This window comes from Paramisgurnus dabryanus, chromosome 2, assembly GCF_030506205.2.
Source record: "Paramisgurnus dabryanus chromosome 2, PD_genome_1.1, whole genome shotgun sequence".
Taxonomy (NCBI): Eukaryota; Metazoa; Chordata; class Actinopteri; order Cypriniformes; family Cobitidae; genus Paramisgurnus; species Paramisgurnus dabryanus.
The window spans coordinates 46,197,346-46,485,703 of record NC_133338.1 but is presented as its reverse complement, the minus strand read 5'-3'; the positions used below and the strand labels follow the sequence as shown (position 1 = coordinate 46,485,703).

The window sequence follows — 288,358 nt, the reverse complement described above, 5'->3', positions numbered from 1 at the left end:
CCCCGTAACATTACATTTAATCAACTGAAAGATCTAAAACATTTTCTAAAATATCCGAAAATGTGTATGTCTGAAAAACGATGGACATATGCAACTCAGACAGCTTGGGGGTGAGTAAATCATGGGTTTAATATCATTTTTGGCCGAACTATCCCTTTAAAGAGACTGAGAAACAATTAAATATAATCACTTTAACATTGCGAAAACAATAAATCTAATTGTTGCATGGTGGCCAAAGACTTTTGCACAGTACTGTAGATCAGGGGCATAGGATCAGGATCACTTCCATAGTATTTTTTCCTCAGTGTGTGGTGCTCCTGCATGATTACAAATATCTTCTTTGGAGTTTAACAGAACAAATCCAGGTTTGTAACAACTTGAGGATGAGTAAATGATGACAGCATTAAAATTTTTGGGTAAACTATCCCTTTAAGAGAAGTTCCAGCAAAAAAAAAAAAAAAAAAAAAGAGTCAGATTCTTTACTCTCTCACAAAACAGTGCTTCTCTGTGTTTAGATTTTTCCTCTTAGACTCGCGCTTCCCCTGGGAATATAGCAGGCTTTATAAATGAACCTGTCATTCCACCGCCTGTGAACTGTATGGCTTGCGTACGCTCCAAGCAAAGGATGCTGAAACATCCGACTTAAACTAGTGAAGCTCTTTCTGTGAGAAGTGCCCGGTGATTCTACGTCTCTCTCCCAGGCCGGGCCCGGCACGCCAGGCATAGCTGACTGAATAATGTAGAGGCTTTATCCACTGTTCAGGCATGAGTGGATAATCTGGCCACAAGGACACCGTGTGTCAACATTGCACTTATTTTTATTTATTTATTTCTTCCGTCCATCCGAGACAAGAGGGAAAAGGCAGCACAAGGCAAAAGTACAAACGTGCTCTCAAGTTTTCTTTCTTTAGCTCTTTGCGGGGAGAAAAGCATTTTTGGAAAAGCTTTCAGGCCATTCGGTCCTGACGGTAGATTGCTTGCATATGGACAGCAAAGTGGCATGAGAAAAATCTGCTCTGTTCCTTCTTTAAATGAAGAGCATTTCTAGCTTAAAATGATCCTGCTACACTCTAAAAATGGGGGGTTATTTTTAGGTTACCCAGTGTTGGGTCAAAAGGGGTCGAGCACAGCCATTTGGTTGAATTAACCCAGAAAACGTTGATATTTGATCCAACAATTGGTTAGAACAACCTTTGCATTTTAAGTTGAAACATCCTTGCATAGGTAAAATTACAACCCAATGGGCTGGGTTCATCTTTTTTTGACCCAAAATTACCCAGCATTTTGTAGGCTTAAAGGCTTAACACCAAATAAACAATGCATTTGAATCATTAAAAATACTTTTTCTGTTTGGACATTTGCATTTGTAGTCCAAGAATCTTTTGATGTGCGAAATTGCGATTTCTCAAGCACATGCACATTATAAGCAAAAGGGAAAATCAAATACAAGCGGCGTACAAATGGTGATGTGAGCATAAAATTACACAATTACTGTCTACTTATTTCTTCTCTTGTTATCTTGCATGCTTTTCAGTGATAATGAAAACATAAAAAGGTTAACTGAAACACAACAGAATTTTTCCCAAATAATCTGTTGCTTTACTAATTCTACTACTTAAAACTGCAGTTCATAAGTTTGCATCTATGCCGCAATCTCTGCTTAAAAAAATTAGAGGGTTATAGGGCTGAAATGATTAGTCGACAATAGTTAATGATGACTCTTCATTAGTTTATGATTAGTACATTCCTTAACTCAGCATTACTTCATATTTAAGTAAGAATTAATTTAGATCGGTTCATTATGGTTCATGGACCCTTATTATAAAGTGTTAACAATATTATTACAAAAATGTAATGATTTATTTTTCATAGAATAAAGCCTGATCGAGTTTAGGAGTCAGGATAGTGATAATAAATAGTGTTATTATAGTAACACTTTTAGGTCTTATAGTCTGTTTTAGAAAAGAAGCTCTTAATACTGCTGACAAGAGATGTTTGTGTTAAAAAAAATTCTGTAATTCTGCTAAGTTTTTGTTTATTGTTTCTTTTGAAAGAGAACAGAATATTTAAACATTGCTAAGGGAGCATTTGTGTGTAATTTGAGTTGGACAGAAATCCGAAAACTTAAAGGATGACCTTCTCAAGGTTCATTAAAACAACTATTTCAAATGCTGAAGTGTAAATAAAAAAGTTTTTATTTATTTATTAGTTAAAAGATGTATAACTTAATGTTTTAACTAATTGAAAAAGCTGAATAATCATTCAAAAAGTACTGATTAGTCATAGAAATAATCATCGATTAGTCAATTAATCGGTCTAATAATCAATAGATTAATCAATGATCAAAATAATCGCTAGTTGCAGCCCTAGTAGGTTACTTTACTCACTTATCTTTACGTGATGCAAAATCTTACCTTATATATCATTATTAGAAGCTTACTTGTGAAAAAAGTCAACATTCATCAAGCTCTCATTTTGTATTAAATTAATATGGGTCTCCCAAGTGAGCAAATGATGACAGATTATGTTTGATTGACCTACCTACTTAACTATACAAGATAATGAGAGGATGATAGCATGAGTCAACATGCTGGCTATATGTGGGTCATTTCAATATAAATGGTCTTAAGTAAACCCCTTGTGCTATAAGATTCAATAATCCAATCCAACATTCCTGAATATCAGGTGCTTTTCTTACCAACAGACTCATACATCATTTAAACTTTGGCCGGTACATGTCTCAGCTGATATGTGCCAAGTACAATTTCATTTCAGATTTCTCCAGAGCCCGATGTCAAAGTGAATTTGACACACACACATCCATACCTTACAGTATATCTTTGAATATCTGTAGCAAAATCACATTTCTGTTTAAATTACTTTGACACCGAACCGCTTTGCTTGTATTTTATAGATGTGATTGGGCTATTCTGTCTGAATTGCATTTATTCATTATTGACATCAAAGACCTGGAGTGGGTTTTGATCTCTATATAACCTCATCATGGCACAGCCGTTGACAGACGTGAGCAAGAAAGTGAGCAAAAATCTGCTTCTCCAGCACATCGTTGTGGTCGCCCTTTAAAAAGTTGCCCCTGTGATGAGACCTGATCAGAATTAAACTGCAAACTTGATGGAAGACCTAAACAAATGTGACATCCATGATGTTAAGGGAGTTCAAACATCACGTGTGTCACAAATCACACACTTATGCACTATGCTTCGCCTTTTTGTAGTGCAAGTGTTTAAAAAAAAAAGAAAATCTGCACTTTAAGTTCCCGAATGATACACTCGTTCAACCGAAAGATACTTCCTACAGTTTAGCTTACGCAGCCGAGGAGAGGAGGGGCTATCATTGCAAAGTTTGATTGTGAAAATGATTGCGCTTGATCAGTCAGACAGAGACTAAGGTCATACTATGCAAAACAGGACACCGTGCTATCCATTTGACATCATTTGCCCTCGTCTGCATACATTACAGGTTAGTAACAAAAACAGGCATGCAAATGCATACACTACACTAGATGGTGGAGTACACAGTGTAAAGTATAATAAGTACGTAATCTGTCTTTTGGAACACAGAGATTGACAAGATATACTTTTCACAAGCATTATCCACTACTTTCATTAGACATTATTACAATAGTCATGCGATTTTAACCCTGGATTCCAATTTGCATACTATCCTTCCTAAATAGTCTTCGAAATTATACTTAGCATGTCTAAATCATAGTACATACATTCGAAGTGCAGATCCATGCACAATACCTGTCACAAATGGCACCATATTGTAATGGTAGATGAGGTACTTCATCTAATTCAGTACCTGCTGTCAAAGTATGCGATTTTGGATGCAGCCACTCACTGCCTACTTCCATACTATATAGTAGGCAAAGTAGTGCTTTTTGCATACTATATAGTATGGTAGTAGGCGATTTCGGACGCAGCAACTGTCTTCCACAAGTCCACACTTTTGTGACCTAATGCCGCTTTGATTGTCGGGAACCCTACTAAAAATCCAGCTAAGACCGGCATAAGCTGGTGAGCTGGTTTTAGCTGGTCTCCCAGCTTGGTCACTTTTTTAAGCTGGTCTAGCTGGACTTAGCTGGTCAGGCTGAAAGACCAGCTGACCCACCAGCTTGACCAGCTTTGCCAGGCTGGGAGGACCAGCTTAGACCAGCTACTGCCACCTTAAAACAGCTACCAGCTTATGCTGGATTTTTTAGTAGGGAAGAAGTCTGCTAAGCTTGCACAAGTGCAGGTTCAGGAAAAGTGCACATCAAGGGCACATGGGCCGTCCATGAGCACCCTGTTGATTGAAACATAACCTAAACCTACAAGTGGGACACTCTACACATGAAGTGCGCCCTTTGGGACACAGCCATACTGATATTACCCACAACTACTAACTGTGAGAGGGAGGAGTTTAGTGATGACACACTAAATGAATACATTAAATAATTGATGCTCTTCATTATAACATTAAATTAACATTGTAAATGCAAGAAGTGTATTCTGATGTCTAGGCAACATCACTTCCGTTCGTGTGTCCCAGCACTTGCATACTCCTTTCTCAAATGTATGTATGCTACTTTTCCATCACAAGGACAGTGCATACTTTTAGGGCATATCATTAACTGCGACTCAGAAAGCGAGTTTTCTTGTTAAGTGCATACTTTACGTGTTATTTAACGCATACCTCGCAACTGTGAGCGTAAATACTAATAAAGCATAATTTGCGATAATGAATCAGATGCGACCAGGCTCGTGAAAGGAGGCGTGAGGCAGACGCGTGACGCTCTTACCTGCTCATATGAATAGTCGCACGTGAAGTTGAGCAGACACGATGACAAGATCTCGTCCTCTGACAGCCCGTAACCCTCCATCGTCTTCGCTCGCAAGCTCAAATACCTTCGATATTTCTTCAATGAAAACGTGTATTGGTTTCCCTCGGCGGGTCTCAGCCGGCTCGGTTCTGCCGCGTCCTCGAGTTCACCAAACGACAACAGTGCGCGCCGGCTCTGCTGTCACGTGCGCGCAGCTTCCAGTATCAAACACTCTGTGCATGCATCCTTTTGCTGTATTGTTTCTCTTTAATTAAACGACTAATTTAGACAGTTAAATAAGCAAAATGTACTGAATAAAGAATAATGTGTCTTCATTTTTAGTAATTAATAGGGCATAAACTGTACCAATCATCACATCAACAGGTGCACAGATGGAAACATGGATTTCTGACTTAAATAAAATTTATTAAAGTTTTTTCTCATTAGGTATGCATTTTCTATGGTTTATAGTGTAAACAGACTGTAAAATTACATTTTGGATGAGATTTTACAATATATTACATATGACTTAAATGCACTGTAAGTTTCTTTGGATAAAAGTGTCTTCTTAAAGGGATAGTTCACCCAAAAATAAAAATTCTGTCATTTTCTCATGTTGTTACAAACCTGTATACATTTCTTTGTTCTGATGAACATTAAATAAGATATTTTGAGGAATGTTTTTAAGCAAACCATTCATGAGCCCCATTCACTTCCATAGTATTTGTTTTTTCTACTATGACAGTGAATGTGGCTCATGATCGGTTTGCTTACAAACATTGCTCAAAATATCTTCCTTCATGTTTATCAGATGTTTGTAACAACATGACAGTGAAAAAATTAAATTTTTAGGTATACTATAAGCGGACACTTTTATCCAAAGAAACTTACGTTGCATTCAAGTCATGCATTATTATCACGTTAGATCCTTGGAATCGAACCAATGATGTTTTGCAACACAGCGCTCTTACCAGTTGAGCTACAGTAACAGATTATGTGATGTTTATATCAGCAGCCCATATAAAGTTTACTTACAAACATCATTGACAGTACAAGTGAGTGCAAGCCTATATAGCTCAGTGATAAGCTAATAAGCTCAGTGAACAGCTTATAAGGTCATGGTTTCGAACCCAGGGAACATACTGATAAAAAATGTGCAATGCATTTTAAGTTGCTTTGTATAAAAGCCTCTGCTAAATGCATAAATGTAATGTAAAGTGTGTATTAAGCTCCATTAAAAACAAGTAGTGTCATCATTTCCTCATCTTTGTTTACCAAAAAGTGGAGTTCTTTTAGTTTTTAGAGAATGACTGGCACTGATATAATTTCCAGATTTATTAAAAGTCATGTTGTAAGATTACACCGTTGCAGTGTTTTGCTTTGAACTGCTTGATAACGGCATGCTTTACATATCAAATATTTATTCATCAAATGTTTAACTGATGTTAAGACTAATACGTTTTATCTTCCAGGCACAGCATTTTTGGAATGCTTTTGAAATGTTTATAGATGGTTATCTTTTCACTTTCATTTCAGTGATTCGTGGGAAGCCCATTCAAGCTATTTTTAATTTGTCTTTGTGAAGAATTGTAGATATTGCAGGAACAAACAAAGTAATGAATTTCACAAATATCAAACAAAAAAGATAGGGGGAAAATACAAATAATGAATCACTCATATTGTGCAGTCCCAAAATTTTATAATCTTCACCCTAATTCTAAACTGTTTGAAGTAAATGTGTACATCAATGCATGGATGCATCAAAAATGGATACACACTCAAACAGTAACGTATTTAAAAGTCATAGCACATGCTGCAGAAACTTACATAGGCTTATAGCTTTCATTTCTGACATTTCCAACAATGCAGATGGTGGTAAATCTCCCTAAACTCTTTTTTAAGTGAGGTGAGATTAATTTCTCTCAGATTCACCATTTGCAGTTCATTTCAAACAAGCAGGATATTCCTCCTCTCCCTGTAGGGCTAATATATCAACACCAACCTTCCCACATTGTACAGGAACTCATCACAGGTAGGCTGCTGAGCTCCTGTCAGAAATGGCATGATCGAATTGTTCCATCGTCCTGTCACCAGAGGAGCCATTACTTCAAATTAGCATACAAATTCAAACCAGGACAGATGGATTTGTCACATTCCAGTTGACATCTTCCTCTGAGATTGGCTTCGCTAACACTGCGCGATGAAGATAAGACACCTGTCCCCGCTTCATTCAGGACAACGGGACGACACAGAAGAGGAGGGACGTGAAATGCAAATCTAAAAAACACAATTGAGGTCTTGTGGGTGGTCCTGCAAGAATAAACTAAACGGGCCATTGTATCTAATGGGCTTAATTTTGTTTAATCTGAACTTTTGGGTTTGGGGGGGGAGTTCTGAAATTGTAAGGACTTTTGATTTCACCATTGCAAATGTCAAAGGTTGATCAATGCAAAGCTTTTAATCAACCCATGGTATAGTTGCACTAAACAATACAGCATACAATAGCAGTGGCGGCCAGTGACTTTTTTCGTGGGTCCTCGATGCGAAGTTCTTCACAACATGTATGTAGCCCGTCATGTGTGTGGTTCCTTATTCCAAATATGTGTTCTGCACATCGAGCACGTGTATGTGCATCACTTGTCTTTTCAAAATAAGTGCCTGCTGCAGATGCGGCTAAAGAGTTTATGATAAAAGAGACACTCGCATTTGCCAGATACTCCCATAATCTCATGTGTAATCAGAGTTTATTGTTAAGGGAGTGTCTTGCGTGCATTTTGTGAACGTGAGCGTCTCTTTAATCATAAACGGTTTTGATGCGTGTGCAGCAGGCACTTATTTTGACAAAACACATGATGCACATAGTTGACATGACGCAACAAACACATATTTGGAAAACGCAAGCAACACACATGACACTCCAACCCAACCTTTTGTAATGTTGGGTCAGCCTTCAGCCAGACCTCAACTCTCTCATGAACACCTGTACGACTGTGCTATAAAGTTTTAAATATGTAAAACCTTCACTTCACCTCGGAAGACTTAATAACTATAGATACATTTTTGATGGATGAATGGGCTCATTTGGGGTTTTCAAAATGGGGCACTATCCACTATGAGCATAGCATTGTGATTAAATCTTTCAAACACGGTAAGGAGCGTCACATTTCCGGCTGACGTCAGAGGTATTCAGGTCAATCACAACTTGCAGGTTAGTTGGCCAATCAGGGACTCAGCGCTTTTCAGATCGTTGAGTTTTGTACAAAATCTGTGCGTTTCAGGAAGACGGGAATATCAGGAGATACAAAAATGTATGGTATGTGGAAAATAATGTTTTTTAACTATAAACCACGCGAAAACATTGTATTATACAAAATACACAAAACAACATTGTTTTTAGCAATAAAATAGGTCCCCTTTAAAGGCAGATTGCATGATATCTAAAAAACGCTTTGGAAAAGACTCGAGCAGACTACTAAAACACACTTATAGCCAATCAGCAGTAAGGGGCGTGATTACTAACCGACATCTTTAGGTGTGTTCGAGATCATCTGGTGCTGCGCAGACCGATCAGCGAGGTTGGCAGCTTGCAGTCAAGGGAGAAGCTGAAGACAGAGCCGTAAAGCCGGACACCTGCTGCTTGCCGTAGTGATGTGTGCGCAGTTTATTCTCCTTTTTAATCGTGAGTTAAGTGAATTAGATGGTGAATGATAAAAACAAACGTTTTAATAAAAAGTTGCAGAAACATTTTTTATCGAATATTTTAATTGCTGTTTATACTGTATACCTCAAAAAATTATGGGAAAAAAGCCTACATTATTGAAATTCCAATATAGTTTGGTATTATTATTTTATTACATGACACAACATAACATATTTATGCATATTAACATGTTTTATCGGTTATAAAACATGAATTTATGTTTATTCGTTGAACTGAAGGTTGGATTTAACTTGAAATGCACCTGATCGTTGTCAACAGTGAGGCGACCAATCACGAAGAGCTGTGTCATCATCAGAACTCCGTGCAGCCGCTCTGTGGAGGCTGCACTGGTTGAGCTAGCCGGCTACTCTCGAAACGCTCTCGCTGTACTTTAAAACCATATGACACCGTCACGTGCCTTCAGCGGCAGCTCAAGTCTGACAAAATTACTTACCGGCATGCACTGCTTTAAGTCTGCCGCCGATCTGTCTGCGCAGCTCCGCATGAAGTCGAACACACCTATTGTCTGGGTTGCGTATGTGTGGGGCAGGTCTATCAACTGAAGGTCCAGATTCGAGATCATGGACCCTGCCTTTAAGTGTCTTCAGAGAAAAAAATTGACACTGCTATTTTTACATCTTAATTTTGGTTTTCTTGGCTTCCCTTTAAAGGGGACATTTCACAAGATTTTTTTTAAAGATGTCAAATAAATCTTTGGTGTCCCCAGAAAACGCATGTAAAGTTCTAGCTCAAAATACAATATAGCATGTTAAGCAAAAATGTGCACTTGGGTTTTTTGGTGTGTCCTTTTAAAAGCAAATGAGCTGATCTCAGCACTAAATGGGAGTGTCGTGGTTGGACAATACAGATTAAGTGGTAGTATTATCCCTTTCTGACATCACAATGGGAGCCAAATTTCAATGACCTATTTTTCACATGCTTGTATGGTTTACCAAAGCTAAGTTACTGGGACTTTTTCACATTTTCTAGGTTGATACACTGCGTACCCAATTATAGCACTTAAACATGAAAAAAATCAGAATTTCATGATATGTCACCTTTAAAAGAACAAGACAGACTTGATAGATTTTGTAAATGCTTTGATTTGGAATTAAATGTTTGATGTTATCAATACATTTGAAATAAAGAAATAAACTCTATTAATAACATTTTTGCACTTTATTTTTTTACACTTTTATTACTAAACTGCTATTTTTTAATACCACTGTATTTGATTACACTAAAAGTTGTTTTTGGAACTTTTAGTGACTTGCAATGCATACAAGATAAACATTTTATCAGTACGTGTTCCATGTTTGGACCCACAACCTTTTGGACCACCAACAATCTATCTTAGAAAGACTATTTTTTAATCCTATATCTTGCCATGCACAGTCTATGGGACCAGATACAACAGATATGTTGTTTGTTGAAATAGGATGAGTGTCATATAAAACCTGAAGTTCTCCCCATAAACCTTAATCTTTTTATTTATTTGTTTAAAGAAAACATAAATAAAAAATAAACCAATTAGGAAAAGGTTTTCCTACTTTTAATTAAAAACGACAAATTAAACAAGTAATGAAACTGTGAAGGGGTCTCTATATATATTTTGAAAGCAGTGCAGGGGCACTAGTTAGTTCACTTCAAAGGGCTTTATTAATTGGTCCTGGCAAGAATTCTCCTGACATTGATGTATTATACAGAAAAGAGTTCAATTATGTAAATCACTAGTATGACAAAACCGTCTATTAATTTTTTTATAAACGCAAAACAAAATTGTGGGTTTTGCCTCCAGCTCATGCCACTGGCCAGTCTAATAAGAGACTACTTAGAAAAATAATGATTTTCTTGGGTAATTATGCTGGGAAGGATCAATTGGAAACACTCAGTATGACAAAACCCCTTTCCCCTGCAGATCAATTCCACATAATTTCTAGATCAGCTCAAACTAATGTGTTTTCTATTGGCTTCAGCGGACCACGCTAATCTCTCGGACGATTTCACGGTTACACGTGCGCTTGCAAGTAGAAAGCTATCTATTTGCAAACTTGGGGCTGAACAATTTTTCCCAACAGTCAGAAAAGATCAAAATAAACATGCTAATCTCTTACATTTGCATATCGAACACGTGCAAGCCTTGATGTGAAACGCTTTCCCCTCCCTTTTCTTCTCTTCTGCTCCACACACAAGAACCCCTCCTCTAGTGATGCTCCTTTGAAACTTCAATCGGGGGCAAGTGCTAACTTAAGGTCGCTTTTGAAGTTTTTGCATCTCCCGCACGTGTCACCTTGCAAATGACTCAGCTCTAGCTCGCAAGTAACCGTGCTGTATAATGCCACAGGTGACAAATGGATTTGGTCTTCATCTACAACTAATGGATTAATATGGAAATGGAACAAAAAGCCCTTCTGGGTTCTGTGTCCTCGCTTATCAAAAGTGCAGCAAAAACACAAGTCTCAGGGCCAAGGGGAAAGGCATTGCTACTATGGATTACTAAGACACTGGTTTCTGTTTAAATGAAGGTGAAATAAATATCTGCACTCTTTCTGAAAATGTGGACTCATTGGTAAATGAATCCATTTCTCCACAACATGAAAACCAATATCAGTGCTTTAGCTGGAAGGAATGTTTGAGCTCTGAGTGATGCTTTAGATCAATAACGGTAACTTAAAAATATTAAAATACTCAAATACAACAAAAGAAATATTAAGAAACTTTGATACGATACTGCATCATTGTAAAATCATTGCACCACTATACAGTAAACTTTCAATGACCCGAGCTCAAGGGAAGATGACTGTTCCTATCGTCTAATGTCCAGCTGCACAATTTCTGTTCGTTTCACGCTCCAGATTGTGAAGCAGGCTGGCCAACAGAATGAGAGTTGGAGATGCTACTTACAGTGCCTTTATTGTCAAAAAATGGTCACTAGCTATAACTGGGGCAGTACCCTTTCCAAAAGTACAACTTTATATTAGAACATCAGAGGAACATATTGATACTAAATGTTTTCATATCAGTACCTAAATGGCACATAGGAAATTCCTAAAGGGCAACTGCCTAGGACAACTTTTTGAGCCTTTTTTTCTGAAAGCGTAGGCAGGCACTGTAAGCTTTATTGCTTTGTTTTACAACACTGAACCAGAAAAGATTTGGCATTTTGACACTGACAAACTGATTGTTTTTCATGTCAATGTGAGAACAGATTTTTACAAGCTAAGCCAAATGCATTAAACAGAAAATCTGCTTCATCCCATTCAATAAACTTTGTAATTGCATCACCAACAGCACTTGCAGTCTGTGTGGATCCGTTTTAAATATCGCACATTTGTTCGAACCCAACCATACATTTTCAGTTTGATCAAGAGAGGAATTCATTTCCGGTGTATGTTTGTTTTATAGGTTTGCTATCTAGCACAGGTGCGTTACATACTCCATAAGGTTTTCTTGGATTTATTTTACCCATTAACTCCACAACCCTTCCAGGGACTGCTGCAGCCACCAGCGTGCTTCAATGTTGGGAGCGGTGTGTAATAATGTTCAGTCTTTGGCTACTCCTAATGTCAAACATGGCATTACATCTGATTTGGACTTGTAAAGGGATCTTTATAGTTGTGTGTTGGTCCTACGGCGTAGGTTCTACGTCGGTCTTCATTTATACTTTTGCGTCGTCGTCCGCGTCAACGTGCAAACACACGCGCAGACCACTGGTCGGCAGTATCCATGCGTGTAACCACAGTGGCAGCGCGACCGTCAATGAAGAAGCTTGGCAAGTAAATCCAATAACGAAGAAGAAACAGCAACTTGTTGTGTATGATGATTTGAAAAGACCAGCAATGATGAATATAGTAAATAAACAGCAACTTTTGTTGCAGTTTAAGAAAAAAAACTCCTCAACTTGGCTTATCTTTGTTTTCACCGTCGCAAACGGAAATACCTATGACGTTTTTTACCTGACGGGAGGGGTTCTGGTGGATCAATCTAGCGCTTGTGGTCTGCAGGACAGTAGCTCATCAGGAGCAGGGTTGGAGACACCTGCTTTAGGGGGTATGCACACAAAGGCGTTCACGAGGCGTGATCGTCGGATTCTGCAGACAGGCGCAGTTGCTCTCCAACCGACTGCGCTGACAAAAAGCACGATGGGAAAAGACTTCCTGGCGACACAGCTTAATTCTTATTGGCCCTGGGATGTCAGCTGATAACTCCACAACCTATAGTAGTTTTTATATTTTGTCAACTTGTTATTGACATTTATTTTATTAATTGACTTTTGTATTGGTCACCTTATTTGACTCTCCTTATAAACATCTTTGTGTAAATATATTTATTGGTATTTCAGTTGCATCTATTTCATCCGAGATTAAATATGTGAACGCGATCTCTGCCTCTGCTGACGTTTGTGGTCGACTGGACATCGAGATTGGTGAAGTGTCTGACTTAAAAGGTCTTTTTTCACTCGTCCCCTCTCACTGCAGCTGCCTAATCCTGTCTAAATTTCAGGCGAGGTGAGCCGCATCTCAAACAAGCCTATTGTCACTTCTCACTCGGCCATCCAATCACAATGGAGGAGGGGTGGGACAAAAAAATCACAACGACCAACTGGCACATGATAAACAAAGCAGAAGTATAGCAACCAAAGCGCTCATCTGAAAAAGCTGGCAAACGCCAACAGTTGGCATCCGCCTGACATTTTCAACTGCGTTTAAATGCTTTGGTGCGCACACCCACTTAGAGTCTTCCACATCATCTGGCAAACTGTAAAAGTAGCTTTTTCTTGCTTTCCACTCTCCTAAAAAGCTGCGACAGGTCCTGGTCCCTCCAATCTCACCTGAAGCTTTTATCTCCTTTTCAACTCCTCCAGATTTGTCACTGGCCTCTTGGTGGCCTCCTCCTTCACGAATCCTCTCCTTGCATGGAACCTGCTCTAGGCAGATTTACAGCGGTGACACTTTTTCTTAGTTATTGATTTAACTGTACTCCAAGGGATATTCAATGACTTGGAAATCTTCTTGCATCCACCCCCAGCCTTGTGCTTTTCAATTACTTTTTCGCAGTTGCTTGGAGTGTTCTTTTCGGTGAAAGCTCTGCCACAACAATGACTCACCAGAAATTGGACTTTTAAAGATAGAGGCACATTTAAACCGCGGTTAATTGAAACCTCTTGACTACAAGCAAATGATCTCCATTTAACTGTGATTCTAAAGCACGTTGGATGCACCAGTGATTAAGTGCTGCATTAAAATGGAAGCGAAAGCCAAATTAAGACACAACGATAACAAAAAGTTGTGACATTTTGATTAGATTACGAGGTCACCATTTTTAATTAAAAATGCATGAATAAATAGCTTCCAACAAGACTGCTAACATGCATTTAGAAAACAAATGGGGTTGATTTTGATGCAACCTCTACAAAAATGTAATCTGGTTCATTTGGTTTCAGAGTTTGTCTTGATAGTAAATAAAGCAAAATTGTACGGTTTTCTTCCTTAATCATTTCTATACCTCATCCTTTAATAATTCATCACTGGGCAATACACAGTCCTGCAAAATGATTGGTTTAAAAGTCACTGAACCTCAAAAGCATTTCATTATTGAAATCAAGTTATTTTTCTTTATTGAAGTAAAAGCTCCTATACAGAAAGAACAGGAACTGCTCTACTCAATAACATAGCAAGTTCTCAATGTCAATAAGGAATGTCAACATCTACATGAATCTTCATGCAAACCAGCTGATGGTGGTTTCCCTGTAAGCATTTGCTCCCAGTCAATCCTTAGTGCCTAGTGACAATTTAATAATACACCATTATCGGGTCCAGAGACGCATGGAGTGGATGGGAGCAAAAGAATTGATAAAAAAATAATATCTTAAAGACGATATCGACAAATCGAAACAGAAAAAAGAGAACAGAAACCTAAAGATGAATGACATGTGACAATGTACAACTTCAGAGCTCAAAGCAGCACTGCACAGCACATACTGAATTCAAAACGTATATTGTCCTTATACCACTGGGCAGAATCAGTACTGCGAGTATTCCTTGGTTTGAAGTTTAGCGACGATGCGCTCCAATTGCCTCTTAGCTTCACACTGAGGAAAGTTGCCCATTTCATAGTACTGTGGAGCAATTTTCACCAGCCTAAAGGGACACGGAAAAAATGTTTAGGCATTTATTTTCAGGCACTTTGCAACTTTTTTCCATTGGATGTATGCAAGGGTTATGTGTGCACGTGGCCGTTTTAGCTTACCATTCGGGTTTTATATCAGTGCAGGTGCGGATGTAGTTCTTGGTGGTCAGCACGAACTCGTTGTAGAGAACCCACTCGGGCTTATGGTCCAGTACTGTGGAAGGGTGCAACTGGACCACCTGGTTGTCCTTCACCGTTAGATAGTGTCCCGTACGCTCCAGGTGAGCAACCTGATAAAAACATAGGCGCAAATGAACAAATAAATCAAACAAGCTATCAGAAAGCACGCACCAATCGCTTTTTTGAGGCACTTAAACATGCGCCGTACGGATGTCGAGATTAACCCGGGCAATCCGTCTCAATAAAAGCCCAACGCAAACAGAGACACGGCCAATGAAACGCCCAGTAATTTCTACACTAAGGCACAAATCTGTCTCACCGATAAAGGTTAATGTTGACAAATATTTCGATATTAATGGAGTAATTCAACCAGCCAGGTCACTTGTTTCAAGTACCCCCTCCTGGAGACGGACTCGATAAAAATGTAATTTCCTTTCCCTATGCAGGATGAAAATTGCCTTGATTTCTTAGTATGCGTTTAAATGGTTGTACTTTAATAGAACGCCATGCATTACATTAGCAAGCTATGGTGATTCTCCATTCCCAGAAGAACTGTAGAAATAGTGCCTTTTAATTTAGACTGAAACAAATAAAAAGAGAATTTTAGTTCTTCTCTAAATCCAGCTGTGTTTTGTAAGTTATATTCATAGGTAACGCGTGTTGTTTTTTCTGTATCCACTTCAGCCACAACTCTTTCAAAACATATTAAGACTTGACTACTTTTTTTAAGTGGCTTTTCAAATCTTACTTTTTTCAATGTTTATTTAATTAACCAAATAAGTGCCACACTTTCACTAGAATATAAAATCTGCCTCTTTAGGTGCCACCCAATACTTTACAAATTAAACTTCTGCGCTTATATAGCAGCCAAAAAAGCAGCAATCAAATCAAAATTCAAATTAAGCAAAACATTCACCAAAAAGAGGAAAAAAATTAAAACCGGATTGGCTTGTGGCTGGTGTGTGCCGATTTGCATTTCTCATTACACAACCCCTAAATTTGTAAACCAGCTGATGTTAGCTTTCAAAGCTTAACCGCAGTGAAAAACGTAAGGCCAAATATAAAACTCCATAACAGGGGTGGGCGATAAACCAGTAGGTATGATAAACAGGTAGCGCTGGGTGATAACTCAATGATGATAATTTTCTCAGTATACTTTTTTTTTTTAAAATAAAACAATAATGACAATTCGATAAGTGGTCGATAATGTTTATTCACTGTGTGTAATGCTGCGCAAGCACTTTCAGATGCTGCATGTGGTCTTTGTTTACAATTACAGTGTCGGTTGGACTAGGAGTGGAGAAAAATGAGGCAAGTTATTAATTTAGGGACCTAAGATTTCCATGATCTGGATAACGCAGACAGAATCACGGTTACTTTTAATAGCAGGGGACTATTTTCAGGCAGTGCGTAATATCACTACGCCTGCTGCAGCCATGTTACATCAGCAAAGTCATTGATTATTACGCCAGAATGAGAGTATAGTTCCTAGCCATATCTGGCTAGAAAAGCGCAACTTTTAATTTCCGTCAGTCTTAGTACACGATGTAACTACAGAACGTCAAATTTTAAATAGGAATTCAATGGATTGTGCTAAGCTATGCTAAAAGTGCTAACACCAGACCCGGAGATTTTTGGTTGTGCATTCCAATTAATATCAATTCAACTGCAGTTGGTTTGTTTTGATTTAAACCTTCATAACTTAAATACAGCTAAGTAGCACCATAAGACAAAAAAATAACATGATAACATAATAATAAACATGTTTTGACAAAAATGTTAAAAACGGAGTTCTCGTTTTTCAACGAAACTCTTTAAATTATTATTATTAAACAATTGTAATTTATATAAATAATAATAATAATTATTATTATTATTACTATCATTAATTAAATGCATTATTTATCATCCTTATGTTATCACTATCATCTTCAGAAAGGTTGAGTTTTTGTCTTTTTTACTGATATTGGTAACGAGATTTATGGAAATTCTATGGTATTAAAGATTTTAAGAACATAAAAGCCGTATTAAAAATTAAACTCTACTGCAAATCATATCGTTACTGTGATGTAAAATTAAATCCATTGTGACATAAAATTGTGGTAATTTCATCTAACCCTACTTCATAATTAGGGCTGCGACAACGCAGTGATATAATCGATGAAGTCGACGCCAAAAATACGTTGACGCCAAATATGCGTGTCGATTTGCCAGACCCAAAAAGGCGGTGCTGTAGAATAGTAGCAATGCGAGTGGCTTTAGTCCACGCCGGTTTCACACAGCAAGTGTGAGCAGTGCGTGCGGGCGCGTGTTTTTTTCAGCGCCCATGTTAACAAGCATGCACCCTGCCGCATGAGCAGCGCAAGCTCGCGGCTCTGTACCAACAGTGCTGCAATCGTTTCTGCATCGGTTCTGCTGCGTTGCTCAAGCTCAATTAAAGTGAAAGTGCTTTGTTTATGGTTTAAATGCTCGTGGATTGACGGGAAAAAGTATAATTTTACCCTAAAATCTAGGGCCGGGACTTTAACGCGTTAATTAAGATTAATTAATTACACAAAAAATAACGCGTTAAAATTTTTAACGCATTTTAATCGCACTTATTTTTGCACTGCGGAACATTTCTCATTGGATAAGTTTCGGCGGACCGATTATACTGGGGCACCAACTAGCGTTTATGACTTCAGACCACAACAAACCACAGTGAACGAAGAAGCTGATGAGATCGCTTTAGTTGTCCCCGTGCAGTGGCGGAGTCCCGGTGGGCCGGTAGTGTTTTAAGGCTGCGAGGGCTGGTCTGATAATAGCCGTGCTTTCAGTCTTTAGTCATGCACTCCGGCCACACTAAAACCTATTTATCATATATTTAATATGCTTCAGCGCTCAAAATGTATCTGGCCGCACCGCTCTCTCTATCAAGCCCGTCTGAGACGGGCCGTCTCCCCTGGAGTTCTATCAGCCAATCAAAAAATAAAGAAAGAGGCTACACAATAGCCAATCAGAAAATAGGACTGTTGTATCTGGGTAAGATTTAACGCAACAACCAATAAAAAAGCATAGCCTCGCACACCCATAGAGGAATGAAGCTCCGATGAAGCATCACTTTGAGCAGCACAGACAGAGTAAGTCTGATCTCCTGTTTTAATGTTACAACAAATGCACAACTTTGACACAAACAATGACAACTTGACTGCTGTTAGAGAATGTTTCCCAGATAATCAGCATCAGTTTTTCACGAGTGTCTGTAACTTAGCCAACAGTTTACAGCCTGTTCACTGACAACACCTGCTCTGAACACGCAAGTTAGTTTAAGCCTCGTTGAATTTTCGTTATCACACTATAAAAACACAAAACATATAGCAGCTTGCGTGGACATTAGCCCGACTCCGAGTAAAACGACTTAGTTGAACAAAAATAAACAATATTTTGTTGCTTAAGCTTATGTATTCAGTCATTATTCATGGTATACTAAAAATCCATGTAAAAAAATAACTTCTCAATGTTCTCAGGTCAAATATTTATATGTGATTAAAATGCGATTAATTTCGATTAATTAATTACAAAGCCTCTAATTAATTAGATTAATTTTTTTAATCGAGTCCCGGCCCTACTAAAATCATGAATGTGAAGTGTGTTTTAAACAGTCATGACTTTGAGCAATTTAACAGAAAGCAATGAAATATTGTCACTGTTACCAGAAGACTGAGCTTTCATTCACTCTCTGTCCAGCAGTAAATGAGTCCTAATCTATCTTAACAAACTTAAGAGAAAGAGATTTAATAATAAATGTGCTTCTTAAGTCTATAATTGTGTTTATATCTGTCATTAAATGGAACTAGAACAACACGAAAACAATGTGGATTAAACAAATCAAATTATAAAAATGACACTGACCTACAAAAGGCACATTGAAGAGGTTTTAATGCATGTAAAATAAAATAATTTGAACTTGAGATTTTTATACTGTTACTAAACTGCACAGTATGCGCTGCAAATGCTTTATTGAATGCTACCTCTGACTAAGAATGCATTATTTTGCACTTGTATAGTATTTTTATTTTGAAATTTTAAAAGCAATAAACATATATTGTTTACATTCAGATATGTAAATCAACATGTAAAAATTGCTATTAGTTAATTAATGGGGAGATAATCGAGAATCGATTGATAAAATGAATCGTTAGATTAATCGTTATAGATTTAAAAAAAATAATCGTTTATCCCAGGCCATTTGTAAAGAGAAGTCATGCAATACTAATATCATTTATTTCTCAACCATAAGAACCACAGTGCTGCATCACTGTCTAAAAGCCCAGAGGCACGGTTGATTCTCGTGTGACGTCATGATAATTTCATCAATATCATGTATCTAAGCATGGCATGGAAACTGTATTGACCAATCAGCATCCAGGACTGTTTAATAACGCTTTGTAAAGTCTCAAGTCTCTTCAGGCAAACTCTACATAGTATATTCAGAGATTATACGAATAAACGCAGTCAGTTGGAATTTATCAAGATCAGTGAAGAAACCCTCAAGGCCACATTCACATGACTTTTTGTGGATATGCCAACACATTATGCTTTAAGCCTCTGGGTTGGGGAGACTTCACTAGGATGAAAGAAAAATGGGAAAAGAAAACCAATAGACAGTACATATTTCCATCAAATCCATCTCTGTAGACAACCAAGCAATATTGTGCACAGACCTCCACAAATGAATCGAAGGATCTATATACATTTTAAATAAACCTTTAGTATTTAGGTAAATAGCCAACACATAAAAAACAAAAAACAAACCTGCATGAAGAAGCCGGTGACCAGAGCACGACGGATGTTGATGTAGTAGTCTCGGCTGGTAAACTCTGTGCTGCGTCGTGGGAGGTTAAAGCGATCCATGATGCGGGAGAGCTGCTGCCGCACGTTATCAGCCGACATCAATGAGCGGTAGTTAACGAAGTTATCATAGCACCACTGCACAGACTCGTGGTCTTTGAACACAATGAAAACCAGGTTAACCAGGCGTAATATCTAAACATCTCTAAAATTCTCACAAGTACTGCAAAATCAAGAGTTCGGACAAATCTATTCAACTTTAACAGGACTAAATATAAAGTTACCCAACATGGCAGATCGAAGAGATTCAGCTCCTGGCTAAAGGAGAGTAATTAATCCGTTATATAGTTTTATCAATGACAGAAGAACATAAATATGTAAGCGGTGAGATCTTAGCCATACACAATACCCAACTCAAGAATTTTTATAAGATTTACTGTTTTTAAAATAAAATCATCCTACATAATGTAAAGAACAAGTAAGAAAAAGTAAGGTCATGTCAAAGATTGAAATCAATGTGATATCAAACTTTGATGCTCCTAATCGCATCATTAAATTATGAAAATTTAACATGTATTTCACAGAAAGGTGCAAAAATGTTCAGGGATTTTTTTTAGTGATTTAATATATTGTATTAATTTATTAGGGTGGTCCTTATTTTTCAACTTTTAAAAGTTCATGCTCCCACCCCAACAATATGTTTGAATAAATAAATACAAAACGTTTAACACATTCGCGTATTGTGTGATACTTTGTGCTAGCATGTATAATTGTTTAATAATATATACTTATGGCAGCAATGGACTTTTTTGACCATGCTCCATGCAATTCAAACTCCTGTTTTAGTTGTGATATGTCTTTCAAAGCAAGAAAGCTTCAATGTGAATGAAGCACAATAGACAATATACACTGAGACAATGGCTGAAGCAACACGAAGCAAGTCCGCTATATGGTTACTCGGATCAGAAGAGACTGAAATAACTGGAACAAAGTTATCCTCCGAGAATCAAGTTTTGTGTGTTGTGCGTTTTTAAATTGTAGAGTTTTTGCAAAAATATGCGATTTCGGAAATATTCAAAGGCTTTGAGCAACCTCTAGATATTGTAGGAACAATTCAAAATTTTGCACATTGTGTTTTTATTGATATCCTTACACATTTAGGGGGTGAGAGTTTAACATTAAAAAAAAAAAATTGACCCATATAAGGACCATCCTAATACATGTATATACACTAGGGGTGTGACGAGACCTTGTGCGACGGGATCTTGCGAGATTAAATGTGTCTCACGAGATTAAATGTGTCTCGTGAGATTTCTTGTGGAGGTGAAATGCTGGCTGTTTCTCAAATAATAGACTGCATCCTTCGAAGGTCGCATTTTAAACTGCATTTACTTCATAAAGACTGTCTAATTAGAGAATATTAACAATTATTAAGTTTACTAATTATTTAGTTTATCGCAACTTGTTGTAATATGATCACGACTTGCGAATGTAATGCTCAGATAATTAACTGAAATAACCCCTGATGACGTACTGTATGCAGCCTGCATATGCGACCTCTGGAGGATGCAGCTTTCTGTTTGAACCTTTTACAGTGCATGCATTACATTTGTCTTTTACAGCTTTGCTTTTTTGTTTGGGTTTCCAATAATGTTCGTTTGGGAACTCGTGTGAAGTCTGAGACGCGTTGTGTTTGTCTGTTGATCAGTGTCAGAAGTCTCAGCAGATTAAACCCTCACACAGAGTTACATGATTTAATGTCTGCATGTTCTTGCTCAAAAATGACAGTGACTGTACCATTTCTATTGTAAAGAAATGGACATATATTAAATATTTAAATGGGTTTAAACATTGTTTGGCTAAAAATAAGCGTTTCTCTGTCTTAAGTGAAAGTGAAGCTAGCGTTCACGAGACGAGTACACTATCGCCCCCTGCAGGCATTTGTTATAATACATACATAATGCTTTTTATTTATAGGACACAAATGTAATGTGTTTGTTAATATAATGTTGTTTAATGTAACTCGGTTTTAATACTTTAATTGAACCAATTATTATTGCATCTTCGTTATTATGTAATTTTAAAGGCTACTGCTCACTTGGGTCTATTTTTATTACCCCAAAATAACAAATTACTTCATTATCAGTTAGCAAAATAATTGTTAGGGCCAGTCCTTGATTAGTTAAAACTTTTAAAAATGTTTCTTATTCATTTATTTTATCATTGAGGATTTCTTAAAAAGTGTAAAAATATTGTCTCGTTTTGTTTTCGTGAACCCAATCTCGTGTCTCGTCTCGTGGATTAAGTGTCTTGGCACACCCCTAATATACACACATCAATAGGAGAACCGTAGACTTTATCCTGTCATATTTACAGTTTATCAGCATCAATCAAAACATCAATTCCAGTAAATCCCTATGTGCATCTTCTGTTTATTATTCTTTGCATAGTTGAATGATTTACTACAAGATAAAATGAGATTTTAAGATGCCAAGAAACCCATGAGATCAAAGTTTTATAGAAAATATAAAGGCTGATCATTTAGTGTGGAAAGCTGCGCCTTTCATTGGGGTTGCCTTGCAGGCATTGATTGTGATGAAACAAATTAAGATTTTTGGCCACCTAAAAAAAACTACAATTAGTTAAAATAAATGAAGCCAATTAGGCTAATTAAAATTGGGGAAGGTAATCATAAGCACACAAAAAAAATGCATACATACTCTGTTTAAAGGCGTGGTAGACGTTGAGCAAGGTCAGGTGGTCTCCGTCAATATGGGCGAACCTCATTTTGGACTCGTCGGCTGCCTTCTTAGCTTCGGTGGGTCGCACAAAGCACTGTGGGACTAAACAAGGTTGGTATGGGCCCCAACATAGCCGCCCATAGGGATGAGTCAAGCGTTCACCCAGACAGGACACAAGGCCTAGTTCTGAGGCTAGAGCACGGCACAGCGTACGCTACACCAAATGGTAGGATGGGGTAGGGGGAGAGCTGCTTCTCACTGCTTTTGAATTGCCATTCTGGAAAAGAGGAAGTGTGGCTGTGGAATTTAAATTAAACCTGCGGTCTTATATTCAGGGGGGATTTTTATGGGAAGAGTGGCGGGACTCGACTGAATTTTTTTTTTTTTTTTTTAAGAGATGACGTCAATATGGAGTCATCTTAATTATCAGTCATTTGTTATGCTCATTTACACAGGTTGTGTGGATTAAATGTTATCATGGACTTCATAGAAGAACAGTCTAAAGAGAAGTTCAGACCCTCTCTAAAGCCCTGGTAAGCAAGCAACAACATGGGATTTTGTACTCTCCCCCACCCCTCTGCAATACAGACATTAAACTGTTAAAGAGCCATTCTGATTTGGCAGTCCTACCATGTGACACATTAAGTGACTCAACTTGACGGTTTATAAGTACTTCCATTATCTAGAACAACTTACAAAGTAGCCAAATGTATAAAGAGACCAATTACATCCATGTTTTTGGAAACATTATGGTTTCCCCATAATAAAATTACGGTTTGGCCGGCTTCAGGTTTTGGATATTTAATGGAGACATTAAAACAAGAGACTAACAGTGGCCAATAATTTATTTGTCCTGAGCACAGACACTGCAAACTTAAAAATAAAACTGATCTACAAATAATTAATTTCATAGTCCATTAGTTTTAACTACATAGCTGAAAACTGTAAGATTGGATGCAGGGGATTTGTGTATATGTGAGCATGCATTACCTGATAACATTGCAGTGATGGAGAGGATCTCATTGGAGCAGTTGAACTCACAGCTGGCGATAACCATCTTGGCCAGCTGGGGGTCAAGCGGGAACTCAGCCATCATGGAGCCCAGCTCCGTCAGGTCACCGTCGTCATTCAGCGCCGCTAGGTAGTTCAACAGCTCCAGGGCTCGCATCAGCGTCTCAGGAGCTGGCATAAGGGTTAGAGAAGAGAAAATTTGAATAAATATTACATCAAAAAACAAGAGGAAGTAAATAGTGCAGAAAACACTTAAAAACAAAGCCGTTTTAAAGCTGTTTTTGCATATAGAAGATCAATAAAGTCATTGATTAAAGTCTTAAACCCAAAGAGAGTTTCTTTCTAAAAGTTAAAGGGACATTCCACTCTTCTTGAAAATACGCACATTTTTCAGCTCCCCTAGCGTTAAACATTTGATTTTTACCTTTTTGGAATCCATTCAGCTGATCTCCGGGTGTGGCGCTACCACATTTAGCATAGCTTAGCATTATGCATTGAATCTGATTAGACCATTAGCATTGCGCTAAAAAATAACCAGAGAGTTTCGATATTTTTTCCTACTTAAAACTTGACTCTTCTGTAGTTACATCGTGTACTAAGACCGACAATAAATTAAAACTTTGCTGCTGTAACATGACTGCAGGAGGCACAATGATATTACGCAGCAGCCGAAAATAGTCCCCTTAGTAACTTTCATTAGCAGGGGACTTTTTCAGGCAGTGCGTAATATCACTACGCCTGCTGCAGCCATGTTACATCAGCAAAGTCCTTGATTATTACACCAGAATGAGAGTATAGTTCCTAGCCATATATGCCAAAAAAAAAAAAATCGCAACTTTTAATTTTCCGTTGGTCTTAGTACGCGATGTAACTACAGAAGAGTCAAGTTTTAAATCGAAAAAATATTGAAACTCTTTGGTTATTTTTTAGCGTGATGCTAATGGTCTAATCAAATTCAATAGATTGTGCTAAGCTATGCTAAAAGTGAAAGCGCCACACCCGGAGATCGGATGATGGTATTCCAAAACGGTAAAAATCAAATGTTTAACTCTAGGGGAGCTGGAGAATGTGAAAAAAAAAGTGAAGTGTTCCCTTTAGGCTCATCCTAAAATGCTTCATTTAAACACGCCGCATATATCTATGTCACTGTGTGCGAAGATTGGCATAACGTATATAAATGTATACGCTAAGAAAGAAGTCGTAACTTCTATCACGCTGTGCTTTGGGACACATAATTCCAAATAAGGTAAGGAGAGTAACATTTCCATCACATGCTTGAGGTATTCAGCCAATCACAACACGCTGGAAAGTTGGCCAATCAGAGCACACTGCGATTTTCAGAAAGAGATTTGTAAAAATTTATGCATTTTGAAAAATTATTTGTTTTTATCTTTAACCGTGTAAACACGTTCCATTACACTAAATAAAATTTTTAGCAACGTTATATGAACCTTTTAAAGTCACCATAAAAAGAAAGTAGCGATTGACTTTTTTCCCCGTTGTGACATATCCGAGTGAAACGGCTTCTGAAAAAAGGTAAGGCTGGACTTGAATTTGTCCATTGAGAATTGATTGGATGGTTGGAAGTTGGGTCATGTTGCTAATTGCGAATCACTGCAACCTTTTTCTGTACTCAGCCCACCTGCCATATCATACGGTATGACCGTTTTGACGAGAAGATTCGTGTTTTTGGCAAAGGATTATGAGGGCACACGAATTTCTAAAAAATAATGAAGCTCACAGATAAAGCATTTGTAAAAAAAAACACAATATTCCGTTAAATGTTTTTTAATTTTTTTCATTTCAACTTCATTGCGACTTGGACAAAAAGGCCATTTTTTTATCTGACATGCAAACAGTTCCAAACAGCAGTGCCACTAATTCGATTAAAGGGAGGAATCTCTAGTTAATGCATCAACACTGGTCACACACCAACAAATTCAATTACTGACCTTTGGCCCTAGAGAGTTTGGGTCTAATGACCAGTTGCATGTTAACTGAAAATTAGCATTGCCTTGGGTTTGGAGCCGTTTGCTGAATAGTGTAAAAGACTGTTCCTGTCTGTATCAATGAGTCAGGAATACTTCATTTAAAAGCTGCCGTGGTCAGTTTGTTATTACGAACTAGTATCGATCTTGTATATCAGACATTCTTTTTCTCATTCTCATTAAACCAAGTAATATGTTTTGAGCAAAATGTAAGTGCACACAGTAAACTAGTTTGGGAAATAGTAGTAATTTATACAGTGTGGATACTATATAGCACCAAATGTGCTGATGGGTTAGCTGAAGGCAGAATCAATGAGAGGGAAAGCTAAAGGTACATTAAAGTGTGGAAGGCACCAGCGAGCGTTTGGCAAATGTCACCGGGCAAATGCCTTCAACCGGCTTTATCCAGCGCTACAAATCCCTCCTGCTTTTATTTGGCCTCATTCGTGCCTGTGTATCTGTCTGTAAACCCATACTTACTAAAAACAAGTCGACAAATGCAAATCTTGCTACCACTGAAATAGAAAACTACATTTTGGATAAACAATCAATGGTGTCGGTACTGGACCATTGCCTTACACGCAATATTCTTTTGTAATGTTAATCTAACCAACACATATCCTAATAATTTAGCTTGCATGTTTAAAATGATTATTGTGTTAATAGCAACAATTTCATTTAATGACTTAAAAAATTGCCTTTACAACTCCTTTAAAGAAAATAAATATTAAGATATAAAGAGCTCAGATGAAAGACCATCTAAGAGTGTCTGACATGTTTAATTGCAAATGAGCATTTTTATCAGAGTTTTAATTGATTCTGCCACCAATACGGTATTTCTGTATGGCCTGTGGCCAGGATTAAATGGATTTGAATAAATAAATAAATAAAAATTGCCGCAAGAGTATTTGATGAACGTATAATAAGTACAGAAAGCATCAGTTACTATCATCATCTCATTTCTGAGCGAGGTGGCATTCGCATTTGGTGGCATTCGCATTTGGCGGCATTCGCATTCTGAGCTGCTTGAAACATATGTTTTGGCCTAGGGCTACATTTACATTTTCAAGTTTCATGAATGCAACTATATGATATGAAGCAGAAATGGCCCTATTTAGGGAGACTGGTGGGTCATGAACCTCTCAGAAAAGCCAATAATCCTATCAAACAGAAACTTTCAATTGTTACCATTCAGCAACTAGTCTGGCTATCAAGTGAAATGTCCACATCAGTCTCCATATCGCTTAAAAGCAATTATACGATCAAAGCCATATCTGAATCTGTACCAGAGAAAGAGGGAAACCCATAACACAGAACGATTGTAAAATTTAAAAGATTACTATTCAGCAGCATTTTTTTTGGTTGTATAATAAAAATCCAGAATCAAGTTGCTTTGTTACCTGGGGGGTCCATGAAGTCAAAGTGCACCAGATCATCAATACCCAGCTTTTTGAGCTGTAACACCACAGAACCCAAATTGGACCTGAGAATCTCAGGGTATGTGTTGTCCTGCCGAGAGAAAAGAGGACACAAGATGAAAATGAGAAAGTAAATTAGCAAAAATTCTCATTTCAAGATGAGAGCTTTAAACTGTTTAAGTTGATCCGTTTAAGTGTTCACATTCATTTGAATAGAAATGTTATGTTTAAAAAGGGGCAAGAACTGGGCACGTTTGTTTAAGATGGCTTACTTGTTGAACTTACTTGAAATTATTCACTCACCTGCATCTCAGTCTTGTAGGCCTTCTCAGTGTACAGTCGGAAGCACTTGCCCGGGCGCGTACGCCCGGCACGGCCTGCTCTTTGCTGGGCTGAAGCTTTACTAATAGCCGTTACGAGAAGCGACTCGACACGAATGCGAGGGTTATACACCTGTGTAATCATAAAGAAAGATCCATGTGAATATCAAAATGCACACCATTGCACCACAGCAATATGCCAAAGCGAAGCCATCCTTCATCTCTGACTGGACTACTACATGTATGACAGCAGCAGCTGGGCTAGGGAAATGTCAGCAGAATATATAACTAGCTTTTCTATCTCAAGCCGCTGTCAGAGCCCTGCCACTGGGTTTATCTGGGGATTTTCGGAGGCAAGAGAAACAGATGATGGGGCGAGATTAGACAAGTGAGGCAGAGAGGAGAAGACTAACCTTTTGCTTGGCAAAGCCAGGATCAATTACAAACACAACCCCGTCGATGGTCAGGGACGTCTCGGCGATGTTTGTTGAAACCACAACCTTTGCGAAAAAAAAAACAATAAGATCAAGATTGAGATCAAACTGACCAGACAGCTCTTATAACCTGTAAACAAAAACACAAAAATGTGAAAAAAGTGTGTGTCTGTGCAACTGTGATCAACCAGTCTCATTTATTACCAAAATAATAGTACACATCTCTACATGCTACACAATTCAAAGTAGCATTTATGTCTGTGACAAAAGTAGCATGGCACCTAATCCTTACTATAAGCGAGGTTTACTTAAAGCAACAATATGCTCAACAATCACTTTTTACAATAACACAGGCAAAACAAAGCTTAATCAGTGTTTCCGCTATATACATTCAACCGTGGCGGCCAGCCACTCCTAAAACATCCCCGCCACGCCTGCGGTTGTGGATAGAAGGGATACAGCAAACGAAATCTCGTTGGATGAGCACTGTTTTATCCTAATCCTTTAACCAAACCCAACTCTAAACACAAAATTTCACACGATTGTAGGGTGTATTTGTATCTAATTTAGCCAGAACCGCTGTTTTCATCCTAATAATCCTACCTCCAAATCTAATCCTTAACTTTTCGGCATTTGCTGTATCCCTTCTAGACAAAACCCACAGCGGCAGCTCGCAAAAAAGCTACCGAAATGTCCGCTCTGCGAGACGTCTGTCTAGAAATAAATTCCTTTCTGGATTTGCGTTGTTCACTCATTTATAAATAAATCTCCTAAAATATCATAATTTCCTCCATGGGTTTAGTTTCATGCACAAATAGATTTAAATCAACAGAGGATTATTAAGCTACGTTTCTGTTTTGAGAAATAATAATAAAATAAATAAGCCTATACGAAATATGTTGCACTTAAATAATTGTTAATTGACAAAACGAATAAAAAAGTATTTGAGTTTCTGTTCTTTTTTTGTGACGCGCTCTAAAACCAAACCAGCAGAAAGCACGTCATGTTTTTAATGATTATAAATAAGCACAAGGTTTTCTCCTTATTGTGAGTTTACACAAATAAAAATACATCATTTGAAGTTTCGAATGTTGTTTTACTTTTATCTTTATGACTATAAATTTAGGGTAATTTAAGCTGCAAGGTCATCACGCATATGATGTTCACCGGCGCATATCCACACCAACACAGCGCAGGGCTGCGAGAAAAGACATTATTAAACTTTTGATTTAACATATTACGAGTTTTTTGGACATTCATTTGGAATCACTGTACTCATATTATCAACTTATCTGGCCATTAGTTATTTATGAAGGCGCAGCACGCTGCTGAGCGCTCAGCTGTCAGTCAATCGTCTGTGCTTTAGATCGACACTCACAAAGTTTTACATTAAATGATAAGATATTTGTCCAAAAACAAAAGGCTAAATACTGAATACTACTTATATGCGACTGCAAGACATTAATAGTCGAATCTGTTTGTAAGGAAACTTACATTATTCCCGTGGAAGAGAAGAACGTTGGTAATAGAAACTTGAGGCAGACGGTGAGACTGTTTTATCTGTTTTCAGACGAAACAGCAGGGTCGGGGTACCCGCGGGTGAACCGCATAATATTTGATCTAACGGGTGTAATAGGCTATTCGCGTGTCATTTGTGTTGTAGATGCAGGTCGGGACTCAATAGACAAGAGTAAAATGCCGGTCTAACATCCAAGACCAAAATTCGACTCGTTTTTAAATGTCCCGTGCTTATTTGTGTTTAAGATCTGTCTGAAGACCGGTAAAGGTTTATATTTAACTGCGCGATTTGCGGTGTGACCGGCTCGGGGTCACAGTCTTTATGTCAAATGGTACGGGTGTGAAATAAAATTGCTGCTGATGTCGGATAACTGGTCGGTTGTTCTGTCATTCACAGCGGTGCGGATTATCAAACAGGACTGCATGACTTTGTAACAGCTCTGTACGCTAAACACGAGGACGACCTTGCAATGCACACTACATTAAAACTACAATGAAATATCCGAACTACGTACGTAGCTGTGTAACGTTTTTTTAAGAAAATACAGTTTAGATCAAACATAGAAAAGCAATATGCTATAAATATAAGGAAAAGTAAATGACAGCGTGAAAATTATAAAAAAAAAATACATGTTAGTTTACTGTAGCCTATATTCTACATTAAATTTTTTTTTTACATTTATAATCATCATGGGCGCCCCCTGCCGCCACAGCTGAAAAAAATCCTAGAGGAAACACTGTTAATGGTATTATGAAGGAGAGTGGAACAATGGGAGATTTCTCTAGATTTATTAAAACAGGAATTTCTCTAGATTTACAAAGTTTTGGGATAATGCGAATACACAACTGCACACCATGCAAATGATGTGTATATTTAATTACAAAAATTTACATAATTTACATATTGTGGCTTTAAAGGGACACTCCACTTTTTTTAAATATGCTAATTTTCCAGCTCCCCTTGAGGTAAACATTTGATTTTTACCTTTTTGGAATCCATTCAGCGGATCTCTGGGTCTGGCGGTACCACTTTTAGCATAGTCCATTGAATCCATTAGCATTACGCTTTTCTCTCATTCTGGCGTAATAATCAAGGACTTTGCTGCCGTAACATGACTGCAGGAGGCGCAATAATATTACGCACTGCCAAAAAAAGTCCCCTTAGTAACTTTTTTAATAGCAGGGGACTATTTTCAGGCAGTGCGTAATATCATTGCTCTTGCTGCAGCCGTGTTACAGCCACAAAGTCCTTGATTATTACGCCAGAATAAGAGTATAGTTCCTAGCCATACCGGCCTAGAAAATCACAACTTTTAATTTTCCGTCGGTCTTAGTACACAATGTAACTACAGAAGAGTCAAGTTTTAAATAGGAAAAATATTGAAATCTCTTTGGTTATTTTTTAGCGCAATGCTAATGGTCGGATTCAATGAATTATGCTAAGCTATGCTAAAAGTGGTACCGCCAGACCCAGAGATCAGCTGAATGGATTCCAAAACGGGGGCTGGAAATGAGTTTTTTTTTTAAAAGTGGATTGTCCTTTTAAGTAGGGCTGCAACTAACGATTATTTTAATAATCGATTAATCTGTCGATTATTTGTTCGATTAATCGATGAATCGGATAAAAAACAAAAAACAAGAAAAGCATTCATTTCCCACCCCTTATTCAAAACAGAACTAAAATCTTTAGAAAGTGCACAAACTTGTTGCTCATTGAACACACCTGAGCTGTTACAATAATAATAAAATAAAAATGGACTAACACAAAAAAACACACATGTATGCTTTACATCTGCCAAATATATAGACTTTTTATGATGCATTTCCCATCAAGAAGCCTCTCTTGGTGGGATCAAAAAGATAGTATACGAGTACACTCTCAGAAATAAAAGTACAAAAGTTGTCACTGGACAGTACCCTTTCAAAAAGGAACACCTTTGTACCCAAAAAGTGCATATTAGTACTTCAAAGGTACATATTGGCAGTTCAAAGATACATATTTGTACCTAATTGGTACATATTAGGACCTTTTATAAAGGGTACTGCCCCAGTGACAGCTTTGTACCTTATATTTGACTTTATGTGTTTTCTCTGATCGGATAGCTATCTCATTTGTTAAAACTGTTCCATTACATTTGGCCACATAAATGCGTCTTGTGAAAACGGAAAATGCGTCTTCTACTCCCGCGCAAAATGCAAATACACCATTCATTACTTCGTCTTAAAAACTTACTGTATGATGTACTGTATGTTGGGCCGGGCACGCGCGTCTCCTTGCTCTGCATGAGCTGGAGCGCGCAGTACAGAACAGCAGGAGAGTGACGTGCGATGATTTAACAGACGGGGAAAAGCGTCCATACAACTCTCTCTCAACGTTTTATTTCTTTGTTTAATATCATTGGAGTTTTTTATTCGTTCTAGAAACTTTTTTTACTCGCTGTCGTCGCTCCATAAAGCATAAGCGTGTCGTCTTTGTTTGATTACCTCTTTGCCGGCTATAACTTCCAGGTGACGCGCTTACGTTTGGGAGGAGTAAAACACTGACATGTGGTTTTCCTCTACCTTTGCTGTTTTTTTTTATATTTTCCCCGCCGCCCTGTAATTTCTCCGCCCTGTCTATGAGGCGCCGAACTCTGCAAGCAACAGTGCGCGAGAGAGACCGACGCTCCGTCCCAAACCGCATACTTCCATACTATATAGTAGCGAAAAGCACTACTTCTCGTACTCTTTGCCTACTATATAGTAAGGAATTAGGCGGTTTGGAACGCAGTGCGAGTGTGTTCACTCCGCTTTGCGCTTAACTGAAGTTTTTCCTTTTTTTTTTATTAAACGTCTCTGCGTCACGCGACACAACGAATCGATAATGAAATTCGTTGCCAACACTTTTAGTAATCGATTTTTATCGATTTAATCGATTCGTTGTTGCAGCCCTACTTTTAAGTATGCATTAGATATGGGTTCCTGTATAGCACAGAGGTAAAGCACTTCATTAGCAGCACAAAAGGTTATGGGCTTGAACCCAACTAACACACATACTCATAAAAATGTTGTAAGCCAAAAACATCAACGTAAATATTCACTACAGATTAGCAATCCTAAAAAGTAAGTTATTCTTAACAGTGCATTTTCCAGACACAACACCACTTAACTTAATCACTGTCTGTGAAACTTCCAAATCAGTGCTTATCTGTGATTTTGGGAATCATTGCAACCGAACTTGTCTTCAGTATTGCTAAACCACCAAACCCGATCAGAAGCTCAACCTGAAAACTATGCCAGCATGGGTGCTTTTTAACTACATGATAAGAAAGTTTTGCACTGCTCGGGGCAAAACCAAAAATTGAATTAAAAGGAAAAGTTTCATGGCTAAAAAACAGGAAGAAAAATCTGTGGGAATTAAATCCTTAAAGACACTTCAGTGAGCTGTCGCAGGCTCGAAGGCTAACACAACCCAACAGGGGAGTAAGGCAACAGTTGCTGCAATCAAGTCGAATCGGGAGTGCGCCGGATGAGCCGGACTGCTTTCCGCCGAGCGGCCCGTCCAGACGAATTACCACTGCTCTTTCTGGGGATGAGATACATGTCTGTGCACAGCGTGCAGCCATCTTCCTTTCCCTGGAGACCCCTAACGTCTAGGAAGCTTTATTATTCATGTCGCGTCCCGCTCCTTCTTTCACGCCTGTTTGCAGTACAGGTGGCCTTCGCGTGTGGCGTAGTAGTGACATGTGGAATAATCTTTGAGATGGAGACTGCAGACAGTCTTTTATATGCTGGGGTGACAGCATTTGTAAGAGAGGTAAAGCTTTGGACAACAGTCGGCCAATAGACTGGTCATGCACTGTGCGTGCAGATGATTCATGTACCCAGAGGTGTTTGCATCATAAGGCAACATTTGAGGGCATGCTATATTAAAAACTATCACGTGACATACTCCCCGGAAGAAGACTACCAGCGAGTGAATAGTATGTGTCAGGCGCTCATTTGAGCATAAAGAGCTTGAAGGAAAAGTATCAAAACCACAGACAGATCGAATGTAGCTTGTATATGTTAGGATTTAGACTTTATTCCAAATCCTAGTTGTTTCTGTAGGCAGCACTTTAATGCATTATATAAATAAATTTAATACGAGTAAACACACATCACTAAAACTAGATTTTTTCCAGATCGGATTGCTTATTGCATTATTGAGTATTGAAAGCAATTGTAACCATTTTTATGAACAGTTCCTGCTTTTCGAAAACACTTTAATTTAGTCACTTATGAATCATTACCTCCACTGTAGATAGGCGTCTGCCACCTATGGCAGGATCCTAAGTAAATAGCATACAAAATTTTGGAACAAAGCTACAAAGTAGACATGGTTCAGATTTAGAAACGATCTTTAGGCAAAGCTGATGGCTGTTTTTAGTTGAATATCTAAAAGCTTTACTGCAAACTAAATGTCACAGCTTCATTTTGAATAAGGAGGAAAACTGAATAAGGGTGGAGAGGGAAACCCTCAGCTGTCAGATTTGCATTCAGCTGATGAAAGTATCAGAGCATGCTGCAACATTTACACGCTCTGAAATTTAATGGCCCACAAACACTGGAAGATTATAGACGGAAAAAGAAATGCGTGCAGGTTGGGAGAGGCGATGAGAAGCATGCCAGGGCCTGTAAAGTTGATCGCCTCCTCGTGCCAAATGATTTGGATTACAATTACCTCCACGCAATGCTGTCGATCACAAAAGAGCATCTGCATATCATAGCAATCACGCACATCTCATCGGCTTAAAAGGTCTCTTTGAGGACAAAAACTTTTAGTACAAAAGAGGAAATCATTCCAGGAGATGCTCGTAGCCAAACCTGGTGACTGTAGGTGTTGCTGTCTGTTTTTGTTATTTACAATTGTTCAATGCAAATTTGAGTTATAATATAAACATTTCTGGTCTCTGTTGTTTGGAGTTAGTGTATACAATCCTTTTTTACATAATGCTTCTCCTCCGGCTATGAGAACAAATGGCATATGGGCATTTAAATTGCACCTTTAAAAAGTAGCCTCCTCTCCAGCCATCAAATCCATGGCTGTTTAGTTATTAATGCAGCTGGGTTTTATAATGCACCTTATTGCCTGATGTAATTCAGCTGCTAAAACCAATCACCTGCCTATATTCATGGAAAGTTGGGAGAATTCAATGGAAAACTAGTCAAGAGATTCATTGATGCTCCATTGATTAACGGGTATCCAGAACCATCCATTGGTTTAGTAAGAAAACATGCTTCATAACAGGTTGCATCCTTACAGAAAACGTGACCACCTGGGAAAGGCGTGATAGAAGAGATGTAGTCCAGACTGGTAGCCATGGAAATTATCAAAAGGTGAATGTCACTTGAATGAATCCCATAGCCAAAACACTAAATGCATTACGAGTCCTTAGTTGTAGCCATTGAACCATAAGGTGTTGAGAAATTGCATCTTTTAGAAAGGCAATGATCCATGCTCAAGTGGTCCGGAAGAAAGTCAGCGGACCGACCGAGCAAGGCTAATACTAGAGACATTTCACTTGAATAAGTACAATTTCGATTCAACCTGCTCTTCTGCGAGTCTTCAATCCATGTTCCTAAAACTTGTTAATTAGAAAAGGCCAGAAAAGTACCCAACAAAAACAATGAAAACAGAGGTGTGGACATTTGATATCATGCAGGTAGCCAACTGTACACATGCAGACAGTTTAACAAACTTGCTCCGCATAATCTTCAAACTGTTGCTGACACAATACGCAAGAACTTGCTGAATCATGCAATTTACCAAAAGCCTCCAATAGTGATGAACGGGTTAACGTTTTTTCCAACCCGTGGGTTAACGTTTTTTCCAACCCGTGGGTCCCGCTTCTATGCAATATTTGGCCCGCCCCAACCTGCACCACACCACACTACAGTATTTATTTTTACAACCTGTCCCGCGACCATTAGAATAAACAATTGTAATGTAAATGAAAAGAGCCTTTTTTCAGCCTAAAAGTGGTTGGACACAGCTATTAGATTACATTGCCCTGTATACTGGCAACAACATATGCTTATGAACCATAGAAACCACCCTGGTCATATTTATATTTATATTTATATATATATATATATGTATGTAATAAATTTACAAAGCAGTGTTTGTATTATCCATTCACAAATACACAATCTTATTTTCTCACGCATCTCGACCCGCGCATCACTAGTCTCCAACTTTTTTGTGTGCATGTGTGTGCAAGTGCTACCACAATGGATAACTCGATGGATAACTCAAAATAAATAAGAAAAGTTTTATTTTATTTTACGTTGATACATTTTATCATGCGTTAAAATGTTAACATTCATAAAAGAAGCCAAGCTAATATGAATAATAAGTAATAAATAAATATTAAAATTGAGGCTATTAAATGAATGTGCTTTGGCAGGCAACTCTCAGACTCTATGTGGGCAACCTGGTGCCCTCAGCACCATGTTGTAGACCACTGCGATATACAATGCGATACACTAATGCTCTAAGTTTTCTTATAAGCTTTAAATTATTATAAAGCTTATAAGCAACATCAATAACAACAAAAATGTCACATTCTTTCTGGGGAAAAAGCAGCACTCTCTATCTGTCTTGCAATCTCTCAGCTATCTTTATCAACCTAAAACTTTGGTTTTAAATCATGTAAAAATACTTATAAATATTAAAAATCATTCAGTAAGTGCAAACTATTGCGATATGCAAATTTGCAATTATATTTCTGTGAATTAAATTTGAATTTTCAGCCATACTGTGATTCCTTTGTGGAACTTCAATGCTGGCATCATAAAGATGTCAACAAGTTCAAATATTCATGACATACATATCAGACTTACTGAGTCTTTAATTCTTCTATTAACCAGTAATCCAAGGGTGGGTAATATATTATAAATGTGGCGTATTAGGCCTGCAAGATTGTAGGGGGGAACATGCGTTGCAATGTTATGTTTTCCTGTGATGCATATTGCGATATGAGAAATACTGGGTAACTTTACCAGATGACTTGCAAAAGCTCAGTTTAAGAGGAATTAATTTCTGCCTTACATTTTTTGTATAGCTCACCGATTTCTCACAGACATCTGTGATTTTCTTCTGCTGTGTAAAACAGGTCGTACTGCACATGCATGCAAAGCGATGTTGATGCTGAAACGGTATATTGTGCTGTGTTATGGCATATGCACAAAACAGGACTGGAGACGTATGTACCCCACTTCCCACACAAAGCTTATAATCTATAAAAAACAAACTTGATGGGACACTTGCAAGTAAACTCTGAGCCATGCATACACACATTCTGGGAATTGGCGACACAGATGGTGAGGTGGTAAACTGAAGTCAGATTGTAGAAAGTAAATGTGAGAAGAACTATAATAAGTATTGATGCCTCACACATTTATTTTCATTCTATTTCTTGCATTGCATCCACGTTAGCATGATGATTAAATCCAGCATTGGGAGGACTTAACAACAAACACTAAAACAAGGACGTTACGACAGAAATGAGCCCTGTCCTCAAATTCCCTACATGACTGCTGAAAGAGTCATATGCTCAAGTTAAACCCGGTCTAATAAATCCATGCATCAGCACTGCAAAAGCGTCTGCTGGATTTGTCCTTAAAGAGGATGTGATGGCACAGGTGCATAAAACACACACATCCCACCCTCCCGACAAAGGTAGCTTATATGCATTGTGTTTAAACTATGCCAGAGGGTCTGATGATAAGCTGACATTTTAACAAGGTAATCTGAGCCCACCCTTATGTACATGCAGCCACAAAGGACACACAAGACAGACAGGACAACATTTGCCATTATTTGTGGAGCACAGCACTGCTTGTATCCATACTAAACCCCGGTGTCGCCCTTAGGGTCGTCATTTCATTACAACCCTACTTCGTTTGAAGCTTGTAAGCATCACGGGGGTCTTGGCATATTCACACCAGTCCCTGTGAATCCACGTCCACTTTCATTTTCCATTGAACAGTGTGAGCAAACAGCGGCCGATGTTTGAACTACAGAGCAGCTTATGGCCTGGCTTACAACTAATCAAACCACAGAAAAACCCTGAGCCTCTTTAAACATGGAAGTGGTGAAGGGAGAGATGAAATGAACTAATGCCCCAGCAGAGAAGGATGGATGGGCAATACAAGGCAGATACTTGATACGCAAGACGGGCGGATACAGATTCTGTTTAACTTATCAAAAAACAAACTAAGCATGTGGTAAAGTCTTTGTCATTGGTATAAATACAGCCATCAAGCTGAAGGAACAAGAATAAGAAACTTTTTGGATCAGTGAACAGTCGCATTAGTTCATTAGAACATCAGCAATCTTTGAAAGCGATAATGACAAGCAGAACTGTAGGGGAGGCTGGGGCAATGACTTATTAATCATCTCTTTGCAAACACACAGCCTATGATCAGATCCTCTGATCGGTCATGCAGATGTCCAGGTGGCTCCCACACTGTTATCATCAGGTTTGTATAATAAAATGAGAATACAAAATCAAACTGAAGAACTGCCAGAATAAAGACAACCCCCTGGTAGGAGAAAGCGATGAAAGACTATTAAAAACACTTTACACTGATTGAGCTCTGATAAAATTTCTCCAGTATTTCATTCATTCAATGGCAACATGCCAAAAATGGCAAAATGTCCATATTCAAGTCGAGACAGATGGAAACAGAACAGGAGGGAGTCAAATCAAGCAGCAACGGTCCAAAAAAAGACACAAGAAAAAAAAAAGATTGATGCCCCAACACTTCAAATCATAGAAGGATATGAGCAATTTGCCTTCCCAAAATTAGCAAAAAATAGAGTCATGTGCTGACAAAAGCAGCATATGTTGTGAGTCACTGCTACACCAAAGCTAGAGATGGCAGAAGAAAAAAAAAAAGTGTTAAACTTAGTTTCCACCATTTCTTAGTACCCATATTTTCCTTGAGTCATTCGCTTTAAATCCCTGTATCAAATTGTTATATTTGAGCATTCATACTATTTCCCAAAGAAAAAGTGAAGCAGACTATTAATACTTATATAGATATTGTAATGCTAATTAAGGATTAGGGATGCACCGATACCACTTTTTTGGAATACGAGTACGAGTACTTGCATTTCAGTACTTGCCGATACCAATACAGAGTACTTAATAAAAAAAAACATGATTTAAATTTACAGCTAACAGCTTTAGTCATATAATTTAACAAAAAAACAAAGGACTAGTTTTCCAGTTTGTTGTAAACCCTGCCTCTTTGGACAACACAAGAGGCATTAACCCCTTACACGCCGCTCAAACATAGACATTTCTCAGACCGTGGTATCGATTCCAGGTATCGGGGGACTTTTAACGAGTACGAGTACTTTAGAAAATGTGGTATCGAGGCCGATACCCGATACCAGTATCGGTGCATCCCTATTAGGGATGTGCATTTATGTCATTTTTTTATTTCGACTAATCCATAGGTCTGAAAAACGAGTACTTGATTAACTGGGGGCAGAGCAATCAAAGGGGAGGGGCGTACACGTCATGTTAAAAATTTTATATTTTTATTTTTAAAAACACTCAAATAAAACTTAATTTTGAAGAAACTATGACAGAAAAATAAACACATACTAGATTATTAATGAATTATGTGTTCTTAACAGAAACCTCTAACAAGAAAAGCTGCGTGATAAAGTGAATCTAAAGGGTTAATAAACACAAACTAATGCGCTTTCTATATGATGCACTATACATAATATTAAGCCTTAAATACAACATAAATGTATTATACAACATGCATATCTGCACAAAATGCAAGACTTAGACTAAGTTATGTACTAGTAAAGTTTAACTCCTGTTGTGGATGTGCACCATAACTGTGCGCTTTTTAACACATCCCGTCAAAGCATAAGCTTCATAATATTAGTCTTTTGCTATCATTTTAGCGAATACCTGTGTCGTGTTGTCCTCTCACCTGTTCCCAGTCAAGATATGCTCGTATCGCTCTCTGGCATCTCTTGACGTTTAATGTATAAATATGAGATGATATGAGGGATTTTGTGACGGCGCTATGCATTTTGCATCTGACTGACTGCATTTTCGTCCTACCTAAGTGAATCCCCAAACCACAAAAAATAAATAAACCCACATGATTTTCGTGATCGATCATTGATGCCGCAATCCAGTACTCCTGCCCATCCCTAATGCTAATGCAGTCATCATCTAAATACACTTTGATGTAGTTAGCGATACTCAGTCTAGTGTAGTGTACAACGTTTACCTTCCTGCCAATGGCTCCGCTCGGTTTGCGTGGTGGAGGCGGCTCAAAGATCCTCTGCTGTTGCTGTGGTGGCAGTGTGGAGTACAGAGGGATGATTTTGATGTCTCCAACATCTGGGCCCAGGTCATCGATTTCACGTTTGATCCGCTTGCAAGCTTCGTCGATTTCCTAGAAGGTGAGCAGAGTGACGTTAGACCAAAAACAGACCCAAAAAAAAAAACACAAACGGTGTCATTTTCGTAATGTGTAGTTCACCCAAAAATCAAAATTCTGTCATTATTTACTCACTGTCACGTTGTTACAAACCTGTATAAAAAGGAAGATATTTTGAGGAATGTTTGTAACGAAACCGATCAGAGGCACCATTGACTTCCATAGTATTCTTTTCTCCCACTACGGAAGTCGGTGGGGTCTCTGATCGGAATTTTCATTTTTGGGTGAACTATGCCTTTTATCCTCTGTTTATGCAACTTCGATTATTAAACTGCTGATTTTCTATTAATCTTCACCTCAGCCACCTTTAACAAACATCATTAACTGCTAGATCAATTTCCTGACATTGGAAACGGCATCACCGCGGAGACTTTGGGGTGGTTTACATTTGATGTGCCAGTTGTGTCAACCGAGTAAGAAAACGAAAGCTGGAGTGCATGGTACTTGGTTAACATCCCTATGGCTGTGCCATCAACAGCAGCAGTCACAAGGGCACGTGTACGCTCACACATGCTTTATTATTCCAGATGGCAATGTAGTAGGTCTTATGTGAAATGAGAAATCTGCAACGATGCATAACTGGGAGCAAATCACAACAGATCAGTTAAGTGAAGCTGAACATTACAAACATGGTGACTTGAGATCTGGAAATGTATGACAGTCGTCACAGAGAACTGGAAATAGCATCGATCTAATTAGCTTGGATGTGTTTCTGTCAAGTAAAGTATGCTTGCGCTGTACGTGTTACTTAAATGGTTGACTAAAACTCTTCATATAAACAGCACTTGGAATGCAGAGGCAAAATATTTCTCTTTTTGTGTCTCTTTTTCCTCGAATGAACCATATGCTTATCTTAAGTGGCATAAGCGTACTGACTTAGGAATCACAGCCTGTGTAGTACCGCCCTCCTCAGGCCAAAGTGAGTATTGCAACTTCATCCAGAAAGGAAAGATGACCGATAAACAGTAAAGCAATGATCTCTACAAAGACTTTGTAAAACAGAATGCCAAACCATTTAATCCTACTTTAGCATCTCACAATAAACCATTTATCAATCTCACAGCAGGCATTTCGTGACATCGAAAGGCCTTAAAAGTCAGTTACATCTCATAGACGTTTCATTTTATTTCCTTTCATTGCGTATCTAAGCAGCCATAGCTGATCATTCGCCCATAAAAGCATTAACGCTCGCGAGTGTGCCGATATCCCAGCAGAGTTGTGGACACACGCGCCGCCCCCGGGGGACAACTAACGCAGAGAAAATGGCGCCGGTGGCCATGTGCATCTTAATCACAGCTCTGCCACGACGGAGCAGGACAAGGCAAATCTGAATGGATTGATCAAATTAGCCAAAGTATTAATAGTCCATCAGCCCTTGGGAAGCGGCAGCTGTCAGGAGGACCGCTATCCGTGCTGCCAAGGCATCAGGGGAAGAGGGACACGGCTGTGCCAAAGCAGAAGAGCCTGCACCTGGAATCGGATGCCAGAATGAGATCCTTCGCTTCTCACAGTGGGTACGATACAATACTTGGGGAAAATATTTAAAATGGCCCCTTTAATCTACATGCTGCAGATGCAAATTAGTTGGCACAGACCTAAAGGAGAAAAATAATCTTAATCAGCGTTAATTTACGCCTGATTTGAACGAGCAAAGTTAAACAAATAACAGCACTATATGTGTGAGATTGCACACTTTAAAATTAGCCTAACTGCAGTTGTGTACTTTGCAAAAAGATGTAATTTCTAAATAGTTAAGTCAGCCATTTCTTCTGCAGAGTTTAGATGCTGCATTAACAGGACTCAGAAAACTAAAGAAAGAAACATTTTCCTTCTTAAAACAAGCAAAGAGCATACATTGGTCCAAAGAAAGTGCCTTATTTACAGGTGATCAAAGGATCAAAACAAGCCATTATGTGGCTAGGCCAAAAAAAAAAAAAACACATTCTTGGTTTATTTTTTCTACTAAATTAATAAGCTAAATCATCATTTTAAATGATAACAGATAATAGCCAAGTCCACCTTGTGATCAGCCCCATCATATCACGCATAATATAATATACCCCAGACCAGGGCTTCTCAAACTTTTTGCGGACAGGGGGCCTCTCACAGTGGAGAAAAATGACCAAGAACCCTCATAAAACGGTTGTTAAGCATATTCCTACCTTAAAGCATATTTTTACACTTGTTTTATAGTGACTTAACGGTGTTTTTAATAGGTTTGTTTTGTTTAAAAGTTATTACTTTTAAAATTATCTTTAAAAAGCGTTCATAAAATCAACAGTAGCAAGACTGACATGGTTCTTAAATGTAAATCTTCCCTTCTTAACTATACAAGCCAATTATCAGGGTTTCCCGAAGCACATTGCAGTTCGGGCGGCCCGCCTAAGATGTGAAACCCAAAAAAGTAAAAAAAAAAAAAAGTATATATTATATATTTATATACACACATACATAACGCAGCTATTCCCATTAGAGGTGTCTGTTAAAAACATTGAATTTATTTAATAATCTACTATGTGTTCATTTTCTGTCATAGTTTCAAGTTTTATTTGAGTGTTTTTAATAAAAATATTTTCATTTTCATCATGACTTGTACGTCCGGCCCTTTTGATTGTCACATCCCCCCGGCACTACCTACCCACCCAACCCTACCACCTTAACTAAAACATTTTTGCAGGAAACCATGAATTATGTATTACACATTTATAATTCATTACAAATTATACCACGGGCCTGTTGAATGCTTTATTCTGAATGATTGAGAAATGTTCGACGGGTGTTGATTTTTTTCTGTAAAACGCACACCTATCAAATGTCTTACAATAAACACCAAAGCAATGTTTGTGGCAACCGTGAGATAAGTAGAATAATTGACGACGGACTGGGAAATTATTTGAAAATAATGCACAACCATGTCGTACCGCATTACCGCCTTGGGTGTGCATTATTTTTTAACAATTCCACAGGCCGTCGTCAATTATTTCTCTTTTATTTCACCGCTAAACCCATTTTGAGAACCTCTGCTTAACAAGGTTCCAACTAGTGCTACGCGATTATGACAAAAAATATTTGGATTATTCACCTTGATATTGTAATTGCGATTATTGTTGACGATTAATAGACTTTATATTGAAGTTTTGAAATGCTTTCTGTGAAGCAAAACACCTAAAACTAAATAATATGAAGTAAATACAATTAATTATGAAAGTTATGTTGCAAGTAAAAAAAAATCCATAACGAATAGCTAAAGAACACGTAAACATGTCACCACTGTTCTTGCTGCCAAAACATGAAATGCACAGAAATGAGCACAAATAGACAGCTGTAATTGAGGCTTTTGGTGATCATGTAATTGTTTCACTCGTAACTGTTAACCAGATTAATTTTGATTCATTCTGCAGCAATACTTTTAACATGAACAACTGTTCTGCAACTAGTGGAAATGAGTTCGACAAAACAGTCATTTTTGCCATTTTGGTAGTAGTGGCGCTAAAAATACATGACCTTTAAAATGCATGTAAACTAACAGTGAAAATACAGTATTGGTCTGTTTCTAAGCACATTTCAGTATCCACTAACGTTCAACTTTGTAATGATTAGTTTATAGCAAACGCAACACTCCTGCACGTCAATAAAACTCCACTCAATTATCATCTAATGTTGGAGACGCTTCAACTGCAGCTTACTAGATTTCGACGATCAATCTAACACCTGAAATGAAAACGGATGTACTCGACCACATCCACCAGGAGAAACTAATGACAGGAGTCTGGCATTAATAAATAGGATGTCACAATGTCTGATTAGGTGGATGTTACAAAACTTGTATTTGAGATTCGGATAATCCCATTTTTATTTTAAGTCTATGATTTTTCATGCAGTAAACCAACACTAAAATTTCATTACTGTAATGCACTAAACTATGCAAAGGCATCTAAGGATATTTAGAGATGCTGTAAAAAGTTAATTTGTCTTTGATCTTTGCGAAAGGAACACCACGAGAACACCGCAAAGGCTGGCAACTTTCCATCTGTGACCATATTTATCATTTGGGTGGGTTCCTAACCCTCCACTGCGCTCAGGTGAGCACTGGTTGCAGGAGACATAATATAATAAATGGCTTAATTTCAGGGCTGAATCTGGGTCACTTTCTGTCATCTCTCACAGGCTTTTGCTTTTGTGCCAAGACCAGCTGTGTCCACGGCCATTATCAATCTAAGCATTGATCTCTTCTGCACTATTTAACTGTTGTGTGCGTGCACACGAGGGGGGCTGACAAATGTCAGAAATGAAAAATGTTGCTCATAATGAGCATCTTGAATTTCAAGTTATAAAGCCACACACGTCCAAATAAAGTACCCGCAATTTTTCATCTGCAATATTTCTATTTACGTTGGCCAATCACTACACGGTGTAGTTTCTGCACTACCAGCATTACCAAACAAAATTGCAAACATGAGGGTTTTCAAACAGGATACCCGAACATCTGGTTAGTTATATGCCAATTTACATAACTGTGTCACTATGCAACAGAGGTCAGGATGTTTAAACATACCTCCTGTCCAGTAAGGAAGAGCAGTACATCTCCCTCATCTTCCTCACACATGTGGATCTGGATGACTGTGCGAATCGCGGCCTCCAGGTAGTCTCTCTCCGGCTCGGGTGTGTAGAAGATCTCTACAGGATGTGTCCGGCCAGGAATAGTGAGCAGGGGGCAGTTGTCGAAATAAACTTGAAACTTTCCAGCATCCAGGGTGGCGCTCATCACGATGACCTAGAGTGGAATAAACAGCATTCCTGATGTATTATGCCTAGATCAAAGCTCCTGGAGAGTAAGCACATCTCATTCTCAAAACATTGGGATACTAACGGAAGGCGAAATAAAGCATGGATGCCATTTTGATGTCCACCCGACACCTTTCCACATCATGAGATGTTATAATTGCTCTTAAAACTAATTAAACTTTAAAGCTTGATAGGGACAGAGGGCCAAGGGATCACTTGGAGTCACCTAGACCTTATTTAACAGTCTCTGAACACATGTATAACCTTTGATTTGTTCCTGACAACAAGTAGTCATTACCCATCTGCTTTATGAGAATTGGGTCCAGCACATTTCAGCCATAAACCTCGCTGCGCTTCTGCTCTCCTTGGGCTGATGGCTTTCAAATGGGCTGACCCAGCAGCAGTCGTTGCACCTCTGCTAAAATGACTTGCTGTGCGTTTCTGAATGCAATGGCAGCGTTAGTCTTCAAAACTAATGGCCACACAGCTGTCAGGTGTGAGAGCAGGTTCATCGCAATAGTCAGATAAAGAATATACATAGACGTACTGTCACTCAATTATCATTTGCAAATGTTTATTATGGAAGGCAAGTTTACAATTATTCATTTTGTTTAGTTAACACCACAATAGCAATCCAAAGTACTTGGCAACTCTCAAAGTGAAAAACTCTAGATATTAGATGAAGATCGTAAATTTTGGTGAGAAACTTACAATCTAGTGTAGACTTCAAAAGCATAAACGAAAACGTGTGTACGCTACAGATGATGCAATTATGTGATCAGCAGGTCTATAGCGTACCTTAAGGTCTGTCCTCTGACGCACCACCTCTTTGAGGACGCCCATCAGAATGTCTGTTGCTAGCGTGCGCTCGTGAGCCTCATCGAGAATAATGACACCATAACGCTCGAGCAAGGGGTCGTTCATAGCCTCACGGAGTAACATACCATCTGTCATGTATCTGTAAACGAGAGACACGCTTTTATCAATCACATTCATGGTGCTACAAAAATACCTTCAATTTTCCACTTGCACCACCAAAACAAAACAACCGCGTATGGAAATTTTCCCAAGTGTGTCGTCTCTTATAAAGCAAAACCAAACCCATTATATTGTCTACTAAAACAATGACTTACTTCAGAATGGTCTTTGCAGAGCTACAGTCCTCGAATCTGATAGAGTATCCAACTTCCTGTCCAAGCATGACATCCATTTCATCTGCGACTCTCTGTGCCACACTCATGGCTGCCACCCTACGTGGCTGTGTACAAGCAACTCCACGCTTAGGGCCAGGGAGAGCCCTCACCATGTCTACACACCACTGAGGAATCTGAACAGAAAAAGTAAATAAGTTAATGACCAATATTAACAAACAAATCACATGCTACTTTTTGATGTCATTTGTTGAAGTGCAATCAATTTTATATTTTATCCAGAACAGAGTTTCCCTGTTTCAGGAGGGACTTCCAAACAAAAAACTTAAAACATACAAATTTTAAGACAAAAACAGATAGCTTAAGCAAAATGTATGCAAGGCATAACTATAAGGGCTTTGCAAACACATTTGGTCTAACCTGTGTGGTCTTTCCAGAGCCTGTCTCTCCAACCAGCACAAAGCTCTGATGACGATTGAGGATATCATTAAACCGTTCTTTGTATTCCCAAACGGGCAACTGCAGCCTCTTCTTGAGGATCTCATAGTAGCGTGGGGTGTGAGGGAGATTGGTGAAGGGGTTGATCTGCTGATGCATGGCTGTCTGCTTAAGTGGGATCATCCCGACACCGCTGGGCACACTGGAGCTGAGGGCTGCACTCGAGCTCTTGCTGTCTCTCTCTCTGTCCCTATCACGATCTCTGTCACGGTCGCGGTCACGATCCTTTGGCCGCTCATCCCGGTCTCTGTCACGGTCTTTACTGCGGGAAGAAATAAGAAAATCAGGTTAATTATATTAGGTTTTACTCTGATCATATCCATTCATATGTTTGGTGACAATGATTTTTAAATGGAGTTTTAAACTGCATTGACCAAATCGTACATAATTCACATATCTTATAAAAAATTAAGGCTACATGTGTATTGTATTTTATTGTACATTAACCATATAACGTTACAATAAATGTTACCTGAAGACCAGGTATGATACAAAAAACACAATAGGCCGCACATTCAGCCAAACTGCTAAAAACAACATCTGAGGATTTTTGTATACTTTTTTGTACAATCGCACCAATGTTTTGGTTCGTTTCGTTGGTTTCTTTGCAGACTGTCTTACACATTGGCATACCGGTTTGAGCTAAAATTATAAGCTTTTACAGCCCACATCGCATTAACATTTATAATTTATAATTTAGCTGCCCTATCTACTAGTTTAGTCCCTTTTAACTCTCTGTACATATGAAACCAGTTATAGAAGAACATAGTTGTGTGAATGTTGTCTGCTGCTGCACGTCAAGTTGCCATTCACGCGTGCGGATACAGCCAGCACACGTGCTAGCAGCGCTCATCACAAAGACTCGCGCGCCTCTGTGTACACAAAACGTTTAACTGTCAATTGAGTGTTAAATCGGTCTCTAAAAGCAATTTTGCATTTCATATTTGCATTTTCTCTACGAGCAGCAGCGTCACGTTTTGTCTATTATCGCGTTTACGTTCCTAAACATGCTAAAGCAGGCTAACGTTAGCCCCTTAACAGCGGCATGCTAAAACTCTCCATAAGTTCAACATAATAGTTACCCTTCAGATGATCTCCTTTTGCTCGACGAATAATCGTCGCCTAAATCCAAGCGATGTCGTTTCGACATCTTGTAATAGAATGGTTAAGAATTAAAAGAGAAAGAGTTTGGTCGGTTATTGCTAACACGGCCACTGGACTCTCTCACTCACTCTGCCGCGCGGCTAAACGACAAGATGGCGACCGGAAGCACTTACCTCGTCATTAATATCTCACATAGATTAAAGCTGTGACACAGACTTTAAAACACACACTCCTGGTTATTGGTGTTGTTAGTTATAGTTTCAGATTAATATTGTGCTTAAGAGGCAAGAAAGGTAAATAAAGTATGTTGAGGATGCTGTAGTGTACATATCCAGCGCCAAATAAAGCCTGCAGCCCCCTCTCACGTTCAAAACGTGTTTGCCATCTTAGTTAAATAAGAAATAAAATAGTTAAATAAATATTTTTAAACAAATGCACATAATATTACTAATAATATTTTTGTTACATAATGACAATTTTAAGAAAATGTTAAAAATATTTTGCCAAAAAATATCTCTTGCCAAAAGATAGGAACTCCTATAATACTCTATTATTATTATTATTATTATTATTAATAATAATAATTACTAAAACACATTTTAATATTAATAATTTCTAGTAGGCTTATTATTATTATTATCAATTTATACTTATTAATATTAATAACAATGATAATACAATTAGAAAATATACAATATTCATCTATGATTCAGAATGTATTTGAATAAAAATACATCCTGTGAAAGTACCTCTAGTCAAATATCATAATGTACTCAGGGTAGATCAGAGAATAATAATAAATGGCAATGAATCAGCTAGTGTAGAAGACAATCATTGCTATATCGACACAGGTAATTACACAGCCTAGGCATGGCTAACAAGCTACATAATAGCAACTGGTTCATTGCTTGTGGCTGGCAATTGATGGTGATAGAAAAGACAAAGTTAACATTAACAAGCCTTTGCAATGCTCTCTGTATAAATCTGAAATACAGGGCATTTTTACTTCCGCTTTCACAGACGATTAAATAACAGTCCAATTTTATGTGAAATAGTCCTGTAAGAATGGCTTTTTGAGACAGAAGAGTTGTCAAGTGCTCAATGCCAGTTACAATAGTCTGTTATGTGAGCTGAATATCTATTATACTTTTTAAATCGACACTTGTAGCTGACTATAACTTATAGTTATAGGCAATGTTATGTGTACATTAGCATTTCACCTGAACTCCATACAGGGTTCCAGAAGATCAAGCAATCAATAATGCATAGTTTGATGAGGATGCCTTTGAACGTTAAGCACAGGGTTACATCACGATTAAGCTTTGCATTAATCTTGTGGCTACAGGCACAATATTCCACACACTGTGTTTGGACATCATTGCACTTATTTCAGATAATGTGCCTTTAATGTTCTTCAATGTTTCATTTTTTGTGATTTTGCTTCACAGATAATTAGTGCAGATATGGACTCAGTGTTAACTAATCAGTGTGTGTTTTTATTGTTCCCTTAGTTTTGGGGTTAGCTAGAGCATGCATGCATAACATTTAGTTTAATTGAATGCACATACACTCCTCACTGTAAAAAAAAATGCAGCATGAAGTTAAAACAACTTGGTTGCAAGTCAATTCAACCTACTATTTTAAGTTTTGGCATGTGAAAAAAATGACATAACTTATAAAATCAAATTGAAATTGTTTAATTTAAGTTTTGTTTAGTTAAAGTAACATAAAAATATATATTGCTTATATATGCATGCTTTTTACAGTGTAGTATTCTCTTCCATGCAAAGTAAGAAAAATCATTATGCCATTACCTGAGCATTTCCCTTTAATGTGTAATATCACAAATTCTTGAATTGCCTTTGAAATAACATCGTACTTTATTAAAGAATGATATTCCACACTGCAGAAAAAAATTTGTACCCTAGCTAAGTCAGTACCCTTTCAAAAAGTACACCTTTGCACCTAAAGAGTTCATTTTAGTACAGTCTCAAACATGGTGGGGTTACTTTCAACCCAGCGTTGGGTAAATATTGGACAGAACTCACTATGGGTTAAATGTTACCCAATGCTAAGTTGTTTTTATGGACATGTCTGTACCTATGATATTGAGACCTTTTTAAATGGTTCCGGCCCAGTGTCAGCTGGGGTACAGCAATTTTTTTATAAAAGTGCAGATGATAAAAACATGAGTCCCATTATTCCCATTTTTATTGCAGGCTCTAGCAACATATAGGGCAAATCATACTAAAATGTCCTCTGATATTGCTGGTGCTACATATAGTAAATGGAGATTTGATCTCTAAAAATGTTGAAGCTCCAATGCCTGAAGTTGTAGAGTTCAACAACACGATCTTTGCTGCTTGTGACCTGGCCAGCCACAGATATTTGGGCAAGTTCTCTTCAGTCAGATCTTCCCTAATGGACCTTTACTTGTGATCGTCAACCTCTGTGGTTTGCCTGCCACTGAATCTGATCAGCGGGTCTGTGCCATCCACATCCATCAGTACGGAGACCTCAGTGAAGGTTGTGTCTTTACCGGTCCTCATTACAATCCACAGGGCGTCAACCATAACGGTCGCTCTGGAGACATGGGCAACTTTGTTGCCAAGCAAGGAATTATACGTCGGATACTGAACCTCCCGGAGGCCAGGCTGTTTGGGGGCCAATCCATACTAGGACGTGCTGTGGTGGTTCATCAAAAGGAGGATGATATGGGAATGGGGTTAGATGAGGAAAGCAAACCTAGTGGGAATGCTGAGAAAAGAATTGCGGGGTGTGTCATTGGTATAAGCTCTCCGCGTTTGTGAGGTGGAGGAAAAGAACAAGGCACTTCTAAAGATACTAGATGAGAAAATTGAAGCATTAGGAATGTGATGAAAGAATGATTAAAATAGCAAGAGAAAAATTCTTGTGTGGATATTTTTTCTATATAAAAATATGCAAATGTTACATTGAAATTCCCTTTTTTTTTTATCATTTTTAACACTTATTTTTTATTTTAACACTTTTCCTCCTTAAAAACTGTACCTATCTTTTCAGCAAAACTGTACCTATTTCTTCCACAGAAATCCAACCCAATTCTCCACATTTCTTAGGAAAAGTAATGCAACGGTACGTAAACAAATTGAGAAAAGTTAGGTAAGGGGCTTTTATATTCACATCACTGTCAAAAGTCAATATCTCACTAAGGTTATTAACCCAATGAAGATGCCACTTTATAGATTTTTACAGGAAGTCATACAGGTGGTCCTTTAACTTTATTTAAAAAAGGAGGAATTCATGTTTGCCACCAGTTTTTGAGGGGTGCCGAGCAACAAATATGAACTGCCTTATGACAAAGATATAACAAAACAGCAGAAACACACAATCAGCAGAAACAAACGGAAAATTGCAAACGGATAATTTTGCAACTAAACTTATGTTTTCCATCGTCAGTTGTGCTCCTGTATGTGTATAGGTCTCCAATATTAGCCCCTAGAGGTCAATCTAAAAGTTATTGTGCAGTTGATGTCAGATTTAATTGTTTAAGAAATATGTTGTTTAATTGTGATTTTAGCACATCATTTTAGATATATCCGTCTTTCCCCCATTCAAGTAGATAGAACTAAAATAACTGCATGACAAAAATAACTACCCGGAGGCGTTAAAAACATGGCCACCTACTGGCATGTCTTCCCTTAAGAGACTTGTCTTACACTTGCAATGTTTCCACAAATCCCAGCTCTATAGGGTTATTGATATACGCTTACGTTATCTTCATCTCACGTGAGTGCAATTTGAAACATATTTTTCAGAATTACTATTCAAATCTTTAGGGGTAAAATGTATTAATTGGGTGCACCTTTAAATGTTAATTGTAATTTCATTATTCATAAGGTGGAACTTAGGCATACTCCTGGCCTGCTCAAAATGCATGTGTTCCTTGTAAAATGAATCCCACTAGATTTCATACAACCACCCTCTCACCTAGTTCTGAGTATATTTTATGCCTCTCAATGAATAATTCAACAGTATATGTGTGCTTTTGTAAAATGTTGCATTTCTTGTCTAATAAGACCAAAGAGCAAGAGCAGCTGGAGAATATGTGTAGTAAATGGCAGTGCAGAGACTGGCAGCCCATCGACACGGCAGCAGGCGAGCACGAGAGACGGCGCATAATGGAGCGAATCAGTGTCACATCAAAGATCTGATTTTCCCCCTGGTTAAGGAGTTTTACAGCGGTAGAGTGAAAGCAGTCGGTCTGTGGCATCAGGGGCTTTGCATGTGACAGGTGCAGAGTGAAGTGTAGGTGGAGATGACAGCAGACTGACACAAGCAAGAAACATAAAGAGTTGTCGATCGCCTCCTACTTGTTAAAAATTCTTATATTTTACGCTACACACAGGATGTACAGTGTAGCCAGCAGCCTTCAAGTGTGTTTACACACTAAAAAACACATTTCAATGTATTGCACAACCAAGGACTTCTGTTAAAGAGCACCTATTGTCCGATTCACGTTTTTACCGAGGGGAAACTTTCTGATCTCTATGATGAAGCCAATATGGAAGTGACTTAAACTGCAATTCATCGATTGGCCGCTAGAGGCTTGCTCCAAAAGGCAGTCAATTCCTATTAACCCTCATGTTAAAATGCCCAACTTTAAATTAGAAAATAATATGTTTACAGCCTGGTACCAAAAGTGTTTTTGGTTTAAATTACTAATTTTCCAATCCCCTTTAAAGTTATGCATAATTAAGGGCATGGCCACTTGAGTTAGGGGTAAGCTGCCACTGATGTCACTAAAATCAAGCTAGGGGGGCGTGGTCTCAGCAACCAGCCACCTCAGCTTCACCCATGTCCCGCCTCTTTAACCATTTTCAGTTATTCACGAGTGATGCGCGGGACGCACGGCCAAGATGACGATGGCAGGCACTGTCTACTTTAAGCTTCAAAACTGCTCTTTACAAACCTATGGGTGACGTCAGGGACACTACGTAAATTATTTTTTTACAGTCTATGGTTTTACATTTCTTTTGGTGTGCAAGTGTGTATTAGTACATGTTAACGATATGCAAAAGGTACATACCTCAAATTAAACAATGGTGGGAGTTATCGTCTCCAACGTTAATCTCTTTTCTTGGACTACAACAAACACATGGTTGTAGGCAGTTTACTTTCTGGGATTGGTGATGTAAACAAGACCGACATTATCATAATTCTTCACGCTTCGAGCCTGTAATATAATTCCTGTAAGCATTGCATTGCGACTGAATCTTTCAAACATGGTAAGGAGCATCACATTTCCAACTGACGTCAGAGGTATTCAGGCCAGTAGCAACGTCCAGATTAGCTGGCCAATCAGGGACAAAGCTATTCAAATCCATGCGTTTCAGGAAGAGAGTGAAATCTGGAGCAACAAAAATTTTAAATAATGAAAAAAAATGATTTTAGCAATGAAATAGGTGCTCTTTAAAACTTAGTTTACTTTTCAGGCCATGTTTTAAAAACCTGTTCTCAATGTACTGTATAATGGATGCACGTAGGTCAGTTCACATCTTGTTGACTGTATTGGTATCTTAGCAGGTGTACTCAAGTTCAATAGTTTGTTTTTTGATATTCTCTTTGAAGAGCCAACAGAGTCCACTTTGAGAAGTATGCCACAAGTATAACCCTAAGTTTAATATTTCATTATGTAATGCAGTGGTTCTCAACTTCTCAAACTTTTCGGCGTACACTCTCAGAAAAAAGGTACAAGGTACAAATATTGTCACTGGTGCGGTACCATTTCAAAAGCTACACTTGTATCTAAAAGTACATATTAGGAACTTTTTTTTAAAGGTGCCGTCCCAGTGACAACTTTTGTACATTTATTTCTGAGACTGAGAGTGTAGGGTGTATCCCTTCGCGAGTTCGCGCCACCAAAAAAAAAAAAAACTCATGACATGCAAAATGAAAACCAATGTTCAATGACTCATGAAAGCCAATGTTGACATTTGAAATCACCTAAACAAACACGCCCCTACCCCAATAGAATCTGGACCTTTTTTTGATAGACCATACATACGCAATCCAGGCAACTGGTTAGTAGACACGTCCCTTTCTGCTGATTGGCTACAAGTGTGTTTTGGTACTCGGCCCGACTTCCTTTTCCAACGCGTTTTTCAAAAAGCGTACACCCCGCCTTTAATTACACAGAATTTAGGATAAATGAATGTATTTTATAAAATTTTAGTCCCCCTTGCACCGGCTTGCCCACCAGTTTGAAAACCAATGATCTAATGCAATGAAATTGAGATGTTTTAGTGTGGTTTAAAGGTCCAAAAACCTTTCTTAGGTTTCAATTAATATACACATAATTATCAATAAAAGACTGGAAATCAAATTCAAACAATCTCTCCAACAGCAAAATGTAGTTTATACTAGGGTTGCTCAATTATGGCAAAATATTATAAAAACTGATAATAATTACGGTTATTTATGTAAAAATCATAATCGCTGTTATAAAACTCAGTGACGTTTAAAACATGTATTTATTTAACCTTTTTATTAAGTAATTGTTGCAATAGGCTACACATGTCAAAGCAGCGGTGCCTTCAAAGTGCCTTAGGAACACAGCGGTCCAACAGCTTGCAATTTATATTTTAATTGCACAATAATTGTTTTACGTTGATTATATTTTTTTAACTGTTTGAATCAAAAATTTAAATTGAAAATCAAAAACGATTAATTGCACAGCTCTAATTTATACCCCCATTAGGGGCTGTTGAATGCTTTATTCTGACTGGTTGAGAAATGTTCCACAGGTGGGCTCCAGACTAACTTTTTTTACTAGGAGCACAGTGGCCCCCAACTGAAAATTTTAGGGGCGCAACCAAAAAATTTAGGGGCACACACCGTAAATGAACATGCTAACAAAATAATCACATTTCTACAAATTTCCACTGTATTACTTATAAATACTTTAATGATAGATGCAGAAAGTACAATGTGTTGTTTCAAATTCACGTCACATCAGAAAAAAAGGTCAAATTTACTGGTCGGACATGTGCGACTGGATGTTAAATTCAGTGGCACACTCTCAAATTTTGGTGGCAAAATGCATTCTGGAGCCCTGGCGTATGCATTTTTTTTTTTTTTTTGAAAACCAGCACCTGTCCTGTCAAATGTCTTAAAATAACCACCAGAGTAATGTCTGTTGTAACCGTGGTATAAGAGAAATAATTGACTCCGGTCCTTTGAATTATTTTAAAATAATGCACACCAATGGTGCACACCTCTGCTTCACGTCATGCCACATTACCACCTTGGGTGTGGATTATTTTTGTATAATTCAACGGGCCGTCATCAATTATTCATCACTGTTGAGCTGGTGAATGGGTAAATCGGATAACCTCACCTTGCAGTCTATTAGCCTCATAACTCTGTTAGCTCCAACACCCATCTGTTTCCAAAAAGTCATTCCCTCACTGCTAATGTTTATCTGGCAACATGCCGCCCAGTTTGTCTGTATGTGAATATTGCTATATGGAAGAAAAAACCTTTACAGGGCAAGAAGTACAGATGTTTGTTTTTATGTTGCATTTGCACTAAGAAGCCAGCTGCCAGCTGAGTCCACTCTGAGAAGTGCAAGTATGCATAAACGTAGCATAAAAAAGAAAGAAAACATTTGAAACCCAGCTGAATAAATTTGTACATAAAATCATCCTACATAATGTAAAGAACAAACAAATGTAAACAAGGGCGCTATATTTCTTCATTAGTATTTTCAGGGAATAAAATCAAAAGGTATGAAACAAGAATTTAGCTTTTTTTTATTTATTTTGCATATTTTAATCTGTTTTACGATTAACTCAACGTCTTTGTGCTTGATTGACCAATAGATTGGCCCCTTGCAGTTTTTGCATCTTTTCTATCAGATGGCGATCCCCGGATTTACATCTCCCAAAATTCCACCGTCTTCCACAGTTGGGTGGCCCAGCTTTTCCACAGTACTTTCCTTCACCTCAGTCCTGACCTGCTCATTAGTCTGTCTCACAATTTGTGTCCCACACAAGATGATCTCTTCCCTGTTGTCAGGGGTGACAGGTGCGTCCACCTCTTCTCCGCCTCCATCTGGACAGGGGCGGGAGACACGCCACATGTTTGGGAAGCTGTCATTGCCAGCTGTGTCCTGCTCCCATAGCAATGGCCCTCCTCTTCCTGTCCTGTCATCTGAACCAATCAGGGGAACAAAGAAGATGAATGGTCATTGGTGTTAGCGCCATGCTAATGGCATAAAGCCCTGCAAGGCTAATGTGAAATTTACCACAGCAGTGTAGTTCAATTAAAAATTCATACTATCCTACTTAACAGGATGTGTGATGGACTTTTTTCAAGAAAACTAAATATAGATTTCAGACACAGACTGACGCCCATGCCCAGCATTTGCTGTACATTTTTAGATCATCCAGTTATTTTATTTTTCAAATACAAAGTATAAGTGTTAAGAGACTTCAATGTGAAAAACAACCAAAAAAGGAACCCATTAAGCTAAGAAAAAGGGCATGACGGCCTGTCAGCGGCTTAGTTCTGCTTCTCCTCTGCATCATTGCCGTCTATTCTGTTGGATTACTGACCCATATTTGGGAGCATTCAGCGAAAAGGTTAAATACTGCATGCGGCTTATTTGTGGGACAACAGAAAAGCCAAATACAGCTTTACACAGCAGCATCCATATTTATGGGGCTGTCCCGGCCGCAAAACACGCCCCAAAAGTTGGTGAATGTCAGCTTCGCTAAATGCCATGGCATTTGAAAGGGATTGGACATTTGGCCGGCTTGACCAATGAGAGTGTGCGTGAAGGATGGGCATGATAGAAGGGGTGGCTTGGTCAGATTATCGGCTAATTACAGAGCTTCGGTCTCTTGACGCTACGATTAGCAAATGGCAGATTTGGTCACACACAATTACACACGCTCACCTGCAGAAGGTTGCAGGTTAGTTGTTTTTGGGGCTTCTGGCTGATGTGAAAGGCCGAGAGAGGAGAGAGGGGTGGAGCTTTGGCTCTCAGTCAGTGTGATGGCATCTTCAGCTCCTGTTGAGCAACATGGAGAAGACATAATTTACCAACTTAACATCACTGTGGATTACATTTATGCATTTGGCAGATGCCCCTATTCAAAGTGAAATTTACAGTCCATTACAAGTTATACATTTTTTATCAGCATGTTTATTAGCAACGTTGTTAATTTGTACAAATTGATACAAAATAATTTCAGTACAATTTACTTTCGCATATGTTAGGGTTTCGTTATGCTTTTTGGGATTTTTGTAAATGCTTTACAACATGCAAATCTTTTATGCACAAATTTATACAAAAGCTTTCCCATGGGATCAGGTTGGATCAGGCTGCCCACTTGCGCGCACACACACAGGAAGTGACTTGCCCTCATCTGTCTTCATTAGTACTAGCTGCATGCTTCACAGGTTAACACCATATGTTACCCACAGGACACTGCACACTATACTGGTGCCATAACAACAATGGCCACCAGTGATCATTACAATGTCTGATCAGTTTAAAAACAGATTTCTAGGGGCACTGAGGTATGAAGCAACAAAAACAAGACACTAATACATATGCTTGGGTATCGTAAGAAATATTTCAATTCTGCCTAAAGATTCACGGTTCTGATTCTTATTTCATTATAATAAAAGAAATATGAAAAATAATGCACAATACTTAAAGGTCACGTTCTCTCTGATCTCATTTTAAACCCTAGTTAGCGTGTAATGTTGCTATAATAGCATAAATAATACCTGTAAAATGTTAAAGCACAAAGTTCACTGCCATGCGATATATTTTCTTTAACAGAATTCTCCTTTCAATGCCTACAGCGAACGGTTTGGACTACAGCCCTCTACTTCCTGCTTTAACGAAGTCAATAGAACAGCTTTTGACTAAACTCCGCCCACAGGAATATATCAGTCGCTAGCTAAGCTAACGGCATGCTAAGCTGTTATTGAATCACAACACACTTAACAAGCTACACAATCAAACTCGATACGAATTTCTGAAGGAGGGAGGGACTTCATAGAACAAGGAAGACATCAGCTGTTTTGAGAACAGTGGAACAGCTGTATACATATAATTAAATTGTGTGAAAAATACTGCGTTTTTTACACGTGAAACATGAACACATGTTATATTGCGCACTTTAGACACAATCAAAGCTTTAAAAACACAGAAAGAACGGGACCTGTAAACAATTCCATTTGTGTTTATTAATCACGTTCAAAATATTTTAATATATATCCATTTAATTCAACATCAAATTTAACATTCAGTATTAAAGTAACTGTGCGAGCAAAACAATTAGCAATTTTTCTGAAGACGTCTGCTTTCTCTGGGAAAGAGCAGGAGCTTTCCTGGCTCATTGTATCTCCAGCTGTGGAGAAAACCCTCAGAGGGAGAAGAGAAGGCTTGCAAACACATGTACATTACACTTTGCTTCATCGTTACATCCACACTTTTGACTTTCTTTTAGACATGTTTAACACCAAGTATACAAATTGTACCTCAGCAGCGTGAGTGTGGTCTGTAGTAGCTGCATTAATTTGGTTGCATGATTGTAAACAGTGGTTCAACGTTATTAATATTCATGAGGTAAGGCATGGCTATTTGGAGTGATCGCTCTCAGCGCTTTGCATGTGCATCGCATCAGAACCGCTTTTAGAACTAAAATGTAAGAATTCCGCCAGGTTCCAGTTCCTTTTAAAAACAGAACCGGTTTTTGTACTTAACAGGTGCCATGATAAGGTGGAACAGGCAGCCCCATGAATACAGTATTTGGACATTTGGCATCTTGACACTTTAAAGTAATTAAAGGCGGGGTGCATGATCTCTGAAAGCCAATGTTGACATTTGAAATCACCTAAACAAACACGCCCCTACCCCAATAGAATCTGGACCTTCTTTTGATAGAACCGCCCCACACATACGCAACCCAGGCAATGATGTTGGTTAGTAGACACGCCCCTTACTGCTGATTGGCTACAAGTATGTTGTGGAACTCAGCCCGACTCCCTTTCCAAAGTGTTTTTCAAAAATCATGCACCCCGCCTTTAACTTTAAAAGTTAATAAAGTAAGAAAACCTAATGACTTTTTGTAAAATGTTTTGCTTAAAATGTGAGATGTTCTTAAAAAAAAAAACAGTGATCTATTTAGAATACATGAAATGATATTCATACCTTTTCATTTGTTGGTAAAGTGTTTTAAGGGAATCGCACACCGTCCGCGCAGCTCAGCGCCGCGCCATTCTAAAAAAAATCACACACATTGCTTTCTATGAGTATACGCACACCGGCGCCACCAGGTGGAGCCTGTCCGCGTCGCCCAGCTGTGACTCAGGAAGTTGTTCAAATCCCTATCGCGCCACACAGCGCCACTCACATAGTTTAACATTAAATAACATCATATTTGTCCCAAATCATTAAGGATTAACATTGGCTGCTAACGTATATTTTGCATTTTGAAGTAGACGCTATCTGACGAAGCTCTCGCTATTTAATGTGCACTTCCGGTTTACAATACCTGCGAGTTCTGCTAGGCGCGACGCGGCGCTGAGCTGCGTGGCCGGTGTGCGATCCCCTTAAGGCCCAGTTTCACAGACAATGCTTAGCTTAAAGGTAGGGTAACACATTTGATCCTGAAACATTTTTAGTTATGCTGGTTAAAAGTCTCCTCACATCCTGAAAGCAATCACTATGTTAAGTTGTTTAAATGTATTCGTAGAAATTCATGTCATGTGTGAAAGGCGTAGGACCAAAAAATTTTCAACCAATTATAGATCTCAGTCCAAACGGACGTTGCCTTTTTTGTCCCTCATCCGTAAGCGTCATTTGAATGCCCACCGCGCAGCTATTCCGCGCAGACATCATACGTCATCGGTGCGTTCACGTGCGCTCACCTCCTGTGTGTAAACAGGGAGAATAACAAACTTTTCTGCTGAATTGACAACCTGCACAGGAGCAACAAAACGAAAGACATCTTTTAAAACAACATCAGCAAAACCCACCTGGATCAGCAAAGAGCAAAAACCCAAATTAACATCAGTAACTTTACTGCTTTACCACGAGATGCAAACAGCTACAGGAGGCAAAGGGTCTGAAAGGGTCTTTGCACTGTTTATTTTGGTAAGGTAGGTACGCGATATGTTTGTATTGAGATGGATTCAGATATTCTACTTTGATGAAACATTGTGTTGCTTATGAAATTTGTGTTCGTTTACAGATTAGCGTAACGATATAGTTACTACATCTACACAACCGAAATTGTGCTTTAACTAATTCTGATGTAAACCAGTTTATGTTGGTTATTTTGGTAATGTTATTCACTTTGTACTGCCAAGTTTTCTCACTGGTGAATGAGACATGAGATGTGACCGTCTGATCTGTGCGTGTTCATGTGTTTTGAAAGAGGCGTGACTTTGGATGGCGATTTGACTGAAGGGCGGGATCTTGATTTCATTACTAGGCGGCTACCGTTAGCATTGTTCAAAATGTGAAACCCTACCTTTAAGCCAGGACTAGGCTTTAGTTGAATAAAAAGTATTTTTAAAAATGCCTCAGATAAAACAATTCTAGTGTGTATCTTGATACGAAACAATAGCATTGACATATTTTAAGATATTTTTTAATTATTTTCAATTAAGCCAGCTCAAACATTCATTTTTGTCTGGGACTAGCCTTAAGCCTGGGCATAAATATTTTATGCATTCAGTATATGCAAATATACATAAGTTATACTATTTGACAGCTGTCAGCAGCTGTGGTCTGGTCTTCCATATGGTCCTCTGAATGTCCTGATGATCTCAGGAGACGGTTTATTTTTAAGAGTCACTAAAATGATGCTGCAGAGGCTCTATGCTTTACTTCTTCTGTTTGAAAAGGTCATTGGTGTGTTATGGACACCAGCTAATTAAAAAGTCAGGCTAATTCTGTATGCCGAGCAGCATAAAACTTCACTGCAGCCGATTCACAGCCCGCTGTGCAAAACAGGATGGATGGATGCGAGGCGATCCCCACGTGGCAGCTGCCCATCCATCCGTTCATTCACTGCCTGTCCCTGCCTCACACTGAGGAACAAAATCATCTAGTTTTATGGACACATCAAGCTCTGCTTCACATCTTATAGCTTGAAAGCCACAAATATCACCACTCATTTTCTTTCAAAGTCAAAATACTATATTTCTTTCTTGCTCACAAATGATTTTTTACTGCAATGAGAGACAAAGATTTGCACGTACTAACTCTTTTACGGTTAGCGTCTTTTACTGGTCTTTGGTTAGCGTGCAGAAAAAATAAACTATGGATGGTGTTAAGGGCGATTTATACTCGTGCGTAGGTCCTACGGCGTAGCAGCGACGGCGTAGGTTCCGCGTCGGTTTTCATTTATACTTGTGCGTCGCCGTCCGCGTCGACGTGCAAAGACACGCGAAACCGCTGGTTGGCAGTAATCACGCGTGTAACCACAGTAGCAGCAGAAGTCGTCACAGAAGAAGAAGCTAAGCAAGTTAACCCACAAACGAAGAAAAAATAGCAACTTGTTGTGTATAATTTGAGAAGACCAGCAATGATGTAAGTAAATAAACAGCGACTTATGTTGCAGTTTTAGTTAAATCACTCCTCGACTTGGCTCATCTTTGTTTTCACCGTCTCAACCGGAAATACCTATGACGCAGTTTTTTTTACCTGACGGGAGGGGTTCTGGTGGACCAATCACAGAGCTTGCGGTCCGCGTAGGTCCGACGCGCTGTTAGGAATTTTGTGAGGTGCGCGTCAGGCTACGCAGAGCTACGCACAGGCTACGGATAGCCTACGCCGTAGCTACGGCGTAGCACCTACGCACGACTATAAATCGCCCTTTACACGCCGACACGGCTCCGGGACATATTGTGATGTTCGCGGTTGCAACAACTTGTGGCGAACACAAACTCGCTAACCGGAAGTGCTTGGCAGACACAACCGGAAGTCGTTGGCAGATTGAAAGGCTAATGGCGACCCGCCTATTTCACTTGGGAAACTTGTCTATATGAAAGGAATATGAGAGGGCAGTGCACCATAGGACAACACAGACTTAACATTACGATGGGCTTCAGTTTTAACAGAGCGATTTACTTTGTTTTCCACAAAACAATCGCATCCCAATGACGAAAGCGTCCCAGGCTCGGATCAGTCAAAGTACAGTGTAAGTGCATACTTCTGAGGGAGTAGGGAGGGGGAGCGCTCAGGCATGGTTTGGTTGGGTTAGGTATAATATGAGCGCACCCATAAAGTCTGTGTAGAGTTAATTTTTAGATGACTGAACTGCAGCGGGCAGGCATAAGATTTATAAAAACACATTTGAGAAGAAAGGTGCAGCAACTCAAAAATACTTGCGTGTTTTACAATTATTTTAAGACCATAATGCCAATTTCACACTCTATTTTCCGAAGTTCGTGGAGCAGCATACACAGTTAACTTATGTGCAATCTACCGGCATTGCCTTTGCGATCGACTGGTCGTATTGGACACCCCTGACCTACAGCGTATACCTTATGCACAACTATAAATTGGACTTTACACCGTTAAATCGTTTTTCTACATTTCTGTGTTCAGGATTATTTGGGCGGGGCTAAAAGGGTGGCTCGATGATGCACTGGAGCAATCGAGCATGGCCCCGCCCCCTAACACAATTTCAAGTATACATTCAGGTTGCAACCATATTTGAAAGTTAAAAGAGACTGCAGATTCCCGCAAGTGGGTGTGGTTTAAGCTCAGACAGCGAATACGACCCCACTAATTGATAGCAGAGAATCCTGCCTATTTTACATGATTTTGATAACTTATTTTATTTACATGGCAGGATTTTTAGCATTCAAATTTGTCTGGGTGGTCAATAACACATTTTTCTGTGGTGTGACAAGCTCAGAACACATATTTTAATATCACTTTATACAGACTTTAAGAATTGAGTCCCTTTCAATTGTCAGGTCTGAATTTGAATGAAATTGGGCACAACCAACAAAAAGTTAAATTGCCATTTTAACTGTAAAGTCAGGGAATAAAATTGACTGAATTTAAATACAATGAAAGGGTAAAGCATTCTGGGAAAGGTCCATAAAATGAAAGTTAAATATAATTAAATATGTCTCACTTTAAAAAAGATCTGTCTGTTGTTCTTATAATGGCTTGAGATAAATACTCCTTAAATGCTTTGTAAACTTTAAACAAGACTTTGCCAAAGTGTATACTTTCAAAATTCACAAGTTAATTTAATAATTATGTTTTATTTCTAGCATATATCAGTTCTGCATGGCACACAACCTTGCATATAGAGAAAGTCTCCCATGTGTTCCTTTAGAAAAGAACCAGAGAGAGTCTCTATTTTTTCTGCTGAAACTGTCGAAATAAAAAGACATGTTAAATTCGCACTGCTCTGACAGGACTGCAGTTCTGTCATGCTGCAGTCAACACCATCACAAGAAAACAAGTACAGACTGTCACCTAAACAGACAACGAGCAAAAATGTAGATGTCCATATTCTGAAAACAACACTTTCTTTTCATCCAGAGGGAATCTCTCCTCTTTTCTCCCTGGTATTAACTGATTCACTTATTTTTGCATGGCTTCCGACTCAACCGTTCAATCACATTCATGGACCGAGTTGTGATCCTCTCTCTCTCTCATCCACAAAAGTCTCTAATAATACCACATTCCCCAAATGTGTTTGTAATGTGGGCTATCAGTTTCAGTAATGGATGCTTGTCAGTTTTATAGCAGGTCTTATGACAGGAAGCCTTTTGATTTGCTATAAAATGAAAGTGCTTTACTGCCCTCTAGTGGACATCAACTGCCAAAACTACTTTGAATTCTGAGCTTGTCTCAGGTTTCTTATTAAACATCCCATAAGCAATTAGATAAAGACCTTGAAACAAAACTAAAATCAGTACATTAGTTGTACTTGCTATGGTAAGCCTCAATGTTAGCTATAAATTAGTGTTTAGAAGTGTTTATGCTAATCTTACTCTATTAAAGGACAGTGTGGTAGGCACAAAACTTCGAAGGCCGTGGTGATTTAATCTAGAGATCATTTTATTGATTTATAACACACTTTTAGTGGCACTTGCTACGGCAAGCATAATTTGAACAAACCTATAACCATAATTCTTCAACTTTGGCATGTAACTTGTGCTGCATTGTGCCATAGACTTGAATGATACCTGACATTGTAAGGCTTGTCAACAAATGCCATATCACTTTCTGACCAAATGCCATAGCAACATATTAAAAAAACAAAAAGCAATGGCCTGGAAATCACCAACAAGATATATAGTGCTTTTGTAGCTCAACGGGGGTGTTTCCCGGACAGGGATTAGACTAGTCCTAGATTAAAATAAATGTGAGAGCTGTCCATACTGAAAACAACTTGCACTGACATATCTTAAAATACATCAGTGTCCTTTGTTTTGCCTTAAAATGCACACAAGTAGTGTTTGTAGTAAGGCATGTTTGTTAAAACTAGATAAATTTCCTAATTAAACTTAGGCCTAATCCTGTTTTAAAATAATCCCTGTCCGGGAAACCCCGCTAATGATTTTGTTAGAAACACAAAGGTCATGGGTTCGATCCCTAGGGAACACATATACTGATAAAAAATGTATAGCTTTAGCTTATAATGCACAATAAGTTGCTTTGGATGAAGCTGTCAAATGCATACATACAAATGCAAGACCCAGGATTCTCACACCTTAGTTAACTTCAAATTCAAGTACCTTTCAAGGACTTTCCAGGTCTAATACCCTCAAATTCAAGGACTAAATGTGGGAACACATTTTAAGTGATAGCAAGGTTACATCATGTTACCTTTTAAGATATATTGTTACAGTTCCCTTTTGAGGGAACTCGTGCTGCGTCACTGCGGTAACACTTTGGGGAAGTGCGTCTGAATGTGTATATCAAATTCAACCAATGGTGAGGCTTAACGACAAAGACAGGGTGACGCGGGAACCAGGATGTATATCGCTATCTGAAATATTGCCAAAGACGGCGTTACAGGGACGCAGGAAGTATGGCAAGAGAGACGCACCGTCTTGTTCCCTTCTCAGGGAAAACAGTTGCATACGTAACACACGACGTTTTCATGTGTCAAACACAACTTTGCAAATGAGCATTTAAAGTGAACAGTTTCGCACGTGTGCTTAAAAAGTCTACTAAGGGAATAATATGGATTTTTTCCAGAAAACTTTCAGCACTTTCAATGACCTGTATCTATGTATGTTTTCAAAAACTTCCCAGGGCCTTGAATCCCCCCCCCCCAGATTCACAAACTTTCAAGGACCCGTGGGAACCCTGAAGACCCCTAGCATTGTGGCAGTGGGATTTTTACAGATAACTACCTTTCAAAGCACAGGAAAAAACATCAAACAATGTCCTAACAACTACACAAAAAACAACAGCAACGACACAGCAACATATTACAAACCCAACATCCTGGCAACAACTTTTGCATCACATTTGTAAAATGTACACATGCAAGCACCAAATATATCAATCTGGTTTAGATGATAATATAACAGCTTCACATTGTCATCGATTCCCTGCTCTTGGTCCTTTCCCGGCCCTGTACTTTCCTGTCCTTTCCTTAACTACTGTCTGTCAAATAAAATCTAAAATGCCATAAAAATTACTTATAGGCATTAGGTGTGTACTGCGTAATGATGAATAATACCTTTGAAATGCATGTTTACAAAGATAACATTATAATTGTGTTTGTATAACTGACAGTGTACCTGTCAGTGTCGTGCAAACAGGAAACGGGTTTGAAATATAATCACAAGAGCAGGCTGTGACAGTTCTCCGTGCGGATCAAAGACCCAGCTTCCCTGTCAGATGATTGACTGTTTCTGGCTGCTTCCTGACGCTGAGGAATAGCTGTTGAGTGCTTTCACAACTCGCTGTCAGTCGTCCCAAATATTTTTGGAGGGAGGCTGCGTGTTCTTCAGACATTGACAAATGCAGCGTGAACGCTTTCTCAGAACATTGTGCTATTCTTAACACATTAATGTCCCCGGCTAAATTAAATATCATTGAATATAAAGCAGCGTCTCCAATGCAGTGAATGCTGTTTATAAGTGAGCAGGCCTTGATGTTTAAGCTTCACAGGGTAATATTTTAGCATTCAGAGATGATTTTTAAAAGCATTGAGTTTAAAGGCACAGTTTATAAGGGAGCATTTCAAAAGTGCTGAGAACTGAAAAACATTTATGGTTGTTTTATAAGTTCTTTAATAAAATAGTACAGGCTCCATAGATTAAAAGCAAGGTCCATGAAACAAATAAAACAAAGTTCAATTCTGGCAAATCAAGAACCGAGAGGAATGAAGGGAAAATGTGGTAGGACAACAGAAGATGAATGGCAAAAATAATGATGACAGTTTATAAAGATTTAAATGACTGACACTCTGGAGATATTAATTATATCATTTAAAACCACAATATATAAGACTGATCAAACGTACAGGTAAAAAAACATTAATTCATTACCTCATACGTGAACATGATTATCGAATTCCATACGTCTCTTGATCATGAAAACAACAACAAAATCTCCTATCATTCAACTTTCATTTATAACATCTTTAAGCTTCACCTTTGAATTTCAGTCCTTCTATAATTTTTTTTTTTTGTGATTTTTGCAGGCAGAAATCCTTGATCTTGCGGCACGTTTTCTTTAAAACAATGCGATGGAATATGCGGGACATTTATGCAATTTTATGCAATGAAATTGCGGGAACTTGGCAAAATTGCAGGAAAAAAATTGCCATACTTCCATAAACTGTGTGAACTTGCAAAAACGAATTGCAGCTTTTCATTGATGTTCACGTTGCGTAATTACATCACTTCTTAACATTCCCATGACAACAGGGGACATGGCTGCGCATGTGTGAAGTAAATGCAAAATTTTTCAACTTTCTGCTAAGATATATTACTCTCTACTACGAAAATGTGGGGATTATGAAATCATGCAAGTCCCGCAAATTTTGCGAGCAGAAATCGCCACAATTTATGCGACGAAAGTGCGGCATATTTAAAAAAAATGCGGTCCATGCATAAATATGTGGACTTTGGCTGGTTATGCATTGAATCATGCGATCGCATAATCGCGTTTTTCTGGAGGAACTGGAATTTGTGTTATTGTGTAATAGCGACCTCTAGTGGTACAAATCCTACATATTGTGCCTTTAAATTAATCAGTTATAAGTAGGGATGTGCAAAAAATCGCTTGCGATTCTCATGCGTGTTTCATCAGTAAAGCCGGTTCGGTGATTAGTAGTACATCGCTATCAGCTGCTTTCAGATGGGAGCCGTAGTTCACAGATAAGCTAGGCAAAATCGCATAGCTTATCGGAGTCGATTTTCCTTGATTATGAACCCGATTTTGCCTAGCTTATCTGTGAAATACGGCTCTGTGTAGTAAATGCCGCTCCATCTGAAAGCAGCTGATGACGATTTACTACTAATCAAGGAACCGGCTTTACTGATGAAACACGCATGAGAATCGCAGGCGATTTTTTTTGCACAGCCCTAGTATTAAGTTTGAGTAAACACACAGACATGAAGTTCATCTACAAACAGACAAGACACACAGTGCCATGAAGATCCTAAACAATGTCAATAGGTTTGTTTGCTTCTTAACACCATTCCAGCATCTATGGCTTCATGACGAGAACCAGTTAATCTATATACAAGTTTTTCTATACACAAGTTAATAAGTTGGGGAAGGACAAATTGGAATCTCCAATTTACCAAACTTGCATGTCTTTGGACGGTGGGATCAACCGACCGAATCAGGGGCTATCTTGCTGTTGAGGCAACAGTGCTACACAACCAGCCACCCCCAATGTCAATATGTAAAAAAAAAACACTCACCTGGTACACTCCAAAATCCAGAAACTTCCAGAGTCTTCAGCTTCCTTTCTAAATCAGAAATTCGACTTCCCAGAATTCTATTGGGCAAAACAGAATAAACCAATATAGATTTAAGTTTAATGAAGCAAGAAATAACAATTTAAACAGGCAAAAGATGGCTTGCAGATCTTATTTGGTCTTTAAGTCTATCCAAGCTGGTCTTCTGATGGTTTAGCAGGTTTAGCATCCATCACATGCCCACAACCCTCGACAACCGAAGACCTAGGAGACCAGTCAAGACAGGCAAACCAGCTAAAGCTATTTCAGAAGGGTTTTATATAACTTTCTGTATAAATCAGAGATGTCAAACTCTGCTCCTGGAGAGCCACCATCTTGCAGACTTTAGCTCCAACCCTCTCCAAACATACAAGCTAACCAAGGTCCACAGGACTACTTGAAAATTACACACAGGGTTGAAACTAAGGGAGCACTCACATTATCCAAACCAAACTGTGTCCGAGCGAGGTTTACCCCCAAAGCCTGGTTTGTTTGAGTAGTGTAAGCGCTCTGTACTGCACCCTGGCCCGTTCGAAGAGGTGAGCTTGGACGTGGTTCACTTGGGCACAGGTGCTGAATGGGGAGTGTGATCGCAAATCGTGCCAGAGCGTGTTTCAAGGCGAGACGTCAATTGCGCAACCACTCACCTTCATCTGCCTTCGTAAAAAACATCAAATGTGTGCAGCAGGATTACGTGAATGTCGAATCTACATAAGCAATAAATCGACTAAGTAATATGATAGACATGTGTCTCCTTGTGCACCAAACGACTTGGAATAAAAAAACAACTAACATTATGACGGGCTCCAGTGTTGAGAGAACGCTTTACTTCCAGTTTTTTTTTAAACAATGCTTGCCCATGCCTAGATCTATAAAAAAAGTATAGTGAGAGTGCGTGCTTCTGGGAGAGTAGGAAGGGGGGGACAATCGCACTTGAGCAAAGTTTGGTCCGGTTAGATATAATAAGAGTGTGTCATAAATAATGCAGGAGCAAGGTTTAAAACCGCTAGTATAAAGTGGGAGACCTACACAAGTTGATATACTTTAGTGCCTGCGGTGTTTAATTAACTCTTTCCCCACCATTGACAAAATGGATTTCTCTCAAGCTTTTTGCTCAAAATTTGGTGTTTTTAAAGAAACCTATCCATATTTGAGAGGTGATAAAAAGAGAACAAATGAAACTTTTTTGTTTGAAAGCAGAGGGTCTGTTCTTTCATTTGCTATATTATTTGTTTATTTAAAGAAGAACAATTACTGGAAGACATTCAACTTTTGTGAAAATCATGAAAAATGCTGGCGCTGGCTGGCACCTAGCGGGGAAAGAGTTAAGGAATCAGTGGGAAAAAAATGTAAGCATTGAAATGAATGACAAATCTGTAAGACACTGAACTGCCAACCAAGAACCACTAAAGCGGGCTTCATACTTCTGCGTCGGTTGTACGGCATAGCCTAGGCATAGACGCAAAGCCTACGCAGTAACCTACGGCAAAGCCTGACGTGCACCTCTCCCAAAATGTAACAGCACGTCAATGCTATGTGGACCGCAAGCGCTGTAATTGGTCTGCTAAAACCACTCCCATCAGTTCAAAAAGATCAAGCGTTTCCTCTTATGGGTTTAGCTTACGGTTTTAAAACAAAGATGGGCCAAGTTGAGATGTGATATTTAACTCAAACTGGTACAATATTCACTGTCTATTTACCTCCATCACAGTTGGTTTTCTTCACTAGCTTCTTCATCATTTGTGGGTTTACTGGGCGAGTTGCTTCTTCAGCTGTTGCTCTGCTATTGTGGGTTACATGCGTGGATACTGCCTACCAGCGGTCTGCATGTGTAACTGCACGACGACGCAAATAACGACGCAGAAGTATGTATAAAAAAACACGTAGGCGTCAAGGCTACGCCGTAGGCCCTACCTAGAAATAAAATGAGCCCTTTAGTCTAGAAGCCAATTGACTTAGAACCAGACAAAAACACACACCTGTTGGTCTGTTTTTGGTGGTGATTGATAATGTTCTTCTCTTCAATGGTCTCCAGTAAGGCCATTGCTAAAGACTTCAGGTCTGAGAGAGACTGAGGTGTGGCTGGTAAACTGCAGCCGTGATCCTCCGACAACAACTTCTGCACTGTAAACAGCATGAATAAAGATTTATGTGCAAGAATGCCCACCAGTGTGTGCAGTCATTTGATATGTTGAATAATAACATGTCTTTACTTCCTTGTCAAATTCTTTAGAGTTTCTAAACACTTAATTACCTTGTTTAGGATAAAGGACTCCAGTTAGCACACTACTGTTGGACTTGGACTTGCCATCTATTTTTAAGTTTCTTCGATCCAGAGCCGTCTATGAGATATTCACATACACAATCACTTAATGGATTCTTCAACAGGTTGTAGTCTATATATTTCTATATATAAAGTCTGTATGAATTTGTATTTACTGCAAAGCTGCTTTGCTACAACGCAAAATTGTAAAATGATAGAAAAACATTTTTACATATACATCCATAATGAACATTAAAGTAGTGTAATTTAAATATAAGTGAAAACCAACACAAATACAGGATCACTTAAGTGTACCTTATATTTCTGTAAATTACACTTCATCAGTCGGATCTCCTCCTGAACATGTTTTAATCTTTCGTGCAAATATCTGTAATGCGACATGACCTTTTGTTGCATAAGTAAAAACAATTTCATCTGAAAAATACATTTTCAAGTGAAAGCAAGAAAACATATTAACAAACTAACCTGTGTACAAACACAATTTAAGGACAGATTATATCACAACTGTTTTAACACATTCAGTTTGAGACTTTGAAAATATATACAAGACAATTGGACCTCTGATAGAAGTGATGGACTACCAGCTTATAAGGCAAAGGCCAAATTGATAAACCTTCTTTCTCAAGCTGGCTAGAGCTGGTAGACCACCACAGACTAGCAACAAACCAGCTAACAAAACATCACAAGATGTTTGTTCAACCATAACAGTTAAATGTTTACGTCAAGAAATTATTGCACGCAATCAAACTGATACCACTCTTGGACATGAACTGCACAAGAACTAAGTTTTCCTCACCTGTTCTCCATGCAGAGGACATCCACATCAATGATGCGATTCTCCTGGCCACCCAAAACATGGTTCAGCTCACGGTTAAGGCGTTCGGCTTTCTCCTTAAACTCAGTTGCCTCTGCCTTCATGTCCTGGAGCTCATCGCTTACCGTCTTCAGACTGTGCTCAAGCTCTTCCCTCTTTGGAAACAGCACAGGCCATAATTGTCACAAACTGTTTATGTGTGGTTGTTTGCACTTCTAAACAAACCAACTTTTGAAATTTAACACAAAATCTTGTTCTTTTTTATCTTTGGTCTTCCGTTCTCCATTTTGGATAGGGATCCTATTAAACTAAACAACAGTAATGTTACACCAAAAACTAAAATTACCTGCAGGGCTGCCTGTTCAAGTTGCCTAACCAAATCTTCACGCTCATGAGACGGGAAGTGTCTGACCCAAGCTTCTTCATCCCCAAGACGCTGCTTTGTAATTGTCATCCTTAAAAGCTGTAACGTGGGGTGATATGATATTATTCATTTTGAGTTCTGAAGACACAAATACAACAATGTACATGCTTTATCCTCGTGTGTACCTTATTGTCTCCCTGGATCTCAGTTAGTCTCTGGTTCAGCTCTTTTATTTCATCAGCTAGCTGCTTATTTCTCTCCCGTGAGTCCATTAACAACTGGGCCAAATTTACCTTAGAGAAAGACATTACAGACTTGTAGTAACTCAACAAGTGACAAAATGAATCCAGACGTGTACAAACCATAGCTCACCTGTTTGCGCTTTTCCGGCGGAAGTGAAGGTTCACCATCCTGAAATATGTTATGAAACACACTGATGATGATGATGCACGGACATTAACTATTTAATTTAAAATAATAATCACAGTAAGACACACAATTAGTTCTCTGTATTTCTTCTTTAAACCCTGGTGTCTCTCTCGAAGCTGGTTGGCCATCAGCTTGTACTGATCTCTCTCCTGTTGACAAGTGTCCAGCTCTTTGGACAAAATGAGAAGAGCCTCTTTCTTGCTCTCCAGCTTATGTTTGCATATCAAGAACTGTAAAAACATGCCAGAAAAGCACATGTATGAGTGACACAGATGTCTGACCAATACGCCCCTTCTCACTTAAAAATAATGTGTTTCGTGGTTTTAAAAGGATTTATTAAATCTCTAACAAGACCCTATTCTGTCAAATTTGTATTAAAAACTATCCTCACAGTCCTGATAAATCAGTGTATCTAGTTTTTCTAGTGAAGTTAAGAATATCTAGATAATAAAACTGTATTTGTTTTCAACGCAAACGTCAAAAATAAATGAGTTTTTCAGACAATGTTGAGAACGGCACTGTCCTACACAAACCATGCAGTCGTTTAACTCTCATTATAGACTATTATCATCAAATTTGGCTTGGTTACAAAGTAACACAACGTCCAGCTGTATAGTGTTGACTTCGGATAGCTGAAAGTGATGTATATCAGTATTTAAAGTACCATATGGGAACCATTCATCCACACAACCATCGATCGACATTATGGAGTTTTAGTAAAGCACTTACCTCATTTACTAAACCTTGCCAGTCACTTTCACCTCTGTGGGACGCGTTCGTTTCTTGCATTGTCTCGTTATGCTTTTTCCATTTAAACCTAAATTGATCTAATAAATTCGCGAGCATTTGACTAACCTCGCTCATTCCCTCTTTGGTTAGTCTGTGTGTTTGACATCATGCGGCGCGTCACAGACCGATCGGCGTATGAAATCAAATCACCGCGAGAGTGATTTGATAGCTCAGACTTCCACACGTTCGCGCGGTATTGTGATGTCATATGTCAAACGGTCATGAAGTTAAAAGCACTGCTAATAGATTGTTTGATTTTATGCGGAGCTGCACGAACCGACAAGCATATGACGTCAAAGTACCGCGAGATCGGGTCGCGAAATCATCCCGAGAACACAAATTTCGAATCGCTCTCGCGGTACTTTGACGTCATCCGCCCGTAAGACCTTGAGGCACAACATTAGTCAAACACACCTATGTTTACTGTGGATCCGCTGGTGCAGAGGCAGAGATCCGGGTTTGTGTAACACTAACACTGAACCAACATTAAGAGTCAACATATGAGTGCTTGTGAGAACGAGTATCATACAATTAAATGTCTTTATTGAAGACTAGCATTTTATAAAATCCCAATAAAAGTTAAAATAAATACAGTAAAAGTTTTTTCTGAATACAAGCATTTATTCATCACTACAGCAAAGATATTGTAGCCCCCCCCCAAAGGCCAGCTTTTAGTGATAGTAATAAAATCAGAAAGAATATATGTCAGATCTTTGAAAATGAGCTCAAGAACTTTTTCAGATTCGCTCTGGAGTGCCATCCTCTCTCTTTGGCAAACCTGTACACACTCCCAAAGAGATCAGGGAATAACGTCATTAGGTTGATGTTTGCTGCATCATCTGGGCTAAAGAGAAAAAAAAACTCATCAACTAAACAATGTCTAACAGACAACATCACACAATTACAGTGTAAATACTTCATGTTCTTTGTGACTTACTAATGCTCATGCAGGTTGCGTACAAAACGCAGCAGGCCTAGCGTATTTTCAGGATAACATTTCTTCTTACTATCCAGTTTCTCAACAAGCTCAGGGGAAAGCTAAAGAAAAACAATTATTTTACTAATGTCAAATACTGATGTGATGATCTGTTATAAAAATTGTGTCTGACTGCAGTAAATAGTGACAACAATATCAGTGACATTAACCAGAATTAACATGACTGAATTATAAAACTTGAATTACTCTTTTCACCTCATTATGGTTTTTCCAGTGTGTTTTAATGTGTGCAAAATATTTTGAAACACTTTTAAATGTGTCTTTATGCATTACATGGACTGTGAAGTTATTTACTTTAGTTTTCCATTGAAAAAAAGTTTTCCCCTCTGTGCATTGTTCAATGGCAAGAAGAAGCTCCTCATCAGCATTACGGCAATTCTCTGCTTCATTCTGATTCCCCAGTTTTTTCAGATACTCCATCTTCCTATGAGAATTTTAGAAACATTTAAGGAGTTTAGATGCAAAACCCTCTAGGTGCATCTGACAGGTTTTCTTGTAAATAAGTAAATAAATCTATGAGAAGATTTCAGAAACACAGCATACCATCAACTGACATTGCTATTTTGATAAATGATGTAAACAAACAGCTGATTGTAACCATTGACTTCCATAGTAGGAAAAACAAATACGATGGAATTCAATGGGTGCCATCAACTGTGTGCTTACATCATTTATCAAAATATCTTCTTCATCATTTATCACAATACTTCCACAACATTTGTTTTCCTACTATGGAAGTCAATGGTTTCAGCAGCTGTACAATCATATTGTCCCCCTGAAGATCAAACAATTATCTTACTCTTTATCTAATCTTATTGTACCTGTTAACCCAGTGTAGAGTTTTTGCTTTTTGAAACACTTTGTTTTTATTGTATCAGTAGTAGAGCACTGCATCTTTGTATCTGTATCTATTAATACCTTTCATCAGTCCAGAAGAAGGGTTGTGCAAGTGTCTGCTCCACAGTTGGTCTCTTTTCTGGATATTCATTAATCATCCACTCTACAAGATCCTTTGCTACATCATCATCCAGGTGATCCAGTGTGTATTTTCCCTGCAGTATGTTGACCTCACAAAATGGACCTGTACCAAATGGATGGTGTCCTCTAGAGAGGATGTAGTACACTAACATCCCAGCAACCTTTAAACAGTACACAGTGTTTCCATTAGATGACATTCTGAATTTTCAACATAGTACTTTCCAACAAACTAGTTTTTTAAGTTTATTGATTATTAATGACTCACCTGAATGTCAGAACATCTTTTGTACCCACTGTTGCTCTCTTCATCTATTGTTTCTTTTGGCTTCCAGAACTTAGTTCCAGCGATGCTTGTTCGTAAAGTGGTTTCACTCGGTTTGAGTCTACGACTTATGCCAAAATCAGCCAGTCTAGCTTTTCCTTTAATGTCTAGGAAAACAGTAAAATGTTCACAATTACTTAAAAAAAAAAACATTTTAACATTTTGATGCTGTACTCAGGTTTGGCCATCCTACCGATCAGAACATTCTGAGGTTTGATGTCCCGATGAAGTATTTTAGTGCGTTGGGTGTGTATAACCTGTAAGCTGCACAGCACTTCCCTCACAAGCTCTTTCAAAACAAAAGTCCTCTCAGAGCTGTCAGATGGTAAATGATCTTGGATGTATTCTTCTAGTGTGTACTCACAAAGCTGAAGAATGAGATATCCAAAGTTGTCATCTTCTGCAAAGTCTATATATCGCACAATCGAAGGATCATCAAGTTCTGGAAGTCGTAAAAATGCCTCCTCGTTCTTGAGGTCCTGGTAATTGGACTTAAGCATTCGTTTCACAGCGACCTCCATCCCATCATCCCTCAGACCAAGAAAAACTTGTGTGCCATCACTTCCTTTAGCGATCTTAAAATCATCACTCAGTACAAGAGTAAAGCTTCTCAGTCTATAGGTCTTGCTAGTATCAATATTAACAAGTTTTTCATAATGTTTCTTCCAGCGATGACTTATTGGATGCCACCATCTTGGAACAGGTGAGCTCTCAACCGGGGGTGTGAAGGGCTGCACACTTGAATTTGTCTCCTCGATAGGAGTTATTGTGTCTTGCTTCTCCCTTTCTTGTGACTCCAACTCTTGATGATTTTTCTTCTTTTTTTCTTCTTCTTTTTCTTTGTTAAAGAGGTGACAACATTTTCCCCACATAATTGATCCACTGCTCTTAAACTTGGTGGAAGTGCAAGTGATGTGTTCAGTTTTTGGAGTTTTTTCTTCATGAATTCATCCATCTCTATTTCTGCTACATTAAGTATCCTCTCAGGTACTGAGGACAATCCACACATTGCAATAACATCTGGAGCAAAGTCATTTACCTGTGCAAACACTCCATAGGTCCAAACATTGATTAGACTTGAATACTTGGCATCTGTGAGAGGCAGTAGACCTTTGCATTTCTCATATAGACAATGATCTATGGTTAGTTTTTGCTCAGAGGTCTTTTCCATCATGACATTGAGTATTTTTAGTATCAAATTAGTGACTGCTTCTCCCTGTGCATTTCCAAAGAGCTGGACACTGTTTAAGATCACTGAATACCTGAGAAGAAATCTTTTCACTGACACACAAAGCAGCACATAAGCATTTTAATGCCACTGGACAATAATCCTTAAGTATTCTTGGAAAGCGCTGAATGACTTCCTCTATGTATTTGTCTGCACTCTTTGTATCTTTTAACCACTTGATGGCACTCTGACGATATTCCTCTGCTGCAGACAAACCAATAAGACCAAAGTATTCCTCCAACAGAATTGTATTAATGAAAGGATGCTCTTTAAGGAAATGTGCCTTATAGATGCTGAAAACTTCTGTCTGGTGTTTTGTTTGGACAGCACAATGAAAAGAGAAAAATAGCTGTACTTTCTCAAAGTCTTCATTCTGCGATGATAATCGATGAATCACATCACCCATTTTTTTATCAAGCACTGAATTCCGCCCATAGTGATTTAAAGCTGTAGCTCCAGCTTCAAGAAGTGCTTTCACAATGTCATCACGATTGTAATCAACAGCATACTGCAGTGGAGTATAAAGCTGTATTTCAAATCCCTCTGGGTTAGCTTTTGCTGCGAGTAGTCTTTTCACTATACTCAGTGAAACTCCAGGTGTCTTACCAGCAGGGAACTACACTGCGACCAAAATGGTCGCATATGCGACCTTTGGACTGCCATTGCGACCCTAATTTTTAATAGGTCGCAAATGTGCTACCTAATGTTTTAGACAATATGCTATGATTTACTACGAGCATTTATTAAAACAGAAATGTGATTTTTAAGAATGCGTTTTATAACGTGCTCTGAGCCTTCAACACCTTCGCTTCATTTTGCGTGAAAGCACGTCGTGTCTCTCCCTATTTGAGTGTGCGTTCGCGTGCTCTCTGTTTCTTGGGTGCGACGCGAAGCAAGCTCAGTGTCTTCCATGTTTCTGAACTTGAGCAGAGGTCTTTCTTCACTGAGGACGCGGGACCCGTATGGTAGTGGTGGGCAGAGCGAGCATAGATATGTATATAAAGGCTAGATGGCTCAAGGCGGAGTCAGCTGTGTCGTCACTTGGCGGCCATCTTAGGTCAGTGCTGCCATAGTGCTGCTCCCTGCTGCTGTGGACGGAAGGTGAGTGACATACGCCAACTAAAATGCTCGTAACTTGCTGAATTCTTGACGGATTTACACACGGTTTGGTTTTTTACAAACGTTATTAACGTGGCTATAATTATGGATGCTTTAACATGTTTCATGAATTTTTTATTTATTTTTAGTATACGTATTCAGTGTCATAGGTACATCTTTGACGTTTATAACAAACCAATCCGTTTGAAAATCGGTAAAAAATTAAGCAAGTTATGGTCATTTAAAAGTACCTGCATCATTAAAACTCAATGCTACGAGTGAGCGAGCGCCCTGTCCTAAGATGGCCGCCAAAATGCGGACGTTCAACTCAATTGGCCATCAGCGCGGATGAGCCATCTAGCCTTTATATACATATCTATGAGAGCGAGGCTTCGTGAAACACTGAAACAACTGTGCCGTATGTTTCTTCTTCTTCTTCTTCTTTTCCAGTTTATTGGCAACCGCACTTAACAGTGCATTACTGCCATCTTCAGGTAGCATGGAGCTTGGACCAGAAACCTTTCTTTCTCTTAACCTTTCTAACCCCCTCCCAAGTAAATTAATAACAACAAAAACAACACTTTACTTTCCCTGATTCTCTCTATACTTCATCCACTACTTAATTCTATAATCCTATCCATATTTAATCCTACACTCTTTTCATTAAACCAGTACTATTCAAAAACTGAAACAACACATCAACCGTACTACTTCCTATACCTAGATCTAATATATTCTTTACTGTTAATTCTTTCCCTTCATTGTTCCACACTCCTTCTCTTAACACTTTCCTTTCTTCATCATATCCATTACAACTCATAATCACATGTTCTACTGTTTCACTCTGTCCACATTTCTCACACAAACCTGTTGGGTGCTTAGCTATTAAATGCAATGTTTTATTCAAACCTGTATGCCCCACTCTCAATCTCGTAAATATACTTTTCCTACCTTTCCCCACTTTCTCTTGTATTGCATATAAATGTCTTCCTCTACTCTCATTATCCCAATATTGTTGCCACTTTTCAATCACTTTCTCTTTTATTACTGATTTTATTTCTTTTATACTATGTGGTAACTCAATTTCTATCCTCTCATCATCTACTGCTTGCTTAGCTAACTTATCTGCTTCTTCATTACCTTTAATTCCTACATGTGCTGGCACCCACATAAACTGTACTTCTATCTTGCTTTGCCTCAACTCATAAAGATTTTGAAAAATTTCAATGATTAAATCTGGCCTTGATTCTGATTTTTTATTTTCAATGCTGACTATTGCTGAATATGAATCTGAGCATATTACTGCATTTTTTATTTCCCTTTCCTTAACTACTTGCACTGCTAACAGCATAGCCATTAGCTCACCTGTATATACTGAAATTTGGTCACTAATTCTGACTTTTTTCCTCACCATTAACTTTGGCACATTGACTGCCACTCCTGCTCTTCTTCCTTTCTTGGATGCATCTGTGTATATCTGTACATTGTCCTCATACGTACTACTCAAATACTCTTTTGCTCTTATTACTTCCATCTCATAATCTCTTTCACTTTGTCTTATCTTCAGTAATGTTAAGTCTACTACTGGCTGAGGGAGAATCCATATTGGGATATGTGGATATATCACTCTGGGTCAGTGTTGGGTAAGTTACTCAAAAAAAGTAATCCACTACAAATTACTAATTACTACTTTAAAATTGTAATTTGATTACATTACTGATTACTACATGCAAAAAGTAATCTAATTACTAATTACTTTACTTTTAAGTTACTTTGACAACATCAAATGTAAAAAACTACAAAGTGAAACTGTCAGAAACAAGGACAGATAAACCCAAACGCAGTGTTAATGTGAAAATGTTTCTTGTAACATTTGAAAACAGTAATGATTACAGTGCATATTTGAATGCTTAAAGCTATTTTGGTGTGATTTTGCCCCCTCCTAAAATTACTGGTCATATAGTGATCCAGAAACATTTGTAGCTTTTATAATAAGTTACAGATGTTTAACATTTCTCATTAAACATTCTACATTCTATCTATCTATCTATCTATCTATCTATCTATCTATCTATCTATCTATCTATCTATCTATCTATCTATCTATCTATCTATCTATCTATCTATCTATCTATTGTAGCAGTGTTTAAAATGATGTTCTTGGATGTTTATTACAACTCTGTTCTGTAAGGGTTAACGCTGAGTTTCTGTTCTCTTTGCCATGTATTCCCTGAAATGTGATTGGTTAGTGCAATGAGGGGAGGGGTTTTTTGTTTTTGTTTTGGGCTATGATGTTGTGCACGCTCTGGCGCGGGCGCGCGACTGGATGTGCGTGAGCATCGTCCTACGGGTGCTCTGTTAAAATAAAGCCAGCAGTTTAGTTAAACGAGTGTCTGTGCATTTCTCTTGAATGCTACACTATCTACATTCATTCGCGGTCGCGGAGACAGAAACGATAGTTTTAACACGTTGTCGCATTCGCGAGGGCTTTTTGGTCAAGTTAAAAAATGTTAATATTCATGTTAGTTCGTTAAATATAACAATTAAAAGTTGTTTTGGTAATTGTTTAAATAAACATATGATTACTTAATGCAGTGCACGCATTGAGCTCATGATAAAATAACATAGTTAAATAATGTTAACAAATAAAACCTTATTGTACATTAGTGATTTAAAAACACACCTGTACGACCGCTTCTAGCAGACCAGATGTCATCGCGCAAAGCCCACTCTGAAATGCCAAGGTTTTGGACATGTATTGTCTGTATTCCACTTACAGTATCAACCACCGCTCACATAACATCCATTTGCTTGCGTCTCAGACGAGTGAGTAAGCATATGCTCGTTAACTGACGCTGCGCGCATGCTCGCAGACGTTGCCGTGCAATGGCAAAACGTCATTTTAAAATACATTTTTATTAATTTTTCAACACTTAATTTGTAACGCTAGTAACGTAATTTTGTTGTCATTGGTAACTGTAATCAAATTACATACATTTAAAATGTAAAGCGTTACGTTACTGCGTTATCAGGAAAAGTAATTAGAGTACAGTAATGCGTTACACAGTAACGCGTTATACCCAACTCTGCTCTGGGTACACATCTATAATTGTTAATCTCCTTAATGTCATTTTCTACCACCCATCCAAAACTCTTATATTTCTTCATTCCTTTTTCCCAACATACCCCCAAAATTTTCCTTGTTGGGTGTACCTCATTTTGACAATTCAGATTTGTCCAATACACAGCCATTAACTGTTGTCTTCTCATATTAAGCGGCATTTCATTTGTTTCTACTTGCATGCCGTATGTTTCGGTTTCGAGGCTTCGAAACATCAATCCGAAACCGCCTCCACAGTGACACCTAGCGGTCGTTTGCATGTCTTTACATGAAGCAGCCTTGACAAGATTTTAGACGAGCGCTGACAAATTGTATCCCACATGTTGTTTGATTGACACACAAGTGGTAGAATGGGAGAGTGGATAGTGCTCTCTCTATGCGTAGATCTTAGGATCGAACCCGGGAAATGCATGAGCTACGTCATCATAATAAAATGGTTTTTGTTGTTGTTTTAACATCTGTTTGACAACTACATGAGCTTTTAGGCTCACAATTGTCGATAACTAGGCTATTCGGGTCTATTTAATGAAAAAAAAAAAATAATAATAATAATAGAATAGAGATATACCAAATAAATAATAAGAGATTCATAAAATATATCAAGCCATAATATGCCACATTGTTTACATATAAAGATCTTTATTTAAATATATAAATTGTTCTGTGTTGATAAACTCAACCAGCTTCTTTTTTACATATAATTTCTCCAGCCTTTGAAAACATTCTCACACAAGGGACACTTGTTGCTGGCATGCATTTTTTGTAAGTAGCCTAAGTGTTACATACATATGAGGAAAAATTACTTCTTTTCAGTAATTTATAGTATTTGATCTTGCCAAAAACGCATCTATGAGGTATTCACCTTATTCCGCCACGCCCCTTTTCAATTCTTCGCTCTTCCGCATTTTGTCAACAGACTTCCGCTGCTAATATGGTACAGTGCATTCGGTAGCTAGTTTGGTGGTTAGAAGATTGTTTGTAGTTCACTATAACTTTAGCAAAATGACAAATATCGCACCTGCTGTAAATGTTTTAAATTAGGAGCACGGAGAAAACTTCATACGACGCTCGGATAGTCTTATAATGTCCCATCAATCGTCTCGTGGTTAGACGATATGAAGCAGCCGCGGCAAGTAACCTATTGGACATAGGCCTATTTAATTACCTCGTCCTGTCAGAAGGAGCAGCATTGAAAATTATTAAAGTAATTTCGTCTTTTTTAATGCAAATGTGCACCTTACAATAACTATTTCGTTTTTATGTGGTAATGTACCATGATAGAATTCATTAGCCAACACTTATTCCTTCAAATCAGGAGACTTAAATCCTTTTAAGTGGAATCTACAAAGCTCACATATGGTTTAAGAAATTCCTTACAGATAATATCTGATCACACTGTAAAGGTTTATATAACTGCATGACAGGTAACATCTGATCACATTGTAAAGATTTAATATAACTGCACAATATCTGATCACATTGTAAATTATTAATATAACTGCATGGCAGGTAATATCTGATCACATTTTAAAGATTTAATATAACTGCACAACATCTGATCACATTGTAAAGGTTTAATATAACTGCATGGCAGGTAATATCTGATCACATTGTAAAGGTTTAATATAAATGCACAATATCTGATCACATTGTAAATGATTAATATAACTGCATGGCAGGTAATATCTGATCATATTGTAAATGTTTAATATCACTGCATGACATCTGATCACATATGAAGGTTTAATGTAACTTTACAACAGGTAAAATCAGGTCACATTGTAAAGGTTTATAAAAATAACTATGGACTAAGAAACTTTTCAGCAAGACCACCCTGCAATGAATTAAGACGCAGCTTTATCAGAGTCATCAGGAGCTGATCCCAAGTGTTTATCTGGAAGCTGTTGGTGTATGTACTGGTGATGTGCTTAGCGACTGTGTAATGCATGCAATATCAACCCTGTTTAAAGCTGACAAAGATGGTTGTTTCTCAGCAGAGATATGTACATTTGTGCCAGCTCAACACATGAAGCATTGAAGCAGTTTCTAGGACAGGGTTTACAGGACTAGGCCTTAATTATATTAAGACATTTTAGTTTTTACAAACAAACCACATCTTGTGATAAAACAATGGCACTCATATATGTTGAGGTATGATAGTACAAGGCGTTTTTAAATTATCGTAGCTCAAATAAGCATTTTAGCCTGGGACCAGCAGAAGCCCTGTCTGGGAAACCGCAAGGTTGTTTTCTCATATCACAGTGGTTCTTAATGTTATTCCTCGAGTTCCACTGCTTTGCACATTTTGTATGTCTCTTTTATCTCTTCTAATGAGCTGATGATTTGAATCAGGTGTGTTAAATAAGGGAGACATACAAACTGTGCAGGGCAGTGGGCCTCGAGGAATAATGTTAAGAACCACTGCCATATCAGATGTAGGTTGCTTCAGGTTGAGTTGTGATTTTAAAGTGTAGTTGTGTTCAGAGACGGATGGATCCTCCCATTGTGTTTCTGCATCACAGTTTAGGAACACGTTGATTGTATATCATCCTCACAGTTGTCCATTGCATCACTAAACATCAATGCATCTGTGAAAATAATATAAGCATAAAAAAATTTATGTTAGTATTTAAAAGAAACTTGCATCATGAGAATTAATATATAAATGACATCCATACTTAAACAGAACAGTGTGTGAGAGAGATGCATTAAAAAGAGACAGTAACATTATACACACAATCTCTAACTTCAGTGTTAAATAATATGTCGTTTAATCTGTCATTATCAACAATATCTGAATGAGAAATGAACTGACCTTCTAGCATCTGAAATCTCGGTAACTTGTATGAATCACGTAAGCTACTGTAAGAATGTTATGTACTATAATATGTTGTTGTCTTATCTTAAATATAAAAATATAGGTGCGTGGGAAATCAAAATCATTCAAAATAATTGCATTTTATAAACTTACGTTACTAATCTTAAGTGTATTCGTAGAACGGACATCACAAATCTAACGTTAGGCGAAAGAGCACATTTAGCTAAGATAGCTTACCTGAAACTGACCACCTTTTCAACACCCGGCATGGCTTCAAGTTACCGGAACATCGTAGTCAAACCATTACTTAGGATTAGGGTGTTCCTCAGTCGGCTTCCCGTCCGTTAAAATTGGTAAGAAACAAACATAAAGGCGCTTGAGTGAGCTTTTTAAGTTTAACGCGTCGCCTTCAACCACTGCCTCAGCTAGTGATGAGCGAGTCACTCGAAACTCTGATCATTTAACCCGATCCCTAAAATGACTCGAGAACCATGAGTCCTAGTGACCATTAACCCGAGTCAGTTGAGTCCTCTCAGATTTTGCATTAAGAATGAGATATTGTATAAAACACAAAGCTCTTCAAATGTTTACAACAGAATTACAACAAATAACTCTACATACCCTGCTGAAAAAACCAGCTAAAACCAGCTTAAGCTGGTCAAGCTGGTTTTAGCTGGTCTCCCAGCCTGGATGTTTCATGCTGGTTTAAGAGGGGTTTTGGTGACTTTTTTTAGCTGGTCAGGCTGGTTTTAGCTGGTCAGGCTGGTCTTAGCTGGTCAGGATGGCTGGTCTTAGTTGGTCAGGCTGGTTTTAGTTGGTCAGGCTGGTTTTAGCTGGTCAGGCTGGTTTAAGCTGGTCTTAGCTGGTTGGGTGGCTGGTCTTAGCTGGTCAGGCTGGTTTTAGCTGGTCAGGCTGGTTTTAGCTGGTTTAAGATGGCCAGGCTGCTTTAAGCTGGTCTTAGCTGGTCGGGTGGCTGGTCTTAGCTGGTCAGGCTGGTTTAAGCTGGTCAAGCTGGTTTAAGATGGACAGACTGGTTTAAGCTGGTCAGGCTGGTCTTAGCTGGCCAGGCTGGTTTAAGCTGGCCAGGCTGCTTTAAGCTGGTCTTAGCTGGTCGGGTGGCTGGTCTTAGCTGGTCAGGCTGGTTTAAGCTGGTCAAGCTGGTTTAAGATGGACAGACTGGTTTAAGCTGGTCAGGCTGGTCTTAACTGGCCAGGCTGGTTTTAGCTGGTCTTAGTTGGCCAGGCTGGTTTTAGCTGGTTTAAGCTGGTCTTAGCTGACCAGGCTGGTTTTAGCTGGTTTAGGCTGGTCTTAGATTCTCGGCCGGCATTTCAACGTTGAATCAACGTCAGGGACCAACGTTGCATCAATGTTGAATTACCTTTTGGTTTTGCAAAAGTGGATCAAAGTTGACTTCACAACGTTGTTTCAATGTTGATTTCACAACATTTCAATGTTGTTTCAACATCACACTTTCAACAAAGGTGAATCAAGGTTGATATCGCGACGCAGTTTTAACACACTTTTTAACACTAAATATAGATTTTTACTTTACATTTTAATACTCACCAAATGATTTGCTGTACATATCATGTTTTTAGTGTAATTATTACAAGAATGCAATTTGCTGCTCATTACCTACAGTACAACCCCATCCATAAAACTAAACACCTAAAGTAGGTAAAGTTTGTGAATGATGGCATGTGCCTACCCTTTCTAAATAAACATAAAAGCAGCTGTTAAAATTGATCTTTTATAGATAAAAACAAATTCTTTCAAACAGTTAGGTTTCCAGTTAGTAGTGCAGAAGTGGAATATTCCAAATACAGAATAAAAACATAAAATATGAAAACAAAATAATATTTTAAAGTAATTTTATTCATCTGAATAGAAAAAAATATTCTAGGAAAACTGCAAATATGAATTTTGTTGTAGGTTTAGCTCACAGTCTTCTTATGGCCACCAACACCCTTCCATTCTGGCTCATACTGTACTTAAAACCTGATGACAGCATCTAAAGAGAAAACAAAAGTCATTTTCAAAAAATGATGCATTTTTAGCCCATGTATAAAAAAATCTTGTTATTGCACATCAGGGTGTGTGTGTGTACTTTAATAGTCTGTCTAGAAACATTCCATAGCCATCTGATGAAGGAAGAAAGCTTTTGTGTTTACAAAGGTGACAATAAGCCTCAATCAAGATCACCTACAGTGCATTCAGAAAGTATTCAGGGTAGACCCCTTTCACATTTAAATTTTAAGGTGGTTGCATGATACTGTAATTGTTTAGATATTTTCCTCATAAATCTACAATACATACCCCATGACAAAGTAAAAACTGAATTTTAGAAACTTCTGCAAATGTATGAAAAAAGAAAACTGCAATATTATATTTACATTATACATATTCAGATCATTTGCATCAATATCTGCAATTTAGCTCAGCTGCCTCCAATTTCTCTTGATGGTTGCTGATGGGTTCGCATAAAGACATGAAGATATTTTAAGGAATGTCTGTAACTGACCGGAAAGCACCATTGACTTCCATAATAGGCTAAAAGAATACTATAGAAGTGAATGGTGCTTCTGATCGCTTTGGTTACAAATGAATCCAGGAGTTGCAAAGATTGCTACTTCAAAAGGTGCTTCAACTAAGTACTGAGTAAAGGGTCGGAATACTTGGGTCATATCAATATTAACCCCCCCCCCCAAAGAGATGCTGAACAGAGCAAACATTGACTGGTTGCTTTACTTGTGGGTCAAACAGCCTTTTGTGCAGTCACTTACCAATAAAAGCTAAGATGGACTCCAGACCTTCTGGACTGTCTGTGAGAGACTTCAAACTCGCCCAGACCAACAAGGCATCTTGTTAGCAGACATCCCGACCTGATAAAAAAAAATTAATTTAGGAGATGTTCTGGTCCTATTTTTAATATATGTTTTACAAACTTACCACAGGTGATCTGGCAAAGCAAAGACTTCCCAAATCTCCTCTTCAGGCTCATCTTAGCTATCATTGCATTTGATAAAGTTCAGAAAAAGAAAAACATATTTCATTAGTATACAATCATAAATGTAATGTTTTGGTTAGAAATACAAAAAACTGTGGCCCAAGTACAACTTTGAAAGAAATAAAGAATGTTTAAATTTTTTGTCATGGTACACTGTCACTTCATTACTTTTTGAGTGGTACAGATTTGGGCATCTGGAAAGACAAATGACTTCACCTCTGTGTATTTTATCACACTTCTTCAAATTGCATGGTAATCTGCCTCCAATATAAAACACATAATAAAATAAAAAACAAGTCATGGCCCCTTTTCAAAAGAAAATATAAATTGTGAAATACAAAACACTGCATCTTAGTTATTATGATTAGTAGAATTTGATCTGAATACAAAACAAATACTAAATGCATTGTAATGTTGTAGGGGAGATGCTTCAAAAATAAATAGTAAATTAATGATTTCTATTACAAAATGCTAGCTTGGTGGTGCTTTACAATGGTGGGTGGTAGCTCATGGACATAGCCATCATTTAAAAAATTATGATTAAAACCATAATACATAAAGATGCTGTTATGTACACCACCACAAAGACCAATTTTATATGTCAATATGAAGCCTCTCTAAAACTTATGTCAACATCCACTCTGAACTATGAATTAACTTGTGTCTTTGTCTATTGAAAACAAAGGGTTTGAAATATGTAAGCCTACATACTGTAGAAGGAATAGTGACATACAAAAGAAATTAATTGCTGTGCTGAACAATAATTGTTGTATCCTAAATTATTTTCTTATATTTTCCTAATGACAATGATAAACCAGATATGCACTTTTTGAGCACTTATGTTTTGGATGCAAATATAAACACAAAGTAATACTTACTCTTCAGCCAATGGAAAACATCAAAACACAACAAGAAAATGACCTGTAAAGAAAAGTGAACATAAATATACAATAGTTATTAACTTAATCCAGAATTGATGGCTTCTGTTTAAATTCTTAACCGTTTTAACAGGCTACTGTAAACTGTGTGCCCGTACTGTAAGTTAAATAACCTTACATTTACGCGTAAAACCCTACATTGAAATAACTTGCGTTATAATTATCTAAACAATGTCAAATAAATTTGAAGAACGAGGATAACACTTTTTATAGAAGGTAAAGACAAATAAAAGATCTGCATACATTAGCTCAGATGCGTCACGAGCTCAGTCAAACCACTGCATCAACAGTCAACATTAAAGTTCAGAATATTTTAGTCATATCGAATTAACTGTTACTAAAAACAAAATAAACATAACTGTGAACTGATTTTAATGACTTAACCAGGAATTAATAAAAACTTACCTTAGAATTTGCCATGGAAATGAAAACTGTCGTCGGAGGTAAACGGTTAAAATCCACTTTGAACTCACGAGGACGGAGGCGCGCGCCCGCAAATACGTGTGCTCGACTTCTTGCTGCGCTGACAGGTGGATAACGTCAATGTACCGCGAGAGTGTAATTTCTTGACTCGCTCTCGCGATACATTGACGTCATCAACGTATGATGTCTGTTCTCGCAGCGCTGCATGAAGTCGAACATGACTAATAACCATAGCTAATAACACATAACAAAAGACAACATGTTAAAAAAACAATAAAGATGGTAAAAAAAGATGTCCCACGTCCAGACTGAACTGAAAATTAGAACTTGTTTAACAATAAATATTTCTTGTATTAAAATAAACAGAAATATTGTGCTTTTAAAACATAGCTTTTTAGATCTTCACCCGGGGGTGGGTTCAATTATTTCATAAGCATGCCTGCACATTTTGTTCTAAATGGACAGAGCTTTATAAAAAAATAAAAATAAAAAAATGGTTTTATTATAATAAAAGTGTAGTAACTAGTTTTTGATTTAACAACAAACATCAAAAGAAAATTATCTGCTAAGATAATAACAACCAATGATAATTTGGGGGCCTATTTGGGATGTGGTGTGAGTTTGCCCTGCCCACACTGTCCCACAGTATACCCCACAGTGGGCCCGCATGGGCATGTTTTGCTTACAAAAGGCTGAGGGACCTGTCTGTGGCACCGTAAAGAAAGCCGATAAAAGGTTGGATGTTATTATATTATTAATGGTATTCTTAAAATGTATATTTGAAACGTTATATTTCAGACATTGTGATGAAAATTTAATAAAAATAAAACAACCATAATAATACTTACAAAAAAATTATCCAGCCTAATCCATCTCCTGAATTCATATGGAAATCACATGCCCCACCAGTGTTAAAATCAATCAAATAGTATACATAAAATGTAAGTATTTTCATTAAATGAGTTTTTAAATTTTTATCTAAAGGATTCACAAATTAAAATATCATAATACATTCGTTTACCATTCACCGTACTAGCATCATTTTAACCAAATTTCAAAGTTGATTTTTAAGCATTGTATTAACCTTTTGCAATCGTTTACCATTCACCGTTGTTTCAACATTGTCTCAATGTTGAAAAAACAACTGAGGTTATTTCAACCAAATTTCAACGTTGAAGATTGGTCATGCCTGCTTGGTGGTCCTGCTGGCTTGTTTTAGCTGGTTTAAGCTGGCCAGGCTAGGAGACCAGCTTGACCAGCCAGGCTGGGAGACCAGCTTGACCAGCCTGCCCAGATGGGAGACCAGCTTGACCAGCCTGGGAGACCAGCTTGAACAGCCATAATACCAGCCTGGCCAGGCTGGGAGACCAGCTTGACCAGCCTGGGGAACCACCTTGACCAGGCTGGGAGACCAGCTTGACCAGCCATAATACCAGCCTGGCCAGGCTGGGAGACCTGCTTGACCAGCCTGGCCAGCCTGGGGGACCACCTTGACCAGGCTGGGAGACCAGCTTGACCAGCCATAATACCAGCCTGCCCAGGCTGGGAGACCTGCTTGACCAGCCTGGGAGACCAGCTTGACCATCCTGGCCAGCCTGGGAGACCAGCTTGACCAGCCTGGCCAGCCTGGGAGACCACCTTGACCAGGCTGGGAGACCAGCTAAAACCAGCTATTTCCATCTTAAACCAGCTAAAACCAGCCAACCAGCTTAGGCTGGTTTAAGCTGGTTTTTTCAGCAGGGTAAGCTGCCATATGTTCTATAACTTGCAACAACAAGTTAATTTACATCTCCAAATGTCAACTGGGGGTACCGAGTGAGCAAAAAGCTGCTATTCCGGATCGTAATTTCCTGCAGCTCCGAGTCCGAGTACAAAGGGATGCGTGCGCGCGACAATTAGTTGGTCGGCGGCTCGGGGATTCACACAGAGAGTGACTCAACTCATAGAGCTTGAATCCTGGACTAGGAAAAATGAGCCTTGATCGTGTTATTAACCCACTGACTCATGTAGGCTAATCTGTTGCAATATTTGACTGGCACAATGTTTTGGGTAGAAGCTGCAAATGTTTAAACATTTTAAATCCGAGGACTGCTGCAGCAGTGCTGCTGGAAAGATCCGCCACCGACGGACATACACAGCTCCTCTTGTTGACTGAGTCACTCAGAGTGACGCGAGTGGTTCACTCACAGGACCCGTGCAGGAGCGGGCGTCTCTGTCTGATCACAAGATCATGTTCTTGCGTGGGTGAGTGACTGTGTGGCTGCATTAACCGAAACCTATCGTGGATCTTTTAAGTCAATCTGAAACAGGACACGTTCCTCTCACATCCAAGTCAACAAAGCCTGACATCTTCTAAACGTGGTGTTGATATATTTGTCATTATGAAATGAAACTAAACACACCGAACTTTTACAATTATGTTATTGATCATTAATGTTACCACGGACATGCATGTTTTTTACGAGTTCCCCAGCCGTTTTTTGCAAGCAGAGGAGTCGTAGACTCGTAGCTGCATGCGTGATCTGAGTTGCTTGGTTGGCATTAGTATGATTTAGCGATTGGAATTGGAAGTGACTCAAGTGACTCGAGTGACTCGCACAACCCAGATCATATTAGTGAGTGACTCAGAATAACCCGAATCCTTAAAAAGATCCGGGTTGACCATCACTAGCCTCAGCTGCTCATCATATGCAGCTACTAGTGATGTTACATTTGAAGCGAGGCTTCGAAGCTTGTGTCGAGCAAAAGTGGGCGTGCCAGATGAAGCTTTGATTCGAAGCTTGTGTTGTTAACGTTGAAATCACGTGACCAATGACAAACGAAGCTTCACTTTCAGTGCGCGCTTCGCTTTGCGTGTCAGAAGGTTCGAACCCAAGAGGTTTTTTATGAGTTATTTGCCTTATTCACATTTTGGTCCCACATTATACTGTATATATAGTATTGTATTTACTTATACTTGTGTGAGCGTGTGTAATTATGTGCGTGTGAACATTATTTTGTACAATACAATATATATGAATATTAACAAATACTCATACTTTATTGCCACACTTTAATAAGTAAATACATTTATTATATTGACCATTCACACACACGTTGTCTAAGCTTAATTTGTACACATAATATTAATATTCATCTGAATTTCATCAGCTTGTTGCTTCATTGACGGAGCTTTTTCCAGAAGCAACTGCTATATGTTTTATTAGCCAAAAGATGGCGCTGTTTTCGACACCCTCGTTGAGGCTTCGAATGGTTCGAAACAGTAAGAGAAGTATCGGTGCTTCATTCGAAGCTTCATTTCCCCATCTCTATATGCAGCCGGAAGTACGTTGACAAAATGAGCGCAATGCGCCGCCCTTGTTGTCGTGGAAAATAAGAGCCGTTTCTCAAAACCAAGTACGCCGAACTCGGACTTGTGTCCTTCGAAGTTCGAACTTGCAAGTTCAGACTCGGAAGAACGAACTCCTGACGCGAAATGCATTCTGGGAAACTTCGCTGTCATAAGTACACACAAGTCTCCTCTGATGCATCCTCGATAAAATGGGCGGATCAAGAACACATCCGGGGATTTTATGTGAACTTGGGCTTGATGCGAACTTTGAATTGGAACAGTACTTGGGCCGCGGCTGATGACGTTTCACAAGTCCACAAGAACACAAGTACAGATAAGAACGCATATTGAGAAACGGCTAAGGTGAAGACTCTGGTCCCTATGTTCCCTAACCGGAAATCACGTGACCTTTTCTGAAGCTCACCAACCGAACATCACGTGATCCAACTCAATAAACTTTATGAAATGTTACAGAACTTTTATAAAGACAAACGTTTGTTTTAGTTGTAAATATAAACACACATTGCTACACAGTAAGGGACCACAATCTACTCAATATTTAAAATAATAATATTTATTTAAAATTGTAAATATATTTATTACATTTAAAATGTAATTATATGCCTCCAATTTTATGCACAGATATGCAAGAGAATAATGACAGCATTTTTCACAATGTACTGTTTTTAAAATTAAGTCAGAGAGATGTTGGTTTTGCCGGTTGTTGATGAGTAACAGCTGTGAGTGATTACAACGCGCTTAAGCAGCCACGTGACAGAAAAATAAGTGAACTTGTCCCAATGTGAAGTGAGCTAGGGTCCTTACCAGTGCCCGAACCTGTGTACACGATCTACTGATTCACGACCTCGGGAGCTAGGGAACGAATTGAGACACACGGAAAAACTGGAAAAACATAACTATGAGAGGAAAACAAAACTGGGAGAAATAATATAATAATATTTTCCTCTTAAAAAAACGGAAAAGGACGAGCCCCCATTTTGTTACGGTCAGCTCAAAACTGCAACAAGAATGACGAGGACCAAACCAAAAACGTATAATGAAGAATATCTTTTATTACATAATTCTAGGTGTTTACATTTAAAATTAGCACATCAATTTAATTTCTGACGACAGATCCACAAACAACGCGTGATCAAGTGGCAGCATGGGATGATATCACTTCCCATGTGCCTCGACCCATGTCTCAGAGGCACTTTTATTCGTATGTCCCGAGGGGCACGTTCAATCTCACACCGGTGCGCAACGTTTTGCTACGGTTTCCGGGTTGAACGACATGTTTCCTGGAAACGGTGTGCAACGGAATGCAACAGGTTTTAGAAGCGTTTTCTCTTGTTTGGTGGGTGTGTCAGAAATGTCGGCCCAATCAGCGGCAAGATGTATAAAACCACGCAGTAGTAAAGAGACAGCTCGCTCAATGGGTTCAAGTTGGAATGTTGTCTTTCATTCTGGACGGCAAGGTCAGTGACTGTAACATCGAGGGTATTTTACAGTATTAAACACACATTTATAACGATTTCATCAGGCTTTAGAAACATTTAGAAAAGAACACAAAGAATGGCCTCTCAGCTACCGTAGTTGCAACTCTTGCGTCATCACAACAGGGTGTTCAATGCATCACCGTTTCTGTTTAATAAACGTTGTGCAACGTTTTGTCGGGGCTGAACGCAGCCCAAGTGTTGTTCATGACGCCATCACCTAGAAGAAATCACAAGAGAAAACAAAAACACAAAAAACCACACACCCTTACACCATAACAAACACCAACACTAAACCAACATTAACAAGCAACATATTAGTTATTGTGAGAACGAGTATGATCTTTATACAATGTAAGGTCTTTATTGAAGATTAGCATTTTATAAAATCCCAATACAGCACATGGAATAAACTGTGTGAAATCATAACTGTGATTTAAATATAATAAATACAGTAAATGTTATTTTCAAATACAAGCATTTATCCATCACCACTGATAACATAGTGTGTGGCCCCACATACCCCGCACCCCTTAAATGCCATTCTTTACTGATAGTGGTGTATAGTATTTTTAAAAAGAAAATCAAATAAAAAGATAGTCAAATCTATGGAAATGAGTTCAAGAACTTTTTCAGATTTGCTCTGGAGTGCCATCCTCTCTCTCTGGCAAACCTGTACACACTTCCGAACAGATCAGGGAATGAAGCCATTAGGTTGATGTTTGCTGCATCATCTGAGCTATAAAGCGAAGAAACCCATCAAGTAAACAGGGTGTGACACACAACATCACACAATTATTGTGTACTTTATGTTTTGTGTGACTTACTAATGCTCGTGCAGGTTGCGTACAAAACGCAGCAGGCCCAGTGTATTTTCAGGATAACATTTCTTTTTGCCATCCAGTTTCTCAACAAGCTCAGGGGAAAGCTAAAGAAAAACAATATTTTACTGATGTCAAATACTGATGTGATGATCTGTTATGAAGATCGGGGCTGATTGTAGTAAACAGTGACAACAATATTAGTGACATTAACCAGGATTAACATATCTGAATTATAAAACTTGAATTACTCTTCTCACCTCATTATGGTTTTGCCAGTGTGATTTAATGTGTGCTATATTAGTTTGAAACACTGTCATTTTTAATGTGTCTTTATACATTACATGGACTGTGAAGTTATTTACTTTAGTTTTCCATTGAGAAAAGGTTTTCCCCTCTGTGCATCGTTCAATGGCAAGAAGAAGCTCCTCATCAGCATTACGGCAATTCTCTGCTTCATTTTGATTCCCCAGTTTTTTCAGATACTCCATCTTCCTATGAGGATTTCAGAAACATTTAAGGAGTTTAGATGCAAAACCCTCTAGGTACGTCTGACCTGTTTTCTTGTAAATATTATTTTTTTTACCAGATTCTTATGTTTACGTTCAGTAATTTTTACAAAATAGTTATTAGTCAGTAATGGAAATGCCTTATTTTCTCAAATGTAATTTCATTGGTATTAAACAAATTTGACTGTCTTTCCCTGCAAAACCTTCTTAGTACATGCAAGCTTTTTTTGGCAAAAATATGCAAGGAAAAATGGGAAAAATCAACTTCTTTGGACAAGACATAGAAAACAGTTGCAAAATCACTAAAGATGCAACATGAAACATTGCAAATGATGAAAGTAAAAATGAAGAAACGGAACCACACATTAGGGGACGCTGTGATCCATGTTACTACCACATTTGGGTTGTATTCAGGTCCAAGTACTCACAAGAGACCCAAATTTGAATGTGAAACACCGTCGTCATTTATCCAATTAATCTTCTGTGCAGTTAGAGGACATTGCTGCTTAGCAGAATAGAAGCAGTATTTCTGAGACCAGTATTAGAAGGATTTGAAGCTAAGGGATTTGTTGAACATATCATATGTGCTGAGAGCATTCAGTTAATATCATTAGCTCATTTTTGACGTCTGTGGTGTTTAGAGGCTTTTTCATCTTATCTCCTTATTTTAGTTAATTTACTGAAAGGGCCTAAGTAAGTTATTTCCCTTATCTGGAAACCAAAAGGAAAAATATCCCACGGGCTGTTACACTTGGTACTAAGATGTATTTTCGTTGATCGGATCACAAGTGCATGAGAGAGACATTTACACCTGGTATTTAAATCAGTCTCTTTTGTTCACTTTTGACCGCTTTTCTCCAGATTACTGAGGGGATGGTCCCTCTCCTGTCATTTAAACATAAGCGGAGTAATGACAGGTTTAAATGGACACAAACTAATATTATGTCAGAGTCCACTGCTTGTGTTGTAAGTAAACATGCTACACAATGTTTTGTCCATGTATATATAAGAGCTTTCTCTGATATTGCTGAAATAAGATCGCGCAACTTTCACACGCTTGTAAAATGAAACTAATGACAGACGCGCAGATCAGCCACTTTAGTTTCATCAATGAAAGGCTAAAAATAGCACTGTACACCGTGTGTTCGTGCTATTGGTCAGAAAAGATGTAAAACATTTATTTCAGTACCTCAGATTACATAAATGGGCAGAGAGACGGCGTCTGACTGTTCGAACACATTAAACCACATGCGGGTTTACACTAACAAGTGTTATGCATAACCATGCTATAGTTAGCCAAGGAACCATTGCCGTAGCCAGCTATGAGGTCCGGACCTCTGTAATTTTTTTCATATTAAAAAATAAAATTTAAAGTTCTCTGAATGACTAATTAGTTTTTCAAAACTAATCTGTACATATAATTAAGTTTGGACAGTTTTGCATAGTTTAGTGTAAAATGACGAAGACTGGCTTAAGCTGCGACAGTATGGAGCGAGATATGCGTCTTTATTACATGTGATAAATTAAATGATCTGAGAGAAATAAAACTATTTGAAAGAAAAAGTTATCACACTGATAGCAAAGAAGCATTTCATAAGAAAAAAAAGAATATTTGAGAGAAAAAGTTTTCATACCAATAGCAAAAAATAATAATATTTGAGACTAAAAAAAGTTTTGAGAGAAAGTATTTTCTCATGATAGAACATAAAAAATATAAATTTGAAATTTTTAAAATTATTTCTGAGAAAAAAAATCTCTCAAGTATATGTTTTTGCTATTAGTGTGAAAACATTTTCTCTAAAAAAAAGTGTTTCTATCAAAACGCTTTTCTTTGCTCTCGATGCAATTTCTTGCTCTCGTGTCAGGATTTTGCTTTCTCTGTGAAAATTGTGTCATGGGCGGGGCCACGTTCCTATTGGCCAGTCGGGTAAGCATCGTCTTTGTCTTGGGAATCGAACTGAATCATTACACCGTTGTTCGGTTCACCTAGATAGATGCCGTCTCTGCTTTTAGTTGAGCACGGACACTCTAATGTTTGAGTAAGATGATGACACACAACTCGATGGATAGCTGGCTGAGCAAGTTCACAGCACTGAAGATTAAACATTAAAAAATGAAATGGTACTCTTATTCATGAATGAATGTGTATTATATTATTAGCTTGCTAATCGCTAATTAGCCATCATGCTAGGTAAACTTGCAAATGCCAAATGAATGTTTTGATTCACTCCTTATTTAGTGAGTAGTGATCTAGTTTCTACCTTTGCACTTGCTAGCCTCAAAGCACCTGAAGAGTAACTGCTTGTTCATCATATACAACCTCCTGTATAACTTTCAACCAACGTTAGTGTGCATGGAGGAAGTACACGCCTAGCTGCCGCAGCGCGGGGGGCCACACACGTCGGGGCTACGGTGACCACAGTCCCGATGTCGTACGTGCCAGTGTTGGTATATCATAACTTAAATGTGTTTTTTGTTTTCATAAAAATATTAACATTGATACCATTATAATAAGATAGCTGCTATTGAAATCAGTGTGAACAGATGCACTCAGTCTCTCAATATCACAACTATGGTCATATTGAATACACAGCTATAATGACAATAATAAATAGGGCAACAAAGTAATAATAATAATAATAATAATAATTTGTTACACTTATTTAGCGCTTTTCTGCAACACTCAAAGCGCTTTACATATAAAAGGGAGAATCTCCTCAACCACCACCACAAAAAAATTAAGCTTTGGAGGAACTTGTGAGATGTGAACCATATTTTTATAAATCTTTTATTAGATGAACAGATCCATAACTTAGTAATTATAGATTAAACATATGCTTTGATACTCAAAATAGTATTGGGGAAAAATACTCGAGTCTCACGCATTCACAGTGAGACACACGCATTTAAGTCAGTTCACACACAGTGAATGGGCACACACCACACCTTGTATTTCTCACGCTGAGAAGACTTAACTTTTCCTGCTATATACAATTAATGGACGAGGCGCAGGAAGGTTCTCTGTCAAGTTCATAGCTGTCTCGAATTTTTCTTGCGCTCCTCTGATGTCATTCACTTGGACTTGATTTATTCAAAAACTCCCCAACTGCTTTGCAATAAGAAGCTTAAGCTTACCTGAAACTATAAGGGAAATAGACTATAGAGGCTTTCTGAAATGAATGAAAGGACTAGAGATGACTATTGGAGCATGTCAGACCTACTTTTTTTATAAGTGTAATTCTTGTCACTTGTCACAATTTAACACATCAATAATGTGTTATGTTTGTAACAACACTGGGTGTGTTAATTTTAACACATTGTTTTGTGTTAAACTATTCAACACATTGTGTTATTTCGTATTGATTTTGAGTTCATGTAAATAAAACACTAGATGTGTTGTCCTTATAAGAAAGGTGTCTCAATTTAACACATTCGTTTTAAGAGTGTATGTAAAATACGGGACAACCCAGCAAACACAGAACGTTCCCCTAACGTTAGTTTTTGGTTATATTTAGGTTATTTTTTTGGGAACCAAAAAATAACGTTCTGGGAACGTTATTTTTAGGTTTTATTTTTTGCAACCATAAAATAACGTTCCCATAACGTTGTAGGGTGGTTATTTTTAAATAACCTAAAAATAACTTATACAGAACGTTATTTTTTGGTTATTTTTTGGTAATTTTTTTGGAACCATAAAATAACGTTCCCATAACGTTGCAGGGTGGTTATTTTGAAAATAACCTAAAAATAACTTATACAGAACGTTATTTTTTGGTTATTTTTTTGGAACCATAAAATAACGTTCCCATAACGTAGCAGGGTGGTTATTTTTAAAATAACCTAAAAATAACTTATATAGAACGTTATTTTTTGGTTATTTTTTTGGAACCATAAAATAACGTTCCCATAACGTAGCAGGGTGGTTATTTTTAAAATAACCTAAAAATAACTTATACAGAACGTTATTTTTTGGTTATTTTTTTGGAACCATAAAATAACGTTCCCATAACGTTGCAGGGTGGTTATTTTTAAAATAACCTAAAAATAACTTATACAGAACGTTATTTTTTGGTTATTTTTTTGGAACCATAAAATAACGTTCCCATAACGTTGCAGGGTGGTTATTTTTAAAATAACCTAAAAATAACTTATACAGAACGTTATTTTTTGGTAATTTTTTTGGAACCATAAAATAACGTTCCCATAACGTTGCAGGGTGGTTATTTTTAAAATAACCTAAAAATAACTTATACAGAACGTTATTTTTTGGTTATTTTTTTGGAACCATAAAATAACGTTCCCATAACGTTGCAGGGTGGTTATTTTTAAAATAACCTAAAAATAACTTATACAGAACGTTATTTTTTGGTTATTTTTTGGAACCATAAAATAACGTTCCCATAACGTTGCAGGGTGGTTATTTTTAAAATAACCTAAAAATAACTTATACAGAACGTTATTTTTTGGTTTTTTTTTTGGAACCATAAAATAACGTTCCCATAACGTTGCAGGGTGGTTATTTTTAAAATAACCTAAAAATAACTTATACAGAACGTTATTTTTTTGGTTATTTTTTGGTTATTTTTTTGGAACCATAAAATAACGTTCTCGTAACGTTGCAGGGTGGTTATTTTTAAATAACCTAAAAATAACTTATACAGAACGTTATTTTTTGGTTATTTTCTGGAACCATAAAATAACCTAAAAATAACTTATACATAACGTTCTCTAATGGTTATTTTTTGGTTATGTTGTTTTTAGGAAATGAAGTGAATGCATAATTAAACCCATTATTCCTTTAGTGTGCACGTCTAATATGCGCATGCTTGTCTGCACGAGCTTACAGCCTTCTTCACGAGTACCCGCTTTATCTTGTGCTCAGGAAAAGTCGTTAATTTAAAAAATAACGGTCCTTTCGTTTTTACCTCAGAGACTAACATTATTTTAGCGGTTCTTTTGTCTCTTTCTTGATTTAGTAACTTAAATATGTGAGAAGAAATATATATACGAGTGATTTCCAATCGATTTGAGGAGAATTTGAGGAGAATATAATGTTAGAAACTTTTTATTGTTGTAAAAACGGATAGCCGACTAACTGTGGTAAGATCTTTTAACCTAAAGTGACTGATTTATTTGTCATTGCGTTTTAACTTCAGAGTATAACATTCTAGCGATTTCTTTTTTGTTTCTTCATTAGTAGCTTAAATATGTGAAAACGAAAATATATTTTAATTATTTCCATGAAGAGAATATGAAGTTAGAAGCTTTTGATTATTGTAAAAACTGAGAGAGAGATGCTGATTGTTATTACTTAATAATGGAGAGGCGGCTGCTGTAAGGTCTGTTAAACTAAAGTGAATTAAATGTTTATATATTTTCAATAAATATCTGTTTTAAGTCTTCTTTATTGTGTTGAAGTCCCTGGTTATTTATATATTTGATAAAATAGAATGTTATCTAAATACATAATATGTGATGTGTTGAGGTATTTTTATATAAAATAACCTGTGTTATATAATGGTATAATATTTTAATAGACATTTTTTCCAGTAATAGCATAATTTAATTATTATAGATTTTGTATTAAATAAATTATTTTATTCCTCCTTATATGGAAATGTGTTTTACTTATTTTAGATAGATATGATAGATAAAAACACAGCATGGGATGTACTAATAGACGTGCCGTAATTTTGTAAGCCTTCAATTCTTCACTTACCCTACAGTCACATTAGCTACAAAAGTGAACGACACCGAGCGACACGCACTCGCTTGATGGGCGTTTCTTGGCTAGTTTCTAAAAGCGGTATCAAAAGTCACTTTAGAGGTATTGTTAACTTACAATAACGGTGTTTTTGGATTTAAAAGTATTTATTTCTCGATAAAAGTAACAAAATATATTAGATAAAATGCCAAACTTATCAGATATATACAGAAATACGCATTTTCCGCCATCTTGAATTATTTTCTCAGACTCGACCACAGACCTACGTCACGCTGCTCCTTCACTCCGATTGGCAGTCGCTTTGTCGCATCGCTCATCATTTGCATAAAATAGCCTGCTTGTCTATTTTGGCCCCGCCTTGCTCGCGCAGCGGCGAGCTCGTCGCTTGTCGCTGGCAAACGGCCACTTCCATTGAAAATGAATAGTAGCCTGTCGCTCTGTCTCTGTCGCTTGTAGCTAATGTGACTGGGGGGTGAGGCTGGAGTCTTGAGCTCTGCGCGCTCTGTCAGTGCGTGCATGGAGGCGCGGCAACGCGCACTCGCGCCCTGGTGAGATCATTTTTCACTCCATGTCAACTGTGCATTTTCCAAGGTTTGTTTTTGGTTAGCCATGAAAGTTTTCTTTACAGAAATAGAACGTTATTTTTAGGTTATTTTAACGTTTTCCTAACGTTAGTTTTTGGTTCCCATAACGTTATTTTCCAAGGTTTGTTTTTGGTTAGCCAGGAAAGTTTTCTTTACAGAAATAGAACGTTATTTTTAGGTTATTGTAACGTTTTCCTAACGTTATTGTAACGTTTTCCTAACGTTATTGTAACGTTTTCCTAACGTTATTGTAACGTTTTCCTAACGTTATTGTAACGGTTTCCTAACGTTATTGTAACGTTTTCCTAACGTTAGGAAAACGTTAAAATAACCTGAAAATAACGTTCTATTTCTGTAAAGAAAACTTTCCTGGCTAACCAAAAACAAACCTTGGAAAATAACGTTATGGGAACCAAAAACTAACGTTAGGGGAACGTTTTGAGAATCAAAAACTAACGTTAGGGGAACGTTTTGGGAACCAAAAATTGTTAGCTGGGAAATCGCATTGATTTGATATGCGTCATTTTGCCTGTAAATACGGGACGATTCCGTGTTTGACGGGACGGGTGGCATTGCCACCTTCCATGCACACTAACGTTGGTTGAAAGTTATACAGGAGGTTGTATATGATGAACAAGCAGTTACTCTTCAGGTGCTTTGAGGCTAGCAAGTGCAAAGGTAGAAACTAGATCACTACTCACTAAATAAGGAGTGAATCAAAACATTCATTTGGCATTTGCAAGTTTACCTAGCATGATGGCTAATTAGCGATTAGCAAGCTAATAATATAATACACATTCATTCATGAATAAGAGTACCATTTCATTTTTTAATGTTTAATCTTCAGTGCTGTGAACTTGCTCAGCCAGCTATGCATCGAGTTGTGTGTCATCATCTTACTCAAACATTAGAGTGTCCGTGCTCAACTAAAAGCAGAGACGGCATCTATCTAGGTGAACCGAACAACGGTGTAATGATTCAGTTCGATTCCCAAGACAAAGACGATGCTTACCCGACTGGCCAATAGGAACGTGGCCCCGCCCATGACACAATTTTCACAGAGAAAGCAAAATCCTGACACGAGAGCAAGAAATTGCATCGAGAGCAAAGAAAAGCGTTTTGATAGAAACACTTTTTTTTTTAGAGAAAATGTTTTCACACTAATAGCAAAAAACCTATACTTGAGAGATTTTTTTTCTCAGAAATAATTTTAAAAATTTCAAATTTATATTTTTTATGTTCTATCATGAGAAAATACTTTCTCTCAAAACTTTTTTTAGTCTCAAATATTATTATTTTTTGCTATTGGTATGAAAACTTTTTCTCTGAAATATTCTTTTTTTTCTCATGAAATGCTTCTTTGCTATCAGTGTGATGACTTTTTCTTTAAAATAGTTTTATTTATCTTAAGATCATTTAATTTATCGCATGTAATAAAGACGCATATCTCGCTCCATACGACAGCGCGGGTACAGAATTTGCAGTGTTGCCAGATCCTATTGTTAAAAATCCTCTTTAGACGTAGTGTTTTAGCAATTAATGTGACACTTTGACATTATCTATAAAGTGATTGTTAGGCGTAGGTTAGTATTAGCGATTTTTATGATTTATTTCTGAAATACAAGGTTTGGACGAATTTTTAAGGCCAATTATTTTTGCTTGTTTTTCGTACTAATATCTGGCAACATGGAAACTGAAAGTTATCAAATAATGCTGCGTTCCAGGCAACCTGTAACCCGTAACTCACAACTTCAAAACCACGACTCATGACTCTGAACTGGGAGTACATCGATCTAGTACGAGTTCACGGGTGGGAAGTCACGGGTTTGACTGCCGTTCCAGGGCACTTTTACAGGTAGAAGGTTGTAAAAACACGGGTTACAGGCTGCCTGGAACGCATACTCCCAGTTCAGAGTCGTAAGTCGTGGTTTTGAAGTTGTGATTCACGGGCTCAAAAACCTGCCTGGAACGCAGCATAGGACGCAGAGCAGGTTATTGCTGATACTACATTCGGTAAGATAAAAGCAGTAGTCATCATAATTGTGTCGAGTATCAACAACACTATCGAAAAACAGAAAATAACTCTGGTACAAAGATGTAGAAGAATTGGGTTTAAATCCCAGTCCATCCCCCAAAACAGAGTGTGTACCCAAAGCTTATAAATAAAGTATGCTTCAATGTACTTAAACCACTTAAATACTAGCAAGTACATTTGTAAGTTATGTAAAGTTATGCTACAAATATACTTATTAAAATTAAAGTTCTACTTGAGCAGTACTTCAGTTTACCTGAAAAAGTAAGAATACCAGTACCAACTAGATTTTTATTGAAATGATGTCTCAAAATAACACACAAATGTGATATATAAGCCACAAAATGAGTGCACGAAAATAGTAAACTTACTAAGTGTACTTAACAAGTGTATTTTATTTAAGTGCACTTTTTTCACCTGGGACAGCATTTGTTAACTCTTAACACCCCACCTTGGACCTCGGTAATTTTCAAACCCTGGCTACGGCCATGCAAGGAACTATAAAACTTTGAGTTTACATCATAGATAAACTGTATAGATTTAAAAGAATATGCTGAATTACCTGTGGAGAAAATAGAAAGCAGGCAACGTCCCTTGAGCCTCATGATCTTGGAAAACTAACATTACTCCAATATTGACTTTGGTCTTGTTGTTTTTCCTGTCGCGTTGTCATTTTAAATCTCTTTTTCGCTTTCTTGGTGACTTGTTTTAATGTCCTTGAGAATAGGTCTTCAACAGGTTTTCAAATATAAACATTAGATTGTGGGTTCATCACGGTGTGCGCCTGTTGTTCAATCCGACTTTCAGTCTACGCAGGTCGACTATGCAGGCTGCATACGTCATCAAGCCTGGTTTATTTAAGTTAACTGAGCATTACATTCACAAGTTATAAGCATATTACATCAATTTACAATTAACTAAGAATAATTGTCAGCTTTATAATTGTTAATATGTGATCTGTCACGGAAACCAGTGACACAAGTCGGCAGCACAAGTTTCGAGAAAATGAGAAACAAAGCTTTTTTTCCAAATTTGTGATTTTCGTTTATTAGTTGATATCCCGAAGAAGCCTCTCCATGTTTGAGATAGCAGTTTTGTATATTTAAAAAAAATGTATTACATTTTTTAATAAAAGTGTACATTTTGCGGTTGAAATCGGCTTGTTTTTCCGGAGATTCTAGCATGCAGTGGGGGGGGGGGTCATTGTCTGTGTGTATATTTACATACTGTATATGCTTGTGTTTTCGCCTCCGCCCCCAAAGGGAACAGCGTGACTACTAAATAAGGATAGTTAGCCCGAAAATGAAAATAATGTAATTAATGACTTACCCTTATGTCGTTCTAAACTCAGAAGACCGCCGTTCATCTTCGGAACACAGTTTAAGATGTTTTAACGTTAGATTTAGTCCGAGAGCTTTCTGTCCTCTTCATTGGAAATATATGTACGGGTTCCATGTCCACAAAAGGTAATAAAAACATCATCAAAGTAGTCCATGTGACATCAGTGGGTCAGTAAGATTGTGTTGAAGCATCAAAAATACAGTTTGGTCCAAAAATAGCAAAAATTACGACTTTATTCAGCATTGTCTTCTCTTCCGGCTCGAGCGTGAAGTCACGTGACTGTAGTGACGCGGCTGGCCTGTTCCTCAGACATGTTTGCTAAGTTTTTTTTTTCAAACTTTTAGCATGCGTCTCCACAGACTGTAAACAAAGCTCGGGCGCACAAAACAAAAGAAAAATAAAAGAAGCTGGGGTGGAACAAATAATAGTCAGCCGCAGCAGTCGGATGGCGTCAAAGTACCGCGAGAGCTCTTCAAGAAATCTTACGGAGTAGTTTAATTCAACTCGCTCTCGCGGTACTTTGACGTCATCTCTCTGTCAGTTCTTGCAGCTCAGCATGAAGTCAAATTATCTATTGCTGTTTGGATTATCTATTATTCTACCTCCCTATTTTAAATACAAACTTTGAAGGCGGGTTCATGTGTTTAACGGAACGTAAATTACCGGATTGTAATCTCATATACCCTTACATGTTACGATGTAAATAGTCCTCAGATTGTATATTATATTCTATTACCAGACGGTCATGCGAAATCCGATGTAAACAATAGACTATATATCTATATTTCACGAATTATACGGATTTGTGGACAAAAATGGTCATTGGATTATTCACACATTTGAAACAGACTGGATTCGACTTGTGATCCCCACAAAGGTAAAAAGTTCTGTTTATTTTTCATCCGGCCTTCTTTCATAAAATACTATATATGATGCTAAAACATCTGTATATCAAAACGGCTTTACAGAGGGTATGGCTTAGCTAAATGAGATGTAAATGAGCCCTATTGTCTCTCCAGCCAGGGAAAAGTCCTAACTTTTCTTTCTTAAATTTCTCGGCATTCTCTTTCCTGAATGTGTTATATTCAAATGGCCACAACTTCTCCAAATCTTATCAGATTTCCATGTGTTACACATCGTTGGAAAGCTTAGAAACTGCACCTTCAGAATAACTCATAATGCCCCAGATCCGACTTGTGTCACTACTTTCCGTGACTCGTCACATATTCTGAAATAAGACTGTCTTGATGACGTATGCCGCCTACACATGCAACCTCGGGAGGCTTCAGCTAGTGGCCAGCGTAAGTGTAGTCTGAAAGCGTGAAAGGCGGAGCTTGAATTTGTCCCTCATCTGCTAATGTATTTCAAAGATGGAGGCACAACATAGATTCAGCCATTCAAGCGACTCGCCCATATGTATTCTAAATAGCAGATTCTACACTTACGGGAATACTTTGATTAGTAGGTGGAAGTAATTACACATGAATGAGCACATACTTTTGAAAGAACACATGGGTTTTTGCGAAGAATTAACTCAAAAAACTACACAGTGGAGCTTTAAACAAACTATTGCCAGTAAATAACATAAATTTAAATCTACGGTAAGTTACCGGCAACCAGCTGCAAGTAACACTGTATTTTCTACGGATTTTTTTTACAGTGGTCTATACATGAAACACACGATTGGGTTTAAAAGCAGATGTGAATCCCAGTCAAAGTAGAATGAGCAAACATATACCGGCGTTTTTAATGAATGCTTTAAGTTTAAGTTTTTAACCAAAGCCGACGAGATTCTTTCCCCTTCAGAGGAGTAAATGGTAAATGGTAAATGGACTGCATTTATATAGCGCTTTTTAACAGACCTATGGCCATCCAAAGCGCTTTACAAGTTTTTGCCTCACATTCACCCATTCACGCACACATTCATACACCGACGGCGGTGTCAGCCATGCAAGGCGCCATCCAGCTCGTCGGGAGCAGCTGGGGTTAGGTGTCTTGCTCAAGGACACCTCGACACTTGGTCCGGTGGAGCCGGGGATTGAACCACCAACCTTCCGGTTTGTAGACAACCTACATGAACCACTGAGCCACTGCCGAGTAATTACTCAAATTATTGGCTGTATAATTAATCCCCCATAATGCTGTTTTTCTATTTTCTATTCTTGTGGTATTCTGCTTGGATATTTTTTATAATATGTCAAATTGAATTAGAATGTAAATGTCTGTTTGTTTTCAGCAAGGTATTACAGTTTTTCTGAATTGCTAAAACACTAAACCCCAATCTCTGAACTAAATTCATAGTGGCCTAAACACGTTTGTCAAATCATGCACTTTTTTGCAAAACACTAAACACAAACTTCTCACTAAAACACACATTTTACACTGCAATGCACTTGTTTTATAAATACTTAACACAGGCAGGCAAAAGTTGAACACAACTACAACACCGTTATCATCGAGTAAACACAACAACTCAAAATTCTACACACTTTTATCTAATGGTATTTTTTACCAATTGTGTGGATTGGAAACAGTCTGAGAGGCAGATGAAGAGTATGAGGAAGAAAAGGACACCAGAGACGATGCAATTGGCAAAATTTGCAGTTGGATTGCTGACTTTTTACAAAATACAATGCTGCTTACAGTAATATTGAAAACTAACTATACTTGCAGTACTTACAGTAAAGTATTCACTATATTCACTGAACTAAACTTGTGATTACAGTGATATAGATTTTTACCAGTATTTGTCAAGTGTGTTGTTATGTACAATAAACATGTACTTTTCTGTAAGCAGATCTCCTGGATGTTGTGTTTTCCATTTTTTAAGGTAGTGTCTAATGGATGCTTGTAGTGTTTTATATTATAGACTTATGTGTGTATGATTTGAAAGCTTAGTTTGATTTTGAGTATAAGTGAAATGGTTTTGAAGGAATTGTTTGATTTTGCTGGAAGAGTCAGGGGTTCTGTAAATTGTGTTTGAAATTGGGATTTGTGTTTAAGGTTTTGAGAAAATGAGTGATGGTTTCAAAAAATGTGTTTTAGCAATTCAGAAAAACTGTAATTAAAAAGCAAAGATACAGATCGGGTGTGCCACATTCAGTTCTTGTGCATGGCTTATGGACAAAATAAATGTTTTGTAGAGATTTAATGCGTTTGTAACAGTTATTATGACAATCTCTTGTCTAACTGCACAAATGATGTCTGCCTTTCTGGATTCCATAATAGATATTAACTAGCCACTCAAAACTGCACACTTGTGTCACTCGCAATACAACAACTTATATCCTTAGTGGCCCCCTGGAAAAGAGCGTCCCCATTTACGTCAAAAATAAGGAATACCTTTCATCATTCCAGAAGAAGGGGTGTGCAAGTGTCTTCTCCACAGTTGGTCTCTTTTCTGGATTTTCATTGATCATCCACTCCACAAGATCCTTTGCTACATCATCATCTTCCAGTTGATCCAGTGTGTAGTTTCCCTGCAGTATGTTGACCTCACAAAATGGATCTTCACCAAATGGATGGTGTCCTCTAGAGAGGATGTAATACACTAACATCCCAGCCACCTTTAAACGGTACACAGTGTTAGCATTAGATGACATCCTGAATTTTCATCAAAATTTTTCTCAGTACTAAAACAAACTGTTTTACAGTGCATTGATTTTTTCTGTCTTACCTGAATGTCAGAACATCTTTTGTACCCACTGTTACTCTTTACATCTATTGTTTCCTTTGCCTTCCAGCATTTAGTTCCAGCGATGCTTGTTCGTAAAGTGGTTTCACACGGTTTTAGTCTACGACTTATGCCAAAATCAGCCAGTCTAGCTTTTCCATTTATGTCTGTAAATACAATATAGAATCATAATAAAAAAAAAGTTTTTAGATTTAATTTTGTAACATTTATATGCTGTGTTAATTCTGGTTTAGCTCTTACCGATCAGAACGTTCTGAGGTTTGATGTCCCGATGAAGTATTTTAGTGCGTTGGGTGTGTATAACCTGTAAGCTGCACAGCACTTCCCTCACAAGCTCTTTCAAAACAAAAGTCCTCTCAGAGCTGTCAGATGGTAAATGATCTTGGATGTATTCTTCTAGTGTGTACTCACAAAGCTGAAGAATGAGATATCCAAAGTTGTCATCTTCTGCAAAGTCTATATATTGCACAATAGAAGTACTATAAAGTTCTGGAAGTCGTAAAAATGCCATCTCGTTCTTGAGGTCCGGGTAATTGCACTTAAGCATTCGTTTCACAGCGACCTCCATACCATCATCCTTCAGACCAAGAAAAATTTGTGTGCCATCACTTCCTTTAGCAATCTTAAATTCATCACTGAGTACAAGAGTGAAGTTATTACGCAGTCTAGTGGTTTTGCTGACATCAATATTAGCAAGTTTTTCAAAATGTTTCATCCAGCGATGACTGATTGAAACCCACGGTCTTGGCACCAGTAGGTTCTCAACTGGGGGTGTGAAGGGCTGCACACTTGAATTTGTCTCCTCGATAGGAGTCATTGTATCTGGAATTGATTGTTTGACTTTATCTTGCTTCTCTGCTTCTTGTGACTCCAACTCTTGATGATTTTTCTTCTTTTTTTTCTTCTTCTTTTTCTTTGTTGAAGAGGTGACAACGCTTTCCTCACATAATTGATCCACTGCTAAACTTGGTGGAAGTTTAAGTGATGTGTTCAGTTTTCGCAGTTTCTTTTTCATTAATTCATCCATCTCTATATCTGCAACATTAACTATACTCTCAGGTACCGATGACAATCCACACATTGCAATAACTTCTGGAGCAAAGTCATTTACCTGTGCAAACACTCCATAGGTCCAAACATTGATTAGACTTGAAAACTTGTCATCTGTGAGAGGCAGTAGACCTTTGCATAATTTCTCATATACACAATGATCTATGGTTAGTTTTTGCTCAGAGGTCTTTTCCATTACGACTTTGAGTATTTTTAGTATCAAATGATTGACTGGTTCTCCCTGTGGATTTCCAGAGAGCTGGACACAGTTTATTAGAATTGGTACAAGATCACTGAATACCTGAGAAGAAATCTTTTCACTGACACACAAAGCAGCATTTAAGCAATTCAGCACAACTGGCAAATGATTTTTCACTATTTTTGGAAAGCGTTTGATGACTTCCTCAATGTATTTGTCTGCACTCTTTGTGTCTTTTAACCACTTGATGGCACTCTGACGATATTCCTCTGCAGCCAAACCAATGACACCAAAGTAATCCTCAAACAGAATTGTATGAATGAAAGGATGCTCTTTATGGAAATGTGCCTTATAGATGCTGAAAACTTCTGTCTGGTGTTTTCTTTGGACAGCACAAGAAAAGGAAAAAAATATCTGTACTTTTTTAAAGTTGCCATTATGTGATGATAATTGAAGAATCATGTCATACACTTTTTTATCAAGCACTGGATTTACTCCATAGTTCCTTACAGCTGTAGCTCCAGCTTCAAGAAGTGCTTTCACAATGTCATCACGATCGTGATCAACAGCACACTGCAGTGGAGTTAAAATCGGCAAATCATTTCCCTCTGGGTCAGCTTTTGCTGCGAGTAATCTTTTTACTATACTCAAAGAAACTCCAGGTGTCATAACAGCATGGTGTAAAGGAACAAGTCCATTTGTTGAGTGTTTGTTAGGATCAGCAGACTCTTCAATGAGATATGAACAGATGTCTTCATTGTTGCATATAACTGCTGCTGACAATAGCGTAACGTCATCTTTCCAGGCTTCAGAAGGGTAAAGCCCATTAATGTCTTTGCCTCTGATTATTTTTCGAAATCTCTCTGACTTCTTGTCTATGATGCACTGTATTAGAGGATCTGTTTTTCTAGGAACTACTGAAACTGGAACAGAAACTGGAAGTGCGAATTGGATTTGGTACGCCATGGTGATTTTTCCAAATTTTAAATTAGATTTGTTATCTGTTGAGGGATGTAAAATATTTAGCATTACAAAAACGGAATACTGGATACATACAGCAAACCTACCTCAATTTTAAGTTGTAGCATACTTTTTAAATTCAATACTTATTATTAAAAAAACAAAAATCGAAAAAATAAACTACAACATTTTTGGAAATCTAATAAAGCTCATGCGCTCCAGTAGGCGACCCAACCGAGTGCAGAATGCAGATTATTTAAAAGTGCAATAATATTTTATTAACACAAATATTCAGTAATATTTTAATGTATTTAATCGACTGTTAAAAGTTTCCAAAATACTTACTTTCTGTGTGTAGCTTTAGAGTAAAATGTATCCTGGTTTATTTCAGCGAAAATGAAACTACCCAGCGGGCATATGACCGACCTTCAACGTTGAAATTTGGTTGAAATTAGGTCAGGTGTTTGTTCAACGTTGAAACAACGTTGAAACAACAGTGAATGGTAAACGGTTGAAAAAGGTTAATAAAATGCTTAAAAATCAACGTTGAAATTTGGTTGAAATAATGTCAGTTGTTTGTTCAACGTTGATTCAACGTTGAAACAACGTTGAAACAACAGTGAAGTAAATGGTTGCAGAGAGACAATAAAATAATGTTTTATAATATGTGAATCATTCAGAAAAAAAATGTAAAAACTCATTTTATAAAATTGATGAAATTATACAAAAATGTAACAAATATTTGAATATACAGGTAGCGAGGTAATCTCGCGAGATTACACGAGACTGGACTGTTTTAACGGCTGTCTGGGAGATCTTGCGTATCACACGAGAAAATGCTTCAGAGAAAGAAGAGGTAAGGAAATATAAGTCAATGTAAACGCATAACGTTATTATATTCACATATACAAAGTGGTATGACAAAAAAGCACGATGCCAAAACGGGTTTTTTTCTGTTAGTTGAGAATGTATTCATTATAGTAGTTAATTTGCTAGTCCACGGGATGTTCCCGCCGAAATTGGACTTCGTTATTATGAATATTAATAAATTAATATGAGGTGTGTTTTTATCAACTTAACCACTTGGTTGTTTTTGCTTCAGAAAAGCAACTAGTTATAAATGTAAGGGCTTTTTTGGACAACTTCGGTGAAAAAGTGTTGATTTCGTAGTTCATTCAGCGTAACTTATATCCGAGAGGTCTTACAGGCGCCACAGACACCTATCAGCCTTTTGTAAGGAGGAGCAGCGCGAGTGCGGTGCGGTCATTGTTAAGCTGCTTAGTTTCTCAAATTCATATTACTGATAAAGTGTTAAAACTTAGATGAGATGTTGGTGTTTTATGGCTCACGAATTCGCAATAACGGATACGTATAGCAGTTCGTGTTAATGACATTAATCCAAACTTATTGATGACGTGATAACATGGGCGTCGAATCCAATATTAATCATGCTGAGGTTTTCACGACGGGGTAATGTGTATAAATGCAGTTATAAAATTAAAAGGGACAAGATAGTCGACGTGACCCTCATGTTTCCATGGCAATCAGTCAATTACATGTTACGCTTATGATCGCACCTGCGGTCATTCGCGCAGTATCCATGATTTTAAGCGGCATGAAACACTTACGTTAACTCCTTTGTACGAAAATATCATGTCGTGTAAGTTGGTATGTTCTATTCGAATTGAAATACATTGTAATGGTGTAATTTTGCTTACTTCTCTTGTTGAATAGTTAGCAAGTTTTAATGGAAATAGAAAATATTGGTTATCTAGACAAATGTGCTCTTGTTTTAAGTATATTTTTATAACTCTTTTGTAATGTCTTTGTTATCAGAGTCCTTCAAATTAGAATAGTGATGATGATCTTGTCAATGCTGAGATTTTCATGCATCAACAGCCACTACATCTGGATCAGGTAATGTTGTGTTAACCCTGCTATTCTACAATATTTACTTAAATGCAGTATGCAAGTGTATGTATTCATGTTCTGATAAAAGTCATTATAATTCTCTTCAAATATTGCACTAATTTTACTTTTTTATATTTTGTCAAGATTGAACAAGAAACAGACAGCAAGGGTTGTCATGTCAGAAACAGAATGACACACAAACACAAGAAACTTCACAGGTGAGAATTGAGAGTGGCTTTTTAAAACACCTGCTACTTGTTTCTCAAGAATGGTTTATCATTGTCAAAAGGAAAATATAAGAAACTAATTTAGGATACAATGGTTACTTTTCAACACAGCAATTAATTTCTTTTCTATGCCACTATTTCTTCTACAGTATGTAGGCCTACATATTTCAAACACTTTGTTTTCAGTATACAGAGAAAAAAGTAAATCCAGTGTTCAGAGTGGTTGTTGATGCAAGTTTTATAGAGGCTTCATATTGACAGAAAAAAATGGGTCTTTGTGGTGGTGTACATGACAGCATTTATTTGTTCTTATCTTTATGTATTATGGCTTTAATCATAATTTTTTTAATTGTCAATGAGCTACCACCTACCCTGGTAATGCACCACCAAGATACCATGTTGTAATAGAAATCCGTAATTTACCATTTCTTTTTTTGTGAAGCGTCTCCCCTTAAACCTTACAATGCATTTAATATTTGTTTTGTAACCAAATCAAATTCTACTAATCCTAATAATTAAGATGCAGTGTTTTGTATTTCACAATTTATGTTTTCTTTTTAAAAGGGGCTATGACTTGTTTTTATTTTATTATGTGTTTTAAATTGTAGGCATATCAACATGCAATTTGAAGACGTGTGATAAAATACAGAGAGGTGAAGTAGTGTGTCTTTCCAGATCCCCAAATCATTCCCCCTTAAAAGGTAATGAATAGTGTTATGACAAAAAAATTAAACATTCTTAATTTCTTTAAAAGTTGTACTTGGGCCACAGTTTTCTGTATTTCTAACCAAAAGATTACATTTATATTTCTATACTAATGAAATATGTTTTTCTTTTTCCAAACTTTATCAAATGCAATGATCGCTAAGATGAGCCTGAAGAGGAGATTTGGGAAGATGCTGTTTCATAAGTCGCTTTGCCTGATCACATGTGGTAAGTTTGTAAAACATATATTAAAAATAGGATTAGAACATCTCCTAATCAAAAGTTTTTGATCAGGTCGGGATGTCTGCTAACAAGATGCCTTGCTGGTCTGAGGGAGTTTAAAGGCTTACACAGACAGTCCAGAAGTTCTGAAGTCCATCTTCGATCTCATTGGTAAGGGACTACACAAAAGGCTGTTTGACCTAGGCATGGGCCGGTATAAGATTCTGGCGGTATGATAACCTTTAGCAAAAATACCACGGTTTCACGGTGTTGCGGTATTACCATTGCAACACTAAAATGTGTTATTTTCAAATGCCAGGTACAATAAAGCCTTTAAATTATAATATGCTTTCAAAACATATATAATATTTTCGTAATATATATTAAATGTAAACATCAAATCAATCACATGACTTCATGATTTAATGAATTTTGTATAAACACAGCTCATACCTTGGAGACGGTATCACAGAAAATTTTAGTGGTTTTGAAACCTTGACTGTTTTAAACCTCGGTATACCTTGAAACCGGTAATCGGCCCATGCCTAGTTTGACCCACACGTAAAGCAACCTGTCAGTGTTTGCTTTAAGCATCTCATTTGGGGGTGTTGAAAATATAAAGTTAAAATCACTTAAGCATTCAGTACTGGATTCATTTGTAAACAAATCGATCAGAAGCACCATTCACTACCATAGTATTTTTTTATCCTACTATGTAAGTCAATGGTGCTTCTGGTCAGTTTGGTTGCAGACATTCCTTAAAAAATCTTTGTGTTCATCAGGACGATTTAAGGTGTAGAAACATCTCAGCAACCTCAAGAGAAATTGGAGGCAACTGTGCTAAATTGCAGATGATGTTGCAAAGGGTCTGAATATGTATAATGTAAATATGATATGTTTTCTTTTTTCATACATTTGCAAAAGTTTCTAAAATTCTGTTTTTACTTTGTAAAAATATCTAAACAATTACAGTATCATGCAACAACATAAAATTGAAAGTGAAAGGTGTATGATTTCTGAATGGACTGTAGATGATCTTAATTGTCATCTTCGTAAACACAACAGCTTTGTTCCTTCATCAGATGGCTATGCAATGTTTCAAGTCAGACTATCAAAGAAAACGCATCTTGCCCTGAAGTGCAATAACAAGATTTTTTGTACATGGGCTAAAATGCAGCATTTTTTGAAAATTAAATATCTTGTGTTTTTTCCCTCCTTAGATGCTGTCATCGTATTAAGTACAGCATGAGCCAGAATGGATGGGTGGTGGTGGCCACAAGAAGACTGTCAACTAAACCAACAACAAAATTCATATTTGCAGTTTTTCTTGAATAAAGTTTTTCTATTCAGATGAATAAAATTACTTTTAAACATGATTTTGTTTCATATTTTATGATTTTATTCTATATTTAGAAAATTCCACTTCTGCACTACTAACTGGAAACCTAACTGTTTGAAAGAATGTGTTTTATCCATTAAAAAATATTTTTAACAGCTGCTTTCATGTTTATTTGGAAAGAGTAGGCACCTGCCATCTTATTTGTCCACATTTAAACTTTACCTTCCTTAAGTGTTTAGTTTTATGAATGGGGTTGTACTGTAAGTTATGCGTAGCAAGTTGCATTCATATGATAATTGCACTTAAAATGACACGTATACAGTAAATCATTTAGTGAGTATTGCAGTGTCAAGTAAAAATCTATATTTAGTGTTAAAAACAACAAGGAAATAGAAGGTTGAAATTGCGTCATGATATCAACCATAATTCACCTATGTTGAAAGTGTGACGTTGAAACAACGTCGTGATTTCAACGTTGAAATTTTTTGCAAAACCGAAAGGTAATCCAACGTTGATTCAACGTTGGTACCTGACGTTGAATCAACGTTGAATCAACGTTGAAATGCCGACTGGGTAAGGTCTCTTCCGGGTTTCGTGGCAGACACGAAATCAGATGCTCCGGGCTACACCCACCAACAAATAAATAAATCATCTACATACTACTGCCTACCATTTATAATTATTATAGAGTATATATTAATAAACAAAATTATACTGAACAAAATTCAAAACATTTGCGCCACTAATATGTAAACAATATGAGAGTAGCCTACCAGCAGATGTTCAGAAAACCAGCGTGAACAAATAATTATGAAAACAAATGGCTATGGCTGATAAACAAAACGGCATATTTGTCTTGACTCACTAAATATGTGTAACTCTATTATTTTGCGAACATACATTATCGCTTCTGGATTTAAAAACTCTAAATAAAAAAAAAAAAACAATGAATGTGCCTTAACATTCAATTTACCATCTCAGTGTATGCCCTTGTCTTTTATTATAATCTGAAATAAAAATGACCATAATATATGACATAAGCGTTTATAATTTTTTTATATAGTTTACTCTGATTGAAAACATTAAAAAAAATCAAGATATTAATAAATGTTCATAAGTATTTATTTACATTAGTATTGAAAAACATATGCCATTAAACAAATAATAATAAAATAAGTACAGTACAATGGTTTTCATAATTAAATTAAACTATTATCAGATTATGGTAAAACTGGTATAAATGAGGACATTATGTGATCAAGTAACCTTTCATGTAAGATTTAAAGGTATAGAAGTTTAAGAGCTGAATCTCATGCTTTTGCAGGCTGCAGTCATTATTTACGGTTGTGTGATTTTTCTATATTGCAACTTGCTGAAAATGGAAGTTCTTATTTTATGCATTTTTATCAAAACAAGTAAGACATTTAACATTTTTACACTGGTACAACTTTAAAATAAAGTTATTTACCTTCTTTAAAAAAAATCCTTATCCAAAAATCTATTTACCATATGCATTTTAATCTGCAAGAATAAGCCATTTTCTGGATTAACATGATGACTTAGTTTGAAGGTTTGTGCTTTTTAAATTTTCCCTATATTTAAGCATAAAAAGGTCATCTCATGGTCACAGTTTAATGAATTTACCATGAACATGTTAATTTCACTCTGAAATTATAAAAAAAATCAGGAACACTAGGGGGCGGTTTCCCGGACAGGGTTTAGATTAATCCAGGACTAGGCCTTAGCTGTATTAGAACATTTAGTTTTTATAAACAATCCTTACAAAAAAACAATTCTGGTGTGCATCTTGAGACAAAACAATGGCACTGATATAAAATACGTCAGTACAAGGTGTTTTAAAATGAAGGCAGCTCAAACATGCATCTTAGTCTGGGACAAGAATAAACCCTGTCTGGGAAACCGTCTCTAAAAGTTAATGCTTTTGCTTAATCTCTTTACCATAATCGTAATTCAATAATCACCAATGATAAAGTAATAATACATTAATATTTTGTGGGGGGGTTGACATAAAAGCGCAACAAACCTTAAAGTTCCTTTAAACAGGCTTTATTTTCTAGATGTAAAATATTGTTAATCTTTTGATTTGAGGAGCAAAATGTTTCCTGGAGTCCTGGACATGTTAAAATTCAAAATGTTTCATTCGAATTCTGGGCACCCAACAATAAACCTGACATTTTGATTGGTTATTCCAAACAGATCCTAATCAATATGCAAAGGATCTTATGGGATAGTTCACCCAAAAATGAACACATAGAAAGATACCTGTATCTGTAATCAAGCACAAAGCAGGAGCACCATTGACATCCATAGTAGAAAAAAATACTATGGAAGTCAATGGTGCTCAGAAACTGTTTGGTTACAAACATTGCTCAAAATCTTACAGAAAATCAATTAAATTTCTACAGGTTTGGATCGACTTAAGGGTGAGAACATGATTTACTTACTGTTACAGATCTATTCACCAACAAGGATATGATTCAATAAACATTGAAACTGTGAAGTAAATATATTGTTTTAAAGTTAAATAATTGTGAAGTTGTATTCAATTAAAAAATTGAATAGAATTGCATTTCTCACCTGTATCGTATCTACATTATGTTGCATACATGCCTTATTTGCAACCGCTTCATGCATGGTATCACGACATAGGTTGCATACAGAGTTTTTAAAGGTGTTGTTTGTGTTTGTGTGTGTGTGTGTGTGTGTGTGTGTGTGTGTGTGTGTGTGTGTGTGTGTGTGTGTGTGTGTGTGTGTGTGTGTGTGTGTGTGTGTGTGTGTGTGTGTGTGTGTGTGTGTGTGTGTGTGTGTGTTTAGTTACAGGTGACAAATGCAATCTTTTAAGCACTTTTTAATGCATCATACGTTTGTCATAACATGTTTTTTAATTAAGTGGAGATAAGGAACTTAAAATGATATAAAACAATTTCAATACATTACAGCTTTAATTTATAGGGCCCTCTCTAAAACAATGTAAACTATACATATGTGATATTTGATACTAATTACAGTAAAACCGATAATGCCATATTCACTATCCTTTCAAACTTTATACACCCAATAAATGTTTGCCCAGAAAATATCTCCACCTCCTGGAGGACAAACACAGACATGCTGTAACTGAGACTGTGTCCACAACAGCACTTAAAGGCTCAGATCAATGATGATATGCTCAAAGATCTGTGTGTTCCCCTTGAAACTGGAAGCAAAGATGAAGTTTCTCCTATCAGTGGAGACCACGGTGAAGGAACGCGGAGCCTGGATGTAGACTTCCTTGAATCGCTCGAAAACCTTTGTTTCGGCATCCCACAGATAAATCTGTGAGAACGTGTAGTCGCTTCCCAGAGCCAGGTAGTACCTTTCTTTGAAGGAAAACGGCTGCAGGATCATGCAACCCCTCGAAGGAATTGCTTGAATCTCAGTGAACTCCTTGGGAGTCCAGCGCACGACCTTTGAGTCACCAATGTATCGCGTCATGGCCAGATACAGCTCCTCTTTGATGCGGAAGGCCTTGACAGCAACTACATCTTCCATGTTGGGAATCTCCCCATGCAGTGTAAACTTCTGAGTGCTTTTGCTCCACTGGTAGATGACCGGTACTTGAGAACGACTCGACAGGATAAGATGCGCCTTGCCATCCAAATTGACAAACTCTGCGTCTGTATCACGAAACCATTCATGAAGGGACTGGTACGAGTAGAAGCCCTTGTCATTCCACTTGTAGAGGGTGGACAGCCCAGCCTTAGAGCTGTCAGCGATGATGAAGAACCAGTCGTTGCCAATCTGGAAGGACTCAATATCGTTCGGTTTGGAAATTTTAGACACCTCAATGTCCTGGAATTTTGTGAACTTGCTTTGGTCCTCATCAAACTTATAGATGTGAGATCCGCCAAAGAGCTGAGCTACGATGACAAAGACCTGGTCCTGGATGATCACAGACTTGCAGCCAACAATGGACTGACCTGTGATTGTTGAAAACAGATAAGCAAGAGTGCACAAGAACAGACATCTCGGGCAACATAAGTCACGCAATGTAGTTGTAGTTTCTCCTGTGATGACATTAACATGACTGTACCTGTGATGTTGTCGTAACTCCTGAAGTTCATCTCAATGTGGTCCCACTGGAGAACCATACAGCTTTCTATGTTGGGAGCAGCGATGGCCACATACACATCATTTTTGTAGGAGAAAGTGTCCACGGATAAAGACTCGGTAGACACGGAGTGGAGGGGAACAAAATCTGGCCAACATACGCTAAAATTAAATCTTTATAGGGTTCCCAACATAACTCACTTGACACCCCCTTATTATAAGAGATAGACATTCTTTACAAGATGCCCAGAATGTTGTACTGTAAATTTTATATATAAATGTTTCTTTGTAGTGAGAAACAGCAAAAGATGTTTAAGGTTTTACTGTGTAGTGTATACTCTAAAATATCATGGGTTATTTTTAAGTTTAACGTGTGTTATAAGAACTTGAAATACCGGTTGATATTGAAAAGACATGCCAACATGCACGTACATGCACACTTATTCACATACCTGTGGAGAAGCACTCATTATGTAAGCTTGTCATGTCATTGAGACGTTTGCCCTTCATCTCTTCAGGCCCAGCACAGATGACGTCTGATACACTGGCATTAGTGCTCTTCAGCCACAACATCAGCCATTTCGCTCTGCAGTCACATTCGAAGGCATTACCTCTCAGATCCCTGCAATAGGACATATAGGACTAAAGATCAAAACATACCTACGGCAACCAAAAACATAAGTGTTTTAAGTGTTTGCACTAAACTCACAGCTCTATCAATGAATCCAGATCTGCAAAAAGATCTCGTGGCAAAGCTTTAATGTTGTTGTTTGCCAAAGACCTGTGAAGACATAACAATACATTGCAGCACAGTACTGCTCAGTACAAAACAACAGGCAAAGGTGCATGTAAACTATTGCATGGATTATATAAGGTTACTGGCATACAGGTGGGTCAAATCTCTGAGTCCTCTGAAAGAGTATTTTGATGTTGTCTCAATCTTGTTGTTTTCTATAAACCTAGAGAATGAAGAGAAGTTGTGAGGTTCGTGCTGTGGTCATAACAAATGGAAATGTGCATGATTGTGAAGAAGGATGATAAGATGACACAAGCAGTCGAAACCAAACAAATGAAAAGTCATCAAAAAAATCAAATATTTATTTTTGTCAATAAGCACCAACATCGAACCAATGAATCAATTAATTAAACAACTAATAACAAATTAACATGTTAACATAACACTGCTAGTTTATTTTTAACACAGTGCTGGGTCAACAAAAGACAAACCCAATGCGTTGGATAAATTAACAAATAAAATGTTTATATCTGACCCAACAAAGAGTTAAATCAACCCAGCATTTTGAGCTGAAACCTCACAGCATAGCTTAAATTACAGCCTTTTATTAAGAGTGCATTCTGTCATTAACAGTCTCTTTATTAAAACAACTTACAGTTATGTTCTAGTATGTAAATAGTTAATAATAAATGAGAAATTTTAATACAGGTACTGTATCTAAATTAGACTAGACTCAGACAACTCTGGGCCGGATCCATGCCGAAGTCATCAGCTCTGGGGTGGATCTGGCCAGAAGTCGTCTACTGTCTGGGGTTTGATTTAAAAGAGTTTAAAAACTACTAAAAGAAAAAAAGATCATAATGATACACACTTACAGGTACTCCAGGTGTGAAAGGCCAGAAAATGCATCATCCCTTATTGTAGTGAGAGCATTGGAGTTAAGCAACCTGTCAGAGAAGTAAAGTGATGGTAATTTATTATTTCACATGATCATTGCTATAAAAGCAGAATGCAATAACTACATATTTTGCCAAAAGTGAGTTAGAAATAAAATCTCTTAGACATGATCTGTACTAAATGTGGAGATTTAGAGACTGTTTCAGTGCAGTTACTTCAGTTAAAGGTGACATAGAATGATTGAACAGGGTATTTATTCTTGTTCTATGATGTGACATGTAGACAAAATTTTGTTGTTTGGGTCTGTAATGCCTTAGAAGCTTCCTAAAAACCTCTCTCAGATAGCTCTATTAGGGTGGGGGATTTTAAACAAGTGGTTTTGCACCTATTTGGCTCCCCCTACTGGCTTAACTTGCAATCTCATTACTGATTGGCTGACTTTGCTGCCACTCAAAAAATGTAGCCAATTACTTTGAGGCAACTGCATGCCATATTCTTTATAAATATTCAAAATAAACTGCGCACTTGATTACTGCTTGTATAGTCTCCTAAGGTCAACACAATTTCCATATTAAAACTAATCAAAGCTAAAATCTACAGCAATCATACTATATATTTATATAGGCTATTATATAATATTTTATATGTTATATTTAGACAGACAGGCTCCAGAAATGCGTCCATTAAGCTTTATCCGCATTGGAACCACGCTGCTTGCGCATCCAGTGTCCAAGCACAATAAACGCGTGAACTAATGAACAACAGCGGTTTGTACTTTATATTTTAAGTGTATTGCACAGCCAAGTACTTGCACGACCCACCTTCCCCTGTGTAACGCACTTATTGGGAACCCCTAATATAAATGATCCTTTCAAGGCATAGCGGATGAATTGGAGCAGTTTAAACATGATACGTTTGGAAATAAGTTGCGGGTTTTGCACGGGTTTGATATAAAATATAGAAGGTTGAATTTAGTTGTTTGCAATTTGAAATATTTTTTACCAGATATTCCTAATAAATTTAACTTGAACTATTTCTAAAATGTTTCTTTAATAAATAACACCCCTATCTCACAACGCAGCGAAACCTATTACATGAAGTGAATAATTGATGGTCGAACTTAAGAAGGTTTACCTTAAGCAACATCCTAAGGTATAGTTCGGAGAACACACGTAGGAAAGGTATACCTGTAGTTAAGGTTTACCTTAAGAGTCTTTGTAGCGCGCTAAGAGACAACGTTATCGGAGAACGCAGCCCAGTGCAGTAGATAAATAACTGATGCATCAAATACAAACAACAAATAGGCTTTTGAACAAACCTGAAAACATGCAGATCTCATCGCATCCATTTGTCAAGAAAGTGTTAGCAGCAGTAACCGATGGCAATATTTATGGACTTTTGACTTCTACACTGTAAAAAATAAAATTCAGTTTTTTTGTTTTACTTTAACTTAACAAATTAAGTTAAATAATTTCCACTTGTTTTTAAGTTATGTCAACTAACTGTTAGTCAAAAACTTAAAATTGTAGGTTTAATTGACTTGCATAACCAGTTTGATTAAACTTGCATTTTTTTACAGTGTAGTTGTGTTTATTTGTGGCCTTTTATTCCAATTTAATATCCAGCTGTCAGTTAAAACTTAAATATCAATCAATATTGTCGGCTAGATTTATCTAGCTTCTTTGAAGGTATCTTGAGTTAAATATCTTCATTTCATAAATGTTTTGCAGAATACATACGTTTGCTGCACTAAACCTCCATTTTTCAACAAATAAATACATGCCCATGCCAGAAAGAGTTTCACCTGAATGCATTTCTTTAGCAGACTAACATTAAGCTTATTTTAGTGTCCCGCCAATATTCAGTTCAAAACAATGGGGCTAGATAGTCCCAAGAGACATCTTGAGATCAATAATGTAGTAACAATATAGAGCTCATCTGCATCTACTGTACTAGAAACATTTGTTGCTAAATACATCAAACATAATCTTATTATTATGACATAATTCTCTGAATTGACCTGCTTATTAACTAGGGAAGAGCTTAGAAAGTTTAACATTCAATAATGTAACAATGTAACATCAATAATGCACACTGCACTTAATGTACTATTTTACGGTCTACAGCCTTCTAAAAAAACAATTAGTTTCAAGAACAGTCAACACAAATATTTTGAAATGTGTCCATGCTTAGTAATGTCATTATAATTAATAATAACATGCAATTGCACACCATACTATTATTTATAGATCTGATTTAGTAACAGTGTGCATTGTTAAAATCAGTTTAAATGTAAGAATATAGGAAACTATAAAAAGTTAAAAAAAGAAATGGTTCTTTATGCCATCACTACGAAAAACAATTTTTAGCAACTTTATTTTAAAGACTGCAACCCTAGTCTGTTTTCCCCTAAAACTAATTAGTCCATTAATGGATCAACTGACTAAACCTGATGGATGTTAAGAGGTTTTCACAGTCGCACGCTGAAAGTTTGTGATGCTTCATAGGAAGTGCCCGTTTCCAAAGTGGATCAATATGGAGGCATTTAAGTGCACATCATACACACTCTCAACATCATCTTACGCAGAAGGGCTTTACTTACAGTAACTGTAAGGATGGCAAATGCGTGAACATCGCCTCCTTGATCTCGGAGAAGGTCCCATTCACAATACTCCTGCAAAAGCAAATGTCAATCAATGCAAGCTTGAACCCATCAGAAAACCCATGCCTTACATTTATTCATTCGTCATACTTCATCCAAAGCAGTGCGTCACAACACACTAAAAATGGCTGGGTTATTTTTAACCCATAATGGGATAATATTATACATATGCTGGGTTAAAAATGACCTAATGTTGGATTATTGTTATGCAACTCTTACAATAACATAGCAGTTGGGTTAAAACAACCCAGCATTTGGGTTATATATTATAATAGCAAAATGAGGTTTATCAGCCCTGACAATGCAATAACATGACAGTCATTTCTGCAAATTAAAGCTCTGTAGATGTACAGTATAATTTAGTATTTACTATAGTAAACTGAAGTAAATTGTAGTATACTGTAGTATATTATAGCAAATACTAGACTTTGTTACTTAGGTTACAACAACACACTTTATATCTATAGCTTACTACAATAAATACTAAAGTATTCATATTTTTATCATGAGGGGATAAACTATCACACTCTTAAAAATTTAAGGTTCCTATGAGGTTCTTTGTCCGGCTGTATGGTTTAACATAACATAATCACATTTAGAAGGTTATGTTTAGTGGATAAATGTTCAACATACTATGTGAGGACAGAAATTGTTCTGTTATGAGCCTTTGACTGAAAGCTTTTTAAAGAACCCAAAAATGGTTCCTATACCGATGCAAAGAACCATTTTAGCCTCTTTATTTTTAAGAGTGTAACGGAATCAAACCTGTAGAGAAACCATAATGGTGAATGTAAATATGTAGACTTACAGTGAGCTGACATCGTTGGGGATTAATTTCGGGACGTTAGAAGAACCGACGCATATGATGGACTCCTTTGAGCAGCTCCACGAGGACGGACATTTAAAAACCCTTTTTCCGGTGTTGGCCGACGGAATCATATACAGTAATACCGTCGATATAAACACGCATTGTCTGACGATAGTCCGCATCTTGGTCGTCAGGTTCGCATGTGTGAATAGAGATGAAGAAGACCTGATCCACCCTGCAGCATTAAATGCACCACTGAAGCGCCTGACATCAGCAGATCGTCTGCAGTCTCTCCTCGCTATTTATTTATTTATTACGGCGCCCAATATCGGCCAATCGTGGTTGAACAGCCTCTGTGGATCAACTGATGAAGTTGTGAATATTACGCAATATTTTATCATCGACCAATACAAATTTTGATGGTTTTCATCACGAAGCATTTTTATATAGCATGCTTGAGTACATTGTTATTAAAGTATACCACAATATTTACTACAGTTTTTATCAATTCACTGTTCATTGGGTCAAAAAGGAACAACCCCAACCCGTTGGGTAACCCTGCTGAAAATCCAGCATAAACTGATAGCCGGTTTTAGCTGGTTTAAGGCAGTCGTTCCCAAACTTTTTCAGCCTGTGGCCCCCTTGTGTACAATGCATTCCTTCGCGGCCCCCCAAAGAAAATGTGTGACAAAAAACTGTTCTAAATACATTTTAATAAAAAAAACATTAAATTATACAAAAAGTAGTGATTTGGTTAGTAGCCTTATTTTTTAGGTTTAATTACACAGAATTCATGATAAATTAATGTATTTCGTAAAATGTCATAAAACTGGGACCATCTCGCGGCCCCCAGTTTGAAAACCACTGGTTTAAGGTGACAGTAGCTGGTTTTAGCTGTTCCTCCCAGCCTGACAAAGCTGGCGGGTCAGCTGGTCTTCCAGCCTGACCAGCTTAAAAAGTGACCAAAACACAGCTAGACCAGCTAAAACCAAGCTGGGAGACCAGCTAAAACCAGCTCATGGTATTACCTGGATTTTCAGTAGGGATTTAAACTCACAATGAAATTGAACAGAAAGTGTTTAATGTTTTTGGAACATTGTGGATTTTTTTTTTTACAAATGTACAAATGACTTATCTATGAGCTTCATTATTTTATAAAAAATAATGTGCCCTCATAATCTTTCATCAAAAACTCAATCTCATCCCCTACTCGAAACGATCTCTCTTACTTCCGGTCATAAGGTGTGCGGGTCCAGGAAAAAAAGTGCAGGGATTAGCAATTAACAACACAATTAACTTCCAATGATCCAATAAACTCTCGATGGACGAATTCAAGTCCATACAAGTCCTTTTTCATCTTAGAAACCTTTTCACTCGGATATACGTCACCACGGGAAAATAAGTCAATCGCTTCTTCCAAAAAAATGCTGGGTTGTTTTAAAACATTGTTGGGTCAAATATAAACATTTTCCGTGTTGATTATTTAACCCAACAGCTGGATGGGTTAAAAATAACCCAGTGTTACAAAGTGATTACTATACTGCAATATACTACAATTTACCATAGTAATTACTAAGCTATACTACAGTATTGTATGTATGTTTGGTCTTATTCCAATAGCTTTTATGGTGTTGCTTCCCATCCCACAGATAACGTACCACCAAAAGAAGCCAACACATTACCAGTAAAGACCTCACAGAGAGCCATTATAGTTTCATTAAACAAATGCAACTCCCATTAAAATTTCTTTAACTCTCTGTTCAGACTCTCTATTATTATTTTATTCAGCGGCAGCACCAGATTGAAAAATAATATTTGCATTATTTTAGAGAATTCTGGGCAAGAAGAGATTCAGCACCATGGACAGCTCGGTCAAGCTTCTGATATTGCCACCAGTTGTAAGCATGCAGATTCATAAAAAAGACTAAATTAAACAACCATACATGTTTACTTCATGGTCAGTATCGGCAGGTAGCCAAATACTTGAAGACATCAATAAGCACTGACTGATAGAGCAAGAGAGAAAATGACTAAGTGCAGCTTGAGTGGTAGTAAAAAAGCGTTGCAAGACAAAGGGCAAGAGGAAAGTTTATTACTAAGAGACAAAGCTTATTGAACAAAGATGAAATATGAGTAAGCAGTGTATAATGGGGAAACGTAGAGACAGAATGGATTTAAACTACAGTAAAATTACACAGCGCCACAGAAAGGAGGTGTGAAGAGTGTCAGAACAAAAACAAACAGTGAAAACAGTGTAAATGTGACCTTTTTAATTGAACATTTGAAGTATTCAGCTTTTAATAAGTATTTTCCTACCACAGATATGACTGCTTACATTACACGAATGAATTAAATTAGATGTAACTACAGGTAGATGTAGTCAATACAAGGCAATGAATGTAAAACGCATATCGATTTGGGGTCAGGCATGGGTTACATCAGTGCACTTGAGTACAATGCAAAAATCTTCACTCTTCTATAAGCTGAGATTTCAGTAAGGGACTACAGCCTGAATCCAGTAAAACAAAAGTTCATCTTACAAGTCTTAAATTGAATTTATCTGAAATGCACATTTCTGCAGTTTCTATTAGAATTTATTTTAACCACTAAAGTGGACACATCCTTAAAAGCCAGTGTAAACCATGGGTGTGATATTACATGAAAACCCACAAGGATTGTTACCTATGACCATGGATAATTCCATGTAATTCCTATGAGAGCCTTTTTATAAAGTGTCTGACAAAATAGGTGAAGCATCATGCATGATGTTGAATATCTGTTTTTACAGTGGATGGACAATGGAAAAAATAAAATACTACTTTGTATCGGAGGTCCTGATATTAAAACACTTAACACTTTTAAGTACATAAGACACATATATCCAATTAGAGTGAATTTTTCCTTTAGTAATGTGGGATGTTGTAGTGTGTCATATGCAATAAAGCTAAATTACAGAACAGATTTATGGAATTGGGTGCGTTTATTATTAGTTAAAGAGCTTAAACTCAGACCTAAATCCATTTGGTTTAATATAAAAGAAACTGAAATGTTCAATAGAGCATTGTTAAATTATTATAAATCAAATTTCACACATTAGATAACTGCAATAACATCATCTTACAAGACAAAAAAAAAGAAAATCACAGTCATGAAAACCCTCAGGGCACTGTCTGGTCATCCAAACCTTCACATGGTGATGCAGATTCATTTATCTCTACAGGTGCTTCTTTCTTAAGGCTCTTGAGGCATTTCTCAAGTCTCTTCATGCACAATGTTATGTCATCTTTGGTTATTCCAATGGCTGATGCTGCATTAAGGTACGGGCATGGATAAGAATTTGCATGTGACATGAATCCTTGGAAAGTGTGACCACTAACAGTCTGCTCCACACCAAGTGGAATCACTCTGCAACAAAGAGATTGTTCAAATTAGCATAATTCATTAGCATTTATAATGATGGGTGTCCTGTGGAAACTTTAGCATTAAATCTGAGTGAATTCAAAATGACCTTAAGCCTGAGAAAGGTGCTTTATAAATAAAACTTATTAATATTATAAATAAAACACACATTTCTTATATATTTCTTACAGCTATTAACACATGACAGTCCTCCATTACTGAACGCAACAAATTACCATCCCACCAATTGGGAAACAAACCCACAGGCTATAGAGCTATAGTTGGAAGAAGCATGCCTAAAATATAACATGAGCTTCATATTGAAATCTATATTTTAAAAAAAAATGTATTATTGAAATTCAGTAACTTCCTTACATAAAAAATCCTTTGGAAAGCATTATTAAAATTTTCTATCTTTCTAAAAAAGTAGTTATCTTTATAATTAATTTCAGAATAGACAACAAGGACTGAGGAGCTCAGATGCCAAAGCTGCTAAACGCCACCTCCATCAAAATTGAGATAATGATATCAACCAAATGCTCTCAGCACATATTCATCATATACTAATCCGCTTAATTCCAGCCTCAGGCCACTCAGATGTACCACTAAACGCAGATTTTCCATTAACTATACAATAATAATTATAATAATAATAATAATAATAATAATAATAATAATAATAACAATAATAATAATAACAATAATAACAATAATAATAATAATAATAATAATAATAACAATAACAATAATAATAATAACAATAATAATAATAATAATAACAATAATAATAATAATAATGTTATAAATACAATAACATTCAATTACATAATACTAATAATATCAGCCAAACAAAGACAATTGCAGTCTTTCTGATTGACAAAGATTGTAGATATATTCTAGCACTAAAGTGGCAATGTGAAATAGATATTTATATTAGATATTGATATACTTCACATACTGTATGTATAATGGCATTAAATAGAGATGCATACGTGGCTCTGAATATCAGATTCTTTCCCTAAGGGAAACATTAATACACTTCTTTACTGTAACCCTGCCCATTCATGCATCTAGCTTCTGTTTCAAAAAAGGAATTTATTATTAGTTTATATCTACGTCATCTACAAATACGTTCTAAATGTTCTAATGATAACAACATTAAACTTTTAATAAGAGTAAGAGATGTCTGAAAATGTAGAGGTAAAACAGACAAGCAGAAAAGACCTTGTGTGTTTTGTTTTTGGATATTGCGAAGATATTATCATTCTTACCCCCGGGTGCACACAGTGCAGTTATTTATGGATACGGCTATTCCAGAAATACTGTTGATGACTAATTTAAATACGAAATTATTTAATTAATTAAATAATTGCGTGTCCCCCTTTTTCCTACAGGCAGAGGAGCAGATAGTATCTCACCTGGCCCCTGACACCTGTCTGGTGAAGAGCATGGAGCCCAACTGGGTGACTGCTTTATCGCTACGCCCCTGGAGACTGTTCAGTGACATGGCTAGAAAAAGAAACACCATTTAAAGGGTCATAAAATACTGCAACACATTTGCTGACATATGCTGCACGTGATGAAAAAAGTGAAAGAAGGCAAAATACAAATGCACATGCATTTATTTGTGCTTTAATTGCGTTCCTGTAGCGGTAGAGCTGGTGCTACAGTTGTACCTAAATGCAACTTTCCAACTTTTCACTCGTGTGGTGAGAACTGTATGCAAACCGGATGCAAATGTAAATGAGAACTGACCAATACTAAAACAGACCGCATTATTGAAACAGACATCCTCAAAATGCATTTTTGTTATGGTAATGTGACCTTTTGATACAGGCTATATGTGACTACATGTACAACCAAGGAAAGACCACAATGAGTCATAAGATGCATTTTATGATTTCTCACCCAGTGATATTGGATTGTGTGGCGTGTGCAGCAGTCTCTCTCCATGTTTCTCTGCTAGAGCTTTCAGCTCATGTGCCAGGTGGCCGTACAGCTCCTGCGGGACGTACAGACATCTCCAGTTATATATAGCTCTTCATTACTACTCACAAAGCTTTTTTTATTGCACATACTATGCTCTGTTAATGTTGCAATTTTGCATCTGCTGGCCTACACCCAGCAGCATCTGCTTTTATTCTAGCTTTCTCTTTTTCCACCCACTGTTTTTCCTTCTGAAGCTTTAATGTAATTGAGTCAACACAATCAGCTGTGCTGGCAGTGCTGCACAGTCCACCGCTGAGATCAATTACAAATGAACTGCACGAGGCCTTCAGGTTACCTTTCAATGATGCTACAATGATGCTGAAAATACCATAGAGACAATACGCCTAATAGGAACGTGATATAGCTCGGCTGCTTCTAAATTCATCCCTGTTTGGAGCCATAGGAATGAATGGGGCTAGGCTAAATGCTAACACATTCAGGAATGTACAAAGAAACTTCAGATATAAGCTTTAAAGTTTTATTCAAGCAGATTTTTTGCTTGTTTTAAACACTAATTTACTTCAAGTTTATATTTTTTTGCTGTACAAAGATGATGTGCGCACATTGAAAAAAGATTGGGATGTATTAATTTGTCTAAGTTGAGGTAAGATTAAAGAAAAGCATCTGAATTACAATTTTATATTATTGTCAGTGTACTTAATCTGGATCAATGTGACCCTGCCTGTAAAAACCCAGCTAGTCATATTTGTTTTCTACATAAAATCATCCTACATAAATGTAATGAACATTTTATGAAAATATAACCTTGATTTCTTTAATTCTGACCAAGTAGGTCATGTCAAAGATTGTAATCAATGTGAAACTAATGGTTGAATAAAACTTTAAAGTTTATATCTCCCTGGATATGACTTTGAGACTTTAGCCTGGTTTTCACAGACAGGGTGACAAATTTAGCTTTGTAGCTCTGTGGGCTCTCACCTTCCTCTCAGACAGGAGTTTCTTGTAGCCGCTGGCCCCGAGAGAAAGCAGAGTAATGAGGACGTCTAGAGATGGAGAGGCCGAAGCTCGACCTGGAGAAAGCAAAGCATTTTTGATGTCAGTGCTCAGTGGTAGAGCATTGCATTAGCAACGCAAAAGGTCATGAGTTCGAACCCAGGGAACACAGAAACTGATAAAAAATGTATACCTTGTAATGCATTGCAAGTCACTTGGCATTAAAGCGTCTGACAAATGCATGAATATAAATGTAAGCACTTGGCACTTTAATAAATTAAACACTTAAGCACTTCATTTATAGAGAAGAAAATATGGATTGTGATGGGATTTGCCTAAAATAAAGTACTAGAATTTAAAAGATTCATATGGTATTTTTATGGATATATAAAGTACATGAATGAATAATCTAGTACTGGTGTCACCATAAAGCATTGAAAACAAGCCCTGCAGAGCTGGAGATAAAACTACTAACTTGCTTCCCCTGACTAACTCACTCTAGTACACGGTGATGATCAATACACGAGTGTTGGGGATTCCTCTGCAGTGCAGAAATAAGGGAGGGATATGTGGGTGCCAACAGAGAGCAATGCTGTAGTGCAAATAAATGATGGAATATTATCATATGGACTGTACTAGGGAAAGATTTTGTATAAATAATATTCAGCCACCTTAAAGATCAACAGCTGAAATTTTAGTAATTTAAATAAAATAATAATGCACTAGTTTCATCGATTATAACTCTTCTAAATGCCTTTCTTACGAAGCATTTTTTTTCCAGTAAAATATCTAAAAATTCTTAAATTAAGATGTATTTTCTTGATAAGCAAAATGACCTAGGAAAATAATTCTAGTTTTTAGACAAAAAAAATTTCTTCAATGCGTGCACTGTACAGCGCGTTGTGAAGGTGTTAGCATTTAGCCTAGCCCCATTCATTCCTATGGTACTAAAAAATAGTTTTATTTTGTGGCACCATACTTACTGGTATAACTCCTCATGTAACAGGGAAAACACGGAAGTGTTTGGTGGCTTCCCTGTTTGATACCATAGGAATTAATGGGTCTAGGCTAAAGGCTAACACATTCACGACGCGCTGTACAGTGCACGCATTGAAAAAAGATAGATTTGTATTAATTCGTCTAAGTTGAGGTAATAACACAGTTTAATATGGCAAAAGGCTAGACTATTCCTTTAAGTGTTTATGAAAAAAGTGAACTTTTTCAAGAAACTTTTTTCGCTTGTTTTAAGCAGTAATTTAAAAGTTATATTTAAAGTTTATATTTTTGTATAAAAACTAGACTTATTTTCCTAGGTCATTTTGCTTTTCAAGAAAATGTAATTAATCTTAATTTAATTTAAGAATTGTTAGATAATTTTACTGAAAACAAGACAAAAATCCTTAGCAAGAAAGTCATTTTTGCAGTGTATAGACCTCATATATAGATGCATATAGACTGCACAATGCATATAGACTGAAAAATCCATACAGATTATATATGGCATCTTGGAGGTTTATTAAATGGTGCACATACCAGGGTACATTTGACTGATTTCCTTTATGAAGGCCTCATCAAAACCAGCAATGATAGCACCACCAACTGGGACCATAAAGTTTTTATCAAGACTTTGGACAAAGGCATCAATTCTTCCTACACGGGCTCCCTGTAAAGGCACCACATAAGCCAACAAGTCAATTTCATCGAGAAAGTCAATAATCAAACAAACAAAATAAATGAATGATCCACTGTACTAAATGTAAGATTATTGTAAAATATAAAAAAGATTGAGGCAAAATATTACCTGTTGAATAAGGTGCATACATTTAGATGACTGCACGCCATAGGCATTGTTGACTATGTGAGGGATATCATGCTTGGCACACAGAACAGCAAGTTCCTCTAGTCTGGAAAAAAATGAATAAATTAATGGACCCAAAATATCATCTGAACTACTGTAAAGAAATAGTTCACACAAATATGTATTCTTCATGTCATTTCAAACATGTATTATTTTCTTTCAAGAAACACAAGAAAGAAGATGAAAGGCTCTGGAAAACTCTTTCCAAGATCTCATTTTGTGTTTCACGGATGGGGCTGGAAGGTCTACATTTGAAGTTTTGGGTTTAGACTTGGTGCATGCACTTCTACATGGCTAAGTAAAGTACATGTTTTAGTAAAGTAATCGTATAATTTTGACCTGCCTGTCAGGAACACGTGGTGCAAAACAGGATGTTGTGGAATGGACACACAGGATGTTTTTGGCACCCAACTCCTCAATCTTCCTCTCAAGTTCTTGCAGGTTTGTTCTTAGTTCATCTCCTTCCAGAATATTCTCAATTACCACGGGTTCAAAACCTTGGACAATTTAAAGCACATTTGATACAATTAATATTTGAAGCATTGCATCTGGTTGATGGTAAAAAGGGTTTCTGTGCATATCGCAACAAGTATATTGCAATGGTTTACGATAACTGAATGATTTAAAAGTAATGTATATTCAAATTTTTTTGGTCAATGCAGATAGAAGAGACTGGCGTGAAATAGATTATGCTTTATTTTTCAGAAAGAAATTGAAACATGTATACAGTTTGTTAGTTTTAAATACATTGTGATACTACAATTGATTCTACACATCATTGTATGGAATATCATCTCATTACTTATCACAAATTGTATTTTTCTTCAATATCATGCAGCCCTAATGTCTTCTTAAACAATAAGTACAATAAGTAGATATAGAGAACATAACCAGTGGTCCTCTATAAATCTTACCAGCAGTCACCATAGATTTAAAGCAGGACTTCTGGTCAATGCGAGGCCAAAGGATGTAGCGTGCCTCAGGCCTTCTGTGCCTCAACGTGAGAAAACACAACGTGAGACTCATTCCAGTCGCCATTGGGCACACAAAGCATGATGATGCACTCCTAACACCTGTTAAAACAATAACAGATGTGTATACACCAGATCCGTCACAAAAGAAAACTGACAGCTGTGGGACTCATGCCGATTGTAAACAAGTGTGTAGCTTAACAAACAGAAAGGTCAAGTCAGTGGTGAGAGCTCACCTGTAAATTTCAAAACATCCAGTACTACAGAATTGGTGATTTTATTTAAAAGACTGGAACCAGCAGCCTTGGGCTGAATAGCAGCAATGTCCCCTGATCGACCAATCCCGTGAATGAGTCTAAAACAACATCAAAACTCCATATCAAAAACACAGATTAATGCAAACATTTTTGGTGATGAACTATCCTTGCTAAAACAACATAAACCATCACAGACATTCTAATGGATTTAATGGTTATAATGGAAATTTTATTGGATTTAAAAACTATATTGGGTCTCTATGTGTCAGGTTCTATTGGTGGGATGTTATCTTATAAAAGGGAACAAACTGAAAACAATTAAATACTACTGGAAAAAAACTGACTATATAAGAAATGTAATAGTTTTAATGGTAAACAGCTAATTGTTTATAATGGTATTTGGAAGGCTTTTGGAAAATTTGTATTGTGTTTTCTTTAGCAGGGACATTTTAACCATGCTTTTCTCTGTAAGCACCCCTCATTTTAATGATTATCAATGTGATCATCTGACAGACACAAAACCTTACAGTGACTTTCTCCAACCTGAAATGTCTTCTTGCCACCAGGCTTGATGAGACTCTTCCCTCCCTCTCTCCCACACCGCAGTTTCCTAAGAAGTTGTTGCTGTCCATGACTGCCAGTTCGTTCAGAAAGAGCTCTATGGTGCTTTCGTGCCATCCCTCCTCTGGACATTTTCCCTGGAACACACAGAGATCTGACAGTCAAAGTCTACAGACACTTCCCTGCTAAAAAATATAGCAAATCCTAATGGTTCCCACAGTTATGAACCATCAGCATCACTGATGTAAATACTATACTTTGTTAATGCATACTATAGTATACTGGAACATGTTAAATTGATAAACTGTAGTAAATACATGTTATTTTTTAAGGTAGGATCCAAAAACACTATAGTACCTATATATTTGACGCCGGTGTACTACGGTAAAAACGAATGTATACCACAGTATTTCTTCACGTGTGTAAACTGAATCATTACCTGTTCTAAAAGGACTCGAATCAGCTGCTCGTGACCGCGACGAGCCTGCAGTCCCTGCCGTACATATGAAGACGACACGATCTTTTCGCTCAGACTGAAGTTTTCGCTGTTCATATCCCGTTAATCGCGAAACTTGGAGCAGGTGTTAATATTGCTTAGTCAGGAAACACACGTGCACGTGTTTAATGTGTCGACAGGACCTTATACTGTTTGACAGTAATAAATCGCTGTGCATCTGCAAATACTGTCTTCAGTTATTTGTCTACGTTTCTTTTAGATTACGGATGAGCTGGTGTGAGGTTAAACATTTTCTAAATATCTGAGTCAGCATGAAGTTCAAATCGGAGTTCACTGTTTACTTCCTGGTTGAAACCCCGCCCCACAGTGACGTATATATTTCAACGTAAAAGTCTTTTCAATTACCACTCGAGTCTTCTAATTATCGTAATAATAATAAACCAATCAGAGTTAAGTTCCAAAAGGATATTGTTACACAACCATATGTGATTACATACTGGAGTCAACAGTTTGAAAAAGTTTGGCTTTTACATAGTCGTTATGGCTAAATTTCATAAATGTAAACTCTCTGGCCGAAAACCATGCTTTACGGTATTTAAAGAAGAAATAATGCTCTATGTTGAACTAATATTACCTTAAAAAAATTAAAAAAAAAAAAAAACAGAAAGCCTGTCAGATTCTTCAGGCATAACATTGCTTCCCCTCTAGCAACAATGTCTTTATTTTTTCTTTAAAATGATCTAATTTTGTGTTATTTTTTGTTTTGTTTTTTTCTAACTGTTTACATTTGGATACACTGCTGTAGTATTTATATTTCTGTCAATTGTTCAATAAAACAATAAAAAGCCCTAGTCTGAGACGTAATGGTTCTTCTTACTCGTTCTTGTCAGTACAATCTGCAGACTAGCGACATCTGTTGGACTTTAATTGTATTGCAAATAAGTCGTTCTGGACCAAAATCCTAACTCAAACACAATAAACTGCTTTGCGAGACCGTCCGTAGTTTGCCCACCCCTGGTTTACACGATTAGTATTAGGACAGATAATAATAAGGTAAGACTATACAGTAATATTGTATTTTTTAACATTAGTACATGCATTAGCTTATATGAATTAACAATTACAATACAGTTTTTCAGCATTTATTAATCTTTATTCAATACTACAAACATTATTTAAATAATACATCGTTTTTACATATTCAATGTAAAAATAGCATGATTACATACTTTTTTATTTTTCATATTCTAAATCTAAGGTCTTTTAAACTGAAAATAAAAGCAGTGGGTTTAATGAAATCATAATGGGTTTATTTAAAATACAATTTTGTGAAATTTTCTCGTATGCATTTGATACAGCAAATAGCAACATCTCACACTGTGTTCATTTCAACAGAGTCACACCTTACTCCAAGAATTACAAAGGACGGGCTGATAAGGTGTGAAATCAGCTTTGGATAAATTTAGCTTTCTTTTACTAGAAAATACACAGGAATGCAACTGTTTTATGAACACACAAGAAATAAAGAATTGCACATACAGTACTGTGCAGAAGTAGGCCACCACCACCAGACTTGTTGTTTTAGAAGTTTTAATGTCCATCGATATTTATTTTTCAATCTATTTTACTAAGATACAGACAGAAAATAAAGGAAATATGTACAAAAAATTTCAGGACTAAATGTCTTTTTTAGGCATCGTCTGTGAGTGTTTTTGAGCAGAATAAGGTAAAAACACTAATTTCTTTAAAATTAGAAATTAGGATTTAATTTGATTTAGGTTTAAGAGATCCTGCAGTTTCCTGCTATTGCTCAAGTGGAAGAGGAGTTTACACTAAAAACTTGACACATCTGTTTACATTTTTATACAGTTTTTAATACTATATACACACATTTCCTGTATTTTCTGGATGTATTCTATTTAAGAGACTGAGAAATAATTATATATGATCACTATACAATTGCAAAAACAACTAATCGAATTGTGGCATGGTGGCCTAAGACTTTTGCACAGTACTGTACCTGTACTTTCTTCAGCATCTATAGGAAAATGTAGGCACTTTCAAATGTATAGGATCTACAGTATGCTGTATTTTAATTAAAAAATGAAGTTCATATTTTACAATTGATAATTCCTCTGAGTCAGTCATCAAGGGTAATAAATTTCTAGCATTTCAGTCTATATGAAGTTTTTAAGTAATAACTACTGTTTAACTATTTTTAAAGAAAAGAAACAGAATCATAAAACATCTTTATATCTGATTTTTTTCACTTTGCAAGATTTATACTATTATAAAAGACACACAGAATGGTTGGCAGCCCCATTTTTTTAGACAGGTAATATTAATAGTCATAAAGAATCAGTTTAATTACTATATTAATATACTGTAACTACAGGTCATTTAAAAAATGGATGCAGACAGTTTGGTAGTGCTGAGGTAGGGGTTAGAACAAAGAAGGTCTCTCATTCCCAATATCTAATGCTTTTAGATATCTAGAAAATCTCATTAAAGAAATACAGCCACTGTAGATAACACCAAAATCAAAGTTAGTTCTTAAAAAAAAACTGGACAGTACAAATGAAGTACCCAGACAGCGGATATGTGCGCTTCCTGAACTAATATAGTTTATTTTAATTTGCAGACATTGTGCGAATCATGTAGTTTAGGATGCCACCGTGATGGAAGTAAGTGAGCTCCACATCTGTGTCGAACCTCATCTTAGCCTGAAATGTTTTGCCTGTGTCGAGCTGCAGAGATAAATGAAAGTACACAACACAATTAAAGGGCGAGTAAATGATGACAGAATTTTCAATTTTGGGTGAACTATCCCTTTAAATCCATTAAAAAAATCTCTAATATCTCAACCCAAAACCAATGAAACAGAAGACTCCAGAATCCAACACTACCTGAATATTGACAGTCATTCTGGGAGTAATCTCAGAGGGAATGATCACGGAGTATCGCTCACGGCCAGTGAGCCCGAGGCTTTCCGCTGTGTCGCCCGGCAGGTACTCCAGAGGAATGATGCCCATGCCCACCAGATTACTACGGTGAATACGCTCATAACTCTCAGCTAGGACAGCTTTGATGCCCTTAGGGGTGAAAAACAGCAACCATTGTTTGTTACACCCAAAAAACATTTATCCATGTCAAATAAACAAATAAATAAATGGCTCTGCATAAATATAATGTCCATTGAAAATATTGATAAAGATGCTGATGTAAATGTCTCACCAGCAGGAAAGGTCCTTTAGCAGCCCAATCCCTGGAGCTGCCGGATCCATATTCTTTACCTGCCAGGACCATAAGAGGATGTCCAGCCTGCTGATATTTTTCTGCTGCATCGAACACATCCATCTGTATGTTCATCAACAAGTCTTTGTTAGCATGCCGTAACAACAAATGCTAATTTATTGTCTTTCTTTTAATATCTCTTGTCAAAAAGCATGAATAAAAAGGTTATTATACAATTATTATACAACTGTGTGAGTCATGGCATGACTTATCATTATATAAACTAGCACATAAGAGTGGAGTTAGACAAAGATATTCCATATAACAGGATTGAGCACTCCTATTACTATAAATAGGGGACAATGGCCGCTCTGGCGACGGAAGTCCCGCCTTCCAGTTAAAAGAACCAATCATTAATCATTATTGATTCTCAAGAGGGGCTCTACACAGTCTGGTGAAGCGCTTTCAACCTGTGCAGATGCTCAGTAGCTGAAACGACTTCAGATAAAGTTTTTGTTGTGCAATTTGAGCTTAAAGGCGGGGTGCATGATCTCTGAAAACCAAATTTGATATTTAAAATCACCTAAACACACCCCCCCCATCCCAATAGAATCTGGACCTTCTTTTGATAGACCCGCCCCACAAATATGCAACCCAGGCAACGATGTCGGTTAGTAGATGTGCACCTTACTGCTGATTGGTTACAAGTGTGTTTTGATACTCGGCCCACCTCCCTTTTCCAAAGTGTTTTTTAAAAATCATGCACCCCGCCTTTAGAAAACAAAAGTTATGATACAGTTAACGTAAGAATAAATTGTTGGTTGGACATGTAGTATGTTGTTTCTTTGTGATTTTAGCACACATTTTTAGAGATATCCGTCCCTATGTTCAAGTACATGGGACCTTAGTATTACATGGCTGAAATAACTTCCCAGAGGTGTCGCAAAGAGATGGAGCAACCTTTTATTGAGTTAAATCTTAATATTAATAGTAAATCACACAGAAGAAAAATAATGTCATTTTAATAATTTAATGGCACCAAGAGTAACAGAATAAAAGTTTCAAAGTTGCCTATCGAATATTCAGTGGTCATAAAGGTCCACTGTGTAGATCTGTAGCGGCATCTAGAGGTGAGATTGTGAACTGCAACCAATGGCTCAGTCTACAGCTTCCCCCTCCCTTTCAAAACGCATAGAAAAGCAACGGTAGCAGCCAAAGGACAAACATGTCATCGTCTGAGACAACGTATTGACAAAACATGCTCTATAGAGTAGTTTGTCCATTTAGAGCTACTGTAGAAACATAGCGGTGCAAAATGGTGACTTTCATGTAAGGAAACCCGCAGTGTATGTAGTAAAAAACGGCTCATTCTAAAGGTAATAAAAACAATACAGTTCCTTTTGTAAGGTCTTTATACACCACTGATAATATAGTTATGTATATTATATTGCATTTTTGACAAGAGATCCAAGACAAAGTTACACAATGCACCTTTAACTGAGAATTTGAAGGGCTGTATTTCTTTTCAGAAGATCAAAAAGTCATACCGTTTCTCCTGTAGGCAGGTAGATTGTACAGGGTGCCTGCTTGTTTAGGAACTTGTTAAAGAGGCGGATGTTGGCGAATGTGCCGCGTGCCATGACTGCGTCGTTGCCTCGACGAGAGCCATATGAGTTAAACTCTCTCGCAGTGAGTCTGTAAAAGATATTATGAATACTTAAATACCTTCGTCGTTTAAACCGAGATAACATTTGTGCATTAAAAAGTATTTCTGCATCAGGCCAAACATGAGTTAATACCATATGAAAAACAGAAATAATAAAAAACTAAAGATAGTAACAGTTTGCTTATCCAAACTTACCCGCGGTCATTTAAGTAGCGTGCTGCAGGACTGTTGCGTGCAATGTTTCCGGCAGGTGAAATGTGGTCTGTGGTTACTGAATCTCCCAAATTGAGCAGCACATATGCATCTGTTATGGACTTTGGAGGTTCAAGTTTCTGGGTCTAAAAATGCAGCAAAGAAATTAATATTTTTGCAGTTCTTATAGTATCGTTATAGCATTTCAAACCTAGACTGGATATATTAAAACACAGTACCAGCCCATCAAAGAAAGGTGGAGACTTTATGTAGGTGGATTTAGGATCCCAGGTGTACAGCTTGTCTAAAGGAGCTTTTAGGGAGTTCCAGCGTTCGTTCACTTTCTATGAAAATAAATAAAAACAAGAACTTAATTTAGCTTATATCATTTTTGAAATCATGAACTAGAGTTTGACTGGCAGTTTATTGGTATGCATTTGTATGTCACGAGTACCTCCACTTTCTCATAGACCTCCTTAAACATGGCAGGAATGACAAACTGTTTCTCCACCTCCTGGATTTCCTCCCGTGTGGGCCAGATGTCTCTTAGGAAAATCTCCTTTCCATCGGCATTCACCGCTGAACCAAGACACAAACAAATTGTCTCTTAAACAAAATCAGCAGACTCTCTTTAAGCTCACTGATATCCCAATGTGTACATCTGTTATAGGTTTTAGGGGCACATTGCTGTTGACCAGCAATCATATATGCGTGTTACCCAATGAAAAGTGGAAAACGGGAACATTACTCACCTAAAGGCTCCTTTTCTAAATCTATCCTCACTGTGCCGGCAATAGCATAGGCAATGACCAGCGGGGGAGATGTCAGGTAATTGGCGCGTGTGTTGGGATGGACGCGGCCCTCGAAGTTTCTGTTTCCAGAGAGGACACCAGCCGCAACTAAATCACCCTGAAACAAATACAAAGAAAGTGTACATTGAAACTTATAATAGTTATTAACTCTTTCCCCGCCATTGACGAGTTATCTCGTCAATTAAGAGAAAGCATTTGCATAAAAAGTGTTCCTGATGAATTTTTATGTTAATCTACAATTATCCACCAGATGGCGCACTTACACAATTTATGAAAAAACTGAAGCCAAAACGTTATTTACTAATTTTATGTTTTGATAATCGTTCTGAATCTGATCTCTAACAAAATACCTTAAAAAAAACAATTATTTCAGCTTTTTGCTAAAAAAAAATAATTTTAAAGAAAAATACCCATATTTAAGAGTTTATAAGCAGAAAAAATATATAGATAGGATGAAACGTTTTTTTCCCCCATTTTGTTTGTTTGAAAACAGAGGGTCTGTTATTTCATTTGATATATTTGTTTGTTTATATATTTTTAGAAGAAAATTTTCCTGGATGGCGTTTTGTAAAAATCACAAAAAATGCTGACGGGCAACTTTTCAAAAAATGGCTGGCGTGAAATGAGTTAAAAACTTTATCATGTGAAAAAGAGTATTTACTTGAGTTATCGCCTCCACAACCGGCTCTGGAAGAGGTCCACTGTTTCCAATACAGGTCATACAGCCATAACCAACAACCTCAAAACTACAGAAGACAAATAAATCCTGTAGTTTTACAGAGAACAGAGTTTGCTAAAGACATATTGTGAATAACTGTTGGATGGGTGTGTCTTACCCTAATCGAATGAGGAAGTCCATAACTCCGCTCTCTTTAAGGTAGTAGGTGACCACACCGCTACCAGGAGACAGACTTGTCTTTATGTACGGCTTGACTGTAAGACCACACTCAACGGCTTTCTTTGCCAAAAGACCTTGAAGAAATAAAAAGAAGTATTACACTATTTTAAACTAGACCATTAGATATGGCATTGCTGTGGGAAGACGTCACACCTGCTCCCAACATCACTGAGGGGTTACTGGTGTTGGTGCAGCTTGTGATAGCTGCGATGACCACAGATCCGTGTGAGAGCGAATACTCAGCCTCGTTGAACTTGAACGGTACGGTAACATCATGTCGCTCCGGAGCCACCTGGAATCCTTTAAAGCCTTGCTATAGACACAACCAGACAATGACAAGAGGATTATAAATGCGCAGAATTTTCACTATTCTGAACGACTTGTTTTCTTTTTTTTAACAACGCACACAGCCACAAAAGACCTCAACATTATGTGTAACAAGATCCACAGTAAAGAAATGCATTACAGGGTATTTATGGTTGAATGAAAGGAGTAGGTATATGAAGAGTGTTTTAGTGTTACTGTGAAACATACCTTGGCCCCTAAACAGGTGATAAAGTCCTGCTTCATGTCTGATACGGCCACTTTGTCGTGGGGACGTTTGGGACCACTGCAGCACGGAACAACCGTACTGAGGTCCAACTCCACAACCTAGAGAAAGAGAGAAAGTTGAATTTTACATACAGACATCCAGCAAACAGCTGTGAACAGTGCAGAGGCATGACTGTGATTGAATGCGTTAAGTTAGTTACCTGTGTAAAATGTGGATCTTGTGCTGTGTTACTGTATTCTCTGAACATACCCACTGCCTTCAGATATTGAGCAATGTAATGCAGCTTCTCTGAATCCCTCCCTTAAAAACACAAATATTAAAACCATAAACATCAATATGTGAAGAAAACAAAAAAAAAAAAATGCAGAGAATCGACTGTCGGATTTAATCTCAGAGCTGAACAGCACCTGTAGCAGGGGTCCCTATACTTTTCAGGTATAATCCATTTTAGGATCCACCAAAACATTTTTATAGAAATATGCAGAAAAAAATACACATTCTTTTTCTTGATCGCTATGAATCTTATATCTATCAAAAATCCTTCACAAAAAAGCAATTATCTCAGCTTTTTGCTTAGAATTTGGTACTTTTGAAGAAACCTACCCATATTTTACAGGTGATAAAAAGAGAACAAATAAAGTTAGAATGAATTTTTTTTGTTTTGTTTTGTTTGAAAGTAGAGTTTCTGTTCTTTCATTTGATTGTATGTTTATATATTTAAAGAAAAACACTTTCTGAAAGCCATTAACTCTTTCACCGCCAGCGTTTTTAAAAAAAGTTGCCAGCCAGCGCCAGCATTTTTCATGATTTTCACCAAAGTTTAATGACTTCCAGAAAATTTTCTTCTTTAAATATATAAACATACAATATACCAAATGAAAGAACAGACTCTCTGCTTTCAAACAAAAAAAAACGTTTCTTACTACCTTCAGTGGTTCTTTTGTAATCAGCTTTTGAATTTGGGTAGGTTTCTGCAAAAACACCACATTTTGAGCAAAAAGCAGAGATAATTCAATTTTTGTGACGGGCTTTTCATAGATATCCCTTTCAGAGCGATCTTTAAAACAGACACAGACATGCAGCCGCTTGCCATAGGGCAATACTTCCGGTTTTAAAAAGTTGCGGAAGGGCGCCACCTGGTGGATAATAGCGGTATTGCGGAAAGACGGAAAATCTCGTCATTGGCAGGGAAGCGTTTTCTCTTAATTGACGAGATATCTCGTCAATGGCGGGGAAAGAGTTAAACTTGAGAAAATCATAAAAATGCTGGCCATGTCTGGTAAGTTTTTTTAAAAACGCTGGCAGGGAAAGTGTTAATTGGACTGGTATCGAGGTTAACGCACCTGTCTGCTTCAGATACTGAACACTGATTTCGTCTACAGGGAAGAAGGCAGCAGTAGCTCCATACTCGGGGCACATGTTTGCAATGGTGGCACGATCTGCGATTGACAGCTGGGCAACGCCTGGACCGAAGAACTCCACAAACTTCCCTACCACACCGACTTGCCGCAAATGCTGTGTAGAGAAGGCGTTTAAAAGAGATCATTCAAAGACTTCTCAACTCTCAGCAGATTTAAGACTGAGTTACATACCTTGGTGACAGTAAGCACTATGTCAGTAGAAGTTATATATTTGTTGGGAGACCCCTGTAATTTGTAGCCAATGACCTCTGGCAGCACCATGCTGATAGGTTGACCCAACATGACGGCCTCTGCCTCAATACCTCCCACACCTGCTCAAAAGACTTGAAGGTTAAATCTTATAACATTGGCAAGTTTAAAGATCATTGTGAGAAAAATTAAATTTTTTTCATAATTAAAAGCGAAAGCCCAGTTTTTGTTGTTAAAAGGGATTTTGTCATCATTTACCCAAACCTCAGGTTGTTCCAAACCTGTATAACAATCAAAGTTAGCTGAACACAAAAGCATGATATTTTGTAACCAAACAGATCTGTGGCACCATTGACTTCTATAGTAGGAAAAAATAAAGCTATGGATGAGATCATGTGAATGGTACCCCAGATCTGTTTGGTTATTAACATTTTATTCATTTCACTTACCCCAGCCCAGCACTCCCAACCCATCGATCATTGTTGTGTGAGAGTCTGTGCCCACCAGACTGTCTGGGTAATAGTAACCATTCTGATCAAACACAACCCTGGCCAGGTATTCCAGATTGACCTGATGTACTATTCCTGATCCCGGTGGAATGATCCGCATGTTCTGGAATGCTTTAGAACCCCACTGTAGACCAACAAACAATAGTTAAAACAAGAAATCATCATTTACATATTCAATATATTCAATAAAGCACAACAGTGAAAATTACCTTTAAGAACTCAAACCGTTCTCGGTTTCTTTCAAATTCAAGTTCTTGGTTTTTATGAAGGCTGTCAGACCTTAAAGCAAGGTATAGGAAAATGTATATTTATTAATTTCTCAATTCAACAGTTGATTACATTTATAATACACAGCAAACGTCACAAAATTCACTTATCAGTGAGGATTAGCATTTATTCATAAATATAACCCATATCTGCATTTTTACCAGAACTGAAGTTTGATTTGTAAGCAAAAGTGACATAATGTATGCGATCCATATAATTTTATACATACATTAAAAACATTTTAGTTGCTAAACAAAAATTATCTGACACACTGTAAAAAAATGTAGCATGAAGTCAAATCGTCTATTATTTTAAGTTTTGGCTTGTGAAAAGTTGACATAACTCATAAAATCAAGTTAAATTTGTTAAAGTAACATAAAAATATATGTTTATTTGACAAAAATGCTGTGTATTTTTTGCAATTCAGAAAAAAACATCTGGACTCTACTGAAAATTAGACTAAAAGTAACTTCAGATATTATTCTAATTACGGGTACATTTTATAAGCTTTATTTTAAAATCTAAGAAGCCGGGTCCGTTTTTGCAGGAAATGTTTGAAAAAAGTAATCACGCAAAGATTGATGACGTCACATCCGTAACAGGAAAAAAAGGACAAAGTACGTACAGAAAATCACTCCACAAATAAATGCAATTTTATGGTTCAAACAGCAGTGGCGGCCCGTGACTTCTTTTATCGAGGGCGCCTGATGTAAAGTTCGTCACAACATTTATGTAGCCTGTCATGTGGTTTCTTTTTTCAATATGTGTTCTGTGCATCGAGAGATCCTGTTTGCATCACGTGTCTTGTCAAAACAAGTGCCTGCTGCAGATGCATCTAAAGGGTTTATGATAAAAGAGACACTCGCGTTTGCCAGATACTCGTATAATCTTATACGTAATCAGAGTTTACTGTTAAGGGAGTGTCTTGTGTGTATTTTGTGAATGTGAGCGTCTCTTTTATCATAAACGGTTTTGACGCGTGTGCAGCAGGCACTTATTTTGACAAAACGCGTGATGCACATGGTTTACATAATGCAACAAACACATATTTTGAAAACGCAAGCAACACACATGACACTCTGAACACATATTTTGAATTAGCGCTCCTCGGATGAGCAGTCATCAGCCCCCACTGAGTGACACAGAGGCTAAACCTAAGGATTGCAGCTTTAAACACAAAACACACAAGCCATAATCGTATGATATACGCAACTTATACTCTGCAGTAGACAAGTACTCTCAAGTACAACCTGTGACGCAATTTTTTTTTTTAAATAATTAGAGAAATTTCTAAATCTATATTGTTAAATGATAACCACTTACTTCCTGTTGAAATCAACCTGAATTGAATGATCTATGACAAGGTCTGCTGGACAAACAGGATTAATCCTCTCTGGGTCACCCTGTAATTTCTTCACTGCATCACGCATCGCTGCAAAGTCCACCACCGCAGGAACCCCTCTGTACAAAGTGACAGGAACAAATTAACTATTAAAAAAATATGTACAGTGCATTGAAAACAGAGAGTCTTAAAAGTTAAAAATAAAGCCTTGTTGTCAACAGAGTTTCTGACTCAACTGGTAAAGCATGTTGCTAGCAACATCAAGGTTTAAATCCAATGAATAACTTAAAGGCAGTGCATGTCCCTTGGATAAGTTTGCCAAATGCATAAATGGGTCAGTGACAAAAACGGTTTGGCAAGATGAGAAATTCTAAAATCTTTTTTAAAAACTTGTTTTAAAGCATGCAGCGTGTATATTTCAATGCACATAAGAGTATTTATGTTGATTTTATTATATTTGCACCATTTTTATGAAAGTTAAGACCTGAAAATGTCAAATGGTGTAACCGGCAATTGCGCCAAAGAATGAGAAATATTAAATATTTTATCCACCTTGATGGCATGTAAGCATAATCATAAAAAAAAACATTTTAAAATATCACACGAAAATACATTTTATTTGTTATTACTAAATGTACATTTTTATGCGTTTTTGTAATATTGGTCCGGACATATGCTCAAAACAGCTCTGTCTTTGACAAATTATGTAAAAATGTATGTAAAAACATCGTATTACACTAAACTAGATGATTATATTTTATTTCACATTTTTTATGAATATATTTATATTTTATTAAAAAAATACTAGTTACACCAATTGACACAGACCGGTTACACCACATTGTAATTTTTGCAATTATCTCCCAAATATTCTTTCAAAATGAACTAAAAAAAAATTATTTTATAAAATCAGAACTTTTAGACTTGGTCCTCAGTAATCTCCCAATGTATTTTTTAATTTGAACCCTTTTACATTAAATGAACCATACGTACACAAAATAATGAACATCACGTCATTGACCCAAATGCAGAAAAGCTGTAAGGTAAAGTGATTTGTATGACGCCATAGATTTGGTAAACCTACGTGAAGTCTTGCAGGATGACACGAGCTGGTCTGAATGGCACCTCCACGGTCTGATTCTGTGTCACCTTCCAGTTGAGAATGTTCTCCACATCCTCCTCCTTCACCAGGAATTGATCACAGTTCCTCACTGCAGACTCCAGCAACACACGGATGGAGAAGGGAAGGTGGTCTTCAAAGGATATACAGGGCAAATTTATTAGACCAGCTGTCTATCTGTATCAAAGACCATCCAACATCTTGAAGCGATGTAATGAGCACCCTTTTTTCCAGAGAGTACTCAACGTTTCACCATTTTAAACAAAAGTGAGGGATGTCAAATTCAATTTGTGTTTTATACCCAAAATCGAGGCGGAAAATTAAACTTCTCTCATAAGCCAGAAATTAACTTAAAATACAACCATTAAAACTTACTCAGAAATCAGTCCATTTAAAAAGAGCTTAATGCTAAAGTCCACCTCCTTCAAAAATGGGATAATGATTGTAACCGAATGCTCTCGACATGTACTATACATTCATCAAATACTTTTGTCAAATCTGCTTAATCCCACCCCCAAGCCATTCAGAAATATAGTTTTTTAGGCAGAGTGCATTAAGAGGCTTTGCGTCTGAGCTCTTCAATTATATTTTAGCATTAGAAATACTACTGTGACTAAAGAAAGACCTTACACATACTGGTGGATTAAACATTACAGACACATAAAAAATTGTATTTTGGTAATCACCAATACTGTTAGTTTAGGGCAGCTGTGGCACATACACCAATACTGCAACATTTAAATGTTAGACATATAAGTATAAAAAATAGCCTTACCATATCTTGGGTCTCCAAGCTTTTTAAGGTTGAAAAACTTGTGGTCAGGCTTCTGGGGGTCCAGAGGTTCAATAATGTGTGCGTAAGGGTTCGTCATAACTTAAAGTGAAACTGATCCTGAAATTAAAGGTTTAAGCATGTAAATAAATACATTAAAACATAATATACTTATAAAATACATAATACACTAAACACCCAAGGTTTTGCAATGAATTATGCTAGGCTGGCCTTGCCAAAAACCTCTTTTCAACGTTTCTCAGAATTAAGAAGCTGGTACGTGACAGCCAGGACAACACCAATTGAATCAACCACAATCTTACAGCAGATCAAGAAGGGAAAGATTTATCACTGTCTTTACACAGACTAGCTTATACAAAAGCTTCATGTGTTTGCACACCTACAGTTTACATCAGGTCTGGTAGATCTACGACGATAAGCAAGATGAGATTTATGCAACGAGAGATAGTGTACATGGTATTTGTATTGGACTCAATACAACAGATTTGTCTTTAAAAGTCAGAATTTGGAGCTTGGAAGGCCTCCAAAACCTGACATTTTAGTGAAGTGATTCATCAGGTGAGTGGTCAGATAATGATGGTAAAGCCTCTGACACAGTCAGAAGTGAAATGGTCTTTCTACACAATGATTTCCTAATGTGTTGCTAACATCGAGTCATTTATCACATCCAAGTCATGTCTGCTTCTTGGTCATAATGATTATAATAAAAATGGGTAAATGTTTAATAGCTTAAATTAATTGTGTAGTACGGCTGCATGGTATTAGTGGAACTGACAATGCAATATTTTGCTTTCATGCTGTGTATGCAGTGATTTCTCTATGCCACTTGAAACCTCTCATATAGTAACACTAGCTGCGTTTTCATTACAGATTTGCGCAAAACTTTAGCGTTATTTTCTAAATGTCGACAGTAAAATATTTTGCGAAATGACTGTTATCCAGACATTAGGGGTGTATTGATACATCGTGCGATTCTGCTATGCATGCTTCTCAATGAATTATGGTGAAATGCCAATACATCCAAACGTCAGATGGCACTCTCATGCAGAAACTCACTATGCGGTGCAGAAAAAGTACCATTTACCCATGCAGCTCCAGGAAATGTGTAAGCATATTTATATCGCTGTTCTTAAAACATTTACAGGTTATTTTATGATAATAAAAATTATTTTTAATGATTAAGTTTGATGAGTGTTGCTTTTTCCGAATGCATGTTTTAAACGACTCAAACTGTGATTTTAGATTGATAAGGACTTTCTAAATAGCCGTAGTACATGAAATAGTCGTGCATAATAATGCCCTTGCGATTCAGAATCGATATCGGGCAGGTATTATAGTGTGTATCACCAAATATCTTTACACATTGGTAAGGAAAGTCTGTTATAACACCTCAATACGTGTCTGCTCCTAAGTATAAGGACTAAGGAGCAGGTGTTTCTGTCATCTTCAAATAATGCATTTTCAATTTGCAATGTCGATTTGCGCAATATGAAGGGTAATGGAAACGCAGCCACTGGCAAAGGTGTCCAAAAAAAAATTTCTTTAAAAAAATCCTCTGCATGTTCTGCAATGTGACTATTGCATGCATGTTGTGATGACGATGGTGAAACGATACACTGTGCACTCCTATTGTGTAGCATATTGTTGTAATACAAACCAATGCCCAACCAATAAGAACGCAGGATGATCAATAACTAATACATTTTTAATATAAGGATCAAAACACTGTACTGGTCTTAACCAGTAGTATCATAGACAGAACATCTGTCATATCTGCAAGGGAAACTTTACATACAGTATTGTTATTTTACAGCATTGGTACAGTAATTTTTTATATACTGTATATATTCTTTACCTAAAAAGTAGGCATGTGATTTTGGACCACTATCGCATTTTAACTCACAAACATATTTATGTATGATGCACATCTCTAACTCTTCTTATCAGCAAATTGACTGAAGGGGCATGGTAGTCACAAATCAGTCTATTGCTATTATGAAAAATTGTAAATGTCACTACATTTAATTCAAAAAGAGGCAATATCATTCCTCAATATCATTCAAATTTATTGCACAGAGGGACAAACGTTGACAGATTATTTCAGATTTTGCAACAAGGCAACATTACTAAAGCAGAAGTAGTATTTTACAACCCAACCCAAGGACTTGAGCAAACATGCGCAACCCTCTAGAATAAAGGGGCAAGGTCTCTAAGGACCCAATGAGCTTCATCATACTGTACGTTGTTTTAAGATGTTAACAAGTGCAATTTAAATCTTCAGGGATATGAGGAAGTAAAGAGGTCAAGCTGTGCAGCAAGCAAAGCAAGTTTTACCTACAAATCAAAGCAGCAGGAAAAAGCAATTGTGAGGCGCAAAAAGACAACCAGCCAAGCTGGGTGAGCAACTTCACCCTTCAGGTGAAAGTTACAGATTTGCAGCAAATGATTCAGAAAATCATAAGCCATTGCATTGATTTAAAAATATGATTTAATCTTTAATAAACAGTGGATGTATGAACATAAATGAATACGCTTTTAAGTGAATCACCAACTAATAATTGTTGTCAAAGAGATATTTTATAAGACATTTGTGTCTGTGCATTTCAAGTGTAACAAATGTATCATCTTGTGACTAAAATGCTAGTTTTCTGCAGGCAGACAGAGGTATAGTTTTGTCACTGCGGTCAAGTGGGCCGCGCTTCGAAAATGCACGGTCAAGTGGGCCGCACATTTTTTTAATGTGCGCGTCTATTAATGTACTTACGGTAATCGGTGTTGGAACCCGTCAAAAGGCTTTCCCTTTCCTTAAGAACGGCAAGACAATAAAAAGACATCAGAGAAGTTGTTTGTTTCGTTTCCCCATCTTATTAGAACTCAAATAATGGTTTTATTTTAAAAAATTGACTTTTATTTTCGATTATTTTATTACATTTATGTTAAAATTTAATGTTTTATATATATTTTACATAATTATTATTAATTATTATAATTCATTTACAGTAATTATTAAACAGTATCTATTAAATTGTGTGTGTGTGTGTGTGTGTGTATACACCTTATAAAAACTTTTCCTTTATAGGTTAACTCATTCTGTCACTTGATGTTTGTTTAGGGTTACCCTGACTATAACTGTACCCATTTATAAGTCATTTAACTGTATATTATTTATGATTTTCCATTAAAACTTTTCCTTCATAGGTTAACTCATTCTGTCACTTGATGTTTGTTTAGGGTCACCCTGACTATAACTGTACTCATTTATAAGTCATTTAACTGTATATTATTTATGATTTTCCATTAAAACTTTTCCTTCATAGGTTAACTCATTCTGTCACTTGATGTTTGTTTAGGGTCACCCTGACTATAACTGTACTCATTTATAAGTCATTTAACTGTATATTATTTATGATTTTCCATTAAAACTTTTCCTTCATAGGTTAACTCATTCTGTCACTTGATGTTTGTTTAGGGTTACCCTGACTATAACTGTATTCATTTATAAGTCATTTAACTGTATATTATTTATGATTTTCCATTAAAACTTTTCCTTTATAGGTTAACTCATTCTGTCACTTGATGTTTGTTTAGGGTCACCCTGACTATAACTGTATTCATTTATAAGTCATTTAACTGTATATTATTTTCCATAAAAACTTTTCCTTTAGAGGTTAACTCATTCTGTCACTTGATGTTTGTTTAGGGTCACCCTGACTATAACTGTACTCATTTATAAGTCATTTAACTGTATATTATTTATGATTTTCCATTAAAACTTTTCCTTCATAGGTTAACTCATTCTGTCACTTGATGTTTGTTTAGGGTCACCCTGACTATAACTGTATTCATTTATAAGTCATTTAACTGTATATTATTTATGATTTTCCATTAAAACTTTTCCTTCATAGGTTAACTCATTCTGTCACTTGATGTTTGTTTAGGGTCACCCTGACTATAACTGTATTCATTTATAAGTCATTTAACTGTATATTATTTATGATTTTCCATTAAAACTTTTCCTTCATAGGTTAACTCATTCTGTCACTTGATGTTTGTTTAGGGTTACCCTGACTATAACTGTATTCATTTATAAGTCATTTAACTGTATATTATTTATGATTTTCCATTAAAACTTTTCCTTTATAGGTTAACTCATTCTGTCACTTGATGTTTGTTTAGGGTCACCCTGACTATAACTGTACTCATTTATAAGTCATTTAACTGTATATTATTTATGATTTTCTATAAAAACTTTTCCTTTATAGGTTAACTCATTCTGTCACTTGATGTTTGTTTAGGGTCACCCTGACTATAACTGTACTCATTTATAAGTCATTTAACTGTATATTATTTATGATTTTCCATTAAAACTTTTCCTTCATAGGTTAACTCATTCTGTCACTTGATGTTTGTTTAGGGTCACCCTGACTATAACTGTACTCATTTATAAGTCATTTAACTGTATATTATTTATGATTTTCCATTAAAACTTTTCCTTTATAGGTTAACTCATTCTGTCACTTGATGTTTGTTTAGGGTCACCCTGACTATAACTGTACTCATTTATAAGTCATTTAACTGTATATTATTTATGATTTTCTATAAAAACTTTTCCTTTATAGGTTAACTCATTCTGTCACTTGATGTTTGTTTAGGGTCACCCTGACTATAACTGTACTCATTTATAAGTCATTTAACTGTATATTATTTATGATTTTCCATTAAAACTTTTCCTTCATAGGTTAACTCATTCTGTCACTTGATGTTTGTTTAGGGTCACCCTGACTATAACTGTACTCATTTATAAGTCATTTAACTGTATATTATTTATGATTTTCCATTAAAACTTTTCCTTCATAGGTTAACTCATTCTGTCACTTGATGTTTGTTTAGGGTTACCCTGACTATAACTGTATTCATTTATAAGTCATTTAACTGTATATTATTTATGATTTTCCATTAAAACTTTTCCTTTATAGGTTAACTCATTCTGTCACTTGATGTTTGTTTAGGGTCACCCTGACTATAACTGTATTCATTTATAAGTCATTTAACTGTATATTATTTATGATTTTCCATTAAAACTTTTCCTTCATAGGTTAACTCATTCTGTCACTTGATGTTTGTTTAGGGTTACCCTGACTATAACTGTACTCATTTATAAGTCATTTAACTGTATATTATTTATGATTTTCTATAAAAACTTTTCCTTTATAGGTTAACTCATTCTGTCACTTGATGTTTGTTTAGGGTCACCCTGACTATAACTGTACTCATTTATAAGTCATTTAACTGTATATTATTTATGATTTTCCATTAAAACTTTTCCTTTATAGGTTAACTCATTCTGTCACTTGATGTTTGTTTAGGGTCACCCTGACTATAACTGTACTCATTTATAAGTCATTTAACTGTATATTATTTATGATTTTCTATAAAAACTTTTCCTTTATAGGTTAACTCATTCTGTCACTTGATGTTTGTTTAGGGTCACCCTGACTATAACTGTACTCATTTATAAGTCATTTAACTGTATATTATTTATGATTTTCTATAAAAACTTTTCCTTCATAGGTTAACTCATTCTGTCACTTGATGTTTGTTTAGGGTCACCCTGACTATAACTGTATTCATTTATAAGTCATTTAACTGTATATTATTTATGATTTTCCATAAAAACTTTTCCTTTATAGGTTAACTCATTCTGTCACTTGATGTTTGTTTAGGGTCACCCTGACTATAACTGTACTCATTTATAAGTCATTTAACTGTATATTATTTATGATTTTCCATTAAAACTTTTCCTTCATAGGTTAACTCATTCTGTCACTTGATGTTTGTTTAGGGTCACCCTGACTATAACTGTATTCATTTATAAGTCATTTAACTGTATATTATTTATGATTTTCCATTAAAACTTTTCCTTCATAGGTTAACTCATTCTGTCACTTGATGTTTGTTTAGGGTCACCCTGACTATAACTGTACTCATTTATAAGTCATTTAACTGTATATTATTTATGATTTTCCATTAAAACTTTTCCTTCATAGGTTAACTCATTCTGTCACTTGATGTTTGTTTAGGGTCACCCTGACTATAACTGTACTCATTTATAAGTCATTTAACTGTATATTATTTATGATTTTCCATTAAAACTTTTCCTTCATAGGTTAACTCATTCTGTCACTTGATGTTTGTTTAGGGTCACCCTGACTATAACTGTATTCATTTATAAGTCATTTAACTGTATATTATTTATGATTTTCCATTAAAACTTTTCCTTCATAGGTTAACTCATTCTGTCACTTGATGTTTGTTTAGGGTCACCCTGACTATAACTGTACTCATTTATAAGTCATTTAACTGTATATTATTTATGATTTTCCATTAAAACTTTTCCTTCATAGGTTAACTCATTCTGTCACTTGATGTTTGTTTAGGGTCACCCTGACTATAACTGTACTCATTTATAAGTCATTTAACTGTATATTATTTATGATTTTCCATTAAAACTTTTCCTTCATAGGTTAACTCATTCTGTCACTTGATGTTTGTTTAGGGTCACCCTGACTATAACTGTATTCATTTATAAGTCATTTAACTGTATATTATTTATGATTTTCCATTAAAACTTTTCCTTCATAGGTTAACTCATTCTGTCACTTGATGTTTGTTTAGGGTCACCCTGACTATAACTGTATTCATTTATAAGTCATTTAACTGTATATTATTTATGATTTTCTATAAAAACTTTTCCTTTATAGGTTAACTCATTCTGTCACTTGATGTTTGTTTAGGGTCACCCTGACTATAACTGTACTCATTTATAAGTCATTTAACTGTATATTATTTATGATTTTCCATTAAAACTTTTCCTTCATAGGTTAACTCATTCTGTCACTTGATGTTTGTTTAGGGTCACCCTGACTATAACTGTACTCATTTATAAGTCATTTAACTGTATATTATTTTCCATAAAAACTTTTCCTTTAGAGGTTAACTCATTCTGTCACTTGATGTTTGTTTAGGGTCACCCTGACTATAACTGTATTCATTTATAAGTCATTTAACTGTATATTATTTATGATTTTCTATAAAAACTTTTCCTTTATAGGTTAACTCATTCTGTCACTTGATGTTTGTTTAGGGTCACCCTGACTATAACTGTACTCATTTATAAGTCATTTAACTGTATATTATTTTCCATAAAAACTTTTCCTTTAGAGGTTAACTCATTCTGTCACTTGATGTTTGTTTAGGGTCACCCTGACTATAACTGTATTCATTTATAAGTCATTTAACTGTATATTATTTATGATTTTCCATTAAAACTTTTCCTTCATAGGTTAACTCATTCTGTCACTTGATGTTTGTTTAGGGTCACCCTGACTATAACTGTACTCATTTATAAGTCATTTAACTGTATATTATTTATGATTTTCCATTAAAACTTTTCCTTCATAGGTTAACTCATTCTGTCACTTGATGTTTGTTTAGGGTCACCCTGACTATAACTGTACTCATTTATAAGTCATTTAACTGTATATTATTTATGATTTTCCATTAAAACTTTTCCTTCATAGGTTAACTCATTCTGTCACTTGATGTTTGTTTAGGGTCACCCTGACTATAACTGTACTCATTTATAAGTCATTTAACTGTATATTATTTATGATTTTCCATTAAAACTTTTCCTTCATAGGTTAACTCATTCTGTCACTTGATGTTTGTTTAGGGTCACCCTGACTATAACTGTACTCATTTATAAGTCATTTAACTGTATATTATTTATGATTTTCCATTAAAACTTTTCCTTCATAGGTTAACTCATTCTGTCACTTGATGTTTGTTTAGGGTCACCCTGACTATAACTGTACTCATTTATAAGTCATTTAACTGTATATTATTTATGATTTTCCATTAAAACTTTTCCTTCATAGGTTAACTCATTCTGTCACTTGATGTTTGTTTAGGGTCACCCTGACTATAACTGTACTCATTTATAAGTCATTTAACTGTATATTATTTATGATTTTCCATTAAAACTTTTCCTTCATAGGTTAACTCATTCTGTCACTTGATGTTTGTTTAGGGTCACCCTGACTATAACTGTACTCATTTATAAGTCATTTAACTGTATATTATTTATGATTTTCCATTAAAACTGAGGTACCAGTTTACTGTGTTTGCCGAACAGCTCATTACAAGGAGCTCATGGTACAGTGCTCCAAATGCCAGCAGTGGTATCACCCAACATGTGTACAGATACCAAAAACTGTAATTGGTAATGATCAGTACTGGCAATGTGTCACATGCCACTGATGGCAACTATAGAAGGTTGCATTTCTTAAAACAAATTTTAAGAAACATCACATTGGATCGAACCCTAAAAGAGTGCAATAAGCAGAACGTGTTTTTTTTTTTTAAAGAAAATTAAGAACTTTGTACATTTACAAAAAATCACTGGTGTATCTTAAACTTTTATTTTTTTTAAAAAGTTTATTTTGTGTAATTGATTTTAAACTTATTGTTCTATTGTTTTTGTTTATTTAATTTAAAAATAAAGTGTGTAAAGTATAAAGAGAAAAATACAGATCTCTATTTATGTTATATCAAAAAGGAAATCAAGAAATGTTTGTCCAAATGTGACACATGCAAATTATTTGAGTTCTAATAAATAATACAGTTTAAGAAATAACTTTTTTGACTTTACCTTTATTATTCTTCAAAGAAATACAAAAATACTTCAAATAGAAATGACTTGATAGTCAGGGTGACCCTAAACAAACATCAAGTGACAGAATGAGTTAACCTATGAAGGAAAAGTTTTAATGGAAAATCATAAATAATATACAGTTAAATGACTTATAAATGAGTACAGTTATAGTCAGGGTAACCCTAAACAAACATCAAGTGACAGAATGAGTTAACCTATAAAGGAAAAGTTTTTATAGAAAATCATAAATAATATACAGTTAAATGACTTATAAATGAATACAGTTATAGTCAGGGTGACCCTAAACAAACATCAAGTGACAGAATGAGTTAACCTATGAAGGAAAAGTTTTAATGGAAAATCATAAATAATATACAGTTAAATGACTTATAAATGAGTACAGTTATAGTCAGGGTGACCCTAAACAAACATCAAGTGACAGAATGAGTTAACCTATGAAGGAAAAGTTTTTATAGAAAATCATAAATAATATACAGTTAAATGACTTATAAATGAGTACAGTTATAGTCAGGGTGACCCTAAACAAACATCAAGTGACAGAATGAGTTAACCTATGAAGGAAAAGTTTTTATAGAAAATCATAAATAATATACAGTTAAATGACTTATAAATGAGTACAGTTATAGTCAGGGTGACCCTAAACAAACATCAAGTGACAGAATGAGTTAACCTATGAAGGAAAAGTTTTAATGGAAAATCATAAATAATATACAGTTAAATGACTTATAAATGAGTACAGTTATAGTCAGGGTGACCCTAAACAAACATCAAGTGACAGAATGAGTTAACCTATGAAGGAAAAGTTTTAATGGAAAATCATAAATAATATACAGTTAAATGACTTATAAATGAGTACAGTTATAGTCAGGGTGACCCTAAACAAACATCAAGTGACAGAATGAGTTAACCTATAAAGGAAAAGTTTTTATGGAAAATCATAAATAATATACAGTTAAATGACTTATAAATGAGTACAGTTATAGTCAGGGTGACCCTAAACAAACATCAAGTGACAGAATGAGTTAACCTATGAAGGAAAAGTTTTAATGGAAAATCATAAATAATATACAGTTAAATGACTTATAAATGAGTACAGTTATAGTCAGGGTGACCCTAAACAAACATCAAGTGACAGAATGAGTTAACCTATAAAGGAAAAGTTTTTATAGAAAATCATAAATAATATACAGTTAAATGACTTATAAATGAATACAGTTATAGTCAGGGTGACCCTAAACAAACATCAAGTGACAGAATGAGTTAACCTATGAAGGAAAAGTTTTTATGGAAAATAATATACAGTTAAATGACTTATAAATGAATATAGTTATAGTCAGGGTAACCCTAAACAAACATCAAGTGACAGAATGAGTTAACCTATAAAGGAAAAGTTTTTATGGAAAATAATATACAGTTAAATGACTTATAAATGGGTACAGTTATAGTCAGGGTGACCCTAAACAAACATCAAGTGACAGAATGAGTTAACCTATAAAGGAAAAGTTTTAATGGAAAATCATAAATAATATACAGTTAAATGACTTATAAATGGGTACAGTTATAGTCAGGGTGACCCTAAACAAACATCAAGTGACAGAATGAGTTAACCTATAAAGGAAAAGTTTTAATGGAAAATCATAAATAATATACAGTTAAATGACTTATAAATGAGTACAGTTATAGTCAGGGTGACCCTAAACAAACATCAAGTGACAGAATGAGTTAACCTATAAAGGAAAAGTTTTTATGGAAAATCATAAATAATATACAGTTAAATGACTTATAAATGAGTACAGTTATAGTCAGGGTGACCCTAAACAAACATCAAGTGACAGAATGAGTTAACCTATGAAGGAAAAGTTTTAATGGAAAATCATAAATAATATACAGTTAAATGACTTATAAATGAGTACAGTTATAGTCAGGGTGACCCTAAACAAACATCAAGTGACAGAATGAGTTAACCTATAAAGGAAAAGTTTTTATAGAAAATCATAAATAATATACAGTTAAATGACTTATAAATGAATACAGTTATAGTCAGGGTGACCCTAAACAAACATCAAGTGACAGAATGAGTTAACCTATGAAGGAAAAGTTTTTATGGAAAATAATATACAGTTAAATGACTTATAAATGAATATAGTTATAGTCAGGGTAACCCTAAACAAACATCAAGTGACAGAATGAGTTAACCTATAAAGGAAAAGTTTTTATGGAAAATAATATACAGTTAAATGACTTATAAATGGGTACAGTTATAGTCAGGGTGACCCTAAACAAACATCAAGTGACAGAATGAGTTAACCTATAAAGGAAAAGTTTTAATGGAAAATCATAAATAATATACAGTTAAATGACTTATAAATGGGTACAGTTATAGTCAGGGTGACCCTAAACAAACATCAAGTGACAGAATGAGTTAACCTATAAAGGAAAAGTTTTAATGGAAAATCATAAATAATATACAGTTAAATGACTTATAAATGAGTACAGTTATAGTCAGGGTGACCCTAAACAAACATCAAGTGACAGAATGAGTTAACCTATGAAGGAAAAGTTTTTATGGAAAATCATAAATAATATACAGTTAAATGACTTATAAATGAATACAGTTATAGTCAGGGTGACCCTAAACAAACATCAAGTGACAGAATGAGTTAACCTATGAAGGAAAAGTTTTAATGGAAAATCATAAATAATATACAGTTAAATGACTTATAAATGAATACAGTTATAGTCAGGGTGACCCTAAACAAACATCAAGTGACAGAATGAGTTAACCTATGAAGGAAAAGTTTTAATGGAAAATCATAAATAATATACAGTTAAATGACTTATAAATGAGTACAGTTATAGTCAGGGTGACCCTAAACAAACATCAAGTGACAGAATGAGTTAACCTATGAAGGAAAAGTTTTTATAGAAAATCATAAATAATATACAGTTAAATGACTTATAAATGAATACAGTTATAGTCAGGGTGACCCTAAACAAACATCAAGTGACAGAATGAGTTAACCTATAAAGGAAAAGTTTTTATAGAAAATCATAAATAATATACAGTTAAATGACTTATAAATGGGTACAGTTATAGTCAGGGTGACCCTAAACAAACATCAAGTGACAGAATGAGTTAACCTATAAAGGAAAAGTTTTTATGGAAAATAATATACAGTTAAATGACTTATAAATGGGTACAGTTATAGTCAGGGTGACCCTAAACAAACATCAAGTGACAGAATGAGTTAACCTATGAAGGAAAAGTTTTAATGGAAAATCATAAATAATATACAGTTAAATGACTTATAAATGAGTACAGTTATAGTCAGGGTGACCCTAAACAAACATCAAGTGACAGAATGAGTTAACCTATGAAGGAAAAGTTTTAATGGAAAATCATAAATAATATACAGTTAAATGACTTATAAATGAGTACAGTTATAGTCAGGGTAACCCTAAACAAACATCAAGTGACAGAATGAGTTAACCTATAAAGGAAAAGTTTTTATGGAAAATAATATACAGTTAAATGACTTATAAATGAGTACAGTTATAGTCAGGGTGACCCTAAACAAACATCAAGTGACAGAATGAGTTAACCTATGAAGGAAAAGTTTTTATGGAAAATCATAAATAATATACAGTTAAATGACTTATAAATGAGTACAGTTATAGTCAGGGTGACCCTAAACAAACATCAAGTGACAGAATGAGTTAACCTATAAAGGAAAGGTTTTTATAAGGTGTATACACACACACACACACACAATTTAATAGATACTGTTTAATAATTACTGTAAATGAATTATAATAATTAATAATAATTATGTAAAATATATATAAAACATTAAATTTAAACATAAATGTAATAAAATAATCGAAAATAAAAGTCAATTTTTTAAAATAAAACCATTATTTGAGTTCTAATAAGATGGGGAAACGAAACAAACAACTTCTCTGATGTCTTTTTATTGTCTTGCCGTTCTTAAGGAAAGGGAAAGCCTTTTGACGGGTTCCAACACCGATTACCGTAAGTACATAAATAGACGCGCACATTAAAAAAAATGTGCGGCCCACTTGACCGTGCATTTTCGAAGCGCGGCCCACTTGACCGCAGTCTTGAATATATAGATTCGCATATGTATTGAGCATACGACATTTAAATTGATAAACAACAGTAGAGAACGATACATTTAAAACCTTTGAATGACACGAAACATGGAGTTGCAATCGTTGCAGACGTTTCATGATGTTATGTTTACGAGCATAATTTATTACGTACCAGTTTTATTTAGAAATAGTTTTACCTTGTAATGAAAGAGTCGATTAATCCCGCTGTCACTATACGCTTGTGTTGAACTCCGAAGGAACAGCGTTGACGTCTTATTACCGTACACTTTTTAATAAGCAGGTCTAACTGCGCAGACAGATCGGTATGACGTCAAAGATAGCACAGTCTGTGCAGTTCCACATGAAATCGAGCACGTCTTTACTGTACCTCATGCAGAGCATTACGTAAGCAGCGCAAAGGTCATCGGTTCCATTCGAGTAAACACACACACATACTGGTAAAATGTATAGATTACATGCAAGTCACTGTTGGATAAAACGCGTCTGTAAAATCATTTTAAAACAGAGGACATTACTTTAAAGATTTTTCCGTCCTGCAGATTAATTTTAAACGCAACGCGTGGTAAGTTCTGTAAAGTGAAAAATCGTCCAAAAATGTATTTTATACTACAGTCATTACGGTAATGAATCAGCTCTTCTGTGTTTGAATGGGAATGTGTGGTAAAGGTCGAACAGAGTAGTTCATAGCTGTTCAAATGAACGCTGAGCACATAACATATTTTCAAACGTAGCTGTTTAGCCCGATATATATGATAAAAATGGGGTGGGGGTTTGTAATATTATAATTTAGGACATGAATATTAAGAAAACGATGTTTAATTAACAGTTAAAGAAAGCAATTCTTGCCTAATTTCAAATTGCTGGTTGATGCTTTTTTTGCAACTTTATTATAAAATAAATTTAGATGAATTATACAGTACTGTGCAAATGTCCACCAGACTTGTTGTTTTAGAAGTTTTTTTATTTTTCGATTTATTTTATTAAGAAACAAACAGAAAATACAGGAAACATGTAAAAAAATTCATTTTCAGAACTAAATGTCTTATTTAGGCATCGTCAGTGTTAAGTGACATCTTGGCACTAAAAACATCTATAGATAGATCTATAAGGGTTTTTGAGCAGAATAAACTAAAAAGACTAATTTCTTTCAAATTAGAAATTAGGATTTAATTTTATTTAGGTTTAAGACCTCAAGTGGAAGGGGAGTTTACCCTAAAAACTTGACACATTTCCTGTATTTTCTGGATGTATTCTATTAAAGATACTGAGAAACAATTAAATATGATCACTACATTGCAAAAACAACAAATCTAATTCTGGCATGGTGGCCTAAGACTTTTGCACAGTACTGTATATATAATAGATTAAATATAGCATTTCTGCACTTAAAAGTTACCTACTGCAAACATTATTTTATGTTTTTCCAACCACACTAAAAACATTTCCACCATTTTTTTAAAAACACAGATTATTTGTTCAGTCGAACATGTTTAATATTTATTTGTTGTGGCTTCAAATCAAAGTGCAAACATGTTTTGGTTCATAATTAAATTCAGTTCTCCCTTACGGAAATTAAACATGGTTTTAGAATAGATAAAGTAGAAAACATGGTTAGCCTACTATAGTTACCTTAAAATAATTATTGTTATGCCCCAATTATTTTAATAAAATATAGCCTATAATAAAAAAGTATTATATAATAAAAAACATGGATAAACTATGATTAGTGTAGCAAATCCATGTTTTTGCCCATTATGATTAAAACTATAAAAAATATGGTTACTCATAGTTATTAATTTTCGTAAGGGCTGTCAACAGGCTTTTGGAATAAGTACTTGGATTGCAAATAGTTTGTATACAGCCTGGCTAAAGCTTATAATATGATTAACAATGTGTTGTTAGCGATGAAGCTCCTTCCTCTTTCTGCTGCCTTCTCTGATTCTCTGCATCCTGTAGGTTTTCCGGGCCAGCGCTCGTTCTTTTTCCTGCACCTCTGTGTCATCCAGCACCTCCAGACTGGGAATTTGACTGATCACATACTGCCTGAGTTATAAGCACTGAATTAGTGATTAGTATGAACTGAATATATAAGCATACAATTGTATTAAATGTATTAAATTATAAATATACAGTATTAACTTAAAACAACTTGTGCCATATTTCAAATATTTTACTTTGCACAGGGCCATTGATAAAAATGATTTTAAAAACAACCTTAGCTAAACATGTCCACTAGATGGTAGTATATTTCATCTGAACTAGCCACATAAAACAAATGTATGGTTTATCTTTGAAGCAGACCACAGGCCAGTTTCAGAAGGGATCTGAAACTTGTTCAACCAGAGTCTGAGATTGGAAACTTTACTAAAAAGATTCCCCTCTCACAATATTTACCTGTAATCCATATATTGGGTTAGACTCCCTCCATTGAAGTAACTGGGTGCTGCTTCATTGTTCATCATACTAATAAATCTGTAGTAAAGCCAAACAAGTAAATCACTAAATATGTGTAATTATTTAACAAACGGTCAACACACTGACTAATGCATGAAGTAATATGAAGTATTCACTTGATATTTGGAAATTTGCAGCTGATCTCCTCCACAATAATAGGAAGGTTGCTGATTTTGTTCTTGTTGATCCATAAAGTGGTGAGGCTGGGCATGTAGGGGAATTTCACATGTGCATTATAGTTGTTGCAATCCAGGATGAGTGTGCTGAGCTTCTCCAGCCCCCCCAAAAGAGCTGGGCTCCGTTGGCAGTTTGGTTAAGGACAAACACTTTGAATGTGAAACACCAATATAATTTGCATATGTTCTTTCTGTGGTTAAATCTACTAGTACACTCAATATATTAATTCAAAGTCTTCTCATGCGATTTGACATGTATGTCACCAACTACAATGTGCATATAACCCTGAAAGGATACTCGTCCAGAAAATTATAACTGAGGTCCAGGATCTCCAGGGTGTCCAGTTGGAGAAGAATGGGATCATAGGGAATCTCAGAGAGGTTCTGGTAGGCAAAAGAGAGTCTTTGGAGGCCAAGTACAACATCAGGACCCCCAGAAGTCGGGAACCTGGTTTCCATGACACTGCTCTCACACTCCTCAATACGGTCGGTTCCCCACCCCCATGGCATCAGGACACATAATGGTCTGATCAGTATGCTACAATTCTCTTAAAAAGACAAAAAAAAATTATTAAAGCAAAAAACTTTACATTAAGCACACTGAAGCAGCTTTATTTTATATACATGCTTGACAAGAAATTATTTAATAAGAAAAAAACAAGCCACATGAAACAAAATATTGTACTTTAAAATAATAAAAAAGATACAACCCGGTTTCACAGACAAGGCTTAGTCCTAGACTAAGACACACGCTTAAGCTGTCTCAACAGAAAAATATGCCATTGTCAATGATTTGTTTATATCAATGATATACATCAGTCAGGTCATTTTCTAAAGACATGTTTTAAAAAGATGCTTTAACATCTTAATTCAACTAAGGTTATGATACCAGGCAAGTACTTTGGTTCAAAGTATCAAAACAGGACAATATGCAAAATTGTGTATGGGCATAAAATGTTATGGGGAGGTTTCACCAAGAACTGATCCACAGAATTATATGGTCAGCTATATAAATTAATATAAAATCTTCATAAGATGCATAGAGTTAAATAGAAACTCACTTTAACACGAGAACCAACTGAGGCGACTTTAACTTCAGACACAACATCAAGGCACAACCAAGACACATCAATATTAAACCTTTAAAAAGTACACCCTACTGAAAAATCCAGCTAAGACCAGCATAAGTTGGTGAGCTGGTTTAAGCTGGTCTCCCAGCTTGGTTTTGCTGGTGTAGCAAGCTGGTCTAGCTACGTTTTGGTCACTTTTTAAGCTGGACTAGCTGAACTTATAGCTTGTCAGGCTGGAAGACCAGCTGACCCTCCAGCATGACCAGCCTTGTCAGGCTGGGAGGACCAGTGTTAACCAGCTTGTGCTACCTTAAACCAGCTAAAACCAGCTACCAGCTTATGCTGGTGTTAGCTGGATTTTTAGTAGGGCACTCTAAAAACAAACGGTGCTAAATAGCACTAAAAGTGGTTCTTGGCTCTTAATCATAGAGGAACCATTTTAGTGCTATATATCACCTATGAAGAACCATACGGGGGTTCTACATAGCACAATATGGTTCTACACTGGTGCTACACAGGTACTTCATCGGTGTATATTGCACTTAAAATGGTTCCTTTATGATTACAAGCCAAGAACCACTTCTAGTGCTATTTAGCAACGTTTGTTTTAAGAGTGTAGATTTTTACATCAAATAAGTGTTAAGTAGGATTGTTTTCCATAGAAGAACTTGCTTACGCATTAAACATCAGATTTACAAAAACACAACACAGAATAACGACAAGGAAATGTAAACCATTTGAATAAGGAAACAGGAGTACTGAATTCCCCAAAGGCAAAATTCTGAGGCAAAATTCCTTTCTGTTTAAAAGAAGCTACAGTCTAACTAAGTCTAGATTACAAAAAGTATGAACGCTGATTCCGTGCATATGGAAATTGTGCTGGATACTTAAGTAAATATCAAATTTGCTCATTTACAGAAGTGTGATGAACAGTTCAGCAGTAACATTTCAGCAGTTTCAAGCATTGCATTCGAAATTCCCAAATATTATAATATGTATACTCACCAGGGTACACACGCTCTCCAGACCGTTCTGTAACTAGTATGTGCCCACATATGACCCACTCTGCAACAATAAAATACTTTCTTTCATGGCTGGAAATGGGATCACAAGATGGGATAATCACATTTCTATTAACCCTTTAAGTATCTTGTGGTTTCCAAGAATGTTAGAAACAGCCCAAAATAGGTCAACAGCTTTAATCAATCAGCTTTCTGATTCATCTTGAATGTGGATAAATTTTTAAACACTACTGATTTTTTTTTATTGATGATTTGATTTACAGTAAGAAATCTCTGCTTAAAACTTGACCATAAAACATTTTAGTACCTTGTCAGCCAACACAAAGTAAGTTCATTTTTAAAGGGGACATTTACCAAGTCTTTTTTAAGATGTCAAATAAATCGTTGGTGTCCCCAGAGTATATATGTAAAGTTCTAGCTCAAAATACCATATAGATAATTTATTAGCCTATAGCATGTTAAAATTGCCACTTTGTAGGTGTGAGGAAAAACAAGCTGTTTTTGGGTGTGTTCTTTTAAATGCAAATTAGGTGATCTCTGCACTAATGGCAGTGCTGTGGTTGGATAGTGCAGATTAAGGGGGAGTATTATCCCCTTCTGACATCACAAGGGGAGTCAAATTTCAATGACCTATTTTTTCACATGCTTGCAGAGAATGGTTTACCAAAACTTACTGGGTTGTTCTCTTTTACATTTTCTAGATTAATAAAAGCATTGCAGACCCAATTATAGCACTTTAACATGGAAAAAGTCAGCATTTCATGATATGTCCCCTTTATTTTTCAAAAGTGTCACTTAAATAAATAATCAAATGAAACCAAGAAACTGAGGGTGTGATTGGAAAAAAACACAGATGATAACATGATCATTTTAGTTACTGTATACAGATATTGTTTATATTCATTGTTGAACCTCAAACAAACAGAATTTGTTTACATTTTGGATAGTAAGGGATTTTAAGACCATGGCATGAGTTACCAAATATCAGTAAGATTTCAGTAAAACATTCATTTGATTTTATTTTTAAATAAATTATTTTTTTATTTCTCATATCATTTTCTCTTATCATTCTTATTATTTCATTAAGCAGCAGACAGGTTTTTAAAGTTGCTGGTGTCTACACTCTAAAAACAAATGGTGCTAAATAGCACTAAAAGTGGTTCTTGGCTTGTAATCATAGAGGAACCATTTTTAGTGACCCCCCATATGGAGGCCATATAGCGCTCTAAAAACAAACAGTGCTAAATAGCACTAAAAGTGGTTATTGCCTCGTAATCATAGAGGAACCATTTTTAGTGACCCCCCATATGGGGGTCATATAGCTCTTTAAAAACAAACGGTGCTAAATAGCACTAAAAGTGGTTCTTGGCTCGTAATCATAGAGGAACCATTTTTAGTGACCCCCCATATGGGAGTCATATAGCACTCTAAAAACAAACGGTGCTAAATAGCACTAAAAGTGGTTCTTGCCTCGTAATCATAGAGGAACCATTTTTTGTGACCCCCCATATGGGGGTCATATAGCACCACATATGGTTCTACATAGCACAATATGGTTCAACACCGGTGCTACACAGGTACAGTACTTCATCTGTGCTATATATGGCACTTAAAATGGTTCCTCTATATGATTACGAACCAAGAACCACTTTTAGTGCTATTTAGCACCGTTTGTTTTTAGAGTGTATGGGGTCTCAGTAATCTCTTGATATTTTGTGCATTAAGCTTTATTTTTGTCAACCAAATCTTACAAAAACAAACCATTTCTGTGGGCTCGGAAATACACAAAGACTAATTTTGAAACCAACATTATTCACTGATGAGTGATATGACATACTGGATGATCTAGATGGATGGCGTTTTGAATGGTTGGTGAAGAGCCACCATGTTTAAACAAAACATCAGTATGAGCATGAGGTGGCAGAATGATGATTTGGACAAATCTGGGAAATTTATTTGGGAATTAAGACTTCTTTAAAGACCATAGGGTGTTGACCTGTACAAGATAAAGTTCCTAATAAATTATATGGTTTAAAAAATAGAATCGTCTTCTGATTTTTTTAAAAAAAAATGTAAGATAGGTATAAAATAAGAAAAAACCCTATATAGAACATGTATAGACCATCATCGAAAGATACACGTATATGGACAGTAACCTCAAAACAGCAACTCTGGAAGCCAATAGTTCCATTCTTAAATAAATTGAAATAAAAGCAGAAACTATACATGGACATGTATGTTCAATGGATGAGAGAGATATATTAAAGTCATCTCAAATTGGAATAGAATTTTGTAACCTGAACTGTAATAATATTTCAGGCTCTTCGCATATTTCAGGCTCTTCGCATCCTCACCATCTTCCTCCTCTTCATATATATATATATATATATATGCCAATGCAACACATATGATAGATTTTATAACAAAATCAAAATACTTTGTTGTCTTAAAAACAAACAAAACGAGATTGAGTGTTTGCATTGCAAATGTTTTTTCACTTTAATGGGGAAATTTTACTTCGCAGTGATAATGTCCACACAAAATTACTTGTGTTTTCGCTTCGCTTGTTTTTGTTTACAGTCTCTGTTTTTGTTCTCTACTTTGCTTTCCATATTCGGGCCTGATGCAATGCAGTATCAACCAGTTTTTCTTGTCTTAGCCCCTCCCAACACTCGTGTTTCTCGAAACGTCACGAAACGTGGGCTACGTGATTTCCCAAAAAACGCAAGTACCGCCTCCAAATGTAACGTCACCAGTAAGCTATATAAGCGCAAGACGTCAGTCAAGCAGCATTTCTATTTACGGCACAAAAGAATGAGATATACGAGATACACACCGAGCGAGAGATGTTTATGAACAAAGCCAGAATGGAGGATATGTTTGAAACCGAATTCGAATCGTTGTTTTATTTCTCAAACAGTACTTTTGAGAACGTTAGGAAATTCCAGAGAGAACCAAATCTTCACTGGAGCGAATGCCAAGCGACAGGCTAACTCTTAACCAAAATAAGAAAGGTAAGATATTTGTTATTTACTCTAACGTTGGTTAAATTCTGTATGTATTTACATTATACGTAACGTTAATCAACACGTTTGTTTGTTATTTAACGTATGTTTTCATTCGATGCGATATTATTAAAGAAGCTAAAGACGATATGTTAGTTGTCATAATGTAGTGATTAACATATTCATATACTATTTACATGAAACCCAAACGTATTACCATAGTAGATTCCCAAATAACCACAGTATTACCATGGTACTATGTCAAAACATGGACACGTGATGCTGGTATGTGTCATTGTTTCCAGGAAATCTTGACTGTACAGTCCTGACATTTAAAAAGAAACCAACCTAAATTTACCCTACATGGATTGTACACATAACATATATATATATATAGTATAATAATAAATTCTATTATTTTTTCATTAACTGTACATATTTGTGTATATTTATACTTGAAGTTTATTTTTAATTATTGACTTTTGTTTGTTTTACTTTTCAGAGTGAGTTTGACTACAATGGCGCCATTCATCTTTCATCCACATCGTCCACTGTCTTATCAGTGTCGTCTACCTCTGCCAGCTTTATATAAGCAAACCAATATGACTTCTGAGTTGTCATTAAGCACACCAGAAACCCATCAAGATCTACCTCTTAGTCCTTATCATCCAACGTCCATGCTACTGAAGATCAGACTGCATCTGTGGCAGATCATTCGGAGAGTCATAAACTGTTGTGCGTGTGTGACCGAGCTTTTCAGCTCCAATATGTTTTTCTTCATTTGTGTGGGAAAAAACATTACCATGACAGGCGAATTAAAGAAGGGTACGGCGGAGGCCAAGGAGAGGCCCGGTTGGGAATTCACGAGTGGATCGACGGGATTGATCGACTTTGATGAAGAGATGAAAGATACAGAGATGAAGGTCATGGAGATTGATGAGTTTGCCAAGCCTGCTAAAATGCTGGATTTGTCAGTGATTGATTCCGATGATGAAGAAGAGGATAATGCCAGGCTCTCAGAATGGGAGTCTGATGAAGAAACTGATGATGATGACTCTAATGAAGAGGAGGAGGAGGAAGATTGTGAGGATAATGAAGAGCAACCACATGATAATGATGATGATTCTGAATGGTCAGATGATGAAGATGGTGATTCTGAAGGATCAGCTGAAAGCTTTGAGCTTTGGGAATCCTTTTTTAACGGCAGTGACCCGTACAATCCTCTGAGCTTCTCCTGTTCTACTGGATCTAAAACAAACACCACAAACAAGAACCAGCTAACTGCGAGCTCACAAATCAAACAAGCTAAGTCTACACCAGCAACAAAAGCTGAAGAGCAATACCCAAAACCAAGCACAAAGGAGGGTGGGAAAAAGGTAAATTGAAACCTTCACAAAAGCATTCAGATTTTGTATAGTGGTACCAAAAAAGTCCACCTTCAATGACAGCAACTGCACTGTTAGAATTTTTTTTACCCCAGCAGTACCCAATTTGTCATGTTAAAGGTCCTTATATGTACCATTAGGTACCAAAATATACCTCTGAGGTACAATTATTACCTCTTTCGGTTCAAAGCTGTACTTCTAATAGTGTTAGAAGTCATAACGTTTACCAAAATGCTTGTTTCACAATTGACTCATGCTGCAGTACAAATAGGTTACACTGAGGTTTCACTGGTCAGGTTTTGAGTAAATTAACTCAACTTCTCCTTTATTTTCTGTTTTAGGTATGTTTTAGTGACAAGGTGACTGTACGCCCCCTGGTGGCTTGGAGTTTTGCTAGCAGAGCAGCACGGGATGGTTCTTGTTGGATGCAGATGGCCAGAGACAGAGAGCGATTCAGAAGAAGAGTGAAGACGACTATTGAGAGCATCATTGAGCCCTGCCTTACACCTGAACACAGAGCGGGCATTTGGAAGAGACTTCATAATACTCCAGCTTGATTTATTATTACTGTAAAAATGTTGCAGTTGTAGTGTGGTGTAACGTATCGTGCTTCTAACCTCAACACAGTTTTTTTTGTGTGGGTAATTTTTACTGTTACAGTATTGTAGTGCACTTTATTTTAAATGGTGTTTGTTAAAGTTCCTTTTATATGTTTTGCATTTGTTTATATTGTGTTGTACTAACATATTTTATGTAGATACTTTCATATAAATTTTTTTTTTTATAGCATTTAATGCCTTATGTGAGTTTTATTTTATATGGGTTAAATGTGCAATACAAAGAGTTCACAGTTCTCACAGACACACAATTTTTAATCTCCGCCTCAAAAAGAGGCAAAACTATTTAAAAGCAGGTTAGAAACAGGTTTTTAATAAAAGTATAGCATGTGAGCATTATGTTAGCAAAGCAAAAATCTATCTTTTTATATCTTTCTGGATTAAGTGCAAATGAAAGTTATTGGAGATTATATGAACTACTGTACACTTTAGTTACATTCAAAGAAAAACATGCAGTATTCAAGCTTGTTAATGAGCATATTTTATTAAATAAAGTGTAAAAAATACAACTTATTTGGTTACAAACATTCATTAATCAGTGGTAAATAAAAAATATTAATAGGTTATGTCACAAAAATAAATAGCCTTTGTATAATTGGTCCCTTTGTTGCATTTGGGTCGGTGTTGCAGAGACCGAAAAATATACAAACACAGTCTCACACGCTATAGCCATGGCACTGGCTTACAGTACATATTGTGCATTGCTTGAGCAGAAGTACCTCAGGAAACTATGACTTGGAAGGCTGGATCAATGGCAGAAACAGGTAACAATTCAGTATCTCTTCGAAATACTGAATAAATTTGTGGGATGGGTAATGTTTGTATAAATTGGCATTGAATATGTTTTAATATTGCATGGCATAATTTGGCATTTATTCCTTAAAAAACCCTTGACAGTTACTGGCAGTACAAATTTGTGATCACTGACATTTTGCTCTGAAGATACAAACTGGAAAAGGCATTTGAAAAGTGTTTTGTTGTAAAAAGTGTTAAGATGAGAAATCTAAATATTTATATTTCATCAGCATGTATAGAGAATTACACTATATATGGACATTCGAAGGAAAAACTGACATTTGGCAAATATATGTCAATTATTCTCAAAAGAGCATTCATTTACATTCAATTCAACGAACAATTTGCATGCACTGAATTCAAATCTTTCAATACATTGTGTGTCAAAAACACTGCTTCATTTCGTAGTAGTGCAACAAGGCTCAGAATATCTCAAATAAAACATCCAGTTTATGCTGCATTCATATAATCAATACATAAACTTCATTATCTTACATTTTTTATCAGGAAGTATCAGGCGTAGGAAGAATTATCCTCCAGATATGGGAAAAACAAACTAGTAAAACACATTAGTAATATGATAAAGTTGCATGTGTGCCACAAAGCATTGGTATCATGGTTAGTTGCTCATGGTTTAAATTAATTCACCCACAAATGTATATTTGGCAGTCCATAGGGAAAATGTATATTTAAGATCCACAAAAAAATGAAAATTTTGTCATCATTTATTAAACCTTACATTGTTACAAACCTGGATTAATTTCTCGGTTCTGCTGAACACAAAGGAAGATATTTTAAGCGTTTTTGAGCACCATTGACTTCCATAGTATTTTTCTTTTCTACTATGAAAGTCAATGGTGCTCCTGTTTTCTGCTTGACTACAAACATCTCCCTGTGTTCAGCAAAACAAAGACATTTATACAGGTTTATTACAACTTAAGGGTGTGTAAATAATGACATTTTCCCCCTTTAATACAGATACTTACAAAAACCTTAATAATCATAGACCGTGTCCTAAAATTACCAACATATTGTTAACATGTACAAAAATAAAACAACACCTACAAAATTTATTCTGATTGGTCAATGGAAACCTTCAGCAGTCAAATGTTATTGTATTACGACCTCTGTGCTGTATAACTGACTGTTGTCTCTATTTTCTCACACATGAAAATAATTTTAACCATATAAAATGTAATATTTCATGTCTATTTATTTATTGATTTGGCAATAATCTGTGTAATAAGTGGTACACACATAGTAATAAGTCACTTTTTAAAGTAAAAAAAAAAAAAGGTCTTTCAACATTCACACAACCTTTCTGTGAAGTGGACAAAGCTTCTACAAACTATAAAAAGGCAAGAAAGAAAAACCTAAAAGGTTCTTTGGAGAACCAAAAATGGTTCTTCTATGACATCGCTGTGAAGAACTCTTTTAGAAGCTTTGTTTTAAAGACCGCAGCTGCCTGTTAACTCAGAATACACATAAATCGTTTTAGGGTGATATGTGCCTTTCACCTGTGTCCTGATCTTCCTGTTTAAACAATCATTTGTATATTTTCCCTTATTGTATGGTATAGTGAAAAGTAAATGAGATTTCAAAATTGTTAATGTAACAAACAACCTATAGTATTCTCACACATAAATAAAAGTCTAATTGCTGGTGTAAAAATCTGTTTCGAAAAGGAAACTTTTTATGTCCTTCACCCAAACAGGATCTTACTTAACGTGTTAATTGTGCAACATTGTGCGCCTGAGTAAACTCTCCATACTGAGGTCATTCAACACTTTTCACTTAAATTATGCTTCACATGATTAATATTGATTGCTTTCACACGTTTCACCCAAAACAAACAAATCCACCTGGAAAAACGAGAGTCTCCTTTTTGTGGACCAAACGTATTCAGATACCTTTGAACATGGCACAGTCTATGTCAGCTTAATGGAGGTCTTGCGGTGCACACAGAGAAGAGTGACGTATGGCACCCCAATAAAAGCCCATTTCTCATTGGGCCAGAATTTGAGAACGGGCCCCTGCTCTGGAGCCTCGGATGCGGCGTCGAAATAAGCAAAACACACACATCCAAGATACGAACCCAAGCAGATAAGAATATGCCTGTAAAAATGACAGGTGAGGGGGTTAATTGTTAAAAAAAGCAAATAATAACCACAATCAGAATCAAATAGCCATAGTAACATCAGCACTGTTGAAAAAAATTATACATTGCAGACTGGTGTGGTGGCATTGCGGAGAAAAGCATTGGGCTGATGTAACATCCCTGACACAGACTTTGCATATCAATGAGGAAAATGTTTAAAAAAACAAACTTAGAGCAGGGTTAAAAATTTTTACATTTACATTTGCTTCCAAAGTGACTTCAAGTGATTTGTTTAATTCTGTGTTCTTTGGGATCAAACCCATGACCTTTGTGTTGGTAATGCAATGCTCCGCCAACTGAGCTACAGAAACACTAAATATTCAAGTATAATGTATAAATATTAGCAACCAACTGACAATTGTTAAAGTCCCGCTGTGCTGAAACGCAAGTTTTTATTGTTGCGTATATGTTCATGTGGTGTTTTTAATATGCATTAAGACAAACCATGTGCAAATTCATCATTCAACGGCATTGGCGAGTAGTTTCTGCATAAAATCATAATTTCCTTAAGACAAAAATCGTGATATGAAATCTCCTTTGTTTCCTATGTCACAAACACGTAACCAATCACATCAACACAGTTGAACGAGTGAATTAGTAGTTTGAGCCATAGATTTAGAATTTAGCATCTATTTACAAATATATCTATTCCTTGACGTCAAAGTTCTGCGAGAGCGATTTAAAAGCAAACTCCTGCGTATGATTTTGCGAATCGCTCTCGTGGTACTTTGATGTCATCGGCTGTCGATTCTTGCGACGCCGCATGAAGTTGAACAAGCCTTATATCCATGGTCCGAGGTGGTGCGAAACAGTGGAGGCGGGGACTGATTCTCAAATTCATATCTACGGTCCGAGGCGGTGCGAAACAGTGGAGATGGGGACTAATTCTCAAATTCATATCTATGGTTCGAGGCGGTGCAAAACAGTGGAGGCGGGGACTAATTCTCAAATTCATGTCTATGGTCCGAGGTGGTGCGAAACAGTGGAGGCGGGGACTGATTCTCAAATTTATATCTATGGTCCGAGGCGGTGCGAAACAGTGGAGGCGGGGACTGATTCTCAAATGCATATCTATGGTCCGAGGCGGTGCGAAACAGTGGAGGCGGGGACTGATTCTCAAATTTATATCTATGGTCCGAGGCGGTGCGAAACAGTGGAGGCGGGGACTGATTCTCAAATTTATATCTATGGTCCGAGGCGGTGCGAAACAGTGGAGGCGGGGACTGATTCTCAAATTTATATCTATGGTCCGAGGTGGTGCGAAACAGTGGAGGCGGGGACTGATTCTCAAATTTATATCTATGGTCCGAGGCGGTGCGAAACAGTGGAGGCGGGGACTGATTCTCAAATGCATATCTATGGTCCGAGGCGGTGCGAAACAGTGGAGGCGGGGACTGATTCTCAAATGCATATCTATGGTCCGAGGCGGTGCGAAACAGTGGAGGCGGGGACTGATTCTCAAATGCATATCTATGGTCCGAGGCGGTGCGAAACAGTGGAGGCGGGGACTGATTCTCAAATGCATATCTATGGTCCGAGGCGGTGCGAAACAGTGGAGGCGGGGACTGATTCTCAAATGCATATCTATGGTCCGAGGCGGTGCGAAACAGTGGAGGCGGGGACTGATTCTCAAATTCATATCTATGGTCCGAGGCGGTGCGAAACAGTGGTGGCGGGGACTGATTCTCAAATTCATATCTATGGTCCGAGGCGGTGCGAAACAGTGGAGGCGGGGACTAAATCTCAAATGCATATCTATGGGCCGAGGCAGTGCGAAACAGTGGAGGCGGGGACTAATTCTCAAATTCATATCTATGGTCTAAAGGAGTGCAAAACAGTGGAAGTCTATGGTCCGAGGTGATACCAAAGTGTGGAGGTGGGGACTAAATCTCAAATTCATATCTATGGTCTAAAGGAGTGCAAAACAGTGGAAGTCTATGGTCCGAGGTGATACCAAAGTGTGGAGGTGGGGACTAAATCTCAAATTCATATCTATGGTCCAAGGTGGTGTGAAAAAGTGGAGGTGGGGACTGACTTATTCTCATATTCAAATCTATGGTTTTAAGTAATAAAATGATCAACTACAGGGGGACTTTAAGAACCAAACTGTAGGTTGCGGCACACTGAGCATGCTCACTAAACGGAGTATGAATGAGATAAAAACACGTGAACAGATGGAGGGAGGTGCGCTTACCAGGCACAGTGTAGATAAGGAAAGTTGACAGATGACCACATTTCACAGAAAATGCGATCACTAATCCAGCACATCAATGCCAGAGTCCACCACAGCCCTGAGAGAAGACCAAGCTTGAACACACGTGGGTTTTCACACCTACAGTAAAACAAACAATAAAAATCACCTTATGTAATATAATTTTTTCCCTTATACTGTAGCTCACATTTACTGTATTGTTAGGTATTTCATCAAACATTGCTTTTTGGTGCACACAACTCGTTCTCTATGTGGTTTGGATATAAATTTAATATGTTGCACATGTATTACATTCCAGCCTGCTGAAGAGAGATTTTCTTTTATGTGTAAACCAAAACACAGGTAAAAACGATGATATATTAAAGAGGACATGTAATGAAAATCTGAGCTTGTCCCCAGTGCTTCTAACGTAGAAAAGAACAACACAGCAACTTAGTTTTGGTAAACCTTTCTCTGCAAGCATGTGAAAAGTAGGTCATTGAAAGGGAATCTTAAAAAAAAAATACAACCGCAACTATCCAACCACGGCACTACCATTTATTAGAGAGAGAGAGAGAGAGAGAGAGAGAGAGAGAGAGAGAGAGAGAGAGAGAGAGAGAGAGAGAGAGAGAGAGAGAGAGAGAGAGAGAAAGAGAGAGAGAGAGAGAGAGAGAGAGACAGAGACAGAGAGGAGAAAATAATTGACAGCACAATTGAGTTTCAATTTCATGAAACTAAGACAATCAGTGTTTGCATTTTATCAGTTCATTTGCATTGAAAAAGACATACCCAAAAATGGCACAAAATGCATGCTATAATAAACATGCTATAATAAATTATTTAAAATGTATTTTGAGCTAAAACTTCACATACGTACTCTGGGGATACCAAAGATTTATTTTACAACCTAAAAAAGAAACGTCCCCTTTAAGAAACCAGAATATCAGAAATTTGGAGATTTTGGCTATTTTAATTTAGATCAGTATGTAACCACCTAGTTTTTAGTTACCACCCAAAACCACCTAGCAACCACATAGCAACATATAAACTTTTTGAATAAATAGCAATGCTTCAGCAACCACCGAGAACATCATGTAGCTAATAGCAGGCAATGGTGATATTTAACATCTATAAGTAAGTTAGAAAGGAAAGAACAGAAATACACTGTCAGAAAAATGGCTTAACCCTGGAGAACCCAGGAAAATCCAAAAACACATTTATTCTAATAAACAAATTTGACCCTGTGGGTTCTCCAGGGTTAATCAATAGAAAAATGTTGCTGCCATTCAGTTTTTATCATTCTTTTTGCTGAACATTAAATAGCTTCAAATAATGTTGTTTGGTTTGAAAGATTTTAGTCACGATTTTTCACACATTGGATCACGCTGCAGGTCATTTGTCATACAACTGCCCACACAGATTCAATTAAATTAGCAGTAAACAAACATAGCAGTTCTCAGATTAATGTTTCTTGCATATCGATCACTGCTGACATCAGTGGTTAATGTCATAATAACAAAACCCTTAAAAGGGTCAAAAGAAATGTCCAGAAGCATAAAGTCGGCATTTCAAGTGTTAAAGCTGCTGGGTCAAGATGCGAGAAGAAGTGCTGACAGGGTTGGAGCGAGAAAGAGAGACGGAAAAGAGAGAGAGCGACAGAGACAGGAAGTTACTAAAAGTAGAACGGCTGTAACTCATAGAAACAAATAAATATAGGCTTGAATGTGTTTATGATGTGTCACTGTATCATATGATCTCTGCGTTAGAAGATTTGTTTTTGTCTCGTTGTGAAACTCAAGCCCTGTTTTAAAAACCTATATCTGCTTAATGCATTTTAAACCTGCCGCATTTTTAAACAATTTTAGCACCAGAAAAAGTTTGAAGCACCAAACAACTATACTGTAACTTCCCATATTTACAAAAAGCATCAAAGACGAATGTGTTAAAAAACTGGCCTAACTGTAATACTAAGGGCCATATTTACTCAACAAGCCAAACTAGCGTGAAGGCATAATTTATAAAAAGCACAGATACGAGTGGAAATTTCTGCAGCTGATTTACTAAAAAGAGACACAAGTGCAATATCTCATTTCCATAATGACCAACGCACAGAATGGTTTAAATGTTAAATAATTGACAAGCCCAAACGTTAGTAAATCGCCTTTCGTGATTTATTTAAATACTCTCCATGCATTACTTTTGCATTAGTAAAGCGGTTAATAAACCGACCCCTATGTTTTCTAAACCAAAAGAATTAATGATAGAAGTAAAATCCTATTTGCTCCATTAAATCCTGTGGTGTTACTGGTGTATAGTATCTCAAGAATCTCGGCATTACACTGCATGCACAACGCCAGTGAATCGCAACGGCAGAGTGACGTGATCTCATTCATTTAAATGGAAGCTTGTCAATTTCCGGCAGCAGAGAATGCTAAGGAAGTGGGTTTGTCCAGCTATGTGAAAAAGTTGAGAACAGGGCTGCGTTCAGCCCCGACAGACATTGCACAACGTTTTTTAAACGGAAACGTTGAACAGCCTGTTCTGATGACTCTAGAGTTGCAACTATGGCAGCTGAGAAGCCCATTCTTTGTGTTGTTTTGATCAGAACCTGATGAAATCGGTATAAAAAGATGTTTAATACTGCAAACATGCTCAGTGTTACGGTCACTGCCCTTGCCATCCAGAAATAAAGAAAACATCCCAACTTGCACCCATTGGGCGAGCTGTCTCTTTAGTACCGCATGTTTATCTACATGTTGCTGCTGATTGGGTTGACAGTTTTGACACACCAAACAAGAGAAAACGTATCTCAAACCCATTGCACTCCGTTCCAGGAAACGTAGTTTAACCCCGGAAACCATAGCAAAACGTCATTATTCAAATGACAAGCGACTTTTGGAAGCGAGAGCCAATGAGAGTGAAGCAGGTGTGTTTAAGTCATCTGTCTTTTGTCTGAGAGGATGGTTACTCATTAGTTTATAGTTGTTACTAGGACAACCAGAATTAGGAATGCCTTTTAACGACCTCATTTAAAGGGACTAGCGACACACGGCGATGAAGTCACTGGCGTTGTGCATGCACAATTAGAAACAAGCGGCTGATGTGTATTCAAACAAGATCCCTGAATATTTCAGTCTGATCTTTACTGTTTAAGAAGTGCACTTTAGCAAAGATTGTTTTGCTGTTCTCTCACGACATCAAGCAAGCAAACAAGCAAACAAACAAACAAACACAAATGCTGCTAATTTAACATGCAAAGACAATGCTTACATAGATGTCAAAGGCACAGCAGAATATTTTATTCTTTTTACTGAGTCTGTGGGAAATCATGAAAAGTCTAGGCTACCATTATAAGTGGATCTCGAGACAAACATGTAATTATGAAAAAATGTATGATACAACCAGAGAAACCCCATGTCACCAGCAATATTAAAGTTCATGCTTGATCTGAATTCAGAATACTAGAGGAATAATAAATAAAATAAAATAAAAACATATTGCCATAAACTTCCTTTACACATCCTTCACTTTGATTTAGTTACTTGAATTGTTTAATAGATGTTGAAGTCTTTACATACATATAAGCCATTATTGTGTGCAACAGTCAAACACTAGTGCAACAACTGTTCGTGTATTACTGCTAAATGCTAGAATAAGTGAAGATGTAAGGAGCCAATGAAAACTTTAATCTAAGTTTAGTTAATATACTGTAATGGTATCAGAATAACTCTATGAACATTTTGCAGAAAGTTGTAGGACATTAAGGTCAATGGATTTGGCATCACAGCTGAACACACATTCTACTTCCTGTATTTCTTTCTGAAATCCTTGGACACCAGGAACACAATCCTGACCTCAGCAAGCAATTCATAACTTAATTTATGACTTTCTGCAAAATACCAGTCAACACAAAAACCCCAGAAGAGCCAAATCAAACTTTAAGAAAAAAGAAACTGATGAGATTAAAAACAATTTCAGACTTTCTTGGAAACTGAGAACTGGAACATATGTTATTATTTCTATATAAAGCAAAGTAATGTTATATTTAACTCTGTACTTTAGAGATGTTTGGTGTTCGTTCTTATAAAAGCATTGTGATCTACAACTGTTGCAAATACGTTCACTCCGACAATGTTAAAGAGCACCTATTTCAATGCTAAAAACAATGTTATTTTGTCTATTTGGTACTGTATAATACAATGTTTCCGCTTGTTTTACCGTACATTCACACGGGGCGTAAGCGTTGACGCTTTAAATGTGATGTCATGCGTTGCCGATCTGAATTGTGCATCCGTTGGCGCTACATCACTGCCTTTGCTCTCTGCAGAAGTTGAACATTTCTCAACTTTTAAAGCGGCAACGTGTGCGTCAGCAAATCAGATCGCCTTATGCAAATAACCTAGGCAGAGCCAGCCAATTAAGTTTATGGAAGACCGGAGCATGTGTTGCGGCCACTATGATTGACCTTTGGCAACGCTTCAGACAAGCCTTCAGTCAACATTAACGCTTTCGCCCCGTGTGAACGTACCGTTAAGGTTAAAAAAAACACATTATTTTTCACATAACGTACATTTTTGTAGCTCCAGATTTTACTCTCTTCCTGAAACACACTGATTTGAAAAGCACTGTGACTCTGATTGATCAGCTAATCTGTACGTTGCGATTGGTCTGAATACCTCTGACATGGTACCTCCTTACCATGTTTAAAAGATTCATGCACAATGCTAACAGACCGTGAGTCTGAAGCGGGAGGAATTATGATAATGTCGGTCTTTACTACATCACCAATCCCAGGAAGTAAATTATTGCCTACAATCCACGTGTTTGTTGTAGTCCAAGAAAAAAGATTTACGTTGGAGACGATAACTCGCATCATCATTTACTTTGGGGTTTGTACCTTTTGCATATCGTTAACATGTACTAATACACACTTACAGACCAAAGGAAATGTAAAAACGTGATTCGGACCATTGGTGCTCTTTAAAAGATAACGATGTAGTGAAAAACTAGTGAAAAATTTTATGCACACACAACAGCGCTGTCAAAAATACCCTTGTGTACACGGATCTGTAAAAATGACTAAATCCACTGTATTAGGTGTGTCAGGCCAGTAGATGGCGATGTTACCTTGTAAAGAAACACTACACTATTACTTTAATATTTTGGGGCTTGGATATTTTTTTTATTGAGTAATTTGTAACTGTAACGGAATACATTTTAAAAGTAACCCTCACAAAACTGTTTACATGAGAAGGCGTCCTAATGTAAAACTTGCACTCTGAAACACTTATTTAAAAATGTGATCCAAAAACGCTGTCGTAGTGTAAACAAATAGCAAAACCAAGGCCGTTACCACATCATGAACATTGATTCTTAAACATTGGGGGGACCAAAACATAATCAGGCCCCCCTCAATGTCTATTGTGGTTATGGCCCTAAGCAAATCGCGTACAAAATGTCTAGTTAACGGTTGAAATCATTGTCGTGTAAATGGCTCCTAAAACTACAACATCATTCAAGGTTTGCTGTAAGATAAAGCTGTATCTTACTGGTTAGAATGGAGAGCTAAGAGCTATCTGGGAACTAACAGCAGCTAATCTTGTTTTCAGGAAGGAATTGATAAAAAATGTTTGTTCTTTTGCAGAGTGATGCAAATGAACTCCATGAACATCTGGACGTCTTTAGGGAATAGTTACTTGGGTTGTTGTGACTGAAGCGTGCAAAAGAACAAAAGTCACGTTGACATGCTGCTCTCAGTAAGAAAATTTTAATAAAATCTAGGTCTAAGGTTTACCTTGTAAAGTCAGATGGGTTGCATTGTGTGTCACTAAAGATTTTATCAAATATTTTTTTGTCTAGTTACGAAGTATCTTTAAATTACAAATGCAATGCTGCTTTAAGATTCAAGCTACAATTTATATTTAGGCAGTCAATGTTATTTGACAAGTATGCAATGCAATACCATATAAACACTACAGAACTGATCATCAGCTTTCAGTATATATATTTTTACACAGCCACCGACCTCTTTAGCTCAGTAATGAGAAGTGCAGTACATGGGATTCCCAGTGTCATTAGGGATATGGAATTAATGGCAGGTTTGATGAAGGCCAGGCAGGTGGTGATCCCTGACAGAATGCCAATGACAAGTTTAAACCTCGACCTGGTGAGACAGAGACAGGAAGGAAAAGATTAAAGTCAGGAAGGAGAATAAAGGAGAGACAATAGGGCAAGTACGCAAGGGATAATGCGCCGCCTACAACTTGACGGGAATATCAAGCCTTGAACAAACAAATAAGGATGCACTAAATGTAAATTTTCAAGCAAAACGTGTAAGCTTGTGGATGTGAGGGCACACCTGTCTTTACGAAATATCTTAGGAAGATATCTCTTAGGAAACCACATGCCAATGGCACACATTAGCACCCACAATATGGCAAGTTCATCCAACATCTGTCCCAAGAAGCTCAGGGTGGCATGGAAGTAAGTTGAGCCGATACCTAAACAAGATCAAGAGGATAATTTTAAAACATTTTTATAGCATTTACACAATTCAATATACATTCAGTCAAGCATTAACCTTGGGCTAGAAATGTTTAAGTGCTGTATAAGGAGACGTAAACGATTCTGACGTTTTATTTCATTACTAAATGAAATAAAAAACCTATACATATCCCCACTTATATTAAAGAAGTGAGCTGAGCCATATCTATTGACCAGACTATCATATATATTTGGGAGTGGTGCTTTTTTGGCAAGTCCACAACACCCTAGCAATGTAGCAACAACTTCTGCACAAGGCAGCATCACAATAATAAAACTTATGTTGTTGTTATACTCTTTAAAAGCATAGTTTTAACATAGAAATCTTCATGTAAGTCTGTATGTTTTCAATAACAAATATATTACTGTTCTTCACAAATGAACACCAATCTGTCCAGGTCTAATTCTTTGAATAATCCAAGGGGATTATATGATGGCAGAAGAGATTTCGACTCTTAAAATCCTTCCCGGATTAATTAAGTCAGCAGCTCTTCAACACCAGAAAAACTCAGAAGAGCATTTGTACAGAGCGGTGTTTGTGCTGAGCTGGCAACTTTCCCATGCTGTTCCTCAGTGAGCTTTTAATACACCAGTGGTTTAAGTTGAGTAAAACTCACCCTTTGCACAGATCTCTTACCAATTGTTCACGTGATCGTTGGCTTTCAGAAGAGAAAAGACAACAAGCAACCCCAAATAAAAAGTATAAAGGCCAAGGAACACAAACAAGGTTGATAAAATTGCAGCTTTGCTTTTCGCAAAGCAGTGAGGGTCACACTAAGATGAGAGGAAGCTTTTGTAAACCAAAAGCTCAGAGGGTGATAGGGCTCTCACTGTTTAAATGGCAGAATGGACTCTGGTCATGTGAATAATAACACATTTTACAGATGACTAAGGGAAATAAAGTTTGTGTGGCCTTCTGTGAACCAGAAAAACACTACACTTTACTGTGAATTCTTTAGTTTAAAGTGCACCCATTTTATTGCTAAAAACAACGTTATTTTGTGTATTTGGTATAATAAAATGTGTTCGTGTGGTTTATGGTTAAAAAAACACAGCATTTTTTACATACCGTACATTTTTTGTAGCTCCAGATTTTACTCTCTTCCTGAAACGCATGAATTTGATAAGCGGTGTGTCCCTGATTGGCCAGCTAATCTGAACGTTGTGGTTGGCCTGAATACCTCTGACGTCAGCCGGAAATGTGACGCTCCTTACCATGTTTGAAAGAGATTTATGCTGAGATTTTTCCTTTGGGGTATGTACATTTTGCATATGTTAACATATGGATTGTGGGCAACAGTTCACTTCCTAGGCCTGTTGACGTGGACATGACGGTCATTATCATAATTCCACCTGCTTTTGACTTACAGCCTATAAGTAGTCCATGTTTTCATATTTTAAGAACTTACTACTGACAAAACCATGACTCAAACACAAGTTTTGTGCAGTGTAGAGTAGCACTTGTTGTTTATCGTTTCTTAGCTTAGCCTGAGCCGATTTGACCTGACTGACGTATTCCTGTGGGCGGAGTTTAGTCAAAAATTGACGTCATTCAACCGGGAAGTAGAGGCCTGTAGTCCAAACCGGCCATTCACTGCAAAATTAAATTCTGTTAAAGAAAATATATCGCCTTAGCCTGGTTAGCCAGACCTACATCAAGATGTAAGGTCTGGCAACTCTTCACACAAACGGCTCAATGCAAGGGGCGGGATATAAGGTTGTCCCTCAAAATGCCTCTGCACGCAATAGGATAGCGCTATGACGGATCAGAGCAACGAAGAAGGTGACGTAGTTACCGTAACCAGTCGGCAAAACTCCAAACACATCTTTCTTGGACTTCAGTAAGGTTTATTTGCTCTTCTCTCAAAGAAAAACATAAGTCTAAGTCCTCCAGAGTCGCGGCCAAAGCCGCTTCAAAAGATAGCTGTTCGCCAGCAGCAGCAGCCATTCTCTGTTTTCAAGTAGGAACCGTTGCAGCTCTGTCGTCATCATGTTAAGCCCGCCCCACAGACGCTACACACGATGTGATTGGCCTGACCAAATTTTGGTTTTTGGACCGGTTAAGTGTATTGTGAGTGCCTAGACTAAACCCTGGCAGCAAATATATTTTGCGGCCGCTAGGATGCGTCTAGATTTCTAGGCTAATATCGCCTGGCAGTGAGCTTTTTTATTTTGCAGGTATTATTTAAACTCTAACAGCATACAGCAACATTACACACTAACTAAAGTTTAAAAAATAGGATCATGAAGAACGTGACCTTTAAATTTCCCAATATAACCAAGGCCCAGTCCTGGATTAATTTAAACCCTGTCTGGTAAACTGCCCCTTTATGAATGAGTAACATTCAGTAAATGTTATCTTCCGAATTTAGTTAATGCAAGTTAATATAACCATTAAAGGAAAACCCACCACTGTTTTTCAATATTTTCTATGTTCCTACCTCACCTTAGACAAATTAATACATACCTATCGTTTTTTCAATGCATGTACCTCAGAGCGCAGTAACGTCATCATTCTTTTGAACTCCCCCCTCTGCTCAAGGAGTGATGATGTTACTGCACCAGAGGTCGAAGTGCAGCAAACTAAGTATCAGCATCGGTATTCGACAGATACCAGCTTGAATAATCGGATTGGAATTTTTTTACCAGTGTACTTTTCCAGCACCACAGGTTTTAGTGTGGGTTATAAAGCCATGCTAAAGAGCATGTTTACAACTGCAAAAGCAAGGCAAGAATTACAAAATAAAGCATAAAGCATTAAACTCATAAATTTGTTTTCACTGAGATAATGAATTTCCTTCAGCAGCCCTTCCCATCGCTCAGCTATTTCCTGAAGAGCAATAATATTCCAGAAAAGAAGAAAGAGTGGAGGCCCCAAACTCCAACAAGTTACTGTCGGTCAATGAGATAGATAGTGTGTGTGTGTGTGTGTGTGTGTGTGTGTGTGTGTGTGTGTGTGTGTGTGTGTGTGTGTGTGTGTGAGAGAGAGCGAGAGTGAGAGATCCAAAGGGGATCAAAATTTACCAACAACCACCAGCAGAGTCCATATGAGATAGATGCCACTGTTGAAATGCGTGGCATACTGCCTGAATAGACACATGAGAATAGGAGGCAAGACGAAAAACAGCACATTGCTTATCTGAAAAGAGAAAAAGAAACAAGTTCTGAAAACACAGATTCAGAACATACCATGTTTTTACACACTGTTAACAAAATACCACGGAATTATATGGTAAAAATGCTACTAAGCTTGATATTCTGTATGACATTCTTTACATTTGAGGTGTGGCTTACAAGCAGGGTAAATTCAGGTAAACTATTGATACTTTACACAACTACACATGAAAAACACTGTAGCATTTAATAATATAGTAAATCTTATCACAGTAAATATTATTAAAGTATACTATAGTATAAGTATACATCACAATTTAAGAATATTGTAGTATAGATTAACAAAACTTAGCAAATGTGCAGTATACTTAAATTCACCTCAGTAAAGTATACTACAGTATTTTTTAAGTGGGTGAAAACTGGCTGTTTATAAGGTCCATGTTTGAAGAAAAGAAACAAAGACTTTCCACACTTCAAACTGTCAGCAGACCATACTTGCGAAAGTATGTTAAAACTCGCAAATTATAGCACGCGCGTATACTGAAACAATGTGACACATCAAACTTCAGCGTTCATCTTAGACAACAAAGAGCACGTACCGTGTTATAAAACTCCGCTATTCCGGAATAGATCAGATAATTTCCTTCACACCAATCCACTTCCGAGCTGCCAGCCTTTAGATGAGCCCAAAAATGTCCGTCCATCTCTCCTCGAACACTATTTAAAGATTACCACAGATTATTTAATGCAGTTGACACGAGCTGAGCTCCGCTGAATATCTTTACACAACGCTCTGTCGAAGTTAGGTTGTCGGATTGGACACACGTAAAATAGATCGACTGTCGTCTCCAGGGTTTATTTTAAACAATGACGCATTTGTAGTCGCGTTAGCTGTGCATGTCATCATGCCATCCCGTCCGAACCGGTCCGCTCGTGTGCGCGTGCCGCTTCTGACCTGCAGTGACTGTACAGTACTGACAATAACAAACAACGGCGCAACATGTGATCCGCGCATGCGCATATCGACCCCTGGACCTCAGCAGCGTTTCTCAACATCAAGATGACTTTAATTTATTTCAAAATAAGACAAAACAAGTATTACAATGAGCTATTTTTAAGTTATTACTGAAATGTTTTGTTATTTTTATTACAAATATACATAGTTATGCTAAGCTCTAATATTTTCTTTGGTGTGTGTGTGTGTGGGAGACTAATTAAAGTTTGATAAGTATTGATGTTTTACCAATTTTGACGAAGTATTAAAACACTTTTTGGCTTAACAGTGTGTTTGGTTGTTTTTGGTTTGATATTATTTTGTGGATATGACATTAATATTTAGGTGTGGCATACACTAAATGTACTTTTTGGGGCCACTGCATAACTGTTTATATGTCATTAAGGAAGGCAAAACAAACAAAAATTAATTGGTTGTGTACTGTGGGAAAAAGACAATAAATATTTGCATTTACGTAGTTAATGTAATTTATGGCATATTAAGTATGGCTTTCCAGGAAATGCTGTTGCTCAAGCACTGTTTTTAAAAGACAGTCTGTCCGAACTAAGACAATAGTTTATGACAAAGTACATTGTGGTAAGGGAGAAACATTTCCTGTTAATGCATCATTCTCACACAAATCATGTCTGTTAAAATTCATTTTGCATTTAAAAGATAAACATTAACTGAATTATCAATCATACAATAGAAAGTTTTTAAGACACTTAAGCCAGAATGAAATCTGAACAAAATTTGTTTATTGCAGTGTGACTGAATTTTGTACTTAAAAATGTACATCCAATAGAAGAGGATAGCATTGTTTAAACCATTTCCCAGATCAGCATTGTCCTTCCTTATCGCAGTCCTATCATTTATGGTTTAAATGTACATGTACATACTGTCCTTAGATACAAAGCTGTCCTCAGACATTTTTTTTTTTTGACCACACAATTAGATTTTACATGGCCGCAACCAAAGTACTTTAAATGGATGTTAACCACAAAAGAATGAATTCGACACATTTGTACACAGTAGTATATATAAACATATTTATGGTTTATATATTGCAATATATCGATATAATGCAATAAACTGTATTATTGTAAGTATTATCCGAGGTTGGAATGTTACATTAATATAAGAGTTTAAAGCTCACCGCTTTAAATATTGTATAATTTTCAAACAGTTCGAATATGACATCAGTGTTATTACCTTATAGATGGTTATCCAATGCAAGCATTGACAAAAAACAATGAGACAAAGATATGGCTGTATGTGGTTTTTAGATCAGTTGTTACTGCTAGATACAGACTTACTCCACTTCTGGGTTGAACAGCAGATGGTTTCTTGTAATATTTGTAACATATTTGAAACAAATATTGCAAATAAAGCACAGATATAGTCATAAGAATTTGTGTTATGCATCATATATAACATTTTCTGAAAATGATGATCCTATATATACTTTATTTTTGACCATGAACCGCAAAACCAGCCATAAGCTGTTATGAATAAATAAGCTTTCATTGATGTAGTGTTTGTTAGGATAGGACAATATTTGTGACAACGAATAAAAATCTGTAATTTGAGGGTGCAAAAAAAACAAAAAAAACAATTGGGAAACCCACCCTAAAGTTTTTCAAATGTCAGCAACACATTTATAATGTTGATATATTTACTGTAGGAATTGTACAAAATATCCTACAGTAAATATTTACTTAACGTCCTAATGATTTTGGCATAACAAAATTAATCATTTAGACCCATACGGTGTATTGTTGGCTATTACATCTGTGTGATGACTGGTTTTGTGGTCAGGGGTCACAATAACATTTTCTGAAAAAAATGACACCATAGAAATTTGATAATGCTTTATATACTTAACATGTGGGCACCAATGTTTGTTGCATTTTGTTATCATGTATATGAAAATACACGTTTTGCTTAAAATAAAATTAGTAAGACTGTGGAAAAAAATGATAAATAAATTAAGGCAGACCAATTGCACTCTATCATGTTAATTTATTAGTAGTAAATAATCTTAAATTTTACAAATTCTATTAATCCTACCTTGAGACTTGATAACAAGGCACAATGACTCTTTTAATTTCTTCAATGATTCATTTACTAATGACAGCAACTGAAAGGTTTATACATCCTTTGGATTCACTTGTACAATAGGACTGAAAGATAGAGTTTAAGACTGTTTTTTTTTGTTTTTCAGACACTAATAGTATGTTGTAAGACTAAACTCATCTAAAAAGCAAGTTAAAAAAATGAGATACATTCTTGTTCATGTGAGGTTCTATGGACGTTTCCTTTTTTGATGTTAAAGAGCAATTTATACATATGCGTGTGAAGAGATTATCAACTGTTATCATTGAATCATTTCACAACTACAGTATGTGCATTTAAGAAAATCAAGTATGAGCGTGTATGAATGGACTATTAAGGAGTTAATTCCCAATTCATTTTTTGCCTAATACCTCATTTGCCCCATTCAGATCTAAAAATATGTACGTTTAAGAAAAAAATACTCAATAGTTTATCACTTTATCATCATTCATCCTTATTTTACACTCTCTTTAATGAGATGCGTTCTGGAATGTTATTCATCTGATTGTCTGTTGTCACAGTATATAATTTTAAGGTGGTGTAGCCAATGAACACGCATACACCCTCACGCACACACACAAACCTCTCGCCTCGCACTGTTACGCTCAAGACCCAGGTTAAACTCGAGGGGATTGATGTTTAAGACTCCACAGACATCTAAACAAAGATCCCTCGTGTTAAGAAAGGCAACCGAGTTCGAATATCCCATTATAGAAAAATATACAGGTATATAAAAACACAATGCAACAATGAAGAAGGACAAAGCAACCATTTCTGAAAGTGCACATCGCATAAGATCATAGTAAGACACTCCATATCTACAAGTCTTCTTCCACAGGTAGGCGGCTTAGGGCAGAATCGAGAAACTTTCCAAGTCTTACAGTGAGAAGATCCGTTTGCCATCCATAGAGTTCATCCTGTGCTCGACGGCAGTCTGGAAAGGGCTCGCACACAAACGGCAGTGTTCAACATCCAAAGCCCGATGCAGGAAAACAAGTCGACCCGCTGTATAGCTGGAGCCATGACACTCTTAGGAATTCCAGAGTAAAGGAGCCCAATACATTTTTATTCTGGTAGATGATCAAAAAGTACCATTTTGGGGATGGTGCAAACAAAGGCAATAACTGTTCAAGAGCTCGTCCTTCACGAAACATCATCTATTCCATTCCTTCAGAGCTTTTACAGTCACAGATTAGATAAACGGAGCTCCGAAGCACTTCAGACACCACTGCACATTGATGCTGGGTGGTCTGTCGATGGGGGACAAAGCTTTAAGCTGCTCTGCGCTGAGCTCATTGTATGCAAGACTGTATTCACGATCAAAGGCCTCTGTGAAGAAACGGCAAAGTAGGAAAACGTTAACAACGGATGTGCATTAATTACCCGGAATGTAATAAAGCATATTACGGATTTTACATACCAACGTCAATGTTCTCCTTTCCCAAGGCAACAAGTGACAGGAACAAAATTTCCCTATAGATACTCCTGGAGATGTAAAAAAGAGATGGTCAGAGCAGAACCTATAGTCTTATATCTGTCAAACTGTGATTTTTTGGGGATAAAATTTTTTATTAAAGGATTAGTCAATTTTCTTGAAACAAAATCCAGATAGTTTACTCACCACCATGTCATCCAAAATGTTGATGTCTTTCTTTGTTCAGTCGAGAAGAAGTTATGTTTTTTGAGGAAAACATTCCAGGATTTTTCTCATTTAAATGGACTTTAATGGACCCCAACACACTGCAGTTTCAAAGGACTCTAAACGATCTCAAACAAGGCATAAGGGTCTTATCTAGCAAAAAGATTGTCATTTTTGGCTAGAAAAAAATGCACTTTTAAAATCACAACTTCTCTTCTTCCTCCGGCTGTGTGACGAGCCAGCGTGACCTGTACATATATGAAACGCACATTTGTGGACCATTTTAAACAATAAACTGACACAAAGACACTAATTAGTATAAATCGACATACAACAACGTTGGAACGGTCCTCTGTCTCCACACTTGTAAACACTGGGGCATGGTTTCACATACTATTTTGCATACGTCATCTGTGACCTCTTGACGTAATGACGTATTACGTGGGGTTGTGCTGCTGCGTCACACGACCAGAAGTAGACGAGAAGTTGTGGTTTAAAAGTGCTTATTTTTTTATTTTTCACGCCAAAAATGACAATTGTTTTGCTAGATAAGACCCTTGGGATTGTTTAGAGTCCTTTGAAACTGCAATTTTTAAACTGCATTAAAACTATTTTATATTGGGGTAGTAATTAAGTATTGGGGTCCATTAAAAGTCCATTAAAATGAGAAAAATCCTGGAATATTTTCCTTAAAATAATTTCTATGTGAATGAACAAAGAAAGACATCAACATTTTGGATGACATGGTGGTAAGCAAATTATCTGGATTTTTTTTTTTAAGAAAACTGACTAATCCTTTAATGTAATTGAGGAATCAGATGGGTCACACATTTCTTTGTTCGCTATTAAAGGACAAGTTCGGTATTTTAGACTTAAAGCCCTGTTTTCAGATTGTTTATGGTGAAATAGAACGGTTTTGACTGAAATTTCGACATTTGCGGCTGCCCTGAGAATTTTCGCATGATTGTGTTTCACCTCACACCTCTACAATGGGTTTAATGGTGCACTGGAACAATCCTTCCTAAAATGCATTAAACTTTCGTTTACAAAGACGTGAAACTCACCGAGTGGTCAGGGGTGTTCACTGGTATGCTCACACAAAAATCGCTGCAAAATACGCATTCCAACAGGTTTTATCGTAGTTTTTGCCAACTCCATTGACTAGTATTAGATGTCCTGTGAGGTACGGTATTACTCTGCGCCGGGAACTTTGTTTCTATTCTTGCAATTGGCAAAGGCGGATTAGCGCCACCACCTGGGCTGGAGTGTCTATTCAAGCTCAAGCGGAAGAATGTACGGGTGTGAGGCGTTTGGAAAAATAGGTCCACAAGTTAACAACGAATGCTAAAACAGCTGTTGGAAAGCATTTTTTGCTGCGATTTTTGTGTGAGCATATCAGTGAACACCCCTGACCACTCGGTGAGTTTCACGTCTTTGTAAACGAAAGTTTAATGCATTTTAGGAAGGATTGTTCCAGTGCACCATTAAACCCATTGTAGAGGTCTGAGCTGAAACACAAACACCCGAAAAATCTCAGGGCAGCCGCAAATGTCGAAATTTCAGTCAAAACCGTTCTATTTCACCATAAACAATCTGAAAACAGGGCTTTAAGTCTAAAATACCGAACTTGTCCTTTAAAACCGTGGTGCGAGATCTAGCATGTCAAATTCGTGTCTAACCTCTGGCGTTTAGCATCTGGCCGTTTCTTGATCTCTCGGAGTAGCATGTTGATGGGGCTGTAAACGTCATTCGTCTGAATGTTGCGAACAATGCCATTTAACAGAGTCCGCGTCTCCTGGTGGTCAGTAGGGGCTAGAGTTCCCCTTCTCTGCACTGCAAGAAACAAACAAGACATGTAAAGCCAATTGATAATGATAAAACAAAAGAAACAAACACATCACTTAAAGGGGACAGTTTTCACAAGACTTTTTTAAGATGTCAAATAAATCTTTGGTGTCCCCAGAGTGAAATTTTATGTGAAGGTTTAGCTCAAAATATCCTAAATAAATAATTTATTATAGCATGTGTCCTTTTACATGCAAATGAGTTGATCTCTGTACTAAATGGCAGTGCTGTGGTTGGATAGTGCAGATTAAGGGGCCGTATTATCCCTCTCTGACATCACAAGGGGAGTCGAATGTCAATTATCTATTTTTTTACATGGTTGCAGAGAATGGTTTACCAGAAGTAAGTTACTGGGTTGATCTTTTTCACATTTTCTAGGTTGATAGAAGCACTGGGGACCCAATTATAGCACTTAAACATGGCAAAAGTCTGATTTTCATGATATGTCCCCTTTAATGTGACTATGTCAATGAATCACAGCAGCCTTTAAAAAACAATTTCCGTCATCTTAAAGAGATGAAATGATGTGAATAGGGATAGGTTACCAGTTTCAAGGTATACCGAGGTTTTAAAGAGTCAAGGTTTCAACACCACTAAAATTTTCTGTAATACTGTTTCCAAGGTATGAGCTGTGTTTAAACAAAATTGATTAAATCATGTAAATGATTTGATGTTTACATTTAATATATATTACAAAATATTCTTTTTTTTAAAAGAAAATTATCATTTAAAGGCTTATTTTTACCTGCCATCCATAGTGTATTTAGCTTAAAAATAAAATGTATTGTGTCCAGTTAAAAAGTTGTTTGTATGCGCAGACATTTGAAAATAACACATTTGAGTTGCAATGGCAATAACGTAAATATTTTTGCTTAAGGTTATCATACAGCCAAAATCTCACACTGGCCCATGCCTAGATGGAATTGTTTTTGTTTTGAGATTCTGCTATACACATCACTAGAAATCGCTGGTAATATTTAACAAATATGTAATACACTGTAAAAGAGCCATATGGTCACCCTGTTTTACTTACAGAAGGTCCTCCAGAGCTGATAGAGAGGCTCAGTGGGCTCCTGATGTAAGTTCACATTGTCCCACAACAGTTGAACATACACCTGTTTACTGTCCTGAGACAGAGATGTTTGTGGCAGCTATGGGAGTACAACAGAGAGGAGAGTTATCTTCACTTCATTTAGCAAGCACTGCAGTTACTGTCCTAGACTCATAATGGCCACATTGAATTAACATAAAGAGGGCTTTGATTATGCAATACGTAAGGTCATACGGCTAAAGCAAGACGAGAAGTTTTGGTTAAAAAGTATATTTTTTTGCCAAAAAATTATGACGGTTTTGCTATACAAGACCCTTATACCTCGGTTGGGATCGTTAAGAGCCCTTTGAAACTGCACTGAAACGGTAAACTGTTGAGGTCCACTAAAGTCCATTATATGGAGAAAAAACCTGGAATGTTTTCCTCAAAAAACGTTCTTTATTCCCGAGGAACAAAGAAAGACATAAGCATCGTGGATGATATTGGGGTGAGTAAATAATCAAGATTTTTTTTATGAAAGTGGAAAATTATCTTCATGAAGGATTGAATAAAGTAACAGCATAACTCTTCTGAACAAAATGCCTAAAGCTAAATAGTAATAGTTATAGCGATGTTTGCATTTTTCTGAGTCATTAAAGATTTGAGGGCTCGTATCTGAATCTTTGATTGACGGGATGGCATTGTTAATGTAAGTGTTAATAAAGACCTGAACTCCATTGTTGCAGTGTTCTGAGGTCAAAATGAGTCCAGGCAGGATGCTGGGTAGATCCAAACGCCGAAAATACCACACCAGATTCCAGAAGATGATGGGATGCTGACTAAGAAACTTTTGGGTATAGATTACCTGAGAGAGAGAGCATTAAAATAGACAACATATATTACAAGAGAAACATTGGATATCTTACGTGTTTACTGAACACCCAACTCCTCAATACATTGTAAATGAGGTGTTTAAATACCTGATCCCCCTCGTTCTCCAATAGTGACTCCAGTTCTTTACGCAAAACCAGTGGACTTAGATACGGCACAGAAACTGGTTTGGGATTGGGTCGCTTTTGACCCAATGTGTCCTAGAACATTAAAACACAAAATTAACCAGTAGACCAATTTCTGTTTATATCAGAGTCTTAGCTATGTGGTTGGATAAAACAAGTGTTTTGAATTATTTAAGACACTTTTTTACCACAGAAAGTTTTTAGCACAGTATAAAATAAAGTCCAAACTAGTTGTGCAAGCTCATGCAAGCTTCACCACCACTATAAAGTCTATGAAATAGCATATTTTAAGGGTGTGTGTTATGACATTAGGCAAAAGTTGTTGATAGACACTCACTGCCATCTCATGCAGGCTGTTTGGTAGGCTGGTGGTGGATATGCCGTGATTGGGCCGTTGAATGGAGTCCAGGCTCTGCAGCGGGCCACCCACACTGTTGCTCCGGGTTAAAGAGGTGTTGCGCTTCTCGGCTTGTCTTTCCATTAGACCCAGTGGGTCTGAATTTACTGGCTCGGGTACAAAGCTGTAAAGTCAGATTTCACAATGACACATCAGCTGGACAAACACGATCACTTCTGACCAACTTGGAAAAAATGCTACATTTAAAAAACATGAAATCAAAATGAAATGAGTTGTGGTTAAAGAGTCAAATTAAATCTATAATACGTTTAAAAAGTTTACATATATACCCAAGTATAGATATTTCTATAAGTTTGAGACATGTGCTATGACTTACAGTATGTGCAAACATGAACGGCAAGAACATTGTTTATTACTTTACTGTATATAATTTAATATATGTGACTCTGAACCACAAAGTCTTATGTCACACTGGTATATTTTAGCAATAGCCAACAATACATTATATGGGTCAAAATTATCAATTTTTTAATTCCAAAAATATATTAAGTAAATATATTGTTCCATAAAGAAATTTTGTAAATTTCCCACCGTAAATATATAAAAAAATAATTTATCATTAGTAATATGTGTTGCTAAGGACTTCATTTGGACAACTTTAAAGGCAATTTTTCAGTATTTAGATTTTTTGCACCCTCAGATTCCAAATATTGATTTATCCTAGCAAACCATACATCAATTGAAAGCTTATTTATTCAGTTTTTAGACGGTTTATAAATCTCAATTATAAAAAACTGACCCTTATTACTGCTTTGTGGTCCAGGTTCACATAATATATTCTGACTTGTGATATAGGAATTCAAGTTGACAACAGAAATACAGTATTCATGTCATTTGCTGGGTTTAATCACATATATAACAATGTATAGTTTTGTAGTATTTTGAAAACTATGCTGGATAAAAGTAGTTTACTTTCTTTATATCTGTAACATTTAATCTCATATATCAGCGTGCATGAAAACATTTTTCAAATGTATAGTGGTAAGCGACCGTGTTTACAGTACATACATCTTTGGAGTTCCAGTTTGGATGGGCATCCCCAAAGGATTCTCCCTGTCCTCAGGGGATTCTGGGAAACTCATTAGACTAGAAGGCTCACCAGGACTGCCTACTTTAACTTCTGAAGAGCCTGAAGTGGCCGGCTGTGTGCTGGAGCTGTGGATGCTGTCTCCCGATGTACTCTTCAAATAGAAGCTGAACACCAAACAAAAAAGAGAAGATTTTTTTTACTCTTTATTAAATAAAATTATTTATATTATTATCATCATAAAATATAAATATTACACTCTAATTAAAATATTACAATTATTATTCTAACAATTAAATTGCTATATTATTTTAAACAATTATTATGAAACATTATTACTCCATATTGATTAAATTGTATTATTATTTTCTATGCATTGCATTTATTATTATTATTATTATTATAAAATATACTTTTTTGTTCATAACCATTATAATTTAAAACATTACAAAACATTCTAACATTTTATTTTACACATTTTACATGTACTTACTTTTAACAGTACATTATGCACAATTATGTGCAATTAACCCTAAACCAAACCCCAATCCTAACCCCATAGTAAGTATATGTTGATAATTAACATTACTCTGATTTGATTCAGAAACATTTTTAGTTATACTGGTTAAAAGTCTCTTTACATCCTGAAATGTATTTTATAAATATATGTCATTTGTGAAAGGCGTAGGACCAAAAAATGTTTAACAAATCATTGAACTCAGACCGAAAGCAATGATTGGACGTCTTCCAATGTCGATGTCTAGTCTGTGCTTGTTCATGTGTTTTGGATGAGGCGTGGCTTTGGATCGCGATTTGAATAGAGGGTGGGATTGTGATTTTAGTGCTAGTAGGCTACATTTAGCATTTTTCTAAATCAGATACCCTGCCTTTTAATGGAAAAATACTCTTTAACAAGGACACCTTAAGATAAAGTGTAGCCAATAATATTAATAAATATACATATTACTCTCTATTAATTAAACATAGTTTCTCAATCTTAAAGTTAACAAAAAACTGTTGAATGAATAAATGTAAACATATAATAAATAAATAAATAAATACTAATTAAAATATTATTATTAGTGTGTATTGATCACATAAAATCAATAAAAGTAATGATTATTACTTTTTATAAAAGCATTATATTAGTTAACCAATCGAACCAGTCGTATCCTACAATAATCCTTACTGTGACTTACCCTGGTGTGGCACGCAGGTCATGGAACTCCACGTGAAGCAAAGGGAGAAAAGAGATTTGGCAGAAAGGACACGTGGAGTTGAGGTTTGAGTCATCTGCCGTCCAGCCTGCCATGATCTCCTCATCATATACCAGAGCTTCACAGGAGCGGCACTGAGAACAGCTGGACATCAGAACCTGAGGAAAAACCGGAAAATTTAGCAAAAAAGACATGACACGCTAATTCACAACACATACAGTAGACCAGGAATAATACAATTTTGTAATGGCATTGTGGTATCAGCAGAGGGCGCTGCTCTCACCTCTAAAGCACAGTTCTGGTAAATGCTGGAGGTGCTGGCGTTATGAGAGGAACTATGTTCAGACCTTTCCGAGTCTCCGCTTCTCATTGACCGACCTGGAGTCAAAGCTGGAAAAAAAAAGTTTAAAATGTTATCACAACATGTTCTTAACATTATGTAGTATAAGTTTATATATTATAACATTTTACTTATGCATTAAACAATAATATAAAAATACATTTGGCAATAGAAAGAATGTAAATTTTTAAAAGGTCTGTGTTGGGTTATATGTAGGAATAGACATACAGTAAGCTATCTAACACAGCTGCTGATTGTATAAGTATGTAAGACGTACGCGGTGGATGCTGCGGACGTCCGGTGTCACTGCTTCCACTGCTGCTGCCCAGGCTGGTATTACTGCGCGTGAGCCCGTTTAAGGCCAGACTGGGCATGAGGCCTCTGGGTAATGGGTTGTCTCCGGTCACCTCTGAAGATAGCAGCTGCTCTTCAAACCGGGCTGGGAAACTGTCTCGTGGTTGGGTGTTTTCATCCTGGATTACACACATGTATACATATTTTAAACTGGTCATATCATACAGTACATATTCAAATACTTTTACTTCTGGGGTCAACATGTAGTATCATTACCAGAAAAGTCATAATCTTCCATCCTTTCTCTGACATTAAGAATCAGAGTCCAGAATTGACAACAAGATAGACTTACATACTAAACAGTCAAATACGGTATCAAAAATCACCTCATCATCTGAGTACGAGTACGCTGAGGCCACGGCGTCCCACATCTTACTGGCCACATTGGCCGCCTGCTTCATGCCTGACTTCAGCATGTCTACTTTAGGTCCTGTGAGCAGGTTGTCCATCTTGATGCCTGATATACTGTTGATCATGGTCCCCAAGGAGCTGCTCGGTGAAGGCTTTACTAGTGCGGACAGTGATGATGACCTTTGACCTGCAGAGCCTGGGGACTTGGCTGACTTGACAGCGAAGGTCTTCGAGCGTGTGACGGCAGGGCTACGTTTCGGAGTATCCGGTACGTTGGGCACTTTGACCGGACCAGCTGGAAGGCTCGATCTTCTTTCCAAAGTCTGCTTTACTGCTGGAGAATCCGGGCATTCGCTTGGATCACGGTTTGCTCCTGGTTGTAACTCCATGCTGGGGGATTTCGCTCCCAGCGGGGTTTTGAGATTCAGGTACATCTCGATCTCATCAGCGAGTTTTCGTGACACCACCGGCGGAAAGGCCCGGGTAGAATCCTGGCTCTGAATGGATGCCGCGTCTTCGGTTTCCGAGGCAAAAACCGATAGAGGGTCCGCCCCCGCTTCAACATCCGCCCTTTCTACGACTTTAGATGAGGTGGAGCCACCACTTATGCTCCGCCCAAGTCCGTCAATTCCTTGAGGTGTTGACGCATTCACCTCTTCATGTTCTTCAGAACTCGGTGTTTCGTGAATGTTATCTGGCTTATCTTCATGTTCCTCCTCCTGGAGAGAGGGGTTTATTGTAGGCTCCATCTTAAACTCTTTAAATGAAGAGATGGTCGAGGAAGGTGGAGGCGTCAGACTTCCGGGGAAAGCAGCAGCAAGAATTTTTGCATCGGCACCCATATTATCTACACTGAGCTCCATGCTGCCTTTCTTTTGAAGCATGCCGGCTTTGGTCTCTAAGCTAAAACTGCAGCTGCGCTCCGCAAAGGCTTTTACTCTCTGCTGCTGTCCGGTCTGCATAACAGCGCCTGGGTTTGAAGAATCAGTCTCCACGTCTTCACTCCTTTTGCGGGGCATGAAGAGTTTGCCTGTGCAAACCCCTGCTGGAAACAAAGACAGCAAGGTGATTGATATTATAAAAAAGACTTTAATAAACACTACATTTGAAGAAAAGTGGAGAAAATGCTCCTTTAGCTCAACTGGTAGAGAATCTCAAAAAAAAAAAAAAGGTTTCATCCACAGGATACAGAAAAATGTATACCTTGTAATGCACTATAAGCCACTTTGAATAAAAGCGGCTGTCAAATGCATAAATATAAACGATTTGCGTGATTAGATTACATATGAAGTCAATGCAAAGAAACACAAATAAACTCAAAGTTTGCGCGGGGTGATGCGAATGACGCAAATTAGGTGGCATGATGGCTGCGAAAACATGCGATATTCGCCCAAAATGCGCTTTTGCGCAAATTGAAAATTGCAAAATCCCATGAGCCATCCAGAGCAAGGAACGCGATCCTTCGCATTTGGTGTGAATGCAGCATAAGACCAATTCACAAGTTAAAGGGCACCTATTATTCCCATTTTGGTAGAGGTCTCATGTGTGCACAGAATGTGTCTATGAAGTTTCAGCTCAAAATACCCTACAAATCATTTGTTATAGCACTGAATATTTAAAGAGCTACAGCCCCTTACTCCCTTACCTCCAGACAATGAGCGATTTTGATAAAAATAAATCATATAACCATTAATATAGTCTAAGACTATGTTATCTTCAGCTGCATTAGCTTAGAAATGCATTTGGGTAAAATTAACCAATCAATCAGATGCTGTGGGCAGGGCTTCGTTTGTGTGATGTCACATTAACAAGGGAATCAAAAGTCCATTTTTGTAAAGGACTTTTGTTAGAGATCAGATTCAGAGCATTACAGAGTTTTTACGGTTTTTGGATCAGTGGACGCTTTAGTGTTTTATAAGTTGGGAAAGAGCGCCACCAAGTGGATAGTAGCGGAAATATGAATTGGTGTAAAAACTCGTCATTTGCATTTTCTCTTAATTGATGAGATAACTCGTCATTGGAAGGGAAAGAGTTAATATGGAATAAAAAATAAGGAGAGGGTTTTTTTCATTGTTCGTTTGTTGTGTTTACACACTTACAACACACATTTATGTCCAAACACCTCGTAAAAGTAGATTTTGCATAATATGTGCCCTTTAAAGAAAGATTTTTACATTCTCATCTCAAAAAAAAAAAGGTGAAACGCACATCTTGCCAGACTCAGATAAACTCCGCCTTTGACTTTTACCACTCCCCAAGAGGCCTGCTCTGGCTCAAGGTATTCGGCGGGCCAGAGAAGCCTGGCCTTAAGCCCCAACTAAGCCCCATCGAGGCACGATCAAGCCTGGAAGTAACAATGCAAATGCAACAGGCCACGACAGGCACTGGCACGCTCGCTTGAGGCCTGGTGGTTCAAACGCGGCTATTGGGATAATTTACAAAAAGTTTGAATAGAGTCTGCAAGTTGGAGCTGAAATGACTGACAAAAATTGCAGTTCAAAACAAAAATGATTTTTGCTTTGTAAGCAGAGTAATTGTTTTTTTTTTTAAGGGAAACATCTATGCAGTGATATCCAAAGAGAGGTCTAGATGGAGTAGATGGACTGACAAACTATAAAATAAATAAATAAATACAAATCTAGTTACTGACCAGTTTCTCCTCTGCCTGTACTGCTGTCCAGGCTTCCAGTGGACAGTTTAACAATGCTGGCAACAGGGGGCGCTATCTCAGCAGGGCTGGGGGGTTCAGTCACAGCCACAACACTATCCACAGAACTAGCCATATCAACCCCTGTTAAATCAAGGGAAAATATTGCTAACATGAAATACAGTTCAAATATGATATTAACATGGCAGTTAATAGAGAGTCGATGAAGGCTTATTAAAATAATAAACAACAATATATCACTAAATCAAAAAGCTAAATGAAGTAAACCATTCACCATTCTCTTGGGTCTTAGCAGCTTTGCTATTGCTAGTGTAGTCACTGGACAGGGGAGGAGAGATTAAAGATGCATCTGATGGGTCCTGTGGCAGGTCATCCTTAGATCCATAACCCTGATCAGACTGACCACCTTAAGGGAGACAATACATATCTGGTCTAATGTGTATTGATATACAGAAGATATTATAAAAAGATGTGACCCTGTCTGTGAAATACAGGCCAAAGGTTGATAACCTAATTATTTTTAAGCACCTGTACTGTAGTGACAGTCAATCGTTTCCTCAACGATAAGGTTTCGCGAGAAGAGCGTGTGTTCAGTCTCATTTGTGCTGTCCGCACTGCCGTGACTGAGTCGGTCTCCATCAGAACCTGCTGCTTTACCTGCAGGGACATCTGTACAAACACATACAGACACTTCAGTCATCTCACACTGCTAAGACCTAAACATTAAATACATGTAATCTGAATAAGGTGCTTTGATACTAGACTTTGACAAAAATCACTACACACAATTCCTATAAAACTCAGCTCTGCATTTATACCCGTAAAATGCAAGATTCTGTTCAAAGCAGAACTCATTATTTAGTCCCCCTCAAGCAATACTCGATGTATATTATCATTTTTTTCCAGGCAAACACAATTGTGGTTTTCTGAGAAAATGTGCTGGCTGTTGCAAGCTTTATAATGGTAGTAAGTGGTGCTTCTGAAATCCTTCACAAAATTAATCCACACGGCTTTAGGGTTTTTTTGTAAAAAAGGCGATTTTGTAAGATAAATATCAATTTTAAAATCTTTAAAAACCAAAATAACTAGCTTCCAGTAATGACCACTACCACTATAAGGGCCTGTTTACACGAGAACGCTCGAGGGTAAAAACGTAAAAATATTTTATCGGATGTGCCTTTCGTTTACACGGCGACGGCGTTTTGGGGGCTTAAAAACGCAAAAAAGTGAAACCACCCTTCAGAGTGGAAATCTTAAAAACGATCTACCGTCGCGTTCTCGTCTAAAGAGTAAAAACGCAAAAGTCTGCTCATGGTGGCTCTCGTCGCGCACGCGTTTACGTCACAGGCATGCGCCAGTTCAGGAAAATAACAACAAACATGTCAGATTATTTCCATACGTCGGACCTTCAAGTTGCCATAGCAGCTCTGATAAATATACAAGTCTTTCCAGCAGTTGTACGAATTATTCACAGCAAGTATTACTGATCAGAGAAGGCACATTAATTACCTCAGTGAAACTGTTGATGCGCCAATTCGTCGGAGGCAAACCAGGCGGCTTTGGATGAGACCTGGGAGAACCAGGAAGAAGGTTGTACGCAGGCTCACGGACTTGGTGTTGTTGTGTGTCAGTGCTTCACATTGCCACCTAGCCGCCTGGAGTGCATACTACATCGAATATCACACACTTTTGCGTCACCATATGCACGCAGATTTCCCCCTCAAAATGCTCGTATAAACGCGGAATAAAAAGTGATAACGCAACACCACTTTTGCGGTTTCTTTTCAGATCGTTTCCATGTAAACGTAGCCTAAAGCTTATACCAGCCAGGACATTTTCTAATATAACTCAGATTGAAAATTGAAAAAAGATAATCATATACATCGAGGATGGCTTGAGGGCGAGAAAATCTTTTTTGGGTGAACTCTTTCTTTAAGTCAGGCTTTTTCTTTCCTACATCCCAAACTTAAGCATTTCTGTTTAATGATAAGTCAATAAAAATAAAAAAAATCCAGATAATTTACTCTTCCAGGATTTTTCTCATTTTAATGGACTTTAATGGACACCAACACTTCACAGTTTTAATGCAGTTTAAAATTGCAGTTTCAAAGGACTCTAAACGATCTCAAATGAGACATACGGGTCTTATCTAGCGAAATGATTGTCAATTTTGGCAAGACAAATAAAAAATATGCACTTTTAAACCACAACTTCTCATCTATCTCCGGTCATGTGACGCGCCAGCACGACCTCACGCAATACGTCATCACGTCAAGAGGTCACGGAGGACATATGCAAAACTATGCCCCAGTGTTTACAAGTGTGGAGAAAGAGGACCGTTCCGACTTTGTTGTATGTCGAATGATACCAATAATGTCTTTGTGTCAGTTTATTGTTTAAAATGGTCCGCAAATGTGCGTTTCATATATGTAACACGTGACCTTTCCACGGCATTACGCAATTACGCGAGGTTGTGCTGGCGCGTAACACGGCCGAAGGAAGAAGAGAAGTTGTGGGTTAAAAGTGCAGATTTTATTTTTCTTGTCAAAAAATGGCAATCGTTTCGCTAGATAAGACCCTTATGCCTTGTTGGGGATCGTTTAGAGTCCTTTGAAACCGCAATTTTAAACTGCATTAAAACTGTTAAGTGTTGGGGTCCATTAAAATGAGGATTCCTGGATTTTTTTCCTCAAAAACCATAATTTCTTCTCGACTGAACAAAGAAAGACATCAACATTTTGGATGACATAGTGGTGAGTAAATTATCTGGATTTTTTGAAAGAATATAGACTAATCCTTTAAAATGACAAAAATTGTATATGAAAATAATGAAGTTTAATGCGCCAGTCACTTTCAACTATTTGTAGTCGTAGTTTAAAATGAAAAACTAAAACATTTTGGGGTGGTTTCCTGGACAGGGCTTACCTTTGTCCCAGACTAAAAAGCATGTTTGAGTTGCTTTAATTTAAAAACAGCTGTTCCTGACTAATTTTAACATATTTTTGTCTCAAGATGCACACCTGTAATGTTTTTGTAAGGTATGTTTGTAAACACTTTCTAAATAACCCAATATAAATAAAGCCTGGTGCTGGATTAGCCTAATCCCTGTCCTGGAAACTGCCCCTCAAAGTTTAAAATAAAAAATCAATGTCAAATATATATAAAAAGTACAGTAATTTCAAAGACAAGCATTTGGTTTTAAAAGACATGAAGTGGCATAATTTATAATGGAAACCTTACATAAAAACCTCATATTTAGCAGTACGGTATGATAATCTGGTCTCAGCAATTATTGAACAAAATGCCTCTTTCTCCAACTACAGGCTGAATTTTCTGTAGGATTGTTTGTAATATATTAATCCTGTTAAGTTTGCTATTTGTTGTTGATGAAAGAAACGATTACGGATTTCAAATTTTAGTACTTCATAAACCTTTTCGAAATGCAATAAAGACACATTCAGTCCTACTCCTTTGATGAGGAGATTATTACACATGACTTGTGTTTGGTAGGAATTCAAACCTGTGGTTAACAAAGAAGGTCCTTTATGGAGGGCTGTCCCACGCAGTGCCTGTTTAAACTGCACCACTCCTCGCACCAGATTTCGCATTTTGGTCCACATGAAGAGTCCACTGCGGTTACGACTTGGCCAAGGACTTTCCAGAACAGCCTTGATAAAGCACAGCCAAAATCAGGTCGGGTAACCATGACAACCAGTTTGTACAATAGGAACGCATTGAAATTTGAATCATCTTGTTCACTGGAGCAACAAGTGCCAAATACTATAATGATGAAGACTAAAAATGTCTTTATAAAAATTGATAGAAAGTTTTCAATATTTAATGTGTGATGGAGTTCAACATTCATAAGTAATCAATTCTCGATTGATGGATGAGTGGAAAAACACTGGCAACAATTGTGAACACATATTCATCATTGTACAAACTTTGGTTTACCCATTATGTCTTCAGGTACCAGAGGTAACAAAGACTTTATCAGCTCACTTTACTTATATTTAAATTTAAAATTATCCCATGACTGTGATATTTGGCCTTTATAATCAGGAAAAGAAAATCCTGGGTAACATTAACAAATCTGTATTTTAATATAAGCATTGTACACATAAAAATAAATTCACACTGTTTTGTAATATCAGCAAGAATACTACAATTTTCACAAGTCTTATAATAATGCATTGCTCTGTGTACCTTGTTGTAGTATCCATAAGTAATAGCATTTGGTTGAACTCCAGCCTTCTTCATTTCCATTAAGACACGCACAGCCATGACCGGCATTCCCCACAGACCACACAACTGCATCACCACGCGATAACACACCTGTTAAACATATCAGTTTTGCTTTAAGATCACAATGAGCTCTACACACATACATTATAGCCTTAACACATTTTATTTTCCTATATACATGCACAGGAATGTGCTTCATGCGTGTTGGAGGCCTATGACTCTATTTAATACTGATACTAAAATTTTCTTAAATCACATACGTTTCTGTAGTATCTCCAAGATCAGGTGGATGTTTTAATATGCATTGAAGAATACTTTTTTATTTTTAAACAAATGCATTTATGCACCAACCTCATCTAGGACCTCCACCTCGGTGCTCCTCATCTTGAGCAGGACGTTGAAGGCCTGTTGCATGGCACGGGGTTTGGACTGGGCTGTGCGCATGCCAGCAGGAAGACAGATGAACCACAGACTGTAGCAGTGACTAAACAGACACTTTGCCCACTGGGGTGGAATGGAGTAGAAACGCTTAGCCAACTTGTAGGCCATTTTGATTTCCTGTGTGGAACAAAATGTAACGTTTGAGGTTTTGGGATCATACAAAGCCATTGAAGGATGTTCTGTTAAAATAGCTTTTGGGTGGGTCCAAACATATTATTAGAACAACCTGACTCATAAAATCCATTTTTCAGCAGTTTCTTAAGAAGACTATGAGTACTCATAAAAAAAAACTGATTACATGATGCATCTATGGTACTTCTGTGTATTTCTGTTTAGGGACAAATAGTACTGTAGCTTTCATCTTTTGCACACTCGTTCAGCATAACACCAATATACTTCAACTCCACCCAGTCATGTGAATTTGTGTTTCTGTGTGTACATAAAGGGGTCAGGCCATAGCTCAAAATTGTACTACATGTGTATGCTTGTTCTTTCTTAAATAAGCATTCACTGTGTTTATGTTCTCTCTTCCAGTAACAATGTACAAAGGAGACTTAACAGCGGGGGAAGACGAACAGTAGCTACTAAGAAAACTAGTTTATTTTTCAGGTCAGTGGCTGTTCAAAGTTCGTCCACTTTCAAGTAACTTTCTTTCCTTCTGTTGAACTCTGTGGAGTGTGCATGACGCGTGTTGTTATTGTACAATTTGTCTTGAACGCTAACTAGGGTATCTCCAACCACAAAAACATCAACAGCATTTTGGGGAAGTTATTGCATGATTATTTTCAGCTGATTTTAGCTACTGCAAAATGAGCAGAATCAAAAAGACAAAAGTGGAGTTTTGAATTTAGCCTTTAAAGTTCCTCAGGCCAAGACTAATTTAATATATCAATGTACAGCTGAGCACCCCTCGGTGACGCAAGACTGCTTTCTAGTGAGGAGTGAATCAATAGCCAGTAAGTGTCAGATGACTGGATGATTCAGGGATTTTTTAAACAGATTTTATGACAACCACAACTACTACGAAAGAGGAAAAATGAAGTCATTGGATGCTCATAATTCACAAATGACTTATGAGTATAAATTAAGATAAAAAAAAAAATTTAGCAATACAGAAATACTAATGCCCCTTTGGTAAGACTAAAATACAAAATAAATACTTCTACACTTCTCTGTTTATTCAACTATTTCAGTGTTTATTTATTTATACCAACATCATTTTTCGACCTTCATAACGACCTGAAACTTTTTAATTAATCCCACTTCGAATGCTATGTATCATATACAGCATGCAGGATTCACATTATTGCCCAGATCATATTATACTAAATACATAATATCCTAAAATAATGATATACTCCAGGCGTGGTGAATGTGGTGAGGTAGTGTCACCTGTTTGGTTCTCTTGGCCAGCAGGGCGGGGCTACTGGACAAACTCGCCCCTGCGGCTCTGGTGCTCAGCGCTGGCCTCAGCTCTCTTGGACGATCAAACAGCTCCAACCGTAAACGTGGGAATGTCTTATAACTGTGAAAAACAAAACAGAGGACTTTTGTTCAGATGAGAACACAATGAAAACATTGTACAGGCGACAAAACCACAATACAGGAAAGAATAAATGTCAAGACAGCGTAATCTATACAGTATAGACAGAAACTAAATCTAACACACAGTGTAACCGCAAAATAATAACACTTGTATCGAATATATTGGACATAGTATTTTTAATGTGCAAAATATAAAGTATTCATGCAGATGACGGGTGTAATCCATGACAAAGCTCTCTGAAATATTTGTAATGCAATGAATAAAAAAATTGAAAGGGAACATTTTGTATATATTGAAAGATAAGTTGTCTAAAATGTTTGACATGTGGCCATAGTAGTTGTATTGAGGGTTCAGTTATTCACTGCCTAGACCAGGGGTTCCCAAACTTTTTTTCCTGCGTACCCCCTTCTATGTCCCAACCGGGTTGGTGCACCCCAATCCCCACTTAAAAAAAAGCGAAAAAGATTTTTTTTAAAGACTCATGTTTAATCATGCGCAAATAACCAGGGGCCGGTTGCAACAGCCGGACGTTAAGAAAAGCGTGTTGCACCATTTGAAACTACTAATTATAGTTTTTTATTTAAAATAAAAGCGATTACAAAGGAAATGTTAACTGTTCATTTTTTTATTTATTTAGTGTATGGAAAAATCCAACTTAAAGAAACAGACCGCCATTACATTTTTCCTCTCGCGCACCCCCTGGTGGCAGCTCGCGTACCCCTGAGGGTGCGCGCACCAAACTTTGGGAATCCCTGGTCTAGACCATATCTATATGTCCTTACAACATATCGATGTCTATTATATTTATTTTATATTCATATATATATAAAATAATTAGAATATAGATTTTTTTATGGGCCTTCTGAATTCTTTATTTTGTAATTATTTTGAATGCTGAATAAAGAAAAACTCTTTCAACCTGCTTCCCTAAAACTAATAACCCACTACATTTCTGGGCTACTGAATTTACTTTTATTACTCTAAAAACCTGCAGAAATCCGATTCTCTGGTCTGTTGAACAGGGAACGGTGCCAGCCGAGAGCAAAGTGCTTGGCTGCGCCTGTATCCCTGAGCGTTGGGCTTCATCCCAACGTTGGATGGTTAGTGTCAGGCAGGCACCCTTGATCCAAAAAAAGCATAGAAATAGATGTCACTGGCCTTGTGCTAATGGATAAAAAGGCTTTAGATGCAATTAGAGCAGAGGGAGGTATAGAGCGTGTATGAGAATGACAGCCAAATAAAGTGGGTGATAAACAAACAAGCTGCCTTGAAAAAAGTAATTATAGAGATGAAAATAAAGCAGTATGATAATTATATAATAGTTATAGTCTTTTTTTGCAATTCCTGATTTTTTATTTATGAAACAATATTCAAGCAAAGCAAGGATTTTTCAAAGAAACTGAAAAGAAATCCTGTAATCTTATCAACCTTCAGTATATTGACTTAAAACTGATGACTTTGGACTACAAAACCAATCATAAGGGTCAATTTTTTGAAATTGAGATTTATACATAATTTAAAAGCTGAATAAAAGCAAAATTGATCATTTTAACCCATCCAGTGTATTTTTGGCTTCTTCTACAAATATACACATTTGACTTGACAGGTTTTGTAGTGATGTAGAACTCGATTTCTGCTTTCTCAAACTCGTCTCAGACTGGTTTCTTCAAAGACTCGAGACCAACGCATAATGTTCATATAAAAAAAACACACAACACATAACAATTAAAATAAAATGCAATGTTGACGGGCATTATTTGAAAATGACATCCCATGGTGCAATGCAAAGCTACTGCCATCAGAGCAGTTTATTTCTCTCTAGAAAAGTAGGCAGAAGATGATGCACGTGTTAGGGATTTTTTTAATGATAGTAAAAGCATAGTCCATATTAAGACGTTAAGACTGCTCCCCTAAACAATTCCCAATCTAGCTTAGTCTGTATTTTTTTGGTCTTGGACTCCTAAAGGATTCGTCTCGACTCAGACTTACTTCCTCAAAGCCTCGGTCTTGACTCGGACTCGACTGTATTTGAAAACAAACGAACTCAGTCTACACTCGGTCTTGACCCTTCAAAGACTTGGTCTTGACTCGGAATAGGCGGTCTCGTCCCCATCACTATGGTCCAGAGTCACAAATGTGTAATTATTACACACCTTGTGTGCCTTTTTAAACGGTGCAATGTGTAACTTTTAAAAAGGATCTCTAGACAGAAATGCAATATAATATACATAACTATATTATCAGTGGTGTAAAGACCTTACATAATGAGCTGTATTGTTCTTATTACCGTAGAATGAACCATTTTTAGCTACATACAGCGCGGGTTTCCCTACATCGAAGTTGCCGCTGTGTTTCTACAGGGGCCCTAAATGGAAAAAACGCATTTCCTACGTTGTCTCAGATGATGACATGTTTGTCCTGTTGCAGTTACCGTAGCTTCTCATTGCCTTTGGAAATTGACACGATTCACAATCTCACCACTAGATGCCGCTAAAACCCACAATACAATTTTAAGCTATACAAGAGCTTCGGTAAGAACAGAATTTTTTTTTTTTTTTTTGCTGAATGTTTCAATGAATACAGGATACTTGTGCTAAATGCTTAAAAAACATTGTTTCTTATTTATTTCTTTATCTTCATGTAATTTTCACTCACTTTTTAATAACATGTGCAAGTATGAGAAAATGAAAGCAAATGCAAACTAGCCGTTTAAATTACATCATGCTTGCATTTAATATGTTCGTTTTTGCTTATCTCTGTACCTGTATTTTGCAGGGGGGTCGGGCCCATCTTCTGGAGGGGGTTCAGGGGGCATGACAAAGACCGTATGCTCGCTTTTCAGTGACTCATCTAATTCCATCAGCCTGGTGTCCTCGGCAGACTCCCCTTCGACCTGTGCAATACATTCGCACTCATTAATCTGGCTGATGTAATGGCAATAATGCAATAACCCCTTGTAATGTTTACTAATCCTAATGTGTTTCATAAAATAGTAAGTAGAAATTCAAGCAGGTCACAGGCTGAGCAATATGGTCGTACCCCATTAACAGAATTAATGGATGGTTTTAGGTTTCTTTTTCTTACTTTTTTTGTAACAAACAATGCACTCAGGCCTATGTTATCCATCAGTCTGCAGATATTTCCTGGAACTTTCCATTACTCCCTTTCTATTCCCATGCTAAAAGTGTTTAGATTCATGATGTGCCAATGCACCCGACAGCAGATGGAGGAGTTAATTATTTACTCCACTAAACCGACTGCCCAGTGTATGGAGACCATCTGCTCTACATCGCTCTTAACTACAGATCCAAGACCAATGTCCTTTGTCACAATCTTTACAATAACCATCCCAAAACAGCCTTGAGCTCAGTAAAACAGTGACTACGTTTATCGTCAGCTCCATCTGGGTTTATACTCTAAACATGCACTCTTGCGCACTTTTGTTTTGCCTTACGCTGGGTGTAACCCTAATCTGGTGTGGAACATGACACGGTGAAGCCATGCTGCACAGTAAAGAGCCGTAATGAAAATAAGGCTCACCTTTGTGCCCTTCTCCGCTCCTTTGTCGGAAGGAAAAAGCTGCAAGAGATTAGGAAAATAAACTGAATCATAGGAAACTCTGGATCCTCTGTTCTTCCCAATGGGAAGTGAGCTATTAGTGCTTAGGAAAAGAAAATATTTTGCAAATATCTGCAAGTCTATAGAAATATTTCACCAGCAAGTGGTGTGATACACATGCCAAGGTTTAAAAATGTAACCTTTATTAAGCAGTACTAACAATGAAAAGATATTTGGGTTTCTTTTAAAGGGCACATATTATTCACAAGATGTAATATTAGTCTTAGATGTGTCTAGAGTGTGTCGAAGTTTCAGCTTACATATCTCACAGATCATTTGTTATAGTAAATCAAATATGCCCCTAATTGGGTGGGAGCAAAAACACGCCTTTTCATGTGTGTAATTTTAAATGCAAATGAGCTACTACCCTCCCTTACCAACAAAAAGCGAGTGCTTTTGGTTGAAAATAGATCTGATTCCTGTGAATAAACTCTGAGATGATGTCTTTAGCCGCATTAGTGCTACAATGTGCTAACAAACACATTCAGAAAAGCTTTTAGGTAAAATTAACCACTCAGTCAATGGCTGTGGGTGGGGCTTTATCAGTGTGATGTCACAATTACAAGACAATCAGAACAGCATGTCTAATGAGACTGCTTTGGTTAAAGAGTAACTAAACCCTAAACCAACTTTTTTTAGTTAATGATCTGTAAGAATGAAGCTTTATTAGTGCTGTTCATTGATTTTAGTAAGTTTTTTGACATTTGGATATAAAGTGTTTCAATACTACAATATATGGTGTAAAAACGTCTGAGTGCTGCCCTCTTCAGGTTGAACGGTGGCTACTGCAGTTGAATTTTCCTATTGGATGTTGGGTCCAAGAAATAACTCGTGACGTAAGCAGATTCAAGCTCACCACGCCCTTGTTACGATCTCACCACACACTTGGTACGAGCTAGTTCGTCCCCTCTATCTCCGTTGGGATCTGCCCACTTTTCTTGCATTTTTCAAATATTGCAGTGGGTGGCGTCAGGCTCTGACCAGGGGTTTAGTTACTCTTTAAAGGGATAGTTCACCCAAAAATGCAAATAGTGTCATTAATGACACCCTCCTGTCGTTCCAAACTCATAAGACCTCCATTCATCTTTGGAAAACAGTTTAAGATGTTTTAGATTTAGTCCGAGAGCTTGTTGACCCTTCATTGAAAATCTATGTACGGTATACTGTCCATGTCCAGAAAGGTCATAAAAACATCATCAAAGTAGTCCATGTGACATCAGTGGGTCAGTTAAAAATGAGTTGAAGCGTCCAAAAATAACAAAAATTAAGACTTTATTCAGCTTTGTCTTCTTTTTCGCATCTGTTGTGAAGCGTGTGCGCTAGACTAAAGTCACGTGACTGCAGTGACGCGGATGACGTGTTATCCTTAGACATGTTTGCACATTTTTTTTCCCGAACTTACAACGTGCGTCTCCCTCAGACTGTAAACAAAGCCCGGGCGCACAAAAAAAAAACAGCTGGGGCGCACTAGATAACACGTCAGCCACGTCGTACGTCATCCGCTTCACTGCAGTCACATGACTTTAGTCTCGCGCATGCGCTTCACAACAGACGTGGAAGAGAAGACAATGCTGAATAAAGTTTTATTTTTAGTTATTTTTGGACCAAAATGTATTTTCGCTGCTTCAACACATTCTAACTGACTCACTGATGTCACATGGACTACTTTGATGATGTTTTTATTACCTTTCTGGACATGGACAGTATACCGTACATAGATGTTCAATGAAGGGTCAACAAGCTCTCGGACTACATATAAAACATCTTAAACTGTGTTACAAAGATGAATGAGTTTGGAACGACATGAGGGTGAGTCATTCATGACATATTTTCATTTTTGGGTGAACTATCCCTTTAAGGTGATTAAAAATATTGGAGAGTGTGGATTACTTTCATTGTAGGGTGGTCGTGTTCACACACTGCCAATACACATTTATATCCGAACATCTTGCACAAGTGGATTTTGCTTAACATGTGCCCTTTAAAATATCAAAGAACATTGTTATTGTTTAATATGCATGTTTGTTTTGTATAATATACTTACTTTATCAATGCAGTCATCAAAGAAGGCCAGACCAGTGTCTTTGTCACTGACGAAAGTGCATTCCTCAACGAAGCGGATGAAGATCTGAGTCTTGGTGAGTTGAGAATAAAACTTCTGGTGAGCTCGATCTCGACTCTTTAGGAATCCTGATGGTAGATAGAGACATCAGCTTCAGTCATCTATAAAATTAAGGGTAATGGCTGGGACAGCGATATGATATAAGTTGGAGGAGTTACCTTGCAGGTCGTAGAGTGAATCAGCAGCGGTAGCTTTCTCAGAAGGTGCCTGTGTGATGGGTTTGAGGTAGCTTCGGTAGCCCTTCAGTATGGTGGCCATGAAGCGTAGGAAAGCTTCTTGGATTTCCATCTCTAGTTCAGTTTTTTTCTTGTGCCAGGTGAAGTCTGCCTCGATAGGGGTCATCTCCACCGCAGATTCTTCTTGCGCCGCCCGCCGAACTGTGTGGAAACAAATGCTTAAGTTTGTATTTACAGGTTTTATATACCAATGACCTATTTGGCTAAAAAACTACCAAAAAAATACATTTTACAGATTTTATTGGGCAGAAAAAGATATGTTTTGTTGAGCAGATTTATTGCATTCTGCAGAGAAGGAGGACTTGCGTTTATCGTGTTTTTTTAACCTTTATTTAACCAGGATAAAAAACTGAGATTAAGAATATCTTTTACAAGAGTGTCCTGGCAAGTGGTTTTGGGATAAAGGGGAGAAAAGATGACAGAATAACACGGAGGATATCGGAATTTGTGTAAAATTTTAATATTTACTTTTTAATATTGACCTGATACAATACTGTTTTTGGTGGTAACTATTTTTTTAAATGAACCAAACTCTTCATATTTAATAAATAATAATTTTTGTTCATGTAAAATAAAAAATGTGATTCCCCTTATCGCTCCCTGCGTGCGTATTTTAAGGAAGTCAGGTGCTGTGTCCATCGAAACTTTCTACTTCCTTACAATATATTAGGCAAAAAGCAGTAGGCAAAGCGAGTAGTATGTCCGAATTCATATTAATAGAAAAACAATACCCGAAAAGTACCTGGATGACCTAGTTCTTCAGGGAAGATTTTGAAGTGTGTATTCGATTCCCTCGGGGGAGGAGTCACCCTTTTACCAAAGTATTTTTCTGTTATTTAAAAACCCTGCTCATAAATATATTATTTTGCAAAACAGTCAGCAATAAACTCAATGGAGGTGGTTTGGTTTTTGATGTTTGGCTTATTTTTTTTTACAAAATTGGAATTGAAAAGAATTGATAGAACACAAATGATACCAAACCCATTTAAGTACTTATAAACAGCCAATATGCTAGTCATAGGCCACTTGTTAAAAATGAGGAATAGGTCCCCATACTTTTACCATTTTTACCACAAACTCTTCCCTTAAAAACATTTTTGAACAACAGATCTACAGTAACTAGTGAGTCTTCAGATTCAAAACATTTCTACAGAAGATGAAGCAGAAGTTCATACCAGTGGCAAGCTGACGGTACAGGTTCCCCAGGGAGCTGATGAGACTCTTGCAGGGCTTTTTTGGAAGGTTCTTCCAGTTACTGTGTCGTTTTTCATCAGACCTTAAACACAAACAATCAAAATTAAAAAAAAAACTTTAATGCAGTCTAATGATTGTAATGTTTTGAGACTCACAAGTAAATAGTGTTGGTGTCCAAATCCACACAGACCACGTCAGGTGGGGGATCATAGAGGTCAAAGTATCTCGAATCCACACCCACAATAAAGGGTAATGGTGCGTTGAGGACCCCCGCCAGAGAGAGAGGACACAGAGGGATATATGGACACTGCCACTGGAATGGAAAGATCATCTGGAGGAAGAGTATAAGATGATGAGTTACAGGGAATGCACAAATCAAGTGGTTAAATGGTTGGGAGATAAGAGAGTTGGTTTTCTCCAAATTTGCATGTAGTATTGAAAATGAAGAGTTTGGTTCCAAAACGCAATAAATCCATTTTGACTAATTTTGGTAAAAATGTGTTTTCTATACCAAAAAAGTGAAAAGATGAAAACCACTATTTTCTGTTACAAACTTTCACATAGCATCTTTAGGTTATAAAAACATTAAAAATTCAAATCCATAATTAGATTTTCAAAGATTTATTATAAAAAGTGACATTTTTTCCACAAAAGTTTTATTTTGTTTTTGTTTGTTTGTTGATCACGAAGTACATAGTAGATGAGGAAAACTAGAATTTTGTGTGTATTTAACGCACCACCATTGTTGTTTGCAATGCGTGGAATTGTGAGCTGTGATTTGTCGAGAGGATTTATTGCATTCTGCAGAGAAGGAGGAGTGGCATTTATCGCGTTTTGGGAAAAAGAATAACACGACGGATATTGGATTTTGAGTAAAATTAAAAATTTACTTTTTAATACTGACCTGATACAATACTGATTTTGGCGGTAATAAATTTTTTTATAACGTTTATCGCGTTTGGAACCAAACTCTTCAAATATTCATATCAAAATCAACTGAACTTGAACAGACAACAAGCAGTCATGGATTTTGTGAGCTGAATGCTTACAATAACTGATTGGATTTAATGCATTTAAAATGCTTAAAGGAACAGTATGTAGGATTGTGGCCAAAACTGGTATTGCAATCACAAAACTTGTGGCTAAAACTGGTACTGCAATCACACAACTGGTGGCCAATACACAAAATGACAACATAAACATCAGTTGAGGGCTGCAACTCCACTTTTTAAATGACAATATCCTGGCCAGACCACTGTTGTCAGTGATATAAGTATTTGAAATGAAAATGATTTCTTAATGTCTAGTAACATTTCAGAGCCAATTTATGATTAATTGATATACATTTCTTACATACTGTTCCTTTAAATGAACAATCTGAAAAATATTGGAGAAGTCTGCTATGATATTACTGTAAACCATATGCACGGAAAACAGTGCTGAACCGACACTTATCTCGTTCGCTTATAAATCATCAAAAAAAGTATTTTTTTTCTTTCAGACACTCACTGCCACCACGGCCTCAGCCACTCCGGTCAGCACGGCTGGTCTGAGAGAGTGAAGCAGGATCTTGTTTTCTAGTAGCACAAAGTGTAACAACGTGGCACAGTTTTCTGGGCCCAGGTTCATGAGCAGAGTCCTGTAATCTGCTCCACTGGATAGAGGAAGAGAAAGAGTCCACGTGAGCAGGGTGATTTTACAGAAGCTGTTTGACTCTGTGGTATGACTCTTTATTTTCCAGTGGTAAAGTATTAACTTTATTTTTCCATAAACACAAACTGTCCATTAAACGCTGTAGGAAGTCTAGATAGTTGTTTGAAAGGAGAATGTATAATCATAAAACCAAAAATTTTAATGACATTGAGATATTGGGCAAATTGTAAAAGGATATACAAGATTATTTCAGAGATTACACTTTTGTTCTTACAATGGAAGCTCTATGGGACACAAATATACTAGTCAACCTTAGTGGATCAAAACCTTTCATAAAAGTTGCGGTAAACCAATTTCCAATACCCGTTCTTGTTTTTGGACAACTTTGATTAACTTATTGTTAAAATAATTGTATTTTTAAATATTGTTAACTGCATTACTTTATCTATTTTGTGATTTATGGACAATTTTTACATAAAAATTTTGCAGATGCTTTTTCCAAAGTCAAAACAGCCAAGCGCATACATTTTCAATCATTTTAATTCTGGTAAAACAAAGCACACATATAATGCAGCCTGGAGATGTTTAGTTTTTGATTCTTAAACAAGACTGCAGCAGAAAAAAAACATAAAAATGTATTAATAGCTTTGTTTTTGTTTAATGTTCTGGTGATATAGTTTAATGATCTGGGACCAAGAGCTTTCAGTCTCATAAAAGCTTCTAGGTTGTGCATTAAACCAGATTAAAAAGATAAAAATAAAAGCAGAAAATCCAGATCTTTGTCTTTCAAGTTGGAAACATTTCTTTTGAAAAATAGGTGCTATAAAACAATGGTTCTCAAACTTTATCGGCGTGCGGCCCCCTTGGGTACGGTGTATCCCTTTGCGCCCCCCCCCCAAAAATGTATGACATAAAACATTCTAAAAGGTATAATTTTAATAAAAGAAAACATATTACATTATACAACATATTGCTGTTGGTTAGTAGACTTATTTTTCTGAGGTTTCATTACACATTTTTATTTTATTATTATTATCATTATTATAAATTAATGTCCCTCAGTTTGAGAACCACTGCTATTAAATACCCACAATTCCTCTGATCTAAATTCATGTGTTTATGATAAGAGCAGACATATAAAAGTATTTCTGTGTTCTGAAAGCATTCGGACACTTAAGTCGCACTTCAACATAAATTAACTCGACATGTATGCCACTAGTATAATGGCAATGCATCTCTAAGTGTGCCTTAAGTGTTACATTTTTGCACCCACATTATCTCATTAAATTTGATGCACATGCACATAAAACAAACATTGTTTACCTTAGTGGTAAAGGTGTACAAACAGGTTGGGACAGGATAAGGGTGTCATGCGCCGACAGCTATACAGGAAGAAGAAGAAATAAACAAAGACTTTTAATTCTGGTATTGCAGACAATAATAAAAGGTCTATAGGACAGATATCAATGGTTACCTGCACAAGTATTCTGGGCCTTTGGGGAGAGGGGAAGGAGACATTGTGCATGAAGTGGGAAATGTGCCTAAAAAAATAAAGAAAGGGATTATTTTTATTTACTTGATGATAAATGGTAAACCACAGTACACTGGGCTTTCCTGTTCAAAACAGGTCTGAATGAATCATACCTATTACAGGAATACTGATATCATTAGGTGTAAAATTTCCAAAACATAAACATAATATAATAAGCCATGTCTAAGACTTAAAGGAAAACACCACCATTGTTTTATATTTTAGTATGTTCTTACCTCAACTTGAACAAATTAATACATAGCTATCTTTTTTTCAATGCGTACACTTAATATTTGTACAGCGAGATGTAAATGTGTTAGCATTCAGCCTAGCCCCATTCATTCCTTAGGATCCAAACAGAGATGAATTTAAAAGCCTCCAAACACTTCCATGTTTTCCCAATTTAAAAACACGAGTACATAAGTAGTTACACAAGTAATTATGGTGGCACAAAACAAAATGTGCCGATTTTTTAAGCAGATAAAAATGAGAACTATTTGACCTTGGGGGCAGTAATATGGATGGAAGTTTGAGCGGGAGTAGTCAGGAGTCATGACATTACTGTGCACCAAAGTTCGAAGTGCTGCAAACTAAAGGGCTCGTAATAGTCGTGCGTAGGTCCTACGGCGTAGGTTCCGCGTCGGTTTTCATTTATACTTTTGTGTCGTCGTCCGCGTCGATGTGCAAACACATGCGCAAACCGCTGGTAGGCAGTATCCACGCGTGTAACCACAGTAGCAGCGCGACCGTCAGAGAAGAAGAAGCTTGGCAAGTTAACCCACAAACGAAGAAGAAACAGCAACTTGTTGTGTATGATTTGAGAAGACCAGCAATGATGGAAGTAAATAAACAGTGACTTTTGTTGCAATTTGAGTTAAATCACTCCTCAACTTGGCTCATCTTTGTTTTCACCGTTGCAAACCGAAATACCTATGACACAGTTTTTTTTACCTGATGGGAGGGGTTCTGATGGACCAATCACAGCGCTTGCGGTCCGCGTAGATCTGACGCGCTGTTAAAATTTGTGCGAGGTGCACGTCAGGCTACGCAAAGGCTACGGATAGAACCTACACACGACTATAAATTGGGCTTAAGTGCTCTTCCGCCATACAAACTAGTTCTCATTTTTTATCTGCTTAAAAAAATCGCCACATTTTCTTTTGTGCCACCATACTTACTTGTGCTACTCAGGTAACATTCTTTAAATAGGGAAAACATGGAAGTGTTTTGTGGCTTCTAAATTCATCCCTGTTTGGATCCTAAGGAATGAATGGGGCTAAGCTAAATGCTAACACATTTACGAGGCGCCGTATACAAATTAAGTGCACGCATTGAAAAAGATAGGTATGTATAAATTCGTCCAAGTTGAAATAAGAACATAGTAAAATATTGAAAAACGGTGGTGTTTCCTTTAAGCAATGGGGTGTCTACTACTTCATGGGTCGAGCCCACCAGATAAAAGACATAATTATAAATTAATTTTAAGAAATTATGTAATTTACAGCAAAAAACTTTTATTCAATATGATATTGGTACCATTTTTAAGACAAATTAAAAGTGATAAAGTTATATAACAAACGGTTTGTACTTCTCAATGGGCAGAGGGTTGACTCCATTGGCAGACAGCTTGTAAAGAAACATGAGGAACTTCCTGAAGGACTCAAAGAAAGGCCAGCGAGACAGCACGCAGATGCACTTGTTGGTGTTGACCGTACGGTTAGGTATGACCTCCTTATTCACAGCCGTGAGCAGACCCAGCTGAATCTTCTGTCTTTCGCTAAGACCCTCTATAGAGTATGGCTCATAAAACTGAATTCCAGCTCCGTAAACCTGTTGAGAAAACAGAAACATGATTAAAATACAGAAAGATTTTATGTAACTTAAAAGCAAAAGTGGATCATTGTTGTCCTATTGGTGTCATCAAATGAAGCCGCATAAATACTGATCGTTTTTAAATATATTTCTCGAACATATCACACACACCAGACAAACTGTGGTGCTATCAAATCTTGTGTTTACACTTCTATGAAACTTATCTTACTGATACATATTAAGCTAAAACAGAACAACATCTTTCATCAAAAAACAAACAAAACAAAAAAACACCAAGTTCTTTGGCAATTCTACCATTCATTAAACTTGTTGAAAGGCCCTTTGGATTTAAATTTCTTTTTTACACTTTTCAAGTGGAATTCAATGAACTACCGCCAACAAAAACATAGAAAAAGAGGGCAATTTATCTACTCATTAAGATCAAACCGAGAGTAAAACAAAATGAGAACACTGTAGCAGCTGAATACCAGTAAGATCACACAGACCTCAATAAACTTAAATAAAAGAGTACTCTACCTTCTCTCCCATGGAGTTTGTCAGGACAAATGTGGAGAAGACAGGTAAAGGGTAGCGTGTGTTAGGTGCCCAACACTCAATTTTGGCTCCCATAGGAAGACAGAAGAGGGGCACAGACTCAGAGAGGGGAAATGACTCATAATCTTCTTCTGGATACCGAAAGATCAAACCTTCAAAAGGAAAGATAGTAGTAGAAGTTATAAATGCAAGTATTTGAGTGTGTTTATAGATACAAGGGATCGTATCATTTATTTTCTGTATACAATAGAGAAAACAAATACTATGGAAGTCAATGGGTACCATAAACTGTATGCTTACCATCTATGATATCTTATTTTGTGTTCAACAGAATAAAAAAAAACTCATACAGGTTTAAAACAACAAAATTTCATTTTTGGGTGAACTATCCCTTAACAAAATATCTAAATAAAGAAGAGCATATATTGATTATGATAGGACAAGCAAAACATTTAAAAATAATACATGTATTAGCTTTTGACTTATGCAACACAGGGGCTGTTTACACTTGGTATGAAGATGTGTTTTCATCGATCGGATCACAAGTGGATGAGAGAGACACATTACGTTTACACCTGGTATTTAAATCCGTCTCTTTTGTCCACTTTCGACCGCTTCTGTCCTGAATACTGTGAGGGGACGGTCCGTGAGACGGTGGGCGAGTCTCTCTGCTGTCATTCAAACATGAGCGGCAGTAATTATGAGTTTATATGGACGCAAACTAATATTATGTCGGAGTCCGCTGCTTGTTTAGCAAGTATACATGCTGCACAGTGTTTTGTAGGTTTATATGTTGGAGCTTTCTCTGAATTTTCAGCGCAATTGATGAAATAGGATCGCGCAACTTTCACGCTTTCAAAACGAAACTACGGAGAACACCCGCAGTAGTTTTATCAATGAAAGGCTAAAAATAGCGCTGTTCACCGTATGTTCACGCCAGAAGTCAAAAAAAGACGTAAAACTTGTGTTAAATACCTCAGATTAGATAAATGGGCGGAGAGAAGGCGGTCGCGTGTGGCTGTTCAAACACATTCAACCACATTTGCGTTCCGCAACTCCAAAGCGATCCGATCGAAAGTGGTTTCGACTACCTCTGGATGTGGTTGAAAGTGGTCGAAAGTGGACGCGTTCAAAATGTTTTGAACACCGTTTACACCTGGCATTAACGTCGTCCACTTGTGATCCGATCGACGAAAACGCATGTTAATGCCAAGTGTAAACAGCCTCAAACAATTGTTTGTCAAACAATAAGAAGTTCTCTTAGGGGGCGTGCACACCAAAGCTTTTACGCCCGCGGCCGGCGCACGTTTTCAATTGATTCCAATGGAAACTCTGCTTTTTTTAAATAAGCCAGCAGCTAGCGTTTTTTTCCACGCTGAAAACCGGCGCTCTGCGTTTTTTCCGTGCTTGGCGCTGAGCTTCGAGAGTTGAAAGAGATTCAACTGTGGGTGAAAAGCTCTGGTCGTCAATGTCAGTTCTCACACGGCCATCCAATCACAGTGGAGGAGGGGCGGGACATTACCACAGCAACCCACCGGCTCACAGCTCACTATCACAGCTACCAAAGCACTCGGCTGAAAAACAGCTGGCATTTGGCGTCCTCAAGGCGTTTTCAGCTGGGTTTAAAAGTTTTGGTGTGTCCAGCCCCTTACCGTGCGTTCACACCAGATGCGGAAGAGGTGGCAAAAACACACTATTAACGCGTAGTTGGCCGCTTAAAAAATTTTAAGTGTACTCGCTTCATTTGCGTGTGAAATTCACGACATTCACGCGTAAATTCGCATCATGGGAGGGGCTTATATAGCTCAAATTGAGTAAATTTACCAGATTGTTCGACCTTTTCACGCACTTTCTTCCATACAAGATCCTTTTAATTCCTGTAAAAGTACGAAGATGTCTCGTGTAGCGATGATGATTTTCCTCCATTGTTGTTTTGTTTTTTACCTCCTGTAATCACGTCACTGCTAGAGCAAGCTCTGATTGGTTTACACGCCATTCGCGCTTACCGCACCACAGGATGCCTATTCGCGTCTTTGCATTGACTTAACATGTAAATCACTCGCGCTTTCCACGACTGGTCTGAAAGCTACATTAAGCTCTGGTTGTTTTGCTAGGACACCTTTGTGAAAAGAATCTACTAAACTTACCTGATGATTAACAATAACTGTATGGCTAGAAATACTCTTTAAAAGATTTTAAATATGTAAAGGGTTATTTCTTTACAGATGCCTCTTGGTTTGATTATTTTGTTATCTAATGCAATAAAACTCTTACATACTCTTAAAAGTATGGCTTAAAAGTTCAAACGTCTGGGCCACTGTCGATATGAAATCAAAATGCAGGGCAAAGGTCAAACTTTTCTGTGTTTTAAAATGATATGCTGGTATTTAGAAACAAAAGTTCAAACTGAAAGTAATGAGACAGGAAGTTTTGCTTCTCAATGATTAACACAATGTCATGTGACAGGAAATGATGCAGCGTGCAGATAAACTGTTTTCATAAAAAGTCAACTATGATAAATGCTAAAAGTGTGAAAGGTCATGACCAGCCGCTAAACCGCATTCAGTGTGTTTGTAAACTTTCCTCTTCTCTCAACATTATAAAAGGAAGATAGTCACACTGACAGAAATTGTTTCTTAGAGTCCTGGGACCTGTTTCGCATTTCTGAATCACAGACATGTTGACGATTTAAAAACACTGCACAAATGTAATTTCAATAAAATTACGGTTGCCAGCGTGTTTAGACATTTCTTAAAGGAAATAACAGCAGAGATAGGATGTTGTTTACTGTCAAAATAGCCGGGTTGATATTTATGAGTCTCTCTTATCTTCAGCAGGTAGAAAGCTTCTGACAGTTTAAATCAATCACCTGTGTGTGTGTGTGTGTGTGTGTGTGTGTGTGTGTGTGTGTGTGTGTGTGTGTGTGTGTGTCTCACCAGCTTTATAGGCGATGGAATTTGAGGCAGACACAGACTTCTTGTAACATAAAAACACACTTGATCCCCACTGAGAAAGACAAAAAAAAAACATGTGACAACTGAATTGCGAATAATTCTGAATAATGATCCACATATCATCAGCTACTTTTCACATTATTTAACCCACCATGCCACAGTTGAGGTTCTTGTCCACCTTGCAGAAGGTATGAGGAGGAATTTCACCCTTGTTCGTGATGATGACACAGATGTCTGTGACCGCCAGCGAGTTTTGAGGCTGGACGGGTGGCGCGCGTCGGAACGTGATGAAGATGCGCTGGGACGTGGCGGAGCTGTTGTTGACATTTGCGCAGCGTCCAAACGGTGTGGCCTGGATGACCTCACAACCCTGAATGAGACGCTCTTTGCCCTCATACAGAACCCTACAATAAATGCAGATAAACATCTCAACTCACAGAAACACACATTTAAACAAGAAACTAGTGCTGGGAAATGATTCATAGCGATTAATCGCATTCAAAATAAAAGTGCTTTTTTTGGCATAACGTTTGTGTGTGTACTGAGTAGGGCTGCACGATTTGGGTAATTTTTCCCATTGCGGTTATTCGTGGTAATATTGCGATGTGCGGTTGCGATTATAATAAATGGTATCATGGGTCAACTTGATAGGTTTTAAGGAAAATCCACACACATTTTAGTGATAATGTGTATTTGTAAAACTAGAAATGTTTTCGTCCAGATCACTGTCAATCTCCTCTGCATCCATCTTCGCTCTGGTATTTCAGCGCTGCGCACACACAAGTGACGACACACGCCACACACATTCATGCCACACGTGCACTGCCTTTTTTGTTCGTTTTTCTTTCTTTTTTTAAACAGCAAGGAAAATCAACAAACTGTTATCAGAAAGTTGTGTTAACAAGTCCACACATTTATTTATTTAATATAATTGCAACATTTTGCTGTCATATAATCGCACACGCTGACATCGCGATTGCGATGCGATTAATTGTGCAGCACTAGTACTGAGTGTAATTATTATGTATATTTAACCACATACACAAACATATAGTAATTTCAGATTTTTTTTAATTTATATATATATATATATATATATATATATATATATATATATATATATATATATATATATATATATATATATATATATATATATATATATATATATATATATATATATTTTTTATTTATTTAATTATATATAAGAATATATAAAAATATACATAAATACTAGGGATGCACCGATACTGGTATCGTGTATCGGCCTCGATACCACATTTTCTAAAGTACTCATACTCGTTAAAAGTCCCCCGATACCTGGAATCGATACCACGGTTTGAGAAATGTCTATGTTTGAGCGGCGTGTAAGGGGTTAATGCCTCGTGTTGTCCAAAGAGGCAGAGTTTACAACAAACTGGAAAACTAGTCCTTTGTTTTTTTGTTAAATTATATGACTAAAGCTGTTACCTGTAAATTTTAATCATGTTTTTATTAAGTACTCGGTATCGGTATCGGCAAGTACTGAAATGCAAGTACTCGTACTCGTATTCCAAAAAAGTGGTATCGGTGCAACCCTAATAAATACACATGTAAATGTTTCTTAAATACATACATGAACACGTGTGTATTTATATATACATAATAATTACACACAGCACACACTTTATATATATTATGCAAAAAATCTCTTTCATTTTGTATGCGATTAATCATTACTTAAAGAAACATAAAATAACATATAAACTATTATTCTCCAGAGGCCATCTTTTCATTCGGCAACCCACTTAGACAGGTATAAGTAAAAGTGACGTAATGCCCAATGGAGGCAACCAAATCATGAAATGTGACCATTTAACCCATCCAAGTGAGTAGTAAACACTCACCCGGAGCAGTGGGCAACCATACACTGCAGTGCCCAGGGAGCAATTAGGTTTAAGGTGCTCAACGTCACTTTAGTGTGTTACTGACGGCTGTGAGAATCGAACCAGTGACCTTCAGGTTATAAGCCTGACACTCTAAACATTAAGCTAGTAGAACATCTCACTATAAATCGCATATTTCCCAGACCTTGTGTTCATGCATGTTTGCATATAACGAGAGAAAGGAAATGTGAAAGAGGCTAATAAAAGACAGATATAAGGAAATAATCACAGTTGGGCAGGATGACTTGTAATATAGCATGTAATACAGAAGTAGATTATAAATAAGCTAATGTTCTTAGACTTGAATGATCCAGAGTAAGATAACAGTCTGGAAAGAACTGCTGGAGGGAAATGATTCATTTCAACCAGTCATATAAAACCTCTAATGCTTGCCACAGCCTTAACTATTCCACAAACTTCTGCTAAAACCCTTAAAATATAACCTATAAGAGTTCAAATAAACTTAAAACCTTGCTATATTTTTGTTAAATGTAAACATTTGTTTGTGACCCACACTTCAGACAACATGTTAACCAATGAGATGCCCAAAATAAAGCCAAGTGCAACCCAACCTTGGCAGCCCTGGGCAAATGGAGTAAATGCTTTACCAATGACTACATTACATTCATCTTGATATTTAATATCCTGAAGTAAGATGGCCATGAGTCGCACTAATGCACTCGATAACACTCACAGTTTACTGGTGATGACCGCAAATAGACTTTTTTGAATGCACGGGTCTCACTTCGCTTAGTACAGTGAAGACAAACAGGATGCTAATAATTGTAAATAGAAGGGTATAAATATAGAAATGTAAAGATTACCGGTTTAATGGTTAACCGCATCATTTTTAAATTATAGTGCAAGTGTCATGGCTCGAAAACACCAGCATCAACCAATTTAAGCAATAACGTGAGACAAACACATCTGCTCTCAAGTGTTTTTGATGACAGTCCTGACTGAATTTAAATCCAAACAATTTTCACATTTAGGGAAATCTAGTTGTACTGACACATGTTTAATTTATATTTATTTATATTTCTTTAGACAGATCCATCTTTTCTATTCATTTTCCCTTAAATCTGTTTGTTTCTTCCACGATTGCTTTGAGAGCAGGTGCCGTGCAGCTTACTCCTGGGACATTAATCTGATGAAAATCTGATTTACTTACTTGTGTTTTATCTGAACAAGATGAACATTTATCTCATGACCCCAAATGTGCCATGATTAATGTTATTTATTTGACATTTATGCGAACAAAAGTGCACTTAAATGTAAAATCTATTTTAAATATGGTTTGCATCAGTACTTTTTTAATTTCTAGAAATTGTTCACAAAACCATGATGACATTGATAACTGTGGTGAGTTTTGATCACTGTAACCCAAACAAAACAAATGTTTTGGTTTCTTGAAAATGAGGGAAGATGGCGACCATGGATTACCGCTATATGATGGGAGGTTTGGCAGCTGATCTGTAGTTAAGATTGTATACATTATATAGTACACATTTTACACAGTAACGTTAGCTAAGTGTAGTTTTTGGTATGCTTTAGCTATGAGTTGAACCAAGGTAATCTAGCATTTACTCTAAAAGGAATTTGTTGTTATTGATTCTTAGCGGAGTTTACCGGAAGTTATGTTTGTTCCACGAAAGCTATTTGTTTATGTTATTACTGCTGAAACTGTCTTTAGACGATTTCATCGGACGCACGTGCACTGACGCGATACACATCTACTCCAAACTTTACTTCCGTTTAAGTTACGTTTGTTCCACGAAAGCCATTTATTGAAAGCCAGAAGTTATGACGTGAGGTTTAAAGGAACAGTATGTAGGATTGTGGCCAAAACTGGTATTGCAATAACAAAACTTGTGGCTAAAACTGGTACTGCAATCACCCAACTGGTGGCCAATACACAAAATGACAACATAAACATCAGTTGAGGGCTGCAACTCCACTTTTTAAATGACAATATCCTGGCCGGATCACTGTTGTCAGTGATATAAGTATTTGAAATGAAAATTATTTTTTAATGTCTAGTGACATATCAGGGCCATTTTATGATAAATTGATATCAATTTCTTACATACTGTTCCTTTAAAATAGTTGCCATGCCAAGACCATGACACTTAACATACATGAAAAGGCCTATTCATTCTATATTGCGCTGCCCCAAAACTTACCCAATGTCAATCAGTGGGGGTTTTCCATGACCCCTCTTGTAGCACAGAAAGAGTTCAGGGCTTTTGAGGCTGCCATGGTTCAGATTGGCTGGCTGGCCGCTGTAGGTGCTCTCGATGCAGGTGAACCCCTCAGGTACGGTTTCTCCTACTGACTTGTTGATGACAGCTAGGTCTATGATGGGTGCCTTTGGTCCACTGGATTTGGCTTCGGACAGATCCTGCTCTAATGGTGTGGATTTGTCCGTCAGGCCAGCCACGACGAAGTAGTCCGTCACACGGTGACCCTTATCCTCAATCATGGCTGGACGGGCCTGTTCAGAGAGAAACAACACATGGTATTTATTAAAGGCACAATATGTAATTTTTCACCAATAGGGGTCGCTAAACAGAAACAATGGCGTAGCTTGATGAAGCTGTGAAACAGCGTGGAACGATGGGAGTTGTAGTTTTCACTGTTAAAAGCAATTGATCTGACAAGACGGACAAATTATGTTCATGGACAAGTTACATTATAATTTAAGCCCACAGTGTGCCTTGACAGAAGCAACAACAGCGCGTCATGCTAGATGCTACAAGTACTATGTCTGTATATGGCGCTGCACAGATCAATTGGCAAATGTGATCCATGGAAGCTTTAATGCAAAAATCTTACATATTGTGCCTTTAAAGGTCCACTGTATAGATTTTTAGCAGCATTTGGGGGTGAATTGCAACCAACGGCTCAGTCCACAGCTCACCCCTGACCCCTCCTTTCGAAAACACAGTGAACCTACGGTAGCTGCCACAGGACAAACATGTCGTCTTATGTAGCGATGGAACAATCTATAAAACAGTTTGTTCGTTTTTAGCTACTGTAGAAACATGGCGGGGTGAAATGGAAACTTCGATAAGGAAATGTATGTAGATAAAAATGGTTCATTCTAAGGTAATAAAAACAATACAGCTCCTTTTGTAAGGTCTTTATACACCACTGATAATATAGTTATCATATATAGTTATAATATATATATTATATTGCATTTCTGTCAAGAGATCCTTCTAAAAATTTACCTTTAAATCAATATTTTATTTAATCTAGAAACCTACACACTAGGACTATTTTACCCCAGTGCTGGTGGGATACTGTCCTGCAGAGTTTGCCTTCAACCCTAATAAAATGCTGCTACATACCGAGACATAACGCACAGAATTTCCATGTTAATGTAGTCCATTAATAATGCAATGAGCAGTTCTTCACTGCTAAAAGTGAAACAAAAGACAAAGTTTTCTGTAATGCATTAACATTTAACCTTACAATTTAAAGCAAAGTGCACACAATAATCACATTTTTCAAAGCAGGAATATTAAAACACACTTTCAGCAACAAGTGTTCAAAAGTCCTAATGCAGTCCATAAGATGGGGCCGGACACACTTATTAGTTATGCATACGGGCTTTGAATTGGTATGACTAATATAGCTATCTACAGGCAAAAAAGCTCTCAATTCGGCTTTCTGTACTCTACTAAAACGCCTTCTGCTCTTTTCTCTACATTTATTCAATTTTGAAACAATCAGCAAATGTTTTATCAGAGAGAGAGAGAGAGAGAGGGAAAGATGTAGTACTTATTAGGACTGCACAATATATAATTTCAGCATTGACATCACAATGTGTGCATCTGCAAAAGTCACATCACCAAACATACAAAGCTTACTTCTCAAAAAAAAAAAAAAAAAAAAAACTTTTTTGGAATATTTTTGACCCCTTTGCCAGTGGTACACTATCTAAGAAAGGTTTTCCACGGCAGAAGTAAATCACATATGTGAGATATCAGTAAAAAAAAAAAAAGGAAGGCAGAAGTTAATTCCTCAAATCATCTAGTATTTCTTATATATCAATATACATTGCAGAAAAAACATAACATTGCAATGTAAGCTTCCCCCCACTAGCATGCAAGCCTACTAGTACTTAAAACCTTTTCTTTGATTCACTGAAAAGGATTTTAACTGGAAAGGCCAGGCCTATATATTCAATAACCAATACTGCAGCCAATCACAGCAGTCTGCCTGAGGTCACAATGACCCAATGGCACAAATGAATGACTGACACAGACAGAGTATTTTATTGAATCCATGGACATTTCTTTATGTGTACATTACAATGTGTATAATAAAGCACATCAAAAGATCTTGATGTCCAATATCGCAGTACAAAATGTTCAAATATTGAAATTGAAAAGTGCATGAAAGGGACACAGTTACTAAAGTGAAAGGGCAGATATAGTCAAAGAAACATGCTTTAAAGTGACACCACAAGCATAAATCGATGCATTAACGCCATTAGAAAACATTCTTCAGACAGAGTCTTGCATATTTAAAGAGATACTAGCGCTTAAGAGAGCTAACAGGAGTACACATTGATTAAGGGCTTTCTGGGTAATTACGTTCTGCCATTTATAAAAGCCCAATTCTGAGGCTGTAATTAACAAGAGAGACACTAATTAAGTCAAACATTTTTAAATTAGAAGATGCAAAGTACTGCACAAGTTTTAAGGCCAACTTTAAAACGAACAAGGAGAAAAACTGATGCAATTTTTTCCTTTTTATGACGCTGCTTGATTTACAATTACGCATTAATCTTGACTTAAAGTGCATCAAAGGTTTATCAGTAACTTATGGTGTGTTGAACCCATTATGTTTTGTGACGCTTTACACAATGCTCTACAAAATGAGCTACAGGAACACTAAGACCAGAGCAAGACATGATGGTCTTATCGTTCGTCAAAATGTAATAACTTTTCAGCCCATGTTTTTCTCTAATGTCATCTCAACTCCGCAGGCTGTTGAGCAATACTAACCAACATAGCCAACCACATGGCTTTGTATTGTAAATGTATCTGGGGGGAATTAACATGCTTGGTCCCAGCAAAGGACAAATACAGGAATATACTGTAATAGCATTTAACCTTAATTTATGTTACCTTTTATAATCTATTAAAATTATGCTCACAACGTTATCGTGGACTCCATGAACGACAAATACATTGCCAAACATAGCAAAAGTACAAAAGGCCTTGTCCAGAATGCCATCATTGTTCAAAAAAGTACTCAAGTCCATGAAATCCAAGTTCTGCTCTTTGAAATTTATCTAAGACATGTAAAGACAAAGAGTTCAAGTCATAGACTGTAAAAAAAGATGAAGACGACGCCTGTACGCTCTCTTCCATTGATGAAAAGTGAAGCCGTCTGTCCCGATACGGCGCTGACATCTTGGGTCTTGAGTGTGCGCAGTAGCGATTTCGGGACCAGTCGTGCGCAGGAAGTAAAGCCGCGAAATCAAGGCCCCGCCCTTGCAGAATGCGCATATCACAGCTGTCAATAATTAAGTGACACCACTATTAAAAGCATTAAATTACTAACTTAAAACAAACTTATTTTAAAAACAAACACTTGAATTTACATCAGCGTGATAAAAACTACAGTAAATGACAGAAATCGGCTTCGGAAAAAATATAATTGAAGTGTAATTAAATTGTTGAGGAGGTCTCAAGTCCCATTTAATAACATAGGGGAGGCGGGGTTTATGACCTATACTTGGACCAGTCACTGGGGGGATCGAGACGTTTTGGCTTCGCTTTTCAGGGCTTGTGCGGCACACTTGGTTCAGGTATATAAAAAAATAAAGGACATATTACCTCTCAAAACAAATGTAAACTTAAGGATCAAATGGCTGTCAGGAAAAAAACGTGTCTACAAATGTGAACATTCCTTCTAACTTCAAAAGGATTTCAGAGAGAGAGAAAGGAAGTGAAAGTTTCCAGTCATCATTTGACTGATCCAGTCCACTTTGCTTATTTTCCCCTTACAAAAACCTTTCCATAAAACTTTAGATGAGATTCGTAACCAATTTAGCTGCAGTGGACAAGTATATTGACACCATGTTCTTGCATAAGTACCGTGTAAATTTAAGTGCTGATTCATTCCCTGTGGGAAGAATGAATTGAAAATCATTAAACTCCGTTATAAAAGCTCCAGTACTGCATTAATATTTAAACAAAATCCATTCAACTGGGGCAAATAAGCAGATATATAAAAATATCCATCTAGGAGACAAAGAGAGAGAGTGGGAGAGACATACAGTACATTGGCTGAACTGCTTGTTTTGACCATATTTTACTCAGTCTGACACTACAATGAAAGATTACAGGGATTAAGAGTCAAGATCTTAGCCAAGTTCATGATGGAAAAACCCGAAGCTCTCAACACCATATTCGCTTCAAAGCGTTCTGGAAGCGAACCTACACAAAACGTAAAATTGATACATTATAACATTTTGTACCTGTCTGCTTGTCTATTAAACTTACACAATGCCAACTCTGGTGGACATTGTTAAGGCTGTAAATTTGGACTTGGAAAAACAAGATCTACAAACAGCAAGTTTAGGTTGGTTATTAAGTATGACCAGGCAGACTAAGAACGTTAGAAAGTTAAAACTGATTTACATTTGAATAAAGTGATCAAGTCATGGCAGCATTTTTACATTACTTTCAAAACAATTAAAACTTTTTATAAGTCACAGCAACAACCCATACATTAATTTATTTGTGGCGGACCGCCAGTTGGCTCACAGCGCTCAGCTGTGGCTCTAAAGCCAGTTTTAAATTGGTGTGCACAACAAAAATGGCGTCATTGCAAACTGGTGCACTCGCAAGACCCCATTTCACGACATTTTCAGTTTGTATGTGGCTCCGCATCGAAAAATCACCAACCTGGTCGCACATTAAAAAAAAGACTTGTAAAGACTATTTGAATATATTTAAGCAAAGTTTTTTACAGTTTGCGGTCCATGAATTGATTTTATTTCAAAGTACATTGACTAATAGTGCCTAAAACCCGTACTAAATACACTACTTTGTGATGGTTCACCTTTTGTAAAGAGCCATGTCTATCTGGCTTGTTGCCACTGGCATTGAAATCTTTTATGTAATGACATAGTTTGAAAGACCCATACTGTGAGAGCCAGGAAAATGATTCAATGACTTCGCACAAAAAAGGAAATCATTAAAACTTTCCAACAATAAGACCCCACATCTCTCTTGTCCAGCTCTTTAAGACCTCGGGTGGTTAAAAAATGTGCCCAACAAAGGACTTGGCCTTGACCAAAAAAATAGTCTAACAACTCAATAAACCACAAATGATTGCTAACACACAAAAGATGAGAAATTACAGAAGATGAAAAGGAGTTCAGTGCTCAGCAAAACAAGAAAAACATCACTGCAGCATTGATCTTTATTGGAGGGATAAACCATAATTAGTTGTACTTGCTAAGGCAAGCATCTATATTACTATTGCTTATATAAACCCCTAACCCTCAATTAAACTCTACTGGGCAACTCTTTCGGCACTGTTTGTGCTATGGACATTAACGTAGAAGGACTGAATGTCATGAATGATACTTCAAATTAGCGGTGGGTGATATGAACAAAATTTTATATGACGGTAGGTTTAATTTTATATCATGACAGCGATATGTATCATGGTAGTTTTTTTATCTTTTAATAAGGATATGGCTAGGAACTATACTCTCATTCTGGTGTAATATTCAAGGACTTTGCTGCCGTACCATGGCTGCAGCAGGGGCAATGATATTACGCATTGCCCGAAAATAGTCCCCAGCTACTGAAAGCTACCAATGAGACTATTTTTGGGCTCTGCGTAATATCATTGCGCTTGCTGCAGCCATGTTACGTAGGGCCCTATAAAATCCGTTTTTTCCCCCCCAAATACCGTTTTATTTTTTCCCAAATTCTGTTTTATCCGTTTTAATTTTTGCAAATTCCATTTAAGTGCATGTATCTTTGCGCTCACAGTGAACAGAATGTTGACAAAACTTACAAAATAACAGTTCGGTCACATAAAAGTCATGTGTGAACTGCTGGGAAGTGCTTAGTGTCGAATTTCTTAATTTTTCCGCTGACGAAAGCAGAGTCGTGGAGAGCCGCTTCGCCATGGTTTCAGTGTTTTGTAGGGGGGTCTGAAACGACGGGAGGGGGTTGTTGCCCAGATTTACTTCCTCCAGTCTGCATTTCCCCCAGACATACGTTCTTCTCCCACACAAAAACAGAATTTTATTCAAAATATGTAAAATTCCGCGAAATTCCGCGTTGACACTAGATTCCGTGTTAATTTGCCAATTCCGCGATTCCGTGATCGCGGAAATTATAGGGTCCTAGTTACGGCAGCAAAGTCCTTGATTATTACACCAGAATGAGAGTATAGTTCCTAGCCATATCTGCCTAGAAAAAAAATCACAACTTTTAATTTTCTTTCGGTCTTAGTAAACGATGCAACTACGGAAGGGTCAAGTTTCAAATAGGAAAAAAATTCAAACTAATTGGTCCTTTTTGAGCGTGATGCTAATGGTCTAATCAGATTCGGAATCGGATGTGCGACTTGCACGCTCCCCTCTCATAGCCTCAAATAGAGATAAGATTTCTACCGGTTTATCATATCACCTTCAAATGGTGCGATTTGTTCAAAAGGGGTTTGCTATATATGAAGAAACTAGAGGATTGTTAAACAGGCCAGCTAAATAGGACTTGCACTTACACCCCATTCAGACCGGCAGCGACTAGCAGTAGCAGAGCGACACAATCTCAATCATTTCAATGGAAGCTTGCCGACTTCCGGCAACACGAGTGACAGTAACCATTGGTGACAGGAAGTGGGCGCGTCCAGCGATAAAAACAGAGTTGAGAAAAGTTTATCTTTATGCAAATGAATAGCGATTTTCTGGAGAGTGAAGCAGAGGAGTCAACCGTCTATCAAAAGTTACTTTACAAAATATAAAAATCTAGTTTCTGCCATTTCCAGTCCACAAACAGATGCATAAACTCCAAAGCAAACTAGCTTGCAAGCTGGACGCTACAGCATTCAAGTCCTTCTTGATTTTCTTTTCACTAAGCTGAGATTTACAGCAGTGTGGCCATGACTACAGTTTGTTGGTCACTGAATTGTAAAGCCAGACACCTACCCTCCTATTTCACTCTGGTTTTTCTCTTCTACTTCATTAGCCACACCGTAAAAACAGCTTAGAAAGCGGCTTTAATTCACAACGCAGATCAAGTTTGAATTCTGGTCATTTTGATTGGTTGAATATTTCTGAAGCGTGGGCAGTGAAAAGTCTGGGTTTTAACAGCAGCAAGGAAACAGATTCAGTCTTTCCATTCCAAAGATGGAAAGGTCTACAGAGAGGAAAAGTGGATCACACATCAGCAAAAAACTGTTGTCAGTTCTGTTTAAGAATTATATAAAACACTTATTTCGGTTACAAACAATTACATTGTACAGTTGAAATGATTCCCTTAATTTCCCTTAACATTGACAATGAGTGAGTGAGTGAGTTTAGCTATGCCGTATGAACTGGCCTGGAGCAGACACCAAAGCTGTCTAGTAGTACTACAATACATTTGATTTTATCCAAAGTGAATTGTGCATTCAGAATATACACTTTTATTATCATGTGTGTTTTATGGAAATCAAACCCACAACACATTCCCAATGCAATGCTCTCCAGTTGAGCTACAGGATACCTGCCACGTCTTACAAGACAACAAACACACTGCTTGCCAAAAACCGAACAGCATCACACAACCTGTACAAACAAGCACTAATACAGCCATACAAAGTCAGCGTCTTTGTTCTAAGCATTAATAGAGATGGGATATGCATGGGAAAGACTGAGTCACTGGAGTACAGTTTACGTCGGTGTGGGCACTGCCATCTGCCAGGCATAAGTTCAGTCCTAATGTGGTGCTTGCTGTGATTGGCCTCAAACAACAAACATAAACAAAGTGAGAATAGAGCCAAACTGCGTTTACGCCAAGGAAGCTGGGCCTATACAGCAAAACAAAAATGACAAAACACACCACAGACATACCAGACTAAAGTGAATGTACCAAATATGCACAAGAAAATATTTGTAATGGTCTCTTGCATTACACACAATTCCTTGAAGTGAGTGTTTTGGTGGTGGAAATTTGCTACATTGCTGGACTCAAATTTGTGCAAAACACTACATAACCTTGAATTAAGGTGAAGACAAACCAAAAAGTTTGGAAGCATTTTGGGAGCAAGGACTAGGCACCAAGTGTCTGATAATTGTTGGAGGTGAGGAGACGGCTTGAAAATGTTTATTTTTTGGAAACAGACAGGGTTGGGGAGTCAAATAGGTTAAGGAAGCACTGCTCTAGGGGGTTTAAGCCCATCAAGTCCTGTTAAAGACAAACTCAAGTCTACTTGCTAATGAGATGTTACTTGGTTACATGCCATTTAGCAGTAGCTTAGAGGGTGCTAATTGCAGGTACAACCTCACCCCAGCATCCTGTGGCTAAATGTCTCGCTTCAGGGCACCACTGTTATAAAACAACATTACAAACACTCTGTAATGTCCAGGTTTCTACGAACTCAACTGAAACTGTAAACAATATGCAAGCAATTTGTACTGGTTTGGTTAAACAAACTTCAATAGAAAAATAATCCACGTATTATTTGAACAATACAATGGCATCTGAGGTATTCCCCAATTTCGTAGACATTTGTAGGTGGATCTAACACAACCAATATTCATTATGAAAGTCACTTTCTTCTGATCCCATTTTTAAACCCTAGTTAGTGTGTAATGTTGCTGTTAGAGCATAAATAATACCTGCAAAATGATAAAGCTCAAAGTTCACTGCCAGGCGATATATTTTCTTTAGAGCTGCAACTAACGATTATTTTAATAATCGATTAATCTGTCGATTATTTGTTCGATTAATCGATGAATCGGATAAAAAACAAAAAACAAGAAAAGCATTCATTTCAAACCCCTTATTCAAAACAGAACTAAAATCTTTAGAAATTGCACAAACATGTTGCTCCTTGAACATACCTGAGCTGTTACAATAATAACCCTTGTGCATTGTTCAAATTTACTACCCTTTCGTGTTGTTAGTGGATGAAAACATCCACTAAATTCAACGGCTATAAAAATGTATCGGATGAATATTTTTTCCAAATTTTTTTACATAAATCTGTTAATCAACCTCAGTACTGATCAAAACTACCAAATCTTCACAAAAATTCAATGATTTTAACTCTTTAATTGCCAAGTTTATAAGTGGTGTCACTGATTTGGTGAAAAAACACACACAAAATGACCGATTTTCAATATAAAATGTGATTGTAAACTGGATTTTCTTAAACCTTTTTCACAGTCTTGGGCATGCCAAAGATTGGTAAAAACATTGGCTTTGAAGCATTTTTAGTTTTTGTGTAGCATCAGTTTAAATTTTTTTCTCCCTCATTTATTGTTATTGGCTGTTTTTGCCCCATTGACTTCCATTATAACCACATTTTTTGATTGCAGAGCTATGACACCTTTTTATCATGCATTTTTGAATGTTGGTGTTTTTTCCTTTTGCTAAGAGGTCAAATTAGTCATTTTTACTGTTGATCACCATGTGGCACTATTAACCCTTTAGTAGCCCTGTGCAAAAACAAAACTTAATTTCTGGCTTGTACATTGTGTTTTATGGAGTATAACTCCATAATAAAAGCATATTTGTGTGTGTGTGTGTGTGTGTGTGTGTGTGTGCGCGCGCGTATGTGTGCGTGTTTGTGTGTGTGTGTGTGCGTGCGTGCGTATGTGTGCGTATGTGTGTGTATGTGCATGAAAAAAAGATATTCTATATAAAAATCTTCTCTGCATTAGACATTAGATTTATGAACATCATTATTATGAACACATAAGTGTTTAGTCATTCCAACAGGACTTGCAGCATATCACTTGGTGCTCTCTGCAAGTTTGTCTGGAGGGACAGCAACTCATGCACGAGGGAGGTGAAAAGCTGTTTAGGAGAAGGCTTTCCTAGAAGACCTGGGAAAATCTCTGCAGCAATATTGAGGAGAGAGCATCACCCTCGCACACCAGTTGCTACTGCACTGGTGAGAGAGATTCAGTCTCCTGCAGCTGTCTCTCCAGACACAAATCCACAGACACCAGCAGGCACCAGCAGCTCAGGAGTGAAGAGGGGAACATGCAATTGGTGCAAAGAACAAACATGTCAGCACTTGCATCTGTTGTGGTGGACACACTTGCAGAGAGCACCAAGTGAAATGCTGCAAGTCCTGCTGGAAATACTGAACGCACCCCCGGCACACATACACACTAAAAGTTAGTTTGATTGTTTAGTTCTCCATCCATCCTCTACTCTTGCTTCATTGTTCAATTTATTTGAAGTTGTTTTTGTGTTCATAATAAATGATGTTCATAAATCCGATGCAGAGAAGATTTTTACAGAAAATTTCCCTAACCCCAACCATCACAAAAACCCTTCTCCTACTTCAAATTTTCAGGAAACATCATTTTGTTTGATTTATAAACTTGTTTCCTCATGGGGACCTCAAAATGTCCCCACAAGGTAACAAAGACACTGGTATTCCTATCTTTGTGGGGACAATTGGTCCCCACAACGTGATAATTACCAGGTACACACACACACACACACGCACACACACAATAATATGCTTTTATTATGGAGTTATACTCCATATAACTCAATGTACAAGTCAGAAATTAAGCTTTGTTTTTGCACAGGGCTACTAAAGGGTTAATAGTGCCACATGGTGATAAACTGTAAAAATTACAAATTTGACCTCTTAGCAAAAGGAAAAAAATCCAACATTCAAAAATGCATGATAAAAAGGTGTCATAGCTCTGCAATCAAAAAATGTGGTTATAATGGAAGTCAATGGGGCAAAAACAGCCAATAACAATAAATGAGGGAGAAAAAAATTAAAACTGATGCTACACAAAAACTAAAAATGTTTCAAAGCCAATGTTTTTACCAATCTTAGACATGTTCAAGACTCTGAAAAAGGTAAACAAAAATCCAGTTTACAATCACTTTTTATATTGAAAATCTGTCATTTTGTGTGTGTTTTTTCCCCAAATCAGTGACACACCTTATAAACTTGGCAATTAAAGGGTTAAAATCATGGAATTTTTGTGAAGATTTGGTAGTTTTGATCAGTACTGAGGTTGATTAACAGATTTATGAAAAAAAAATTGGAAAAAATATTCATCTGATAAATTTTTACAGTGGTTGAATTTAGTGGATGTTTTCATCCACTAACAACACGAAAGGGTAGTAAATTTGCCCACGGTATATCGTTGAGTTTTTAAAAAATTTCAAAGCATTTTCTTAAAATATATGTAAATATAAGATTTGTCACCAAAAATCATTCAATTTGCTAAAACAGAGAGAAAGTTACGGCCAAATTAAGAGTAAAAAAACCTCTGTAGTGGATGAAAACATCCCCAACAACACATGAGGGATAATAAAATAAAATAAAAATATACATGTATGCTTTACATCTGCCAAATATATAGACTTTTTTATGATGCGATTCCCATCAAGCAGCCTCTCTTGATCGGATCAAAAAGATAGTATAGGAGTACACTCTCAGAAATAAAAGTACAAAAGTTGTCACTGGACAGTACCCTTTCAAAAAGGTGCACCTTTTTACCCAAAAAGTGCATATAAGTACTTCAAAAGTACATATTGGAGTTTTTTATTCGTTCTAGAAACTTTTTTTACTCGCTGTCATCACTCCATAAAGCATAAGCTTGTCGTCTTTGTTTGTTTGCCGGCTTACTTCCAGGTGATGCGCTTACGTTTGGGAGGAGTAAAACACTGACATGTGGTTTTCCTCTACCTTTTTTTTATCTTTTCTCCGCCCTGTCTATGAGGCGCCGAACTCTCCAAGCAACAGTGCGCGAGAGAGATCGACGCTCCGTCCAAAACTGCATACTTCCATACTATATAGTAGGCGAAAAGCACTACTTCTAGTACTCTTTGCCTACTATATAGTATGGAAGTAGGCGGTTTGGGACGCAGTGCGAGTGTGTTCACTCCGCTCCGCGGTGAACTGAAGTTTTTCTTTTTTTTATTAACGTCTCAGCGTCACGCGACACAACAAATCGATTATGAAATTCGTTGCCAACTCTTTTAGTAATCAATTTTGATCGATATAATCGATTCGTTGTTGCAGCCCGAATTTTTTTTAACAGAAGTCTCCTTTCAAAGCCTACAGCGAACGGCCGGTTTGGACTACAGGTCTCTATTTCCCTATTGAAGGACGTCAATATAAGAGTTTTTGACTAAACTCCGCCCACAGGAATACGTCAGTCGCCAGCTTTGGCTTAAACAGCTCTGCTAAGCTAAGCTGCTGTCAAATCACAACACACTAAACAAACTACACAATCAGAACTCGTTACTAGAGGTCGACCGATATGCTTTTTCTCTGGCCGATGCCGATTTTTTAGAAATCAGGGCAGCCGATGGCCGATATGTTTGGCCGATTTTCTATATGTACATAATAATCAAAATGTTCTCATCATTATTAGCAGATATTTTAAATGCAAAAATGTAGAGCCCGACCGATTTATCGTTTTGCCGATTTTATCGGCCGATATGAGCCTGTCGCAGATATATCTGTATCGGTGTATAAGCCGCAGATATGAAGCCGATATGAACGTTCCTTACAGAAGACATTAAATGCTTTTGAAAGATGTAAGTACTTGTTTGTCCAGCAGAGTGCGCCCTACTGGTTGCTAATGGTGACCCAGGTCACTCACTGTAGTGACACCAGCCAACCCCCCTTCACTTCAGTCAGTCCCTCAGTTCAGGTGGTGGCAGTCACGCGGTTTCTTCACAACATTTTACACCTGGTGTTAAGACGCGCTTTGGTCGATTGGATTATAAGTGGGCGAGAAAGACACATTCCGGTTTACATTTGGTGTTTTTAATCCGTCTCTTTTGTCCACTTGCGAGTTGTTTAAAACGCAAGAGGAAGAAATGACGCGAGGCGGAGAAAGGACACGCTTAAACTGACGCGCAGTCTGTGGGAGTACAGATGCTTGTATGCTCATTTCAAAGCAATTGATTAAATAAACTTGCGCAACTTTACACCCTCGCTAAATTAAAGAGGCGGAGAGCAGACGCTTTAGTTTTATAAAAGTTTAAAGTACCGGCAGAACACTGTGGGTTCGCGTCATAAAAACGTTGTGCAGTACATTAAACATAAGCCTACATCAGTATGTTGTCAGTAAAGCATTGTCGTCTTAACAGTAAGTTTCTAATTAATTTGTGAAGTACATAACTTACTGTAAAGCAAATAAACAATGACTTTATAAGTTTCCATTTTCAAAATAAGCCCAATATAACATTATTCTTGTCAAAACTGACAATCATTTAAGTTATATGTATTTTGTTTTGTTTGTGTTTTAAAGTTATTTATAATTAGTCAAGTTTACTGTTTTATGCACTTATATCAGAATCATTTTGGATAATAAAGTTTTTGGTTAACTTGTAAAACACACCTGCCTATATTACATATCTTTGTCACGTCATTTTAAGTGTTTGATCACCACATTTGTGAGTGATCATTGCAAAAAAAGTATTTATATATAGTATATTCTGTTAATGTATATAGGGTATTATATGTACAGTAGCCTGCTGTAGTATAATATACTGTAGTATATGTGTACTGTACTATAATATACACATAAAGAATATCGGCCGATATATCGTTATCGGTGTTTTTTTACTCCCTAATATCTGTATCGGCATCGGACCCATAAAATGCATATCGGTCGGGCTCTACAAAAATGTCACTATTTAAGTCAAAGTATTTAAAAAATTAGTCTTTCTGAAGAGTTTTACAACCTCCTCTGCACCATGCATTTATCAGACACAGATATTACCTGACACTCTGCTGTCATCATCTTTGATCAGTTTTTTACCATGGCTTTTATTGCTTTGTAGGATAAAATCCTTATTTGGTAGACCTGATAAAATATTTATTCATCATAAAGTTAAAATAGTAAATGTCTATGGTTTTTAGTTGAGACTGTTATTTAGGGCAAATCTTTTTAAACACATTTACATTCTCATTTCTGAGGCTCTATAAGTGACTGATTGTGCTGACCGTGACGTCTTGTGACTTTAGTGTTGGGACAGATCTGTTGTTTCAACCGTTCATTCAAACGAATCCGTTCAAAGGAGTCAGTTCGCGAATCGGACGCGCTGTGTTCTAATCCAGGCTGAGCAGCGCAAAACTGTAAACAAAGTCTTACTGTAACAACACGAAAAACATTTCCTCGGTGGATATGATTTGGTCTTCCGAATTTCGCCATCGGGTCAGTTTTGTTTTGAGTAATAAAAGCAGGGAGACAGAAAGCGTGCGGGCGCGGCTCTTCTCTCTCTGTCACGCAAACAAAACTCATCATCACTCATTAATCACATGAAATGAGCCTAATCTTTGCACGGACATTGCACCGCGAGACATAAGCCCGTCGCGCTGTTGTGCTGGCTGCTTAATTCGCGCGATCCGCCATCATTTAGTGAAGCTGTTTGTGAACAAGGCATGGCTGCACACACACGAGACGGGAGCGAGCTGCTTGCAGCAAGAGACCAGCGTCACGAGTTCTACAACAGCGCTTAGGTGCCCGCAGATGCGCCTGCCTATTAATCGGCCTAATTTTGCAGCAAAATCGGCCAAAGCCGATTTTTTAAAATATGCCAAAAATCGGCCAATTAATCGGCCGGCCGATAAATCGGTCGGGCTCTACTCGTTACTTATTTCTGAAGGAGGGACTTCATAGAATAAGGAAGACATCAGCCTGTTATGAGGACAGTGAAAACAGCGATATACAGATTAGTAAATTGTGTTAAAAATACCACTTTTTTTACAAGTGAAACATGAACACATGTTAAATTGCGCACTGTAAACAAACTCAAAGCTTCAAAAACACAGAAAGAACGGGAACTTTAACACTAGAAATGTTGTACAGTATTGTACCCCATATTATGTTTTGTATACCTGTAATTAGTCAATCAATGACCTATTGCCAATTTCCACCTGGTAAGACTTTAAGCTCATTATTAAATGTGAAAAAATATTTCCACCTGATGCTCCCTGCATCCTAATCACTATTCAGTCAGCTATCTCAGTAGTTTGGCTCTTTACTGTTGCCATAGCAACAGCTCCAACCCGACTGAACATAAGGAAAGTATCTGCTGTACTCTAACATGAAAACGTTTTGCCTGTTTTGTTTCTTTCCCATAAAGTCCAGGCACATTGTCTCATAAAAGCGAGCAGCACATTGAAGGTGATTTAAAGATTCTGGACAAAATGTGTGAGAAAACATGGGTGAAGTGTGGAGATGAAGACTTAGCTCACAGGATGGGAGAGAAGTGCCTGCCAAACATCTAATCCAGCGTGTTAAAAGCCAGACTAATTACTGCAGCTCACATTCCTAAGAGGAGGACAGAGATGCATGCAGGGATATTCCCGCTAGGAAAAGCACATGCATCACAGACCCGATAACATCTAAGTGAATTTTAGAATAAGAATATCAGATTTTAGATACCACATGTACAAAAGTGGGTGGTAACTTTTCAAAAAACAGTGGATATTGGTATCTTAAAAAGGTACATATCTGTATCAAAATGGTACATATTAGGACCTTTTTAAAAGGTACCGACCCAATAAAAACTTTTGTAACTTTTTTTCTGTGAGTGCCCTACAAAAAGGTGGGCAACCAATATATAGAAGACAGAAAGCGGTTTTGGACACACAGTAAAGTCTTCGGTTTCACATAATGAACAAATAAACATTGCTGATGTCATCATAAGTCAAGCCATGCACAATGATGCCAACTGTTACACAAGTTTGATCAAAGAGATGTTTATCTCTAAGACTTATCTTTTGATAAAGTTTTATAACTGTTGCCAACACAGGCGCCATGCTTTGTTAATGTTTATAAAAATGTTTATCACTACCTGGATATGTGATTTAAAGCAACACTATGTAGTTTTTTACCTTTAAATAATGTCTCTAAAATTATTTCAGTGATAGAACAACTTTTAACTGGACAAATTGTACAGTTGCTGCAACCTGAGCAGCCTCCTAGCTGCTAAAAGCACACTCTGAAAGTGGCGGTGGAGGGTAGGAAACAAAGCTCCGCCCCTCCCCCTGCCTGCAGAAGAGTGTCTGATACCAGGCACTGTTGCGCTTTTCAACCACATGGGGGAGCTGTAAGTCATTTTTACATGGAAACTACATAGTGTTGCTTTAAAAACAAAATCTGTATGTAAAAACTGGGATTAGGGATGTAAGAAAGGGAGTGACTGGATTTAGTTGCAGCATGTGTGGGTCCAAAATGATAATCTTGGGCAGGAAGAGGCACCATGCAGACGGTTTATCCCAAAGCAGAACTAACAACCTGTTTCCAAGCAGTCTTTATTACACCAGACCTGAATATGAGGGTGGTTTAAATGCATATGGTCATTGACAAGTTACTTCTAAGCTGTTGCTATGTTTCTTCTTTGCATACTAATGTGTTACAGAGAATATATTTTACACTTCTTTAAAAAGACACTTCTAGAATTAGAGGTTACAGGATGTCCATTTATCATATATGGAACTGAAGCTGTAAGAAAACTTGTGTTTGAACATATGGAGTGAAATCTTGACTATGGCTACTGCTGGTGTTGAGCATTAAAAGTAATACTGCTGTAATAAAATTAATAAATAGGTGCTTCAAAGCACATTTATACCTGGTATTAAGATGTGATCCAATCGACCAAAGCGCAAGTGTATGAGAAACATGCATGTCAGTTCACATGTGGTATTGTAATCAGTCTCTTTTGTCCACTTTCAACCACTTCTGTCCTGATTACTGTAATGGCGTGGTCTATAGAGTCGTTTAAACACGGGTAGAGTTTAAGTTGACATGCATTAATATTATGTCAGAGTCTGCTGCTGCTTGTCTTGTTAGAAGACGCGCAATGAATCTTGGGATATCCTCGGCTGTTAAGGATCCATTCGTTCTATCCTTAACAGCACGGAGAAATAAGGGACGCATTTTGAGGCTTCATTCTAAGCATCCTTTGAATTGGGACGGCCTTACTAGCCTCAAGTCGCGCTGCTGTGACGCAATCGGTCTTAAAATACATCCTTACAGGGTCGCAGCCTTTGAATTTGGACATAGTCAATCGTTGTGACGAGCTTCGTATCGTGTGCACTCGAAAAGAAATCACCGGCTGCCACTGGTCGTTTCTCCCACTCACGTTTAAACGAAAGCCTCCACACTTTTGTCTCTTTTGTATAAACGTAATTCAATGCCGTGCGACCCTTCCAGAAACGGACCCTCTTAATTTCAAAACTGGTTTCTCTGATACTCACAAAGCAGTAGATCATGTGTCAACACCCTTTATGTGGATTGTTTTTTTAATGCTGCCTTTTCTCAAGAAGAAAAGCCTGTTGCTCAAAAAAAGCCATCTATACAGTAATTTAATGCACAGATTTAGCTATGTTTCTAAATACTTTTTTGTGAATTTTTGTAAATTGAAAGAGACTTTGTACAGCACTTCACATGGTACTGCTTTCCTATGACAAACGGCTAAATGCCTAAATGTAAAAGCACTGCAACTATCTAACGCAAAATGTTTAAAATTCAGTAAATATTAAAGAAAGTTTTTATTTGATTGATGATTTTTCACTTCACAAAGAGCAATATATAATAGCTTTCCATAGAGAGTAGGAAGGTAAAGAAAGGTCATAGTTGCCTGATACCAGACAATGAAAAAACACAAAACGAATCAAATCAATGGTCTTTAATAAACTTAGCAAAATGAAAACCGCATTAAAATCATTTAAATAACCACAATGTTGCTTACATTTATATCCCAGCTAAAATCACAGCAAATTTACTGTGATTATTAAATATTGCTTTTAATTATAGTGGAAATATATTGCCACAAACTCAAAAATGTTCTTAAATAACAATATGGCACATATAATAACAATAACAAATGTGTTGTAACTAAACTGGCAGAGTAAAGCAAAGGTCTTGGGTTCAACTGGGAACACACATACTGACAAATAAAGTAAACTTTGCATAAAAGCATCTGCCAAATGAATGCAAAAACTGACTCAAGCCATTTAGATTTTTGCATTCATCTGGGATGCAAGTGGAAAACGTGAATCATTTTTACCAATAATTGAAGACTTCAGATGCAAAACCCTCTAAGCTGTATTTCAGACTGGCTTAAAGCTGAAATTAGGGATGCACCGATACCGGTATCGGCCTCGATACCACATTTTCTAAAGTACTCATACTCGTTAAAAGTCCCCCGATACCTGGAATCGATACCACGGTCTGAGAAATGTCTATGTTTGAGCGGCGTGTAAGGGGTTAATGCCTCGTGTTGTCCAAAGAGGCAGTGTTTACAACAAACTAGAAAACTAGTCCTTTGTTTTTTTGTTAAATTATATGACTAAAGCTGTTACCTGTAAATTTAAATCATGTTTTTTAAAGCTCCACTGTGTAGGATCTACTCCCATCTAGCGGTGAAAGTCTATATGACAAGCAACTGAATATTACTTTCTAGCCCCCCCCCCCATTCGGAACGCGTTTTAACTCGTACGGTGGCCCGGCCGTGTCATGCCAAGGTTAACATGGCTTCCAGTAGCTACAAAGCAAAAGCAATGAGAAAAAAATGAACAATTTGCAATGTCCTTTGCCTGTGATCCATCAAAGCACACAGATTTATGTTTAACATGAAAAAAGTCTGATTGTCATGATATGTCCGCTTAAAATCACATACAAAGAGCAACCATGACGGGTTTAAATGGACGCGAACTAATATTATGTCAAAGTACAATGCTTATGTTTTAAGTAAACGTTACATGTCCGTGTATATGTAAGAGCTTTCTCTCATATTGGTGAAAAAAGATCGCGCAACTTTCACAAGCTTGTAAAATGAAACGAAAGACGCGCAGATCAGACGCTTTTATCAGAGTATTATGTCAGACATTATGTCAGAGTACAATGCTTATGTTTTAAGTAAACGTTACATGTCCGTGTATATGTAAGAGCTTTCTCTGATATTGGTGAAAAAAGATCGCGCAACTTTCACACGCTTGTAAAATGAAACGAAAGACGCGCAGATCAGACGCTTTTATCAATGAAAGGCTAAAATAGCGCTGTCACCGTGTGTTTGTGCTAGAGGTCAGAAAAGATGAAAAACATTTATCTCAGTACCTCAGATTACATAAATGGGTGGAGAGACGGCGTGTGTCTGTTCGAACACATTAAACCACATGCATGTTTACACTAACAAGTGTTATGCATAATCATGCTAAAGTTAGCCAAGGAACTATAAAACTTCAAGTTTACAACATGGACTGTATAGATGTAAACGAATATGCTGAATTACCTGTGGAGAAAATAGAAAGTGCAACTTCAGTGTCCCTTGAGCCCCATCTTGGAAAACTAACTCCAATAGTGACTTTGGTCTTGATGTTTTTCCTGTCACGTTGTCGTTTAAAATCCCCGTTTCGCATCCTTGGCGATTTGTTTTAATGTCCTCGAGAATATGTCTTCAACAGGCTTTCAAATCAAAGCATTAGATCGCAGGTTCATCACTGTGTGCGGTTGTTGTAAAATCCGAAGGATTCAGCTACGCAACGCAGGTCACAGGCTGGATACGTCATCAAGCCTGGTTTATTTAAATCAACTGAGCATTACATTCGCAAGTCATACGCATATTACATCAATTTACAATTAACTAAGAATAATTGTCAGCTTTATAATTGTTAATATTCTGAAATAAGACTGTCTTAATGACGTATACCGCCTACACATGCAACCTCCGGAGGCTTCAGCTATCGGACAGCATGAGTGTAGAGTGAAAGCGCGAAAGGCGGAGCTTGAATTTCAGGAATATCCCTCGTCGGCGAATGTATTTCAAAGATGGAGGCACAACATGGATTCAGCCAGAGAGCGCTTCGACGGTATGCATTTTAAATAGCAGATTCTACACTTACGAGAATACTTTGATTAGTGGGTGGGAAGTAATTACACATGAATGAGCACATACTTTTGAAAGAAAACATGGGTTTTTGTTAAGAATTAACTCAATAAAGTACACAGTAGAGCTTTAAGTACTCGGTATCGGCAAGTACTGAAATGCAAGTACTCGTATTCCAAAAAAGTGGTATCGGTGCATCCCTAGCTGAAATTAAGCAGATTTCAAGCAAAAGTATTTGATGAACGTATAATACGTACCGAGAGCATCAAGTTAATATCATTATGTCATAAGTTTTGACAAGGTGGTGTTTTTGCATCGGAGCTCCTCTATTGTTTCACATGACCTAATCTTTTCCACTGAATCTTCCTTTCTGCCTTATGTGGACAGCCAAACTCTTTTGTTACTGAATTGAGGTCACATTTTTTGGCTCTGTTACTTTTTTGGCCCCAACGATCTTGCAAAGTCCAATGGCCTATGGGCAGATGTCAGTTAAACAGCAGCCGTCAATTTATGTGACCAATGCTACCTCTTCATATCAAACAGCCAATGTCTTTTTTATAACAAAGTTCAGTTCTCCATTTTTTTAACGCCATGCCAGCCTCTATGGCTATGTTTATGCCGAGAACTGGATTTTTAATTATGCAGATTCAGAATAAACGAAAAAAATTTAAGATTAATTTTGTCTCCCAAAGGTCTTCGAGCTATCAAGCAGATCTGTGTTAAACAATGTCAGCAAATGGCACATTGACAAAGCTAGCAGTTCACAGTTTACCCAAAAACAAAACAAAACAAAACATGTCATTATTAACTAAACTTCCCCTTAAGTAACCTCACAAAGTCATTATACAACACAAATTTCCCCATCCACTGTGGCTCCCAAATGCACATGTACATTTTGCTATGATGCATCAACATCCATCACAATATTGGCATCAATGACGATCAGTCAAAACAACAAACAAACCAATGACGTACAAATCTACAGCGCAAGGACTTTAAATTTCACTCAACAGCTCTAGTCATTTGTTTTTAAGACTTCATTACTGCATATGCACTTCTGTGTCCCATGATGGACCAAATTAAAATCACATGATTTGGATTTTTGTAAACAACCCTTTTAATAATGCATAGAGCTGTTTAAAACATACGACACGCTGTGCAAACAGACACCTCAACCTATTATATGTCTCTCTGATCACTGCCCAGCACTTACACATCCCAAGTACAAAGGCCCGAGCCTTTTGTTTTTAAGGGGTGCTTCACTGGCTGCGGGGCATAAGGGGGAGGGATGGACAGACGGCCAGTAGCCTTGTGTCATGCACTGCCTGTCTCAATTCACTTGGCTGCCTCCGAGAGGCCCTGAAATAATGCAGTTCGATTCAGCACGGTCAGGCCTGAGAGGAATTGCAATGAGTGACGCACACCCACAAACACACAAAATACAGCATCACAATGCAGCAGCGCGAGCACCATTAGCGGTAATGAGGATGTGTCATAAACTGACGCGTCTGAGATAAGACTGTGAGGACAAAGGGACATTTACAAAGAATGTGCTACGATTAATTAAATTGATTGTTTGCGATGCAATATGATTAATGCAGCAATAAAAAAATAAAAAACAAATGCGATAATACTATAAACTAGGGCTCCAAGATATACCAAAATCATAGAAATATCGCAAATGTGAATCTCTCAAAACTGATTGATTTCAATGCTTCAAAAAGTTATGCATATAGTCAAGTTTTAGGTCAATGCAGATAGCAGAGAGACTGGCGAGACAGACACAGTGAAGCTTTCTTTTTTATAAGGAAAAACGTGAAACATGTTCGTCAAATACTTTTTTAGTTTTTAAAGCAACTCCAGCCAAATATCAAAATTACCCCATGATGTTCTCACCCTCAAACAATCTAAGATACATATCCATCATCTTTTATACAAAAATATTTATAAAAATGCACCAAAAGGAAAATTCTTGGACAAAGCAAAAAAAAAAAATCAATGATTTTTTTTACCATTGCATAAGTTACATTTCCAGAATGTCCTTTTTACTATATTATTTATTTATTAATGAACCATGTCTTTAACATTCCAGCAGACATAAAAGGAATATTCCATTTTCTTAAAAGAAAAATCCAGATAATTTACTCACCACCATGTCATCCAAAATGTTGATGTCTTTCTTTGTTCAGTCAAGAAGAAATTATGGTTTTTGAGGAAAACATTGCAGGATTTTTCTCATTTTAATGGAATTTAATAGACACCAACAATTAATACTTAACTCAACACGTAACAGTTTTTTTCAACGGAGTTTCAAAGGTCTATAAATGATCCCAAACGAGGCATAAGGGTCTTATCTAGCGAAACGATTGTCATTTTTGACAATAAAAATAACAAATATACACTTTTAAAGCACAACTTCTCGTCTAAATCCGGTCCAGCGCGACCTAACGTTAATGCGTAGTGACGTAGGGAGGTCCCGTGTTACATATATAAAACGCACATTTGCGGACCCTTGTAAACAATAAACTGACACAAAGACATTAATTAGTATCAGTTGACATACAACAACGTAGGAACGGTCCTCGTTCTCAACACTTGTAAACACTGAGGCGGAGTTTCGTGTTCGTCCTCTGTGACCTCTTGACGTATTGCGTGGGGTCACGCTGGCGCATCACGACCGGATTTAAACGAGAAGTTGTGCTTTAAAAGTGTATATTTGTTATTTTTATTGTCAAAAATGACAATCGTTTTGCTAGATAAGACCCTTATGCCTCGTTTGGGATAGTTTATAGTCTTTTGAAACTCAGTTGAAAAAAACTGTTACGTGTTAATTTAAGTGTTAATTGTTGGTGTCTATTAAAGTCCATTAAAATGAGAAAAATCCTGCAATGTTTTCCTCAAAAAACATAATTTCTTCTCGACTGAACAAAGAAAGACATCAACATTTTGGATGACACGGTGGTGAGTAAATTATCTGGATTTTTCTTTTAAGAAAATGGAATATTCCTTTAAACGTTGGGAAGGTTGTCTGCTTGCATCCAGCACAGGCTTCAGTGACACTAAAGTACAGAGTGTATGACAGTGAGACGGCGTGATGATTGACAAAAGTATGACAGAGGAAAAGGCACTTAAAGCACTGCTGTCTGACAGAAAACTTTTGTTAATAACCGTTTTATTTCTTTGTTTAATAAGTGTGTTTGTCATTGAAGGATTTCCTTCTAGAAAGTTCTTGTTACGCACTCCCGTCGCTATTCATCGCTCCCCTCTCATCTGTGAGATTCAGCGCTATCCGTGCTTGTTCATTCAGCAGACAAAAAGGAACATTGTTGTGTCTTTCTTGTACTCTGGCTCTGCATGTTGTTCAGGGTGTCTTGAAGAAACTTGCAGTGCTGTATGTTTTCGCGTCTTTTTCAGACACATTAAAATGTTTTCAACCACAGGTTTTGCCGCATTTATGAAGAGTGCATGGCTCTCACTCTGCACTGGTTGCTATTTGATTGTGTCATCGAAGACCCTAAATTTTATTCTTCTTCGGCTGAACACTGAAAATTTATTTTTTTGGCAAAATAATGTCAGTTGATGAACATTTGGTGCATCCCTAGTTATTTTAGTAAATGTCCTTGCTTTTAATGAGAGAAAACAGGGATTAGGGAACTTTTGACTTTGAAGCCCAATAAAGTGCATCCATCCTTCAAATAAGTAATCCACACGGCTCCAAGGGGTTAAAAAGATTTTTTGCAGGTAATCGATGTAATATTGTATGAAAAATATCCATATTTAAAATTTTACAAACTATAACAACTAGCTTCTGGTAACGGCATCATCTTGGACTCCTATGGCAACGAGCACCCGCTACACTCACTACGCTGTCTCGTGTGAATCATGTCAGTCCAGGATGATGCCGTAACCAGAAGCTATTATAGTTTGTAAAGTTTGAAATATGGATATTTTTCTTACACAATCGCATCGATTAACCGCAGAACACCTTTAAAGAGCCAGTAAGTAGGATTTTAAGTGTTTTATTAATTAAAATCAATGTCTTTATTAATAAATATGTCCTCATTGGTGTCAAATGATCTCTGGAAATTATCTGAGTTTTCTTTGTAAGTTTAGAATTTCTCCTCTTTACTTACATTGAACGGATAAGTCCAAAAAGGCTTCCATGTCGTTCCGCCATACTAATAAACTATAATAGCAGAGAGGGACAAAAAGCACTAGCCTACCAACACATTTCCACAACACGTTTTCATTCAGAACACGTGAACCAGCTGAAACAGACAAGGAGATCAGTGATTACATAACGGCTACCGTAGTTGGAACACGCATTTGGAAAGACGAGGCGCTAGAGAGCACTGTTCGTTTGAATGGAAAATACAATTTCACCACTAGATGGGGGTAAATCCTACTTACTGTCCCTTTAATTCCTTGGAGTCGTGTGGATTTCCTCTGTGAAAACGAAGCCACTTTTGGGGGGTTTAAAGTCAGAAGTTGTTTTCTAACTCCAAATGTGTGAAAGATGATGGACATATGTATGTCGGATAGCTTGAGGGTGTGTAAATCATGGGGTAATTTTGATATTTGGCTGGAGACTCCCTTTAAAAATACTTTATTATTCAAACAGATTTCACTATTCTAAACCATTATTGTACAGCATATCATATCGCATCATTTAGCCAAGTTATCATATTTCGCGTCCTTACAATAAACACACAATACTATAAATAATGTAAACATAATAAATTAAAACACTTAAAAATTCTAAATGCAAAAAGTATATAATTAAAAAAAATTATGACAATCAAACGCTGAAATTCAGTTACATGGCTGTTTGTGATCCTTCTCTACCAATTGAGCTAGGAAATAACTATGATAATTATTGATATAAACATACATAGCCATTGTTCAAGCACATCTTCAGTTAAAAACTTCCCATTACAGAGATCTTCAGTGGCTTCTTAGTAGGGATGCTAAACAATTAATCGCGAGTTTTATTGTTTTAAATTAAGTTTTTGTTTACATCACATATGTGTGTAAACTGTGTATAATAAATATGTATATATATAAATATGAACACATTCATGTATAATTTTAAGAAAAAAAAATGTATATATTAAGTATTTATATTTATATATAATATAAATTATACATAAATATACAAATTTATATACACATGTAAACATTTCTAAAACATATACATGCATGTGTGTACATTTATTTATACAAAGTTATTATACACAGTTCACACACACATATATGATGTAAACAAAAACTTTTATTCTGCTAACGATTAATCGCGATTAATTGTTTAGCATACCTACTTCTTAGTAAACATTCAAATGCCTGTAGAATAGTGTCAGATCTCAGGCCACTTCAAATGACATATTGAAGGACCAATCACAAGCTGAATATGTGGCTTGCCAGCTTAGACACCTGCCAATGGTACTGTTCTTGCCGTCTATGCTAACAATGTCAAACCACAAGCACAAGATTCCGCTGAGTAGTGTTGTCAAAATTATCGATATTTCGATACATATCGATACGGAAATTTTAAAACGATTCCAATACTCGTGTCCCGCGGAATCGATACTCCTAGACGAGCTGCGAGTTGTTTTTTATGTAACTCTGCAAACACCAGCTGCGCATTCTCGCTCTCTCTCTTTTTCTTTTAAACGGCGCCGCACACACAGTGCACGTGAATGCAGTGCTCCGCCTCCTCTCATCATCTCGTTCGCTCCGGTTTAACAGTACAAGAAAGCCAAGCAGCATTGCTGTGTGGAGGTTTTTTCGGATGCGAGTCAAAAAACATGCGAACCCGAAGGACACAAGTGAAGTAAGCCAAATATGCGTTGCTACAGAGCCGCGTGCTAACGGCGCTAGCAAAGCACTAAAGGACCGACACGCCGACGAGAGATTGATAATCATCCCAAAGTATTAATTCTAGACTTTTGTTGTTGATATTTGTTGTCACGTTTTGCCTGTAATGATCCAAGTTAATACAATCGCCTCACAGTTATCAGACTTGGGAAATTAGACAGCATTTTAGCTGACAAGAAAATACTTTTACTGTGGTAAAAAGTAAATGAACCCAGATACTGTTGTGCTTTAAGTTCACAAAAACACGTCATTTATTAACCCTCATGTCGTTCAGTGAGGTATATTTTCACATTTACACTATAATAAGCAATGCATTTGTTTAAGTACTTGTTTATCTTTTTTTACTATGCTAACGCTCACTAGAGAAAAACTAAGATAATGCTGGTAAAATTATTCTTTTTTTACCTTGAATGCCATTGCTCTAATTAATTTTTTAAATTTTGATATGATATATTTTATATTTTGCTTAAATGTTTAATATATCTGCTGTTCATTTATTAGTGTGTTATATGATAAGAATGTTGTCCCGTTTTTAATTTTATATTACAGCAATGAGATTTGAGAGTGTTTCTCCCTTTTCAGGAAAAGTATCGAAAAAGTATCGGAATCGAAACAATTGACATAGTATCGGTATCGAACCAAGAATTTTGGTATCGTGACAACACTACCGCTGAGTACAGTAAGCCATGTTTATGCCTGCAGAAAATCCCGAAAAGCAAAAGCAGTTTTCTGAATCAAAGGTAAAATGAGGTTACATATGATATGAATTAGAACCATAAGGCACATGCTGTGTTGAGTTCTGGAGTGATTACCTTGCCTAGAATCTACAAAACATGACTTTTGCAACCCGGCAGGAAAAACGTGTTTGTGTCGGTTATATCCATCAGCAAAGCAATCCCCATAACAAAATCTACATGGACGCGGCAAATGTCAACTGTAAACTAACTTCCTGGGCTTACATATTTCGCAATAAATGTTTTTAAATGGCAACGACTTTTCCCTGCAGCTCAAAATACAGTTTTAATGGTTATACATGGCTTTTGCTGTAGTGATCAAAAGCAGCCGAAAAACAGGCTTTTCCATGAGATCCACCCACAGACTCTTGCTTACACAGGATAAATGAGTAATTTTATAAAGAACCGCACTGTCTGGCTAACAGACACCGATTTACCATACAAAGGTAAATTACCTCTACTGTATGTATGTGCTCAATGTCCTGAACAAAAATAAAGCATGGGAAATTAAAATTAGCTGATAGGGTGCATGTTGGCCTCTAACCAACCTACAAACAAACTACAGCATGAACATTACATACATAAAGTTATCTTCGGACTGGGAAAGCTATCCTTAACACTGTTATAGGCTTTACTTTTAAAAATACATAAATGCTTCTGAACGCAATGCAAGGAAAATTTACTAATTTGGAGCCAGCAAGCATCAGGCAGTTCCTGCCGCTCTAAATTGGCAGGTACATCTGAAATAATTGCTTCCCAAAATCAAAAGAAAATGAGCAAGCCAAGCTGCGGCAGAGATCGGGGCGTCTTTAACATCTGATTGCTAGTCTAGCTCAACACATCACGCAGGGTTTCACATTCACTCTATGCATATTAATAAGCCCTTTTCAACCTGGTGGAAGAGCTTTGCAGACTCCAACTGACGGACAGCTTGTGGAGCCAGACTGATGCTTCAGTGACAGATGAGTTTCTGTTGGCAGACCAAATACAATCTGCTGACCTGAGTGCTGAAGGTGTCAGTCAGCCAATACAATCACAGTTAAGATTTTCTATTTTTACTACTTTTATCTACTATGAAAATCAATGGGTGCCATCAACTATATGGTTACTAAAAATGAACATAATTAACTGCTTAAACACTAACTGTAAATTAATACTATCAGTTAAACTTTTAACAGGCTAGAAGAAAACACATTCGGTTATAATGGTTATAATTTCTATTAAATAGGCACTTTTACTGCTTCTGCTCTATCTTTCTATGTCTCTCTTACCGATTGAAAAAGCTTAATTCACTCATTTTTCAGATTTAAAAGTCTACTTGCGGTCCCGGTGACAGGTGACTTTACTTACAGCTTAAGCTTTGCTTGTTCAGTGCAATGCTTAGCATTGCTTTTTTTCTACCATATCTGTGCAAACTTTTTAGAAAAGATATGGTTTATTAATAATAAGATTATAAAAAATGGGAGAAAGAAAGTGCAGCGCGTGGTCGTAGCAAGACCCAGTTCTGATCGCCATAGAAACCGGATGCACGCTGCAACTGCCCTCGAGCTTTAGCACGGTAGCGCTCGCGGCTGTTCTCCGATCGACTCGAGTTTTACACCAAATATTAATCACTTGGGACCCGAAGAAATTAAACTAGGACCGACCTCGACGCGACTGACCATTTAAAATATAAACCCGGAACCGCACGGGTCTCGGGTATTCCGCGAAGACCTCTAATGGTAAAACTCTGCTCAAGTTCAGACACATGGAAGGATACAATGTGACACTTGCTTCGTGTCGCACCGACGCAATTCATTGAGAAACAGAAAGCACACGAACACTCACCGTGTTGAAGGCTCAGAACACGTTATAAAACGTATTCTTAAAAAACACATTTCTGTTTTAATAAATGATCTTAGTAAATCATAGCATATTGCCTAAAACATAAGGTAGGCACAAAAAAAATCAGTGATACATTTGCAACCCATTAAAAATTTGGGTCGCAATGGCATTTCAAAAGGTCGCATATGCGACCAAACTGGTCGCAGTGTAGTTACCTATGATGACATGCTGGCTTGGGGGCAAACAATTAGACAAGATATTAGTCAATCAAGGTTGCAAAAAAGTATTAATCTGCGCTACCAGTACACCCTCAGAACGCATTTTCGGGGCGGTTGGAAACATTATAACCCCAATAAGGTTTCACACTTGAACCGTATTTTGTTTAGGATAGAAGTGCTACAATAAACACGCACTTAGGCACCAATCAGCTCGAGCACCCACTGAAATGGCCAAGCACATATGCTCAATTGCTTCACATTTCGTATCTAAATTCACCTGCAAAACATGACTGCGCTTTCTTTCCTCCTTCCTTCTTTTCAAAGTGTTTGGCGCTCCAGAGCATCTTTCATTGCTAAGTAACCTAAGCATTGCTTGATGTTAAGAAGAGCACCCACCGTCAGAAAAAGAAATTGGCTCCTTGAACACACACATTGGTTAAGCAACGCATACCTGATCCTCATTTCTATTTTTATATTTCAAAATATATATGCATTATATACAACCCTACCCTACATGCACACACACTCACACACAAACACTATAACCACCCCACCACTGTGGTGAATTGGTGCATTACCCCTGCGGTGGTAAAATACTGCCACCGTCACAGCCCTAGATGTAACAAACGATCATTACCATATTAAGTGTTGTGTTTATTTTTACAGTGTGTTGATGCCCTGCTTGCCTTAAACTGTAAATGAAACCGTAAAATGGTGTTTAAATGGTTCTTTATATCTCATACTTATGTGAATCCTCATGTTTCACATACATGAGCATTCCTAGTGGTTACCATTTTCAACATATCTTCTTTTGCATTAAACAGAGGAAAGAAACTCAACGTGACGGTGAGTAAACAATGACACACATTTCATTTTTGTTTGAGTATCCCTTTAAATGAAAGTACTTTAACAGCACTAGACTTGAAGTGGGTTCTGCCTCTGGTTAAAAATGCAAATACCATATGAACTGTACTAGATTGTGCTGTCATCATCGGTTTGTAGAGAATGGAAATTTCCCAATGATTCACTGATGTTTTTTAAACGAATAAAAAAAAAACAGTTCACTTCTGCCTCGTACAAAATGTTTGACATGTTTGAAGTACATTTAGCCTCTAGTTATGGCTCTGGTCCCTCTTTCAGTACATGTTTATTGGACATTTTGCACCCGTTATATACTTCGGCAAGTAAAAATCACTCTAAAATCTTAAGCTGCTTACGTCAATTATAATTTTCTTTCCTAAAAATGTGTTTTGCTATATCCAACAGCACTAGACCAGCTGCTAGAACATTTGTTTCTGCAAACCTGTCATGATAAGATGTTGGCAGAAAAACAAACACACACATATGTTTGAATGTAAGTGGCTGGTTAAGCACCTTTCAACATCAATGAAGATAACACATGCTTGTTGATGAAATGCAGGTGACAAAACTATCAGGACATGTTAAATCAGTGGTTCTCAAACCTTTCGGCATGCACCCCCCCCCATAAAAACAATTAATGACATAAAAAAAATCTCAAACTTAGAATTTGTATTAAACAAAACCAATCAAATCATACAATATAGTGCTGTTGGTTTGTAGCCTTAATTTTCTAAAATTAATTGCACAAAATTTCGGATGAATTAATGAAGTATTTTTTTTAAATGTCATAAAACTGGGCCTCCTGATACAATCTCACGCCTCCCAGTTTGAGAACCACTGTTTTAAATGGATAGAGAGTGACTCAGCTGTTATTTCACCATTTGCAGGAAGAAACACAAGTTTGCATTCTGTACCAACAGGTTTAAATTGAGACAAATATATGCACAATTATACAATGCTTAATTGTTGAGAAAACAGTGTCGCAATGGAAAAAAATATAAGTTAAATAAGTTTAAAAATCCAACTACAGTATCAACAATGACAGTCAACAAGACCTCTGAAAAGCAAGATTTCTTAAGAGAACAGCTTTGAACACAAATCATAACAATCACTCAGTTTAAACCCATCTCATCATTGATTGCATTTGTCTGAAAGATTACATAACTGTTTCCAAGGTAGACGCAGTGAGATCACGCCAACAGTTTTATTATCATGTGGTTTTGTGTTTCCCTTTCACTCGAACTGCCCTGCCCTCTTGCCACACGGTCTCCTTTACGTCACACCCACAATGCCTTGCCCTTACCACCATCAGCCACTCCTGAGAACTGCGCTTTTTATGAATCCAGTCACCTGATGCAACCTCAAAGTACACGGGAGTGAACGCAATAAGGCACAAGGTCAGCACGCATGCACAGAAACATGGAGGCACAACCTTCAGCCTACTGATCATAACCCAGTATATAATGCACAAAGCCTTACTTCCCAGATATGGGAAGGTACAGCTACTGATCAATCGCCTAAATTTAAACCAGTCAGTGATGTCTGGTCTTTCCTCTTTACAAGGATTTCTCAACAATATGTCTTTCCAGAAAGTTTACCTTGCTGCAAACACTTACAAAGAGAAATATTATAACTATTTTTTTTTTAAATACTAGAAAGCAAAAATGTTTGTGAAACTCAAATTTACAATTACATTTATGAATTTGACAGACACTTTTAGGGGCTGTATATACCTGTTTTTATGATGATTTTGGTCAATCGATTCACAAGTGGACGAGAGAGACACATTCACGTTTACACCTGGTATTTTAATCCGTCTCTTTTGTCCACTTCTGTCCTGATTTTCTAAGGGGGTGGTCTGTGGGCGAGATCCTCTGCTGTCGTTTAAACACGAGCGAAGAAATTACGGGTTTAAAATGCGCACTGTGAAAAACATTGTGCTCAGTACATTACATTAGATCAGTAGGCGGTCTTTTGTGGCTGCTTGAACACATTCGACCACAAAAGCAATCTAACCTAACCCTAACCCAGCAATCTTGATCAGCTTCTAATGGCGCTTTTTCATTGCATAGTACCACATGCACATGAGTCAGGTCGTTTCAGCTTACTTTACTTTTTGCTCGGTTAGCTTTTCCATTGAGTTTAGTACCACTTCAGAGTTGGAGGGATTATAGGCGTGTTGTAATATTTGCGCTGCCTACTGTTGTGAGTGACATCATACAAATGGGTGCGAGCAACAAGGGAGCATCGTTGGAATGCAGTGTTTCCCATACATTTATTTCTCAGTCCGCTACAAAAACAAAATTGACCACCACAAATAAATGTTTGCACATCACGTTTCTCACAACCTCTGTGTCACATGACAGTTTTCACAACCTCTGTGTCACATGACAGTTTTTGTACAAACACCCGTGGCGTCAGTCGACGGGTTCCGCTGAGTTGCAAAAATGCCATGCGTACATGCGAACGCGCGCGTCACGAACTTGCACGTCGCCAATGTGCCGCCACAAACTGCGAGCCGGTAAAACACTGGCATGGTGTTCCTGATTCTCAGCCTGTAGATGTTTTTCACCACTAAAAAAGAGTTTGGGAACTTGTAACAAAGCACAGATGACAACAGGTTTGCTTAGGACAGCGGGGCACGCATGAAGGTAAAGCTAATCTTGCATTTAGCGATGAGGCTGGTAGAGATGATTCTCTCAGACCAATCAGTGATCTACAGTGTTTTCATGTCACATTTTAGAAAATTAACCGAGGTGGTACTAAAAAATGTATTGGGTTCTATAGTATCCAGTAGAACAGCCCCCAAAAGTGAGCTTACCCAACCCGCACATACTGTAAGTTTCTTTACTATACATTATACTGTAGTACATTATAGTATTTGCTACACTTTGTTATAGTATCCTGTAGTAACTAGGAATGCACCGATACAAAATATCTGGGTAAATTCAGGTAGATGGAGACACTTTTTATAATGGGATGACTGTCTAAAGCTGTCCAAATTTACCCAACATTTCCATTTCTGTCTTAATTATGACATGCACATACATACATATCTATCTATAAGATTTCTTCCATAATAACCCCCTAATATTGACACACTTAAGGGTATGAATGACAAATATGCAAAGATTCATTTAAAAACAATAAAAACAAAACGTCCACATCTTCCAAGAAAGTACTAGATCTACAAATGGCTATTCAATAGCACTTTAAGATCAACACTTACTGATAAATTCTAGCTAGGTTAAGCTGAGTACAGGCAGGGTTTTATTAAGTTACAATCATATCTACATAATACAAATCCCTGGATGACTAAAGTGGCTTTGTCTGTAACTTCCTGGATTTAAAAAGAGGCGGATGTGTCTAATATCGCTGCTCAGTTTACCTGCACGTCGACACACCCTTAGCACCTGCACGCTTTATTTTAGCCGACACCGGTCTGCAAAACTTGTGAACTGTCTAACTAGACGACATTATAGGTGCGCACCTTATCATCTGTACTGAGTTTATATAAGACTCAGAAAGCGATTATGAACCCCAAAAGTATATTATCTAGGCAGCACGCTAAATTTTGCAACACCTCCATTGTCGTTTACCTAACGAGGCCTGCGAAAGAGCTCCAACTGTTGCATCTTCACTAACTAGGACAACTTCACACACAACTCGGCCAGCATGACTTTCTTTTCGTTGCTCTTCATTCTCAACACAAACCAAAACGAGCGCTCGCGTTTTAAGACAAACGCCGCGCGGCTCGTGGAAACACGTCACATAATGTGACATTTCCGAAACGTGAGAGAGTACATAAGAGCTCGATGCGTTTTTGTAAATTGAACAACTTCAAAGCGATACATACCAGCTGTTCAGTCCTCTATGGGAAAGACGTTGACATGTAGGCAAGTTGCAGTTTTCGCCCCGCACTCTCCTTCTCTAGCGAGAATAAAACGCGCGCTTGATGTGCGCGCACTCTTCTTTACCGCTGGAAACTTTGTTTCTGTCCAGCGCTAGTGTGTATGGCAGCGAGTAGACGCCATGTTTGTGTTTTGTTACTCTGCTGCGTTTCTCGGTCTGACTGCTGGAGGCGGATGGACCCGCCCATGAGTGATTCTCTTGCTCCGCATACTTTACTCTCTCTCGTCAGGCATGTTTGACTTCCCGAGGCGCTGCGCAGTTTTACCGATATATGACATCACAGTACCGCGAGAGCGCTTCTACAGCACAGCTTCCGAATCGCTCCCGCGGTACTATTTTGTCATACGCTAATCACTCTACACGGCACCGCAGGAAGTCAACACACCCTGTCGTCTTTCTTTCGCCCTGCGCACACACTCACTATGCCCCCTATCTAAATGCAAGTGCGCAGCAAGAGTAACAGGTGGCTTACATGTTTTATCCCTTTAACACTAATATGTTATCCTGTGCCCTGCTGGTGAACCTAACATAAACCATATCAGAAATTATTATGGATTTGTGACGTACATAACTACACAGTAGAATATATAATATGCTTTGTACAATACTCTTCCAACAGTATGCAATAAAAAAGTAAACATACAAAATAGAAATCTGAAGTTTAAAATGTAGAAAAATTGTATAATTAGAAATCCACAAAGACAATAAAATATGAAGACATGTGAATATATAACAAAATACAAATATATGTAAATATTACATGTGCATAATGGCAGATGCAACAGCAACACTGAACTGGCAATGTTATATTGGTTTTAATGGAAACGATAATGGTTTAAACAGCTGATGGTTCATATTAGTATTTGTAATAGAAAGTACGACATGCATTTAATCAGGAAGAGCTTTATTTTATAGCTTTATGTACATTTTCAAAAAAATAAAATAAAAAATCTGATGTATCAAAGACGGAAGAGGGTTTGCAAAAATATCCTTTATTACAAAAGATGTACCACATTAACATTTCATTTACCTCTAACATTGTACGAGGGCACAATTTAATTAGTTTGTACATACTAATACATTTAGTATAGATGTAATTCATGAACATAGATGTGGTACGGTGAAATGACAAGCATTAGTTTACAGACAGTAGCATTACAGCTAGTTAACAGCAATGTCATTGCAATTAAGCAGAGCGAGTCAAGTACAAGAAGAAATCCAATTTAGCAGATACTCTGTTTAAAATTAGTATGTAAACCATAAGAGTACTTTATGTATGTTAGTATTCATCTAAATTTACATTAACTAAACAAGGTAGACTAAGTGTCTCTGGTGGTGGAGGGGAAACGCTCTCAAGTTTGTCCAATTCCAGAGAAAACAAAGTCTCATCACCTGCCCAAAGGTTTAAACCTGGGCTTTTCTTTGAAAGTTCTGGGGATATAAAATCAGACTTGATGCACAAGTCTTTAGTGGTCATCTGTAGTGGAGATTCTCCATCAGGAGAATGTGACAAAACAGGCAACAGGACAAGTTCTTCTTCATTTTCCTTGTTACCCTGGATCTCCATTGATCCGTCGCTGTTAAATGAAACGTCATCCTCAAAAAGTTCTGGGAGCTCCTCATGAGCAATGCTGAATTTAATAATCTCACTTGAGCTTTGGTTGTTAGGAGCATCCAGCTGTGTGGAGTCCCATGACAGAGTTGAGTGCAAGGAGGACCCCTGCTGGACAGGAGGAGGAGTGCACTGATGAGTAGTGTCAAAGAAGAGCGATGGCTCTGGACTTGGCCTGTTCAACTCCGCTTCAGCCAGAGGCGTCTTAAGCCAAGATAAGCTATCTTCCTTAACCCAAGATGCTTGCTTTTTCTCGGAAACCCCTTCCTCCACAGCTTTTCTCCATGAACTTCTCACATCCTTAACTGAGGTAGAAAAAAAGTTACTTAAAACCTAAACAAATCTACAAATTTCATCAAGATGCCATGTTAAAGTTCATCAAATCTTATATAATCTGGCATTAAAGTAAAACTCACTAAGACTCTCAGGTGTACGGCACAGCTGCTTCCTAGTTGAAAAGGGGTCAGAAATGGCATTCAGTAACTGCCCCAGGTCCATGTCACTCCTTCCATTAACTGGGCTCATGATCACGGCATCTGCAAACTAGAAACAAAACAAGAAATTAAACTTTGGTATTTAGTAAAATGAGCTTGAACATCAAACCACAAGAGAGTGGTCCACTTGGGACAACTGTGGGCTCAGTGTTATTCAAGAGCAAAATATAAGGAACACTGCAGCAACGTCACCAGATACAATAACATAACCCTCTCCACCATGAGCTTTAATATAATCTAACTTAACAAAAAAGCTAAAGTAAGGATTGTCTGCTCCGTATCTGTCCGTGGCGATTTCTCTCAATTCGCACCGGTCATCAGAGAGCAGGTTTGATATAGGGAGAACTTGTGATAGGCAGAGCACTGCTCAGGACCGCCTATGTATCAGCCTCCCAGAGCAAATCTACAACACTAAATACGATCACATCTTCGAAAGCCAGTTTTAATAACCTGTATCAACCTTCTCTACAGTGTAGTACAGTCTCTTCATCAGTGGGACTCGCTCGTCTTTGTGGTTACTAGGATCAAAATCAAACACTTACTTGATTTGCCAAGTTGTCACATTCCAGATCCAGAATCTGGGCCTTGTTTTTCATGACAGAGGTCTTTGTTTTTGAGAGCAGACTTTTTCTGCGGCTCGCCTGCAAGACAGAAAAATGTCAAGTTTAAGTCAAAAGTGAGAGGAAGTGGGGGAACACACCTCTCAAATCACCACAACTATTGTAGTTAATGTTCAAGTTGTTTTAGATTGTCAGTCAAATTTAATACTACGCTGTTTTGATACAAGGTCAATGTATCATACATCTTTTTGTAGGCAAAGAATTTCAAAAATGTTTGGCATAAAGATGAATAAAAAAACTCTCTAATCTTTATCCATGTTAATAGCATATGTTTAATCACAAATATGCATAGCAAAAACTTATAGCAGTTAATACCAAGCTACCTGAAATGGACTGGGTGTCTGGACCCCAGGATGAAATTTAACTGGGCGAGTCAAAGGAGTTTCACATGGAGGAACCTCACAAGTTGTTTCTGGTCTTGGAGAAAAGCAACAATCAGATGAAAACAGAAACCTTTGACCTTCAGCTGGCAATGAAGTGCTGTTGAGAAAGTGCAAGTGATGGGTAAAAGTTAAACTTTGTTCCTGGGTAAATAGCACAAGTAGTAACTACAAGTTTTACACCATGTACTTTTTAAGTTCTGGTTCCAGATGGGCTTCTGGTTCTGGATGAATTGTTGTTTCCTTCACCTCTGGTCTTCTTTTGGTGGTCTGCTCTAGCAGCTCTGTATGTGGAAGGACACATTAATTTTTTACTAGAGCAAGAAACAATACAAAATCTACTAAGGAAGCGGTTAACTTACTAGGTAGTTTATGTGGATATTGTGAGATGACACTAGCTTTGAAGCTAGCATCAGAAGCTGGCTCAAATGACAGAGGTGCCATCGGGGAGACAAAGTCAAGAACCTGTTAATATTAAGAGAGATTATGGGTTGCAAACCAAAGTTGATCATTAGCCAGATATAAGACAATGTAACAACTTTAGACTGGTTTGTTAGTTCCAGTCTAGCACAATCTAAAAAAAGATGACCATAAACCTCAAGTTACTAAACTTACAGGTTCCTCTTCCTTAAGAAAAGAAGTCAGTGGTGTGTTTTTTAAACACTCAGCCCACGTCCTTTCCCACTCCTCCTCCAGCCTCCTAATGGAGTTCTTGATATCAGCTGCATCCTCTTTGACAAGTTTTCGCCTAAATAAGCAACAAAAAAACAAGAAATGTGTAAAGTTGTTAAAAACCAATAAATTACCAAACACAATTAAACAACAAACTTAAATAAGGTAATAAATGAGTTCAAAAGCTAGCTTGTATGTAAAACCTCCAAACAATTTCACCCCTTGACTGCCTCTGACGTCTTTATACTACAGGTGTTAAATGAGAGGGTGTGGTCACAGATTGTGAACACCTGAATCAAATCAGAAGCTCGCTATCAAAGTCCAATTTCCAGGTGATGACAATAGACAAAAATGCTATTAATCTGTCTAATACATTTCTTAATGTGTAACTTAAACAATTTGAAAACAAATGCACTACCAACAAATTTCCATTACATTTGTCTTACCTTATGAGCTTGAGGTTTTCTTTGGAGCGATTAAACAGCAAAGCCTGTTCCTGAAGAGCCTGGTGATGAAGATGTGTAGTGGGCCCTGAAATCTTCTCTCTTTCCTCATTAAGGATGGATAATCCCTCATTCAGAAGTTCAAGCAGACGCACAAGGACAGGCTGCCCTGCCTCATACAAGCTACCAACACTGGACTAAAAGCAAAGACAGAACATCAAATCAAACACCAATATCAAAAATGCTTAACCAATAAACATTTCATATAAATATTACAGGTTCCTTAAGGACACATATTTCCCCCCCATGTTCACATTTTACATTGGACCCATGTTTTATAAATGGCTATAAGTGCAAATAATATAAAATGAGATTATCTGTCAAAAATAAGAAGATGACATTAATCGAATGCTCTCCACACGTATTATACATTTATCAAATACTTTTACTTAAAATCTGCTTAATCCCAACCTCAGGTCAATCTCAAATACCAGTTTGTTGGCAGAATCCATTAAGAGTCTGATAAAAAATTATAATTTTCAAGAAAACATGACAGAAGATGGGTTGGCATCTGAGGGCTTCCAATTTTACCAAAAAAGTGAGCTTGCGTTTAGGAATAAATGAGTTGGCTGGGTAGCAAAATAAAGCCCAAATGTGTCTGCATTGCTTTTGAATACAGCCAGTAAAGACAAAGACATTACAGAATAATGACTTCATCAATAAAACAATTAAAATAACTAATATACGTCTGTATTATTGGTTTGAATTATTTTTTATGAATTATTAAATCTGTCTGAGCAATTATTAAGTTAAATCTGACTACTACCTTAGTGAACCGACAATAAGTATAACCTTTACTGACACGAGGTTTCTTTTTTTCTGTCCTCTAATTCTTACCTGGTGTGATAACCGCTCCAATCTTTCACGCAGAACCGTAGGTATCTTCACACTCAGGTCCTGCCCATCTAAGGTATACTGATCTACCTGTCCGCGAATCACACTCTCTACAACTTTTCGATCTCCTTCAAGGATGGACAAGACTCTGTCTGTATCAGCCCAAAGGCTTCGCACCTGAAAACGTGAACCATTCACGAATACAACTTACATTATTAGGGCAAGTGTAAATAGCAATATTAGTGAATTAATAACGTTCTCTTAAAATTTTTAAGAATAAAATGTAAACAAGTGGCACAAACCTTCTGATATTTGGCAAGTATTTCTCTCTCCAAATCTGTGCTACTGTCTTGTTCTCTACAAACAACCACCATATTGTTTTAAATTAATTGACACTTTTATTTTAAACATCTGTGTGATTTTAACCAAAGCTAAGCCAAGTACAAATTTTTTAAAAGATATTTACTTAAGTAAATGATCATATTTGGCATCTTCTGCATCAAGGTCCCTCAAAGACTTCTCCAAACCTCTGAAAGAAATACAAATTGTATGTCATTCTAATATGCATGTGCAATAGTTTCTGGGTATGGCACACCACGCTTAAAAACAAGATCATTTGACTTCACACTATGCATACCGTACTGTACTGTACGTTACGTTATGTTTGACCCCTAAATTCTGGTTTGTTTGACTACACTTTAAAAAGTTAAGTGGATCAACTTAAAAAAATACTTCAGTTGGTAACACCTAAAATATTTAAACATTTTCAACTTCAATTTTAGGCGTTACCAATTTAAGTATTTTTTTTCTTAATTTTCCACCAACTTTTACTTTAACCTTCCGTACCATGCCAGGGTGTGGTGTGCTTAACTGTATCCTGGTACACTTGCAAAGGTAGTCTCTGGTACAGTTCAGTTTGGTTTGGAGCGCAACAGTGTGAGCGCAAACTGAACAGGAGCAGATCTAAAAGTTTAACCTCACTTATGCGACTGCTTATGTTCTCTCTCAACTTCAGCTGTCAAAGTAAAAGCTCTTCTGATACAGCCCGATTATGTGCAGCCGCGTGTTACTGCGCGTCTCAACCAATCCCAAATAATAGTTGAGCTCTAGTCCATGCAGCGCTGTGCCAATCTGTTATAACAATAAGTTACAAGCCACTTACTTTGCTCTTTTCTGATAATCTTGAATAAGACGGTCCTGTTCTACAGTCACTCTCTGAAACTGTCTCTTCACCATCTGAAATCTCTTAGCCTCCAAATCCTGTGAACTTGATGGTACCGCAGCAGCTTCTGGGACCCACACACCATCTAAGTATTTATGAAACAAAAGCGTAATATATTATAAACAAAATAACATGACTGAGCATCACAATTTGTGTCACAATCCGTGAAACCCAGCTAAAGTTATTTATTTTGGTGATATTCTGTTTTCTACCTGAAATCACCCTACATAATGTAAAGAACATTGTGCATAAATACAATATCTTGATATCTTTAATATGGACTGAGTAAAGTAATTACATTATGTGACTTTATCTTGGATTTCACAGACAGGGTCACATTTAATCCCAGAAATAGTTCCAAGATACTAAAGACTCCACATCAATACCCATGTTTATATTAAAAGGTTTGTGGCTTATCGTTAAAAATCTAATTAATAATAGCATACCTATGGCAAATGTCTTCAATGTTTTCAGCATGACATGTTTGGCTAAGTGAAGCATCAAGTTGATAAATCTTGGTCCAGAAGGAGAAAGCAAATGGGATGCAGCCACTTTGGGAAAAGCGCTACCTTCTTCATTCTAGACACAGAGAAATTTTAACACATTACATAGAAATACATCAAAGAAAAATGTAAATAGTTAGGTGCATTGTAAAGTCATGATGGTATTGCAAGATTGTGTGTTAGTTTAAAAACATTGTCCACACATTGTCTTTGGCTTCAACACAATAACACACATCCTATGAACAACTACAAACACAAAATGTATATATAAAAAGTATAAAATTATAAAAATACATAGTAAACAAATGTACAGGTAGTAAAATAGATTCATAAAATCAACCCCTCAGGTGTAATAGCATTAAAGTATTTAAAATGTAATTATTGTTAACTGTAATCTACTACAAGCTAAGAGCCTATATGAATATTCTGTTGAAACCTAAGACACAATACAACAAAAATAAAAGGTTAACAACACACCAAATACACGTACCGCTATTTCTTGGAGCCATCCAAAAGTCACCTTACGAAACTCAGCATCACGTTTGTGATCCCAAACTGGCCAGCAATTTCTATTAAAACAATCATTTTTGAAGTAATATTAGCAAAACTAGTAGACAGCACAGAATATGACAGCAAAACACTGTTGCATGGATCTACCTGAAAACATCCTGAACACGAGTGGGATTCAGTTTCTCAAACAAAAAGTGGATGACAATATAGAAAGCCTCTTTGTTTGGCTTATCAAACATGTTCCTGTGAGAAAACAGACATTGAAAGCACTTAATACAAAAATGCTGTACAAACACACAGCTAATATACTTTTAATTAAACAATGATACAGAGCACTGAGAAACTGTTTTAACCCTGACCTCAGCAAATCACAATTCATCATTATTTGTTTACAAACAAAATAAAGTTGATCGGGTTAGTATTTTTATACTAAGCATCTATTATTTGAACATAAGTTATGTGACTGTGGCGTAAACGCCCATAACACACACCAACACAAAGCGAAGACACCTGGCTAATGGAAAAACAACTATTTATTTATTTAGAAACAGATAGTTGGTTGACTTACACTCCCAGGTTGAGGTGTTTTATGTTTTTTGCTGCGACATCCGGCCTGAATTCGAGACTTTGGAGGCACCACCATAAATATTTGCCGTTTGTCTTGTGGAGTTTAGACATCATGCTTTTCAGAGCAGCAGGCTAACGGGACCATACGACAACTAAACGAACTCAATGATTTACTGGACAAACGGTGTGGAAACTAGCAATTAAAATATTTACACCATAGCCAAATTAATTTGATGCAACTAACTCAATTCACAAAATAAAAAGTGTTTACATTTATTCGACAGCGAAACAACTTCCTTCCAACCGCCAAATTATTTGAGCGTGTTTACAGCGCGCGAGGCCGCGTCTCAAAACTGCGTCGTCGCAGTCTCGTGCCCTTGTTTAAGCCTGTTATATATTTCACGTAAATCGACTGAAACAAAATGGCAGGAGGTTAAGTTCATACAAGGCATTTCGTTTGTCCTGGTCTATCCAGGTTGCTTATAGATCAGCATTAACACTAGCGAGAAGACGACAGCTCGCAGCTCGTGCATAGTTCTTTATGTATTTGAACACGACCATAGATATCATATAGAAGACTAGATGCCCTATTGGCCGCTGGGGACTGAGAAATACGGCGGCCATCTTAAACCGGTCGTTCTCCTAGTTTCGTTGCATGGCAGCAGATAAGATGTCAGAGCACTGTGGAGCATTTTCCTGTTCTAATCGGCCGACGATCGCAAATAGAGCCCGGAGGATTATTTTCACAAGTACTTTTTAACATCGCGGTACTATTGGTTGTATTTTGTGAATAGAATATTAACAGAAAATTGAGAAAGAGCCAGCTTTTTGATTTTACTGTACTGAAATCGTAGCCAGCTAACGTTCGCTAGGCTATGTTTACTGCACCAGCCGCTGTTCACCCTGCAAGGAGAGTGGGGTAAAGTAAAGTAATAATTACAAGAGTTTCTCTGTTGTGAGTATTGTGTAAAGCGCTATATAAATGTGTATTATTATTATTATTATTATTATAAGGTGCTGTGAGCTGCGTGATCCGCCGAGCTTTAAAAAGCTAAGATGTCAACAGGGACAGAGGATGTTTTCCTTCGTAGGGAGGACATTGAGGAGACTCGGTTTGGAATCGACAACTATCAGTCTGACTCGTTGTCACTGGTTGTGTTTGTGTTTTTAAAGATAAGGCTCCACCATGTTGCCAAACTCACATCTCTTGAACTACAGAAAGGGAGCACGGGAAAGAAGCTCTGGAAAACAGTCCTCTTTCAGGGGTGTGTGTGTGTGTATGTGTGCGTGCGTGCGTGCGCGCGCGTGTGTGGGGGGGTTTATAAATCATTTTAAATTGTTTCTTCACCATATTAAAAAGTCTTATTTTATTGCAACTATCTGTTTCTGCATCTTTGTCATATTTATAGTGTGTGAATTATAAAATATCTTATGTCCTACACCACATATTTTTGAAGAGTACAAGAGTATGTGGCAAAATCTAGTGGCAGTTGTTGGTAAAACCATTAAAATTGTGACCCAAACATAATTTTTTTGTGATTTGGATCACAACTACTTGAGACATATTGCTTCATGTTAACATTATTTATTGTGTGAAACATTAACTTTTATGCAATTTTATTTATAAATTAATATGTTACTGCATAATTTGATATATTAAAATAAAGGTAAACGGCTATAAAAATATTTATATTTAATATTTTTACGTTCTAACTCATTTGTGAAAAACCCTAAATTGTCTTCTTTAAAACAAGACCAAGATTAGGTTTCTAGCCCAAAGAATCCCAGAGAAATATTAATTTAAAGATGTACATCACATTGTCACCCCCACTCAAACAGGATTTGCGGCACATAAGGGGTTAAAATACGCCGAACCATGTGTCCTATATCATAGCTCCATGAATGACCTTTGCAGCAAAAAAACCCGCTTGAAAATCTGTTCGGTATTCACTGAGATATGATTAATTAAATGCGCTGATAGCTCAATCCACCAGTCATACAGATTACACTGAGTGGAGCGGGTGACCGATCTAAGATGGCGGCCCCATATCTCACCGCGCCACTAAGCAGTAGCGGTCGATAGGGCGTCTACCTATATGATGTCTATGAACACGACCATTGAGTGTGGGCGGGGCCTCTGTGACGTTACAGTTCGCATTACGGCAAGCGACAAAGATCAATATGGTGATAAAGGCAAAATTTTAAATGCGGATGGTCAAATCGCGGAAGTTATGTTCCGAGCAAAAAATAATATATGACAGTGTCTGTGAAATTTAAGCTTAAGTATCTCATTCTAATTAGGAGCATTTTACTGATTGTTTTCACTTTAATTTCAATCTTTGACATGCCTTACTCAGACAATATTAAAGATATCAAGGGTTTTATTTACAAAGTAATGTTATGTATGTTGGATGATTTTATGTAAAATTTTATGTAGAAAACAGTAAATTACACAAATATGATGACTATAGCAGGGTTTTTATTTTATTTACCCCATCAAATATTTTGGCTTAGCATAAAAGATGTATTTGCTATCTTGGGCCCAATGGAAGTTTGTTGTGCCCCCTAGTGGACACTGGCCACCTGGTTAAGAAACACTGTTTTGTAAGAACTTCTGTTTAGAAGTAACAATTTTGATGCTATATGTAAAATATTTAATGGATTTTATGTTTTATAATGTAGATGGTTCTCTGTGTTAATTTATTTACTGTTTGTTTGTACTAATTTATTTAATGTAGGGAAGCATCTAAAACTTTCTGGAAGTGGGTCACGAGGACTGAAGCTGAGAAACACTGCCATAGTTTAACAATGGTTTCTGCAAACCATTAGATGTCAATCATGGGGCTTCACAGAATCAGTATAAAGTCCTCAATCTGCGTTATCTATTTATTTATTTATTCTTAACGACATTTCAGCATCTATGGCTATATTTATGGCATGAATTTGTTAATCTACACACAAGTTAATTCACACAATTCAATCTACACTCATGTTGGAGGAAGAGCAATTTGATATCTCCAATTATCAACATTTATCATACATTACAATCAATTGTTAAGAGCAAATGACTTATCTGATGTGGTATGTTAAGTTATACTCAGCTGTGAAGTAAAGAAACCACTTCTCTTCCCTGTAGCTACTTCCTCCGCATCATGTCTTTATAAATAATGCATTTCTATGATGCAACAAACATGCTGTTGGTAACTGCAATGTGCTTCATTGTTTCTTAGTGTTGATATGTGAAGAGGAATGTTATTTATTTTATATTACTGTACACAACAATCCTAAAATAAAGATGATTCAAGAAGTCTTAGCAGAACCATTTTGCTTTAGTGGTTTTCTTAAAGAACCTTTAGCATCCAAAGAATCTTCCAGTTTCAAAAAAGGTTCTTATAAAATGGTATGACAAAATTACTCTTCTGTGTACCTTTGGCTGAATTTCTTTAATGAACCAAAAATGTCTTTCTCAAAAATGTTTTCCTTAAAATCAATGATTATTTCTCACAAAGGAAACTGTGAAAATAGCACAGTAAACCCATTTCTGTAGATCACATGAATCCAGTCCGAATATCTTTTGTAGAATGTAGGCATGACACTACATACAGTAAAATCAGATAAGTGGACTTTTAAACATCCTTTAAGTTCACTGAACAAATGCAAGTGGAAATAAAGCATGTGTCCATGTTTGTAACTGGGTCTGTGTGGTTTTACGCCAGCATTGGTGGACTACTTTGTACAACTTTGTACATTTGAACCCTATAGGGCCTAGAGGGCTGTGGTACATAATTTCATAGACATGCACCATCAGCTATTATTTTCACAGACAAAACTTTATCAACCTGCAGAAACAAAACCCACACAGACTCGCTTACTTCACACTGACACAGATATCCAGACAGAAACCACCAACACTTCTCTTCCTGTTTCATCTCAGACCAGACGTGGCAGGGTTTACATACTGTAGTACAACCAAAATGTACAGAGGAGATTCAATGTGATTTGTTAAAACATACAAATAGGAAAATAGAAAAATTGTATTTCATTTTGGAGTGAAATTTAAAAACCTAAAGTGCTAGACGACTTTGATTCTCAGATTGATAGCAGAAAATGAAGCATGTTGTCTTAATGTGTCTCCTGATCTACATACACACATCTACAAGCAGTGAGTATAACCTCTACCATGTCTACAGATTTTACATTCAGTGTTAATAAAATAAAATTTTCACTTGACATAGACCTGTAGAAAATGTACACAACACTAATATTTAATAGTGTAAGTAAAGAACAAAAGAGAATAAAATAATAAAAATGCAAGACATGACAAACATTAGTGGTTTCATTTTATTATTCTTTCTTTTGAATAGAGATGAACATAACGTAAACACTGCAGAAAGAAATTGTGGTCAGAATTCAAAACAGAACTGTTATGTATTTACAGCACATTATCTTTGTTCATTTGTGTTTGATTTAACAGAAATATTCAATCAGAGTGTCACTGTGGGAAAGGACATCAATCTTGTGTGTAAACATGAAGGGAAAGTGATATGGAGTAAAGACAGAGATGGAAAAAGAATAGACATTCTCACTAAAGAAACAGATTTAGAGACAAGAAAACTAATTTCAGATCCTCATAACCGTTATAGTTTATTGGATGATTTATCACTACACATAAAGAGTGTTTCAGCCTCAGACTCTGGAATTTATTACTGTAATGCAACTCCAACTGTGAATCTGATAGTAACAGAACCAGGTAAGTGTTCATGATTCAATTCTCACCTGATCTCACATGAAAACATTATTATTTAAAGAGGTGATTTTGTATGAATTTGTAACATTATTAGACAAAAAGCAAGCATAAAGCTCCACCCCGACCCCATCTCTGAACACAACCATTACTAGAGTGAAATCAGATCATACAGAAACGTACAAAAGAGATCTTACAAATAAATACAAATTAGCCACCAGTTTTCTAAAATGTAAAGTAGATACAAATTGCTATTGTATCGCAATCCTTAAATTATAATGATTAATAAAAATTCTAACATGTATGCCAGATTGTCTTGGGATAAAACATCTAAGTTTTACCCCTATTACTTTATTGAAACAATGTTGGTTTCGGAAAATACATGAAAATTCTTTACATGCTATAAACCAAACAAATCCCGTAGTTTATGAGTTTGTGTGCTATATTTGTTAAGGGTCAACCACATCCAACAACAGGCATACAGAAGCCACCACACCAAAACCAGGTTTATTCAAATATTTCTTGAATCTCTAAAGTTTTAGATATAGAGTTATAAACTTCATAAAGTTCATAGAGCTCATATGCAAAACCCTCTAAGTACATCTGACATGTTTTTTTGTAAATTAGCTTTTTTATTAGACTATTAATGGATTCTGCCAACAAATCTGTATTTCTGAATGGCCTGAGGCAGTGTTTAAAGAGATTTGAAGCAAAGGTATTTGATGAATGTACAGTAGGCTATATGCCAAGAGCATTAATATCATTATTTCATTTTTGATGGAGGTGGCTTTAGCGGCTTTTGCATCTGAGCTCCTTATATATTACATATAATATTTATTAGAGCTGAGCATAGATTAATCTAGATTAATCTCATACAAAATTAAAGTAATTTTTTGCATAACATATGAGTTTGTGCTGTGTGTAATTATTATTTATATATAAATCCACACACATTCATGTATGTATTTAAGAAACATTTACATGTGTATATATTTATTTACATTTTTATATATTCTAAATTATATATAAATAAAAACTGATATTTAAATAAAACATTTCCTTAATGTATATACATGTATGTGTGTGTGTTTAAAGGTGCAGTGTGTAATTTTTTAGAAGGATCTCTTGACAGAAATGCTAGATAATATACAAAACTATATTATCAGGGGTGTATAAAGACCTTTTTATAATGAACCGTTATGTTTTTATTACCTTAGAATGAGATGTTTTTATCTACAAACACAGAGGGTCCCCTTACGTGGAAGTCGCCATTTTGTGCCGCCATGTTTTTACAGAAGCACTTAACGGACAAACTTTTGTACTAAATTGTCTCCGACGTTAACATGTTTTCCGGTGCCGGCTTCTCTATGGGTTTCAAAAGCAAGGGGTGAGCAGTGGACTGAGCTGTTGGTTGCAATTTGCAACCTCACCACTAGATGCTACTAAAATATACATACTGCACCTTTAAATATACATAATATTTACACACATCACAAACTCATATATTATGCACAAAATTTACTTTGATTTTGTATGAGATTAATCTAGATTAATCTATGCCCAGCCCTAATATTTATATAGTTATTAAGTAAAGCATCTGTTTGGGTATGAGAATATACACTCACCTATAGTATTATTAGGAACACCTGTTCAATTTCTCATTAATGCAAATCTAATCAAACAGTCACATGGCAGTTGTTTCAATGCATTTAGGGGTGTGGTCCTGGAAAAGACAATCTCCTAAACTACAAACTGAATGTCAGAATGGGAAAGAAAGGTGAAATGGCCCCCACAGTCACCAGATCTCAACCCAATAGAGCATCTTTGGGATGTGGTGGAACGGGAGCTTCGTGCCCTGGATATGCATCCCACAAATCTCCATCAACTGCAAGATGCTATCCTATCAATATGGGCCAACATTTCTAAAGAATTCTTTCAGCACCTTGTTGAATCAATGCCACATAGAATAAAGACAGTTCTGAAGGCGAAAGGGGGTCAAACACAGTATTAGTATGGTGTTTCTAGTAATAATCCTTTATGTGAGTGTACATCATACTAAACTAAATCTTTTAAGTAAATGTTACAAGTAAAAGACCTTCAGTTGTTTTTACAAAGATCCTTTACCTGCTATCCTTTAATTCACAAGTTTGTGTTTGCTGTATTAGAGACAACCACATCCAGCTACAGTAAACCAGGAGCCACCACACCAACAACAGGTTTACTCATATATTTATTAACTAATTTATTAGACCACTTGTCCATTCGTCTCAAAGACCATCCAGCATTGTGAAGTGCTTTACTGTGTACTCTCAACTTTTCAGACAGTACTCAACGTTTCACCATTTAGTGAGGGCCATCGTAAGTGGGGGGAAAAGGGTGAATGAGTACATAGGGCCCTGGCATGTGAAGGGCCCTCGATGATATTTTATAATCGTTATTAAAGTTACATAAATCCTTAAATTCACAAGTTTGTATGTGTTTGCTGTATTAGAGACAACCACATCCAGCTACAATCAACCAGGAACCACCACACCAACAACAGGTTTACTCATATATTTATTAACAAAGTTATTAGACCACCTGTCCATTTGTCTCAAAGACCATCCAGCATTGTAAAGTGCTTTAATGTGGACTCTCAACTTTTCAGGCAGTACTCAACGTTTCACCATTTTGAACATTAGTGAGGGATGTCAAAATGAATTTGTGCTTTTATATTTAAATTTGAGGAGGCACATTCAACTTCTCTCAGAAGTCAGAAATTAATTTAGTAAAACATTCAACCATAAAAACTTATTGTTTTATAGATGTTTATTGTTTCATTGGATGCACGTGTGTTGTCTCGTTTCCCTACCTGGCCTGAAGTTAACTTCTGGTCTGTGTTTATTTAATGGTCTGGCTAGTGGGTAAACTGACCTCTTGAACAAATACCTTCTCGAAAATAACAAATGTTTAGATTTCATAAACATGAGGAGAGACGGCGAGCTTGGATCACCGCTGTGTGAAGAGAGGTTTGGCAGCCGTAGTTAATACAATACTGTGGTAAATTAAATTATGGCACAAACGATTTTTTCGTAGCACATATGGTGCACTGTACAGCCCTACCACCACAATATCACAGTTATTCAATACCAGTCTGATAGCGACCCTTAACATGATATTAATATTTCATTTTTAAAATATCACGGTTATTGACATATTGCGACAGCTCTAATATAGGCTACATACATTTTTTCCCTGTGCTGAACTGTTTTGAGAGGGGCAGAAAGTATTTTAGTTTTGCTTCATAATTCATATCCTAACTTCAGACAATCTATCAATAAGCTTAATATTGAGCTTAATAAACATACAGTTATAATGATATTTTTTTTTACTTTTGTTCCTTTTCAGTGATCTCTACCAATACAACTCAACCAACTCAATCTTACTCCAGCCATTCAAAATTTACCTCAACAAAAGGTATTGTTTGATCAAATTGTTTGTTATATTGTTTGTTGATCAAATAGATTATTATTGTGACTTTATGGACTTTTTGTGCTTATTAGTTATATCCTGGTTATTTGCAATGATGTCTCAGTAGGAAAAAACCATCAATTAATTCATGACAATAACATTTTCTCAATGTATGCTGCTACATGTTATCAGGGGCATTGTAAGTGGGGGGAAAGGGTGAATGAGTACATAGGGCCCTGGCATGTGAGGGGCCCTCGATGATCATTTTATAATCGTTATTAAAGTTATTATAAATCCTTTAATTCACAAGTGTGTGTGTGTGTTTGCTGTATTAGAGACAACCAAATCCAACTACAGTCAACCAGGAGCCACCACACCAACAACGACAGGTTTACTCATATATTTATTAACAAAGTTATTATTTTAGATATGTGTGATCTGTGTGACAGTCCTGCTATACAACACTAATATTTAATAGTGTAAGTAAAAAATAAAATAATAAAAATGTGAGACATGACAAACATTAGTGATTTTATTATTCTTTCTTTTGAATAGAGATGAACATGATGTACAACTTTCATGCTATAAGGAAGTAATTCACAAGTGGTTACTAAATCAGTAAATCATATGTCATGTGTATAGTAAAAAAAGTGTAATATACTAATTACTATTCACTTTTATCAGAAGAAAGTGATATAGGGGCCCACACACAGTGGCATAGAGCCCACGATCCATACGCTTCTGCAAAGTCATTGTATTTATTTTGATATTACATGTTTTTTAATTATACAAAAATCTTTCTTTTTATTTTACCAGCAACACCTAAAACTATAGTGGATTCAGGAAACAAAAGTATGACAAATTCCTCAGCAACAAGTATGTTTAACTGTTTTTCTATTTCTTTTGTTTGTTGTATTGTACTGTTGTTATATTCTATGCATAGTTCATTTAATCTTTCTTGAGTGGACACAATAAAAATACCCATGTTTCTGTTGCCATGTGTGACACATGCATTTTATTGTGCCTGTGGTAAGATCAAGAGTATTTAGGTATCGGAATGAATGAATATTAGCATAATGTTAGGGCTTATGGCTCTAATCAGCACATATTTCCCAACCCAAGCTTTCTTTGTCTGTGATTCCAGCTACATGCTGTACAACAAACACAACCAAGACAAACACAACAACCACCACCAGGACAAACACAACTGAGAATAATAAAGGGAATAATAAACAGAATAATGAAGGTATGAGCAAAATTATCTCATAAGCTGGTCTGTGAGTACTGGCTTGTTCAAAGTTTTTATGGGATGACACTTCTCTCTGAGCTATAGACATATTTACAAATGACAAACAAAAAACTTTAATGTACCAAACTTTGAAGTCGCCATAAAATGGAAGTAGCAATTGTCTTATATTTTCCCCATCATGATGTACACTCACCTAAAGGATTATTAGGAACACTATTCACCTTATTCCGCCACGCCCCTTTTTAATTCTTCGTTCTTCCGCATTTTGTCAACCGACTTCCGCTGCTAATATGGCACAGTGCATTCGGTGGTTAGTTTGGTGGTTAGAAGATTGTTTGTAGTTCACTATAACTTTAGCGAAATGACAAATATCGCTACTGCTGTAAATGTTTTAAATTAGGAGCACGGTTAAAACTTCATACGACGCTCGGATAGTCTTATATTGTCCCAGGCAGCAATCGTCTCGTGGTTAGACGATATGAAGCGGCCGCGGCAAGTAACCTGGCATATTTAATTACCTCGTCCTGTCAGGAGTTGATGGAGCAGCATTGAAAATTATTAAAAGTATGTCTACCAATATTTACACAGTGATTTCGTCTTTTTTAAAGCAAATGTGCACCTTAGCCAGTCCAATAACTATTTCGTTTTTATGTGGTACCATGATAGAATTCATTTGCAAACTTACCAACACTTATTCCTTCAAATCAGGAGACTTAAATCCTTTTAAGTGGAATCTACAAAGCTCACATATGGTTTAAGAAATTCCTTACAGATAATATCTGATCACACTGTAAAGGTTTATATAACTGCATGGCAGGTTACATCTGATCACATAGTAAATGTTTAATGTAAGTGCATGACATCTGATCACATTGTAAAGGTTTAATATAATTGCACAACAGATCACATTGTAAAGGTTTAATATAATTGCACAACATTTGATCACATAGTAAAGGTTTAATATAATTGCACAACATTTGATCACATAGTAAAGGTTTAATATAATTGCACAACATCTGATCACATTGTAAAGGTTTAATATAAATGCACAACATCTGATCACACTGTAAATGTTTAATATCACTGCATGACATCTGATCACATATGAAGGTTTAATGTAACTTTACAACAGGTTAAGCAAGACCACCCTGCAATAAATTAAGACACAGCTTTATCGGAGTCATCAGGAGCTGAACCCAAGTGTTTATCTGGAAGCTGTTGGTGTATGTACTGGTAAAGTGCTTGGCGACTGTGTAATGGATGCAATATCAACCCTGTGTAAAGCTGAACCAAAGATGGTTGTTTCTCAGCAGAGATATGTACATTTCTGCCAGCTCAACACATTGAAGCAGTTTCTCGGACAGGGTTTACAGGACTAGGATTTAATTATATTAGGACATTTTAGTTTTTACAAACAAACCCTACAAAAAAACAAGAGTGGGGCGCATCTTGTGACAAAACAATGGCACTCATATATGTTGAGGTATGTCAGTAAAAGGTGTTTTTAAATTATTGTAGCTCAAATATGCATTTTTGCCTGGGACCAGGATAAGCCCTGTCAGGGAAACTGCACCATTGTTGTCCCCAGTTCAGATGTAGGTTGCTTCAGGTTGAGTTGTGATTTTAAAGTGTAGTTGTGGTCAGAGACGGATGGATCCTCCCATTGTGTTTCTGCATCACAGTTTAGGAACATGTTGATTGTATCATCCTCACAGTTGTCCACTGCATCACTACACATCAATGCATCTGTGAAAATAATATAACCATAAACAGTTTTATGTTAGTATTTAAAATAAACTTGCATCATGAGACTTAATATATAAATGACATCCATACTTAAACAGAACAGTGTGTAAGAGAGAGATGCATTAAAAAGAGATAGTAACATTATACACACAACCTTTAACTTCAGTGTTAAATAATACGTTGTTTAATAGGTCATTATCAATATCTGAATGAGAAATGAACTGACATTCTAGCATCTGAAATCTCAGTAACTTGTAGGAATCACGTGGGCTAACGTTACTGTAAGAATGCAATGACTATAATATCTCGTTGTATTATCGTAAATATAAAAATATAGGTGGACAATTAAAACCATTCAAATAGTTGCATTTTATAAACTAACGTTACTGCTCTTAAAGGCGGAGTCCACGATGTTTGAAAAACGGTTTGGAAAAGGAGACGGGCCGACTACCAAAACACACTTATAGCCAATCAAATCAAATCAAATGCCGGGTTGCGTATGTGTGGGGCGGGTCTATCAACAGAAGGTCCAGATTTTATTGGGGTAGGGGCGTGTTTGTTTAGGTGATTTCAAATATCAACATTGGCTTTCAAACATCATGGACTCCGCCTTTAAGTGTATTTGTAGAACGGACTTCACAAATCTAACTTTAGGCGAACGAGCACAAAGTTAGCTAAGATAGCTTACCTGAAACTGGCCACCTTTTCAACACCCGGCGTGGTTTAAAGTTACCGGAACATCGTAGTCGAACCATTACTTGGGATTAGGGTGTTCCTCAGTTGGCTTAAAATTGGTAAGAAAGAAACATAAAGGCGCTTGAGTGAGCTTTTTAAGCTTAAGCGTCGCCTTCAGTCACTGCCTCAGCTGCTCATCGTCTATGCGGCCGGAAGAACGTTGACAAAATGAGCGAAATGGCGCCGCCCTTGTTGTCGTGAAAAATAAGGTGAATACTAATATGGTGTTTGACCCCCTTCCGCCTTCAGAACTGCCTTCATTCTACGTGGCATTGATTCAACAAGATGCTGAAAGGATTCTTTAGAAATGTTGGCCCATATTGATAGGATAGCATCTTGCAATTGATGGTGATTTGTGGGATGCACATCCAGGGCACGAAGCTCCCGTTCCGCCACATCCCAAAGATGCTCTATTGGGTTGAGATCTGGTGACTGTGGGGGCCATTTTAGTACATTGAACTCATTGTCATGTTCAAGAAACCAATTTGAAATGATTCAAGCTTTGTGACATGGTGCATTATCCTGCTGGAAGTAGCCATTAGAGGATGGGTACATGGTGGTCATAAAGGGATGGACATGATCAGAAACAATGCTCAGGTAGACCGTGACATTTAAACGATGCCCAATTGGCACTAAGGGGCCTAAAGTGTGCCAAGAAAACATCCCCCACACCATTACACCACCACCAGCCTGCACAGTGGTAACAAGGCATAATGGATCCATGTTCTCATTCTGTTTACGCCAAATTCTGACTCTACCATCTGAATGTCTCTACAGAAATTGAGACTCATCAGACCAGGCAACATTTTTCCAGTCTTCAACTGTCCAATTTTGGGGAGTTGTGCAAACTATAGCCTTTTTTCCTATTTGTAGTAGAGATGAGTGGTACCCGGTGGGGTCTTCTGCTGTTGTAGCCCATCCGCCTCAAGGTTGTGCGTGTTGTGGCTTCACAAATGCTTTGCTGCACACCTATGTTGTAACGAGTGGTTATTTCAGTCAAAGTTGCTCTTCTATCAGCTTGAATCAGTCGGTCCATTCTCCTCTGACCTTTAGCATCAACAAGGCATTTTCGCCCACAGGACTGCCACATACTGGATGTTTTTCCCTTTTCACACCATTCTTTATAAATCCTAGAAATGGTTGTGCGTGATAACCCCAACTGAGCAGATTGTGAAATACTCAGACCGGCCCGTCTGGCACCAACAATCATGCCACGCTCAAAATTGCTTAAATCACCTTTCTTTCCCATTCTGACATTCAGTTTGGAGTTTAGGAGATTGTCTTGACCAGGACCACAACCCAAAAATGCATTGAAGCAACTGCCATGTGATTGGTTGATTAGATAATTGCATTAATGAGAAATTGAACAGGTGTTCCTAATAATCCTTTAGGTGAGTGTTCAAATAAAAAGGCTTCTGAAATGAGAACAGTGGTAGGGCAGGACTTAAATTCCAATCGAGAACTGATTTGATTGTTGGAAGTTGAGTCATGTTGCTAATTGCTAAAAAAATTTCACAAAGCATTCCTCGTAACTGGAAGTAAAGAGAGATTGTTTCAGTCACAGATCAAGGATTGCATAGACTTTGGCTTGTGCAATACAACACCTTTCTGTGACTTATTTACAGTACAGCACAACCTTATTGCTTACATATGTAAAGTCATAATTATGTCCTGATTATGGGTGTTACAAATTCAGTTCACTATCAAAAAATCTAATAAACCAGGAATTAAGTTTCAACTTAAGTTTGCCTCTGTTCCTTTTTTTAGCTCCAAAAGACAAGCCAACTTCCATTACTGCGGCAGTGTCAGGAGGAGTTGTGTTTCTGGTGCTGATACTCTTGCTTTGGGCGTGTATCAAAAGAAAAAGTGAGAATTTATTGTCATTGTCAGTACTCTTTTCACAATCATGTTTACCAACAACATTAAAGAGATCGATCGATAACTTAATAACTCAGCTCAGATTTTAGAGCTGCACTTTTATGCCTATAAACGTACATAACAGCACACAAACAATCTTAAACCACAATAAATGTTGTTTTCTTTAGGTCTTTCATCTGCTCTTTCCAATAAAAAGGAAAATATATATGAGACTGTAGATGACAGTTGTTCTACCGTACATCCTGGTAAAGGTTTATAAATGTTTATCTAAAGGCTGATTTATTGTTAAAAAAACTGATTGACAATTTTTTTGTCACTTTTACTGCAGCTCCCCCACAAAAAACCAATGATGCCATATATTACTTGGCTGGAGATCCTGATGTAGTAAAAATCGGTAAGGATGGTAAAGAAGAACATTTAAAAGTTTTTAACAACATGTGATATTTCTTTCAATTACTAATACATTAGAAAGAGTTAAGATCTCTTGTTCTTAAAATGTCTCGCAGGCCAAAGACAGGAGTTTGATGATCCCACATATACCCTGATAGGCTTATCAGAGTCAAAGTCAAAGGAAAATCTCAATGGTAAATGTATTTATTTATTTTTTCTTATTAGATACAATGCGATGCTAAATGTACTCTTGAATTTGATGATTTTTTGGCTGATATAACTGCTATATAAAATAATTTATTTAAGACAACATAAACAATATTTTCTGATTAAAATTTTGTACCAGACAGGGTTTAGCTTAAGCCAGGACTAGGCCTTAGTTAAATTGGGATATTTAAGTCATTTTTAAGCATAATTTACAAATAAACATTATTTGTGTGCATCTTAAGACACAACACTTGCACCAATATATTTTAAGACAGAGAGCAAGTTGTTTTCGATCAAGACAACACTAAAATTTAAGTTAGTCTCGGACAAGACTTAAGCCCTGTCGGGGAAACCACCCCTTAATAATGAAATCTTATATTGACTGTTTTCTCTGTTTTTAGAGCAGGGACCTGATGTGCCTTTGTACTCTACAATCAAAGAATTCAGTGAATAATGAAACACTTGAACTTATATTAAAAAAATCCATAAACGTTAAGTGATAAAGTGAATGTTATATTTCAGTGGCAAAACTCTTTAAAATAATATTATTTAACATGCTATTTTTATGTGTCAAGCTGTGATATATGTTTGTTTGTTGTTTATAGTTTTTATATTTTAGGTTTATATTTAGAAATATACAAATGCTGTACGAGACATACTGTAATGCTATTACAATCCCTTCTCCCTTTCCTGGATGGTATTTCTTTATACTGAATAAATAAATTGTTTTTCCAAGCAGTAGAATATTTGTAAATGTGTATTTATTATACTTACATTTAGGCATAGCAGACGCTTTCATCCAAAGCGATTTGCCATTTTAAAGAAATAACACAAGAAGTGTCATACAAAGGTTTCACTGATCACTAAAAACACAACCTGTAAAGGGAAGACAGAAAGTTATTTTTTATAATTTTCTTTTAAAGGTGTAATGTGTGTTTTTAGTGGCATCTAGCAATGAGATTACGAATTGCAACCAACCATAATTTCGCAATGCAATGAGAAGCTACAATATCCGGCACAGGACAAAAATGTTGTCGTCTGAGACAACGTAAGGACGAAACGCACGTGTAGAACAGTTTGTTCATTTAGGCTACTGTAGGAACATGGTGGCGACTTTCATGTAAGGAAACCCGTGGTGTATGTAGATAAAAGTGTCTCATTCTAAGGTAAAAAAAAGAAAGTTCATTATGTAAGGTTTTTGTACACCACTGATAATATAAAAATGTATATTATATTGCATTTCTGTCAAGAGGTAGCTTGGCTAACACCAGACCAGTCTCATCGAGAAACAGACGTGGTCTGGGAACCATATGCTCATAGCCATTTTCTCGTATTTGAGGCGTGGTTTACGAATGCCCAGAGCTGTTTATTGGGCCCTACAAATGTCTATCAAATGCGTCTGTATGAGCTCATAGCCAATTGTTTCAATTATACCAGATGACGTATGTAGAGCGACATAAATTCAAACAACTTTTTTCGGTACGTGTGCACACAGCTGAAAGCTATGCAACTAAACTGGTAGCAGTATATTGATATTGAAAAGCAACACATTTTAGTGGCACTGTGACAACCACAGTACAGGCATAATGACAATATGATATCAATAAATACCACTTACCAATTATTAGTTAAATGGACTTGGTCGATGAACATGCTTGGCAGGTTGGTCCTATAAAACTCTGTGGCTATCATGTCTTGCCATATCCAAACATCCTTCTTGGATATGAAATTGTTTAACGCCAAAAGTTTCTCTTTTTTTAAATAAACTTGTGTTCAAAACAACTTCGAACACTATTTAAGGCTGCATTGAAAAGTAACTTCGCGTCTGTTGCCGTGTTGGATAAACAAAACTGTCAATGCGACAAAAAGGCTGCCAATAACAAATGGCTGCCTATACATTATCCCACTTAATTACCTCATAAGTAAGGAGCATTAAATATTGATTTGAAATGCATGCATACTCAATTGGGAACTGCAAGTCATCTTGACAGGTGAGGTAAAGTGTAATGCAAATGCAAATACATTCAATTTATATACAGAATTTTTATATGAGATTTTATTTACTAATGATAAATCAAATGTTGGTCTTGTTTTAACTTTGAACTGGTATTAATGTGTATTGGCTTAAAGGCATGAGGAAATGAGTTTCCTGTCTCTATTTTGTGCATTTCTGGGGAAAAATTTCATTTGCTTTTATAGAGACAAGGAGACAAACAAAAATATTGAGATATTTGATTATTTTTCTTCATGGCAGATAAAATGTGCATTATATCCTAATTGAAAATGTGGCAAAAATGACTTTAAAACAACAATTCAGGCAGACAGGCCTAAAGTATGTCACAGATGACAATGTATAACTTTAGTAAATTCAATGTAGTTCAAAATGTGTTGTATAGGTTGCTAGAGAGCAGAGTATCAGCTATAAATATAAAACTATAAAAGTGGCAAAAGAATAACTGACCTGTTTGTCATTGCGTGCCTTTTTAAAACCACAGTTTTACACTTCCCTCTTTAGAAGGAACATTAGTCAGTACATGATATATAGCATGTACCTGTTTTAGTACCACACATTTGTATGAATTTCCATTTTAGTACAAGCTGGTTTATGGTGGTCAACCAGCAAGTTCTTTCAGAAAAAGCTGGTTGACCAAGGGAAGTTTGTTTGTTAAAGTAGTAAGAAAGCATGATGTGGATGCCAGCATACCAGCCACAACATGTGTTGGTGAGGAGTAATGCTGGTCTATATAACTGCAACCACTTATTTATTTTATGCTACGCTTCTCTGACTTAAAGTTAAAAATTAGTTTAGTTTATAAATTTGAACATAACTATACAAAGATATTGCTTGCATGTTGTTGCTTTAAGTTATTAGCTTGTAAAAGATAAACATCATTGTAAAACAGAACCCATAGAGTTGTGGTATCATGTGGATGGAGAGCTGTGGTGTCTCAATCGTGTCTGAGCTGTACTGTTTTTTTTGTTATAAGACCTCTGAGTTTTGTTCAGACCTCAGAACAAGGGAAGTCTAGCTAGAATTAGTTTAGAATATTTTTCCATATAATATACTTTTTGTATATTTTTAATTGTAAAAATAGTAATGGTATCTTCCACATGCATGGTCAAATTTGGTTTAAGTCAAGTAATTTTTATTTGTTGATAAGTTTAGTCCTGATTATAATGTTGTCTAATGAATATTTTGTTGGTTGGTGAACATGAAGACTAAAAGCATTTATGATAAATGGAAACAATTCTAGTGGCATTAATTGGGTGTGTTAGAGTCAGTGGTTAGACTAAACTTATTTTAAGCCAATCACATTTCATTTTTTCATTGGGCAGATGCTTTTTTACCAAAGCTATACAAATGACATAGAGGCTGTCAGCTTATTCGTTCAAAGAGGAACAGAGTGGGTAAAAGCTTTTCAAAAGTGAGTGGATAGAAGTGAGTTGAGGTCCACACGCACATGCAGGTCCTACTAATTAATTCTCTCAAAATGTTTTCAAACTATTTTAATGTTCATCTACACATCAGTGACATAGGGAAGATAATGCAGGAAGAACACAATCTGGTCGGTTATAAAAACTTTATCTAATGCTTCTTCTAATACAATATTTACAATGACCAGAACAACATTATTGTCTTGGCAATTTTCTTAGTAAGAGACAGTAGACATTTTAAATGTTTTCATTTCTTGCAAGAAAGGTCTACGGTCTTACAGAGAGGCTGCAGAATGTGACAAAAAGCATTTCTATAGCTTATTCTTTTTTACATTAAGATCCCCTCATTAATCACCAATCATATTCAATATTTATGTTCATGGCCATTTATGGTGTTGTTTTTCTTATAACCTAATAATCTAGAGGCCAGTGGCTGCTCGAACACATTTGACCACGTGCACGTCTACACCACAAAATGTATTTTCGACTACCTCTGAATGTGGTCGAAAGTGGACGAGCTCAAAATGTTTCATACCCTGTTTAACCTGTAGGCCTATTTAATGTCGTCCACTTGTAATCCAATCGACCAAATCAAGTGTAAACAGCCTCTAACAGAATACAATGTTCTGTCCTATGCCTCCTTTATTCAAATCCTGAAGTAGTAACTAAGTTAGTAGTCTAATAAGTTTATACGTAAGCATGATACAGTTCCTTCCTACTTAATGGAACTCAAGCAAGAATTACTGGAACTCAGAAAACATACTGAATTATGAAACAGTGATAAATAGGAGAAAACAACATACAGTATCTTCTACAATAATAAAAATAACTTAATTTGGAAAACATAAAGGCCAGGCCTACCAGTACAATAATATCGTTAAATTTTTTTTTATTATTGTCATTAATTCTTCTTCTCTCTTTTTTACTCTAATATTATGGTAAATGCATTTATATAATGCTTTCACAGACCAATGGCCATCCAAAGCCTTTAACAAGTTTTGCCTCACATTCACTCATTCACACACTCATTCATACAAATATTATAAGAATTATGCAACAGGGGAAAAATAAAACAACGGTCTTGGATATAAATATGCTCTGAGAAATGTTAGACACTTTCAGAAAAATCAGTGGTTTTGATGCTGTCATATGATAAAAATTTGATTATTATTGTACATATAGGTCACTTTAACTGAACGAGTTGTGGTGGTTGGAGAGCTGAACAGTCGTCACTTAACTGTACACTATTTTTATAAGACCACTGACGTTTGTTCAGACCTCAAAACAAGGGAAGTACATGTACAACTACAGGCTCCTTTATTATTTATTATTATTATATTATTATATATGATATATCACCACACCTAAAACTATAGCAACAAAAATAAAAACTTATTTTTCAGTATGTCCATTTTCTGCAATAGTTTAGTATGTTTATTAAGCAGTTTTTGAAATGTTGAAATGTTTGCAAAAGCTGACCCCTCCCTTAATCCACAGTCACTTGTCCAAGAAACGCATCTTGTGTACATACTGTATGTACCGCTTTCGAGCAAATCTTCATCTGATTCTCACACTGACAGCAGAAAATGAAACATCTTTTCTTAATGTGTCTTCTGTTCTACATGAACATACACACAACTCAGAGCGGTGAGTAGCAGGGTGTTATACTCTCCAGTGCAAATGAGAGACATGAACTTGTTAAACTGTTTTAATATTTTAATTTCACCTATATTTGGTGTACACACAGAAACTTATATTATAAGACTACATTATTAGTCTGGATTTCATTCTAAAGTAGTGATTAAAACAAATAAAAAGCCACCAAGAAGTAGTTGAAATGTATTTACAGCACATTATCTTTGTTCATTTGTGTTTGATTTGACAGAAATATTCAATCGCAGTGTCACTGTGGGAAAGGAAGTCTATCTTGTGTGTAAACATGAAGGGAACGTGATATGGAGTAAAGACAGAGATGGAACAAGAGTGCACATTCTCACTGCAGAAAAAGATGGAGAGACAATAAAACTAACTTCAGTTCCTCATAAGCGTTATAGTGTATTGGAAGATTTATCACTACACATAAAGAGTGTTTCACTCTCAGACTCTGGAATATATTACTGTAAAGAAGCTCCAACTGTGAATCTGATAGTAACAGAAGCAGGTAAGTGTTCATGATTAAATTCTCACCCGATCTCACATAAAAACATTATTATTTAAAGAAGTGGTGATTTTGAATGAGTTTGTAACATTAGAAAAAAGCAAGGATGAAGCCCCACCCTTGACCCCACCTAAACACAACCATCACTGGAGTGAAAGCAGATCGTACAAAAATGTACAAAGGAGATTTCACAAATAAATACAAAGTAGCCACCAGTTTGCTAAAATGTAAAGTAATTATAAATTGCTGATATTGTATCACAAACCTTAAATTATGATGATTTAATACAAACATGTATGCCAGATTGTTCTTGTGTTACAGTAAAACATATACGTTTTACCCCTATTCATTTACTTTATTAACAATCAGAAAATACATAAAGATGCTTTACATGCTATAAACAAAACAAACTTAATTCATAAGTTTGTGTGCTTTATTTGTTTAGATTCAACCACATCCAATGAACCAGGAGCCACCACACCAACAACAGGTTTACTTAAATATTTATTGAATCAAAGCTATAGATACAGAGTTATAAAGTTATATATATATAAGGATACATGAAGAGCTAAGATGCAAAGCCCTCTAAGGTTCTGCCAACAAATCTTCTGAATGGCCTGAGTCCGGGATTAAACAGATTTGAAGCAAAAGTATTTGATGAATGTATAGTAGGCCTTGCATTAATATCATTATCTCATTTTTGATGGAGCGGATTTTGCATCTGAGCTCCTCATATATTGTTTATAATATTTATACAGTTATTATAGTAAGTAAAGCATCTGTTTGAGTATGAGAATATATGTCATACTAAACTAAATCTAGTTAAATGTTACAAGTAAAAGACCTTCAGTTGTTTTTACAAAGATCCTTTACCTGCTAAAATCCAATCAAATCCTTTAATTCACAAGTTTGTGTGTGTTTGCTGTATTAGAGACAACCACATCCAGCTACAGTCAACCAGGAGCCACCACATCAACAAAAGGTTTACTCATATATTTATTAACAAATTTATTAGACCACCTGTCCATTTTTCTCAAAGACCATCCAGCATTGTGAAGTGCTTTAATGTGGACTCTCAACTTTTCAGACAGTACTAAACGTTTCACCATTTTGAACACAAGTGAGGGATGTCAAACTGAATTTGTGCTTTTATACCCACATTTGAAGTCAGAAATTAATTGGGCTAAGTAAAATGTTAAACCATTAAAACTTATTTTTATAGACGGTTTCATAGGATGCACACATGTGCGGTTCCTCGCCTGGCCCCAAGTTAACTTCCAGTCTGTGTTTATTTAATGGTCTGGGTAAACTGACCTCTAGAACAAATACAAAACATTATATAAAACATTTGTTAATTTTAGAATTTAACTCAACAAAAGGTTTTGTTTGATCAAATTGTTTGTTATATTGTTTGTTGATCAAATAGATTATTATTGCGATTTCATGGACTTTTTGTGCTAATTAGTTATAGAGACAGAGCGTCGATATGCACATTTGAAAACCACGCCCACCGGGGGGGAAAACAATCCAACCGTCTCCATTGACTTTGTATTGCGAGAGGCTGCCTCCTTGTCATTTCTGGCTTATAACAAAAAACAGAATAATGCCTAAAAACTGCTGTGTGACAATATGTACAGCTAACAAGCCAAAGAACCCAGAAATAAGTTTTTATAAGCTGTCGAGCCGTAAAACCCTGTCTTTAAGGAGAATAAAGTGGATCGCCGACTACGTTTCCCCCTATTGGACGCAGTTCTACTAATAGAAGTACTATGAAAAGTTGCCTGTTTCCACTTTTGTTTCTTTAAACGCTCGTTTTATGAGGTCGACAGCTTAAAAAAAAATTATTTCTGGGTTTTTTGGCTTTTTAGCTGTACACCTTGCCACACAGCAGCTTTTATGTATTATTCTGTTTTTAATTTTAATCTGTAAATAAGTTTTTATAAGCTGTCAAAAAAGTAGCCATTTAGAGGACACTGGGTCTCATTCAGTAAGCATGCGTACGCACAAATTTGTTCGTAAAATGTGTGTACGGACGTTTTAACTTACAAATCATGATTCAACAAAAACTTTCATACTACAATTAATTTGAAATGTATACAAAAACATAAGAACAACTTAGACCACATGTACCCAATAATCATGAACAAGGAAATTGTTAGGAAGACACAAGACAGGAATCCCAGTGCAGAGGTATTTTATTCAGGACATGTATAAAATAGAAAAACACTAATGTCATCAGATAAATGGGCAAACACTTGGTAGATCAGTAGTATGTATAGAAGAAGACTCTCAGTGTCCGTGTGTGTGAAGAAGAGGTGAAGAGAAAACACTAGCGAAGCGGATCACAACAATCTCCTCAGGAGGGCTCACAATGTGGGAAACACAGCCGGGCTGTAGGACATCCACAACAGTCTGTCGACACAGACAAATTCCTGGCTGGCACGGAGAGAGAATCCTGTCGGGGCACAGAGAGAGAGAGAGAGAGAGAGATAAATGGACAAAGTCTTCAGCTGACGAAGCGCTGGACAGCGCTCTGCTTCTGATCAGCACAAGCCGTGGGACAGCGCTCGGAGAAACCACAGATGTAGAGAGCGCAAACTCGACTGTTGCCACACCAGTCGGGAAAACCAGACAGCAGTGATTGTAAAAATCCAGCAGCGAAGGGCGAAGACTGAGAAACTGATCCACAATGGAGAGACAACGGGGCAGGGAATCTAAAGGGGCAAAGGCAGCAGAGAGCACAGATGTTTTTCCAAAAATTACAAAGCTTGACAAGACAAGAACTCAGGGCCGGAGTGGGGCCACTTTTCAGCCCGGGAGTTTCAGGCCCAAGACCGGCCCACTTTTTCCATAGTGTTATTCCAAATTAGCATTTTTTTCAAATTGGATAAATAAAGCAACAGTTCAGCTCTTACTAGGCTATAGTTTTTATTAATATCATGGTTCAACAAATAAGGTAAAAGTTAAATAATATTTCACTTAAGATAAGAAGTTAACAAAAATATTCCTCTACACTCTAAAAAAGGCTGGGTTACTTTTTACCCATAATGGGTAAATATTGGACAGAACACATGCTGGGTTCAAATTTACCCAATGTTGGGTTGTTGTTATGCAACCATGGATTATAATAACCCAACAGGTGGGTTAAAACAACCCAGCACTGGGTCAATTTTAACCCAGCAG

General features: G+C 37.0%; 13 protein-coding genes, 5 long non-coding RNA genes and 1 other non-coding gene across 25 annotated transcripts; 6 read left to right on the top strand and 13 right to left on the bottom strand.

Moving 5' to 3' along the window:
* Nucleotides 1–14,111: 14,111 nt before the first annotated feature.
* On the bottom strand, nucleotides 14,112–48,972 carry dhx15 (DEAH (Asp-Glu-Ala-His) box helicase 15). 2 transcript variants are annotated; one of them, XM_065288940.1, is made up of 14 exons: nucleotides 48,950–48,972; nucleotides 45,954–46,293; nucleotides 45,516–45,709; nucleotides 45,181–45,340; nucleotides 44,153–44,371; nucleotides 39,385–39,552; nucleotides 27,556–27,642; nucleotides 27,126–27,275; nucleotides 26,805–26,913; nucleotides 23,396–23,587; nucleotides 22,385–22,507; nucleotides 19,629–19,819; nucleotides 14,775–14,944; nucleotides 14,112–14,665 (listed from the first exon to the last, which is right to left on the bottom strand). In XM_065288940.1, exons 1-14 carry the CDS (start codon nucleotides 48,955–48,957, stop codon nucleotides 14,548–14,550), a joined length of 2,229 nt encoding a protein of 742 aa, XP_065145012.1. In that variant the 5' UTR covers nucleotides 48,958–48,972; the 3' UTR covers nucleotides 14,112–14,547. The 2 variants fall into 2 exon arrangements, with proteins under 2 accessions (XP_065145012.1, XP_065145011.1); XM_065288939.2 differs by lacking the exon at nucleotides 48,950–48,972 and adding an exon at nucleotides 47,114–47,295.
* A 212-nt stretch (nucleotides 48,973–49,184) lies between these two features.
* Nucleotides 49,185–49,945, top strand: sod3a (superoxide dismutase 3, extracellular a). Its single transcript, XM_065288863.1, is given in 3 exon segments — nucleotides 49,185–49,188; nucleotides 49,420–49,503; nucleotides 49,506–49,945. Coding segments are annotated over 3 exon segments (528 nt in total).
* A 3,941-nt stretch (nucleotides 49,946–53,886) lies between these two features.
* On the bottom strand, nucleotides 53,887–71,932 carry ccdc149a (coiled-coil domain containing 149a). The gene is made up of 12 exons (XM_065288941.2): nucleotides 71,724–71,932; nucleotides 71,063–71,224; nucleotides 70,938–70,976; nucleotides 70,751–70,858; nucleotides 70,548–70,664; nucleotides 70,184–70,356; nucleotides 69,682–69,754; nucleotides 69,358–69,445; nucleotides 69,083–69,227; nucleotides 67,068–67,144; nucleotides 56,077–56,190; nucleotides 53,887–55,328 (listed from the first exon to the last, which is right to left on the bottom strand). Exons 1-12 carry the CDS (start codon nucleotides 71,856–71,858, stop codon nucleotides 55,030–55,032), a joined length of 1,530 nt encoding a protein of 509 aa, XP_065145013.1. The 5' UTR covers nucleotides 71,859–71,932; the 3' UTR covers nucleotides 53,887–55,029.
* Nucleotides 71,933–72,304: 372 nt separating this feature from the next.
* Nucleotides 72,305–75,929, bottom strand: LOC135778559 (uncharacterized). Its single transcript, XM_065288942.2, has 6 exons — nucleotides 74,274–75,929; nucleotides 74,024–74,187; nucleotides 73,699–73,919; nucleotides 73,075–73,204; nucleotides 72,721–72,821; nucleotides 72,305–72,627 (listed from the first exon to the last, which is right to left on the bottom strand). Exons 1-6 carry the CDS (start codon nucleotides 74,950–74,952, stop codon nucleotides 72,489–72,491), a joined length of 1,434 nt encoding a protein of 477 aa, XP_065145014.1. The 5' UTR covers nucleotides 74,953–75,929; the 3' UTR covers nucleotides 72,305–72,488.
* Nucleotides 75,930–84,199: 8,270 nt separating this feature from the next.
* LOC135778545 (uncharacterized) lies at nucleotides 84,200–86,798 on the bottom strand. The gene is made up of 5 exons (XR_010544580.2): nucleotides 86,696–86,798; nucleotides 86,231–86,273; nucleotides 85,295–85,351; nucleotides 85,129–85,227; nucleotides 84,200–84,356 (listed from the first exon to the last, which is right to left on the bottom strand). It is a non-coding gene; the product is annotated as an uncharacterized lncRNA (long non-coding RNA).
* A 5,106-nt stretch (nucleotides 86,799–91,904) lies between these two features.
* Nucleotides 91,905–108,860, bottom strand: LOC135778898 (uncharacterized). Its single transcript, XM_065289561.1, has 7 exons — nucleotides 108,801–108,860; nucleotides 106,487–108,496; nucleotides 106,229–106,392; nucleotides 105,895–106,118; nucleotides 92,727–92,856; nucleotides 92,368–92,468; nucleotides 91,905–92,279 (listed from the first exon to the last, which is right to left on the bottom strand). Exons 2-7 carry the CDS (start codon nucleotides 108,459–108,461, stop codon nucleotides 92,147–92,149), a joined length of 2,727 nt encoding a protein of 908 aa, XP_065145633.1. The 5' UTR covers nucleotides 108,462–108,496; nucleotides 108,801–108,860; the 3' UTR covers nucleotides 91,905–92,146.
* On the top strand, nucleotides 108,855–113,434 carry LOC135778546 (uncharacterized). 4 transcript variants are annotated; one of them, XR_010544581.2, is made up of 8 exons: nucleotides 108,855–109,311; nucleotides 110,292–110,372; nucleotides 110,511–110,584; nucleotides 111,202–111,294; nucleotides 111,463–111,526; nucleotides 111,593–111,691; nucleotides 112,303–112,403; nucleotides 112,741–113,434. It is a non-coding gene; the product is annotated as an uncharacterized lncRNA (long non-coding RNA). The 4 variants fall into 4 exon arrangements; XR_012335586.1 differs by having other exon boundaries at nucleotides 108,855–109,717; XR_010544582.2 differs by having other exon boundaries at nucleotides 108,855–110,115.
* A 2,143-nt stretch (nucleotides 113,435–115,577) lies between these two features.
* Nucleotides 115,578–122,408, bottom strand: lgi2a (leucine-rich repeat LGI family, member 2a). Its single transcript, XM_065288928.2, has 8 exons — nucleotides 122,073–122,408; nucleotides 121,205–121,276; nucleotides 118,581–118,652; nucleotides 117,857–117,928; nucleotides 117,679–117,750; nucleotides 117,422–117,591; nucleotides 116,953–117,117; nucleotides 115,578–116,839 (listed from the first exon to the last, which is right to left on the bottom strand). Exons 1-8 carry the CDS (start codon nucleotides 122,252–122,254, stop codon nucleotides 116,022–116,024), a joined length of 1,623 nt encoding a protein of 540 aa, XP_065145000.1. The 5' UTR covers nucleotides 122,255–122,408; the 3' UTR covers nucleotides 115,578–116,021.
* A 1,734-nt stretch (nucleotides 122,409–124,142) lies between these two features.
* On the bottom strand, nucleotides 124,143–132,871 carry sepsecs (Sep (O-phosphoserine) tRNA:Sec (selenocysteine) tRNA synthase). Its single transcript, XM_065288929.1, has 11 exons — nucleotides 132,501–132,871; nucleotides 132,044–132,198; nucleotides 131,480–131,598; nucleotides 131,187–131,345; nucleotides 130,616–130,769; nucleotides 130,216–130,318; nucleotides 129,948–130,077; nucleotides 128,400–128,491; nucleotides 127,380–127,473; nucleotides 126,890–126,980; nucleotides 124,143–125,477 (listed from the first exon to the last, which is right to left on the bottom strand). Exons 1-11 carry the CDS (start codon nucleotides 132,612–132,614, stop codon nucleotides 125,231–125,233), a joined length of 1,458 nt encoding a protein of 485 aa, XP_065145001.1. The 5' UTR covers nucleotides 132,615–132,871; the 3' UTR covers nucleotides 124,143–125,230.
* Nucleotides 132,872–133,806: 935 nt separating this feature from the next.
* On the bottom strand, nucleotides 133,807–158,660 carry aco1 (aconitase 1, soluble). Its single transcript, XM_065288930.2, has 21 exons — nucleotides 158,559–158,660; nucleotides 145,497–145,613; nucleotides 144,686–144,854; nucleotides 143,583–143,720; nucleotides 142,202–142,271; nucleotides 141,933–142,116; nucleotides 141,466–141,605; nucleotides 141,217–141,388; nucleotides 140,073–140,173; nucleotides 139,855–139,971; nucleotides 139,474–139,633; nucleotides 139,259–139,394; nucleotides 139,084–139,168; nucleotides 138,363–138,519; nucleotides 138,065–138,189; nucleotides 137,850–137,954; nucleotides 137,614–137,756; nucleotides 137,300–137,447; nucleotides 135,753–135,875; nucleotides 135,425–135,610; nucleotides 133,807–135,265 (listed from the first exon to the last, which is right to left on the bottom strand). The coding sequence occupies exons 2-21, from the start codon at nucleotides 145,591–145,593 to the stop codon at nucleotides 135,149–135,151; spliced, it is 2,673 nt and encodes an 890-aa protein (XP_065145002.1). The 5' UTR covers nucleotides 145,594–145,613; nucleotides 158,559–158,660; the 3' UTR covers nucleotides 133,807–135,148.
* A 433-nt stretch (nucleotides 158,661–159,093) lies between these two features.
* On the bottom strand, nucleotides 159,094–163,247 carry LOC135778551 (leucine-rich melanocyte differentiation-associated protein). Of its 2 annotated transcripts, none has more exons than XM_065288932.2 (5): nucleotides 163,088–163,247; nucleotides 161,311–161,560; nucleotides 160,953–161,127; nucleotides 160,777–160,854; nucleotides 159,094–160,425 (listed from the first exon to the last, which is right to left on the bottom strand). In XM_065288932.2, the coding sequence occupies exons 2-5, from the start codon at nucleotides 161,435–161,437 to the stop codon at nucleotides 160,281–160,283; spliced, it is 525 nt and encodes a 174-aa protein (XP_065145004.1). In that variant the 5' UTR covers nucleotides 161,438–161,560; nucleotides 163,088–163,247; the 3' UTR covers nucleotides 159,094–160,280. The 2 variants fall into 2 exon arrangements, with proteins under 2 accessions (XP_065145004.1, XP_073669068.1); XM_073812967.1 differs by having other exon boundaries at nucleotides 159,096–160,425; nucleotides 160,953–161,135; nucleotides 161,311–161,558; nucleotides 163,088–163,140.
* Nucleotides 163,248–165,888: 2,641 nt separating this feature from the next.
* On the top strand, nucleotides 165,889–168,283 carry ppp1r15a (protein phosphatase 1, regulatory subunit 15A). The gene is made up of 3 exons (XM_065288933.2): nucleotides 165,889–166,118; nucleotides 166,612–167,485; nucleotides 167,836–168,283. Exons 2-3 carry the CDS (start codon nucleotides 166,628–166,630, stop codon nucleotides 168,049–168,051), a joined length of 1,074 nt encoding a protein of 357 aa, XP_065145005.1. The 5' UTR covers nucleotides 165,889–166,118; nucleotides 166,612–166,627; the 3' UTR covers nucleotides 168,052–168,283.
* A 286-nt stretch (nucleotides 168,284–168,569) lies between these two features.
* On the bottom strand, nucleotides 168,570–183,904 carry acer2 (alkaline ceramidase 2). Its single transcript, XM_065288934.2, has 6 exons — nucleotides 183,512–183,904; nucleotides 182,823–182,937; nucleotides 179,614–179,755; nucleotides 179,281–179,418; nucleotides 173,259–173,396; nucleotides 168,570–171,021 (listed from the first exon to the last, which is right to left on the bottom strand). Exons 1-6 carry the CDS (start codon nucleotides 183,614–183,616, stop codon nucleotides 170,835–170,837), a joined length of 825 nt encoding a protein of 274 aa, XP_065145006.1. The 5' UTR covers nucleotides 183,617–183,904; the 3' UTR covers nucleotides 168,570–170,834.
* A 1,858-nt stretch (nucleotides 183,905–185,762) lies between these two features.
* On the bottom strand, nucleotides 185,763–257,437 carry dennd4c (DENN/MADD domain containing 4C). 2 transcript variants are annotated; one of them, XM_065288935.2, is made up of 34 exons: nucleotides 257,211–257,437; nucleotides 223,942–224,252; nucleotides 219,985–220,237; nucleotides 219,816–219,885; nucleotides 216,862–217,031; nucleotides 216,101–216,342; nucleotides 214,456–214,522; nucleotides 214,305–214,363; nucleotides 212,838–212,982; nucleotides 211,484–211,659; nucleotides 211,310–211,410; nucleotides 210,057–210,275; nucleotides 209,821–209,966; nucleotides 207,699–207,737; nucleotides 206,921–207,051; nucleotides 204,005–204,137; nucleotides 202,523–202,729; nucleotides 202,133–202,261; nucleotides 201,447–201,594; nucleotides 198,455–198,595; nucleotides 198,201–198,332; nucleotides 197,909–198,049; nucleotides 195,234–196,303; nucleotides 194,831–195,026; nucleotides 194,497–194,603; nucleotides 194,196–194,371; nucleotides 192,978–193,163; nucleotides 191,889–192,072; nucleotides 191,516–191,626; nucleotides 191,263–191,400; nucleotides 190,539–190,656; nucleotides 189,340–189,493; nucleotides 187,442–187,506; nucleotides 185,763–187,350 (listed from the first exon to the last, which is right to left on the bottom strand). In XM_065288935.2, exons 2-34 carry the CDS (start codon nucleotides 224,238–224,240, stop codon nucleotides 187,214–187,216), a joined length of 5,790 nt encoding a protein of 1,929 aa, XP_065145007.1. In that variant the 5' UTR covers nucleotides 224,241–224,252; nucleotides 257,211–257,437; the 3' UTR covers nucleotides 185,763–187,213. The 2 variants fall into 2 exon arrangements, with proteins under 2 accessions (XP_065145007.1, XP_065145008.1); XM_065288936.2 differs by having other exon boundaries at nucleotides 195,234–196,300.
* Nucleotides 257,438–258,023: 586 nt separating this feature from the next.
* Nucleotides 258,024–265,619, bottom strand: haus6 (HAUS augmin-like complex, subunit 6). The gene is made up of 16 exons (XM_065288937.2): nucleotides 265,185–265,619; nucleotides 264,764–264,859; nucleotides 264,597–264,675; nucleotides 264,050–264,182; nucleotides 263,544–263,688; nucleotides 262,848–262,910; nucleotides 262,684–262,738; nucleotides 262,385–262,558; nucleotides 261,491–261,684; nucleotides 260,988–261,120; nucleotides 260,735–260,837; nucleotides 260,563–260,656; nucleotides 260,316–260,472; nucleotides 259,915–260,013; nucleotides 259,295–259,421; nucleotides 258,024–259,183 (listed from the first exon to the last, which is right to left on the bottom strand). Exons 1-16 carry the CDS (start codon nucleotides 265,295–265,297, stop codon nucleotides 258,546–258,548), a joined length of 2,403 nt encoding a protein of 800 aa, XP_065145009.1. The 5' UTR covers nucleotides 265,298–265,619; the 3' UTR covers nucleotides 258,024–258,545.
* Nucleotides 259,637–259,767, bottom strand: LOC135778957 (small Cajal body-specific RNA 8). The gene has a single exon (XR_010544676.1).
* Nucleotides 265,620–269,790: 4,171 nt separating the features above from the next.
* Nucleotides 269,791–274,095, top strand: LOC141281859 (uncharacterized). Its single transcript, XR_012336232.1, has 4 exons — nucleotides 269,791–269,933; nucleotides 270,382–270,432; nucleotides 272,093–272,143; nucleotides 273,713–274,095. It is a non-coding gene; the product is annotated as an uncharacterized lncRNA (long non-coding RNA).
* Nucleotides 274,096–274,189: 94 nt separating this feature from the next.
* LOC135778901 (uncharacterized) lies at nucleotides 274,190–274,623 on the top strand. Its single transcript, XR_010544646.1, has 2 exons — nucleotides 274,190–274,253; nucleotides 274,522–274,623. It is a non-coding gene; the product is annotated as an uncharacterized lncRNA (long non-coding RNA).
* Nucleotides 274,624–278,872: 4,249 nt separating this feature from the next.
* Nucleotides 278,873–280,320, top strand: LOC135778902 (uncharacterized). The gene is made up of 5 exons (XR_010544647.1): nucleotides 278,873–278,973; nucleotides 279,153–279,230; nucleotides 279,314–279,379; nucleotides 279,492–279,569; nucleotides 279,984–280,320. It is a non-coding gene; the product is annotated as an uncharacterized lncRNA (long non-coding RNA).
* The last annotated feature ends 8,038 nt before the right edge of the window (nucleotides 280,321–288,358 follow it).

What these genes read in the sequence shown, in the direction of transcription:
- LOC135778559 (XM_065288942.2), bottom strand. Translation starts at nt 74,952, where the DNA reads ATGTGGGGAAAATGTTGTCACCTCTTTAACAAAGAAAAAGAAGAAGAA. An exon ending in TTCTTCTGGACTGATGAAAG is followed by an intron (nt 73,205 to 73,698) that starts GTATTAATAGAT and finishes AAATTCTCATAG; the next exon opens with GAAGATGGAGTATCTGAAAA. An exon ending in TTTTTCAATGGAAAACTAAA is followed by an intron (nt 72,822 to 73,074) that starts GTAAATAACTTC and finishes GTTTTTCTTTAG; the next exon opens with CTTTCCCCTGAGCTTGTTGA.
- acer2 (XM_065288934.2), bottom strand. Translation starts at nt 183,616, where the DNA reads ATGGACGGACATTTTTGGGCTCATCTAAAGGCTGGCAGCTCGGAAGTG. An exon ending in TAGCGGAGTTTTATAACACG is followed by an intron (nt 182,938 to 183,511) that starts GTACGTGCTCTT and finishes TTCTCTTTTCAG; the next exon opens with ATAAGCAATGTGCTGTTTTT. An exon ending in CCTTATCTACACTGTGCCTG is followed by an intron (nt 171,022 to 173,258) that starts GTAAGCGCACCT and finishes TCATTTTTACAG; the next exon opens with GCATATTCTTATCTGCTTGG.
- aco1 (XM_065288930.2), bottom strand. Translation starts at nt 145,593, where the DNA reads ATGACGAACCCTTACGCACACATTATTGAACCTCTGGACCCCCAGAAG. An exon ending in AACGGTTTGAGTTCTTAAAG is followed by an intron (nt 142,117 to 142,201) that starts GTAATTTTCACT and finishes GTTGGTCTACAG; the next exon opens with TGGGGTTCTAAAGCATTCCA. An exon ending in CACCTTTCTTTGATGGGCTG is followed by an intron (nt 137,757 to 137,849) that starts GTACTGTGTTTT and finishes CTGCATTTTTAG; the next exon opens with ACCCAGAAACTTGAACCTCC.
- LOC135778898 (XM_065289561.1), bottom strand. Translation starts at nt 108,461, where the DNA reads ATGGCGTACCAAATCCAATTCGCACTTCCAGTTTCTGTTCCAGTTTCA. An exon ending in ACCTCAGAACGTTCTGATCG is followed by an intron (nt 106,393 to 106,486) that starts GTAAGAGCTAAA and finishes TTGTATTTACAG; the next exon opens with ACATAAATGGAAAAGCTAGA. An exon ending in CGCAACCTGCACGAGCATTA is followed by an intron (nt 92,280 to 92,367) that starts GTAAGTCACACA and finishes TTCGCTTTATAG; the next exon opens with CTCAGATGATGCAGCAAACA.
- haus6 (XM_065288937.2), bottom strand. Translation starts at nt 265,297, where the DNA reads ATGATGTCTAAACTCCACAAGACAAACGGCAAATATTTATGGTGGTGC. An exon ending in TACTTGCCAAATATCAGAAG is followed by an intron (nt 262,559 to 262,683) that starts GTTTGTGCCACT and finishes TCACGTTTTCAG; the next exon opens with GTGCGAAGCCTTTGGGCTGA. An exon ending in AGACACCCAGTCCATTTCAG is followed by an intron (nt 260,014 to 260,315) that starts GTAGCTTGGTAT and finishes TCTGTCTTGCAG; the next exon opens with GCGAGCCGCAGAAAAAGTCT.
- ppp1r15a (XM_065288933.2), top strand. Translation starts at nt 166,628, where the DNA reads ATGGCGCCATTCATCTTTCATCCACATCGTCCACTGTCTTATCAGTGT. An exon ending in CAAAGGAGGGTGGGAAAAAG is followed by an intron (nt 167,486 to 167,835) that starts GTAAATTGAAAC and finishes TTTCTGTTTTAG; the next exon opens with GTATGTTTTAGTGACAAGGT.
- dhx15 (XM_065288939.2), bottom strand. Translation starts at nt 47,181, where the DNA reads ATGTCGAAACGACATCGCTTGGATTTAGGCGACGATTATTCGTCGAGC. An exon ending in GCTCTGGAAAGACCACACAG is followed by an intron (nt 45,710 to 45,953) that starts GTTAGACCAAAT and finishes TTTTCTGTTCAG; the next exon opens with ATTCCTCAGTGGTGTGTAGA. An exon ending in TCTGCAAAGACCATTCTGAA is followed by an intron (nt 45,341 to 45,515) that starts GTAAGTCATTGT and finishes TCTCGTTTACAG; the next exon opens with ATACATGACAGATGGTATGT.
- LOC135778551 (XM_073812967.1), bottom strand. Translation starts at nt 161,522, where the DNA reads ATGCCATGGGGGTGGGGAACCGACCGTATTGAGGAGTGTGAGAGCAGT. An exon ending in AGTTATAATTTTCTGGACGA is followed by an intron (nt 161,136 to 161,310) that starts GTATCCTTTCAG and finishes AAACTGCCAACG; the next exon opens with GAGCCCAGCTCTTTTGGGGG. An exon ending in ACCCAATATATGGATTACAG is followed by an intron (nt 160,426 to 160,776) that starts GTAAATATTGTG and finishes CTTATAACTCAG; the next exon opens with GCAGTATGTGATCAGTCAAA.
- lgi2a (XM_065288928.2), bottom strand. Translation starts at nt 122,254, where the DNA reads ATGCGGACTATCGTCAGACAATGCGTGTTTATATCGACGGTATTACTG. An exon ending in CCCAACGATGTCAGCTCACT is followed by an intron (nt 121,277 to 122,072) that starts GTAAGTCTACAT and finishes TTGCTTTTGCAG; the next exon opens with GAGTATTGTGAATGGGACCT. An exon ending in CTTTCACACCTGGAGTACCT is followed by an intron (nt 117,929 to 118,580) that starts GTAAGTGTGTAT and finishes TTCATTCTCTAG; the next exon opens with GTTTATAGAAAACAACAAGA.
- dennd4c (XM_065288935.2), bottom strand. Translation starts at nt 224,240, where the DNA reads ATGATTGAGGATAAGGGTCACCGTGTGACGGACTACTTCGTCGTGGCT. An exon ending in TGGCCAAGAGAACCAAACAG is followed by an intron (nt 202,730 to 204,004) that starts GTGACACTACCT and finishes TGTTCCACACAG; the next exon opens with GAAATCAAAATGGCCTACAA. An exon ending in ACTGCAACAATGGAGTTCAG is followed by an intron (nt 190,657 to 191,262) that starts GTCTTTATTAAC and finishes GTACTCCCATAG; the next exon opens with CTGCCACAAACATCTCTGTC.
- sepsecs (XM_065288929.1), bottom strand. Translation starts at nt 132,614, where the DNA reads ATGAACAGCGAAAACTTCAGTCTGAGCGAAAAGATCGTGTCGTCTTCA. An exon ending in TAAATCTATGGTGACTGCTG is followed by an intron (nt 130,770 to 131,186) that starts GTAAGATTTATA and finishes AAATTGTCCAAG; the next exon opens with GTTTTGAACCCGTGGTAATT. An exon ending in GCACCACGTGTTCCTGACAG is followed by an intron (nt 130,319 to 130,615) that starts GCAGGTCAAAAT and finishes ATTTTTTTCCAG; the next exon opens with ACTAGAGGAACTTGCTGTTC.
- ccdc149a (XM_065288941.2), bottom strand. Translation starts at nt 71,858, where the DNA reads ATGAGCGAGGTTAGTCAAATGCTCGCGAATTTATTAGATCAATTTAGG. An exon ending in AGATCCAGGGAGACAATAAG is followed by an intron (nt 70,665 to 70,750) that starts GTACACACGAGG and finishes CCCACGTTACAG; the next exon opens with CTTTTAAGGATGACAATTAC. An exon ending in AGTCCTTTATCCTAAACAAG is followed by an intron (nt 69,228 to 69,357) that starts GTAATTAAGTGT and finishes TGCTGTTTACAG; the next exon opens with TGCAGAAGTTGTTGTCGGAG.